The 288,358-nt window shown below is 40.5% G+C and overlaps 2 protein-coding genes and 2 long non-coding RNA genes across 11 annotated transcripts; 2 read left to right on the top strand and 2 right to left on the bottom strand.

The window, feature by feature from the left end:
- Nucleotides 1-97,018: 97,018 nt before the first annotated feature.
- On the bottom strand, nt 97,019-126,660 carry HERPUD2 (HERPUD family member 2). Of its 4 annotated transcripts, none has more exons than XM_074340996.2 (9): nt 126,314-126,660; nt 125,689-126,146; nt 112,990-113,067; nt 109,871-109,984; nt 107,253-107,407; nt 102,221-102,343; nt 99,144-99,467; nt 98,334-98,448; nt 97,019-97,872 (listed from the first exon to the last, which is right to left on the bottom strand). In XM_074340996.2, exons 2-9 carry the CDS (start codon nt 125,833-125,835, stop codon nt 97,711-97,713), a joined length of 1,218 nt encoding a protein of 405 aa, XP_074197097.1. In that variant the 5' UTR covers nt 125,836-126,146; nt 126,314-126,660; the 3' UTR covers nt 97,019-97,710. The 4 variants fall into 4 exon arrangements, with proteins under 4 accessions (XP_074197097.1, XP_074197096.1, XP_088653785.1 ...); XM_074340995.2 differs by having other exon boundaries at nt 125,689-126,111; nt 126,314-126,648; XM_088797659.1 differs by having other exon boundaries at nt 125,689-126,643.
- Nucleotides 126,661-126,749: 89 nt separating this feature from the next.
- LOC109444731 (uncharacterized) lies at nt 126,750-149,016 on the top strand. Of its 3 annotated transcripts, none has more exons than XR_016021020.1 (5): nt 126,750-126,917; nt 128,373-128,550; nt 128,932-128,995; nt 145,806-145,879; nt 147,170-149,015. It is a non-coding gene; the product is annotated as an uncharacterized LOC109444731 (long non-coding RNA). The 3 variants fall into 3 exon arrangements; XR_016021019.1 differs by adding an exon at nt 144,461-144,530 and having other exon boundaries at nt 126,763-128,550; nt 147,170-149,016; XR_002136933.3 differs by having other exon boundaries at nt 126,750-128,550; nt 147,170-149,016.
- Nucleotides 129,115-193,898, bottom strand: LOC141573222 (uncharacterized). Of its 2 annotated transcripts, XR_012498929.2 has the most exons (4): nt 193,653-193,898; nt 176,452-176,549; nt 147,229-147,344; nt 143,964-144,850 (listed from the first exon to the last, which is right to left on the bottom strand). It is a non-coding gene; the product is annotated as an uncharacterized LOC141573222 (long non-coding RNA). The 2 variants fall into 2 exon arrangements; XR_016021021.1 differs by lacking the exons at nt 143,964-144,850; nt 147,229-147,344 and adding an exon at nt 129,115-129,910 and having other exon boundaries at nt 193,653-193,891.
- Nucleotides 193,899-201,659: 7,761 nt separating this feature from the next.
- On the top strand, nt 201,660-287,873 carry SEPTIN7 (septin 7). Of its 2 annotated transcripts, none has more exons than XM_074340997.2 (13): nt 201,660-201,874; nt 227,409-227,511; nt 249,253-249,359; nt 260,358-260,458; nt 261,356-261,490; nt 266,373-266,490; nt 268,840-268,932; nt 270,023-270,119; nt 271,579-271,630; nt 273,468-273,593; nt 281,849-281,984; nt 285,614-285,753; nt 286,807-287,873. In XM_074340997.2, the coding sequence occupies exons 2-13, from the start codon at nt 227,502-227,504 to the stop codon at nt 286,844-286,846; spliced, it is 1,155 nt and encodes a 384-aa protein (XP_074197098.1). In that variant the 5' UTR covers nt 201,660-201,874; nt 227,409-227,501; the 3' UTR covers nt 286,847-287,873. The 2 variants fall into 2 exon arrangements, with proteins under 2 accessions (XP_074197098.1, XP_019581870.2); XM_019726311.3 differs by lacking the exon at nt 201,660-201,874 and adding an exon at nt 225,948-226,064.
- Nucleotides 287,874-288,358: the final 485 nt, after the last annotated feature.

Genomic DNA, 288,358 nt, shown 5'->3' with positions numbered 1-288,358 from the left:
GTCTGCATAACCAGTCACACCAATGCACAGGTGGGAGCAAAACAGGGATTGTCCACACTGAACTGCTCTCTATTCTACTTGAATCAGCAAGATATTGTGGACATTTACTTGTTACCATTTATTATCTAGAACTGCACTCTCCAACATTGTAGCGACTTGCCAAGGTGGCTATTTACATTTTCCTTTAACTTATTAAAGTTCAAGAAAACTAAAGCTTCAGTTCCTCAGTCTATTAGCTTCCCATTGCCTCTGTTAACAAATGACCACAAACTTAGAGGCTTAAAAACCACACAACTTTCTCATCTTAACAGCTCTGGGCACAGAAACTTGCAATGGGTCTCCTTGGGCTAAACTCAAGGCACTAGCAGGGCTGCATTCCTTCTGGAGGCTCTAAGGGAGAATCGGCTTCCTGGGTTTTTCTGACTTGTAGAGACTGCCTACATGCCTTGGCTGGTGGTCCCCTCCTCCATCTTGAAAGCCAGCAGTGTTACAGCTTCCCGTCTCTCTCTGGCTCTGACCCCTCTGCCTCCCTTTCAGAGGGCACTTGTGATGACACTGGGCCCACCCACATACTCCAGGATAACCTCCCCATCGAAAGACCCTTAACTTAATCATATTTAGAATCCCTTTTGCCATGCAATGAAATGCGGTCACAGGTTCCAGGGATTAAGATGTGGACATCTTTAGGGCGCATTCTGGGGGCACACGCTGCCTACCACACTCTCAGGTGCTCGTTAGCCACGCACACTGCACAGCACAGATTGTAGAACATTTCGAGAATCACAGAAAGTTCTCAGTGCTGAGCTAGAGTTAAGAATCTTTGACAAGTTACTTGGCTTCTTTGTGCCTCGTGTTCTTCTCTGTAGATCATGTAAGAGCAGGACTCAGCGTAGGGTTGTTGTAGGAGCAGAGAAATCAACAGTTGTGCTAAGCCTTATGCAGTATTTACAATGTGCCAGGCACGGCTCCAAGCACTTTACATATTTCACCCTATTTAATCTTCACAACAACCCTAGAAAGCAGATGAATGATGATTGTCTCCATGTTATAGATAAGGAAACTGAGACAAAAGAGGTCAAGTACTTTGCATGAGCTTGTGCCCGCAAGCAGGAGTCAGGGCTTTGCACGGTTCGTAAGCTTCTAATTGTGTAGAGGATCTCACCTTATCCGCCCAACAACCCTCCAGCGTGAATCCTACTGCAGACAGAACTATGAGACTTGTTTGAATAACTGAATAGGCTACCTAACTTGCTCAAGGTCAAACATAGAGGTGTGGTAAGATGCAAGTCCACGTTCCTTCCACCTCTGGACAGGCTGATGCATTGGGACTAAGGGCAATGGAAGTTGTTATATCTCACAGAAGAAAGTAAAAACTGTGCCACCGCAAGATCGAAAAGCCATCCCGGCCCCCCATGCAGGCTGCCAGCCCTGGTGAGGCCCTGAGAGCAACCTAGTGGTAAGCACCAAGACCACTGGGCTCTGCAGCCTACCCAGGGCCAGGGAGGGGTGGGGTGGTTGTGGGGGGTGACCTGTAACTCACGTTTCTGAGCCCAGAGTGGGGAGCACTGCTCAGCTTCCTCACCAAGATGATAAAGAACCATGGGAAGAAACCAAAGTTGGAAGGAGAAAACAATTTCAGAGGCTTTAATAAAAACATGGGCTTTGAAATTAGGAAACAGAAGAGCTCCATAATAGCCAAATCAAGACCCACAAATTGAATACCAGGCAAGAGTGATGGATGGAGCCCTAATTAAAGAGCAGCTTGGCTGTCTGCTGGAGCCTTCGTGTGCGGCCGGGCCTCCCTCTGGCTCTCTCCACCCTCCCCCGTGCACCCCCCTCCATGGCATTCATGGACATGCTCTCACTGTGATGGATGGCTCAAGCAGGCCTGGAAAGAGAGTCCTGCACGAAAGCAGCACTCAGCAGTCCACAGAGCCAGACCTCCACTGGCCGCACAGAAGAAGAGTGATAATTTTCTCACGCAGAAAAGCACCTCTGCTGTGCCAAGTATCTGCTGAGACCTTCCTGTGCCACCCCTCCCTCGCCTTCTCCTGCCTCCTGTCTCCACGCTTCCCTTAACCATCCTGAGCTCTGAATATTCCAAATTCCTCGAGGTACATGCTTTCCCTTCTATCTGCAATGCCCTCTCCTACCTTGTTTGTCTGGAAAACTCCTATCCAGACTTCAAAACCTCAGCTTACTTTCATCTCCTATGGAAAGCCATTTTGGAGCCACAGGGCTTCCCCTGTGCTCAATGCCCTCCCCCAGCTCCTTCTTCATCTTTCTGTTTTGATACGTACATTGTATTACACAGCGTCTGCCTGTCCCCACCGACCAGGCGCTCCTTGACTGCGCACAGTATCAATGATTCTCAGGGCTGACAGAGCCTGGCTCTGCAGGTACTTCACTGTATATGCATTGGTAAGTGAAGGGGATACAAAGACATCGTCCTAGTCTGGTAGAAGATGTATGAGGCACATTCAAGAACCATTCCAGGAGGCAAAAGTTGCTGAATACATGAATGAGCTGCCTCAAGAAATACAGATTCCAGAGGATGAGTGAATTATCTGAGCCTAGAAGACAAGCGAAGGATACATAAGCATGAAGCCACAGAGATGGAACAGAATTTCCACAAGCATTTCGGTTTACTGGAATTTTTCATGGGGTGCTAGAATCTCCATTTGCCTTCTTGGGATACTAGAGAGAAGAAGGAAGGGAATGGACCTGACAGCCAGGATGTACACGTTCGTTCGGAAAGTTTGGTCGCGTTGGAGTCTGGGGAGGAGGAAAGCCCGGCATTAGGGCGAGAAGGATGGATGACACTGCAAGGCTCCTTCCTTCCTCTGCCCTGGCATTGCTTCTTTCCATTCCTATCCTTTCTGTTCAGGTGAGGCTTGACAGTGCAGAGGTTAAAAGCTGAACCTCTGGAAGCTGAGTTCAAAGCCAGATTCTGACAGATGGCCCCTGTATGTATCTGCATTGGGACCCAGATTCCTTGCCTGGAAGCAGAATATTAATGCCTACCTCAAAGATATCGGAGGAATGAAATGGAACAGATGTGCCATAGGGGTCAGGGTTCGCAGCAGGAAGCAGAAACCACTTATCCAGGAAAGTCCAAGACAGGGACTTATGTGCTGACAAAGCATCAGGAGGTCTGGAGGCACTGGCTGGAGGCCAGGCCTTGAGGACTCATTCCCAGGACACGCAATGTTGGCCACTGATGACACAGTCAGGAATGTGAGGGAACCAGCACGAAAGCGATCAAGTTCAAACACACTACCAGCTCAAGGCTGCAGGGCCACCCATGGGACTCTTTTAGATGAGGTGACCAGGAACGGTTTCTCTAAGGAGAAGACATGGCAGGGGCCGCAAGGGCGAAGGCTCTGAGGCAGGGCAATTCTTGCCACGTTTCTGGAGCACAAAAGTGGCCAGTATCTGTGGCCTTGAGCAGATAACCTCGAGCCAAGTGACCCAGGGGATGGGGATGAGGGTTGGGCTGGAGGGGCAGTGAAGGACCGCACACTCCATGGCAGGGGCCGGGCTTTCATTCCCAGGGGTGTGAAGGAGAATGCGAGAAGGAAAATGAGATGCTGTGCATTTCGTTTTAAAAACAATCTATCCTGCATATGTGCTAACATATTTAGAGGGAGCATACTGATGTCTACAACTTACTTTGAAATGCATCAAAAATAAGAAGGGTTGAAGGATGGGTAGAGGGACAAACAGGTGGATAGATCTGTGATAAAGTAAGTTCATGGCTGAATCTAGGGGAGGGTATACAGATATCTACTGTAAAATTTATTCTTTTTCATATGTGTGTGTGTTTCATAATAAAATGTCTAAAAGAAAGTCACTCTGGCTGCTGTGTGGGGCATATCCTGGAGGGAAGAAAAGGGGGGAGCTGGGAGATTAACGAGGGGCCTATAGCCACACACCTGGCTGTGGGGGTGGAGCCCTGGACCAGGGCGGTGGCAGGGGCTGAGGGAAAACACTCGAAATCAATGAGTGGCAGTAAGTTTGTTGGAAAGGACATTTAGAGCAGAGTTAGGCGTCGAGGAGTGAAATCAACTGTGAGCAGGGATGTAACTAGCCTAGGTTGAAATCCTGCCTCTTCTACTTGAGTGGCCTTCAGCCAATTTCCTGATCTCTCTGAGCCTCCATTTCCTAGAGAACAAAGTGAGGGGAACAGAATTTACATCGCAATGTTCTTTGCAACAACATGGCTCACATACATTGCCGAAAAGAGGGGTGGAAACATAGCAGAGGTTAATGTGTCGGTTCTTCCAAAAGGGGACATGAAGAGCGCTTAAAAAATAATTGGTGATATTAATAACCCCTTGAAACACAAACTCTGCTACTTTAAAACCGCTAGATGGTGAGAAATACCTACTAATATTACACTAAAATATGGACCAAGATCTGAAACTGCCATGCAAGTTGCTCTTTATCTTTTTATAATTAAAACTCCTCAGAGCAATAGCACTTAGTCAAGGAAGAAATACAGAAAACAAGTGTCATTCCTCATTAACCTACAGGACTGCTGCCTATTTTCAAGCATAGAGGGCAAACCTTTAAGGCCGACTCTTCGTGTATATGAACAAACTGCCTCCAGTAGTTTTTCGGACTATCTGACGATGATGTTAATAAAAAATAAGAGCGATTTGACTCCAGAGTTTGCAGTTATAGACTCAACACTTGTGATCTCCCTAATGACTTGCCTTTGTCTTTAAACGTTCAAATTTTGACTCAAGCCAGGAGTAAAAATGCCAAGAAAAAATAGCTATAGACAAGACATTATTCATAAAGATACTGCAAAGTCCTTACGAGATGCCCAATACATTGAAATTGCTGTGCCAGAACTGCTGAATCAATTGATTACTCCCAGAGAAAACATACGCTCTCCTCTCACTCCCTGACTGTGTCCCCCAGCCCCCCTGGAATTGCCTCATTCTCCTGGAACCTCTGACTCAGCTGTATAAATCACAAGAAAAATAATGAGAAGCCAGGAGGTCAAATGCTCCAAATGCCCATGGGACGATTTGCTCTTTTCCCACCAGGACTTGGCGTCTTGGCTTCCGTGTGGGAGCAGTTTCTGTAAGTGCCCGATGTGCAGGTAATGAAGAAAATGGTCCACGAGAGGTGTTTTGGGCCTGGGAGGAATCCTGGTCCTAATTCCTAACCAGAAGGAATGCTGTGGGTCAGAGCTGCTTGTCCGCTATGCCATCCAGGAGCCAGAAAACCCCAGAGTCCTCTGTGGGATACTAACTGAGACGTTTGTTCTACCCGGCCTGGACGGTTCCATATTTAGTGAGTTTCGATGTATTTGATGACTTCAAAACTCAGTAATAATAATGGCAAAGATGTGTATAATATGTCAGACTTGGTTCTTTACATATGTCAACTCATTTAATCATCACAGTAACCCCATAAAGCAGATACTATTGTCACTCTTTTGTAAATGAAGAAACTGAGGCACAGAGAAGCAGAGTGACTCGCCCAAGATCACACGGCCAGTAAGTGAAGGGGGCCAGGATTTGGTCGTGGGCAGTCCAGACTTTTCACTACTACGGTATGATGCTTCTCAAACCCAATCCAGGCTCCTCCCCCAGTGCTGGGGACCCCATGTGAGTCCCACCAATGTCCCCACGCGCCGGCCTCGTGGGACCGGATGCTCCCTCTGAAGTGTCAGGTGGTAGAACTGCTTCCCCTGTAGATGAGTTACACCTCCGACACGAGTGCTAAATGCCTCCTGGTATAATATAAAAATGAAAAATAAAATGTGAATGAGAACAAATTTGAGTCCTGCCACAGTTGTGGTGTAAATGCCAATGGATGTGTCTGACACACTGAGGGGGCCCCAGTGGAAGGCACTGTGTGGCGGGCGCTACAGAATCCCTGGAGCAGAAACTCATCACAAGGGACAGAGGAATCTGACCCTACAGACTCTACATGAGGAATAAATGGGGTGCTGGGTACAGAATGGCACCCAATCCCATGCTGTGCAGGTCACCACTATGGCAGGTGGTCCTGTGTGTGAGAATTGAAAGAGCGGGCTTATCTGGGACTCTAGCAGCCCTATTCTGCCCCGAACTGGTTTTTCCATGATGGGAGGGGTCGGAGCAGGTGGTGGTCTCACTTCCAGGACAGCAAGCTGGATGCCAGGTGCATCAGCCCAGAGACAGAATGGAGTGTGACCGCCCAGTTGCAGCAGCCCTGGGGTGGTCAGCTTTCCTGGACACAGGCCCAGAGAGGCCCAGTGCCCCAGCACCGAGGGGTGGAGGGTCTCCAGCAGCCCCCCTTCAGGCAGCAGCTTGCACAGCAATGACCAGCAGTGATCCCCAAGCACATGCAAGCACCCCTTGAGACTTCCAAGAAAGAAAGGGGTCAGGGAGGAAAACTCTCCCAAAGACAGGAGTCCTCGCAGCTAAGTTGGGTGGAGCTTGTAGCCTCAGAGGTCAGCTGAATGCAACCACCTCTGCGCTCCTTGGTTTGTTGAAGCCCCAGTAGTCAGGACAGGCATGATTGGAAACTGGAGAATTCTGACTCTGGTAGTAAGTGGCTGCTGAAATCACAGATGGCAAAAGTGTCCATGTCTGGCTCACATCAGGGGATAGTTTCAGTCCCCATAATTTTCTACATGAACCAACATAAGAATGGCATTAAACGTGCTATAAAAGAAACTGCTCTGAGCACCTCTCCCAGGAACCCCTCCATGGCATTCTCGGCCCCGTTTCATTCTGTCCTTCTCTCTTGCTCCTTATCCTCCCTCCCTTAAGAAATGACCTGGTTTGGGGCCATCCACCCCAACTCCTTAGTCTGCACCCAGTATATGCACTACATCTGTGGGCAAGACCCCCTGGCCCTCACTGCAGCCCACCCTGCAGGAAAGACAGTGGAACACAAAGGCCTAGGTCTTCAGCATTTTAGAACTAATCTTGCACACTGACCTTGCAAATACCAAAGCCTGCCCACCCCTACCCCAGCCAGGCCTCTTCAACTGCCCCGTGAAGGCACCTGGAGACTCTGGGCAAGTCTGTGTCGGCTCTAGCTTCATACAGGTACTGAAGTAAGAAAGCTGACCTGTCTTCCTGTGATTTCCACTCACCCAAACACTAGCTCAATGAGCCTCCTTGGAGGACTTGATTTAACACTTCTGCTTTGCAACAGGGCAAAATGAAATTCATAAAGTCTACCCAGCACGTCAGAGACAGACTTAGAATTCACTTCTCTGCTGCTCTTAGCAGCCATGTTTCTTCCTCTGCTCACTTTGGTTCACGGGTTTGAAGCACTCCCAGGGGGATCTCCGGCTGAAAGGTGTTAGGTATTTGCCGTGACACAGCAGCCCTGGGGGAACCCTGGAGGTCAGTGTGGACCCTGCAGTCCTGGCGACCTGCAGATCGTGTCTCATGTAGGAACCTGGGAAAGGGACAAGACCACTTTTTTCTGGTCCCTTCAGTTTACCTTTGGCATCCATCACCAGTCTGTTTTCTTAAGCATTGGTGGCTCCGACTTAATGGAACGATTTTCAATAACAGGGTATCCTAGAATGCAGGATCTTGTGATGAGTTACCAACACTGTTTTTCTAATCTTTATAGCAGCATCCAAATTACCAGAGGAAGCCCCTTACTAGCGACTTCTATCATCAGATTCTGAATGCTAAATATCTTATATAAATCTATCACTTCCCACGCTGCAATAAGTCTGTAGTGAAATTGACTGTCAGACCCCAATATCTACCAACACTGAACAACCCAGTGTTGCCTGCAGTCTTCCTCTCTCTCCATCCTCCCAGGAGACCCAAAGATGTCCATACTTTGATGGGGGGCAGAGACGGCAAAGTGAGACAGAATCCAAATAGAGGTATCTTCCCTGTGCACATGGGCCTGTGCCATTTGCTCCCTGGAGACACGAAAACATCCACAAAGTGAACACAAAGCCTTGACATTCTTTATAAACATTCACTTTGCCTACATCATTCATATTCTGCCTATCCGCTCAAATCCAAATAAGCACTTTCTTACCTTGGCCTCATACCTCTCCCCACAGGGCAGCCAGCAGCGTCCAGGTGGCAACTCCCCTGGGTAAGACAAGGACGTCTGCAGGTGCCTGGCTCCCTTCCCTGCCAGGCTGCATTAGCGCCTCACGTCAGGGAGTTCGGGCTGCTGGCACGCGCAGGCCTGCGGTGGTGCGACACCACGCACGCGTCCACAACCCCTCGGCCTCTAGGTGCAGAGGCCACATTGCTTGCACAGCAGGCCTTTGGGGGAGAAGCAAGGTGCTGCTACTGCCCGCAGGACACCTGCTCCCAAACAGGAGGGGCCCCAGGTGCATTATCTCACCCGCTCTGAGTCTTCCTACTGGTCGCCCAGCCCTAGACGGCCTCACAGGCCAGGTTATAAGGCCTAACTGGGAATTGTCCAGCATTTGAATCATGGCCCATCCCTTGGTGCTGAGCCACGTGGCTGAAGAAAGCATACTGAGAGTTTCTACTATAAATGCTGTACATATCCCTCAAGCCTTGGCTCTAAATTCTCATCGTCACCATCATCGCCATCATCACCCTTAAAAAGTACAGTCACGTGTCTGCATCAGCAAGGTCAGGTGTCTGCACAACAGATCTGACTTTGAACTCTAATTGGTTTTTCCATTACATTAATTTTATTTTCTTTAAAGGACTAAAAGGCTCTGTCAAATCTAGATTAAAAGGAATTTCTAGCTCATCCTCTGTAATAGCTATGTGATTTATTCCACAGCTAATTTCCTACTTTTTTTCTGAGTTTCTAGATACTTAATTGGTGAAACATCTTATTTTCCTAAACAACTACCTAATCATTAAAAGATCAGTTTGGATCTTTTTGAGCAGGTATTTTTAGGGTGGTGAGACATTGCATTTGTAATTTTGTTACAGGTCAAAAAACTGAATATTCCCTCCTGATACCTCATCATCTTTTCTTAAGGGAAAATACATTCAAAGAAGGCTAATCATACTGACCTCAAATGACCTTGGATGAACTCAGTGAGAGAATGTACACGCACCATCTTCCAGGCACTTGGGCACATAGTAAGTTCTCCTGCCTTGAATACTTTCTATAATAAGAGCATACTATGTAGCTTCTTTTAATTTCTCCTGAATCTCCTGGGAAATGTGACAATCCTACCAAAAATTAAGGCTGACAGTGGCCAAGGCCCCAGGAATCAATACACCAGGATTTGGACTGATAAGTGTACACACCCACTACCCACTGGGTGTAGATGAGGTAAGGAGACTTCACCATCACTGAAAGGAACAGAGATCCAACTCAAGGAGAACGCATTCCACAGGTTTGATGTGAAACACGGAGTCCGACTAGATTTTCCCATGATTCACGATGAGCACATTTAAAACATAGATTGTTATAGGACACCATGAAAACACATTTTAGATCAAAGGAAAGGGTCCATCATATGGAACAGGAAGAGGAAGAGTGTATCTCTGAAAAGCATCTTCTATCTGAACAGGAGGGAATTTTTCAGGGAGTCCTGATCTCTTCAACTGAATGTCAGAAAACAGTCTCCATCTGTACAAACTAGAAAAATGAATTAGAAAACAGCAGACTGAGATAAGAAGGACAAGATGAGAACTGAAAAGGCGGTGGAGAACGATGATGGAGGAAAGAATGGTAACCAAAAATGCAGCGACAGAATCCAGGTTCTCACTGTCCAAAGCAGAGCGTAGAGTTGAAACCGCAAAAATCCGAACCAAGACGCGAAGGGTGAATTTGAGCAGCTCCCCCAGGATGGAGGCGACCAGGACAAAACGATGACAATGAAAACCAGAGAAGAGAAACATGGAGGACAGAAAATGGATAATCAACACTATAGGTGTCTTTAAGGTAAGAGCAAAAGATTGTAACATTTTTATTAAGATGCAAGTTTTAGACTCCCTGGGGAACTAGGGAGCTAGTTGTTCAAAATGAAAGGCTACCCACAGGCTAGTCTAAAATAAATCAAAATAGGACCCCACCCACATATTTTTGGAAAAAAATATTTTAATATCGATAATGAAGAAAAACTTTAAAAAGAAGAAAATAGAGAAGAAATTCCAGTAAACATCGGTCACACGCAAAGCGGTAAAGATGAGGCTGGCCTCAGGCAGTGCTGCAATACTGAGGGTCAGAATATAAAACGTCCCCACGAAATGCTGAAGGAAAGGTGATGGATGCCTCCAGGGGGTACAACCAGACCAGCTTTCTTTCAGGTGAGAAGGCAGCTCCAGGACCCTGCAGTCATGTAGCATCCAGGTACCGGTACTGAGAACAATCACTGAAGACACATACTGCCAAAGAGATGAATTGCATTGACAACTGAATTTTCCTTTACTCAGTTTGGATTGTGTTATAGGCAGATTCTGAAAACTAGCATGAACTTGGCCCTGCTAATGGTGCCTCTTCTTTTTATTAAGAGAACGTGTGTCTCTGACACCTTTTGATGACGGCGGGTGCCCGTCCAGCCCATCACTTGCTCACAACACTGAAACATTTGACACAGTTGGAACACTTTGTCAGAACCATTCCCATAAACGCTTCAAAGCAGCTTTATGTAGCACGAGAGATGATCGATGCTTATTGCCGAAGGACTGAAGTCATTCCGCCTCTTTAAAAGTTGTTTGTTTAATTAACTGAATCATTGGGCTTTCTAATTGATAAAGACCAAGAGCGGATATCTGTCATCGAATCGCTCTTCAGATCGTCTTCCTTCAAAAACCTGTGGATTTCCTTGATTGAGTGTGCTTGAAAAATCAAAAGTCAAATGGGCAATATGACCTTCATTATGTTATAAAATGAACAGAGAAAAAAGCTGTCAGGACGTATGCCAATAAATTAACAGCAATTATTCATGGGTGGTAAGATATTGGAAATCTTTTCCTTTTTTACTTATAACACATTTTCTAGATGGTATGCCTTGATCTGCATAACCCAGAAAAAAAGTCTTTTCACACCTACTCTGTACAATTTTGTATTTACCATCTGATTATAACTATGTAAAAAACATAATGTAACTCAAAAGGATGGGAAATGAGTCCATTATTACGTTGACAGCAATTGTCTCTGGGTGGTAGCAAATGGGTTGAATTCTTTTTCTTCCTCTACAGTTGTATATTTTCAACATTTTCCCTAATTAGCATATACACATGGTGACCAATAGTAACAATAAATAATAGAAACTAGCTGCACTGCTCAGGGCCCCACGTGGACCCTGCAGGAGGGGCAGGACAAGCTCAGGCTGCCTTCCTCCACCAATTCTGGGCCGTCACTTATCCAATCCAGGGGCCCCTCACCTAGAGAGTATCCTGGGGTCTCTTGGCAACCAGTCCCACTGAGCAACCTTGAAGAATTCACGGACCATGACAGCCCTCCTCTGAGGTGCCCAGAAGGCTCCAGTGCAGCCCAAGTGGGAGCCTCTCGCCTCCACTGAGGTCACAGGGGTTTGTGGAGGTGAGAAGGTCGGTGCTTAAGCCAGTGGCTGCAGTGTGTTTTCCTAAGCTGCGAAAGCACCTCACAGACAGAAAGGTGAAATGTGAACTAAAAATAGAGTGGGGCTAGCCCAGGCCGCGGGGGGCTGAGGCAACAAAACACAGGCAGACACAACAAAAGAGCTGATTGAGCTGAGGACAGACAGCCACTCGCAGCCTCTCACATCTGCTCTAAATCAGAGCCTGCTTTCTGCAGCTTCCACCACTGTTCAGGGCTCACCTCCTGACACCAGCACCCCCCACCCAGCCCCCACTTCAGAATGCTCCTGGCATCCCAAGACCATTTCCAATGGGGTCGCACAGAAAAGAGAGGCCATTCCCTTCCAGGTCTCTTGGTGGCCCTGGAGACAATTAACTCTTACCTAAAGACATGAAGGAGCCCTGGCCAGAGGAGAATATTACCACGGACAGAAATGTCTGCTAGAGTTCTAGAAAAATACATTCTACCATTGAATCCCCAAATCTGCTTCTGCTGGCCCAACGGGCCTTTCTTGGAAAGAAGTCCTGTTGGGTTTTCTTTCTACTCCCAAGCAGCAGATGCAATGCAGCTTTCACACCTCTGCCATAGGCTGGCAATCCTGGGGCAGGGGGCTCTGCACAGCTTCGTTTTCCCCATCTACAAAATGGGGGTGTCACTGCCTCAGCTTTGTTGTGCTGTGCAGACCCCCTCATCCTCCGTTGTCGGTGAACAATGAAATGCAATCACTAAAATTTCGAGATCATTCAGGAGGACCCAATTTATCCTTTGGGTGCTTGCTTTCTCTTGTTAAAAGCCTGCTATGAACTGATGTAGATACGCTGTTGATATATGTTGCCGCTCTTAAAGGAATTGCTTTCAGGAACATCAGTCAGGGCCCTGGCAGCAAAGCCAATGCCACCTGGGGGGGAGAGTCAACTGAAGAGGTGTGGGCAGGACGAGGGGACCCCAAATGGACTTTAATGCAGTGAGAGACTCTCAATGGCAGGAAGCCACTATCAGCCCAGGTCTGGAGGGACGGGGAAGGACATGTCATTAATGACAGCTGGGGAGGAGCCTCCCAAGCAGGAGGTGAAGTCCACGGCCACAGGACCGTGGCAGTGAAGCGAGGAGTGGGAGGAAACACCCAACAGCACTCTCGGCCACCTTGTCTCAGGCTGGCGCCTTCCATTGGCCAAACCCAATCAGAAATGAGAGGGAGAGGGGAGCCCGAGGGACGCAGCGAGGGGTCAGCCCTGGGGGGCACTGAGCAGGGCAGAGAAAGTGGAGGGGGGCTGGAGGGCAAATAGAGACCAACCAGCCCCACACACTCTCCATTACACGTTTATGAGCACCAGCTTTGCAGATTACCAGGCCTCTATCCATTCCTTCCCACCTTCAGAAAGCATTCGCTCAACATCTTCTGTGTTCTCGGCTCAAGATAGGAACGCGGGGTGCAAAGATGACTGAGATATCATCACCCTACCTTCGAGGAGCTCACACCGTAGTAGGTGATGGACAGTAACAATGGCCGGCATTCATTCAGTGTCTGCACTGAACTCAATTCGCTCACAATCTTATAAGGCAGGCGCTGAGCATTAGACTATTAGACGAGCCTAGGGCCGCGACCCCAGTGAGCATTGAGCAGGGAGTCAAACTACCCAAATGCTTCCTCCCAAGCACGTGGTTGTGACCAGCACCCTCTGACATGGAAGGGCGGCAACAGCAGGCGGCATAGGCTGCCCAGGGAGGCCACCCAACCCAAAGCCCGCCAGCCCATCAGTGATCATGACCTTAGCCACCCAGTTCTGTACTGAAGTATTTGAAAGGGGCAAATCTCTACATCTCATTTAATTCACCATCATCCCCACATAAATGAACTGTTCCCTACTCAGGCCACACTGACGTTCAACCCTGATCAGATGTCAGGACCTACCTCCTAGCCCAGTGACCACAGAATCATTCTCTGACACTCTGGCCCCCAGCACTTAGGCCAGGGCTTGTGACTTTGAGTAAGGTCAGAAAACCTAGGAATAGTTGGGCCCTGCCCTTACTTCTCCTCCTTTCCGAATTTCCAACCCGATGGAAAACAAAAGAACTGCTTTAGGAGCACCCAGGCAGTGTCTCACTGGTGAAAGCTGAGTTAGAGCCGCACACTCAGGCTCAAGGACCGTCCTTCCGTTCCCAGTCTCTGTCCTCTGACTCTAAGGTGAAAGGGCTGCAGAGCGGAGCCCAGGCTGCCTTACCCAGCAAGTTACACAGTCAGCGGAGGAGGAAGAAGAGAAGTGTCTGGGCTGCTCCAGGGACCGCAGAGGGCTGACTGTGCAGGACTGGGGCGGTGGGGCGGGGGGCATGGTGCAGGGCGCTGGGGCTCAGCAAGCCCACCTGGTAGTCAGTCAGGGCCCAGAAAGAGTTCAGGCCTCAGACAAATCAGATTAACACCTTCCAAGAGAAGATGGCATTGGTGTGGGGGTGGGCACAGGGGTGAAATCTTGGTGAGATAAACTAGAAGTTCCCTTTTTAAACTTCCCTCCAAGGGAAACTTGCTTTGGGAATCGTGCCGTTTAAAGGGCACATTCTATTTCTTTGGCAGAAAAGAAATTAATCAGGAGATAAGAAAAACCACATTCAGTGCTTGACTAAATTTTTTTCAAGTCACCAAAGGCGATGGCTAACTTCTCCCTATAGAAATCTAAATGCCCTACTTCCAAACGGCCCTTTAAAATTTATTTGTGATGTTATTTTATTGTGGTAAGAACGCTTAACATGCAATCTCTCCTCGTAACACATTTTTGGGTGTACACTATAGTATAGTTAACCATAGGCCCAATGTTGGACAGCAGATCTCAAGAATTTATTCAACTTGCTTAAGTGAAACTGTGTGCTCGTTGCTTAGCAACTCCTCATCTCCCCCTCCTCCCAGCCCCTGGAAACCACCTTGAGCCTATGAATTTGAGGACTTTAGATACTTCCATATAAGCAGAATCATGCAGTATTTGTCCTTCTGTGATTGGCTTATTTCACTTAGCATAGTGTCCTCAAGGTTTAACCATGCTGTCACAAATTGCAGGATTTCTTTTCTTTCTTAGTAAAAGCATTTGCAGGGAGGGGATTTCTCACTGAGCCTCTCATCACCTGCTGTGAAGTGGGCAGGGCTTCCAGGTTTCTCCACCTGTGGGGATTAATGGAGAGGGGAGCAGAAACCTGATTTCCAGGCCCTATCCCCGCTAACCAGATGGCTGACCTTCGATCGCCATTTATGGTCTCTTGGCATCAGTTTCCTCTTCTGTAAAATTAAACGATTGTATTAAATGCCAGTAAGGTCCTTCTGCCTTTGAGTGGCTACAGTTCTGGGTGGATTAGATAATGCATCAAACATGTGTATAGGGGTGTGTGTCTATACACATCCACATAGGGGTGTTTAAATAAACAGGTTTCCTCCCTGAGGTCCTTTCCATTGGGAAGAGAAGTCTGTTTAGTGGTAGTTCCAACACTGAGTTGTATAAGAATAAAAGCATTATTTTATCATCATCCTCTAGGATACTTTTTCATTTCCCCCCTCTCTGTTTCCTTAGAAAATGCCATAATATAAATGTTAAGATCATTATAGAAAAGGAGTTCTTCCTGATGAGCTTGGGATCCTATAGTAATTGCATTAAACTAGGCTTTTTATTGCTGGTTAATGAAATTCTTTTAAAATTGAACCAGCTTCACGTAAACTGATTTGCATTGATTTGGTGATGTATGGAGCTCAAGCCACTCTATGTATAAGCAAATTAAAAGCCTTAAGCCTGTTCAGCCAAGCTGCTTGGTCCCTGGCTGAAAAATTGATCCCATAGTTTCCTCCAGGGGCACCTTGCATTGGGGTTGGTGCTGCTTAAAGGGACACAGTCAATTTCTCTGGCAGAAAATAAATTAATTAGGAGAAAAGAAAAATCTTGTTCGGTGCTAGACTACACCTTTCCCCAAGTCACCAAAGACAATCTTTATAATGAAAAAGTCCTCTTGGATGCCTTCTAAATCCATCTGACACACTGGTAAGTGACACAGCACAGGAGACACTTCATGCTCCTTCCAAGCTGTTCTAACCGAATGTCCTGCATGGTCCTGGGTGCTCTGGGGCCTTGAGATGGCTGGTCCTCCATCCATCCTACTGTCACCCCACAGCCTGGCACTATACTTCTCTCCTTCACTCCCAACAGGGTCTCCTCCTGTTGAAGAGAATGGAGGGAGGATCACACAGAGAGCCTCATGGGAGCCAGGCCCAGGAACCAAGGGGTAGCATTTTTAGGAGTAAAGAGTGTTGGCTCCACCACTTGTTGACTGTGTGAACTTAAGCTCCCCATGCCTCAGTTACTTCATCTATAAAATGGGGTAGTAACAGTTTCTCCCTGAGAAGAGTTATTGAGAGGATGCTGCATGAAAGTTCTTAGCATTGACTAAGAGTTCAGAAGATATCCGCCATTATTGTTGTTGTTGTTAGTGCTATTATGAAGCAGTGCAAAGGGCTCCCCATGCCCTGCTGTCCCAGAACTGCCCCAACAGGGGAGACGTGGTCCTGCAGACATGCAGAGGAGCCTTTCACACTTCCTGACTCCACAAGTATTCGCTGAAACGTTGGCGTGTGCCAAGCCTTGGGCCAGACTCTGGGGATATGTCAGTGAGTAAGACATTAGCCTCTGTTCTCCAGAGTGGGAGGCAGAGAGCAAGTAAACATTTGCACAGATAATCACACGAATCATAACTGGAATGAGCCTCTGAATGAGGATTAGAGGGTGCTTACAGAGCACGGCTGAGGAAGCCAGTTGGGGGGCGATGGTGTGGGCAGGCCTGCCCCACTTTCCATGGGAAGTAGCATGAAATAGAGCTGGCCAGGTGAGCAGGGCACTAAGAGGAAAGCGTAAGAGGAGGCCGAGAAGTAGGCAATGCCAGCTACTGCAATGCCATGGGAAGGACTGTGATCTCATCCTACAAGCTCGGCAGCATCAGCGGCTTATACACAAGAAGTAGCATCATGAAGTTTACATCTAAGATCGTGCTAGCTACAGGTGGCGAAGATGGAAGGAAGGTGAGACCCCCAGGAGAGCAGACAGAAAGCTACTGCAAGAGCCTGGGCAAGAGACGGTGCATGGAGTCTGGTGGTGGGGGCTGTTCCCTAGCACAGGAAAGTTGAAAGAGCGGTTCAGAGCAATACTGGGGAGGTGCCAGGAACAGCCTGTGGAAGAAGACATCTTGGAGACTTGAGCATAAAATGAAAGAGAATATGGGGAAACTAGATCCCAAGAAATATTTACATGGTCACTCCCTTCCCAAGACAATCGGGTTCAGTTCCTGCCCATGAAAACCTGTGGTCAAATTTGCAGGACAGGTACCTAACTAATAATTAGCACGTAGTGTAACCCGGGCCATAAGATATGTGTCTAGTGCTGTGTAAGACCAGGAGAGACACACACTAACAGTCAGGGGAAGTTCCAGAGAAGAGACTACCTGGGGCAGGACGTCTGGGAAGAGGAAGGTAAACCAAGGGACATAAGGAAATGTCCTGCCTCATTGGGAGCTGTGAGTCGTCTCGAGGGTGCAGGAAGGAAGATCACCGATAGAAGCAGGCCAGGTGTGAAAACTCACTAGACTCCGTAAAAAAGGCTCACTGAGCGTTCTGAGCAGGATTCTATCCTGAAAGAGAACTCCACAGATAGAAAGACTAGAGAGAAGATGCCAGCCATAATTTTATTTATATAAATGTTAGTGTTTGTTGTTTATCGATTTATGCACCGACCTCATTATAAAAAGGGAGGCTCCAGCCATATGCTAGGCAGGAAAGAATGGTGGCCTGGACTAAGACCTGGCAGTGGAAATGGGGAGAAAGGGATGGACTTAACAGACAGTTCCGAGGTGGATTTGATGGGACTCGGTACCCAAAAGTATAGGGTAAAGGAGAGGAAGAAGTCAAGTCTGGCTGGGTGGATGGTGACACCATGGATAGCAAGAGACGAAATGCAAAAGGGAGCAGGAATGTGGGTGAAAAGTAACAAAATACACACATGCACACAGAGAAAACAAGGAAATACAGTTGGCACGTTTTAAATTTGAGGTTCCTATGGGTCATTTGGCAGGAGATGACCCCTGGAAAGGTGTGGCTGAGGGGACACATGGAGGTGGGGGAGTTTGCCACTCAGGAGTGGCAGTGGAATCCAGGAGTTAACTTATCCATGGAGATCGGGAGAAAGGAGGCGGAGGGCTGAGCCCCTGTTGTGTGTCAGATGCGCAAGGGAACAAAGGCATTTGAGAAACTCACAGACTAGTGAGGAGAACTGTCATATGACAAAAACGAGGCATGAAAATCTGCTTCAAAATGAACATACATATATGGTGCACAGAGCAGAGAAGTAATGAAAGGTAGGGGAAGGAAGGAGGAAAGAGTCTGTTTATGCAAACTTGGGGGAAGGTCAAGTACAAATCCCAAGTTTGGCTTTTCTTTTTCTTGGTGCTACTTACTAGCTGTGTGCTGCTAGCGAGTCAACAGTTCTGTCTGTGGCCAGAAGAAGGAACTCGAAACATCAGTCCCAGAACCAGACAAGATAGGCTAAGTTAGGCTTTGGTAATCACCGAACCCGAAATCTCAATGACTTAACAGAACAGCTTGTTTCAAAGTCAGCTTCGCCCACGGGTCTGGCAGTTCCCTTCAAACAATGTCTCAAAGATTCTGGTGGTTCCCATCTTGTGGCTCCATCATCACAACTTCCACAGTCTCCGTGGCAGGGGGAGAAGAGAGTGAAGGGGTCTCTCAGGAGCTTTTTCCCACCTTAGCTTGGAAGTCACACATGCCATTTCTACTCAGTCAGTTGGCTAGAACAGGACTCGTGGCCTTGCCCAGCCTCAAAGGAGGCTGGGAAGTATGGAGAACCCGTGGGTCTTTGGCAAGCAGTAAACGTCTCTGTCACAGCCCTCTTCTCTGCTTCCAACTCTGCCAGGCAAACCAAAGCTTTAGATTGACCTTGCATATTTAAGAAAACCCTCAACTTCTTATATATGCCCAGAGGGCTGCCCTGCTTGGGTTTATGCCCAGCCAACTTTCTTTTGCTTTTAAACACATTGCCATATACCCATGATTAGTATTAAAATATTAAAATCACAACTTGATTAAAGTACAGCACAGGGAATATAGTCAATAATATTGTAATAACTATGTACGGTACCAGGTGGGTACTAGACGTATGGGGGGAATCACTTCGTAAGTTATATAAATGTTTAACCACTATTCTGTACACCTGAAACTAACATAATATTGAATGTTAACTGTAATTGAAAAATAAAAAAATAATTTAAAAAATTTTAAGTCATTACTTGATTATTGATTTTATGACATAGTATCAATAATACAGTATTATGGGATATATGCATTATGATAGCATTATGATAGATATAATATAGTAGTAAAACCAATACTGAAAACACTATTCAACTGCTACTATAAAAATCCAGGTGTACCTTACCTCTAGAAAATGTCTATCCCAATTATAAGTCACTGCATTATATATTCATGGCTAAGGTTGAGAATTGGACCAAAATCAAACTAATTAAATCCTAAAACTAATAAATTAATCCATTCAGCCCCCCTTCTTAACACTTCTACTGACAAGGAATTCACTAACTCGCGTGACAAAGATGAGATATTAGACTTTGAGGAAAACTTTGAGGACAAATAAACTCATTTTTGGATGAGAAAAAAGAATGAGAAAGCTAAATGGCTTGCCCGGGCCTCACGAGGCAGTGAGTGACGGAGGCAGGCTGGAGCCACCACCTCTGGCTCTCAGGCCCGTGCTGTTTCTCTTCAGTGTGTCACAAACCTTGTCACTAGAGCACACTCCATGGGAAAGGATGGTCTCCATTCTATATGCAAGGAATTCCTCTGAATTCTTGCCTTCCATCTTAGTCATATGACTTTCATACTCTACTCCATAATACATCCATTTTCTTTTACTATAACAGCGTATTGAATGAATTAATTTAATTGATGGTCTAAGAAGAGCTGCATGTTTATTTATTCTGTGGTTGCTGGTATCCCCAGCAACCACAAGGCACCTCCAAGAGCAGCCATGACCTATTTTTCAGCAAATGTTAATCTAAAACTTAAAACATTCCTTAGAGTAATTCAACCAATATCACTTTATGTACGCAATAAATATTTCTTGATTACCTACTATGTGCCATCTGCTGAACTGAGCAATTCAATCTTTATAATAACCTCATTCAACCTTTATACTAATCCTGTGAGGTAGATTTCATTTTCCCCATTTACAGACAAGGAGACAGGCTCGAAGAAGCTAAGCAAGCTGCCCGAGTTCACACAGCTGGTCGGTGAATGGCAGACTGGAATCTGAATCTAGGTCTCAAGTTTTAATCCTTGTCAGAGTCAAAACTCATTTGTTCACAAGTGATTAAACCCAACAGACTCCACTCGTGTAAGTAGAGAGTTCACTGGTAAACCAGCTTCAGTGACATGCTTCCAAATTACGGTTCAGCTTCTGCATACTGATTGCTCCGACTGCAGACGCATTCTCCCTATGGTGGGAGAAATGGGGATGGGGGCACGGCTGCAGGTCACTCGAGCTTATAGCAAATCATCTAGCAGCCCACGGAAACTGAGAGCCTCGGAAATGCATGAAGGGCTCTGATAGGCCTGGATGGGGTCAGCACCCATCTCAGGACCAATCACAGGCCAAGGCATGGAATACCCACAGTTGGCCTACCTGGGTCATGTGCCCACCTTCATGGATGGAATAATGGGAGGGTGGAGGCAGCTACAATAATTAGCAGCCCCATGCGTGGCAGGACCATGCCACCAGTCCAAATGAAAGGATTCTTGGCAGACAAAATACAATAGATGTCCTCTGCAACCACCCGAGACAAGTAATGAGGCTGTCTAAACACGAACAAAGTAAGGCCAAGTTGGTGGCCTTCAGTGCTTCAGTAGAAGCAGGAAAGATGATTGAGCATATGCCCCTGATTTTACAATCAGAGTTTTGAAGGATGTCCTTCTTAGGTGGAAGGAAAGGGCAGGAAGGATGGTCGGAGCAATCAGCTGAAACAAACCACTTAGCTAAAGTCCAACTGCTGAACCTCCTGAATCAATCCTCTTTGCAGGAAAACCGAAAGAAAGCTTGCTTGATCCCCATAATCTCTCTCGCAGGGTGTTGTTACTCTTGTGCCTGCCCCCCTCCAGCTGTCCCTTTTTGGGGGTGCTCAATCCAGATCCTGAGTGTGCACACAAAAGGCAGATAGCAGTTGGCACTGCTGAAGTCTGGGTTTCCGGGCCGACTCCACACTGGCCAATAACTATTTACTTTTCAGAGGCCGAGCACAAAGCCCTGGCTGGGGCTGAGCAGCCCAGAAGGGCCTTAATGAGCCCAGAGACCCCAGCCTACCCAGCTGAGCAAGTGGCTTGGGGTTAATATTGTCAGAATTCAGGGAGAATACCTTGTTTTGACTGAAAGATCAAAGCAAAGGGGCATTTTTGATCAGAACTGTCCCGACAAATATTTTAACCTCCAATTTATTCTGATTATGCAGAGCAAGCCTGAGAGGGTCATAGCCAGTTAAAGAGACAGTCACTCAGCCCAGCCAGGCTGCAGGGACGACAAATCTTGTTTGGGAGTTCTGAGATTGCAGAACATTCTACCAGGACAGGCTGTGGGAAGTCACGGGGGCAGGAAAACCCTCCTGGCCCTGCTTGCTGAGCACGGTGCACTCTGATGAGGAAGGAGGTGAGCTTTGGGAGGGGCCTCAGAGACGGCCCTCGGTTCATAGCCAGTTACTGCGGCTGAGTCCGGAGGACATCTCGGCTGCCCTCTGTAACCCTACCCCCTGCACTTCTCCCCACTACTCACAGTGAAACATAAACCTGACTGCAAACTGCAAGCCCTGGAGGGATGTCTGAGAAGCTGGGGTAAGTGCATCCAGAGTTACAGCAGCTGCAGAGCTGAGGGGCTATCAAAGGGCCTGGGGAGGAAGGTCAGCCATTGAAGGGGCACGTGCACCAGGAACAAGGCCCCCGGAGGAGGCAGATGTGGATTTCAGACACAGGCTCTGAGGTCGTTCCTCCAGGATCCCCGTGGGCACCCACATGTGGGCCACCCGGGAGGACTTCAGGGCAGAGGCAGATGTTTGATGAGCTCTACTCTGTAGCAGGCACTGCACTTTCACATAAGTTTATTTACTGAATTCTTGTAACAACCCTGCAATGCTTCTCCATTTTAGCACGAGGAACCTGAGGCTCAACAATGTACAACCGTTTGCTCAAGAGAAATGAGCCACTCCCCGCAATGCAAACCCTTGATTCTGTTTGTTCTCAAAGCCTCTTCAGAATCAAGCAGCCTCCCTGACTTGCCTGCGTGAACTGTACCTGGGAGTCACCAGATAGTTAGCGTGTTTGAGACCATTCCAGCTAGTAAATGAGAAAAGGATGAGAGATTAAGAATATCGCCACGCCGCAACGGCTAATCAAGAAATAGTTCTCCGCAACAGTCATCAGTGACAGGGAATCATTCAGTAAAAAATCCTGAGGGGGAATTATCCATTGGATGGATCAGCGTGAATATCACAAAAGAAGAGCAAACTGATCATAAGGTGCCTTTCAATGTGATTCAGTAGGAAGGTGTACACACCACTTCTCAAAAAATCGGACCTGAATCTATTGAAGCCACAAAACCTACCATCTTATGGAGAAGCACAGGGGACAGAGGGACACGTTAAACTATACCACAGGCGTGTCAATGGGAAAATCCAAAACATGAGAAATTCTTCCGTTCAGAACGAGCTGGTTTCTTCCATAAATAAATTGCTGGGGGATGGTAGAGGGGGCGGGGAAGAAGGTAGGGGGAATTCATGGACTGAAAAAGGTTTAAGACACGTATTAACCAAAATAAGTGTATGGAGATTGCTTAGATCCCAGTTCAAATGAACCAACTCTATAAAAGCACCTTTTTAAACAATTGGCAGAATTTGAATGCTGACTGGATAGTCCACAACACCAAGTATATTCCTTTTCCGTCACTCCCACAACAAATTATTACAAACTTAGCAGCTGAAAGCAGCTCCCACTTGTCATCTCACAATTTTGCAGGTCAGAGTCTGGGTGCAACGTGGCTCAGTGAGACGCCTTAGTCGTATCACAGGCTAAAATCAAGGCATCAGCAGGGTTGTGCTCCTTTCTGGAAGCTCTGGGGAAGAATCCAGTTCCAAGCTGTTCAAGTTGCTGGTGAATCCAGTTTTGTGTGGCTATAGGGCTGAGGTCCCCGTGTCCTGGATGGCTGTTAGCTGGAGGCCACCCTTCGCTCTTAGAAGTAAGTCTCTCTCTTATCCGTGCTCATGGCCGCTCCATCTCAGGGCCAGCAGCAGCTCATCAAACACTCCGCACACTCAGAATCTCTCCGGCTTTCCCTTCTGCAGCATCTCTCTTCTGCTTTCCTCCTGCTCGTTCAGCTGGAGACAGCTGTCTGCTCTTAAGGGCTTATCTGATTAATTGGGCCCACACAAATAATCCAGAATAATCTCCCTATCTTTAGGTCCCTAACTATCATTACACCCGCAAAGTCCCTTTTGGGGTGCATTCACAGTTTTTAGGGATCCGGCTCTGGACATTTGGGGTGGGAGAGCGTTATTCTGCCTACCACATCAAGGAATCAGGGATTTTTCAGGAGTGGTAGTGCCATTGTGGTTACAATTTAAAATAAACAGTCCTTGTCTTGCAGATTGCAATAAGAAACATTTATAGATGAAATGTCATAATAACTGAGATTGCTTAAAATAATCGGGGGGTGGGGGTCGGGAAAAGTGGAAGAGGGTGTAGGTGAAGCGTGAAGAGCTGTTTTGATCATTGTTAAACCTGAGTGGCAGATTCACAAAGACACATTATTTTATCCCCTCTGCTCTTGAATATGTATGAAATGTTCTATAACTTACAAAAAAGGCAGGAGAGCCCCTTCCACTGCACAGTGATCCTCAAAATTCAGTGGGCACGGAATCATGGGAAAGCTTATGAAACACACATATTCCTGCGTCCCATCCTGCAGAATGTGGAGCGGTAAATCTGGAATGGGAGGCAGGGGCACTGCACTATCGTGGAAAACTTAATGAGAAAGTGGTAAAATACAACTAGTAAGCCCAAAACACAAAATGTTAGAGAGGATCAAAGGATAGACACATTGGATCCGCTGAAGAAAACATGGAAGGCTTCATGAGAAAGGCGATACCTGGGGTAAGGACGTTGAAAGAGAGAGAGAGTTTTAATAGCAGGAGGTTTGAAATTTTCTTGCAAGCAATAGAGGCAGGAAGGGTAGGACATAGCTGGGAGATTCCAACTTTTCCAACTGGTTGAAAAATAAGGTCAGTGAAGGGGAGGTGTAAAGTCACAATATAGGAGGCGGGGTCTTACTGTGCAGGGTACCGATGCTAGGGTTTGAGTGTAAACTGGCGGGCAAGAGCACACTGGTGGTTTGAAGTTATGCATTCCAACCCAAATCACCATTTCAGAATAAACCCCATTTACCATCTTTTCTAATGTTGGTCAGAAAATGCTAGAAGGTTTGGGCATGTTGTGGCTAATAACATGTTTGCTAAAACCAAGCCCACCACTCAGAAAGCCATGTACGTCTTCCTCTGTGGGGGCCTGTCGTGCAGCAGGGGCGGGTGAGCTTCAAATGGGACCTCTCTCCTTTCCGCTTTTACAAACAGTGTGCAGAATTACGCAAAGGCCTCAAAAGAGAAATAAACAAAGTGGCAAATATGTAACAGATCATCAGAGCTGCTGTTTTAAATCATAGCCAAATAAACTTGCTATTTTTCTAAGTGTCAACTAAGCATGGTGAGACTCAGGCCCCCGTTTGCAAAGGTGAAACTGACTTCACGTTTTTCCTTGTATATTTTGAAATTCCTGAGGAGTAGACAGTGGAGCTGAGAAGGCTGGATCTGTGTTATCCATTTGGGAAGTGGAGAATGTAAATAATTACTCTTTCTCCTCTTTCAAAACGCCTCTTCTATATCCAAGGAGAATCTTAAAGGCCGAGAAAATTTCACAACTTTTTCAGCCCCTGTGAACCCAGAGTTCAGTGTTAAACTGTTATGTTTGTTACAAGTAAATACAAGAGGACAGTGGACACACACAATCACTCACACATACTCACACTCAGTTTTATCCAAATGGAAAGGACCGTACATTTTCTACTGAATTAATTGTATCTAAGATACTGTTGATTAGAAGACACATCATTAAATTAAGCCATGCTATCGATTATAAAACACATCCTAATTTCGAAGACATTAAAATGTCAGTCAGCGAAACACAGTGTTTTGTTTAAATTCTCCTCTAGAACAGAGCTCAGCTTACACCCCTCGTGAATACTGTTCTCAGTCATCAGTAGCATTCATAGGAACACTAGTCACCACTGTGGCCACAGCAAGGCCCTTCCCCGAATAACCCAACAAGAATTTATTAAGAGCACTAAACTTGGGGTCGGGAAACCCTGACCCCAAGTTCTACCTGAGCCAACTTGAGCCAGGCTTGTAACCTCCCTAGGTTTCGGTTTCCTTGTCTGCTAAGTGGAGTAACGATATTTACTGTTTTTGTTTGGGCTGCTATAACACTATCAACTGGGTGACTTATAAAGCACAGACATTTATTTCTCATAGTTCTGGACGCTGGAGGTCTGAGCATGTTTGGGTTCTGATGACCGCCCTCCTCCTGGATGCAGACTGCCGACTGCCTCGTGTTCTGAAAGTGGGCAAGAGAGCCCTCTGGGGTCCCTCTTATAAGGGCATGAATCCCCCGATTCATGGAAATTACAGTCCAGTAGAGAAATAGGCCACTGTGGTCACCAGGCTTTGTGATCTGTTCCCCGATGAAATGTCAGGAGCAAGAAACTAAACTAAGTGAGATTGCTGCTGCTGCTCTCACCATCACCTAGAAAGGCCTGCGTTCCAAGTGGGGCCAGCTCTGCCTCCTGCTCTGGGTGTCCTCCCGCCCAGGCTGGGCAGCTGCCCCGGGGCCAAGTCCTGAACAGAGCTTGCCTCTGGGGAGCGTCCCTGTGGGATGTCAAAGGCTGGGCTCCTGGAACAAAAGAGACTGAAGGAGCAAGAAAGTCCCCAACCCAAGGAAGAAAACGAAAGGCTCCTCCCCCGCCTCAGGGTGGGGGACCATGAAAGAACACACAAGCACCATGGCGGATTATGAGCTTCCTGATTTTAAAATGTATGTTTCCAGTTTTTAAATGGAGTCTGGAAATGTTTCTCTTTCCTGACCGGACCTTAGTTGAGGCAGGTCTAGAGAGAAATGTTTCCAAACTTTCGTGTGACAATTTCCAGTAAAAACCTGTAGGGTTGCTTTCCTGCAGAACACAGTCTGGGAAAGGGCAGGTGGGGGAAACATGTCTCCCCATCCACTTTCTACTTTCTGCAAACACATGTTGCAACAAGGGCCCCATGACAAGTAGCCCCATGACAAGGTCCCCCAACGGTCCTGTGTGAGCCACCTCAGCACTGCCTCCCCCGGGGCCAGTTCCCTGATTCTCTGGCTCAAACGGGTTAAACACACAGAGAGGAGTCTGGGGCTCATGCCCAACCAGCAGTCAAGCTGTTTATTTCCCTTCCCCCAATGGGACCTTGGCTTTGCCACTTCCCACTCTAAATGGTCGGATACTGAGGTGTTATTGTTGTTACCATTGGCATTTTCCTTCCTTAGAGAAAGTGTTAAAACGAAATGTCTTAACACCATGACTGGGATTTAGTACCTGTAAGCATTTCTCCTCTGCAAGCACTTGCTGGTGACGTGTACACTGCCATGTCACTCACCAGCATGGTCCGTGATCTGTCAGCATGTCCCCTCACCACCACGGCGGTGGAGCAGAATAAGGCGCTGTCAGCCAGGTGGCTCTCGAATGCCACCGGGAAGCCTGTGGTGATAGCCCTGATGAAAATGCATTTCACCGGCCTCTGTGTCAACACAGGCCTGAGGCGGGCGTTTGGCTTTCCTTTGGAAATCAGACCAGGGAAGGGCCCCCACATTCACCCCTTGATGTGTCCGTAGTGGCCCATGAGACAGGCTAATTCTTCATGACAGTGACACGGACCGGTGGTGATTGAGGAGATGGTGGCTGGGTGAGTGACAGGGGACCGGTGACACTGTAACAGCTCCCATCATGTTCAATCAGCTGAGAGTGCCTGGGTCTGAGTGCTTGTACGTCCGGGGCGTTTAGGGAAGTCTGTGGATTTCAGCACCCTCGTGAATGACTCATGGTGCGCTCTGGCCAGCTGAAGCGTTAAAGGTGATTTAGAGCAAGTGGGATGCGTTTGTGGTTACATGGACCTCTTTAAGAGCCCAATTGCCAGTTTTTCTGGGGCTTCAAAACCTATTGAGCTTGGAACAAAGCCAGGCCCCTGCAGAACTGTGGGTTTGGTTTTCGCTCCCCTCTCCCTGCTCCCTTTCTCCTTCTGGGTGTCCCTGCCCTCGGGCCCTCAATATGCTCCTGTTGTCCCCAACGCTCCCCACCAGGATAATATAACAAACAGTGGACACCTGTAGTGAGCATGGCGCCAGGAGCTGTGGTACAGAGAGTTTCTAATCCTCACAAAAGTTCTGCATTTCAAAGATGAGGAAATTACACTACTTGCCCCCTAAACCACAGCAATGCTGAGAGAAAGGATGCTGGAATCCAGGTTGAGCTGATTGCATGCTTCCCCCCCACCCCACCCCGCACTGTGCACAGCCACCCCCCACCCTCAGCTTTTTCCGCCCACCATGTTTCATTTTTCTCAGTTGTAAACTAATCTGCCTACAGCAGTGGTTCTCAAAGTGTGGTCCCAGGCAGGCACTAACGTCACCTGGAAATACAATTTCTTGGACCCCACCTTGGATCTACTGAATCACAAACTCGGGCATCAGGGGAAGGGCCCAGTGATCTATGTTGTGACAAAGCCCGTAGGCAAGCTTGACGTGCACTGACGTGCGAGCACCACGGGCCTAGAGCTTTCAAACCACCTTGTGGCTGATACTACCAAGCCATGAAGCGATTCTTTCTGCCCTGTATGAGGAAACACCTGAGGCTCTATAAGATTACAATTGCCTGGATCTTCTGTGTCTACAAGTAATTTTCTTCAGGATTTTGTCTTCCAGATCGTACCCATCCTCCCCTCAAGTTCAGCAGCACCAACCTGGCCAGGGACGCAGACCTTTTCTAGTCGAACCTCAGCAGCTGTAATTCGCAGCCACTGCCTGGGGTCTATTCTCTCATTCACCCAAGCAGTGAGGTTATTCCATTTGCTTCGACTTTCCCAGTGGTAAATTATCAAAAACAGAAAACTTGAATAGAGACAGAGTGAGAGGGGAGACTGGAGACATGTAAATGGGGTGGGGGGGGGAGGCAAGGGAAGACCAACTTTTGCAGGCAAGCTGTAGGGTGGATTTCTTTTTATCGTGGAAAAAAATACACAAATTTCACTATCTTAACCTTTTTTACGTGTACAGGTCAGTGGCATTGAGCACATTCACAGTGTTTTACAACCATCACCACCATCCATCTCCAGAATTTTTTCATCTTTCCAAACTGACACGCTGTATCCCTTAAGCAATAACTCCCCATTGCTCCCTCTCCCAGTCACTGGTTACCTCTCTTCTACTCTCTGTGTCTATAAATTGGAGGACCCTAGGTACCTCATATAAGTGGAGTCCTAGAGCATTTGTCCTTTTGCGACTGGCTTATATCACGCTGCACAATGCCCTCAAGCTTCATCCATGTGGCAGCATGTGGTAGAATTTCCTTCATTTTCAAGGCTGAAATAATAGTCCCTTACTGTACGTATTTACCACATTTTGTTTGCCCCTTCATTCATCAATGGACACTTGGGTTGCTTCCACCTTTTGGCTATCGTGAATAATTCTGCTATGAATTTGGGTGTTCTGTTCGAGTCCCTGCTTTCAATTCTTTTGCGTATATACCGAGAAATGGAATTGCTAGATCATATGATAATTCAATGTTTAATTTTCTGAGGAACCATCATACTGTTTCCCACAGTGGCTGTACCCCTTTACATTCCCACCAGCAATGACACAAGCATTCCAATCTCTGCACATCCTCGCCAGCGCTCACAGTTTTCTGTGGTTTTCACAATAGCTATTCTAAAGAGTAGGATGTAGGATGCGTTTTGTAAGATGCTTCTCCCATCCTTTATCACCTAAAACAAAAGTTTGCTGGTGCCCCATTGTGTTTCTTAGAGTTTTAGACCTGAGGGTACCTACAAGATTGCCTAGTCTAGTACTGTTTACACTGTTTTAACAGCAAAACCCTTTGTCTCCCCAGTATAGTCTTATTTGGACCTCTTAAAATATGAAATAAACACAGAGATGTTCTGGGGAATCCAAGGGTGGGGACAGAGGCCCATCCCTTTGCTGTCTTTTCTATGCCCCTCCCCTGCAGCTCAACACCCTTCCTCAGAGCCCTGGGACCCTGCAGAACTCAGCTTGAAAACCACTGGTCCAGTCCAACCTCGGTAATAGGTACTGGTGACAAAACTGAGGTGTCTGCCTCTGTTACTCACCGGATTCTGTGAGAGCAAGACACTCTGTCATCAGCAACGGGCACCGTGCTTGCTGAGTGTAAGCCCTCCCGAAATCTGGGCACTAAATACTTAGCCGCATGGGCATGGGTGAACGAAAGCAGAAGCAAAGCCCCCTTGGTGCTGAGTCCCATTCGGGGATCTCTCTACATGAGTGGTTCTCCAACGTCAGCCTGCATCAGCTTCACTCAGAGAGCTTATTAAAGCACAAATTTCTAGGCCTGCTGCCGCCTGGAAATTCTGTATTAGTTGCTTTGGGGTAGGGCCTGAGAATTCGCATTTCTAAGTGCCAGTTGATGTCAAGCTTTGGGGTTAGGCATGGTGGGACAGGAAGAAACCAGGGACATTAAGAAGGGCCAGCAGCCACCCATGTGACCCCGGGGAACCTGAGACCTGCATGGCTCCATCTTCCTATTTTTTTTAAGCTAAGGCAGAAATCTAAAATTTTGGGTGAAATTTCCAATTTTTCTAATGAAAGCTCTTTTTTTTAAAAAAAAAAAAAGGAAAAAGAAAAACTTGTCCAGGCCAAATGCTGAGGGCTGAATGTTATCCCAAGGTCACCGGTTTGCAATCTTCCATCTAAGGGAAGAGTGAAGTCAAAGCAAATATTTAATAATTCCCACAAAAGAAAACCTCACACCACTAAGGGCAAAACATATGAACAGGACCCCAGGGGGGAGGACCAAGATGGTTTGGGGAAGAAAAATACTGGGGAGAAGGAGGGGCCCTTCGGCTGCGAACGGGACAAATTATCAGCACGGCCTGTCCACATTAATCAAACTTGCCAGATAATTATTCACCTCTTTACTTCACACAGCCTGTTGAGTATTCCTTTTCACAGTTGCATCCTAAATTTAGCTCTAACTTCTGATAACCAGGACCTTGCTTCGAGTCTATTCTCTGACCTGGTCCTGGCTACCATCCAAGGCTCCAGCACACCAGGGAGGTTTAAAAGAGATGACCTGAGTTCTGTTGTCCCAAGACTGGGCCTCCTCTAGTGTGTCAGACCCATGGACACCATGCAAGCAGCCACCACGTTCCCGTGGCTGCTGGGGACGGCCAGAAGAGGCTCATGGGACTTTAAGGACACTTAGTCCATGTCCTTAGTTCTAATTTAATTCTCCACCAGTAATTCTTATTTTAGGGAAGAGGTAGTTGGAGCTCAAAGAGGTTAGATAGCTTGCCCAAGGCGACAGAGCCAGCAAGGGATAATACTGGCATTTCTACCTGGGTCTCCTGATAGTACATCCAGTCTTCTTTCCTCTACATCTCAATGGGCTGTTGAAGTCAAATCAATCCGAATTACCGCCTTACTAAAGTGCTCCCAGTGCTTCCCTGGCATAGTGTATTAAAAACCAAACAAAATACAAAGTAAGGGCATTAGAGGTTGACAGGTCAGCGACTTGGTTCTGCCAACTCCTAACATGCAAGCTCAAGTAAGCGGCCGCCTGTCTGCCTCTCAGTCTTCTTACCTGTGGAGTGGAGAGTCCATCTACTCAGGAAAGGCCATAAAGAATACACTAGTTCTGCATAAAAAAAATCTAGCCCAGGCCTGACATAGATAAAGCACTCAATACATGGGATTTTCCCTTTCCCGATGCTTGGGAGGATTAGACAGTTTCCACAACATGTGTTGGGCAGTACACACACACACACACACACACACACACACACACCTCTTCCAGGATATCTGGGTACTTGGCAGAGTTGCCAAAGGTGAGAGCCTCTTCTGCTCCCCCCCCCACAAAAGTGTAGAGGCCCCAGCTTCTCGCCCTTGCCCTGAGTGAGTGTAAACGTCATCATCACGAGTGCATTCCGCAGAACACAGCCCTACTTGAGCTAGTAGGTCCTGAATTTTAAATGCCCAAGTTAAGCAAAATAAAACTGACTTTTTCCCTGCAGAATATTTCAGAGTTTTTAAAATATTAAGATGTTTTATGGTACGCCAAAGAGACAGTATACAGCCTTGCCCAATTGTATTTAACCAGTGTCTTGTTTTTTCACTGAGAATCTTGCCAAATTCGTCTTGAAAAACACAGGCTGGGTAATACTGGTGTGACCCTCAGGACTTGGGTCTGGTCCACTCCCATCACCAGACTGAAGTGACAGCTGCAGCTCTTGGAGACTAGACCAGGGCTGCCCACCAGTGGCCCCACCTAGGCCCCCTCATTTAAATGTCTAATGGTTCTCTCTTCTGCGTAAGCAGCAGCCACTGACATCCAGGCCCCTGAGGTTTGGATTTACATTTCAGAGCCCCTGGTTCAAGCTCCATTAAGAACTATGACTGGGGTTAAAGATTCCTGGCCACTTCCAGGTAGAAGGCGATAACAGGGAGGCAGAGCCACCTACAGGAGATTTGTGTTACTGCACAACGAGAGCGGCAAGGAGCTGGTGGGTGGAGGGAACGGAGAAGGCAGCAAGGCACCTGGTAGAAATTGCTCTACCCTTTCTGGACAATGAGAGCAGGGTTGTCACAGGTGGACGTTTTATTTTTGTTTGATGGGGGTGAGTGGAGACACATGACCTTGACCACCCTTTATGTTATGACAAAAATGTGTATGTTGGGGAGGGAGGGGATTTGAAATAGATGTTTTCTCTGCAGGGTTGAATGTTAATTCACAAAAATGGACCCATTTTCAGTGTGTCCATATCAACCACAACTTCATTTACCTGTAAGATTGTTTTTACCCTGAAAACAGGCATGCGCAATGGTTTACAGGATGCTCTCCACAAAAAGTTTGAGGGCTCTTCATTATAGCAACTAAAACCTCACAATGGTTTCCTAGATGTGTCTGTAGTCTAGGATTTTGAAAAGTAGACGTTTATCCCCCAAATTAAGGCAATAGCACTAATAGTCGTAAGAACTCTGTCTGATGGACCACGTTTTGTGAGAAAAGCAAAACGAGAAGCATGTTAACGAGCTTAGGAACAGATGTGTTCAGCCTGATGGGAGAGCTATCAGACCTCAGGGCAGGCTGGGGAGGTGACCACGTGCTGGGACAGAGCATTCCCAGCTCCTCTTGTGTGCAAGGAATGAGGATCATTCCTTACCCAGCATCCAACAGTGTTTCCTAGAGGCCTGTTACATACCAGGCACTATGGCAGGTGCAGTGGAGGGCCTGGTGAGGGTGGCAGACATGGCCCCCAGTGTGATTCCTCGTCCTGGTGATACCTGTTCCCACCAACCAACAGGAGTGCGAGCAACATTTCCAAATAGGAAGAACCTCAAAGGTCAGTCTATGAAAAATTCTAATTAAGAGATGTTTCCAGCTTTAAAGTAGAACTTACCACCAAGCTGTAAAGAGGGGCCTGTTGCATTTTGTTAAGCAGGATAGTCAAGCCCAAAGTAGATCTCAGTTTGTCTTTGTCTTTTCCAACAGCTCATTGGAAGGGAGGGTCAGTGCCCTAATGAACACTTTCCAGGAAGGACCAGGGAGCTGAGAGGCAGACGGAAGCCGCTCCCCTGAGCTCACCAGGAGGCACAGCTGGCTCTGCGTTCTTGGCTGCTGTCCTGCCCTCCTTTCCTCATCGCAACAATGGGCCCCTCGACTTTCTGTGGATTTAGATGAGAAAATGTATCTCTTGAAAATGTGGGTTCCCTAAAATGTTATAAACATTAAATAGAAGAATCATAAAGACTGGGGATGCAGCCATTCCCTGCGAGAGAGGATTTCATTCAAGTCAAACGAACCAGCCCTGACAGAGCACACACTCGATGCCACATGCTGGCCAGAGCCCCAGGGAAACAGAGACCCACAGCAACACAGATCCTGGGTGGGAGCAGGCAGGCAGGCAAATGAACCCTCCCCTGCAGGGCCGGCTCTGTCCTAGGCAGGTACAAAGTGCTCGTGGAAGTAGCAGGTAGGGAGAATTGCTTTGCCCAGGAGAGTTAGGGAGGCTCGAGAGAAGAAATCATTTCCAACTGTTTCGTGAGAAGGCCTGCACATTGCCTGAAATCCTAACACTCGCACATAAGATCTGAGGAAGAAAGTGGAAGTCCTGTCACCCAGGCCAGTCCCCACTAGCCTCCTTTTCCTGTCCTCTCTGCCCAGCCAGTGCTAATTCACCGCGGACACCTTGCCTGCCACTTGCTAAGGCTCTTGCACAATCTCATTTTGTCCTCATGAAAAACCCCTATGGCGGGTAGAATGAGAGAGCGTGGGATTGATATGGGGAGTGGCGTAGGGTGGTCAGTCCTGGCTCACAGTTGAGGAGACAGGGAGGTTTAAGGAAGATAATTCACTTGCCCAAGTTGCGAACAGTTGCTATGTGGCGGGACTTACCACCTGCTCTATCTGACTGTGGAAGTCTGGCTCCTAACGGCCTCCAAGGATGGGCCCCATTCCCAGCTCCAGCTGGAGGTCAAGGTGATTAGAGCACGAGGATGAGAGAAGCTGGGCAGTGAGTGGCAGGAAGGGAAGCTGGGTAAGGAAAACCCAGAGTGCTTTGCTGAGACGTTTGGACTCAGCCTGAAAGTACTGACATGTCGTCCAGGGTTCTTAAGCTTGAAAGATTGAGATGTTTTCTGTTTTAGAAAGATCCTGCGGGCAGCCATGCAGAGGTGGGGGCATACCCTACAGCAGGGTGGGTGGTTATGAGGCAGTCCACGTGGAGAATGAGGAGACCCTCGACCAGAGCGGCAGGCTTGGGGAAGGAGATGCAGGAACCCTGGCAGGTGGAATCACTGTACTTCGTGACTGAGTGAAAGGATGTGGGGGTCGAGAAAGTAAGAGGGACATCAAGGAGGACGCAAGGCAAGGGTCCTAGCTTCAGGGACTGAGGGGGTTCTGCTCATGATGACCCTCTCCTGTGTTGAGCAATGATGCGCTAGACACTAGAACACAAGGAAGAACTGAGACTGACCGTGACTTTGGTGCAACAGTAATTAGCCCTCTTGGACGGGCCCATGATGGGACCACCTTACACCAGATTCCACTTGATGGAGAAGACGAGCATGATGAGGTCCTGTGTGTACATGTCAGCCTGACACAAACATGTCATTTGAGATGATAATGCCATGGATTTTCAAGAGCAGTCTTTCCGGGCAGTTTTTAATCATTTACAAAAATATCTAGATTCTGTGGTGGATTGTGGGAGAGGAAGAAATAAACCATTTATTTCTATTTCTTTAATGCCATGAACTTGGAGTTTTCCTGTCCCAGATTTTGGTGTCCTTCAGGGACACATTTGATCAGATCCTCTTAAGGGGTTATTATTTTAAATTCATCCAGACTTGAGCTCTTTGTGTTATTAGAAAAAAACAGAAAGTCTTAGACATACCTTTGGCAAAATTGAGTAGTGGTATTAATGCCATTAAATCTAACTGAATAAAATTTAATAAACTCTGATATTTTATATATAGTGACTTATTCCCATGGGAACGGAGCTTCCTATAATTGGAGCAGCTTTCAGCCTTTGAATATCTCCTGGTATCACCAGTCCATGTATGTAGTGGGAATTTTGAACTACAAACTCAGGTGAGCAAGAATGCTGCTTTCTACATTTCCTACCACTGGTCTTGATTTCTGACTCAAAGCCCCATCCGACTGGGTAGGCAGAACATTGAGCATCAGTTTTTCTGGGAGTTTCTAACTCCTTTCTCTCACCCTCCCCCCTGGATCTGAGCCACAGGACTCTCAGTAGGACAGGGCGCCCATGTGTCCTTTCACCACTGTCCATAGGTCTTCGCTGCTCCATGGTCAGCCTTATCCAATTCTGTATTATCTCACTTTTATGTGAACTAAAAAAAAAAAAAACAAAAAAAAAAACTCATGGAAAAACAGATCGGATTTGTGGTTATGGGGGTTGGGGAGGAGGGAGAAGTCAATGAAAGTGGTCCAAAAATACAAACTTCCAGTTACAAGATAAATACCACATTTCCCCCAAAATAAGACCAGGTCTTATATTAAGGTTTGTTCCAAAAGACACATTAGGCCTTATGTTCAGGGGATGTCATCCTGAAAAATCATGCTAGGGCTTATTTTCCAGTTAGGTCTTATTTTTGGGGAAACACGGTAAGTGCTGGGGATGTAATCTACAGCATGGTGACTAAACAATACCCTCTTATTCGTATATTTGAAAGTTGCTACGAGAGTAGATCTTAACAGTTCTCATCAGAAGGAAAAATATATATATTGTACACCTGAAACTAACATAGTATTACATGCCAATTATATCTTAATTTTAAAAAAGTTTTAAAGCATGCCACATCAGCTCTCTGAAGATGTCTGGCCAAGCCCACCTTGCAGCCCGGTAATGCAGCCCCTTGCTACCTGTGTGCTGCTGTACCTACAGCAACCAGGGGCCTTGCCACTCCTTTCCGGTCTCAGTGCACTTCCGCTTATGCGGGTCTCTTTGGCTGATTCATAATTCTCTTAATCTACCCTAGGGCATTGATACAGAAGAAATACATGTCTGTAATTTATACAAAGATATGTATTTAATAAAATAAACAGAGGAGCCTGATACCCATGACAGGAAATATATGTCCACATTCTCCAGCCACATCTAGACTATATGTGGAGACGAGGGTCACGTGGTTGGCCTGGGTGGCCCGTGTGGGGAGGGGAGTGCCCTTCCATTGGCTGGATCCCACAGGCTTTTGTCTCTTTTAGAAATGCTGCGAAGTGGACCCTGACTCAGGGTCTTACAACACTTTTGTGAACTGGTTTGTGTGGAATAAGCAAAAGCTCAAGGAAATGCCAAGCCTGGGTAATGGGCTTGAGGGAAGGAAAGATGAGTTCTCAGGTGCTGTCTGGGCATGGGGAGGCCTTCCAGCAAGTTCCCTCCCTAGGGTTCCAATGTGCCTGGGATTCAGAGAGGTGAGGAAGAAGAGCACAGGGCACCTAAGGAAGGTGGCCAAGTGGCAGGACCACCTTTGCTCTTTTCCAGACTCAGAGAACAGACGTCCTCCCCGGCTTCAGGAAGCTCTGGCCAGAACAAGAAGCACAGAGAACAAGCGCTAATCCCAATGGATTGGGAAGGTTGGAAGGAAAGGTGGAAGCCTAGGGTGGCGAGGCTGGAGGACGGTTTTCGGGGAAGGTGACACCTGCAATGGGCTTTGGAGGATGAAAAGGATTTCACCAAGCAAAGGGCATTTTTTCATGGCCCGAGGCAGAGGGGAACCATTATGCTAAAGGTCAACTCTCAGAACACCCACGGTGCAATCATCTCTCCCGTGCTGGACAGAAAGAGAAATGGGAAGAGGAGGATTGTGGAAGAGTGTCCTTCACAGGATTCATAATTCTCCACTCTTCCCTGACATGACCGCACTAAAACACAATCATGAGATCAGCTTTGGGAAAGGGAAGCATTTTCTTCCTCTGCAAGCCCAATTGTAAAGCACAATGCATTTGATGTTCTGGTGGAGATTGTACCTACCGGGAAGGGTGGAAGGACGGGTGTTTCCCTTAGAAAATGAAGACACAGCTCACAATGAAGGCAAAATTGTGCCAACTGAGGCAATGTTTGTGTTTCTCCAGCTCACCAAGTTTATGTGAACTATTATCAGGTGACCCCATTAACTTCTCTGCTCCTTGAGTCAATTACTCATGTCACCTTGTTCATGATGAGGGTCCATTCAAGAAATATAGTTTGAGTACCTACTATAGGCCACGAATTGTCAGAGAGGGAAAAATTCAAAGATGAAAAATATACTCATCAGTGCACTACAATTGCAAGGAAGAGACCCACGGTCACATTTCAGTGATGGAAATGTGTTGCACGCATAATAAAAACAGGTACGTACAGAAGTTGTCCCAATGCACATAAAGTTATCAGAGCCCAGAATTCCTGAAATGGGACATACATGGGTGGACAGAGAAGCATCTCTACCAGAGTGAGCAGCGACATTGCCAGAGCACGTGTGTGGGTGGGTGGGTGGGTGGCACATCAGAAGTGTGCAAAGGGCATGTAGAGGGGGTGGGGGCTTGGGGGAAAGGGCGTGGGGAGCTTGTGAGGAGCCTGGGAAGTGTGGGGGGCGGATGGAAGGGTGTCAGGACACATGGGGTCATAGAGGAGCACATGGAGGGTTAGGGGGGGCCTGTGGCGCGTGGGGCGTGTGGAGGACGTGGGGGCCTCATCGAAGCAGACAGTGGCTGCTGCACTCCGTCATCACCGTTTCCCGCTAAGGGCTGCCCCTTCGTGGTACAGACTATTGCCCTGTGACGCGGGTGTCCAGGCGCCAGATCAGTTAGGCACTGTCGCCACCTAGTGGTGGCAGCATTTTATTGGCCATTTTTAACAAAGCGTGTTAACTGTGGTCACCAACTTTCAGTGAAGCGTCCTCCAGCCGCGGAGCTGAGAGAAGATTTGAGCAAGGGTAAGGCAGAAGTGGGCCAAGACCTGGGTCATCTCATCCCCAGTCCTAGGGGCGATCCGAAGCAACTTGGCTCTCAGGAGACACAGCCACCTTCACTTGCAAGGTTAGTGCTGTCATTCAGAGGCTCTGCTCCCTCCCTTAGTCACAAGCAGTGCTCACCTTCTTCCTTGCTAAAAATGCATCCACCGGTTTAAAGCAAAATTAAGATTAGAAAATTTCCTACAACGTCAGAACTCACAAACCCTAATTGCAATGGACGCAACTAAACAATGTTTCAGGAGTGAGATGGTTCAGCAAACCTGAAAGTGGAAATACGCAGTCCCTGGAAGTTCTCATTTCACTCCCTTAATCTATTGCTCTGGAAAGATGAAGGGGAGACAAGTGAGTATGGGAACAATTATACGGCTATCTTTGCATATGTGCCAGCTTGTAGCCAAGGAAATCATCCACAGGCACTGGTCCTTTAGTGATCATTAAGCTGAACGGGTGGTAAGAGCGCTGGAAGGTCCCGCCCTGCTGCACGCCCCCTGGCCCTCCCCAATAATGAGGAGCCTCAGGGAACAGGCTGGGAGGCCTTGTCTTAGGAGGGGTAGTCTGATGTCATCCTTTGCTTCGGAGAGTGAACTGTGATTCCTGATTGCTCAGCACACTGCTCCCTCTGTGGGAACAGACAGCTTGAACCCAGGCAGAGAAACAAGGCTTTGCCTTTATACTTCACATTCACGCTGGAGAGACTGGGGTGCTCGCTAGCTGGGGCCTGCCCCCTCAGCTCCTCACTCCATCTCCATCATCAGTCATTAGGGAAATGCAAATAGACGCCACAATGAGACACCACTTCACACCCACTAGTGGCCATAATCAAACATGCAGACAGTAAGTGTTGCTGAGGATGGGGAGAAATCAGAACCCACATACACTGCTGGAGGGGATGAAAAACGGTGCAGCCACTGTGGAAAATAGTATGATGGTTCCTCAGAACATTAAACATTGAATTACGACAGGACCCGCAATTCCACTTCTGGGGATATATTCAAAAGATGATTCCCCTCCCTCCCTCTCTCTCCTTCTCTTAGCATTTTAGGGACACTGGTGTTTCTGGAACCACAGAGTGGAAGATGCTGCATCAAAACGTGAATGGTCAAGACAGACCTCTCAGCGACAATGGTAACAAAAACACTATTCATGGCACATGAACACGGGGTGAGGCAAACCATTGGTGACCGTCGCGACAGGTGCAGCGGCTGCCTCACTGGGTCCTGCACTAGGGGAGGCAGATTGGGCTCCACCCTGAACCCAACAAGGAAAAGTGGGAATTTAAGGAGCAGGGTGGGGGTCAGTGAGTGAAAAATGACTAACAGAAACATCAGGCGTGGGGGGTGGATTCAGACTAAACCCACTGTTAAGTAAAATCCAACTGAGTAAATGTGAAGATCTAATGGGCTTTATTAAGTGATTCATGAATCACGCAGCCTCCCCTCTCACGACTAGAAGGCGCTCAGAGGGGTTGGACAGAATGGGGGGAGGGTGGGGCAAGGGAGCTATTAACCAAAGAAAGGATTATTTTAGATCTGCACCTCTTCTTTTTTGGGGAAGGGAACACTGGCAAGGGTCTTTATCATGCAGATTGCCCCTTCTTTCTCTGGGGGCGGAGAAGCTCCACATGACAGATGACTTCATTGGTGTTGACCAGAAAATCCCAGACGGGTTGATTAACATTATGTTTCTGGGAGAGTTGGGAACAGCAATAGGTCAGGTATTAAATCTAGGTTAGTATCATGGGCTGTAGCACAGGTGACACTTTTTGGTGGTTGTGGTTTTCTCTTTAACAGGACCTAACCAGATTCTCCTCAGAGGTCACCTGAGGAGAATGAGGACCCCCAGGGGTGGGAGATTCTGGCTAAACAAACCTAGCAGGATTCTTGCTAAAACTGGATGAGGCAAAGACACACCTGGAAGCCCAAAAGTCAAGGCCTAGTTGGGAAGAGGGTTCAGAGGAGCCTGACTAAAGTTAACTTTGGTCGAGGAGACACTCTGTCAGCAAAGCACCAGCAGAACCGCTGTGCCAGGCTCTGAAGAAATATCTGGAAGAAATGCAGAAAAACAGAGCAGGAGGCAAAGGAGCAAAGTTCATCAAAAGAGCCCATGTAATAGGGCCGCTGGCAGGGGTTCTCAGCCCTGAACGCACCGGGGACTCCCTCACAGGACTTAAAAACAAAGACACAGCCTCCACCCTCAGAGGCGCTGAGTGGAGAAAGAACTCAAGCATCTAGGCTCCCGTCAGTCTCCCCAGGTGACTCTAGTCTGAGAACCACCCAGGTGGGCGATTATGCCACTGCAGGAGTCCCTCGCGCGCAGCAACCTCTGTGGTCAGAGATTCCCCCACGAAAACACCCTTTCTATGGGCTTCAGATTTCTTGAAGAAAAGCTTGTTTTTGGCAGCTCTGACCTCAAGAAGCTGTGGTTCTGACAAGGCAAGGACGAGGAAAAGAGGGAGGAGGCGGCATCTTCTCCATCTTCAGTGGAGCCGGAGCCATTACACAGAAATGGCTTCCTGTCCCCAGGAACCCCAAGCTTGCCATCAAAAGCTAGGAGCAGAATGCATGACTGCAGCTCCTTACACTCAGTCCATTTCAGAGGGTCTCCCTTTCATTTATTTCCTAAATAAATGGATTCACTTGGGGATGGCTTTCTTTCCAATCAATCCTGTCAGCTCTCCATATCATAAACGTGTATTTTCTCTTACAAAGCATTTGCTGTTTTCTGTTTTCTTGGATGTGGCCTTAGATAAGTACATCCTGAAGACTTAAGATATCCTACTTTAATGTTGCTGTTCTCCTTTAGGCTTTCTGGGTGCCCATTTCCCTGGCATCTTAGCTTTTACCATAATGATTTTCAAAGGATGGTCCCAGGACCACCACCACCAACATGAAGCTTGTTAGAAATGCAAATTCTTGGGGCCCCACCCCAGACCTACTGAGTCAGAAACTGAGGGTGGGGGCAGCAATCTGTATTTTAAACAAACCCTCCTGTCATTCAGAGGCACAATAAGACTGCCTGTCATGCCGGGCGGCCTGCAGGGTCTCTGGTCCTGCTCCCCACATAAGAATGCAGGACATGGTGAGGCCAAACAGGAACACCCACGGAGCCATAGGTAGGGGAGTCACACCACTATATTCTCGCTGGCGGCTGGGTTGGAGACACAGGAAGCAGGAGCCACACTATCCACAACTACTTCTCTCTGCCAACCAACCTCACTTGCTAGCTGCAATCCACCATGCTAACTGCAATCCGCTCTTGCCAGCTCAGCCACCATCTTCTTGCTAGCCTCCATTTGCTGCTAGCGTAGCCACGGCAGTTATTTTAGTGGCCAGTGGCTCACTGGTTACAGCTGACGGCCAACTAGCCACAGCTGATGGCCGTCCAATCACAGTTGATGGCCATTTACTATCCGAGTGAGCACCTTTCCACGTGAGGGCGAGAGCCTGGAAACTGCACTCCTGGCTCTGTCCCCACACTGCCTTAAATTACATTGCTTTATAGTCGAAAAACCCACACTTTTGAGGAAATACTGTGTCTTTAAGCACCTCCCTCAGATTTCTCCACTCAATTTAATCTCTGTGCAGAGAAAGGCAATGATGTCTACTGAGCACCCACCCAGGCCTGACTCTGAAGCCTCTCAAACACTGGGCTCAGGCTTGACTTCATTTAAGATGGAAAACCGAGGGGCGGGTAGTCAAGTCACTTAGGGTCTCAGCGAGTGAGGAGCAGAGCTGGGTCTCAAACCATGTCTACCTGCTGCCAAAGCCACGCCCTCTCCGTGCCCCTCCCACCCTCCAACTCCCAGAACATTGCAGCTCCTCAAGCGGGGCTGAGAGCTGGAAGGAACAAAAGAAACTGGTGGACCCCTGATTCTTTAAAACAATTGGTCTTGGCTGAATGGAGGGTGAGTGGGGTATCAGCGGTAGTTGAATCTGTTCAGAGGAAAGGTGTTATAAGAAACCTCTCATTCTCCCCCTAACAGCAAGCACCCTTTCTCCCAAAAAGGTACTTTCATTCCTTTAGCACACACTTCCTGCACACCAGATGCTTGGCGGAGTCTAGGAAGAACAGTGGAGACCAGAACGAACGCCCCTGCCCCTGGTCCGTGATGATAATAAGAGCCTGTATTTACTGAGCACTTTCTAGGTCCCAGGCACCATGCAAAGCAATTTCATTGAGACCTCACATAACCTGTGACTAGGTAACTGAGACTCAGAGAAGTTAAGCAACCTGCCCCGGGTTGAACAGCTGGGAGAGGCAGCGCCAGGATTAAGTTTGACCCCTGTCTCAGCCTGAGCTCTTAACCATGATGCTATGTGCACTGGCTTACAGCAACTGACATCAACTGAGCACCTACTGCATACCAGGTTCCCTGCTCTAAGCACATTGTCTCATTCATTCCTCATAAACCCGTGGGGCAGGCACCCCCACCCCATTGTACAGATGCGGAGCCTGAGGTCCAGGGAGTCTGTGCAAGTTGCTCCAGATCATAAAGCTAGGTAAGGGCAGAGATGAGTCGGAATACAAACCCAGGTATGAGTGCCTTCCCTGGGCCACCTCCTACCTTATTCTGCCTGCTCATGTTTGCCTATGAAACCTTGAAAGCAGATGCCTGGAAATAAAGCTGGAATCCTTAAACCAGTGGGGTAGAAGAGGCACGGAAAAGGGCCAGATCTTATTTTGAGTGAAATCTGGTCTTTGTGGGACACGAGAGCAGAGAATGCTGATAAATGCGGGCCTGGAGAGCTGGACTCAAGGTACATTTATAGTCCGCAAAGCAAGAATGGGGTCCAAAGCAGCAGGTGTGAAGGCCCTGGCCGCACCCCAGCTCATCCTTTGCCCAGTGACAGAACCGTGGAAACAGGAGAGCTTCTGAGGGCCTCGGGAGGGAGAACAGTGCTCAGTAAGTTCTACTTGTAGGAGAGAATGACTTTTCCTACCCGACTTCTCTCCTAGCCCGAGACGTGAAAAATAAACTCGGCTAACAGAGGCCACCTGGCTTTCCCTCTGAGCAGGCCTAGGACTGAGCAACCGGGGCCCAGGCCACCTGTGACACCCACGGCCAGGGAAGGTCAAAAAGGATCACGGAGCAGTCTCCAAACGGGAGTCAAGCTGAGGACGAGTGCCCAACCATCCGTGACAGACTCTGTCCCACTTTTGGGTGGCAGCTACAGAATACCCCGAGAATGCAGTTTTTAACAGATGTACACTCCACCTTCCCTACTTCATTCCATGAGACACACCGTCAGTTTCAGGAGTGTGCCAACGTGTGCATTATGATCTCAGTCACACACCCATCCAGGGCTTGGATGGCTGCCACCAACCAGCGCCCCACGAGGGCGGGGCAGCCACAGGGAGGAGTTTGGGGTTTCACTCTCAGACTATTGTTACTGGGTAGATTTTCTCTGCATCCACTGAGCTCTTTGCTTTGTCCATCCCTCCAGCGCTTGCTCCTTAGCGCATTCCGATCGGGGACTGGGAAGCAAAGAGGAAAGTTGGATGGCTCTGGCAGCTCGTCCTGGGGGGTCTGCAGGCTCAGATCCCCTGGCCCACTTGTACGAGTTGGGAGAGGAGGCTGCCAGGCGGCGACCACAGCGGCTGGTGGAACCTGGGAGGACTCCGGGGTCCCGGCACAGTTTTAGGTCTTGACCTGGGAGGTGTTACACAGGGGTATTCCTACTTCACAAGAATCCACTAAGCTATATATTTATGTTTTATGCAGCGAGATGTTTGTTGTATTCATTTTTTCAAACTATATTTTTGAAATATGGCTTTAAAAAAAGGCATCCTGAGCCTTTCCAGTTTAATCACAATAGTTGCTACCACAGCCTCCTTGAAGAGACAGCGTGCATAAGGCAGGCAGCGTCTGTGAAAGGGACGTGTCACTCTCTGGACACCACAAGAGAAGAATTTGATTTTGCCCTGTGGAGGTCGCAGACACGGCAGATCTGCCCCTTCCAGGGGGCATGGGCTGATGCCTCCAGACCCAGAGGGTGGGGTGCAGAGCTGCAGACAGCCTCGAGGAGGGGTCCGAGCGCCCCTCCCTGGGAGTCTGAGCTGGTGAGTGTTGGCACCCGCTGAGAGGACTGGAGGTAGAGAGGCCAAGCTGGCAGCTGCTGAAAGAAGGAGCCACCCGGGGCCTCGCACCAGCCCGCCTCCATGATCTCTGCTACCATCACCGCCGATTATGTGAGGTAAAATGTGTTCTTTATAAAGCCACTCCCAACTTTTCATTAGCTTGCTGTTTTCTTAACGAGAAAACTAATCAGGAGAAACCGCAAGAGATCCCCGACTGGATGTGAGCCCTCTCCAGTGTGGCCAAATGTGGCTGAACCCAGACCAATAAAGATGTTTACTGACAGCCTAATAAACAAATGGGCCCCTTTGGATGTAACCTTGATGAATGGAGCATCCAGGTGTTTTCAATAATGGCAATAAGCACTACAACTCAAAGTATTTCTGATTCAAGTATAATGCATTATTCGGCCATTAGAGGCTGAGCACCGAGGACCATTTGGACACGGCCCTATCAATAATGCTCTTCCCAGCCTGCATTTAGGCCCAGGGAATTAGTCATCCTGATATTCTATTTAATAAAAACCTCAAGAAGAAGCATCAAAAATCACATTACATTTTAACAGGGTTACAGCAGCCCAGGAGAACCACAAGTTTAATTTTCATAAGAGCATTCATTCCTCAATTATGTCAGACATGAAAATGTAAATGGCAAATTTAATGCTAACAATATCCCTCAAAGCACATTGGCAGGTAAAGGCACATTATGTTGAGTGGATGCTGGCTGCATATCAAGCAGCCCCCAAAGTGAGACTTGGGGGTGCAGAGAGGAAAAGCGATGCAGGCTGCTTAGCTGGGCTGCCCCTGGAAGAGCCACAACCTCAAAGCCAGGGTGGGGACAGGGGTCCCCATTTGTGAGTCTTAGGGACACGGGCTGCCTGGCGCCCACGCCTGGCATTTTTCCACAGGTGCCAAAAGCCCAGTTTGTTCAATGGCAGCAGTCGAAAGGTGCCAATGAAGGTCGTCCAGGGCCTAGATGTGAACAGAACTTCCAAGGGACTGCCAAGAATTGTATGGCGTGTGCAGTGGGAATCTGTATTTGAAACAGAATTCCTGATTAGGGCCCCCTCTCCCTCAGTGGACTAGGCCACCTTTCTGGTCAAGTGTGGGGTAGAAAAAGGGGAGTATTATTTCTATTTTTAATGGAAGCCCCTGGCATCAACAGCCAAAGAATTTCACTGCCTTTTTCCATAAAGAAAATTGTCTCTGAAAGATGTCCATAATATATTAAGTTAAAAAAGTACATCTGTGGCAAAAAAAAAACAAAAAAAAAACCACAGCAGATATTAATTGTGTATAGGCATATGCATAGAAAATCATCTGAAAGATTATGCACCAAATGACTAAGGGTATCTAACAAACCTGCATTACTTTGGTAAGCAAAAATAAAAGTGATAAAGATTTTTTTACGGATAGAAACCCCATGAGAGAATTCATGGATGAGCCATCTCTCCAACGACAAGCAGTTGTACATTTCCTTTTGAGTTGCTCTGTCTGTAATTAAATCAGAATCATGAAACATGGGAGCAGAAAGCTGGCTGGGATGTAATCTGCTTCTCCTTCCCTTCATTCTGGAAGAAGCTAAGGCCCAAAGAGAATCATTCATTCCATTCAACAAAGATTGGCCAAGGGTCTGAAACGTGCCAGAAAAAAGGCAGGACTCAAGGCTCTGGTCTTCCTTGTAGGGTGTTTTCCAAGCCTCCGACTGAAGACCTTGAAGCACATACACTACTGATATCTGCATTTCATGGAACCCAACACATGACAGAAAATTTTACAATTCTTTCCTTTTTGGTGAATTTTGAGGGAAAGACCTTTCGAAAGAACTACTCAAATATTTGTATTGCAAATATTGTCATGAATTATTGTCATAAATATTTTTTGCTCTTTTCATATAAGAAAGCCTTGATAAAGGTTAAAAACAAAGGAAACTATTCAACTTGTAATATTTTATATGTGAAAGGTCCTATAGGGAAAATGAAAGAAGCATTCACAATAAGTTGATGTCTACCAACTTCTACTGGGCATACACCTCTTATAAGCCACTGCGATGGTTGCTGAGGATACAGCATCTCACAGTCGTGGGAGGAAGTAAAATGCATAAACAAATAGGGCTGTACAACGCCATATGTATCTGGATAAAAGTGCACGTCCCACGTGGCATGGCGCTGAGAGGGCAATGATTAGCTTTTGGGGAGAGTTCAGGGAAGGATTTACTGGGTGATATCCAAGCTGAGTTTTTAATAACGAACAGACATTTGCCCAGCGGACATAAGAAGTAAAGAGCATTTCCAAAACAAGGAGCCCCAGGTGTAAAGATTGTTACATATGAAATCACATGACCTATGAGATGAGCTCGTGTACAGGGTGAGGGATCTCATGGAAGGGAGAGCAAGATAGGCAGGTAAGTAGAGGCCAGAGCATGGAGGGCTGTGTAGACTGTGACAAATAGTTGGATAAATAGTGACAGGTGTGAGGAAAGAAAAGTGTGTCACAATCAGGTTTTCATCTTATAGACACCATTCTGGTGGCTATGGAATGGGAATGGAAGACATCAGAGTGGAGGCAGGAAAACCAGAATGCTGATGAAAATACTGGCCCAAGTAAGAAGAGATAAACGTCCAGGCCAGGGCTGTAACTGAAGGTGAGGAGAAACGGAATACATGAAAGAGATGCTTAGGCGGTAAAACCTTAGGATGTAGCAATTGGTTAGATTGGGGATGAGGAGGAGGGAAAGATCAAGAATGAATGCAGGGCCGAGGGGGTGGAGGTTGGGGGTCTGGAGGCAGGTAATGTCTCCAAACACCTAGGAAAATCAAGAGAGGGGTTTAGTACAGGGAAGTGGGAAATTAATCTAGTTTGGGACAGGTTTAGTTTAAGGAGTCTTTGGGACATTCAAGGAAAGATTTTGAGGGACACCGAGTCTAGAGCTCCAGAGAAAGTTCTACCTGGAGACACAGACTTGTAAGCATCATCGTATGACAGTGGTGAAAGCCTTGAGAGTGAATGAGCTCTTTGGCCAGGAGAAAGTGAATGAAAAGAGAAAGTAGTTGCCATTAGTCATGAAGGAACGAAAATGCTAAGGTCTAGGCAGAATGAGAAGAACCAAGGATGACGGCCGAGAAAGGCCAGTCAGAGAACTGGTAAAGTATCCAAGACAGGGGCCGAATCACAGACACAAAGAGCAGTTTCTGCGGAAGAGCTCATGGGTCATGCTTCTCTAGCCAGGGCAGGGCTCCCCTGCAAGGTGGGCTGAGTCACGGGAGAGACATCAAATTTCGCAAAAGCGAAGGGCTGCGTGTGTGCGAGGCCACACAGATCACAAGAAGCCAGCCATCGAAGTTAGGGCAATGGGAGCACCACTGAGTAGGCATGGCCCTTGGGGGGATCCTTGAGAGATTCAAAATAAGACCAAGACTCACCACATCATAAGAAACTCACCAAATCATAGGAAATCTTATTGGTGCCTGATTTCTGGCTGGACCCCATGGAAGCTGAGGCAAGGTGTGTAGGTCCAAGCTCCCAGACATTTTGAACGAGGCTTAAAACTATGTTTTTTAAATTTTTTTAAGGAGAGGACACTCTTCTCCCATCACTGCATATCGTGACTCACTCCCATTTTCAGCTCCTTCAACACTTAAGCATGTATATCCTACAACAGGGCAGGGAAAACATTACGGAGAGAAATGGGGGACAACTGCCAGGCATAGTAGCCTTCACCTAACCTTGGCCATGTCTGTCTTCTTCCTGTCAGCACTGCGCACCTGTCACATGCTCAGTATCTTGACTCTTGGGTCCCTTTACTACATCTCGCATCAAAAGAACAGACAGGGTTGAAATCACATAGAACCTACATGTCAGCTGGTGAGAGGATAGAATAGGAATATTCTAAGACGAAGAGTTTCACATTGTCTGCAGCTGGTCATCCGGAAGACAGGACGACACATGCAGGCATAGGACCTTCAAAAAAGTAGTTATGAGACCACACTAATAATTCAAAACTGTTCAGAGGAACAAAAGCTGGGCTTCTTTCATGGGGGCTCATACCCTGATAAGAGTCAGTTCCTCATCAACTACTCAGGAAAATCTACAGAAGCCAGACTTCACTGGGGATGCAGGCATGGTCCACAGCCCTCTGAGGTAGCCCCTAATGGTCCCCGTCTCCTGGTATCTTACCCTGTGTAATTCTCCCACCTCAAGTGGAAGCTGGACTTGGTACTTGCTTCTAATGAATAGAATACAGCAAAGAAGTAAGACGTCATTTCTGAGATTAGGTTACAAACGACTAAATTTCATTTTGATGGTTCTCTCTCAGTCGGTCTCTCTCTCTCTCTCTCTCTCTCTCTCTCTCTCTCTCTCTCTCTCTCTCTCTCTCTCTCTGGCAAAACCAGCGTCCATGTTGCACTGACCTATGGAGAGTCCCCTGTGGCAAGAAACAGGGTGGCCTTCAGCCAATAGCCAGAGACAAACAGGTCCTCTGTCAAACGTCCTGTGAAGAACTGAATCCACCAGCAAACCCGTGAATGAGCTTGGAAGGGCACCCTGCCCCAGCTGAGCCTGGAGGACCCAGGTAAGCTGTGCCCAGAGTCCTGACCTGCAGAATCTGTGAGATGATGAATGTGTGTTGTTTGAAGCTGGCTGTTTTGGAATAATTTGTCACACAGCAATAGATAGATAATACACCAAGTGATCTAGGCTCGGTGCAATTTTTCATTTGAGTAAAAACTGTCCAGATACCAAAAATAATTAAAATCGATCCCAAACTTGACTGGTGTTTTGTGAAGAAAGTCAAGGGAAATATAATTTATAACCCACAGCTACACCAAAACTTCTCTTTTGCCATTGGTGGCCCCAAAGTTTGTCTCTCTCTCCACGCCTCACTCTCAATTCCCTACTGAAAAGTCGCCACCTGAATTGGGTCCTCACGACCCTTCTCCTGCTTTTTGCTCTCTCCTTCCTTCATTGTCTGTTCCCCCTTTTTCGTAAGTATATTTTGGCCATGTCAGATACAAATCACCATCCTCTCGGCTCCAGTTTACTTCTCCCAGCCGCACAAAGCCAATGGGTAGGGCAGGCAGAGACAGTGTTTGCTTTAGAGCATGGAGTGCAGGCCAGATGGCGAACAGTCCCTCGGGAGGAATGTTCAACCCTGTGGCAGCTGGGCCTCAGCCTGAGGGAGAGCAGCGGGTCCTTGGAGAAGCAGCAGCTGCCCGAGGACAACTTGGAGGCACTAGCACCACTTCTACAGAAACTGGGCCCTCGGCGGGAAATTGTCCATAAAGACGGTTTACAATTTCTCTTTCCATCTGTGATTATATTTGGGAAGGGTGCATTACAGACACTTTTGAGCTACAGATGTTTTACCAAATCATGAATTATATATCCTACAGGGTTTTATCTTACAGCCAAATTATTTTAAATGTTTCTGGCAGGAAGAATGCCACATTCTACCAAGACTGAATTTCTCGAGGCCTTGCCATCCAGCATCTGGTTGTAAATTTGCTACAGCCTCATTTGGGGCATTCGGAAAACCCCAAGTGTACCCTGATGGGCCATGCAGGGTCATTTTCTCCCCCTCAGGAGAGCCAGTTCCAACAGCAGGAAATTAAATAGCTTATTTAACCGAGAAGGCTGCTGTGAATTAGCTAACTCCATTACTTTCATTGTCCTGCTTATCTCGCCCTAAAGGACAGCCTTGGGGCAGCAAAAGCAGCTCTTAACTGCAGAGACCAGAGGTGGCTCTCGCTGCCGTAAGGCCCAGTCTCAGGAGTGTCTGCAGAGAAGATGGTGTCGCTAGGTGCCCTAAATGCCACCACTTCAGGTCCAACCAGGATTCTCTCAGGTTATTGTTAACAAGATGGTGAGCTTTGTGAGCTCTCAACATATTCCAAAGTGCTCTGTTGTTAACTAAGCCATAACTTTGTAATCTCCAAAATGGGGGTAATAATACACTAGGAGTTGCAGAGCATAAATTATGTACACACAGCTCCTAACACAGTTCCTGGCCTATAATAGCCATTCAGTATTCATATACTTAAATTAATGAGTGGGGAAGAGAATATTGCCTAAGGGATCATGGAGATAAAATGAACCATAAAAAACCTATTTTTTGTTGTTCTGTATGCTGTCTGTCAGACAGCATTTTCAATGGACAGAGAACATCAAAATATATAACAGAGAAAGACAGTCTTCTTACAATCTGCTCTACTCGTAATACATTTAATATAGTGAAAAATAACTGTTATTTTATGATCATTATGGCCATTTTACAGGTAAGCAAACCAAATATAGCAGAGGTTAAGTAACTTGCTGAAGTGGTCAAAAGCATAAAATAAGGTTTTTGTAATAACAATAGTATCTTTTGAATACAAACTATTTACCAAATACTTTATATACATTAGCTCTTTTAATATTTTCAGCAACCTCCTCATTAAGCTGAAGACTATTAACCCCATGTAACAGAGGAGGAAACCGAGGCTCAGAAGTTGAATGTTCACTACCAGTAGGGGTCAGGGTCAGGGTCAGGATTCCCACCCTGGTGATGCTGGTGCTGGAGCCCACGTGCTTCATTCCGATATGGGACTATTAAAGGTAGTGCACGCTCTGCCTTGGGATTACAGCTCCCTGTGTGGTCACTGGCCTCGGGGAGGATGGGTCCCACTCAGTTTTATGTTCCTCTCAAGGCTGGCACAGTGTTTGGCTGCAAGTAAGCACTCCACAAACTCAGTGCTTCTTTTGTGCTCACTCTTGGGAAATGGTCTACCAGCCTTGAGACACCACTCTAACATAACGTAGATGATATCTGTTGGGGAAGTGTATTAGTCAGGGTTCTCCAGAGAAACAGAAGGTGTGTGTGTGTGTGTGTGTGTGTGTGTGTGTGTGTGTGTGTGTGTGATATAAATGATAACATATATCATATATATGAAAGATTTATTTTAAGGAATTGGTTCACACATTTTGGAGACAGGCAAGTCCAAAATCTACAGGGTGAGCCAACAGGCTGGGGACCCAGGAAGTACTGAGGCTGCAGTCCCAGTCTGAAGGCTGCCTGCTGGCAGCAGTCCCTCTTGCTCCGAGGACGTCAGTCTTATCTTCTATTCATGCCCTCACCTGATTGGATGCAGCCCACCCACGTTATAAAGGGCAATCTGCTTTACTCAAAGTCCACTGATTTAAATGTTAATCCCATCCAAAAAGACCTTCACAGAAACATCCAGAATAATGTCTGACCACATAGTTGGGCACCATGACTCAAACAAGTTGACGCAGAAGATTAACCATCACAGGAAGTTAGACAGATAAATAAAAAACGCACACATAGGTTCCTGGCTCCACCTCCAAGAGACAAGCAGAGGGCACACCATTCTCTGACTGACAAGGTCCACATGTGTACCAGCTACTTTTATTAGCCTTGTTTTGTGGTGAAACGTAACTAAGAATAACTGATGGGGGCTCTGAGATGTCACACACGACTCCCAGGCTAGACAAGCGGACGTGTGGCAGGGAAGCCCATGTAGAAGCCATTAGGTGTCTCCTATGACAAAAATTCAAATAAAACATCTGTTTGCTTGATGCTGAGGTGGGCCACGTGTGTCTGTGGGGGGTGGGGTCCCAAATGCCCCTTAGACTCCTCACAGGCGACATCCGCTAACTCAGGGATGTACCACAGTCCAGGGTCTGACTTGGGCTCAGACACCCATTACTTTTTCAGAGCACTAGAAAAGCTCATCCTCTCAAGCAAGGCACACCGAAGTTCAAACCAAGTTTAAGAGACCGAGGTTTAAAACCTGCAAGCCCATTTCTTAAAACGCAGTTAGTAACTGTCACAAGGCAGGTTGATTCTTTTCAAGTAAGTCAGATGTTGCTGCTCAAAACCTTCAAATGAATAAAAGTCAAGGATTTTGCCACTGCAAGTCTGGTTCTGCACCCTCCCTGTGTCTCGACCTCTTTCCCTGACTCTTCTTTGAACATGGGCTCCAGCCACTCTGGCGTCCTGTTGTTCTGCCATCATACCACGTTCACCCCCGCCTCAGGGTCATTACCATCTTGCTGACCAGCCCCAACCCATTCCTTCTTTTACCAGGTTTAGAGATCAAGAAAGTGAGGGTAGGCTCCAGCCAACCGCCAGACCCAAACATCCTTCGAGAAACCGGATCCCTCCATCAACCACATGAGTGAGCGGGCCCAGGTGAGCCTTGAAAGGACGGTGGCCACGGCGACACCTTGATTGCTGCCTCTGAGAGACTATGAGCCAGAGGACCCGGATAACCTGTGCCCAGGTTCCTTCCCGCAGACGCAGTGAGATGATAAACGTGTGCTGTTTTGGAGGAATTTGTCACACAGTAATAGAGAGCTAATACACCAAGTAATCCAGGCCTGCACAATTTTTCACTTGAGGAAAGAGTTCGGAAACCAAAAATCATTCAAGTCTATCCCAAGCTCTACTGGTATTTTGTGAAGGAAGCCAGGCAAGAAAAAAGACCACCAGGGTATTGAGGAAAATCCCAGTGAGAACAAAGCGATATTGTAAAGGGGAGGGCGCAATAAAAAGTACCTGTTATCATTAGGGTAAGTGAATCTGATAACAAATAACCCCAAAATGTCAGGGTATTGGCGCAAAAGAGTCTATTTTTCTCCCTGCTAAGTCCTGTGTATGTTCATGGTTGATGTCTGGCCCCCAAGAGCAGGGTGACTTAGTATTCCAGTTTCCCTACGATGGAAGGGTTTCTCAAGACACAGACACTCTGTGCTAACACAGGAAAGGCCCCGGACAAGCCAGAAGGACTTGGTCACCCTATCCAAAAATGGCTCCTTTCGCCAGCTCAGTCTTCTTCGTTGGCTCTTCCACATTAACAGATGAGAAAGACCATAGGGAAGTCACACCCAACAGTAACTGCTTTGGCTCATAATTGACACATCACTTTTGTTCACATTCCATTAGTGAGAACTAATCACATGCCCCACCCAGATGCAGGGGGTCTGGGAATGCTGTTTAGCTGGGTCTCCAAAAAGAAGAAATGGGTCAATGAGCAGGTAGCCAGTCTCTAGCCAATGCCCCAGCTTCCTGTGGAGCCAAATTGCTGTAGAAGGGGCACCCAATATTTCCATTGGTTTAGAATAGTTATAGAAGGGGAAAGACATGGTAGGACTGATTTTCCAGCTCCCTGCATACACACACCTACTCCAAGAAGACGCTATCAGGCACAGAAAACTACCCCCATATATGGAGACGGTGAGGTGGCCCTCCTGCCGAGAAGGGTAGAGTGAGGAGCTTTGTCTCTGAGGATTTAACTAGACCAGGAAGCTACTGAGGGGCACAGGTGGCCTACTTAAGTCATCTAATGCACCACTTGAAAGTGCTCCAGTCAGATCCTGCCTATTATAAACAAACAAACAAACAAACAATCCAGCCCCCAGTGTATGCAAGCAGCAGAATCAACCCGTTTAGCTCCTATAAGGAACCAAAGAAGCCGGCTGCCTTTCCTGGTTCATTGATGGGTGTTCACCCACCTAAGTTTTCTCTCTCTTGCTGTCCTCACCAAACACTGTTGTTGAAACACCTATCACTCCTCCTGGAGTCCTGGAGCTTTGCTTTCCTTTGCAGTTCTAGTGAATCACTGTGCTTCTATCCTTACTTATAAATTCTGTTGCTTTGTTTTCTGATGGTTATTATTTCGTTGGAATCACTCCTCTCTCCAATCTGTTAGTGGTTCCCCTAAGGCAGGGGTGTCAAAACTTTTTTCAACGTTTTTTACCAAGGGCCATATGCGGTAAAATACACAAACAGCCGGGCCACTCACTCGAGGTGAAGTACGTATTGCCTCACCTGGTTTATTTAAGTAAACTAAATATATTTTTGGAATTTGCTATGGGCCAATTAATAATGGATTGCGGGCTGCAGTTGGCCCGCGGGCCGCAGTTTTGACACCCCTGCCCTAAGGCAATACATTTTCACTTAATGCATATTTCTATGTTTTGTGGGGTTTTTAAAGAATTTTTGTCTAATGAAAGCCTGTTATTTTTAATTGTGGCTATCCAAAAAACACCTAAATATTGTGTTGTACATAAAATGAACTGCACCCTCAAAGTCTTGGTGACCTTACATCTCCTGAGACAAACCGCCTTGCTCATGAGCCACTGCTTCTTTCCTCAAAGAGGCTGAAGCCACAAAGTGGGGACCCCAGCTCAGTGGCTATCCAGCCACCACACCCTCCCTGCTTCATGACTCACTTGTCACTTGAATGTGATGCTCCAATGAATGCCCCAACTGGTTGGCTGGATATGTTTTCACAGCACTGGAACTTGCTATGGCCGTTTATATCCATCTCCTCTCCACTCGGCCATGGCCGCCTTTACCATAAATCTCCCGAGAGCCACTGCAGGGGCTCCAAAACTCAAACCACTTTTCAGCTCAATTGATGGCAGTTACTGAATGTCTCCATTTATGGGCCATTTACAGACGAGATGGAAGGACATCCAACATCCCTAAACTAGGAGAACTGCTTTTAATTTAAAACATTTGGTTACATTTTGGAAGACCCACAAAGCTAGGTGTCCAGACCATCTGCAAACAACACAAATTCAGAAGTTAATCATCCGTGGCAAAACTCCTCAGATTAGAGTCCAAATCCAGGAAATTGGGCAGCTACTCTTGGTGACTCTGCCTTTGGGAGCAAACAAAGAGAGTGCCCAGAGGCAACCACCTGCCCATGACAACAGGCAGCAAATCCTGAGGTAGCCATGGAGAAGCATTAGTTACTCAAACAGGAAATCAGGCTGTAGATATGGAAAACATAGTACCGAGTGGAACCACCCCATAACCTTCACAAACTAGACTTGCGTTCTCCATTGTCCCCTGTATTCCCTGTTGTGGTCAATGGGGCCTCCATCCTCTCAGTGCCCCCACTAGATGCCTCAGAGTCACCTCCACCTACTTCCTCTCCTTCCTCTCTCTCGCATTCATTCCTTCACAAAAGCCTCTTAACCTGCATCCAGAATGAGGTCCCTGCTCCTCATCCTCACTAAATTCAGACCTTCTGAGTCTTTCACCAGGACTTTTGCAGCTTTCTTCTGTCAGGTGGCTTTTCCCACATTCATCTGTTACACAGCTGCGAGAGTTATTGTCCAAAAGAGCATCTGATCTGACCACACCCTGCATAAAAGCAGCCCCTACCTCCAGTGCATATATCCTCACTAGGGCCTAAAGGGTTGGTCGAATTCGCACCTCCCCCACCCCCTCACCCCAGCTTTCCTTTCCAGCTTCATCTCCTACCCAATGGTGCCACAAAAGTCACTGGTGGCCTGGAATACATGATAATTATCTGAAAGAGAAAGCAGAAAAACAATCCCATTTACAATAGCATCAAAAACAATAAAATACTTAGGAATAAATTTAGTCAAGGAGGTGCAGAAAGGTCTATACACTGAAAGCTATAAGACGTTGATGAAAGAAATTGAAGAAGACACAAATAAATGGAAAGCTATCCTGTATTCATGAATCAGAAAAAACAATATTGTTAAAATGTCTATACTACCTAAAGCCATCTACAGATTGAATGCAGTCCTTATCAAAATTCCAATGGCATTTTTTTCACAGTAATGGAAAAAACAATCATAAAACTTATATGGAACCACAACAGGCCCCAAATAACCAGAACAATCTTGGGAAAGAAGAACAAACCTGGAGTCACCACACTTTCTGATTTCAAATTATATTACAAAGCTATGGTAATCAAAACAGCATAAAAAATGTACTGGCATAAAAAATAGACAAAAAAGACCAATGGATCAGAATAATGAGCCCAGAAATAAACCCATGTATGCATGGTTAACTAATATTTGACAAGGACACTCAATGGGGAAAATGATAATCTTTTCAATAAATAGTGTTGGAAAAATGGATTTTTCACATGCAAACTAATTAAATTGGACCCCTACCTTGCACCACTCACAAAAATTAACTCAGAACATATTAGACTTAAATGTAAGACCTAAAACCATAAAACTCCTAGAAGACAAAAGAAAAAACCTCCTTGACACTGGTCTTAGCAACAATTTTTCAGATATGACACCAAAAGTATGAACAATAAAAGCAAAAATAAAAAGTAGGACTACATCAAATTAAAAGGCTTTTTTCATAGCAAAAGAAACAATCAATAGAATGAAGAGACAACCTACAGAATGGAACAAAATGTTTGCCAACCATAGCTCAAATAAGGGGTAAAAATTCAAAGAAATATATAAGAGACTCATACAACTCGATAGCAAAACAAAACAAAACAAAAAAACGCATAAATAATTCAATTTTAAAATGGGCAGAGGACCTAAACAGACATTCTTCCAAAGAAAGCATACAAATGGCCCATAAGTACATGAAAAGATGCTCAACACCACTAATCATCAGGAAAATGCAAATCAAAACCACAATGAGGTATCACCTCACACCTGTTAGAATGGCTATCATCAAAAACACAAAAGTAACAAAGTGTTGGCAAGGCTATGCAGAAAAGAAAACCCTAGTGCACTCTTGGTAGGAATGTAAGTTGGTACAGCTACCATGGAAAATAAGGAGGTGTCTCAAAATATTAAAAACAGAACTACCATATGATCCAATAATCCTACTTTTGGGTATATATCCAAATGAAATGAAATCACTATATCAAAGAGATATTCGTATCCCCATGTTCATTGTCTCGGCTATTTGCAATAGCTAAGACATGGACACAAGCTAAGTGTCCATCAATGGATGAATGGATAAAGAAAATGTGGTATGTATGTTAAGTGGAGTATTATTCAGCCATAAAAAAGGAGGAAATCCTGCCACTTGCGACAACATGGGTGAACCCTGAGGGCATTGTGTTAAGTTAAATAAGTCAGATATAGAAAGTCAAATACTGTAGGATCTCACTCATATGTGGATTTTAAGAAATAAAAAGCCAAACTCAGAGAAACAGAGTAGAATGGTAGTTCCCAGGGGCCGGGAAGTGGGGGGATATGTGGAGACGTTGGCCAAAGGAGGCACACTTCCGGTTATAAGATGAAAAGTTCTGGAGAGCTAATATTCAGCGTGACGACTACTGGTAACAATACGCATTATTTCCTTGAAAGTTGCTAAGAGAGTAAATATTAAATATTCTCACCCCAGACATACAAAGATTATAGTCATGTGGGTAGAGGATGTATTCACTAAACTTATTATGGGAATCATTTCCCTCACTTCAGTCTGTGGTGTCGCCAAGTGGTTGTGCTTTTGGCCTCCCCAAGAATAACCATCTTAGGGAAACTGAGGTATAATGCAATGGCAATTAAATAGCCGGGAGGAAATGAGTTCTTGCCGTCATGGCATAAAGACCCCCAAAGACACTGGTTTGGTTTCTAAAAAATGTCCAGTTCAGTTCAAGCCTGAACGTCGGAAGAAGCAGAATGCTGGAAGAGTCAAGTTCTTTCCACAGCGGAAGCCAAATAGTTAGCTCCAATTCAGTAAAGTGAGATGATAAAGAAGGGACAGTCAATGCAAACCAATAAATCTCTCCTTCCATGCAACCTTTTATCTGAATATGTCTTAAAAAATCTAAACAGGAAATTTGTAACCCTGGAGCGGTAGCCTGATACATTTATTAGCTGTAACCGAGTTTTCCAAAGATACAGCATGAGCTGAGTGCTTAAAGGGAGATCTAAACTGCTGGCTTCCACTACCCACTTAAGATTTCAAAAATCAAAATGTTCCTGAGGAGAATCAAGATAGCTGTACTGCTTGAAGAAATATACCCAGGAGCCACGGGACACTAAAAGTCTCCCTGCAGACCCAAACAGCTGCTGTCCATCCAAGTGGAAAATTATAGCATCGCTTCTCTTTCCTTCCTCATCCTGGTTCCGCTTTTTACTAGCCCAGTCAACCCATGTTTCACAGCTCTACCACCAGTGAAAATAATCAAATGAAATGATAGCACTTTCCCTGACCCTCTACCTGTCAGGTTTTTAACTGCAAACCACTGAATTCACTCTATCGTTTTGTAAAGGGTGAGTCAAGTAAATATGGTTAGTCCGTGTGAAGGCAATAAATGTGTGGATTCTCATTTAATGCCCAAGCAGGGCAAGAGGGTGAGGCCTGATATATTATTTGTCTGCTAGTTCAAATTCCTCCTCTAAAGAGGTTCTTTTAACTTGATTAAGAAACCTCAAATATACACTATGCAATGAACTATATACACATTTTATCCATATGTCTATCTATCATCTATCTATATTACTGGAGTTTAACTTAAGCATAAATACACACATTTACAAATTCAAATACTATACAGGTCTAATGACATTATGCTTCTGGAATTATCTACCAGTCCTTCTCACCAGGGAGTTTTGGTTGCTGTGATTAGGCTAAACTGTTTCTCAGCTAACACCTTCCAGGAGACATTTGGCAATGTTTGGAGACACTTTTGATTGTTACAGTTAAGGTGGGTGCTTTCGGCATCTGGTGGCTAGAGGACACTACCAAACACCCTACGCTGCACAGGACAGCCCCCCACAGCAAAGAGTTCTCCTGCTCAAATGTCAGTACTGTCCACACTGAGAATTATAATAATGATCCTCTTTCCTTCCTCATCCTGGTTCCACTTTTCACTAGCCTGGCCTACCCAGGCCTCCCAGCTCTACCACCAATGAAAATAATCAAATGAAACGATAACACTTTCCCTGACCCTCTCCCTGTCAGGTTCTTAGCTGCAAACCACTGAATTCACTCTACCCAGTTTAAACGAAAAAAGAATCTATTCAAGCCTATCAAGCAACTCACAGAATTTCCAGGGGCGTCAGAGAGTCAGTCTTGGGGGCGAGGCACCTGGCACGAAGCCCAAACCACAGGTCAGCAGACACCGCATAGGCTGGAAGGGGCGTGTGCTGATGTCCTTACCAAGAGACTGAGGCCCGCCAGCCCCTGCTTTCTCCCGTTGCTTAGTTCTGAACTGGATTGCATGGACATGGGTCCAGTTGGCAGAGATTAAAGTAACATCTACAGTGGGTGAAGTTATGGAAAAGATGGGAAAGCTGCTAAACTTACAGATTTCATGCGATGACGACTGATTTAAAAAGCATTGTGGCTAGCACTGTTGTGAGGCTGAAAGCCAAAGAAGGTTGGGATCACCTCACTGTAACTGAAATCTTTTTTTTATCATAAACACTGAACTTAATTATTTGTCAGAAATATATACCACATAAGGTGTCTTTAAACAGAGACACACATAAAATAAGGTATATATTGACCAGTTGACAAAAATTTCATGACTGGAGGCTCTCAGGAGCCCCACCCAATACTTCCTCTAGAAGCAATGCGTCCGTATTTGCTGATTCAGCATTTGAGGCAACTTTAGAGGACATTGAAAAAAAGAAGAAGAAAAAAAGAAAAGAATGAGACTCTACTGCACCTCAGGAACGGACCTCTGAGAATCAACGCTAAAATATCAATTCCTTGGGGTGTGTTCTTTCCTGAGGGCACACTGGAAAGGCTTACTGAGTGCCTGGTGGGAGGTTCACTGCATTGAAAGAGGAAGTCCCAGAGAAAGGGCCAGGAAGAGGAAAAGACAAACTCATCCTCTTTCCCCATGAGGTTATGGTTCTGCCAAATATCCAACAACACAGCGGGTACTCGAGCGAAAACCCCGTGAAATGACGATGATTTGCCAAAGACCAACGAACTCGGTGATCGTGGTGCTTGTACTTGAAATTCAGTTCTGTGCTTTCTGCCCTTGCCCCTCAGAGTTACAGAAAGTTTTCCTCATGACAACGTGGGGGGTAACGACACAGTATACACCCCGGTATGCACACCCCGTGTCCCTGGGCACACCAGCCATGTGCGGACTGCTATGAACAGCTAGTAAGTTCCTGGACAGCATTAACCACACAACATGATTCTGCCCAAGGATATTTTAGAAAATAGCCAGGCTGACCGATGAGCAAATTCCTGCTGCAGGACTGGCTCTTCTGGGGCTTAAGACCATTACAGACTCACTCAGCAAAGGAGGACATTTCTCAGTCCCAGGGAAGACACACAAAAGTCTGTCTGGTAATATTTACATCAATAAAAATGGTAACTGCAATATTTACCGAGCACTTCTCTATGCTGGGCATTGGACTCAGTGCTGAATTTGGTCTAACTTGCAGAGCTTGGTGTCCATCAAAGGCAAGCCAACTACGGCAGCATTTGGACAAAACTGTTTCTATGGACATGAACGTTTCTTCAGTATGGATGTCCAGTGTTATTTCTAAAAATCTCACATTAGAGATATGTGTCCCGGCAATAGACAATCACTGAGAATATAGCAATGATCATATTATATTATACTTGTTCGTGGGATAAATATTTCTTAAGCATCCACAGTGGGAAGGAGGCAGGTTGGGTCCTAAGCTCACCCAGTAGAACAAGGTCTCTGTCCACAGGCATTCACAGCTGGCAGAGGACAGGGATCGTGAACTGAACTAACTAAAAGGAAGCCATGTGACAGGAAGAAGGGAACTGCAAACATGTTGCTACAGAGGTTCAGGGGAAGGGACAATTTCTCCTGCTAGGAGATACTAGGCTCTCAGAGGAGCAGATGTGTGAACAGTATGTGAAGAGAGGGCAGTAGGTGTGGGGTGGGACAGTGGAGAAAGGGGACAAGGTTCCGAAGGCAAGCAACAGCTAAGGAGAGCCACTCAGTCACGGGGCAGAAGGCGCACAGCATGTGCAGAGAAGAGAGTGCTCAGCATTTATCACGTTCCAGACCCTGGGTTAGGACTAGGATGCAAAGATGGTTAAGATAAGGCTCCTGTTTGTGAGGGGTTCATGCTCTGGAGTCGTGCTTCTCGACGGGCAATCCTTGCTCCATGAGACGAGGAGCGCTCCCCAGAATGAAAAGCCACCAGCTGATTCCTTCATGAAGTGAGTCTCCTTAGGAAACAAATGAGCTGATACAGGGACACAACTGATTTACATTTGGCCCCAGGTCACCCCGTCACAGACCAGCAGCTGGTGTGCCATACTCGGAGTCAGACTTCTCTAGAGCAACGGTCTCCAAAATGGGGTGCATGGAAGTGAACATATTGGGGCACAGAAAGAAAACATGATAACTTCCTCTTACCTAGGACCACAGTCACTTATCTGAATTCTTTGGAGCCAGTTGTGTTTTGAATTTTCTTTTGGATGCTAGAAAGGCAAGAGGGTGCACACACCATGGATTACATAACATACCCCACAGAAGCGAGGGAGACACATAAACATTCCTGCAGCAAAATCTGTGACTGATTGATGCTGAAACAGCACACCTGATGACTCTAAAGAGTCTTTTGTCAGGACAGGTGAGGATTTGTTGCTGTTGGGAGACAATTTCCCCCGATTCTTCGCATCTCGACACGGTCTGGGTCCTCTGAGCAGTCATTTACAAGCTCTGTTCAGCGATGATTGAACAGCACACATGCCTTGGAAGCTGGAGAGAGTGAGTGAGTGTATGTGATGAGGATAGGGAAGGTCTCCCTCCTGAAGACGTTCCAGGTTTATAAAGCTTAGACATGCCTCCTTCTTCAGAGACGTCCCAGGGGAGTAAAGATAACGTCTTCCTCGGGGATACCCAAGAGAAGCAGACCCCATCATTGCTCCCCTCACCACCTTCTCAGGACCTTGGGTTCAGCAAAGTCAACCTGGCGAGGTAACACGACCAGCAGTGGTGGTGGGTTGGAACATGGCTCTCTGTGGTTCTGTCGGATGCCCAGTTCTGCTCTTACCCACGGCATTGGATATGCCAAGAGCATTAGAAGAATTGCCTACTATAGAACCTTATTTCAAATCTCCTAACTGCTCTGATTCTGTTCCCTTATCTGTAAGAGGGTGCTAATACTTTCCTACCTTTGACAATTGTGAGGATGTGGTGAGATGATTATGAAACGGTACAGGCTGAGCTACTCTGGAAATTCAAAGGCAATGGAAAACATGAGGGATTGTAATTCATGGGCCTGCAGTCGTGGTGCTAAAACACACAAAGTGGGAATGAGTCAAGTGACTTCCCACCTTGCCATCCCCCCCACTACAGCCTGGAGAGGCCCTGCTGGGGGTCCAGGCCATGGCTGACAATGCCCCCATAGCCTGGCCAAGCAGTGGGGAAGGCAGCTTTGGCTCTGCAGAAACAGAGCTTGTCCTGCTTGCCATTTCTTTCATTCCGGAAATAGCGAGGCCCTCCCTCTCTTGAGTTCCAGGGAGCTCAGAGGAGCTGCTATGTTTTGATTTTATCCAGCAGTTATCTGAGGAAAAGAGCCGTCCCAGAGCCCCTCTGAGCAGGAATGAGGATCACACACTTAATTCCCCCAACTTACTAATAAACACTCTCCCTTGCCGAGCCTAACTGAGTTTAGAAAGAGTAAATATTTTTTGGAGGGTCAAGCAAATGATTTTGTTTCCTAAATACATGCTGGCATGGGGTCTGGAAAGAAGAAATATGGGTGCAGATTAGGTCTAGGGAACAGGACCTCACATTTGAGCCCCAACTGTGTACCAGACACAGAGCTGGGCATGTACACGGTTCTCTCTTTACTCCTCACAGCAGCTCATGAAGGAATGACTGTCACCTTAAGTTATTACAGATGAGAGAGGAGAAGTTTGGAGAAGCTATCTGGTCTACCACCGACACACAGGCGACAAGTAACAGAACTGGGGTCTAACCCAGCGGGCCCAGCGACAGCACTCAGGCCGTTTCCAGGACACTCTGCTCAGCGGACTTATTTAAGATGTGCCTCCATTGCCAGATGACCAAAGAACACACATACTGTCATGCTAGTGCCTCTTCATCTGTCCAAAGCTACAGCTATTTTTCCCTGGACAGATTGAAAGAGTCGTTCCTTATGATAGTAAAATGGTGCTGACTTTTCCATCTCACCCCAGAATATTGTGATGCTCCCAAAATGTGGAGGATGAAGACAGCAGAACAAACCAGCCAATTGCCAGAGGTGAGGAACCTGAGCCAGGGTCCAGGCTTGGTGGCAGACTGGAGCCCCCGAGAGGAAGCCAGGCCCCTTCAGCAATAGCAATGGCTCACGGGCCTCCCTTCCCATAACTTGGGAAGTGACAGGGTTCCTCCTGCTCAGGGTCACACATCCCCATTTACTGACAATCCCCACCCCCCCACCCCCGCCACAATTGTCCTTGCTGGGACTTGTATTGTAACCTAGCATTAAAGGTGCCGGGGCCGACTGAAGCGTGAAATGGAAGGGGAGGTTTGCAAAGGTCTAGAAGAAACATCAAAGAGTTTAAAAATGAAAGATACTTGGAAAGAGAGAGCGATGTGTGGGCTGGGGTGGAGAAAGAGAGAGAGAGAGAGAGAGAGAGAGAGAGAGAGAGAGAGAGAGAGAGAGAGAGAGAGAGAGAGAGAACAAGAGAATGGTCACTTTGCCTAGAGAAGAGGAATGGAGTCAAAACACAGTCACTCTCCATTTCTGGATGCATTGTTTTTGTTGCAGAAAATCCAACAAATACCATCTTTTTTATATCATCGGGCATCTATTATACGTGGGCACTGGTCTGGCCCTCTGCCCACATTGTCTGGAATGGGATGCTCCTCCAGTAGAGCCATACTGCGTACCCATGATGCCTTTAGAGAGAAAACAGAGGAATGGAAATGAGGGGGGGGGGGGCGGGGAGAAGAATAAGCAGAGCAAGGAGAGAAGGAAAACAAACCGCTATTTACTGTGGACATACGTGCTCCGGTACGATGTTAGGCATGTTATAGGTGTCACAGCATTCCTTCTCACATCCACTCTGCTAAGTTGGCAGGAATATTCCCATTTGAGAGATAAGGAAACTGAGGCTCAGACAGGTCACATGGGTAATCAGCTAGCTCTCACTGACCCATTACGCTAATTTGATTCAGGGCTCATGAATGGGCCAAAAAGAATTCTGCTAAGGCAAAGAGGGGATACAATTTCTTCACTCCTAAAACAATCATGTCACTATGGCACAAATTCGAGTTTTGTTAGATTATCGGGATACTTGCCTTCATTATGAACTCTATATTCATGTTCTATATAGACAGTCCTGTGTTTTGATTCCCATGCCACATGGGACAGTTACAACCAAGCTGTAGAACCAACTATAGTCACGGTTTTGTACTTTTTATTGAAATATAGCAAATTAACGTTTTTGTACTTTTTATTGAAATATAACAAATTCGGATCATATACTATCAACGGGAGCTGCAGCCGATGCCCAAGGCCAACCTGTCCTTAACTAGGGTTGCATGGTTTGAACAATGAATGTTAAAATGCTTCCTGGAGGGGGTGTGAGTCCATCCTCTGGGTCAGAGAACCTCAGGAACTAAGGTCTATAGCCCAAAGGGGGAAGGGGAGCTAAGGAACTGGGAAAACGAAGAGCTGGCTGCAGGTAGCCTCAGATTCAGAGACGGAGAACAAGTCCGTATCCTTGAGAAGAGGATTTTATCTATCCAAGTGCACAGGGAGTAGTAGGTAGACCAGAATTACACAGAGCAGCCCATCTCCACCCCATTGAACACCGTGTTTTTCATTAGACATTACTAACTTGCCATTCTAGTTTCTACCCAGTTCTCAGTGCTATGCCTGGTACATGGTAGGCTCTCAATAAATATTGGTTGAAGTACATGAATGAACAACATTTTTTTCAGTGTGTCCAGAGATTGAAGTTTCTAGATTTACAAACCTTGACCCCACCTGAGAGAAGGCCCACCTAAGTGGCCAACTGGCATTCCAAGGTCATACTTCTGCCTCTTTGTTAACCACCTTGACCCCCGGTTTAAACAACACAGCTTTCCCTTAACCAGGAAGCCATTTCTGCGGTCATCTCTCAGAGGAGCTGGAAATCTGGACCAAAGATGCCAGTGAGCTTGTCCTTTATCCTCAGAGGGAAAAGTCTAAGAGGAAAATCTATTTCACAAAAGCATGTGGCCAAGCTGTAACCTCACCGAGCTCGTCAACCAGACAGCTCGCCCTGGCTACAGAGAGGCCTATGGAATTCAGCCCAGATACGCATGCCCTTTTACACCTAATTCCCTCTCACTGCTGTGAACTGGTTCCCAAGGCTTCTGCACTGGCACAAGTTCAAAGCAGATTCCCTCAGGAATTTCTAGTAGCCAAAACAAAGAGACAGAGACTTGAGGAAAGAGAAAAATCCTGCACAAGTAAATCAGAATCATGGTCAGGAACCAAAACTACCCAAAAAGAATTCTGCTAAGGCAAAGAGGGGGATACGATTTCTTTGCTCCAAAAACAATCATGTCACTATGAAACTACAAATATTAGAAAAATATTCTTTATATATGTTTTAAACTACTCTTTGCCTATGTATTCTGATTTTTACCTTCTTCCGATAGAGAGACTTAAGACACGTATATGTGCATATTCATTCCATGAAAGGAACAATGAGAAAAAATAACGTGTCTTATTTAGGAGCAAGACCATCACCTCGGTTTATATTTGGTCCACCCCATTAATCAACTGTGTGACCTTGGGTTGATGTCTCTGGCCTCAGTGTCCTTGCTTATAAAACAGGGATGATAATAGTACCGACCTCGTAGGAACATTGTGTGGACTAGACGCCCAAGAGAAAAATTAATTATATCTATTAACTATCCCTGTTAAGTAACAAGATTGTACGAGGTACTTTTTCATACTTAAATTCAATGCATCGCACAACCATCTTATAATGTAGACATCACTATTCACATTTCACAGCTGAAATACCAGAAGCTCAGAGAAGGTGAGCAATTTGACCAAATCAGCAGAGACCGTGAGAGGAAGGCTAGTATTTGAAACCGGGTCTTCCTGACAGCAAAACCACAAAGCCACAGACAGGCTGCTTCCCAGATCCCGTCCCCTGGCAGTGTTTCCTTGTTCTCAGAACAATGGGAGATCTGCCTGCGCCCACTGCTCCACAACCCCATCCTCGGAACTCTCACAATGCAGGGCCTCCTATGCCTGTGGGAGGTAACGTCCAAATCGAATGCCTCGGCCTGACTTCTCTCCACTTAAGATATTGAAAATAATAATGTAGTAAAATCAGACTAGATACAATGCTAGAAGAGAGCGAAAATCACTGAACACGGCTTCCTTTCACAATGCTGACGGATTGCTCCTATGGGCCAGCCTGCATTCCAAACCCTGAAGTAATGCACGGGTTCGTCCAGTGCGAGATCGGAATGGTTCTCAAACGTCCTCAATACACGAGCGATTTCACTATTAACTCATTTCATCTGAAACACAACATTTTGAGAGATCTGTCGTCTCCAGTTTACAGATGAACAAATTTTAAAATATTCCTTGAAAACACAATGTGAAAAACCATTGCAGACAAATTTCGGAAGAGGCCACCAACATACTTGACTCATCAAGGTGACAAACTTTGGACAGAGGTTATCTAGGTAACCACTGCATGACTCTATTGATGGATAGAATTCATAGAAATGTATAATTGTGTGTCTATATCTACTATGTTTCACTCTCAAACTGTTTAGAAGTGGAAGGTAATGTTTGGCATACTTGCGTCTTTATCAAGTAAGTCATCACAACATTTTCCTATCATTTTCTTTCCAAATCAATGCATATAGTCATGCATTTTAATAAAATAGCTTGTGTTTTCCATGGTTTAAATGGTAGTGTGGCTGTTCAGTGGCCTTTCTTTAAGTACGAGGCAATAATTTGACAACAGGCTTTTCTCACTGCAGAGAGAAGAAAAATGTCTTTGTGGAATGTTTTTCCCATCCGTTTTCTTTCCCTCTGCAAATGACCATTTAACAAACCCCTAGACATTCCGTGATAAGCAGGAGTGCTGTTGTCAGAAGTCGGCTCCGTGGGACTAAAAACTAGCTTTCTTATGGAGGGATATCATTTTGCTTTCAAAGATCTGAGGAAGGGTTAGGAGAAAGATTTGATGATCTCTTTCTAGGCTAGTTGAATTCTGCTTCGAAGAACCAACTTTGTTTTAGATCTTTGTTCCTCAAAACATGGGCGGCTTTATTCTTGCCCAATATAATCACAGTCTTTCATCTTTATCTCCCGTCCCAGAAGAAATAAGATACCAAGTACGCTTTGAGCTACTTTATCATATTTGCTCATGGATGTTAAGTTTTCAGTTTCTTCTAGTTTTTAATTTCTTACAGCTGTTATTTTCTGTTCTGATGATAACAATTAGAGAAATTTTCAATATTTTGTAATTACAGTTCGATTCAAGATTAATGGAAACTATAATGAAAGCTCAGCACATCCGTTCAGTGTGCCAGAGACAAGGCCCAGGATTGGAAACCAAGTGACCTGAGTTTCGGCTTCCGCTCTATCACCTGTGTGACCCTAAGTCCTTTAGCACCTTTGGAACTGAGTTGCCTCATCTATACAATGAAGAGCTTAGAGGAGACATTTTTTCCTCCTTTAGATGTTTAGACATCCTTTAGTGATAAAATTATATGATTTTGGCTTAGAACTCTCACCTGCTCGACCTTTGTGCTAGCCTTTGTCATTGGTTATTCACAAAATACCCACAGCCCCTTGCCCTCCTTAGCCTTGGGCTGGAAAGCCACTTTCTTGATTCTCAGACTCCCTTGCATTTAGGGGGCATGGCCGTGCAAGCAAATTCTGGCCAATGATGTTAGTTGAAGTATCTAGGAGAAACTTCCAGAAAAGCTTTTTGAAAGAACATAATGAACATAAGAACATAATACTCAGCTATAGTGTCCCTTCACCCTCCTTTCTCGCTTCTATCTTTCTGCTCGGAGGTGGTTGAGGCTACACGCTCATGTCAGCGGAGGAAAAAGATGAAACGAGGCTGATTTACAAATGCAGCCCTCAACTATCACCACAGACCTAGATGGCCTACACCATACTCTTCTGGCTTGAAACAAAGAAATCCTTACCTGTGTAAAGCACTGTTAATTGGGCTTTCGCTGAGCTGAAAATGAACGCAGCGATAATAAACCTTTAAAATGATCTTGCCCAAATAGTACTGATGTCAGAACATACTTCAGCAGACTGTAGCTTTAATCCTCCCAGGAATCGGTTTCCACTCAGAGAAGACCTTCCTTCGCCTTTATTTGGAGGCTCCGTGACACCCCGTCAGCAATCAGGACCCTGCTCCGCCCCTATGAAGTGCTCCCTAACTCTTTCTCGTGGAGCGGACCACAGCCTCCTCTGGGTCACCTCTGCGCCTGGTGCCCTCCTCTACCTCTACCTTTGCTTCTATCTCATCGTACTGGGATTTATTTCGTCTCGCTGTCGTCCTCACGAAACGGGAGTCTCCAGACGACACTCAGCATGTCTTCTGCAGCTTTGCTTATCCCACGTATGGGCTTGAACCTAGTACCTACCAGATGGTCAATAAAGGTAGTGGAGCCATTTAATCTTGAATGAGTGCATTCATTTATTCATGTCATAATCTCCTGGCAAAACCAGCCCTCTGTGGGAGTGGACTTCACGTTCATTGTTCTATACAGAGACTGTATAATTCGGAACAGTTCTGTCTGCACTGTGTCATGGTCACTGCCATTTACCGCTAAACACACTATAAACGTACTTTCAAAAGGAGTTTCTTTCCAGTGTCAAATCTATGCCTAACTCAGCCACTCTCCCACTTTTTCTGACGCAGCAGTAAGATTGATCCTGAATTTGTATATTAATTTAAGGGACAGAAAAGATGTTATTAAGATCCTGAAACTCATGGGGATGAAAACCAGGAGCTCTTTACAAACAACGCTCGGTGAAAATTTATTATTATGCCTGGGATGCAGGCCTTATGCCCTTCCTGGGGCAGGATTTGTTATAAATGGAAGACATGGCAAGATATTAATTCCTTCTGATCTATTGATCTCCTTGGCATAGCACAGGAAGAAAACATTCAGAACTGCAGATTGTGTGTGTTTTTAAGGCAAGAACTATCCTAAAAAGGTCAAAAAAGTAATTGGGATGTAATAGGATTGTGTGAGATTACATTAAAGCCTACAGTTATCCAGCTTATTACGTTTTGTGATGAACCACTAAAATGTCTATCTATCTAGGCAAATTGAAGCTGATTCAGTTATGCTTAAGAATGCTCAGATAATTAATATTTCAGTGGCCCTCATTCACTGGGGCTATGGATAAAACATGTTTTCTCAAGGGAAGTGATTTGCCTGGTGAAAAGCTGCATGGTTGAGAGGAACATTCTGAAACATTAGTAATTCACATACCAAATTCACAATTGGGGCTGCAATTTTGCTTATACTATCATACAATTAATGAACTGGTTGGTTTTCTCTTGGAAATTTATTCTTTTTTTACTTAAGTAAATTTATCTTAAAAGTAACTGCAAACCCCCTAACACGAATTTGAATAAATACATACATACACGTTTACTTAAATCTGTGATACATTCATCCTTCAAAAGCTTCTTCTCCCAGCTTTGGTCTCTCTCTCGGTATATATACAAGCTGTAATCTGTAAGGCTCTAAGCCTAAGGGCTGATATTTCTTTTTAAGGGAGTCAAGCAGTATTAGAAACACACTGGTACTGACCTGCAACTTTTTCGTTGACATAATAATAAAGATAATTTTAAAATGTGATTTAATGTTGTATCCATAGGCCATATAGAGTCCTTTTAAATGCCATCAGATGTACCCGTCCTACAGCTTGACAGGTATGAGTATAGTAGAAAGAGCACAGGTTTTGGAGCTAGACAGAGCTGGATATAAACTCCAGCCCCACCACCTACTGTGTGACTTGGACAAGTTCCTTCATCTCTCTGTGTTTCACTTCCCTCTTCTGTAAAATGGAAATAACAAAGTGCCATGGTGGCCTATAGTTAGAGAATAGAATGTCATCATTTGCAAAAGTATGCTGAAGTGTGCAGATACCTATAGTTTGTTCTGAAATGTTTTAAAGCATTTCACCTTGGCTGGGCAGAACCATGTCTCCCAGAATTCCCAGAAATGTTTCTGGTTAAGGTGTACCTCAAAAGACATTTTTATGTGAGATTTGGAGGGCGAAAATGAAGCAGCAGCCAGTTTTGTTTTTCTGCTCAGACTGTTATGACAGGAAAATCCAAATAAAAGCGAATAGACCTGCTTCAACCCATGACAATAGGAAACCAAAAGCAACATGTCATCCCTGGAGGAACTGCAGAGACCAGTGCCACCTACCAGAGAGCTCTTGAAACACGCAGAGATGGTGTTTCCTGCCACACCCCCATTCAACTCACCGACTGGGCCTGTGCAGTAGACAGAGGACAGCGGATCATCATAAACTTAACCAGGGGGTGACTCCAACTGCACCTGCTATTCCAAATCCAGTGTCCTTGCTGAAGCAAATCAACAATTCCCTTAGCGCCTGATGTGCTATTATGGGTCTGGCAAATGCTTTCATCTCATTACATGTTAACAAAGACCATGAATACTCATTTGCTTTCCGCTCAGGCCAGTAATTTTCCTTTACTGTCCTATTTCAGGGGCAGATCAGCTCTCCCGCCCTCGCCCATAGGGATCTTGAGTACCTTTCCATGCTGCAGAACGCGATCTGGTCCATTGCATTCATGTTTTTGTGCTAACCGGATCCGATGAGAGGAAGCAGTGACTGCTCCAAACCCACTGAGAAGAAACTTGCATGCCGGAAGTAGGCAATAAATGTCACTAAAATATAGGGCTTTCTACCTCAGTGAGAAATCGAAGGTCCAATGGTGTGGGGCAGGTCAACGTATCCTTTATAGGTAAAGGGCATTAATACATCTGACCCCTCCTACCACTAAGAAAAGAAACAACCCCTAGGGAGCCTCTACAGATTTTGCAGGCAAGTATATACCTCATTTGGGTATGTGACTCCCACCCATCTACCCAACGATCCAAACAGCTTCCAGTTTTGAGTGGGGTCCAGAACAAGAGCAGGTTTTATAGTTGGCCCTCACTGCCATGCGTGCTGCACACATCAGCGTGAAGTGTCAGTGGGAACTAGGGCTTCTGTGTGGAGTGTCCAGCAGACCTCCACAGGTCACTCCCAGTGCAGACTCTGAAGCTTTTGGAGCAGAGCCACAGATTCTCTGCAGATAACTCATCCCCTTTGGAGAAACAGCATTTAGATTTCGACTGGGCCTTTGTGGAACAACAGCGGATTGGGGGCTACCAAATCCCGACGTGCCCTGAGCTATCTATCGTGTACTAGGCACTGTCTGACCCATCAAGCCATGGAGTTAAGAAAGCACTGTAGCATTCCGTCATCCAAAGAAGTGGGACCTTGAGATCAAGCTCCAGCACATCCTGAAGGCACTAGTACGTTCCATGAGGAAGTACGGCCCCCACTCCTGCTGCATTGCCTTCTCTCCCTCTCGACTCACCTCTGTGGCCTCATGGGAGTTCCCTACGACCAGCTGACTGACATAGAAGAAACTCAGGATTGTTTTCCAGGTGGTTCTGCATGAGATCTAGGCACCACCTAATAATGGGCTGTAGCACGACAGCCCCACTGGGAAACAGAAAGACAGCGGTGAAGGGACATCTTCCCAGTGAGCAGAACTGTGAGCCGTGGGCCTGTTCACTTGCCTTGGAGAGATGGCCAGAGGCCCTGGTCTACACCAGTCAGTGCATCCTCTTCGGTTCAGCACGACTTTCCTGCATGTCGCTCCTGATGGCTGATTTGGGAGCCCAGTGCTGCTTGGAGGGGACTCCAGCTTCCCACATTTCTTTTTGTCAGAGCTGAGGATGTCAGTGGATTTATATTTTTCCTGAATCAACGGGGCAAGTTTTGTGCCAATAAAATTGTGTCTCCTGTTTAACATCAAGCCAACTTTTAGCTGAATAAAAATGTCTGAATAGTTTCCAAATAAAGATATCTATGAAAAATCTGACTATGGCTGCACATGTCACTGACTCCCAGAGAGATGGAGGAAGTCAGAGCCTTGCTTCTGGCCACGGGATGTCACAGTCACCTCCCTGCTCTCCTAGAGGATGGCCTCCAACAAGAGCTTCACAGAGGGCCACAGCCCAACACGGCCCTGAAGCCCCGTCCCATGAACTCCCCCATGGCTCCACCGGGCTACACCCCACAATACACCACAGAGCCTCCCCAAGTGAGCCACCCAGCACCCAAACCAGAGCCTGGGACCAGGGCAGAACACTGGGCATCGGGAGAGGGGAGAGGTTCCATAAAGAATTCACATGCAATGTTTTGCTACAAAAAATTTCAAACGTTACCAAAAGTAAAAAGAATCCAGGAACACCCACCCACGTACCAATCTTTTATATTCACTCATGTTCATGTTTTGCCATTTTGCCATTCTCTCTCTCTCCCTCTCTCCTCTACATTCAAGATGAAGTAGAAAAGAACCTTTTTGGTGAATACTAAATTTTGCAAGGCTCTATCCTTTGTCTTTCCAGTCTTATAACTCCATCTGCTGCTCAGCTCTCTACTTAGCTGTCTAATTGTATCTCAAAAGGAACAGAAATCTTGATTCACCAGTCCCTACCTCAGACCTGCTCCACGCCTGTCTTTCTTCTCACCTTGGGGAATGACACCACCATCCACTCAACTGAAAACCTTGGAGTCAGCCTTGATTCCCCTGTAACATGGGACATTTGCAAAGGGACTGTGATTTGTGGGGGGACCCAGAACAGGCGAGGATATAATGGCACGGGGGTTATGAATGTGGGCTCCAGAGTCATACCACCTGGCTCCCCTGCAGGCTAGCTCACTCATGAGGTCTGTGAACGTGGGCAAGATACATCTCTAACCTTCAGATTTCTCCTATGAAACATCAAGATCACAATAAGACCTACGACCCAGCTGAGAATTATCTGACCTCTGTGTGACAGCTGTCCAAGTTCAGATCGCCTAAGGCACTAGAGAGTCTGTTTCTGCCAGCTCACGGTCTCCTCCAGGCAGTGATGGAGGAATGACAGAATTAGGCCTACGTGATTTTCCACCTACAGTGAGCTGAGCAGCATCAGCAGGAGACATAATTCATTGTGGGAACCCAGAAGCACCCTCCATAATACACTTGGATTTACATACTTTTACCAAAGCAAACACCTTCCCTTTGTTTATTCTTTCTTCTGACTCTACACGTTTCCAACAAGAGCCCCTCTCAGGCGGTGGGCGACTGGGTTCTCCACTATGCTAACCTTTCAGGCTCACATTGGGCGTCTACACCCACCTCTGTGTCACCACGTCACCAGTTCAGGGTCCTTGACTACCTCACTTCAGGCCTGCGGCGTTTCCTCAGTGGGTGTGATTTGATTGTTCGCTTATTAAAATCAGTGTGTTCAGAAAATAACTCCAAAATTATGATGACTTCTAGCTTACTTTCAACCATGCAAAACATATGTTTTCTAATTTGATAAAGTATCAAAAGCAGATATATTATCATTTAAGGATCAAGTTCTTTCACACCATTTCACTCATTGATGAAAGAATAATTTAAACATAAATGAATAACTGTAAAAAAATTTTAAATGATAAAGCCACTATAATATATAAATTGTTTTAAAATATGTCAATAGGTTAATTATATTTTAAAACTATGGCTAAAATACTGGGGGGTGCCAAAACAATGTACACAAGTGGACACTTTGGTCAACGTTGCTTAAGCAATAGTTCACCATAATCAGAAGTATCTGGACACTGATGGTAACCACTTTGAGCACCTCTTGTATTTGCAGAAGTCAAAAGTGACTTGTATTCATCTTTTGTCATCAGTATATATTATTACAATTCTAGTAGTTTTATCCTTTCTTAAAATGTGTATACATTTTTTGGCACCCTCTGTATTTAAATTTATCATTTGTTTTTATATTCATATATCTGTACATGTCTAAATATTGTCATGAAGGGTTATTAATAAAGTCTTCACTGCAATATAATAAAATGAGTAAAACTAGAAGTACGGTTTTTTTCCTGCACAAATGACTGTTTTTCAATAGGGTCTGTTCCCCTTACAGTATTACTTTTATGTACATACCAGCTCTACTCTGAAAGCCCCCCAAAAAACTAGTAAGTTCACTAGCCAAGGGGGGTATTTATGCTACAGGAAAAACTCCTTACTTTGCCAATATGAGTACAATTAGAGACACGCTACAGTCTGTGATTAGATTAAAAGAAGGGAACATGACCTGGGTCTCTACAGCTGACCCACCTGGACTTTGGGACATGTTTCCATGGCCTAGGATTAATCATCTGGCCCTGACTTTACAGCTTATTACGCAGACTGATTTTGTCTTTCGTAATTGCCTACATCCCACTTGCCTGCTGCATCCTGTACAGAGTGAAAAAGCGCGACTGTCCTGTCAGACCATCCAACACGCATCCCGCAACACCAGGAACAAGAGGTACAACCTCGTTAAGTACAAATGGACAACCTGTCCTCTGGACAACCTGCTGACAAGCAGAATCTCACTCGTCATGGTGAGCATCTCAATATCAGGGTTACTGTCCTGTGCCCTAACTTTATCTGCCCTTGACCAAAAGTGAGAATTAGAAAGAAAAAGTTCTCTGAAAGCGTCAGCTGGCACTAACAGCAAGGCCGTGCTGTTCCACTGAAGATAAACCATTTCACAGAACACCACCATCAGATGGGGTCACTCTGGGATCACGATAGAGTGAGATCAAAGCGAGACGCCTCTGAGCTTATGTCTGAGTACACGCAAAAGCAAGGCTACTGGGACAGCCATGAAAATGATCAAATAGCTCCCTCTTCCAGAGAACACGAGTGGCCAGTGCCTTTTTGTCAAGCACATGTGTAGTTCCACTCCATCTCTCCACCTCCTAGATAAAAATGATTACGTTAACCAAGCACACACCTAACTTCTCTTCCTGATAGTATCCAATCCCGCAGAGTACTCTGCTTCTTTAAACACTCCACAAAATCCCCGGCGACAAGCTTAAATCCTGAGCTTCTTCCTGTTGTGGTCTCTTTCGTGGTAACAAGTAACCCCGGCAAATTTGTTCCACTACAGATGTGTTGTTGGGGACATTTGGCTTTGGGCAATGTCAACACTAATAGCTACATTGAGTCATTGATGCCAAAATGATCGAAAGCCGGGAAAAACAGAAGTGACAGATAGAAATCACAGTGGTCACACACTCAACATGCTCCAGAAGGTATTTTCACGCGGTTACCTTTACCTCACACATTAACACTGAGTTCCCTATTTGCCTCACCACCCCGTGCAATCCCTCAGCAAGGCGCCTCAGCTCTGTCTTCACAGACCATCTCAAACTTGACCTCTTCTCATCATCTCCATGGTGCACACTGAGCCCAGCCACCCTCAGCCGCCACCTACACGGTTGCCATAGCTTCTGGAAGGATCTCTCGAAATCAGTTCTGGCTGCCGTTCCCCTTCCATGGTCCATTTGTCTCATTACAGCCAGAGTGAGCTTTATAAATGGGAAATACATATGTATATGGAATACTGAGTTTATGAAAAGACGTTCAATCTCAACAAGAAACGTTTTCAAATTAAAGGAACACATTGCTCCGTGTAGCACTTGGCACAAAGGGGCGACTCAGTGAATATTTATCGAATACGTGAAAAACAATTGTTCATCTGACAATGGCAAAGATGTTAAAATACAAATGCACGGTCTTGGCAAGGGCTCATGGAAACGGCACTCCATACATTTCTGGAGAGATTGTACATTTTATCAGAAAATTGGTCTCAAAAGTCTCTGAAATGGCCATATCCTTTGAGCAAGCACTTTCATATTTAAACATTTGATTTAATGATGTAATTAGGGATGTGCCAAAGCTGTATTTATAGCTAGAAGTCTAGACATTTTAAGTAGCGATTTAACCTTATATATTTAAGAATGGATTTCTTTTGTTAGGTTATAAAAGTTCAGCATGGAATAGAAAGGGCTTTTTTGTTGTTGAGGGGTAGATACATCCCCTATGGCTGCTGTAACAATTTACCACAAATTATTGGCTTAGAACAATACAGATGTATTAGCTTACAGTTCTGGAGTCTGGAAGTCAGAAATGGGTGTTACTGGGCTACGATCAAGGTGTCAGAGGGTTGTTTTCCTTCTGGAGACTCTAGGAGAGAATCTGTTCCCTTGCCTTTTCCAGCTTCTAGAGGCCTCTTACAGAGATGAAACCTACATTTATTGGTAGGTACCTTCCATTTTAAAGGACCCTTCATAATGGCATTGGGCTCACCTCGATCATCCAGAATAATTTCCCATGTTTAAGGCCATCTGATCAACAACTTCATTATTTCTGCAACCTTAATTCCACCTTGTCCTGTAACATAACATGGTCAGAGGTTCTGGGGTTCGGATGAGGACATTTTGGGAGGACCACTATTCTGCCTACAAGAGGGTATGAAAATTTGGGTCTCACTCCTGAGCAAATGATGACCCCTCCAACCTACAGGTGGGTCTTCAAACTTCAAAAAAAGGCTTGAGACTATGGCCTTGGGCCACAGATAAGGAACAAAACTTCTCAGCACATTCAGAGTAGCTGCAGGATGACCACAGTCACGGTGGTTGGGAATCAGCATAGCTCTTGTTATTTGAAATCCAAATATTCAAGCAAGTAAGGTGGCCTGACCAGAGCCCAGATGGACCCTTGGTCCCTACGCTGAGTCTACTTGAAACCATCAGGAGGGGGAAAGGCCAGAACTTGAGTTCTTAAGCCATCTGAGAGTCAAAGGTGGGGAAACTGAGTTCAAACACAAAATCTATGTAGCGAATGTTGGGCTGATGCTGTGAGACGAAGCCAATGGCGGAAGTCGAGTATAACTGGGATGGAGCTGGAATGGAGCATCCAAAGCAACTGAGCCCATTGAGCTCAAGCACCCACAGCATGCCTCCTTGACAATTGCTCTCACGGTGTTTTGGGGGGTCAGCCTGGCTTAAAGGTCCAGGTTTGTCTGACATCGTTTTTCTCAGAGAGGAGAAATTAAAATTATAGCACTGTTTTCATTTTCTCCCACAAATTGAAGAATCTCAGTAGTTGGGAGATGAAAATGTGGCCCCCTGCCTAGTAGTAATCCCAATGTGGAAGCAACATTTGGAGCTTCTGGCTGGGGTCTCCTCCCCCCAGCGTCTTGCAGGTTACTTCCTCTGAGTGCATAAAAATCGAAGGTAGGGGAGATGGAAACCAGGCGCGCTAGGCACACCACTCACACATTTCCAAAGAACTGGTATTGCACTGATCCCCCCTCCGTCCAGATACCATCATGCATCTGCTTCGTGCAATAATGGAATTACACTGGTGAAGGAAACAGAATGCCATCAGAATGGTGCACAGAACCTTTCGTTTATTCCACTGTGCACAGAGGAAAGAGCTTTTAGCCTTCTGACTAACGTGCTTCCTACATTTGAATGAGTAAAGGAGAAAAAAAGTACTATAACTAACTTCATGCTACACAGTGTGGAAGATGGGAAGGACTGCATGAGATGGAGTTAGGGAGAAAGGCACCTCAGCTCGTCTGTTTTTCCCAAAAGAGCATCAATAAAACAAAATCTTTATTGTAAACTATTACTGAGTGACAGAGTCCTAAAATGTGGAGGACTGATGAGGCAAGAACCACAAGTTACCCAAGAGCTAAAAGAAACCAGATCAGGATGGAACTATCTTGAGATTCAATCACAAACACTTGTCTCTCTTCCCGCACCCACGAAAGTGTCCGGTTGGTATGAAAACAAATTCTCCGTTTGGCTGCAAGCTGAGCTCACAGAAGAAACATTTCCTTCTACCGCAGCTTCGACTCCATCCCATTGTTTGTGTCTTGGGGCCAGAGCCCTGGAGCCAACCTCAGGCCAGGCTGCAGCGTTGAAAGCCAAGTATTTGATTTCAAGAGAGGAAGGCCTGTTGTCAAGGCCTAAACATTTAGCTGTAAACAGTGTAAACCCTGTCAGGGAATGCTGGCTGTGGTGTGTGTCAAGCTAAGAAAGCACCATGCCATCTCACCACTGTATGTAACACAGAGGCACAGAGAGGCTGAGCTCGATACATACACAAGCATGTGTTGTTAGTTGTGACATTAAAATAAGGGAGCTGCTTGCTGGGAACATTCTTAGGCTGCTGAAAACTTGGAGCTACCATTGTATAACAGCCGTATGAATTTGAGCTTGAGGTCATCATTGGTTCTAAAATCCTGTTGCTGGAAAGGTATCAAGATAAGGGACTATCTTGTTTTTCCATGAGACCGGTTTCGGAAAATGTGTAGATTTTTGTAAATGAAATCATATTAGGCATACCACCATTTAAACAGTTTTTGTCTGTGGCATTTATCACCTTCCACCGTGGTGCAGAATTTACTTATTTGTTGCATTTACTGTTGGTTGACTCTTTGCATCTGGTGGCAGGTACTGCTGCGGCCACTATGATTATTGGCCGAGGATCCAGCTTAAACCACCATCCTCCACCCTCCACACCTGCAGCCCTGTCTTCTCTACCCCTCCACTCTGCAGGCCTAAGGTGCTAACCCAACACTTTTTATCCTAAAGGGGTCACAGGGCTATTTAGTCCCCAAACACAGAAACCCCTTTTACCACCACTCCTCCCCAAATGCGATTGCTGGTTAGCATGAGGTTCCCCCCCCCACCCCGCCACATGCCCTGATTTATGATTTCAACCTTGAAATTTCTCAACAACTAATACTTATTGAACACCTACTATGTGCCAGGCACTGTCCTGGTTGCTTCGGATACAAACACAGACAAAATAGACCAAAAAACAAAATTCCTTAATGAACTCAACTAACATTTCTTAAGCGCCCATTGAAGTTGATCCTGTAGGCAAAGCATCTCTGTGATTTTACGCTATATCTCTAACTCTATGTTTAGACTCAATCCCACATTGAAATCTCAACCTGACACCAATTTCTGATGTCTGCCTTTAAGATGAGCCGGCAATAGGGCCTAGCATAATACTCTACATCTCTAGGGTTTTTAGTAAAGTATCTTACTTTACACTTACTATAAATGAACAGGTACTCACCTCCCAGGGGCCTCTGGGGGAAAGAATCACTGAGTGCAAATGTCACCGGTGGCACAAATCCCTTTGTCATTTCAAGGAGACTCCTCACACTCCCAAAGTAACCTAAAAGCCACATTGAATTATTATAGAATTCTGGAATGAATTTCCTAATCCCTTCAGAAATCTCTCTCACTCTGCTTCCTTCTGACCACACAGATCCACAATCCACCCATGTGTAGACTCTTGCTCAGGCAAACCATTGGAGGTTTTCAGTTGGAGTGTAATTTATGTGCCAACTCAAAATAACTATCTGGAAAATATTAGAAAAAGTCAATATAATGGAAAGCTTTCCCTCGTCTCTTTCTTGAAATTCTTCTCCAGCTTAACCCAATTGCCTAAGTCACTTAGAGGCCTTTAAACAAAATGAAATCCTAATGACGTCTCTGCCATGAATAATTAATTGTTCATGTACAGTCTTCTCAACAAAATCCATTCTCATTAGATTAGAGGTTTCCTCGAGATATGTGAGTTCATTATGGACATTTTTAGGTCCTTCTTGTATCTTTCTTTCTTTGTCCATTTTATGTGTGCCTGTGATCTGAGATTCCATCACCCTGGCCGCCTTCCAAAGAGAAATAGTTGTAAGGCAATTAAAGACCTTTGAGAAGTGGTAAAATGTCTTACTGCTTTAAAACATGGCGGCTTCACTGAGAGAATAAACAACCAATAGAGAAGAATTGAACTTACCATGGTAAGGAAGTGGAGTTTGGTCTCTCAGTAGGAAAGGAGGAGAGTGGGGAAGGTATGCATGCTTCACCACCTTTTTAGAAACTGACTTTCTCATCCATAAGTCTCTGTCTTCATGAGAAAATCTTGATGATCAGAAAACCTTGGGAAGAAAGGAACATTATAACAACAGAACATCTTGTAATTTCTTTTCAGAGGATGAAGTGCAAGGTCATAGACTCGATGGGTGAAACTTTAGGGGTCATCTCCCATTTCTTTGGCAAAGAGCTGAACACAGCTATCTGTTACAGTGTTTGCCACTGGACGATGAAGAGACTTGTTCCTAACCCCTTCACAACCCTGCATTTTCATTCTCCCCTCCTCCAGCCTCACACACAAATGTGTTCAATTCTTCTAATTGTATTAATGAATTAAGTCAGATTTATTAAATCTGTATTTGAATTTTTAAAACTAACCTAGAAGAAGAAAAGGATCTCATCTATAACTTCAAACATGTTTGCTATTTTCCTCCTAAACATAAGGTTGGATTATGCCTAAATTATTGTTGTTTTTCAAAGTAATGGTCTAAAGAACACTTAGGAATAGGATGGGCTTGGTAGATGCTAGGCACAGAGCTTTTAGTTTCACAATTTTTTTCCATAGTTACACTCTTCCAGAAGACTAAATTTCACATTCTACCCTTTTTTATCCAGCCTATCGTATGCATTTTTGAGGTTACAGCATAGTCTTTACAACCATCATTTAGAAAAGCTGCATGACATTCCATTGAATGGACAGACTCTACTTGAATAATCCATGCTCTTTTCTTCCTGTTTTCACTACTGTTAATAATACTGCAGAGAGCAACTTTCTGCATAAAACTTTTTCAATATCTAGGCTTGTTTCTATAGGTTCAACTCTTAGAAGTGGAACTACTGAATCACAGCATAATATTTAGGTTGTGAAAAACTTTCCCAAAACACTGCTCTGACTTACACTCCAACATATCCTATTCAACAGGCTCGATTAACTGCCAGTTTCAAGTGGTCCTAATGTACAGACGGGGGTGACTTTACATGTTTATCATGAAATGTGTCATACATATAGAAAAATATATAAAAGATATGCAGTTTGAAGAACAATAATAAAATTAACCCCAGTTTAAGAAGTAGAATATTACAAATACCTTAGAAGCCCCCTTTAGTATATTTCATGATCTCATTACAGATTTCATAATCTAGTTAGCTTAAAACACACACACACACACACACACACACACACAAACACACCTCTCTTTCACATCACATTCCATGCAGGCTAAGGGACTCTCCATGACACCTCTAACAGTAATTTAAGACTTTAGGTTGCTTTCCTCTTTTAATTCTACCATCTTGGAGTTTTTTTTGCTTCTAGTCAAGTATGACAAGTAAGAGAGAGGGCATGGAGAACTCATATCTGCTTTTAAGTATCTTTCTCAAGAAGTGACACATCTCTGCTTTCTTTGGTGAGAAGTGCCACATGGCCTCAACTTTACTATCAAGCAGGTTGGCATACAAAGAGTTTGGCAGATGTGGCCTTCCTTTACACCCAAACAGAGTTGCCCATAGCATGTAGCCTCTGTCACAGTACTCTTGTCCAAGAGATACCCCCTTCCTGACGTTTGTGTTAATCACTCCCTTGCGTTTTTTTATAGGTTAAAAAAAATGACTAAGAAGCACACACCTGACTGTGTGAGAGAAGAATATTGACACTATTATATAAAGGTTCCTGAAAGAGGAGAACAAAGAGTCTGAGTTACAGTCTGGCTTCAACCTCCCTGAGAAGTTGCTAGAGCCCTTTCTGGGGATGTGAATGGGCAGGTCATGTGTGAGTCTTGGGAATCACAAGGTCAATGATTTTGGAGCAAGTGACAGAACTACAGTTTGGACGACGTACTAATGATGTCCATCAAAAATAGCTTCAGAAGGAGGCAGCTGCTCTGTAGTTTTCCTTCTAAATTCACCACGATCTTCTCTCAGCCGTGAGGAGCAGTTTAAAGCCAATCCAAACATCAAGCCGAGAGAGGGCAGGAACTTTCACAGTACGTAGTCTACACAAGCCAAGTGCTGAGGAGAATCTGGGCCAGTCTCGGCTGGACATTTAGTCCCAAGGTCACAAGGATGGAACTAAAGTCTCAGGAATCTTGGAATTCCCAATTCTCCACAGACAGTGGCTGCCTTCTGTCTCTGCAGATGGCTGCCATCCCAAACTCTTTCCTCGTCACCTCTCTGGGGATTCCCTTCACCTCTCCGCTACTGAATCTCCTGACTCTAGTATCCCAGGGTGCCTTCTTCTTACAAATGGTTTTGTTTACTCTTTATCTTTTGTTATTCCTCAACTAAAGTAAGTATACTTATTTTAAAGTCTGTAACTCTTAACTCCAATGCCTGGAATCCTGAGGTTTTTCTATTGCCTGGTGTTTTTAGTTTAGTTTAGTTTTGTTTTTCTGCAGGAAACACATACCCCAGCAGCTTCTTAAGAAAGGATGTATGAGAGGCCCATTTTTTGAGAAATCCCATATGCATTTTTGACGTTACAACATAGTCTTTACAACCATCATTTAGAAAGGTTGTATAACAGTCCACCGAGTGGGTACACCCTTGTATACCAAACCATGCCCTTTTTCTTAGACATTGATATTGTTTTCCACTCTTCACTACTATTAAGAATGCTGCAATGAGCATCTGTCTGCATCTGGTGCCCACTGTGGACCATGTCCTCTGGTGGGCACTGCGGAGTCCGACGCAGTCTGGTGGCCACAAAACCAGTGGCGGGCAGCAAAGGGAAGTGAGGGGGATATAAGTGCTTGGCAGAGAAACAAGTTTTGTGTTTCTCTGAGTCTGGAGTACAAAATCGCCTTTCTCTGAACTCTATATTCTAACTCAATTACACACATTTTTGCATTTTAACAAATAATTATCTATGATGATTCTGACATTAAAGAATAATCTCTTAGATTACATCGGTAAATGATCTCATCCGTGGCACCAATTTCAGTCACCACCTCTCTGAGAATGCCTTCACACACACATCTCACAACCCACCTCTTGAATTCCATTCGTGCGTCCAAACCTGTCTGCTGGACCTTTCCACTTGCAAGTCTGTCTTCTGTTCTTCCTCCCTTACACCTTAAACTTGGCACATCTAGACCTGAATTTGTCATCCACATTCCACTTCAAGTCTATCCCTAGCCCTCATCCAGCCAGGAGGCAGGAGGTAATATTCCCATCACAAATCTTCCAGGTACCAGCTGACTTAAGGAGGCACCGACTTTCATTTACTGGAGCTTTCTCACAAGAAAATCAGTGAAGATAACTAAAATACTACACTCTGAGGGGCTTCCGTCCACTGCCTTCTGAGAGGCCATTCAAGAGAGGCTCAGGGGCCGGCCTGGTGGCTCAGGCAGTTAGAGCTCCATGCTCCTAACTCCAAAGGCTGCCATTTCGATTCCCACACGGGCCGGTGGGCTCTCAACCACATGGTTGCCAGTTCAATTCCTCGAGTCCCGCAAGGGATGGTGGGCTCCGCCCCCTGCAACTAAGATTGAACAGGGCACCTTGAGCTGAGCTGCCGCTGAGCTCCCAGATGGTTCAGTTGGTTGGAGCATGTCCTCTCAACCACAAGGTTGCCAGTTTGACTCCCAAAAGGAATGGCGGCCTATGCCCCCAGCAACTAGCAATGGCAACTGGACCTGGAGCTGAGCTGCGCCCTCCACAACTAAGACTGAAAGGACAACTTGAAGCTGAACGGCAGCCTCCACAGCTGGGATCGAAAGGACAACAACTTGACTTGAAAAAAAAGCCTGGAAGTACACACTGTTCCCCAATAAAGTCCTGTTCCCCTTCCCCAATAAAATAATAATAAAATAAAATAAAAAAGAGAGGCTCTGAACACCCAGAGAGTCCAGAAGACACAGCAGTGACTTCTGACTGATTATTTCTGGAATGGGAAAAAGAATGGAGGGAAGTATAGAAGGATGGTAAGGAAGAAAGATTCAAACTGGGTTTTCTCTGAATGCAACTTTGTAAAAGGACTGGGCCATAAGGAACCAGTCATTTAATACGATTACTTCCTGTCACTTCACTGAGCCTCAGTTTTCTCAGTTGCGAAATGATAATAACATCTGTTAGAGCCTCATTAATCATTAATTCTTACATTTAATAAATATTTCTAGAATATTAGCTACAGCGTCAATAGTAAGGATATCACAACAACTGGACATAGTCCCTGCCTTCGGGTTGCCTGTGGTGTGGCTGAAAAAGACAAAGAAAGGCAATCACATTGTAGTATAAGTGTTCCGGAGATGGAGATATGCACAAAATGAGATCATGTTCACATACTGTGCAGCAAACTTTTCCAGTGCTGTACAAATATTGGTTTTCTTATTACGAGAGTACTGAGCACTTCTGGTTTTATTCAGACCACTCCAACCCTTGCTGCTGTGGCTTTCCCGCTTCTCCCCCACCAAGCCAAATAAATAAATGAAGCAGAAGGACAGCCTCCCACGCCCACAGCCTCTTCTAAGTAGGATTGATGCTGCAGCCTGTGCTGAAGGGGCAGGACCATGAGCCCTGGGATTGACCCTCCCTCACACCCAGTCAATGGAAGGCAGAACCAGGGTGGCACTAACCCAGGGCAGCCAATTCATATGTTGGCTTGGAACATTAATGTCTGGCAAGAAACTTTGTGTTGAGTCAGTCAAGTTCCTTTTCTCCAGAATTTGGACTGGGAAACCCAATAAGAATCTAAGGAAATATGCACATGGTATGGACTTTAGTTAATAACAATACATCAATATTGGATTATCACTTGCCGCTGATAAGGGGGGAAAGTGGATGCAGGGCATATGGGAACTCTGCAAATGTTTTCTGCAAATATGAAACTATTCTAAAATTAGAAGTTCATTTTTTAAAAAGGTAAAGAAAGCAGTTCAAGAAAAAGGCCAAAAGAAACACTAAGCAACTGAGGCCGTTTTAATCTATGTTTTAGTTTTAAACAATGATTAAATTCCTGTAATAAAAGATGAAGACTAAAGAAAAATATCTCCCAAGAGAACTGCTAAGGCATGAGGTGCTATCTCATTACCAAAAACTGTGGTCTTATGGATGAATTTTCTGCAAATTTGTCCTAAGGTAGAACCTGTCATAAATTAAACTGACTTAAAAAGAGGAGATCCAAGATGGCAGAGTAGATAAACACTGTATGTGCTTCCTTCTGTGAACACATTAAAATTACAACTAAATTATAGAACAATCAACCTAGAAAACCATCTGAAGCCTGGCTGACAGAAGTTGTTGTTTTTTTTGTTTTTTGTTTTAAGTGGCTTTTTTTTTTTTTTTTTAATTGGGGAAGGGAAACAGGACTTTATTGGGGAACTCTGTGTATTTCCAGGCCTTTTTTCCAAGTCAAGTTGTTGTCCTTTCAGTCTTAGTTGTGGAGGGCTCAGCTCAGCTCCAGGTCCAGTTGCTGTTTCTAGTTGCAGGGGGCACAGCTCACCATTCCTTGCGGGAGTAGAACCAGCAACCTTGTGGTTGAGAGGATGCGCTCCAACCAACTGAGCCATCCGGGAGGCAGCTCAGCTCAAGGTGCCCTGTTCAATCTTAGTTGCAGGGGGCACTGCCCACCATCCCTTGTGGGACTCAAGGAATCGAACCGGCAACCTTGTGGTTGAGAGCCCACTGGCCCATGTGGGAATCGAACCGGCAGCCTTCGGAGTTAGGAGTATGGAGCTCTAACTGCCTGAGCCACCGGGCCAGCCCCTGACAGAAGTTTTATAACTAAGGATATAAAAAAGAAGCCACGGTGAGACTGGTACTAGGGGCAGAGATGCGGAGCTGGCTAACTTCAAACCTCCATGTGGAGGGTGAGAACCAGGAGGGAAATCTCGGCCATAAATGTTCCCCGCAAAGGAGTGAGGGCATCCAGCCCCAGACCAGCCTCCCCAGCCCAGAGTACTGATGCTGGGACATGGGGCCCCCACAATACCTGTTTGTGAAAAAACAGTGGGGATTCTGACCATCGGTGGAACAGAGGCTGTGGGAAACCCAGGCGTCCTCTTAAAGGGCCCGCCCACAGACTCTCTCACTCCAGGCACTCACCTTGGTTTCCCGCGGAAGGACAGTAACTCCAGGTATGTCAGAGACATACAGGGGGCAGACTGACTTATGTTGCTTTGGGTTGAGGGCTGGAGGGCAGTCGCCATTTCTCCATGAGGGGGTCCTCCTGTGCAGCTGGCAGGCGAGCACCATCTTTCCTGTGTTGAGCCCGCCCCCTACGTTGGTGGCCAAATCTGAATCTGATTGGCCTGGTGAGCTCTGCAGCTGCAACCTGCTGACTCGCTGGGACTCTGCCCCAACCAACTCCCCCAATGCTGGAGGCATTTTCTCCTGAGCAGCCAGCCCCACCCACATTGCACTCTTTCTTGGAAAACTGTTGGAGTTTGCTGGCCCCAGGCAAGTGATGACTGACCTCAGTGTGCTCTGAGACTTTTGCTGAGTAGCTCCTAGCTCAGCACTGGCACCAAACCAGAGTCTACATTAACCTGGTGACCACACCTCTTGCTACTCTAATGACTCCTTGAGATCCTACCTCACCCAACTCGCATACCGCAGGAGGCTTTACCAGTGGCTAAACCTTAAGGGAGCCTGCAGGTGGCAGAAGGTCTTGGGGTGTCCTGGCTTTTTGTGGAGACACCCCAGGCTTAGTACTTGTGGCAGCCATCCTCAGTTCATAGAATGGCCTTTCTCATATGCCTCCAACTTTAGCGCAGGCAATGAAAAACCATGAATCACTTTGTAGCTCCTCTACTTCAGGACAAATCTGCAGAAAATTCACTTATAAGACCACAGTTTTTGATAACAAGAGAGCACCTTATGCCTTATGCCTTATACCTTACTTAGCAATTCTTTTGGGAGAGATTTTTCTTCAGTCTTCATTGCAAACTCCCTGGCAGGTCACAGGCAGTGGGTGACCTGGGCCTGCACTGAAGCCCCTCCCAAGAAGTCCCAGAACCAACATACTTGGAGGTTGACTTCAGATGCCAGCAAAGCACCACCCAATTAGCCCCACAAGTAGCACACACAAAGGGTGGTCTCAACAGGCCCCAAAGCCCACTTGGGTGAATCCCACTCAGTGTGGTAAGCCCCCTGCACAGCAGCCCATAAACCGTGAACATGGCCAAACCCACAGCCAATCAGCCTGAAGGTCAATGCCACCCACCGACATGCCAATAGCAATCAAGACTCAACTACAACAGGAGGGCACACACAACCCATACAGGGACACTCCTGGAGCACCCAGAGCAGGTGACCAGGGAGACTGTGCCAGGGCTCCACAGGGCACCTACTACATAAGGCCACTCAGCCAAGACTGGGAGACATAGCAGATCTACCTAATACATAGAAACGAACACAGAGAGGCAACCAAAATGATGAAAGAAAGAAACATCCCAAATGAAAGGACAGAAGAAAACTCCAGAAAAATAATGAAATGAAATGGAGGTAAGAAACCTGCCAGAGACAGAGTTCCAAACAACGGTTATAAGGATACTCAAGGAACTTAGTGAGAACTTCAACAAAGAGAGAGTAAGAATAAAAAGGACATAGGAAGCATAAAAAAGAACCAGTCAGAAGTGAAGAATACAATAACTGTAATGAAGAATTCACTAGAAGGAATCACCAGATTCCTATAACGAGACAAAGATGGACCCAGCCATCCTATTCTGTGTATTTATCCAAAGAAACCCAAAGTGATACTTCGAGGGAATGTGTGCATCTATATGTTCACTGCAGCAGTGTTTACAATTGCAAAGATGTGGAGGCAGCCTGGGCATCTGTCGATGGATAAATGGATAAAGAGGAGGTGGTACATATACACAATGGAATATTGCTCGGCCATAGAAGAGAATGGCTTCTTGCCATCTGCAGCGGCATGGATAGACCTGGAGGGTATTGTGCTGAGTTGTGTCAGACAAAGAAAGACAAGTGCAATGTGATTTCACTTATATTTGGAATCTAAAGAACAAAATAAAAACTCATAGAAAACATTTTGATGGTTGCCAGATTGCGGGGGGCGGGGTTTGGTGGTGTGGGTGAAAAAAGGGGAAGGGATCAAGAAATACAAATTGGTTGTTAAAAAGTAGTTATGGAGATGTAGAGTATAACATAAGGAATATAGTCAACAATATTGTGTCAGATGGGTACTAGATTTATTGGGTTGATAGACTGGAGGGGGGTTGGGGGACAGGGTGAAAAAGGTGAAGGGATTAAGAAGTATAGATTGGTAGTTACAAAACAGTCATGGGGATGTAAAGTAAAGCATAAGAAATATAGTTAATGATATGGTAATAACTATTTATAGTGCCAGGTGGGTACTAGACTAGTCAGGGGGATCAGTTCCTAAATTATATAAATGTCTAACCACTATGCTATACACCTGGAATTAATATAAAAAAATATGAATGTCAAGCGTAATTGAAAAATAAAAGGGGGGGATGTAAAGGGGAATAAGAGGTCTAAGGGTCCATGTAAGTCATGGGGATGTAACGTACAGCATAGGGAATACAGTCAATAACATTGTGATAGTACAGTACAGTGTCAGATGGTTGCTGGACTTACGGTGATACTTCTTTAGGTATAAAATGTTAAATAACTATGGTGGACCCCTGAAACTAATACAATAGTGTATGTTAGCTATGTTTTTAATAAAAATCTGAAAGGAAGGAAGGAGGAAAGGAAAGGAAAGGAAAGGAAAGGAAAGGAAAGGAAAGGAAAGGAAAGGAAAGGAAAGGAAAGGAAATCATTTCACATGACAAAAAAAAAGTTTCAAAAATAGTACAAAGAAACCCTGTACATCCTTCGCCCAGCTTCCCTCAATGTTAACACTGTACAGCGATCAAAAACAAGAAATTAACCTTGAGCAATACGGTTAACTAATCTACAGACTGTATTCCAGTGTCACCAATTGTCCCACTAATGTCCTTTTTCTGGTCCAGGTTCTCTGTGCAGGATCCACACTGCATTTAGTTGCCATGTGTCCAACCTGGGGCAGGTCCTCTGTCTTTGTCTTTCATGCCCTTTAACACTTTAGAAGACTCAAAGTAAAACAGTTAAACCCATTGAGTTTATGACAACCTCCCCAAAAGAGTTGTATTAAATCCAGCTCTTCAGAGAGTTGCCAGCCCATCAGGGAGAACCCTGATTTGGGTTTTAATCCCAGACAACTCCATTACCTCGAGCAAGTCCCCAGAAGGGGCACCAGGATAGAAAAGTGGTTTAGCAGGACCAGGACTGGACCCCACCAGGTTTATAGACAAACCCAGTGTTTAAATTTGAGGTCTCCTGAGCATCTAACCACAGAGCCATGCTTCTAGATGCCCAGAAACCTCACTTAATTCACCGGAACTTCTGAAGTAGGGGAGCCCTACTGGGGGTAACTGGGCGTGATGGAGCCAGGAGTTGAACATTGGACTGTCTGAGAGAAGCCCAGGCTGTCAGGACTACATGTCCAGGAGCTGACTGGGGACCACAGTCTCCATTCAGCCTCAAGGACCAGAATTCCAGGGCCAGCATCCTGCTCTCCAGGGCCCAGGGCAAGAGATATACATGGTGTTACACCGCCATCTAGTGCTAAAAATAATAAAGTGCAACAACTGTGTCTGCCTCTCCAATCACAGCTGCCGGGGATACTACAAATGATTTAGCAGAGGTTGGCAACGTTGACGTTTACTCTATTTTTGCAGTGTGACAAGCCAATGTGGTTTATTGGGAAGAGGCATTGAAGTCAGATGAACCAAGAGAGAATCCATTCTCTGTTCTTATTCAATGTGAGTTTTTCAGTCTCTGAATGTCCCTGAACTTTATTCTCCACATATTAAAATGAGACTAATAATAGCTACAATTAAGGTTGTTATAATGTACCTACTGGACTCACATTAAGCCCACAATAAACACGTATTCCCTCTCATGTTCATCTCCAATCCCTGTGCACAGAGTATTTCCACGACAACCTAGAGTCATCAGAATAGAAGGCATAATTTATGAGAGTTATGATAATATCCGTCCCCAAAGTCATGCAGGCTGTAAAACCCAGAGGTCACAGTGCATGCGTTGTATTTAGAGCAGGGATTCTGATGGCAGGGAGCTGCTTTGTTTTGATTCCCAGCTCTGCCAGTTGCTGGGTTTTGCATCTGTAAGACAGAAAGGGAAATTAAGGTATCTACCTCAAAGTGTTGTCCTGAGGACTAAATAAATGACCACCTGCAAAGCACTTAGAACAGTAAGCATTTGCTAAGTGTGATCTATTATTAATAACATTTGTTACTGATGTTGACCCCGAAAAGCAGGGGGGTGGTAAGGCTCAGAGCCAGCATTTATTTGATTTACAGAAAGAAAATGTTACATTTCTTGTCTTTTTGAAAGCTACTACTCCATCCATTGTGTTTTCCCCTAATCTCTCTCTCTCTCTCTCTCTCTCTCTCTCTCTCTCTCTCTCTCTCTCTCTCTCTCTCACACACACACACACACACACACACACACACACACACACACACAATCTTCAAATACTTCCAGACTGGTGCCTCTTGACTGGGTAAACTTCCTGGACCACCACCGGGAAGAGGTGGGGCCTGGGCGGCCTACCTGAGCTTCAGACACAGCTCAAAAGCCTCAGTGAGCTGCATATTCCTGGTAAAGTGACCCCTTTATCTTTATGAAATAGCCCTCGTACTTTAGTAATGCTTCTTACCTTCAAGTCCGCTTTGGGTACTAAGCACACAAGCTTCCTGTTGGTGAATACTTGCAGAAGTCTTTTTCCATCCCTTTTACTTCCAACCTTTCTGAATCATTCGACAGACGGGCCTCCTATCGCTGGTTCCACATCTGCAGATTGAACAAACTGCAGGTCGAAAATATTCGAGTGGGGGGAGGGGAGGTACATTGTTGCTGATGAGTACTCTGTGGCACGGTTGTCTGTACCGAGTGCAGACTTTTATTCTTGCCATTATTCCCTAAACGATGTAGTATCACAATTATTTACATTGTATTAGATATTATAAGTAATCCAGAGATGATTTAAAGCACAGGAGGATGTGCTTAGGTTATGCGCACATACTACGCAGTTTTATATAAGGGGTTTGAGAGCCCATGGATTTTGGTATGGGGGCGGGATAGGGAGGTGAGAGGGTCTTGGATCCAATCCCCTGCAGATAAGGAGGGACAGCTGTACTCAAAGTATCTTAACAGTTTTTAAGGCTTATTGAATTAGGTTTTGTTTTTATCCAGGCTGACAATATTGTCTTTAAATTGTAATATTTAGTCCATTTATGCTTGGTGTACGCATTGATACACTTGGATTTAAATCTACCTTTGCATTGTTTGCTTTCTATTTGTTCCCATATGTTCTATGCTCCTTTAGCTCTTTTCTGAATTATTTTTTAAAGTTTCATATTCCCCTTCTTTGATCTTGTTAGTTTTCCATTCTTTCATTATTCTTTTAGAAAATCTCATAGAAATTGAAAATATGCACCGTTTTATTAATTTCTAATATATATTAGTGACTTCACCATTTCCCCTTCCAAGACAATTCAAGGACCTCAGAATAATCAATTCCATTTACCTCCTGTCCAACTTTTACACTACTTTTGTCACATATTTAGTTCTTTGTACATAAAACCCCACAAAGCATAAATTGTTTTATGTCAATATTCTTTTAGATATATACACATATTTACCCTTTCCATTGCTTTTCAATTACTTTTTATATCTCCAAGCTGTGATCTGTTCCCTTCTGTTCAAACACCATTAGTATTTTCCTTTGGTACCTTACTTTCCAGTGGTGACAAATTTCATTTGCCTGAAAATGTCTTTTTCAAGGAGAATTTTACTACATGCAGTCTTTCCAGGTGGGCTGTTACTTTTTTAAACTCTTTGAAAATATCACCTAGTAGACCTTTGAAAGTGATCAATATTTTCCTCTGGGTACTTTTAAAATTTGTCTTTGTTTTTCAGCAGTTTTACTATAAAGTAATTAGGTGTAATTTTCATTGTATTTATCCTGCTGTGAGATGAATAGCATCTCTTAGATCTGTGGCTCAATGTCTTTCATCGACTTTGGACAATCCTTAGCCATTATCTCTTCAAATATTATCTCCCCTCTTCTCTCCCAGCATCAGTCTGGATATTATCTGATCTTTCAGTTCACTAATTCTCTTTCAAACTGTGACTATCAAGGTCATCTACTGATTTCTTAATTTTAGCTCTATTATTTTTCTATATAATTCAATATATTTCAATATTTTTTATAGTTTCCAGTTCTCTGCTGAAATTTCTCCATTTTGTCATTTAATTCCTTGAACATTTTAATCATAGTTATTTTAAGATCTGTCAGATAATGCTAAATATCTGAATTTTATGAGAGTCTGTTCTTACTCACTTTCTCATTTTTAGTCAAAACTTATGTTTTTGTATTCCTAATTTTATTAACAGATTTTTAAAACTTATAGGTAAAATTCAAGAAATTACATGACGTTATCTTTCTTTTGAGATTTCTTTTTGCTTCTGGTTGTCCACTAACTTTGGGCAAATTGTCTCATTCAGTTAGAAACTGAGATGACCGATTTGAGGTTGAGCTTCAGTCTTTGTGAAGACAGGCCCATTTCCAGTTCACCTTTACTCAAGAGGTAACCCTTTTGGGTCCCAATAGGAAGGCTGTGGTATTTAAGGGTCACATCTACTTGGTGCATCCTGAACTTAATTTTTGTTCCCTGAGTCTTCAAAAAATTCTGCTTAGCTTCACAACCACTGCCCTTGAGTTAGCAAGTATGTTGAGGGGGGGGAAGTGGCACCAAATGTAGGGCTCATCGGTCTGGAACATGGACCCTTGCTTTCTCGATAGCTCTCTGACTCCTCTAGTTTTCCCAGCAGGCAGATTTGTGCAAAACAAACTCACCACCCAAGCGGAACGCTCCACATGCATTATTTGAATAATTAATTTTAGAGTCCAAGTTCTGAAGTGAAACAGACCAGTTTAAATCTTGATGCTGTCAGTAGCTATGTGACTTTAGGTGAGCTATTTGACCATTTTGAGTTTTAGTGTCCTAATCAGGAAAATGGAAGTAACAGCAGCACCTCCCTTGGGTGGTTGTTAGGATTCTTTTTAAATGCAGGTATAGCACTTTGCACAGGCAGACCCAGGAACATCGCAAATGTTCAAGTGTTAGTAATAATCATTCTTTAAGTATTATGATTTTTATTATATAATACATAATGGCAGTCTCTCTCTCCTACCCTCTGTGAGGGGTAGTAACTGGTAAAGACCCTATACAGGTCCCAATTTTCCCAACTGTCTAAATTTTCCCAGCTCTCCTCTGGCTTTGGGATACCTGGATGGAACGGCTTCCTGCACCACATGGGCAGTTTACGCAGGCGTTGGCACGTCCATTTTGGCAAGTAGACCAACTGGAGTAGAGAGTTAGAATTTAGCAGCAGGATTAAGGAAGTAAGCTTTAGCAAGAAGACTCAGAAACTGGTCCCCTAGATTAGGGTTTAGAGGCTTTATCCCGCAAAAGTAATGCCAGATAGTAACCACCAAGGTTTGCTCTGGAAAAGGGAGACAGAGCTTTTGCTGTCCTCCCTACATTCGGGCTGAGGCCTCACTGTGCTGGGAAAAGATTTCCACTTACTAAGACTCCTGGACAGTAGACGCTCCGGTGCTTTTAAACAGGAACCCTAATTATTCTGGGCTCTCTTTGTAAGAAATCCCTTTATTTCAAAGATTAAATAGTGTTTTAATAAAAGGCTTGCACTACTCCACAACACTGAAGTTCAAGAAGCATCATCATTTATTTTGAAAGGTTTTGTTTAAATGTTTTTAAATGCTCCTGTATTGTACACTTAATCTGTTGAGGGTGAATCTCATGTTAAACATTCTTACTACAATAAAAAAAAAATCCAAAAAAAAAATGAGTGAAATATTTCTAAATGTTTAAATATTGAAACATCCACAATACTTATGTGGCAGATATAAAACACAATAAACAAGCTTTGTACCCACCATGCAGCCAGTTCCTCTCGCTTTCCCAGGATGCAGTTAGAGCGTGAGTCAGCCAGCCACCTTGGGACTCCCAGGAAAGTCTTGGGACCTGGTGCAGCTTTGCAGATTCAGCGACACAATCCCAGATACAACATGCCATACGGTCTGGTTTCCACCAGACTCACAGAAAGCTGATGTGTAAATAGCACACCTTAGTCTTTTCACAGCGAAGCTAAAGCTGCCACTGGACTGTATAACGGAGGCTCCAAACATGGCCTGTTCTTCCCTAATCTGAAATGCCAAATTTTAATAGCAATGCGGGAGTCAGAGCCAGATAAACTAATTAGAATAATGATGGGTGATGCATCAGACCGTGCCACCCAACTATGGGTGTCGTGCGGGGAGTCCGGCGGGGTCTCTGGTCCCGCTCCCCCCATAAGAATGCAGGACATGGTGAGACCAAAGAGGAACACCCACAGAGCCATAGATAGGGGAGTCATACTAGTATATTCTCGCTGGCGGCACTATACTCTCACTGGAGGCTGGATCCACACTGTCCACAACACGCCATCCTAACTGCAATCTGCTCTTGCTAGCTCAGCCACCATCTTCTTGCTAGCCCCCATTTTCTGCTAGCCTAGCCACAGCAGTTATATTAGTGGCCAATGGCTCACTGGTTATAGCTGATGGCTAACTAGCCACAGCTGATGGCCAACCAATCACAGTTGATGGCCATTTACTACCTGAGCCAGCACCTGTCTATGTGAGGCCGAGAGCCTGGAAACTACTTTCTGGGGCTCTGTCCCCACAATGGGGAAATGTCTCCAATTCTCCAGCACTCCGGATCACCCTTTCCTTTCACCCACCTAACAATCCTACCCTCTCACCTGTACTCCTTGGCTGTAGAAAAGCTCATCTTTTATCGTGATGTGTAAGTGTGGGGGACAGAGTCCCAGAGAGCAGTTTCCAGGCTCTCGGCCTCACGTGGAAAGGTGCTGGCTCAGGTAGTAAATGGCCATCAACTGTGATTGGATGGCCATCAGCTGTGGCTGGCTGACCATCAGCTGTAACCAGTTAGCAATTAGCCACTGATATAACTGCCCTGGCTGTGTTGGTTGGTTAGTCGGTCGGTTGGCAGGCAGAGCAGTGGACAGCAGGTTGCGGGTCGTGTGACTCCAGCCTCCAGTGAGACTATAGTGGTATGACTCCCCTACCTATGGCTCTGTGGGTGTTCCTTTTTGGCCTCACCATATCCTGCGTTCTTATGTGGGGAGCGGGACTGGAGACCCGCAGGCTGCCTCACTCGACGGTACGTACTGGGAACAGACCCGGGAAGTGTTTCTATCCCATGAATCCATCCTGGTTGTTACTGAACACTATTTGGCCTAGAGACTAGTGAGGGCCTGGGCTTCTGTGCTGCCCCTTTGCCATCTGGAAACCGTCTCTAAGCTACCAGCGCCCTCGGCACCATCTGGCCCCACTGGCCACAGCTCCTCCTTTAATCGGCCAAAACACAGCTGACACTGGGCTGTAGTTTCTGACAAAGACTTAACTGAAAATGAGACTATCATGAGGGAATTAACAACGTAGGGAAAATAATTAAAATCAGGCACATGTGCAAGTGTTGTGAGAGCCCTTAGCCACACCCTGACGGGGACGAGGACTACCACCTTCCTCCTTAGGCCCCAACCGCTGTCAGGACGCAGAGACCCGCTCGTTTCATCCAGGTTGGCGGCCCCAGGGCTGCTCCCCTCTATGAATTCTGCGGCTCCAACCCCCGACCGAAGACACTACTCTCATAATTAGCTCTGCATTCTTACTCTCCCCATCTGCTCTGTTTTAGGATCTGACCTATGGAGTACTTCTCCTAGCTTTGACCGTTTATTTAGCCCCCAGGTTAAAATCCAGACCGACCCAACTCCTGGATGCAATGATTGCCATCAGCCCAAGAAAAGCCATCTCTAATCATGGACCCAAACAGGGTACAAAGATTTGTACACAGCTCTCACCCTGTTGACTATCAGTCAGTTCTAATATTTTGCTATTATAAATAATATGGTGGATGTCTTAAAAGCTGAATCTCGCATAGGCGTGGTCCCCTTTCAAACTTGTGCTGATTCAGAGCGCACATTTTCCATCACTCATTCAGTACTGAACTAACTACTGGTCCCTCTTCTAGGTCTGAGGATATAATAATGAGCATAAATACACTCCCCAAACTGACAGCCCTCGTATCTTGTGGGTGAGACAAATAAGGAAATAAACTGCAATGGTGTTAAGTGCACAGAGTAGTGCTACCAGGGAAACGCTTCCGCCGAGATCTGATCAGATCAGTAAGTGCTAGTGCGGCAAAGAAGGAAGCCACTGTGTTCCAAGCAAAAGGAACAATGTGAAGTCCTGGGCCTGGAAGGAGCGTGCTGGAATCGGAAGAGCAGCCCAGCTAAAACGGAAGTACTGAGGGGAGCACAGGTAGACAGGTACAAGGGCCCGACCTTCCAGGACTTTGTAAGCCACGTTCAAGAGTCTGATCTTTATTCCAGGAACTACAGGAGGACACTGTATGATTCTGTGCATGAAGGCTATATACTATTTTACGTTCCCCTATAGCTTCACCAACACTGAGTATTCCCTTACCAATCTCATAGCTTTAACCTGTACACACTACATTTTTTTCATGTTTATTGCCCATGCCTGTATCTGTTATGAACTTAGTGTTTGTGACTCCTCTCAAATGCGTATGTTGAAACCCTAACCCTCCATGTGATGGTATTAGGAGGCAGGGTCTGTGGGGGTAATTAGGGCATGAAGGCAAAGCCCTCAGGAACAGGATTAGTGCCCTTGTAAGAAGAGACAGGAGAGACCTTGCTTCAGCTCTTTGCTGTTTGAGGATACAAGAAGACGGCCATCCGCAAACCAGGAAGTAGGCCCTCACCAGACAGCGAAGCTGCCAGCACCTTGATCTTGGACTTTCCAGCCTCAAGAACTGTGAGAAACAGATGTTTGCTGTATAAGCCACCTAGTCTACGGTCCTTGGTGACAGCAGCCCAAGCTGACTAAGAGTATACTTGTCATATCCTACTGGGGTGTTGTCTTTTTTTTTTTTTTTAACTGAATTTAAGACTTATTGCCTTTTTACAAATCTTCTAAAAATCTTTTTCCTACTCATTTGCCTTTTAATTATGTCAGAACATTATACACATAGCAACCTTTTCTTTTAGGTATTCTGTCATAAAGATATTTTCTCATCCCAATTTTCTAAGTATTCACCCATATTTTCTATTAGTATTTCCATGGTTCAACTGTTCATATTCAATCATGATGTCTTGACTGACATCTATAAACAGAAACCTAATTTTACGTTTCAAAAGGTAAACCAGTTATCCCTTGAAATATCACCTTTATCATTATAAGTAAGCAACTTAGAGAATAATTCACGGATGTTTTCTTAATCTTCCATTTTGTTCTATACAACCATGTATTACTCTACGCAACTGTGTAATATATTTCACGTGAGATAAAGGTCTTCCATGGTTAAGTTCTCCCATCCTCATTTATTCAATTTTAATTAGCTACCCTATAAGAAATTGACGCCTTTCTTTATGAAATACTGAATTGGCTTTCACAGGGAATTTTTAAAAAACTTTTGAGGTTTCAGACTACCGGTCAACTAGGAGATATCCATCTGAAGTGGAAAGAGGTGAAAATGACCTTGAAGACTTCAGCAACCTTTTCCAACTACTCTGAAATTTATACAGATAATGGGTTCATTATTAAAGAGTTTAAACAAATATCCCATAAGACAGTTTACCATAATTGACCTTTTATTTTAAAAAATTACAGGGATCGAGTTCCAGCATATCTTATTTTATAAAAGTACTGCCTATATCAAACATTTTATATCACTATTAATTCCATTGAAGAGCTGCCTTTTTTTTTTTAAGGTACTAATTCCAATTGATGGGATACATGCCCTTAAAATAGAAAGTTTCCATTATTTATTCAAACATCAAAACCAAGATTATTGAGAAGTTTATTGCTTTATGGTTGGGCAAGATGCTACTTTTAGGTAGATAATCTTTATTAAAAACTATGAGGTCATTCTGTTTAAAACTTTCAGGATAACTCACAGAAAATAGATATATTTATTCAAATTATACATTGAAGGGCTGGGCTATTAGTTATAGATACTTACATGTGAAGCAGCTCTTTAAAGAAATAAGACATACAAATAGGTCTGTCTGATATAATATACATAATTGAAATTAATAAAACCTGCAAGACCAAATTGTTACGCTATATTCTGTTAGGATCTCAAAAAAAGAACACATTTAGTAGTCCATTTGTGCTTAAAATATTCATATGCATGAGAAGCTTAAAGAAAAAAATACCTCTGTACATGATGAAAGAAAGTAATAATTTTGTTTAAATTGCACTGTTATTTAAAACACTTTCCTAAAGCCAGCCCCTTCTTGCAGCTGGCACAATTTTTTCAGGTCTAATTGGCAACCTGGGGAGGCCCCTCTGGTATTAGTGAAGTAAAGAAGGTGGTGATAAAAGACCAAGCTGACGCCATTAATCCAGGCCTTTGCATTGCACTGGCATCTTCGCTTGCATCTTCTCCACTCTCATCTTCAAGCCCATCATCCATAAGACGCTCCTTTCAAACAAAACAAGAAACATATTCTAAGTGATTAAAGAGCTACCATGAACTCATGACAGAAAAGGAGAGAGTTAAGTAACTCCCCATAGAAAGAAGGAATATGGGAATGTAATAAGGAAGTGGTACACATATGATCATTAGAAATCTGTTAGGTCCAAAATTGATCAATTCCTCGGTGTTCGAGTTCAAAGGGATAATTGCCAATTTAATACAATAAATTCTTACCATGTGCATAATTTTCTTTCTAGGCTATTTTAAGAAAGAATAATGTTAGTTCTTCCCACTTAATTCTAATATATGACTAACTCAGTATTATATTCTAAGTTCCTCAAGATGAAACCACACAATTTATATGTTAACTTTACTTCATGTGTCATTCCACGAATTCTTATGGAACACCCCAAGATTCTTTTATCATGTTGGTCTCATGCAGTGCTGAGGGCACATCTGTAACATACCATTTCTTCCAGTTCTAGGTTGTTTGCATGTTGCCCATCATTAACTTCGGCATTATTGTTGGGGGCCTGCTGCTGACCGCCTTCTTGCCTAAAAGGAAACCATCCAGCTTGGTGTCTGTTTGGTAAAATAAAGAGAAAAGAAGATAAGTCACAACTGTTTTTATTTGTAAAACTATAAAACATTACAAGAGAAAAATGATTAGAACTATAACAAATGAAAAGACTTAATTTTCTACTTTAGGCTGAGAACTATCCCTCTCACTCAAAGCAATGACAGCAAAACAACTCAATTTAAGTCTAAAAGTCTGTCATAAGCTTCACTGGCCCTATGCTAGATATTAGGACATATCAGGAGTCATAAAACCATTTTTGAAACCTTTCAAAGTGAATTCAACTAAATATATGTTTGCCTCTTGGGGAAACAGGAGGCAAGGCAAAGTTAGTCTGCTTATGAAGAAAACAATCTGCTCTATACCTATAGGACTTACTATTGATAACTATAATTAAAAAGAACGTCCTTAGGCAACAGTGCATCATACACTTCCTCAAGTTCTAAATAATTGATAGGGCATGTCTAGCTGAATTAACAATTTTTTTAAATGACAGTAAAGGAAAAATTTGTTTCTAGACAATTCTGATAAACATTCTTACTCAACATAACCTGCTTTGCTTCTGGTGCCAGACCCATGAAGCCCAACATGCACATTTCCTCACCAACATTCCCCACACACTACCGCGTGCCAGATTCTGCGCTGAGCAGTTTTAGAAAGTCATTCAAAGAAACCACAAAAGTTAATGAGCATCACTCACAAATACACCAGTAGCATGGCTCCCATTACCATGATAAAGCGACTAAAAGAAGAATAGAAGTAGACAATGCTGAGGAGAATCGCAGCTCGTGAGAACGTGTACATCCAGTCCAGCCAGTCTCGATTGAAGTCTTCTTCATTTAGCACTGGACCTCCCTGTGCATTCATTTGAACATTCTCGTTCATGGGTCGATTTTCTTGGGCCACCAGGTTTGGAGCTGGTGGGGGTTCTTCTCCAGGAGCATGTGCCAAATTTAGAGGCTGTGAGGGAGCAGGCTGGGCTGGGGTGGCATTTGGTGTGGCCTGAGCTGAAACTACAGCCTGACTGAAATATTCACCAAAATAAATGTTAAAAAGAAGAAAAAAAAAACTTCATCAGACAATACTGTATTTTCCAAAACTTCCTGGGTAAGTCGTATGTCTTTTTCATAAACCTAATATGGAATATCACAACTCGGGCACCACATTTCTTAGGTAAGCACAAATCCCAGTGAAAAGTGCAGCCCAGATTACGGTAGGAATAGCTTAGGAAAGGATGCTCTCTCAGCCTGGTAGTCCAAGGTGGGAGGGGAGAGGGGGGAGAGATAAGAACAGCCATGTTAATCACTCTTTCCTCTCTCACTGAATTACTTTCTACGGTAATGACCAAATCTCCTTTCAAACCTTTTCACTAGTGGCCCCTTTTGTCATTCTACATGAAATGAATACCCCCATACCTACGACCTCTCCCTCAGATCCAGGTTTTGAAATATTTGTCTAAAAATGTACATTAATCTTTACCCTATGTGACCACTCTCAGTGATAAATGATTTGTATTAGTATTTTAAAATATTAAATGGATTCCAGGTACCTTGTTTCCCCCAAAATAAGACCGGGTCTTCTATTAATTATTTTTGCTCCAAAAGACGCATTAGGGCTTATGTTCAGGGAATGTCATCCTGAAAAATCATGCTAGGGCTTATTTTCTGGTTAGGTCTCATTTTGGGGGAAACACGGTAACAAATCCTGAGCCCCAATCCTGACATTTGGGAACTCCATCTGGGGACCACTGCTATGGTCCTTGTCAACTTAGGAAGAATCGTGGTCCTGAAGTTTGCTTGTAATTATATTAATTGAAAATCAGAATAAATTTTCCTATAAAATTCTCCCAGTAAAATACTATATCTGGAATTTGCTTTAAATTATCCAACACAGGCAGGAAAGTTGTAGAACGAGATTGTCATGAATTATAAATGAAACTGGGTGATGAGTGCACAGCATTAATTTCACTCTTCTATCTTTTTATATGTTGAAATTCTACAATAAAAAGTTTAAAAACCAAGATAGCAAAATAAAATAAAATAGAAGTTTACCAGGCTCCAAAAGCCTGTTTAAGCCAGTGTGTTAATACCTTGTATCTGTATAGGGCTTTTTAGTTTCCAACTTCATTGTTATTCTGACTCGTAGGTTAAGTTATTTCATTAAATAACTTAAGACCTTGAGGCTCAAAAGTTAAATGATATACATACAATTATACAATTTAGCAGCAAGCCACAACAACCCCATTTACCCTACACAGTTCTTGTTGGGTTATAAACGAGACAAGGGGGATAAAGCATCTAGCCGGGTACTAAACACACAGCAGCTCCTCAAATGGTAACAATGACCATGGCAACAGGTAAGGTACAAACAGCCTGCCTGGGGTTCTGCAAGAGAACATTAGGAAATAAGGCTCATAGAGCAGGTTGGCTTTATGGGTAAGGTCTGGAGGAAGGAAAAGGATACAGACTTTACACTGAAGTCGAGAGAGCCATCAAATATATTGGGGCTGGGGTGGGGTGGGGAATGACTGACTCAATTATATGTTAGGCAAGTTAACCTGGCAATAGCACAATGAAATATAGGAAAGAGCATACAAGGAGAAAGATCAATTACAGCAAAGTGGGTCTAAAATGAGAAACGATCTGGGGAAAATATTGGCAGTAAGATACAGGGGAAGGATAGAAGCTAGAAACAACCTATTGACTCATCTTGGTAATTTGTTGGGTTCAGGGATAACAGAAGCCAGAATCAAAGCTGATTAAGGTTAAGAGCTTGGAGAATGATTAGGAAGAGGCAGTATCATTGACAGGAAGTCAGGAAGGAAAACACTTTATGAGGATGGTGGCATCCAATTTTAGACATACGTACTGAACTTAGAAGAAATGCTTATTTCCCTGTGGAAACCTTCCAACAATTAAGATACAAGATGAAGAACGGGACATGAAGGATTGGAGTCATCCCAGACAGCCGGCCACTAAGGCCACGGAAGGACATCCATGAGGACCGGCCCAGGACTGACTCCTGTCGTCCCTACCAGACTGAGCACCATAAGGCACATGGTAAGTACACAAATACGTCTAAGGAAACAAGGAATGTTACCATTCAGAGCAAAGGAACATGTGTATTCAAAGGACACAAAACGAGCAACCAGAAAGATAAAACGAGTGAGGAGGATAACAGAATCATAGAAACAAAGAAAGCAGAATGTTAAAGAGAAGCTAGAAATGTTAAATGAATGCATAGGAAGTCCAGAAGAATGAAGGCTGAGAAATCCCACTCAGTGCTAAGATTGTTCCCTGCTGACCGGAAGCAAGACTTACTAAAATACTGACCGTCCAAAAAGCATGTTAGCCACAACTGGGCCCTATATCAATACGAGCCTCCTAACAGACGATTCCTTCTGTTCCCTTGTTCATTCAACTTGCAGTCTCTTCATGTAGATGTACTGCATGAAAGTTCCCGTGAAACTATCCTAAGTGTTCTCTTACATAGAGAAAATATTACAGTAAAGAAAGCATCTGAATAATAACTGCTAGATGTAATTGGGGGAGAGAGCAAGGGGTGGAAAGTACATTCAGTTGGTGTGAACCCTTTTCCCTTTGGCCAAATAATTTAAAATAAAGGCATCTGCTGAGATGTCTGCAAATTCCTTCTCATACTAATTTTTAAAAGCTAATGAAATACATCAGTAAATGAAATCCCCAAATCAACTTACTTAGGATAAAAAATACAATAAAGCAAATAACACAGTAAGAAAATGAACTCAAATCAACTTACTATTGCATATAGTACTGCTGAGCATACAGCTGCTGCCACCACAGCATCTGCAGGGGGCTGAACGCGGGGTACACTGGGAACCCGGCCGGAACAGCTTGCCCAGGAAGCTGGTTGTCCACATTTCTGCCAGAGACAGAGAAGGAAATGTCTTTTAATGCTCTAGAAGTTAAAAAAAGCTTTTCTCTAAATTTTCATTCCTGCACTACAAGTCATCCATTGACAAAATATGTATCAAATCTTACTGAAAAGAAAAAATACTTATTTTCAACATTCTTCAAAGTTCTTAGAAGATGACCCTGACCCCAAGTATACAGAACTAACATATCAGCCCAGTTTTAATGGGAAAAGAAAAAATCACCCACAAAATGTGTGGCAAGCCTGAACATTTGCTACCTTTGCATTTCAGCGCAAAAGGTACATTCTCCATAAGAACAAAAACCCTGAAATAAACTTTGTGGCAAAATATTCTGAGGACTGGGAAAACTAGCCAGATGGTATTTTACATTAGTAGTAAAATATTATTAAAAACATAGTAGCTATCAGCTGTAAAAAATGAACATTATAAAGAAATCTGTAAAATGTTTTCAGTTAAAGAACCAAGATTAGCAGAACATATTTATACATGCATTCTTTTTCAAGTACATTTGGTATACAATAGTGTATTAGTTTCAGGTGTACAATATAATGATTCAACGTTTATATACCTTACAAGGTGATCACCACACTTAGTACTCATCTGTCACCATGCAAACTTAGCACAGTATTACTATTATTCCCCTTCACTTCTTTTTACCCATCTCCCCACACCTTTTCCCTCTGGCAACCATCAGTTTGATATCTGTTTCTATGAGTTTGCTCATAGTTTATTTTGTTTGTTCATCTGTTTGTTATTTTGTTTGTTCATCTGTTTTGTATTTTTTATATTACACATATAAGTGAAATCATATAATATTTGCCATTCTCTGTCTGATTTATTTCACTTAGGATAATACCCTCTAGTTCCATCCAGGTTGTCATAAATGGCAGTATTTCATTCTTTGTTATTGTTGAGTAATATTTCATTTATACATGCATTCTTGAAGTAGGTTCAACTACTATTCAGTAAAATTTGTGGGAGGTCACATTTTACTTCTCTAAGCTTCAGTTTCCTCATCTCTAAAATGGGGCTAATAATAGAATCTTTCTCATAGGATTGGTGGTCTGTACGTAGTAAATGTTACTATTTCTCTTACTATTTTCACTCTTCCCTACCCCTAACTCTGAACATGACTCCAAAGTGTATAATGTGAGAACTGCACAAAGTCACAGACTTCAAGACAACTACAGAGATAAACATGAAAGTAAATGTAGAATTTGTGAAGTTTCTTTTTCCTCAAATTACTTGAATTTTATCTTTGATTAGTTTGGCTTATCGAGGGTGAGACAAGAATTAACAAATTCATGAACTTTCATTTTATATTCTAAAGACTGTTAACATATAATTGCTAATAACTGATTATAAAACCTAATTTAGAAGAGCCTGGGAGGCTAAAACTTACCAACAGACTGTACCTAAGGCACCGTGGTGCTAGGTAAGGCAGCGGCTCCCCTACGTGTTACCTGGCCTTCCCTCATCCGTGGAGGAGTGACGGAAGCTATAGTGGCTCCAGCCTCAGCAGATCCTTCTACCTCCTGATCCAGCTCTCCCCCTACTTCCCAAGCTTTCCCACATACTGAATTTAAGAAGGAAAAGCAGAGAAGCCTCCATGAGAGTTCCTCCCAGCTCTTGATAAACAAGTCCTGAATAAGAAGAGGAAAAGAACCTTGACATAGCTACTCGTTTAAAAAGATATCCATTAGTGATCAAACCTGGAGAGAAAGCCATACCACTGAAGCAGAGAACAATTATAAAACATTTCTGTAAAGATCTAGGCATTCCTGTGAGCTGATGTATCTGAGTGAACCTGAAATCTACCTAAATCAATTATTAGCACAATAGGAGTCTGTATCTAGGTGTATATTTTAAATGTTCTTAGTATTCCCAACTAAGAAAGAAACCAAACCCCCTAAAAGCAGAGCTCCACCAAGCTCCACCACTAAGAAGAAATATAACCTCACCATTACTCTAACTGTAAAATGGGAAGACTGGACTTTGTCACTGTTTTTAAAGGTCAAGGGAAGAAAAGGCCACTAACAAACACTTAGAAAACAATTACTATATACCGGGGTGCCAAAAATAGGTACACATTTTAAGAGATGTTATCTATGTATTACTTTCCAAAGTTGAATTACCGTAGCAATGTGTAGTATGATGTTTGCTCAAAAGATGGTATTAATCAAATGAATGCTAGCATCACTCATTGCATTACAATTTTAATACAGTTTTTTCCTTTCTTAAAATGTATATACATTTTTTTGGCACCCTCTGTATATAGCTTCCCACCTCATCCTACTGCAACCGAGAACATACAGTGATTATTAAAAATATGCTGCCAAAAAAATAAATTAATAAACTCCCCTAGAGGATTCCCATATACTTCTTCCCCTTCTCTCCAATAAGTTAAAAACTATGGGACTGTATAACCGCTAAGACACATTCCAGGCCCAACTTGACATACTATGACTTTCAGTTGTGTTAATTATCCTGACAAGATGTTATGCATTTGGTAATCTCCGGAAAACAATAAAGGATTTATTTACATTAAATTATGAAGTTATTATTAAAATATGTACATAGTAATACATCAATGAAACATATTACATAAAAACTTAATGTATTCTAGAGGATACAGCATTAAACAACATGATAGAGAATGATGATTTGATGCTGGGAAAAGTGTTGACCAAATCAGCGGTAGGGGAAAGGGCGCTTAAAGCTTCACCTCATTCCAAATATTCAAGTAAGTTTCAAGTGGACTAAAATAAAGTATTAAGACTTAAACCACAGTAAATCTGGAAGACACCAGAACTGATTATTTACCAAACTTTTGGAGGGAGGAGGACTTTCCTAACTTAAAAGCAATAGAAGAAAGCACAGAAAGAGTGAGCCTCATAACTGATGACAAAATTTAAAGAGAGTTGAAAAAATAAGTTTAAAATAAACAGCAGTGCATATCTTTTCTACAAGAAGAAAGAACTCACAGAAACGGAAATGATCATTAGGACAAATGCAAATTAAAATAAATATAGCTTTTTTTCTGTCTGACAATATCCAGTACTGGGAAGAGATACAAGTGAAACACAACTCTTCCATTGCTAGCAAGATAAACTGGAATAAGCCTTTTAAAACACGAGTTTACAAAATTAAATACCTTTAAAATGTTCATTTATACCCAACTGCCCAAGTAATTCTGCTTCTGAAAATTAACTTAAAAAGGGGTTCCATGGTGTAATGGTTAGCACTCTGGACTCTGAAAATTAACTTAAAGAAATATAAAATATGCAAAAAAAGGTCACACCTCTGCCCTTTAAGCCTTTGTACATTCTTGTCCTTGCGAACCACACACTCAAACTACTGCCACTCCAAGCCTCCATTCCCCTAATAACAGAGAAACTGCAGATTGGGATAATAATGCACGATTAAAGAGAGAACCTTATCACAGCACGGATTACCATGTTGAAATTCCACAACCCTGAAGGCACTTACTCTCTAACCTATCTACTTTGACCCACTTCTTCTAGGCATCAATCCTATATAAAATTGGCAAAAATGTGAAATGATGTATGCACACACAACTTCAGTAGATCTATAGCAAAACTGAGTTAAAAAATTATTTTAATTACCTAGATTCTTGCTATTCAAAGCGTGGTCCTAACATCAGAGCATCAGCATCTCCTGGCAGCTTGTTGGAAACACAGAACCTCAGGCCCCATCAGACCTACTGAATCACACCCTGCATCTCAATCCCCAGGTGATTGGCACAAACATTAAAAACTAAAAACTACTGCCCTCGATTCTGACTTATGACCAGCTTTAAAAAGCACAGCTCTACTTAACGTCTAATTCTCAAAATATATAACCAGGTATACAAGATGTGATCAAACAATACAGGGAATGTTTAAATAAAGAAAAAAAATTGTATTACAGTAAAAGCACATTGCCATTAAACCCCCTCAACATACTCCCCCTCACTTCAAACACACTTTTCTCATCATTCTTGCCACTTTCTGAGGCAGTTCTGGAAGTCCTCCTTTGTGAGTGCCTTTAGTTGAGCTGTCATGGCTGCCTCGATGTCCTGAATTGATTCAAAACGTTTACCTTTCATGGTCATTTTGACTTTGGGGAAGAGTCAGGGTCACACAGTGTCAGACCTGGTGAATAAGGTGGATGAGGACACACCGTGATGTTTTTATTTGATAGAAATTGCCGTACCAGAAGCGATGTGTGACACAAAGCCTTTCCGTTGTGATCAACAAATACAGTGAATGTGCTGCCGAGTGCCATCCAACGGAAAGGCAGGGATCTTCAATATGGGAAGTGATGCATCAAACCTTAGTAACAGTGTGTGACAACTTTCAACTTGTTCGGTGCAGTTAGTAGGGTGTGAGCTACGGTTGAGAGAAGGTGTGTTTTAAAGTGTGCCATAAATCATCCTCCTTCATGACAACGCTCCATGTCACACATCACTTCTGGTATATGGCAATTTCTGTCAAATGAAAACATTACGATGTGTCCCCATCCACCTTATGCACCGGGTCTGGCACCGTGTGACTTCTGGCTCTTCCCCAAAGTCAAAATGATTCAGGACATCGAGGCAGCCACAACAGCGCAACTAAAGACACTCACAAAAGAGGACTTCCAGAGCTGCTTCAGAAAGTGGCAAAAACAATGCAATAAGTGTGTTAGAAGTGAGGGAGAGTATTTTGAAGGGGACTAAAGGCAATATGTCTTTTACTGTAATAAATTTTTTTTTAATTTAAACATTCACTGTATTTTTTTATCATACCACGTATGAACAAATTTCACATGTACTTGGATTACTGCAGAGGGCTACCACGCACGTCAGGAGTAACAGGTTGTTAAGAGGCCCACAGCTACGACAGTGTCACTCACCCTTGCATCACGTACGGGAACTGATGACTCTGTGCTGGGTCAGTCTGTGCTTGTGGAAGGGCACGTTGCCTCAAGCCTTCTGAGGAAGAACTGGCAGCTAATGGCAAGGTTTCTTGACTGGATGATGGAGTTGTTGATCCTGACTGATCTGAACTCTACAAACAGAAGTGTAATTACTTCTTCAAAGATATTTAATTCATGACAATCATGAGAGTATAGACACGTTGCTAAAGATGTATTTATAAAATCCCTCTGCGAAGAGTGAATTTTAGGAATTTACTAATTTGAATCTTATACCCAGCATAATAAGTAGATATTTTAATTCTGAGATTAGAGTTCAAAAAATCAAAACCACTTAATTACACAACAACAGTTCATTACTCAACTAGAGTAATTGTATACAAAAAAATGGCATACAAAATTGTGGACTAAATTAACACATGTACAACTCTTTTCAAAATGCCTGAAACACAGAAAGTGCTCAATATTGGTACTAAATACTGTGTCACTTAAACAGTTACTACGTGCCAGGTACTGTATAACATGTTATTAGTAACACGTTGGTTTAAAATAATGAGGAACATGCTAGGAATCAGAAGATCTAGAATCCGGTGTTATCTCTGACATTAACAAGGAACATAACCTTAAAATTACACTTAACGTCTGAGTCTCAGCTTTTCCTACAAAAATAAGATTGAACTAGATAGTCAAGATTACTTTAAGTCCCAAAATACTGTTTGTTTATAGACACTACCAACAAATTTTTTTAAAAAAAAATGAATGAGATACCAATCAGGATTTTAAAATTCTCATGCTCCAATGACATTGGGAACTCTCAGATTCAACAACCTTAAATAATATAAGCCCTTGAAGATCACCCTAATTTGTTGCTATTTGAAAACAGTTTGTCAAGTGTGTTACGTAAATTTAAAACACAATTACATTTTATATACAATATAGTTTCCCCACTTTAAAAAGCTGGGTACAATATAATTTGAACATCCTTCCAGGCTTGTTAAAATTGTATTTTATCTCTAATGTCTCCCTATTGACAGGCTGTGTTTTAGCCTGTCTACGTTCCTAAGTCCTGCCATGTAAAAGGTCCCAAGGACCTCAAAACTGACTTAAGTTCTCTTTAAGATCTAATTCCACACAAAATAAATACCAAATATCTTACTAGGGAGTCTGATTCTTAGGGACATAAACTGGAAAAGGTTTCTTTTTCGGCAAGACTTCTCATTAAATGGACCATAAAAAGGTGGTTAAAAGAAAGGTCTAGCTAGCCATTTTGCAGCACAGCCTAATTTCTCTGGAACTAATGATTTCTGACATTAGATAACTCTTTAATGACTAGATTTTAAGACATTTCAAATTCCACTGAAATTTCTCAGCCATAAAAAAATTAAAGGACATTCCACTTAATTTTCCTTTGATACTTTTTAGATTTTCATTAATACACCATGAAAAAACTGAATATATTAATGACATGAAATCATGGCTGAGGAACCATTAGACAAGTCAGAGGATTGTTTCTCAACAAAAACTGGAACAGCATAACTGTGTCCAAAGACTAGATACAGAACTTGATGCCAATGCTTCATCCCTTCTAACGCAAGGAAGGAAATATATGACAAAATATATTTCAGTTTAATATAAGCTAAATTCCCATGACTGGAACTAAAGAATACTTACCATTGAGGCCACACTAATTAAATATAGCAACTAGAGGATCTAGTTCTTAAATAAGTAGTTAATTAGTAAGTGCTAGAAGATCTTTTGACTAGTTATCCCCTCTGCAACTCATCACCTCCATAAAGCTTTGGTTAGATTCTCAACAAGAAGGAAAGTATATTTAGCAGCATAAAAGTTCCCTGCCCAAGAAGTTTAAAGCAAGCTCCCACTCATCCAATCCTTTCCTCTCAACTCCAAAGGTGTCATATAAAGCCTTTAAGGGAAACCAAAAATAATTTAACGTAAGAGGGTTTGGGGGCAGTGTCTTTAAAACTTGTAAAGTATATCGAAGTTGAAAAGTTCAACTATCAAGAAAAATTTCCAAAACAATTTTAGGTAGATGAAAAAATGAGGAGGGAGAAATGAACACCCAAGTCTGGAAGACCTGAGTAGGTTAAGTAATTTTTCCTCCTGAAGTTGGGATGTTTGCCCAAATCCAGTCATTAAAAAAAAAAAATCTTGACCAAAGCAATCTACTTCAAGAAGATTTAGTGTACTGAACATTTAAATAATTTAATCCACCTTGAATAAACATACTGTATTAAACACCTCAAATATTTCTGAAACTTTACTGACTTTACTGGCCCTAAGAGTTTATATTATACAACCATATCATAATTCTATTTTCTAAGTATTTCAGTAATTAAACCCCTGAAAGCTGGATCTATTACTGACCTGCCATACAGCAAACTAAACTCATGGAGAACAGGCTTCAGGGATAACACTATATACTGGAGCTCTAGAAACAAAGTTGAAATGCCTAACTCAGACTGTTCAAAACACAATCTCACAACCACAAGCTCCAACCATTCTGTTTTTCACGTAGTTTTAGGAGGCCAAGAAGGCTCAGCAGAAAACTTCCATGTTCCTCCTCCCAAATAACTCACGGAATTGCTGCTGGATGCTAGTGCTGCACGACTTCCTCTCCCGGTGCTGGATTCTGGAGAACTCGGAGGAGTCCGAGAAGCACACACCAGGTGAACCATATGATACTCATCTTGCTGAAATAAAAAAAGAAGAGGACATTGAAAGGGCAGGACTGGAAGCTGTACAGCCAAAAAGTTAGCAGCTAAGCTGCAATACTTAACTCAAAACTTAAGTTCCTTTTTCTAGCACAGCCATTTTATTAGTAAGAAATTGTTGTCATTTGAAGGTAGATTTACCACTTAGAATTTGAGGCCTCTTTGACATATTCTCCTTGCTTGGAAAATAGTCCAAAGACTTAGTAAGTGCTACGTAAAAGATGATTATGTCGTTTACCGAGGAGACTTGAAGCAAACAGTGCTATAAAGTTATGTCAATGCCATCTATTATTTCAATATAAAAACACCTAGTGCCTTAACCTCAGAGCTGTAATAGTCACACTGAAGTGTGGACCTACAAACTTCAAGTAGTGAAAGTATTTCTATTATGTAAGACTTGGGAGCTACAACAAACTCAACTTCACCGTAATCTCATTTGCCTTCATTTTAGCAAGGTGATGTACAGTATTTTTTTTTTAAAGTCAAAACTGGTTTTATCTACCACACTTATATTTATGTAATGCATATATTCGAACCATATTCTTTAAATATTCCATGTGTTTCCATAAACCTACAACTATGACTGAAGGAAAATATTCTAATAATCATTAGGATTGGCATTTTAGTTTAGTGATTTCATGAGTATATATACATATACATATGAAACAAGTAAATAAAATAGAGAGGGGAAAGAGAATAAATGACGGCAGAAAGGAACATAGAATAGCTCAGCAACTTAAAAATTAAAATAAAGAAAAAAAATTAAAAAACAGAGTGTGATAAAGAAAAGGGGGCAGGAAGAAAGATGCCCAGTTGTGAGGAAGAGAAACAAAACTATTAGACTCAGAATTTATGAAGTGCCTAAAACAAAGCTAGAATTGTGCTTAATTCTGAGGTCGCTCCCAGAAAGGGTAAGAGTCAGCCCCTCCCCTAAAGAGGCTGATGATATTGTGAAAAGATCAGACTAGCACATTGGAGCACAATTAGAGATACACATAAAACAGTCTTTTGCACAAAACTGAGAAGCACAAACTATAACTGCTTTAGGAGTTTAGACAATGAAGTTAATGGGAATGAGGATGCCAAGAGAAGGCATTCCCAGAGAGTACAGGAGCCGTGCCCAGCAAGGTGGGCAGCAGGCAGGCACACTTGGTTGACAACGTCCCCTTAGCTTGAGAACACAGAACACTAAGCAGTATCAGGTGTTTACCTTCACAAACCTAGTTTCAAAGGTCATATTCATCACAATGAACGCACAGTATTCATTCACCTTTGGCGAATGTTTCTGTAAAACATTCATAACTAAACAGATAAAGCTAATAACACACATAGTTGAAAACAGAAAGGGTACACTGACTTGAACAAAAACAGTTCAAAGATCTATTCAAAATGTAAACATATGATTCAAAATGTCTCAGTAAGGGGCACAGGAGTCCTTTGATTGAAACATTTTTAGTTTAAGTCTTCTGGTCTGAACCCATTTCTGGCAACAAAAACCTTTTGGAAAGTATGCATGTGCTATCCTTGTGTTAAAATAATACAATAAATATTTCAAAGAGCATAGAGCAGAGGGTTTTTAAGCATAAAAGGGGGGAAATGAACAGGTGGAGCAGAGAGGGCATTTAGGGCAGTGAAACTACTCTGTATGATACTATAAAGGGGGTACACGCCATTACATTTGTCCAAACCCACAGCGTGTACAAGCGTGAGTCCTAGTGTCCCCTGCGCTTGGGGGATGACGTGTAGGGTCAGCAGCTGGAATCCACACACCACTCTCACATGGAATGTTGTCACTGGGGGAGGCTGTGTGTGTGGAAGCAGGAGGCATATGTGAAATCTCTACCTTCCACTCAATTTTGCTGTGAGCCTAAAATGTCCTAAAAAATAAAGTCTATTAAAAAAGAAAGGTGGGGGGTGGAATCCGCTGCAAATTCCACTATGTCTGAGAGAGAGAGGTTGTTAAACCACTTTGGCAACCTGAAACTACACAATGAAAACAACAAGTCTGGGGGGTGAACACACAATGTGCTATACAGATGATGTACTACAGAACTGCACACCCGAAACCCATGTAACTTTACTAACCATTGTCACCCCAATAAACTTGAATTAAAAATAAATACATAAAATAAAATAAAATGAAAATAACAGCAAGAAGTCACCAGCAAAGCTACAATGTCAACTACACAGAAGGGATACACCAGTGTAAGTTTTTTTTTAAGGTTTCCGACAGGTGATCGTAAACATATAGGAAAGGGTACAGATTTAAATCAGAGCAGGGACATCAAGAACAACATGAAGAGTTAAATCAAAGATCTAACGCAAAATATAAAAGCCATAGATTCAATTCTGCTACGTTCATAAACAAAAGCAGCATCTCAAATGCAGAAAAGTTCTAAAAGTATAAATTCCACAAATGAACATGAGCTAAAAGCTGCCATTAAAATAACCAGCATACATGCTAGTTATTGTCAAAAAACTATAATGGAAGATATTTTAGCTCTAAGCACCAGCGTTCCAAGTTTGCTAACTGACGGACCACTTGGGCTTCCTTCTATAGTATTTTTTTCCTGAAATGAAGCTCCTACCCCAAGCAACTTGCATTAAAATGTCATGCAGTTTGGTCAGAAGGGGATAGAAGAGAGGAGACTGTTACCCACGGAAATCCTTCACCACTCCCTGGACACTCTCTACCCCTGCACTTCTGACAAGTCAGAGTGTTTTCTTACACTAGATGGCACATACCTGAACACAAATATATAATCCTATTTCAGATTTAGCCACACACAACTGCTACCTGCACTATCGGAGTCTGTCATGATGTTCTTTACTTTCCAGGTCATGTTCACCTGTGACGCCACCCAACGGGGTTGAGTTTAAGTACCTAAAACCTGCACTGGTTGGATAGCGGTAACATTTCGGAATGCATCTGCTCCCGTCCCCTGAGTGTGTCTGGTATCACGTAGTGGGAGAGGTCTGCTTACTTTTCTGAGAACGTCTTTCAGCTGCAGATGATCGGGGAGCAGTCTGCCCGAATACACCAGCCTCTGATCCTTCGTCAACTAAGAAATGGGACAAAGAAAAGAATTCAACTTTTTCTAATTATACAAAATGAAGGCGGGGAATAACATGCCTAAATGAGTAAAGTAAACTCCCTTTAGGCACAAATAAGCAGAAAACTGACACAATTTAAGAATTTTGTTTTCCCAAATTCCATTTAACATATTAAGAGCTCAGTAAATGGTAGAATATTTATTATAGCTATAATAAAATACAGGTGATTACCAATTAAAAAAAAAAACAGAACAAAGGTAAATTGGAGGTTTGTCTTTTTAGTCACAATGCTGTGTGACTATCATTAAAACCATCAGACTATAAATGAGAAGGCAGCTGACCATCTATCAGAAGTCAACAATGGGATAAAATTTTAAACTCACCAGAGTTATTTGGCATTGTTTTATCAGTATTTTTAATCTAAAAGTATATGTAAGATTTATTTTCTTCTTTACTAACATCATGCAGAACAATTTATTGGTTTGAATTCAAGAGCCATTTGGATTTAATTACAGCTTTAGGTAACTATTCTAGTTTTTATTATTCCTGTCACTCTGACGAATACATTTGAACATTTTTCAAAAAACATGAGATGGGACTAAATAAAAATCAATTCAAGTGCATGGAGATGCAGTCGCCATTGCTATATGCAGCGCAAAATAGGAAATACGTTCTAATTATCTCTGCTCTATTTCGCACTTGTGACGAATCTGCTAAGTGCGCCCATTGCCAGCATTATTTAAAATTAAAGCATTTATGTACAGTCCCCATAAGATCTCCTACTTCATAACTGAGAAACAGGCAAATGTTCCTTGAATTCTATTAAAATAATTAAATAGTAGCTATATCAACAACTGTTAAATATGCCAAGTCCAAGCAAAACCGTAACAATTTTTAAATAGACTATATATTCAACATGACTACTTAAAAAGGGTCTTGTATTAAAAATGATAATAGAAAACATCATACTCAGTAAGCTCTGTAGTTGAGGGGTCCTTAGGTACCAAAGATCAAGGGGTTTGGTTTAGTATCTCTATAAGCTGGTGGAATTTTATGTTTTTCAATGTACTGCCATTCATTTTAAGTCCTCAAATTGTACCATTTTTGGTCAGTAGGTGTCCCTTGAGGTTGGCTCCTGTGTCATTCTGACAGAACCTCTGTAGTCTCAGAGGCTGTCAGGCGCAAAATGCCCAGGTGCACCTGCCAACGCATTTCCTGCCCCACACCTGACCTCAGCCACTGCTCCAGGAGCCTTGGTTCCTTTTAACGGGAAATCGTATCTAAAGACCAAAATCTGGGATCTAAGTGCTACACTCTTACTTGTCATTATTTCTAAGATTCTTCATTAACGACAGCTAAAAAAATATGTATTTTTCGGAAAGAAAAACTTAAATCCTGAGGTCATACTGATATTTCCGATTTAAATTAATAGAGCCGTACATGGTTTTTACTTATTTCAGTTGTATCTTCTCTCATCCTGGAAGTCTTGCTTGCTGATGACATTAACAAACATGTGCCATCAGCAAACTTAGTTATATGCTTTATCCTACTACATATAATCTCAAAATAAAAATAACAATATTAGGTGAGGTTTAAGATTTCTAATGGGTTTCTTCTGTCTTTACAGATATCCCTCTAGAAATGTATAGTTAAAATATTGTGTTTTAAAATTCCTTGGGATAATTTCTCTTGTATTATGTCACCATCCTAACATTAAATTATTAATGTGTTACCATTTAGGGATTACTTTTTTCTATTTAATTTTTTAAATTATATGGAAATAGAGTAAAGATTATAGTACAAGTACATTCAAAGAGGTTTAGATTCTGTCCCTGTTCCCTCCCTCTGTAAGTTTGCATTACCCTTCCCTCATTTCTTTCTATCAACATAACAAATCTGAATATAAACACACAAAGGTAGGTCACTAGACTTCCTCTTCTGTACCTTGTTCTCTCCTCATACCCTGGAGATTACACCTTAGCAGTGTTGTCTTCTGCCTTCTGTTTAACAAGTGCATAATGCTCCAATATATAGAAATACTACAGCTTATTAACAGGTATTTGAGTATCTCCAGGCTTTTATTATTATTCATAGTGTCCTTCTTTCATACTATTCTATTCGATTTATTTCTGAATTCTCCCAGAACATCCTGCAACATGGAGACGCCTGGTGAGCTTGATAAAAGCAATCTTGGTGGAGCAACAGGGTAAACACTTAGTTGGAATGGATATTAGAGAAAAGGAGGAGTACAGTTGGAGACAGTGAATACATACAACTGATGAGGAGTTTTGCACGAAGGACAAGGAAAGAAATACAGCACTGGCTAGAAGGGAAGTGGAATTATAAGCGCATCTTGTTTGTTTGTTTGTTTTACTGTTTTGTTTTCTCTTATTAAGAGTAGAGACATAAATGTTTGCCAACAGGATTAATCCAACAGAAAGGAAAAAACTGATGATGCAGGAGAGAAAAACAGAGAATTTCAAGAGCAATGTCCTGAGCAGCTAACAAGGGGTGGACGCCTGCGTGGAGGGGTTGGACCTATGGACGACAGGTGAAGGCAGACAGGTGAAGAATGTGAAGAAACTTGTACAAGATCCCAGAACCACCACTCTGTGCCTCAGTTCTCTCATCTGTAAAATGAGCGTAATAATAGTATCTATTTCACAAAAATAAAAACGCACATAACAATGAAAATGCACATAAACCTCTTACAGCACAATACGTAGTAAACATTCCATGAGCCTTTGATGCTAATTTCTAATACCTGCTACTCTGACATCATGCAATTCCATGAGGAGCTAACGAAGGATCACGTGAAAGTCGTAGGGCTGACAGCAGACTATGTACGTTCATTATGCATAAGAACATGATTAGGACATTGCTAAAGAGGTTTCATTAAAGCGGTGATGGCTATCACTTTTAATGACTAAAAAAGAAAACCCTAATCCACATTGGAACGACTTTCAAGTCTCAGTTTAAAATGACATTTATTAATAACAAAAGGAATGCTTTTAATTAATTTTATCTTCTCTACACAGAGAGAAAAACATTCTGATGTCGGTAAAAAGAAGTCCGTTTGCCTCTGAGAGCTAACCATCAGCAAATCCTACGGACTCTGTTTCCAAAGTCCCTCCCAGATGGTCCATTCCTTTCCATCCTCACTGTCATTACCCTAATCTAAACCATCACCTCTTGCCTGAGCTCCTGCAATAGTTTCTGAGCTGGTCTTCACGCCTCCATTTCCATTCTGTAGTCTGCAGCCAGAGTGCTCGTTTGAAAAAGTAAACCAATCCTGTTACCCTCTGATGGACTCCCATCACACCGGATTTAATTCTAATTCCTTACCATAGCCAGACGGTCCCAACAGATCTGGGTTCTGTCTCTCTGCAGCCTCCTCTGCTGGTCTTCTTTCCTCCTCACTCACTACCCAAACGGGCATCCACCTAGATCTCCAAACATGCCAGGCTCTCTCCCAACTCAGACACCCTCCCTGTGATATTCTCTCCCAGCGCTTGCATGGCTAGCTCTTAATCATCGTTTAGGTCTTAGCTTTAAAATGTGCTCCTCAGAGAGCTCTTCCCTGATTTACAAACATAGAGTATTCCCTTTCACATATCCTGTTTGTCTCGTTCATCACACAAACCACAGTCTATAATTACGTTCACATGCTTATTTCCCGAAGCGGAACACGAGTGCTAAGAACAAAGGGTCTATGTCTGTCTAGTTCATCACTTTGTTCCCAGAGCCTAACACTGTGCCTGACAGAGTAGATGGTAAATGCCAATTTGTTAAACGAAGTGTTATGAGTCCAAAAATGTTTACAAAGATTTGGAACACACAGCCCATGTTAAGTTCTTTACATCAGTTATTTTACATGTAATCATTAAGCATGAAAATATTTAGTTTATGAATCACAATACTAACTTAAAACCCTTGCTGGTGCTAAATTCATCTGGTTCATTTCTACAAATGGTACTGGTATTAGCAGATTACTATGAAGGAGAAATCATCAGTATCTTAGTGGTAACTTTTCTCTAAATTAGTAGTCAACTTCAAATAAACTTTTATCTTTCCACAGCAAGGGAAGATCAATTTCAAAAAAGCAGAATACAATAATATAACAAAATTACATGGTGCCCCCGCCCCCAAAAATACGTGAAGCAAAAACAAGTGTGACAAAGATGTGGAGAAATTGGAACCCTCAAACACTGCTGGTGGGAATGTAAAATGGAACAGTCTTTGCGGAAAAGTTTGACAGCTCCTCAGACAGTTACACACAGAGTTACCATATAACTCAGTATATACCCAGTTCCATTCCTAGGTATACACCAAAGAGAACTGAAAACTTACGTCCACACAAAACTTGTACAAGAATGTTTATAGCAGCATTATTCATAATGCCAAAAAAGTGGAAACAACCTAAATGTCTCTTTACTGATAAATGGATAAATACAATGTGATAAATGCATGTCATGGAATATTATTCAGCCATGAAAAGTGATGAAGTACTGATACATACCGTGTTTCCCCAAAAATAAGACCGGGTCTTATACCGTATTTCCCTGAAAATAAGACCAGGTCTTATATTAATTTTTGCTCCAAAAGACACATTAGGACTTATTTTCAGGGGATGTCTAATTTTTTTCACGTACAACAATCTACATGTATTCAAATACAGTCATGTCATCGTCTTCTGGAACATTGTCATAACATACTAAATGTGTCCGTCTGGCTGACAATCTTAACTGGGGCCTATTTTCAGGGTCTTATTTTCGGGGAAACACGGTACTACCATATGGATGAACCTGGTAAACTTTATACTAAGTGAAAGGAGCCAGACACAAAGGCCATCTATACCACGATTTCATTTACATGAAATTTCCAGAATAGGCAAATCCATCGAGACAGAAAATAGATGTGTGGTGACCAACGACTGGGGGCACAGAATGGGTGTGACTGCTAGTGGGTATGGGGTTTCTTTTTGGGGTGGTAAAAATCTTCTAGAATTAGACAGGGGTAATGATTGCACAACTCTGTGAACTACTAAAAACCACTGAGTTATACACGCTAAAGGCTTTATTTTATAATATGTGAATTATATCTCAATAAAAAATATTGTTGCTTTAAACTGAATATTCAAATGCCTTCAGATAAGCAGAGTTTTAGAAGGAAAACAAATTCTTTAATTTTACTGTGGGTGGAAACAGAGAAAAAGAAATTTTCATGTGACTAAACCAGGTAAGAAGAATGAAAATGTTTCTATGTTACTAAAAAATTTGCCTCTTCAGTTTAAATATGAATAAATTTAATTTAAATATCTGGAAAACCAGTAACTAGATATGATAACAAACAACACTATAATCAACTGAATTTTCAACTAGTTATTTTGGATTGTAAGTATTAGGAAAAGAATATGTATTGAGATATCAATTCAAATTAAATTTAACTTGTGAAAGTGGCACAATTTTATTTATGCAGACGTATTCACACCAGCATCTTTTACCCTGATTGAAAATGCATTTCTGTATTGGTTAGGGTAAGTAATGATAGCTGCTATAACAAACTCCAAGATCTCAGCAGCTTAACACAATTAAAGCTCACTTTTTTCTCTCAAAAAAAAACAAAAAACTACATGGCACCCTTTAAATATAAGAATTCAGAAGACTCAGGATTGGTAATCTGAAATAAAGTACTAATTAAATTGTCAATTAAAAGTTTTTACTGTTAAGATACTGGCTACACAGATCAACATACAAATAAATATACGTGACCATGTCTATCACCACCGCCGTCATTCTTCCTGTTGCTCACACCCTCCACCCAGTGGTCAGCAAATCCTATGAGGTCAACTACTTTCTAGCCTCCACTGCTCCATCCCAGATGAAGCCGGATGATCTGTGGTAGAGGAGAGCCAGCTGAATCACCAACTTGGAAACATCCCGACGGTGCTCTGAGTAGCCCAGAGACAGAACTACTCGTACACCTACCTCTCCAAGTAAACAGCTGCTTGACCAGCTGATCCCCAAAACTCTGCCACCCACTGAACAGACCCTGCTAAAAACCAAGGCAAGGAAAGCTCACCCGCTAGTATAGTATGCAAATAAAAATCCTGAACTGGGGAAAGATGTTTTTCTTTCAGAAAAGTTTACATCTATTATTATCTATAGTGTCCGACTTTTCAACGTTTAATCAGATATCAAAAACAGATAAAAGACTATGCATTCCTAATGCTTTTAAAATAGTCAGAGGTGACTGATAGCTGAGTTTCACAAAGCCAACAATACTTTCTATTTCCAGAAGTCACCTAGAGGTATCAAAATATTACTTTTTTTTTTTATGTGAAGGACTGAATGGGTCTCTCAGAATCATGTATGGCTTAAAAACTCATGTTCTTAGTCTATCCAACTTCAACATAATCAAACAGCTCAGCAAAAGCAATCTTCAACCTACATGTGAGTTCTAAGACTGACAACCCACCCAAGTCCTTGGAAAGTAGTCACTATTAACATTTCAGTACTTACATACAGTTATCACAAGTATCAAAGAGCTTTAAAGAGTTGGTTCCCAAGAGGTGCTCAAAATATATTAATAGTTTCTGTGGGAAATGAATTCTGTGAATTTGTACTGGGACGTATCTCACACTACCACTAAATTCACCCAATCTAAAGCCCCAGGAAATTCAGAAACACTGTAATTCCATTTACAGTGTTGTTTACCCAACTGCCTCTACCCCTTATCTCTGCAATGACAGTCAGCAAAATCAGCATGCAGAGCTTAAAGAAGAATTTCCTCTAGAACTTCAAAAGGACAGTCACTGCTTAGCTGTTTCTACTCACAGGCCATTCACAAATCAGATGTGCACAGGACAGAGAAAGCCAAAATACATGACTGTTATGGTTCATAGACAAGCAGGAATGTGAAAAGATAGCGCAGGGCAATGTGCTTTCAGGTCTAGTTCCCATTTCTTCCCTACAACTTAACAAAATAAGCAGAAATAACCACACACTAAGTTGATATGCATTAGAACAGTATTACAGCTATGTTATCCATTCATCTGTTGCTTAAGATGACACACTATCTAAACACATATACCTTTTTCCATCCATCTTTTAATCAGCAAGTATACAAATGAGATGGCCAAGTCCCTAAGGGCCTTTCTTCTTAGGACATAGAGACAGGTTAGTTAGCATGTTACTAGGTAGACAGGGAGGTCCCTGGTGAAATAAACAAAAAAAAGCAGCCATATCCTGAAACTCCAGGTCCTGGGATGCCTACTTCACTCCAGGACAGAGATATGAGAATACACCTTGAGGTTAATAAATTATCTCAAATCCCTTTTGGCCGGACAAAGGAGCAGATCTGATAGATAGGAATGCGTTACTTCGTTAATCCCTTCAGGATGGGCAAACAGGGCAAACCTAATGAATTCCATTAGAAGGCTCCAGCCCCCTTCCCCAAGCAGGCAAGGGAAGGTATAAAAGAACGTTTTTCTCAGTCACTGGGCACCCCCATTCGGGATCCCCTCCTGCTCAGGAGCTCTGACCCTTTACTTTCAATCAACTATCCTCTTTTCAAAACTCTTTTTGCCTCTCCTGGGTCTGTGTTTCCATTCTTTGGTCTGATGAGACACGATCCCAGCACTCACTCAAAGTCCCCTACATCATTTGGGGACTCACAGAGACATAGTCCTACGTCACCATGATATTGAATGTGAATCGTAATGGGTAACAGCTGAGGCTTGCAAGTCTGACAAACCTGGGTTTAAATTCCAATTCTACTACAGAGTTCTATGAACTTGGGCAAAAAAAAGAGCTGATAATAAAACTTAACATCATAAGGTGTCTATCAGGAATAAATGTGATGAAACATATAACGTACTTACTAGAATGCCTAGTACACATGGCAACCACTTAGTAAATAGCAATTTAAAAATCAAGTCAATATAAATCATTAAATATTAGTTATATAAATATAATAGCTAAACAACAGCATTTGAGACCATCAAATCAGTATTATGCAAAGGAGAGAAACTTAAAGTTCCAGAAAAAGCCTATCTTTAAAAAGCATTGATGCCAAAAATAAAACTAATAAAAATAAGTAAATAAATAATTGATTAATTCAATAAATAGCATCGATCCATGATTAAACAAAACATTACCTTCGAAGTGGTTATTTTCAAAAAAAAATTAGGAAAAGGCTACAAAGGAGTTAAATAAAACAAATTTTAGTCAGCATTCATTAATTTTTCATCAACCTTCACACTCAATTTAATAATATCCTTAATAAAACTCAATTTAATATCCTTTGTTCAAAAAGTTTCAAAAATTTGAACTATACTGCAATGTGACATGAATCCCTCTAATATGTATGTACTAAAATTTTATAAGTCAATAGTCATAATAAACTTTTTTATGTGTATGGATTATAGCCCATTTAAATCAACAGCTCTGAGGTGGTTCAGCAAGGTTTTGCTAAAAGACCTGCCTAAATAAGGTAATAGAGAATTACAATGACACAGACATAGCCTCAATATGTTACACAAGCTACTTCCACTGATAATGAAAGTAAGACATCCATCTGAACTGTAGGCAATTTGGTTACAGAATGTTGTTTTCAGAATAGAACTTCCACAAGTGGTTCTGTTCCTGTTTCTTTAATTCTCATGGAATCTCAGAGCAAAGGAACAACTTGAAGAAGCAGCACAAACTCCCTGGCTGAGCAGGAAAGCCAGAAGACCTAAGCAATGAAACTGAAAAGCTTTAGCTTAACAGTAGGAAGCACCAAGACAGAGGAAATCTACCCAGCACTGAGACACTTTCAACAGGCATTTGACCTCAACACTGAAAAAATGGGAGCCAAGGCATACAAGCCGCAGAAAGATTTGCACTCAAAACTGAATTCAGAGTGAGTCAGGTCCATCTTAGTTACTGCTTGTGTACGAGAACAGTAAGAAAAGAGCTAAGGAGAAAAGTGCCTGATTGAATTCAGAGATTCTTCTTTCTTAAGTTTTCTCTTGGATCGTCCATAATGTTACCGGATAACACTAAGTTCAACCATTTTGATATTTACATCTCCAGTAAATAAGTCTACACTAAAAGTGTCAAGTAAAAGTGGCCTTCACAGGTAGTAGCGTCACCCACTGGTAACAATTACCGCAATTTCAGAATTACTATTTCACACCACAGGCTAACTTCAGGATCTGAGTATCTAAAGCCAGGAAGTTATGACAAATGTCACATTAGATCACATTAGAATAAGATTTACAATCATCTATATACACTATCAACATGAACTGGTGCACTTTCCAGTTCCTAAACCACATCCTAAAATAATAATCAATACCATTCAAAGTTAAACAAAACTACAAAAGAGATCAATTCCACATCTGAGGTTTTTAATTGATGACTTGTCAACTTCTGCATAAATATGGCAACGGTCTTACTTCCTAACTTGAAAGCACCTGCCCCTTTGTAGCCCACTATGGATCTATAATCTTTTTACATTGCACTATATTCCTAAATCGCTATATTATAAAGCATTTAGAATCATCAATGCCACATTAGCCCTGAGAGAATAGTCAAAAAAAACAACAAACACCTCTTATCTTGTATGCTTAAAACTGTTACCAACTCTAGGAAAAATGTCCCCGTGAACCTTTTCTTAGCCCCGGATTCCAGGGTTGCCTGTGCCTTCCCGGTAGCACTTCCCTGTAACTCCTACAGCACTCAGTACATCCCTCTTGTATAACACTAGTCTCATAATAGTACAGTGATTTCCTTACATGTTTGTATCCCCCAAGGAGACCTGAGCTTCGTAAGAGCAAAGGACTCTTACCATCACCTTCAGGCTGAGCATACAGACATCCAAATGCCTACTTAAATAAATAAATGAAGCCGAAGGAAGTGTGCTTGGGGAGTGAGTGTATTTGTTGTGGATTTATTGAGGGAGGGGAAGTTGAATTTAAAATATCCACGTGGAGATTATCTGTGATTAAGTCAGTATTTGACCATAAAGTTAGTCTTAAGATTTTACACACTGTTGCAAAATTCCATTAAATAGCATGTAGACTAGAGATCCTAAAAGGACAACTTCCAATTTCCATCCTTCTCCCTCCAGCAGCTCCCATCTATTTTCCTAGAAGCCACTGCCCACAGGAACCAAGTCCCTCCACCTACCCCTGACCCGTCAGATGCAGTTAAGAGCAGTGTTGACCACCGCCCCCAACTTTGATGGGGACAAGTGTTTCTACAAGGCAGTGAAACCTCACTCTGCTTCCAAGTCCACCCACCTTCACCAGGCAGATGGGCAAGGAAATCAAGCATAAAAAACGATTTCTTAAACACCAAAGCAGTACTTTAGACCCTTAAACACAGAATCATTGCTAAACAGTCACTGTAGGTGGTCATAAAAACCTAACCTTCCTTTATAGTGCATTATATTTGTAATGCCATATTGTTTAACTTGCAAAACATTCTCTGTTCTAAATAACAACCTTACAAAGAAAACTTTTAGGACTCCAGTTCCTATATTGTGGACTACCTATGGCTTTGGGATATCATTAAACAATCCGTTCAACAACTGTGATACTTCAAATCAATTCTCATGTGATAAATAAGTTAGAATATAAGCCTGTCCAATCTAATAACCCTACAAAGTTTTCACTGAAGTTCTAAGAAAATAAACACGTGCCTCGCCCCCAGGGCCACCCACTCTCATGAACATAGAAATGAACTACAGATATTACAATTCACTTGGAGAAGACTTGCTGGAGGAGAAAAAAAGTCAGGTTTGCCACAAGGTTAGGTAATTAATAGGCTGCATATTATTTGCACAGTGTCCAAAAGCATCTCCAGTGTGTACAAGCAGCAGGCAGGTGAGGAGGGCGGGGTTTAAAGAAGTTTGCAACTGGTGTCTCCAGCAGTTGGCTGATCCCTAGGGGGCACTGACAGGCCTCCACTGGAGATGAGAACTATTACACTAGGGGTGCAAGTTAGGCAAAGCCGTTTCACACTCCTCTTAGTTTTTTAAAAAAGAGAGTAACTCTTGGTCTATCATAGTGCAAACCAAGTCCCTTTTGGTTCAGTGCTATAATATAAAGTCCCTCACATAAGTACCTACTTGAGCATAAATACAGACTATGTGATGAACAGTACTACGGAAGGTTATCACTTTAAATTCGGACTGTTCTGAAAAGCTTTTTTCCTCTTGGAAAATGTGCAAAACGAATCACATGCAATAAGAAATCCTTTGTAAAGCAGAAATTTTTAAAACAAATTGTTATCCCCTGTGTAAATTTTAATTTTCAAACAATAGACTTGAATAAATTAGAGTTCCCGTTAATTTGTTTCAAGTACCTAAATACCTCAGGGTTTTTATTTTCCCTACTAAAAATATTTGCATCATAAGGTACTAACAAACACAGCTAATGCCACGTAAGAATTGTTTTTCTAAAACACCTGCTTTTGCAATAACTGCCATGTTTCTGCAATTATTCTAGAAGTCTAAACTAACTAAACTTAATACTGGAATACTGAAACAGTCCCACTTCATCGATATCTTAATACAGATCGAATGCCTTTCTTACTATCTGCATAAAACAGGTGTTAAGTAAAGCCTAGAAAGCACAGCTGACTTCCAATACATTCTTGTTGCCAACTTACATTTGCCTGATGCCAAAAATATTTCCCACCCTAAAATCCAAGCCTCTTCATTAATTAAACAACAGGTTTAGTTATCACTGGACACTGCTTACTCAGGAATCAAAATGTTATACAATGGAGACTGTGGAAGCCTCACTTTCATATATTCCACATGACATTACACTTCTGTAAATTATTCTAAGACTTAATTATCAACTATGTCCTTTCAAATCTAACTTTGGGAACAGATGGAGCTCGACTGTCTGTATTTTATTATCTTTGCAAATGCAGATATGATTCGGGATGGAAAACACTGCCACATTAATTTACAAATGGCTACATGAAAGGAATAAAAAGATGCACCAAACGGTAGGGAGTGAAAGGGCTGTTCTCTCCTAAATTAGTGAAATTTCTGTGTCCTCTACAGGAGAAAAATGAGGAAGACGCAGAAGAAAGTGAGTCTAAAACTTATAACTCTTTGCTTCTTAAAACACATATACTAGTCTTGAAAGTGTAATTTTTATGGGATCACATACTCATTTCCAAGAATAAAAAATTGCTCTCCAACAGTGAGCAAATTTCTGGGCCAGGTACTGAAAATAAAAAGGAATTCTAGTACAAGAAGCAATAAAAGCTTTAATATGAATTGATGTGTTTCACCTTTTTTTTAAAGGATGCATCTGTCATCCCCTATTAGGTTGATGACTTTAAGTCCAAGGAAAATGGTCTTTTTTTTAATGCCTGCCAATTCTTACGTCCCTTGATATTTCTGTATAAACTTAGTAATTAACTGAACCTCATCAGGAAGATATTAATGATGGTTGGGACACTCAAGAGACACACATATAATCTGACAACTCAAAATACTTCGCAGTCTGCCAAAAGAGACCTATCTGATTCAAGAGGGGAGGGTACGAGCAAGGAGAAGTTGAATACAAGGTACGAAAAGCTGCGGGTCGGAGCAGGTGCGCCCAGGTTTTAGACACTTACTGGTTTGCTAGGGTACACATTAGACAGATGCGTTTTTAGTTTCCCCACGGTCCAGTTCAAGAAGCAGCTAATAGTCTGGTCACTGTATTTCTGATTCGGTGCTTTAATGATGAGTGTCACAGGAATCTCCATCCCACTTTGGTCCATGGTGCCCCCAAAGTCGAAGAGAGTGAAGAAGCGCAGCACTTTAGCCCAAAGGAGCCGAGATGGTTACTCCAGGCGCTTTTGGGGCGGGGACGGAAACGAGTGAGTTCTTAATATTCCGTATCCAAGTCAGTCACAAGAGCATCGGACGATACAAAGGCCATTGCCGGTACCAAGGATGATGCACAGGAGCGGCGGCGGCGGCGGCGTCTGGGGTCCCGGCCGTGAGTGCAGCCTTCCCCGCCAGGTCCGCTCCGCGGGGCTCCACCGGTCTCGGGACTGCGGAGGGAGGCCCAGGGGACAGAAAGAAATCGCTGAGAAGGACGGAAGAGAGGGGTGAGGGCGCGACGGCCCGAGTCAGCGCCCCGCCCCCGCCGCGACCCCCAAGCTGAAACGCAACAAGGCCCCCACGCTACGGCCCCGCCGCACGGGCTGGGGAAGGGGCCGGGCCTCTCGGAGCGGCCGGCCGGGGCAGAGCTACCTGAGAGAAGGCCGCGGGGCCCGCCACCTTCTGCTCCCGGGTAGGGCCGCTGGCCGCACAGTCCGGCCGGCGTCCTCCGCCGCGGCCGCTCCCTTCCTGCTGTTCGGCAGCGGCCACGGCCCGCCCCGGGTCTCGCGAGGCGGCGCGGTGGCCGCGGGGAAAGTTGGCCGAAGGGCGCGACCTGCTGTCAGCCCGAGCCCTCCGGCAGGGCAGGGCAGCGCGGCGCGCGGCCCGGTACGGCCCTGGCGGCTGCAGGTGGCAGGAGGGCGGGGACAGGAGCCGAGACGCCGGCCGCCGGCGCGCCGGTCTTGTTGTTGTAAGGTCTGGGGCCCCTCAAAGCGGAAGGCGGGCCGGAAGTGCGTCACGCGCGGCCCGACCTGACGCGTGGCCCTCCGGGCCCGAGTTCCTGGTAACCCCCGGGCCTCTCGGGTGCGGGGAAGCCCGCCTGGTCTGATCGTTCGCTCGGCCCGACGTGTCGCCGTCCCCAACCCCCCGCCGCACTCAGGCCTCACCACGAGCGTAGCTGGAGTTAGCATTTCCTGTTTTGACCACACCCTGAAGATTTGGGAAGTGTTCCTCCCTCCTAAGAGTTGTCTATGCACAAGTTAGCATCCTTCCTGATTCTGCATCCAACTTCCGCTCGACATGTCTGGTGTCCACTGTCCGCAAAGCATGGTATCAGAAGCTTTGGCGGAGCAGAGACCGTGGGGTACATTGCAGAAGGAGCAAATGCCTCCAAGATAAACCTGAAATCTCCCTCTACATATGTGATCCCGGCTGACCTTTCTGAGCTTCAGTTTACTTTTCTGAATGGAGCCGGTCATGCCTACCTGAGTGCTGATGAGTAAAATGAGCTACGTATGGAAGCCATGTGGTCTAGTCCTGTCCTGTGGCAATCTCTCAAATAAACGTTACTTTGCATTTCTTTACTCTTAGTCTTCACAAAAATTGACAAGTGTTTCCTGAGCACGTACTGTGTGCAGTGTAGTGGGAAAGGAATCGGGATGGTAGTGTTATTTTTCTGTTGTTTTTTTTTTTTTTCTTATACGTGGTAACACAAAGGTTAAGTCCACTGCCCAAAGCTGACTGACACTCCATTTTCTGCACTGGTTTAGGAGTTAGTACACCAAGTTAGTTTGTCAGATGTGCATTTTTACAGCTCCAGGCTTCCACGTAAAGAAGAATGCAAGCAGATTATATAGGGCGTTTGGGGGAGCTGGTCTCTCAGCTGCAGAAGGGTTAGTGAAGGTTCGCTACCACTGGGTCAGTGACAAGAGGCGCTTCCTCCTCTCAACAGCTCTCGCAGCAGGATCCCTTCCACCCTCTCTTCCTTTACCTCATTCTTTGTGTAGGACACTGTGGGGACAGAGTCCCAGAGAGCAGTTTCCAGGCTCTCGGCCTCACAGGGAAAGGTGCTGGCTCGGGTAGTAGTTGGCCATCAGCTGTAACCAGTAGCCATTAGCCACTGACGTAACTGTCGTGGCTGAGCTAGGGAGTTGGTTGGTTGGCAGGCAGAGAAGCGGAGGGTGGATTGCGGATCGTTTTGATCCTATTTCCTGTGTCTCATTAGGCCACCAGCGAGACTGGGGTGCAGACCCTTTGTTGGGGTACTGGCGGATGTTTGCTCCCTGTGTCTCCACCCCAGCCACCAGCGAGAATGTAGTGGTATGACTCCCCTATCTATGGCTCTGGGTGTTCCTTTTTGGCCTCACCATGTGCTGCGTTCTTATGCAGGAGCAGGACTAGCGACCCTGCATGACAACACCTGCCATAGCTTAGCTACGCCCTCTCAGTGCTCTTCTGAAATAACAGTGCAGTCCCCTGTATTTCTTGTCATGGAATAAGGACAGCTTGCTCAGGTTTTCTGTAGAAGAAGTCTCCTGGTCCTTTTCTGCCTGGTTTCTAGTCATCCAATGGAACCTTAATTCTAGCTGAAAATACTTTTTTAGACTCTCTTATGTCTAGGGGCAGCCATTTGATATAGTTCTAGCCAATGAGATGAAAGTTGAAGTTGCTACTGGGGCTTCCAGGAAAGCTCTTAGATGGACGTTTTCTGCAGATCAAAGCTCGTCCCTGCCCTACACCTGTCTTTCTTCCTGGAGGAATGTGATGCCGAAGGTGTAGCAGCCACAATTCGGTCATGAAGCAACAAACAGGAGAACAAAGACTTACATTCCAAGGATTGCAGAGAACAGTTCAAAGAGGCTGGGTCCTTGACGGCGTCATCGTGCCACCATGTAAGTCCTAAGCTGTCAGGTCTAACACTTCTTTTTTGTCTAATTCCTGTTTAAGCCAGGAAATCTCCACAGTCACCACCACCCAAACCGTCACTTATGCTTGTCACTCAGACTCCCGGGAATCCCTTACAGTAATATGGTTATCTCACCTGGCACTGTGAAAATGTACGTTATTAATGAGATAAATGTTAATCATTATTAATATTAAGATAGAATGTGCACTTCACTGTGATAAGGAATATTTAAAGCAGAGTCCATCAAAGGTTCACTAACACGGACAAAAACATTTAAAAACAAAGAACATTCAAAATATAGAAACATAGGTATAAAGATGATACAGTATCCGACAAAAATGGCCTTTTGTTTTTTTTTACTTTACAGCCACCTGAATTAAATACCTGAAAATGCTTTTGATGCGGCTGAACTAGGCCACCATAAAAACACAGTATGTAAATATGATCCCATTTTTATTAAATTATGTATCTATGTGTATAGAACAATGTATGAAAGAGTGGTCCCCAGAACACTGATAGTGCTTAGGAATCTGGGGTTGGAAAAATAGATAACATGGAGGGGATACAAGATAGCAGTTACTCAGAGGTCATGAGCCTTGTGCTGCCTATTTAAATCTTTGTACATGTTGCAAATAAGAAATGGAAATGTGACATAACTATTGCATGTCTCAGTGACCATTTGTTACTTAAAAACAGCCTCTAATGAGAATGCTTAAGAGTATGATGCTAATAGATAATAAAGGATTTGTGATTCTTAAGACGAGATCTACTTTAAGAATATTAACTATTCAGGACACGCAATCTTAGGGGCTAGTTCAGTAATTCATGGTGATCTGCCCATGGGATAGCATTCTTTGTTAACAAAGTAAAACAAATTTGAAGAAAATTATTTGTAAATAATAAAAATTGATTTACAGTATTTGCAGGATGTTTATTTATTTCCAATTATTTTAATCTTTGGGGTGGAAAGGACAGGTAGAAAAGCATATATTGACTCATTCTGTGTGATTCCAGTTTCTCTTAAAATTTTAAAGAAAGTGCTCGTTACTGAGATTTTCTTACTGAAGTTTGGAATACCTTTCAGGAAGATCAAATACTTTATTGATGTTGAATAATATGGTTTGGGGCCTTTGGGTTTTTTTGTTTCTTTTTGTTTTTGACAACTCTTGGGAGGTAAGACTTGTCGTCAGGTGATGATCTTGCAGTTGCAAATTTCAAAGATGGTGGTGGCCATCTGGCTTCTGATTCCTTCTATTTCTACTCACAGCAAACTTGTCTTTTCCTTTTTTTTTTTTTTTTTAAGATGCTGGGCCACAAAGCATCTAATCAAATATTAATCACGTTTACTGTAAAAAAAAAAAAAAGAAATCTTACACTTGAAGCTTAGGAAAATTAGCTCGTTTCAACATTGCACTCTCAAAATCTTAATTGGTTTCAGATGTTTGATTATAAAGCATGTAGTAGAAAACGGAAGGAAGAAAACCACACGTGTATTAAATGGCAAATGGTTGATTTGAATGATGTGTCATCTAATGAATTCTTAGAACAGCCTTGAGAGGTAGTGAAGCCTGGAAATGCTAAGTGTCTTGCCCAAAGTCACACAGTTAACTTCCAAATAGAGTTCTAATTCTCTATAATGCACAGTCTTCTCATTACACTCAACTTTCCTATTTAAAGACATTCATGCATAACAAGACACACTTGGGAGGAAAAGGCTTTCAGGAGATCATCTGGATTTTGGCTTCAACCCTTCCAAGGAGAGGGAGTGCCATAGTTTCCACTATAGCGTGACCTGTTGTTAAACAGATATGGTTGTTATAAGGGAATTATAATCTGCATTCCTATAATTTCGCATTAAGCCAGTTTTCTCCTCGTGATCAATCCAAAATAGAACTCTTATTCCACATGCCAGCCCTTTAAATGTATAACTATTAAATGCTCCTGCTCTATAGTCTCCCGACTAAACAGGCCCAGACCCTTCAGCCATCCTCAAGCATAGCTTCCAGAGCACTCAGAATACTGATTCACCTTTGCCCATACTATTTTGTATATCCCTCATCAATTATGGTAAACATAATGAGCATTTAGACACGTTGTCATTTCCTAGAATAGTCTTCATAAGGACACATCTGTTATTTCTGTTAAGTTCTGTATTAATAGAAATCTTTATAAGCTGGTTTAGCAGCTGGATATCCTGCTTTGCAGAAACTATATATCTTGTCAGTACCTAGAGTGATTTTTTTGCCTAACTCAGAAGTTTCTTATTTCTCTGATGATTCATTTTAGTAACATTTATGATAATGCTTAATATATATACATTTCACTATATATATTTCACTTAATATATATATGTGTGTGTGTGTGTATATATACACACACACACAGTGAAATAGCTACCCTGACTTCTTTAAATGACCAGAGAAGGGGGGAAGGGGGCAAATCCTTATATTTTTCACTGTTTAAAGAATTTTGACCTAAATGTATGTCTTATCTATTGCTGAAAAACAAATTACCCAAAACTGTGGATTAGAATATTGGAAGCAGCTTAGCTGGTGGTTCTGGTTTGAGTCTCTCATGAAATTGCATTCAGGGTTTCAGATGGCATTCAGTTATCTGACGGCTTGATTGGGACTGGAGGATCTACTTCCAAGGTGGTTCACCCATAAGGCTGCCAGTTTGGGCTGGGGATTGGTGTGAAGTCTCTGTCCCTCCCCATATGGGTCTCTCCACAGGACTGCTTGAGTTTCTCACAACATGGCCGCCGGATTACCCCAGAATGAGGAATCCAAGAGGCCAACACAAAAGCGGTAATGCCATTCATGACTTAGTCTCGGAAATCATACACTGTCACCTACACTGTGCTCTATTGGTCACAAAACCCAGGCCTGAGTCAATGTGGGAGGAGAGCATGTGAGCATGAATACCGGGTGGTGGTAAGGACCGTTGGTGTCACGTTGGAGGCCAGCTACCGTAATGTACTTTGCCAAAGCACAGCAGGTCCTAGGAGACCCCCGCTGGCATTCAGCCTCTCTCTGCCAGAGATCTTTCACCCATTTCCTCCCCCCCAAAATAGAACTGTCTGACACTACTGGCTATATTTCTCAAATGTTTATCTTTGTTGCTAAAAGCAAATACCGTTTAGTTGAGTGTGTGGATATTAAATTTGCTACTCTACATTCAAATGAAGTAAAGAATAATCACTATATTGAGCCTGGAGAATAGTCATTGGCCCAATCCAGGGTTTCTGAATCTGGCTTCAGAGACTTACTCTGAATCATCTACAAGGCTGTACATATGTACACATGTGCATTTACCTAGAGGGAGAGGCCAGGGTTTTTATCAGCTCCTCGCAGGGGCCATTTGTAACAACTTTCAGAGCCCCAATAAAATCCAGTCCTCACTCTAAGGTTTTCCCAGTTAAAGGAAATGTGTTATTGAGTCAAGTTATTGCCTCAAGGGTCCAAGAACACTTCATTGCCTGCTTTGTGATAATAGAGAACAATTCTGTAAATATTTCTCCTTTTTCAGCTGTCATGAACTTAATCTTTGTCAGTGGAGGCACTGGAAGGACACTGGAGGACGAAGGGATTTCTCTGAGTAGTGTCGCGTGCTCCTTTAGGCAGGCTGGTACAGCACATGTGGCCTCTGCAGCTCCCATTTCCAGCGGTGCCCAGTGGCCAGCCGTGTGTAGCCACTTCCATGAACACCTTCTCCAGGGAGCCCCTCAAGTGGAGGACTGCCAGTAAAACACCCTCCACGTCCAGCTTCCTCTCGCAGCCCTTAGTCAGCTTTGCACACTCAGCAGATGTCTCTGATGTCAAATGAGCCTTAGTCACTGGGCTTCTTCAATGAGGGTCTATCTCAGCTGAATGGCAATAGATGAGCCCTGTATCTGGTGTTCCCATATTCTTTAAAATTCTCTTCACTCCTTATACTAGCCATCTCCTTAGTGTTTGATTTCTGTCTCCGGATCGGACCCTGACTGATACAGAATTGGTACCAGTAGGGGTACCAGGAAATAGACACACAAAGAATTTGAAAATTGCTTTGGCCGTGCCTTTTAGTAGCTGAGCTCCTCCCCCAGGGGAAAGGAGATGAGGGCAGTACAATTAATCAGACTATCATCTGCGGTTGGCTGTGATGACATGCCAACGGAAGTAGGGCATTGCCTGAGTGGTTGCTGCACTTGACCATCATGGCAGCTAAGATGTCTGTAAGGACAAAGGACATAGATCCTTCTGAGTGCACATTAGCACTTGGAGAAAGAAACTGACAAGCTCATGTCTTGAGTCACAGCCTAACTCTCAACTCTTAACACAGCCTAACTCACAACTCTTAACTCGTGTCACAGCCTAAGGCCAGAACGCTTCCATGACAGCTATAAAAGAATTATTTAGTTCTTGCAGACACAAGGGTAATATTATTGCAAATCAAGAGCAAAACTTTAAGAGTAGCTCAATTATAGCAATAATGGAATTCATAGTCCCATCAAATTTTCCTATGGAAGTTAGGATACTGAATGGCATCCTGAAAATTGGAAAAGGGTCATCTGGTTGGACCCAGATGACGCTGACAACCTTGAAACTCCAAGTCACTCTAGGCCTTGTCTATTAGTGAAAGTAGCTGGCCTGGAGAGTAGCCTTCCTTTGCTTAAAAACTCTGATAACCTCACCGGGGCATATTCCTTAAAAGGGGATCTTTATTCTCAAGACCCACCAGAACCACCACCTATTGCCACTAGACCTAGAACTAAAGTTAAATCTCAGCAATTTCACGAGACAAGTACACACTATGACCCAGGAAGAAATCGTTTACATACCAAAGTAATTGCAAAACTCTTACTATATGTCAGCAGAAATGGGGAACATGCGTGGGAGTATATTCTAAGCATGTTAGATGCAGGAGGATGAAATATGACACTAGATGGGGCCAAATTAATCAATATGAGTGCACTTACTATAGATTCCAGATTTAATGTGTTGGTTCATGAAGCTGATGGTGGCTCTCACCATTTATTGGGTGATTGAATGAAACCTGGATTTCAACGTGCCCTGCATTTAATACAGCTAAGATACGAGAGCTTTCCTGGCATGATGTAGGTAAAGGAATCCAAGGGCAGATAGAAAGGTTCAGTTGTGTCATATGTTACCTGCACTCCCACTCACCCCCTGCAACATTCCATGAGAAGGTCCAGAGGACAGTCACTTCCTGAGGCGCTGAGGAATCTGTTAGTGAGGGGAGCACCACATCCCCGTAAAGCTCTGCAGTCACTCTCATTTGTAGGCCAGGTGTGGATGAAGGAGATGCTGCCACTTAGACAAACGCCCCAGTTTACAGTGCCAGTTGGGAAACAGCACCCTGAAAAGATGGGGGTCTGCTTTATAGGATGCAATATACGAGTATGCTTTGAATCAGAGACTATTCCATGCAGAGGCACATGCAGTCTTAGGTCAACTGTAAAAACAATGTCCAGCATTTACAGGAACGATATTAGTGCCAGTCAGTCTCATATAGGACAGAGAGAATGGTAAGGTGTACTTGCTTTCAAGGAGTTTGCAGTTTAACTGGAGAATGTGAGACAAGCCCGTAAAGGACTCTGAGACAAATTAGAGTGTAGGGAAGTGCCCCCAGGCCCTCTGTAACCCAGCCAGTTTATGTCTCAGCCAAAGCAGAGCAGGAAGGGGAGGGAAACTATGTGATCTGCCGAGATAAAGTGGGCTGGGGGCAATTCGCAAAAGGCAGACAGTAATTTGACATGATTCCTCCTTCCCTCAGCCTTTTCCAAGTTTTCCTCACGTTTCCCCCAGATCGTATGTTCATTAAAACCCCATGCACTGCCTTTCCTCAAGCCCAGTTGACACGCTTAGTTCTGCCACTAGAGAGTCCCCAGCTGTGTGAAGGAGCTGAGATGACCTCACACTACTGCACGTGCACATCGACCTTGTTAGTGCCTGTTTCTCACTTCGCCCTTCTTACAGAGCCTCACCCTGCATTACACTCTCCACCATCCCACCCCTTCCCTTCTAGAACTACAGCAGTTCCTTTATGTTGGTGGTGTCTTCCTAACCAATTGTGCTAAGATTCTGAGGCCAGATCTGGGATTAGCAAAATACGTAGTTGACAGGTCCGACTGGAATGCCAGTTAAGCCAAGGACTTCAAATGCTGTACACTAGAAACCCATTTCATTCGTCCGTCCATCCATCCATCCATCCAAAGATTTTGTACTTGTTATCTTACCTTGAAAAATATTTCCCAACACACATATAAAATTTTTACAATAGTTACATAACCGGACAAGAGAAAAGGCCAAAGTTCTTGAGAAATATCTTAGCTGAGTTCACATTTTTTCCCCTTCTTAGTTTTGTTTTTTCTTTGTGTATTACTCTTCATGAATCCCTAGGGTTTATAAACTAGGTTGAGTCTGAAATAGCAAGCTAGCTTTGACTAAGAAAAGTTGTTAAATTCCAGGCTTTCCGAGAGTCACAGGACAGCTTCTTGAGTAGTGTTTGTCACACTCATTCTTAAAGAATGCAGGATTTTTATCTCCCCGAAGGGGTTTATGTTTCACAACTTTGATGTGGCCCAGTGCAAAATGCTCAGTTCTGTTGCAAGAATTTGTAACTAAGATCACTCCAGAACGAGGACAAAGCAACTTAACATTAGCAGAGGGCCTATTACAAATGTGGAGTGTGCTAGGTGCTTTTATGTAGAGATCTCTGCATCTCTTCACGATAAACCCTAAGCCCCCACTTTCAGACTCACCCTGCCCCATTCCTTAGATGTTTTCTCAATGCTTCCAAATGAGATCTGTTGCATTTACCATGAGATAATTGCCTCCTGATAAGTCTGTCTTCCTCATTACTGAGCTCCCTGAGGCTAAATATTATGCCTTAACCATATTTTTATCAGTATTGCCCAGCACAATCCCTGCTGTATAAAAACAAAAAAATATTATTGACTAAATGATAATACGTATTTTGCAGAGAAGAGAAATTAAATAATGTGTCCAGGGTCACTCAGTTAATAAGTGATAGAGCTGTTGATACAAAAGCCCACAAATTTTAGTTCCTATTTGTTTCTATTTAACACCATGTCTAGCTCCGCTTCTATAGGGTTTCTGTGTTACCATCTATGTGCTCTTTCAGGTGTTCAATAATAGACGGTAGAGTGTCTGGGAGAACCTCAGGGTAGAAATCTGGCCCATATTGAGGAGATATACCATGAGGTTAGCAAAAAGACTACAGAATCATCGCAGGGACAAAGTTCAGAAGTAATGAGGGGACGTCACTCATCAGATATCTGCTAGGAATCTCAGGTAGCTAAAAGCAAAATCCCCAATTAACTATAGATTTCCTTGTTATTTATCCAGAAAAACCACCTCAGGAATTTCAGCATAGTACTTGATTCTTATCTCTTATACTTTTTCCTGTCATTTAATGAGTGGTGATACCACAGGCATTTTCCTGCTAACTCCTCAGTCAAACTCAGTATTTTAATCTATTATTTACTATTACACATGAGTGGAATCTGCTATAATTACTGTATGCTTATAGCTATTTTTTAACGCTTATAGCTTTTTATTTTGTGTCTATGAAAGTCATTCTTTCGTTAACATAAGCATTTTCAATTCACTTTTGCTCCAAATTGCAGCTTACATAGTAACATTTCAGGAAAGGAAAATTTTGAGGCACTCTCCTTACAAACCATCTACACTTGCGAGGATACCAAGGAACCTACGAAAGTAGATAAGCTTAAAGAAGGAAAAGAAAGCTCAGCATAAATTGGTACTTTTTCTCAGATTCATGTGTGAGATGATCTTTGTTCCCCTCCAGTTTTTTCAAAATCCCCATAGAAACTTCCATTTTGGACACATGGTCTCATTTTGACTTATTATCAACAAAAACAATTTTTAAATTGCTATTTCATAGGATTTTTTTATCAGCTATGATTTTCTTTTATTTAAAACTTACTTTTTAACTTTATAAGACATTATAGTCTAATTTTTATAACCTCACCATCCTAAGTTGGCAACTTTATTTTTTATGTCTTCCAATTTTCATTATATACGTATGCATATTTATAATGAGATGTGTAATTCATGTGTATATATAGTTTTATAACGTAACAATAATATGCATACACAATTTTCGAAATTCCTTTTTCACTTAAAAGTGTTTTTGTCAATTCGTTTTATTTCTATTTGACTACTTTTTTATTTCCACATACTGATATTTATCAGTGCTAGAGTTTCAAAATATAATACTATATCAACATGCCATAATTTTATTTCTCAAGTATTAGATATATGAGTTCACAGTTTTTCATTATTAAAAATAATGCTTCTATAAACATCTTGGTAGGCTTTGCCCATATTCTTGCAACATATTCCCAGGAAAATGGACCTGAATAGTGTGTCACTCTTGATACACATTGGCCATTATATTTTTAAACCAATGGAAAATAAGTTTGAAATGAGAGTAAGAATTTGGCATTATTTATTTTAACTTACTTTATTCCAGCTGTTAATATAAAATGTGTGGTCATCTAACATTTTGAAATTTGCCAAAAATGTCATTTAGTTCATTTTGTTGCATGTGATAATAAGCTATCAAGAAGGCATGGCTAGATTCAGTTCTTTTCCCATTCTTTGCTTATTTCCCGTTGATATATTGGTATCATTCCTTGGGGGGCTTTTTCTATAGTAGGAAAAATGGCCACTGGAGATCTCAAGCCTACATCTTTAAGACTTATGGCTTCTTTATGTCAGATCTCATTCAAGGATTCTGATTACCCTTGCTTGACTCTGATGCCTGCCCTGGAGCAATTATTATGTCTGTGAAGATACAATACTCTAATTGGCTCATCTTGGTCACATGCTGACCCCGAGGGTGAAGAGCAAGGCACCCTGACTGACAGCCCTGCTAGGAGCCATGGACTTGAAGAGAGGTGATTTCCTTAGCAGGGCTATTGGTAGACAAACAAAATATATATATTATATGCATTTTACTTTATTGTTTCTAGACTTCTTCACATTTATAAGTGTAAATGTAGACTTGACCTTATTTAAGATTGTGAAGTTTTACTTTCTTGCTGTTATCTCCCCTTTTCTGTATCCTTCTTCCTCCTTTCTCGCAGACACACCCACCACTGTCCATGTTCTTTCTAACCTGTTTCTTATCAAAAGCTACGAAGCAGGAGATGGAAAGAATACAAAAATTCCAGGATTCAAATCACTACCCTTCCTAGAGTTGATCAGGTTTTAATTGGGGACAATCATAAAAAATGAGGAAAGAAGAATTTGCAGGGGAGGGAAGACAACTGAGCACCTTCAAATACTTGCCTTCTGTAGGAATTCATTTTTCCCCTTTTAGATTACTAGTCTTATCTTTGGCGAGACGAATGTAAGCGATGCCTGGGACCCAGGATCTTGAACACTTGAATTCTGTCCATTCACTTAGACCCCCAGAGAATACACACATGCAGAAGTCAAGGCTAGCCAGGCACGCTCTTCATTACCCAAACCCCACTGTTGAACAGAGTAGCAATGGCTAAAAGCTTAGGCTCTGGAATCAGACCAACCCTGTGCTCCAACGTGGCTCTATCGCTCATCACCTATATAATCTTGGGCAAGGACTTAACCTCAGGGAGTGTTAATACCTTTGACTATAAAATGGGGATAGTGACGCATGCAGACTGCTGAGTACAGTGCCTGGCATATATTAATAGCAAGCCCTCGATAAATGAGAGTTGTTTGATGAGGAGAATGATGAAAGCGGAGAAAGATAAAGAAGAGAAGGAGGAGGAGGAGAACAAAGGGCAGAGAAAGGAGGAGCAGGGTAAGGGAAGGGAGAAGAAAGGCCAAATCTCATAGAAATGTCCTTTGCAACTGGCTGTAGGTGGGTCTTGGTGACTAAAATAGTGTTGTTCAAACATTTTTGTCCTGATACCTCCAAAAGAATTTTTTAAAACTGAAACCCCTTCATGCATTTTTAAGTTGACATGTAAAGTTTTTCATCATGAGTTTAAAGAGTTACAAAAGGATATTGTTCCTGGTATTTTACAAATAGTGGCATTTTTAAATAAAACTACTACATCACTTCTGGCGAGCCGGTTGGTGGAGTCACTCACTTTCTTAATGTCCAGGGTATTGTCATAAAAGCCTGTAACAAGACATCAGATCATTATTCATTGTGCCATCTTCCTCTTACTCGGAAGCAACTTGGTTCACCCACTAGACAACGAAAAGGGAAACTGCAGATTTGTTAATTTCAGTACACCTTTGCCATTACCAAAGGCTCAACACATATTTTCATAAAGATCTCAGAGCTACAGATTTCACTTATTTATTTCATGACATATATCTGTCCTTTAAATTACTTATCAAAGCCAATCCTCATTGTCAAGCCAATCAGAGATATCAGACTATTTTTTTTCTACAGGAAAAAGACTAACTTCCTTTTTAATTGGTATATATGGGCTGATGAAGGGAAATGAATTCTAAGTGTCTGAGATGTATACCTACACGATTCACATACATTGTGTATCTTATACATTCATACATCTAGTTTGGAGACCCAATACAAGTCAGCTGTGCTGCCTTTGGCTCACGGGCCCCTTTCCTCTTAAACCCACATCAAAGCCCAGCTCTGATCAGTCTGACACTGAGAAGTGATCAACCCAAGGGAAAGGACAAGAAACTGAGAAAACATTTATGAACTACAGCCCATTCCTGTACTAATGAGACCCAAATAGGCTTAACCCACTTGTGTTAACTCCTGCTTGGGTGGGTGGGGTTTCCCCAGATGCCTAGTACTGTGAAATATCACAGGCACAGCGAACTGAAATTCAAAACTGCATTTACTTTCAAACACTGTATAGGAATCCAAGGTACAATGTTAGTACTATCAACGTGCCAATGTGCCATTCTGTGTGATTCGACCTGATTTTTAACTAAGTCCACAGACCAACAGATTGCAGTTACTTCCTGGTCATTCACTCAGATGGACAACTGATTACTGCTTGCAGGAGTATCAATGAATACCACATTTCTGGGGGTGCACGAGGGGGGGCAATTTGATAATGCACATCAAAATTTTACAAGAGGACTATAATCCAGAAGGGTTGGGCATATATTCTGGGGGGCCAGTGATGTTTTATAGCTGAGTTGGGTGGTGGAGACACTGTTGTTTACTTTCTGTTTGCTAAAATGTATATGTACGTTGAATGTACTTTTGTCTGTGTTATATTTCACAATTATGAAACTGTTGTAAAATATAACAGCACATACCTACTCTGTTATTCACTTTACATAGGTCTTCCTAAGTTTAAAAAAGATGTAGGGATGATTTTAAGTCATTGTTTATAAGAGCAAACAATGAAAACTGAAAATCCAGAATAAAGAGTTTGGTTAAATAAAGTACAACATAACCATAATTGGAATACTATACAGCTTTTAAAGAATTATGCATAGATAAATATGTACTGAGGTAGAAATTATTCATGACAGAAAGTGAAAAACAAATTGCAAAAACCATGTTCAGTAAAATATCCCTTTTCACTTAAAAATTATATAACCTATATATAAAAATAATTTCTGAAAATATTAATATGTAAACCAAGGTATTAATAGTGGAATTGTGGTGAGGATTTTACTTCTTTTTGTTTGCCTATATTTTCAACATTTTCTACATGAATTTGTTTTTTGATAAGGCAAAAATTATTTTTAACTTTTAAAAGCTCGTGTGTCCTTTGATTCAGCATCAAGACTTGTTGGCATTACTTTCAGTTTGGGCCTTTTTTATTTTTTAAATAAAACATACATTTTATAAGAAAACCAGTTCTCTTCATAAGCCCTTGAATTTTGAAATATTAATGTATTATGTTTATTGACAATTTGGGTGAAGTCGGAGACATTTTCAGGCTTTAAGTTAATTTCATATTTTAAGTTTTAATCTCTATAAAGAATCTTTTTTTTGAAATCAAAATTGGTACTGACAAAAAGGAACATACTATCATGTTTAAGAAAGAAAAAAACCCTAAAATTTTTAAAAACCTAATTAAGAATTGAATGGTTATCTTTTATTTTTAAAAGTTGCTTTCTCACAAATTCTTCAGTCTTTTACCTGAAGACCAAATTTCAGCGTGGTATTCAAGTTATGGATCTTGTATTTACCATCGCATTATTAAATTTCTTCATAGAGGTACTTAATACCGTATTTTCAAGAGGAAACATACTTAACAGTAAAACAGGAAACAGACAAATGCGCCGCGAAATGCACTGTTTCTGCGGTTAAACATCTTAGCCACCGGGTGTCTCCACTGCTTCATTCTACTTGCTATGATGATGGAAGTTTCCAGTGAAAACAGGAGATGAGCAAGGCTTTATTTACAGAATGCAGCATTTACATTCTGGAATTTAGAAGCAATTCGCTCATGAATGAAATATTTTCTCCTGTTCTTTGATAACTGGGCATTTGATTTGCCAAGGAGAGGAAGGGGAAAGCTCTTTTCCGTTAACATCTCATCATTTCCTATTTCAATGTTTTAATCAAAACCAAAAATTCTTCATTGGTGACATCTTGGCTATTTTCATAGCTATCAACTTCAGAGTCCTACCGTAATTCAAGGAAAAACAGAAAAACAAAGTTACCATTGGACGGGAATATAGAATGGTCTCCATTTGGAAAGGTAGAAAGCAACATTGCTGGTAGCTTTACCTCTAAAAGATGTCACTGTGTTCTGGTAAGGGCTAGTGAATGGAAGAAAGAGACAGGAACAACTCACAAAGATGTAGACTTGACCTCGGGATAAGAGACCTTTAGGGCTAACTCAGCCTGCGTTCACAGATCTACACCGTGGGACCGATCATAACTTAGAAACTTGACCTCAATGTATAGTTCTAGATGTCATTACATTTCCATTTCGTGCATTTATGACAAACTTTCTCTCCATGCTGCCTTCTTTTAGTGTAATTTTTCTACCCCAAACCTATCACTTTCCTGTGTGTTCTTGGTTCCTTTTGCAATCTCTTATCCCCATAGCTTTTTTTTTTCTGTCCCTTTCATTTGCTAGGTTGAATGTATGATTTTTGAATGAGAGTCATTGTTTTAAAATTTCTACTGTATCCCTGCATCATTTCATCAGTGGAAAGGAAATTCAGAAATCTAACATAAATGATTCAGAGTTAGAGATGCCCCTAAATGTGAATATAATTACATACTTGAGATAGTAATCAGTGTTATTTAATAAACTAGCTGTGTAACTGATTTACTTATCTGCGTGGGGAAACTAATGAATGGTGGAATCAGAAGAAAAACATTTTAATTCAAACAGCAATGAAAGAGAGAGAACATTTTTGATTCTACAAACTATAAATAGAGTAACTAAAAACAGAATGGTGTCGATGACAGAACTCCCAGTGAGGAAGTAGCATTTAAATATCAAGTTCACCGTATGAGGAAAAAATACAGTCATGAGTCAGAATATATAATTTTAAACATTTTCAAATAGGTGAAGAAGAAGTAACGTGGGATCTTGGATCCCAGAATGGGGAATGGTTTTATATCATGTAATTCACAGAGTTCTCTGCGGAAAGAGAGAGGAATAAAGAATCTGATTGTTGATCAAAGAGGAAGGTTAATCTCAGCTATCATTTTACCACGAGAAGATAAATCCACACAAAACCCTAAAGCCCAGGCAGGTCATCATCTATCCTTAGAGAGGGTCAAATCCCTCTTCTGGCGATCACACATGTCAGTGGAACTAGCTCCCCTGTGAAAACAAGGATAGTTCCAGAATGCGATCCAAATGGCTGCAGCCACACCCACTGCAGAAGCATCATTATTTCCCAAGGTTTCTGGGATTACACTTGTGTTTTTTTGAATGAGACTCTGCAGTGGCTGGACCCCATGGGATTAAATATTAATTCTTCTAGGCTATTTATTCATTAAATAGGGTAGGTTGTTAAAATACAGCCATTAAGCGTGTAAGGCTTGTTACTTGTCAAATGGCAGGGCTCTGAGTAGGTAGGGTAACACGGTCAAGTATAACTCTCTTAGGCTCACCATCTCTCCCTCACGCTCCCTCCCCCTGAAGTCTTCCATTTCACTCCTATTCATTTTTATTTCCTCCTATTAATAACTCTGCTTAGACGCTCTCCTCCCATCTCCTTTCCCATAACTCTTTCCCCAGTTAGTTTCATTTTCCCCACTTACATTTAGTCGCATCTGCTCTGATCTGTAGGCGTATTTTGCCTTCAGCAGGTGAACAGAAGCAACACTGTCAACCTATCCAAAAGTGCTGCAACTGTGGAGGGTAGATAAGCAGGTGGTAACAAGAGCATCCAGGTGAATCTGGGCCAGGCCTGGGGACCTGCCCAGCTGGCCCTACTCAGAGGCAGTAACGAGAAGGCAGCATGAAGCAAGAGGCACCAGCACTACTGTAGTTCCAGAGCAGGAAGGAGGGGGGTGCTCCCCCCCCGAGGCAGCAAAGGGAGAAAGAGCTCTCAGAGAAAGAGGAGAAAGCCCAGATTGGTGTCCCAGGAAGATCAGGTGCCACTGCCATATCCAAAGGGTCAGAGGAAGGACCAAAGTCAGCCTGGTGGGGCCAAGAGTTCACCGTGTGGTTTGGCTCTGTCAGCATGTGGGGGCATGTAAGTGCCAGCTGCTGAGCCGAGCGCTGCCAAGACAGGCAGAAAGCAAGAGTGTTGGAGAAAATGTGATGGCAGAAGAAGGCACCACAGGCGTGGTTGAGGCGTGGGTTAGACATTAAAACTGGCAGAGGCTGCTGGGCCTGTCCAGGCACCAGGAATGACAGAGAGGCTGGCACAGATGAGTGTCAGCTGCTGGGCAGAACAGGCCAGACTGGCCAGTCCCGCATGAGGCCATGCTGGGCTTTGACTCAGGGAGGTGGAGGCAGTGATGGGAAAGGAGAAGAGACGCAGTAGGTAAGCCCAGGCAGTGAGTGGTCAGGGCGAACAGCTATAGGGCAGGCCAGATGGCTCATACCGTGGGTGCAACTTTCCCACTACGGTCAGCTAATCAAATTAAAATGGAAGTCAAATTAAGCCTAGGTCAATTTTAATTCTGTGCTTTGCTGGTGATGCAGGATCGTTAACTGTATCAATAAGGCCCATGTTAAACCCATTCTGCATTGGGGACGATTGTATCTCCTATTATTGGTCTGGATATGTTCAACCAAAAGGAAAAGATGAAGGCAAAAACACGCAACTATTTTTTAAAAACGGATGCACATTAATAAAGTCTAAGGAATCTTGAGGAAATTTAACTGACGGTGTTGAGATTTATATAACTTTATTTTCCAGGAATAACATTTCAATTAGTGACATTTTTATCTTCCACTAAAGTGTACATTTTAGTATAAATAACTGGCAATTGAATATTAATATAATGTTTTTCTTTATACAAAAAAATCAAAAAGATTATTTATGTATATGTACATGCATGTGTCAAGACTGAAAATTAAACATAGTTGCAAGTTTTCGGCTGAGAACAAACAGTGGGCAAATTCATAAGTTAGAATTGGTAGTTCCATGTGAAGTTAACTTATTAGTATAAATGAGATTGTCAACATATCAGAAAGATAATCCTGTCTTGACTGTAGCTACAAATCACTCATCTTGTGTCAGATCAAATTTTTGCCACCGGATACTAATGACTTTACTGAAAACAGAAGATATTTAAAATGGAACTGGAAGTTTAAACATAACCCTAGTTGATTAATATGCTCATTGTACTTCCTTATTACGTTATTGGCAAATATTCAGTCTTCAAGTTGATCTGTGATATATTCAACGGTATTACAATTTTTTAAATTCGTAATTCAACAGCATAATTTTTTAAATGACTCGTCCCAAGTTTCTATCCATCCCTCCTAGCAACGGAGCCAAGTGTGAGAGCTATTGCTGCCTAAGATGCAACAGCTGTCCTGGGAATCTTGTCCAAACAGTGAGTTCACTGCTATGCACAGTCATATCTGCTCTTTCCCACCCCCAAACATACACAAAAGATTTTTGTCATTCTTGGCTTGGGGCGATAGACGTAGAAGACATGCCAGCAGATCTCTAAAGGCAGAATGTCCTTCCACCTGTTTTATGCTGTAAGACAGACTTCCCAGCGTGAGGCAGTGTGGAGGGCTGTTTCTTTGAATGGCAGCTGAATGCGCCAGCAGGATCCTTGGCAGGGAGGCTCGGGCACTGAAGCTGGGCATTCAGGAGAGCTACATGGAGGAGAGAAACGAGCAAAGTGCTTCCTGGTACCCCGAGAACCTGAATGGGAAATGAAAAAGTACCAGATTCTCTATTCTTACACCAGCCAAGGTCAAATTTCCAAACTCCTACTTTAATCTTTCCCCCAAAAGTGCTCTGAGGATTAATAAAGGTAATAAAAATTCTCTTTTAGAAAATAGTGTCACTGCTTTATTATGCTTTTGCTTGAGAATGTTTCCCCTTCCTAAAGTAACAACTTCATACCACTGCTCAAGCAAAACCATGGTGGCAGACAAGTGACTTATTCTACATGTCAAAGGGACAGCTCCTTAGGTGAGAGGGCTGGATACGCCAGCTTGCTCCTCAACATTTCTCGTGTGACGTCATGTTACGGAGAAGCGGGGGTCAAGTCTGGCCTCTGCCTGTTTGGCAGACAAAAATCTCATCACTCAGCAGGACGCCTAGTGGTCAGGGAGAGCTTGAGGCAGGCATAGCTGCCACCCTCCTTACCAGTAAGGAGGTAAATTGATAGCAAAAGACCCAGAAGTCACAGGCTTTTGTTCATTTTTATGCTGTTTGCCCTGTACCCTCTGGAACAGGAGTTTCAAACCTAGTGGCCTAGCAGTTTAGGAAAGTAAAAACCACCATCGGAGGGGGCTGGGGAGAATTCCTCCAGCTAGTTTGAGTTTTTCAGGAAGCTTAAAAATAACTGTTTACTCAAAACTTCAAGGATGACTTTTTGTTAGAAGGGAAAAAAAAGACCTTGCCTCTCTGGTTTCCTCTTGGGAAGAAACTAGTCATCATTATTTAACAAGTATTTTTGCTTATAAACAAAATCTTTCAAAACGGGGATTCTGGGGGTGGGCGGCGCGGATGGGAATCATATTAAAAGGGGTTTTCAGTAGGAAATGGATTAGAACATACTGTCCCAGAGAAAACTGTTTAAGGGATGAAATTTTTCAAATTATTTTCATAAAAAATGTACAAACAGTGGCTAACTTCCCTTTGTACTCAGTGTCTCATTCAGAGTACTGAAGATTTGGAAAGATCCTTGGAGGAGCGGACATTCCAGAGCTGCTGCCATCTTCAGTGAGTGTCTCAGACCCCAGACACTCCCTTATTTGCCAGAGCAGCAAGGGAAGGGCAGGGATTCCGTAGAAGCAGATCTTGCTTGAGTGGGAACCTTCTCATAGGGTTGTGGATTCTTCAAAGAGGTTTCACCACAGCACAGACAGAGCATGCAGACAGACTCCCACGGATTCAAGAGATGTAGGCAGCAACGTTTATTATTAGCCTCCCTCTCATTTCACCAGCAAGAACAAAATCAGTTGTTTCCATTGGCACAAAAATACATTGATTCATTAAATCATGAGGCATTATTCATAGACTTGTCATATGCTGGGCTCTGTGCTAAGTGCTGGGGATATAAAGATGAATGAGACTCGTGGTACCACCATCAGGATTGTAAAAAATTGACGTAGGTGGCTCATTCTGGGTTGCTTGGACAACAAGCCAGCTGGGATGTGGGTTCCTCACCTCCTCCCCACAGGAGGGGTTACACCCAAACTTCACAAGGGACCAGTTTCTCCCTTCCACAGACCCCAGTCCTGGACAGCAGGCTCTGCCAGGTAACTCCTGTGAAGACTGGATGATACCTAGAAGTCTGATTATACCCCCACCGACTAAGTCGTTCGCACTCTTGCCCTATAAGAAGGAGAGCAGCAAGGGGACAAAAGTTCCCTTTTCGGAAGTATCCACCCTTGGAGTGTCCAGCAGAGAACCTTGTCCCATCTCTCCTCTTTTCCTGTTCATTCTTGCTTTGTAAATTTCCTCAGTAAAGCCTATGAGATTTCATGGAATTCATCAGAAGCCCTGTCGCATGACAGGTGACGCACATGAAAGGGTCCATCGTATACAACAGAGCTTCCCAGCTACAGTGATACTGTGTGGCAAAATGCTGAAATCACCTGTCCTAGAACAACCCAGTCCTCTGACAAAAAGGATTTAGTTTTCCGTTCTTGGTGGGATCTGGCCAAAACGGGGAATGGGGAGCACGTCAGGGAGTCTGCCGCCCCTCCCAGCTGAGGGGTGCAGAGGTTTCCCCAAGGAACTGCAGGGCACCTTTTCCCACAGTCCGGCTCCCTCCTCCGTGCCAGCGCCTAGCTTAGACTCCCTCAGCTACTGGGGGGACGTGTTTGTTTCCTTTGTTCATTCGTTTAGTCAATCAGAGCTGTTTGAAGACTTACGAGAGACAGCAGACTAGAAAGTGCCTTAAAAAAATACAATGCTCTATCCAACTAACATTATTTGAATATCGAAGCCATTTTTACCTTTTATCCATTTTGTTTTTATCAGTTCCGTTCTTGTTTGATTTTTAAGGTAGGAATTCATTCTCCCGATGAAGGCTTATGATGAAGCCCAAACTATACAATACGTACCGTGGACCTGCTCCAACTGAAGTGAAGCAGAAGGTGGAACTCCACGGACTCCCCAAGGAACACAGTTGGAAAAGCACCGGATGAGATGCCAAAGGGGCAGAGGAGTTTCAAAGTTCCTTAAAGACTTGAATCCCAACTGTTATGTAGCTCACCTGTGGTGAATCCACACACCTACATGTGTGAAAAAAATCGCATAGAGCAAACATACGCACGTACACAAACACGTACATGTAAAACTGGTGACATCAGAAAGATGAGTGCATTGTATCGATGTCAGAGGTCTGGTTGTGATATTATGTTATAGCTTTGCAAGGTGACACAACTGGGGAAAACTGGGTGCAGGGTACACTGGGTTTCTCTGTTGTTTCTCCCAACTGCATGGGAATCTACAATTATCTTAGGATAACAAGTTTCATTAAAAATGAATAAATAGGCCGGCCAAGTGGCTCAGGCAGTTAGAGCTCCATGCTCCTAACTCCGAAGGGAAGGCTGCCGGTTCGATTCCCACATGGGCCAGTGGGCTCTCAACCACAAGGCTGCCAGTTCAATTCCATGAGTCCCGAGTCCCATAAGGGATGGTGGGCTCCGCCCCCTGCAACTAAGATTGAACATGGCACCTTGAGCTGAGCGGCCGCTGAGCTCCCAAATGGCTCAGTTGGTTGGAGCGCGTCCTCAACCACAAGGTTGCTGGTTCGACTCCCGCAAGGGATGGTGGGCTGTGCCCCCTGCAGCTAGAAACGGGAACTGGACCTGGAGCTGAGCTGCGCCCTCCACAACTAAGATTGAAAGGACAACAACTTGACTTGGAAAAAAGCCCTAGAGGTACACACTGTTCCCCAATAAAGTCCTGTTCCCCTTCCCCAATAAAAATCTTTAAAAAAATGAATAAATAAATCCACAGCATGAATTTCTCGTCCTGTCACTTTCCTCCTCCTGAAAACTGACCCTCATCATCAAGGACCCACCTCCTTTCCATCTCTCCACCCTGCCATGGAAGCAGGTGAATTTTATCCTCAGGCAAAGCCACTAACAAGATGACTGCCATCAGGCCGCGTTCCATGTCCAGATGCAAACATTACTCTTTTCATAAGTGCCATTTGAAGAGCAAGAAAACAGGACTTTCTGCCACTCTTTTCACTCACTTTTACTGCCCACGATCAAGTCACAAGCACTTCCTACGCGGAGCGCTGGCCGGGGATGGGGCTGCCATTATCCCAAGACGGGGTCCCTGGGGTGGGAGGTAGTTACAGCTGAGAAAGATCAGTGCTCTGCCGGTGAGCACGAGTCAGGGACAGCCCAGGCGATGGACTGGCAGGTTTACCCAGGAGCCATAGTGAGGTGGGAAGAGAGTTCTCCTGGAAGGTCCCCAGGCATTTCTTTCAACAGTGCAGCCGTAGAGTCTCCGAGAAAGTTTTAAGACCAGCTCAGAAGGTGATGAAGGTGGAGGAGGCATCTGGAAGGAACACACTTTTACAGCCAGTTCCTGATTTCACACGAGGGAGAAGAATGGGTTCAGCTTCCTGCACAGGCAGGTCTGGCAAGCTCAGAACTAGGAGGAGAGCTAGGGAAAGAGGCTGCCATACAGAAACCCAGAGGATGCACTTCCTCCCAGGAGCCTACAGGGCACTCCCCTTCTTGCGAAAGATCCTGTCCTGGGTTGAAAGGTGAACAAATGTTTTGCTTTGTTTTGTTTTGCTTGCATGAGGGCTGTTAAAGTGAAATAATGTGTGTAATTTAAAAAAAAATAAAAGTCTTTTAAAAAGTGAGGAAATGCAACAAGTACCTTTCAGATTTTTTCATTTCCCGGTCATCAAAGACTTCCTTTTTTATTTACCCCAAATTTCTGACCTATGAGCTTAGCACCCAGTGGCAGTACATGTCATGGATTCCTTGCTTAACTGTTAAATAAGATAAAACCACTTGGTAGTGGAGGCAGGATTTTAAGGGATTTGAAGACCAGCCCAGGGACGAGGAAAGACTCTTGCTTGCTGGAGTTGGTGCCAGGAGAGGGAAAATCTGGGAGGGAACAGGTGTCAGAGTGCATATTGGAAGTGTGACTATATTTGCTGTGGGTGGAGGGATACAAAGTATGGTGCCAATGAGGGAGTCTTACTGCCTCCTCACTGCAACCTCAAGGAGATAGGGACTGACGTCTCCAATGACCATCACATAGTATGTGTTCAATAAATATTGATTTAATTAAAATTTCCTCCTCCCAAATTATAAAAACCTAGAAGGGTATATTCTTGCTGGACCACAATCTCAAAAAGAAAGAAAGGGAGCTGAAGATAGCTGTCTCAGTCACTCTCTGTCTGTCAGACTCCCCACATACGTAGTCCTCTGTCAGGATCTAAGCCCTGTGGACTCAGTAGCCGGTAGAGCGCCAGTCCCAGAGCAGCAAATGGTGGGCAAGATGGGACCCCCAGCTCAGGGAATGCCTTCTCCACCCGTGCACTGCAGCAAGTGGTGGAGGAGAGGGGAAGTATTCACCCACCGAAATCTTACTGCTAACGTTAGACCTGGGTGCTACATCTCCACACCTAGAGGGCCTGGTGTCCCCCATGCCAAAGGCTGTTCTTCCTGGGGTCTGGGCAGCGGAAGACGTGTGAACAAGTTAATGAGCTCACCTAAATAGCAAAAGGATGGAGAAGACTGTTGGTATCTCCCCCTGGAAGAACTATACAAACGACCTTGACAAATAGCCCCCTCAAAACCTATAGAACCCAAATTTTTACAACCTCTTTCTTCTCCTGTTTCCATTTCCTCCTTTCTCTTCTATTTTTCTCCCTCTCCCTTCCTCTCTGTTTCTGCTTATTGCTTCTTCTTTCTCAACTCTTCTTCCTCTTCCCCTGTAGAGGTGAGGCTTTGGAACTGAAAGTATATTTTAATATGTATTGAAAGCAATTGTTTCTTTTTCATAGGGTTCTCTGACCCATCATAGAAAATGATTCTTCTATCCTAAGTTGACTTTCATAACAATCACTTGAATACCAAAGAATCATAAAATAGGTAAATTTAGTACACTAAAAGGGAAAAAACCATTTAAAAACTAACATGTAAGTATTCTGGCCTCTTTTATTATTATTATTATTATTATTATTATTATTATTATTATTATTTTGGATATGGGTTGGGTGGGCAGAGATCCGACGCAGTGAGTATGTGGTTGCAGGGGTAGGGCAGGAGGAAAGGGGTTTGCCCTATGCTGTGGCCTCTATTATTTTAAAATTAGAGCTCAACTTGATGCCATTCGTAGTGGAATTCCTAAAATTACAACCATCATCTATGTTTTACAGGCTTCCTTTATCTATACAGACATTTCCTGTTCTTTTTCCCCCCCGAGACGCATAACAACTTACTGTTGATTTGAGGTTTTAATTGGGAGGGAAAGGGGAGAGAAGCCTTTTTAAACTAACACGAGTCCCAACTTTTGAGGAGAGGTGGAGGAAGGCATGCGATGTCGGCCCTGATCTAGACTGGCGTGTTTACTTCTGCCTGAGTTCACTCTAGGATGTAAATGTCTTCCCATTTAATTAAGTTAAAATGAGTTTCTCAAAGACATTTTTCAGAACTCTCGGTGCCAGGTATAATTACGTATGCCACATTTGTGCACAATGTCACTGGTTCTCAAAACCCAAGTTCACAGATCTGAGGGCAGCTCTGCCAGCTCACCCTTACACAGGGGAAGAATTCTAAAAGCAGTCTCGCCAAATTACAAAGCTCCAGTTTTCTAAGTAGAAATTTGGATGAAAAAGCTTTAAGTCCTTAAAAAGAAATAGAGCTTTTAAAATAGAATTACCGGTTATATTTAGGGTATAAATATAGAAGCTTGGAGGAAGTTTTCGCTAGGTGTTTAGCTAAGGTACGTGTGCATTTTAAGAGCTAGATTGTAGTCACTCCATGTTATTTCTCTAAATTTGATAGTATAAAATTTCATTTCTAATAAATTAATAATAATAGTGCAGGATTGTTTCCTTGCATGGAAACTTTTTTTAAAAAGGCATGGCAAAGCTCTGATAATTATGGGGCAGGTGGAAAGTTCTGATAGGGGTTGGGTATTAGATATTTGATGATGTTGACGGGTTGTTCGAGGTGTAGTAAGACTGATGATAAGAGACAGCATGGCTTTGTGGTTAAAAGCATGATGATAGAGTTCGGATCCCAGTGTGGCCATTATGAGCTGTGTGACCTTGGGCAAATTACGCAACCCATCCGGAGCTCAATTTCCTCATGTGAAAAATGGAGGAACAACATTGCCTCCTGTTATGATTTGAATATTTGTGTCCCCCAAAATTCATATGTTGAAACCTAACCCCCAATGTGGCTGTATTTAGACATGTGACCTTGAAGGTATTAAGGTTAAATGAGGTCCCAAGGGCGGGGCCCTGATCTAATAAGATTAGTGTCCTTATCAGAAGAGACACCAGAGAGCTTGCTCCATTCTCTGCATGAGCACAGAGGAAAGGCCATAGGAACACACAGTGGGAAGGAGACCATCGGCCACCCAAGGGGCAGAGCTCTCACCAGATACCAGCCCTGCTGCTGGCACCTTGATCTCTGGACTTCGAGTCTCTAGAACTGTGAAAAAATAAATATCTGTTGTTTAAACCACCAATGTTTACTATGTTTGAGTCAAATATGTACTGACGGGAATCTGATTACCTGACTGGCAATCATTCTAGGATTTTTAATAGAAGTGGGATGGGGTGGGGTTGGGAGAAACACTGCATTGGATCAGACTGAAGATTCTGGAATCTGGCTACCTGAGTTCCAACTTGGCTGTGTCCTTGAGCAAGTCACTCACCCTCTCTAAGTTTCAGTTTTCTCATTAGTAAAATTAAGCTAGTAATAGCTTTTATCTTATGTGAGGATTAAGTGAGAGAATCCTCACTTAAGTGTAAAGTAAATAGTGCCTGGCTCACTAAAATGTCAAATTTTTCCCCCATTGTACTGAGATATAATTGACATAGAGCATCGTGTAAATTTAAAGTGTACAACATAGTGATTTGATATATGCATATACTGCAGAATGATCACAAGGGTAGTTCACACATCCATCACCTCACATGTGCCATTTTGTGTGTGTGGTGAGAACTTTTAAAATCAACTTTTGTAACAACTTTCAGTTCTATAACACAGTATTGTTAACGATATTCACCATTCTGTACATTACACCCCCAGAACTTATTTATCTTATAGCTGAAAGTTTGCACCCTTTGACCATCTTCCTCCAACCAATCACTAATCTATTCTCTATTTATATGAGTCTGGTTTTTCAGATTCTACATATAAATGAGCTCATGAGAAAGAATATGTATCTTTCTCTGTCTGGCTTTTTTCACTTAGCATAATGCCCTCAAAAAAATCAATTTTTAAAAAATTATAAACGTCTAAAGAGAATGTTTTATGTATACTTAAAAAAAAAATCCCCGAAGTGCCTGAGAGAAGGGGACACGGTGAGTGTTAAATGAAAGAATGAGAAATGTCTTGAGAGGCCAATGTCCCACCCCGACCCGTTCGCGGTGTTACGGGTCTCAGCCGGAAACAGTGGAGGTTCTACCTTAAGGGGAAACAGGGTGTCACACAGGCGAGAACGTTGCTTGGCCACAGGCCTTGTTCTTAAACCACAGCCACACACCCCAGCCTTACATGAGAGGTGGTGAGGAACTCTTGTTTGGTTCCCATGACAGACAAGTTGTGGCCTGAGCGGTTCTTGTAAATTTTTTGACATAAATATGCACATATGTTCAGTCTTTTTTGTGGGGAGAACATTGTGATATAGGGTACTTCTCTTCAGAGTCTAATTAAAACTAGGTTATTTCAATTACTGAGTGAAGTAAAACGATGAAGTACTAATTTCAGACTGTTTAGCGTCCACACGCATTGGCCCAATTACCAGCCCACAGACACTATTGCATCAGTTGACCTCTACAGATGTGGTTGGAAACTTCTGTCACTTGAGTACAGCCCCAGGTGTAGCTGCAGGGATGGCTAAGAACCAAGGCTATGAGAGATGCTGTGGGTTCCCTCCCCACCTAGCTTTTTGGACTTGGCTCTAGCCCCAGTGGTTAGATGGGTGAGGGCCAGAAAGTAGGGAAACTATTCCCAAGCAATCTTTATGATTCTCAGACCTTCGCATCCCTGCTTCAGATCTTAGGTGACAAAGTATAGCATAGAGCTGGGAGGAAGAGCCCATTCTCTCTGCTTGATCACGAAATCCCGCTCTGCTCTGACAACCCAAGGGCTGCCGAGCTTGGCAGTGCTAGGAGCCACTGTGGACTTGGCACCATCAGTGCTGCTGTCCTGATGGCAGTGACAGCACTGATGCTTTCCAAGTGGCCTCCCAGGAAGCAGACGTGGGGGAGCCAGGGCAGGAGAGAAAGAACCAGGTGGATCTGTGTGGTTATGGCAGTGGGTTTGTAAGCATGAAAGCCATCCTCTTGGGGACACGCAGAAATAGCTGGAGGACACTGAGGTCAAGCTAAGGTCCTGTTGTTACCTTTGTAACATGGATGTCAAAAGGAAAGGTAAGCTGACTGTACCATCTGGGAGGCATGGACAGGCTGTAACTAAACTAATTGCAGTCAAGGGGCTACTTTATACGTAAACCTAATTTCCCAGAATAATTGGTGGCTTTCACTAAAATGAGATTGGTAACTTAAACAATAAAACAAGGAGATTACAGCCATTGACAAATGTCTACGAATGGAAAAGACTGAGACACAGGCAAAAATTTGGAATAGGGTTAAGCAAAAAGAAAAATACAGAACTTGGGACAAATGAAACTTGCTTCACAGATAGGTTTTCACAAGTTCCAGCATTTCTTTTCAAGAAGAGCTTAGGAGTGGAAGTATAAATGGAAGATGAATGGAGGACTTGCCTTGGGCATTTGCATGCCACTCTACTTAAGACTGCAAATAGGTCACTTGTTCCCATGAAAGGATGACGGGTTGATGGACATGGGTACCTTTGGTACCATGGCTGACCCCAGGGCATCCTTAACTTTCGAGCCACTTCCAAACCAGTCTTGTCAACTCCCACAGGACACATAGCATTGGCTTCCTCTCCTCCCAGTGAGAACCAGCTGGGGTACAGACGGTGGGTCCCACCTTGTAGGAGGCATGGCTACAGCATAGGAAAACCATTCCCACAGCATCTCTGCAGCTTCCCGTTGGCTGGCTTCCCACTGGCTGTGGGTTCCAATAGGAACACTTGTAGCAAACTCTCTACTGTTAGAGCAGCTTCCCCGAGAACAGGGACCAGGGGAGCACTCAGTGGCCGTCCGCTTGACCTCCCCATATTGTCTGTCCATTTCCTCTCCTGCAATGAAGCTCTATCTGCTCATTCTTCCGCACTCAGCTGAAAAGTTGCTTCCTTGGGGAAGGCTTCCCTGACTGTGGTAGGTCTGTCATGGCCCTCTGTACTTCTTCTTAACACTTACAGTTAGTAAATACTGACATGATTGTGTATGTAAGCTGCAGATAATATGGGCAAGGATCACACCCATATTTTTCACTGATGGACCCTCAGTGCCTGGCACACAGTAAATAAAAAACTGTATGTTGCATGAATGAAAGTGACATCTGCTGAGCTTTCCCCATATCGCTTAAGGCTTCAGGTACTCATTTAGCCTATTCCTGCTATTAATATTTTTTAATTATTCATTTTTGATATTATATAAGCAATGTGTGAATACATGACCATTGTAAATCAAATTCAAACGGCACATATACATACATATGAAAGTTATGGTCTTATATGTATAAATTGTGCCACAATAAAGCTTTTTTTTAAAGGTACAACACATACATTCTGAGTGTTTTAGTCACCGTACAATCAGAAGGCAGAGGCCATATAGGCGTTGCAGAAGGAGTGTAATACAGTAGATGGAAGAATTAAGAGGCCAGAGAACAGCAGGAAGCCACCTTCCATCCTGGGGCCAGAGGGACAGTGGGAGAAGGCAGTGTTTCTGGAACCCTGCAGCTGGGGCCACCTGGAAAACTCTGGAGCCACGGCAGCACTTCCAGGCTAAAGCAGGAACCACGCAGAAAGGGTTGGACAGCAGGGGCGGGAGCCGTGGCCGAGATGCTGCCACACATCATCTGAAGCAGAGGGAAGGGGAGACATAACCCAGCTCCTCCCCTCCGCTCATTCTCCAGTGTCCCAGCACTGGCTCTCTTTGGCTGGGTCTGTAAGGGCACCTAGGAAAATAGATGCCCAGGATGGAGGATGTTAGAGAATAGATCTGAGCACAAACTGACAAAAAACAGCATGTGCAGTTTCAAATAAAATACATAAATAGCACCAGGGTACATGCAGTGTTCTAAATTTATCACATCATTTTTATAGGGATGAAATGCAGTTACAATGGCCATTGAGAGTGGGCTTGATTCACAGAATCCAGAGTATAGCAGTACAGCACAGAGGTGACAGGAGACATGCACTCCCAGCAAAAGGAAAGGCCTGTCACAAAACGGTAGCTCAAAGGACTGGTGCGGGGGCAGGTTCTGTTTCCAGGTAACCGTGCCTGACCTGCTTTGCAGAGAGTGGGAAGAGGGCAGGGTTACGGGCTGATTGTTGCCCATGAGCAGGCTCAGAGAGTCAGAGGTTTGGGCCGGAGGGGATCTTAGGTCTTCCGTTTCAGCTCATACCTTCTGCAGAATGAGGAACGAAAACTCAGAGAAATGAAGTGATGGGGCCCCACAGCCCAAAGGACAAAAGCCCATTTTTTGTCATTTTTTTGTTCTATGGGGCACAGTGGGGAGGTGTTGGGGGACCACTGAACCGCAACGCCTCCTCTTCGGGCTGTGAGTTCCCAAGCAGGCCAGCAAAAAACGTTCTAGAAGCAACTGCTCCATATGACCTGTTCTGTAGACAGTGCCAGGCATTTGGCACATCATAAGGAATTCACCAAAGCAAATCTTTTCCTTACAAACTCTTCTAGCCTCCAGAGTCTGGTTTTAATTGCTCAAAAGTTTGGAACCTTCACTACCACGTTTTACCGAAAATAAGATCTAGCTGGACCATCAGCTCTAATGTGTCTTTTGGAGCAAACATTAATATAAGACCCGGTATTATATTATATTATATTATATTATATTATATTATATTATATTATATTATATTATATAAGACCGGTCTTATAGTACAGTAAAATAAGACCAGGTCTTATATTAATGTCTGCTCCAAAAGATGCATTAGAGCTGATGGTCTGGCTGGGTCTTACTTTCGGGAGAACACGGTATGTTCCAGACACTGTGCTAGATACAACATAAGGAATGAGCCATGAACTTCCAGGCGTTGTACGTCTTACAGGGGATCAGAAGTGAATACAAATGAGCATGATGCCATGTGATAAATGTAATAACATCTACAGCACAGAAGAGAAAGTGAGAAATTACTGGGGGAGGAGAGCTCAGGGAAGTGCACAGAGAACTCTTCACAAAGGTGGCGTCGGAGCAGGTGTAGAAGGAAGAATAGCTCTGCAGACCTCCAGCTCTAATTTTTAAATAGCAGCTTTAAACCAGCCTTCCCCCAAACACCACTGTTATTCCTCAAGGATTTACAAAGCCACTTCTCTTGCTCCATTCACCTCCCATTATGTATGGGAAACCACACACATACACAACATTTTGGAATGTAAATGACAGATAAAATGAGTCCGCTGGCCCCATCAAGCAGACTCCTCAGGGCCAGACTGACCGTCAGGGACCGGGCACTGCAAAGTTGATGATGCTCCCAGCGTGTAATTTAATACGAAAGTAATGCTTCCTCAGAAGCATTTGACTGATGGCATCGTTCCATCCTAGGATCCAGCAAAGTTCTGTCTTTTCCTACAGTAACACTTTTTATATGTTTTTGCAAATATCAAGTCGCCACCCATTCCCCATATTTTGTTTCTGTCACTCTTTGGGTGCCTCAGCTTTGCTGGTGCCCCAGGCATGTGTGGCCGCCCCCCGGGGGATCCTGCTCTGAGGAAGCAGCCTCTTTCTACTCAAGACACCCCAGGTGAGGTTGGCCTCCAGTTCATTTTCCTATTTTTAACCAAGTGGACTCAGAGCTGTTCTTGCACTTCCTCACATAGCGCATGCATTCTGATTCTGTTCTTTATCCCTTTCTGTCAAGACTCTCACCTTTCAACTCAGGAAGGTCATCTGAAGGCCTAGAGGTCTGGTTAACCATAAAGAAAGGCTGGTATGAGAGACGATTTCCTTACACTGAGCTCAGCAGCACGTAGCAAGAGGAAGACCGTATGACAGTGAACTGTTTGTGAGCACGGGCTTTTTAAACACTCATGGCTGGTGTCAACACTTGCTGCTTCGTTTCACCACGTGATCTTGGGCAAACGACTTTACCCTGGTAAGCCCAGGTTTTGCCATTCTAGGATGCACTTAATCATAGCAGGTACCTCACGAGGTCGTTCTTTTAATAAACATTAGAAACGCTCCTACCAGGTACCAGGCACCGTGCGTAAAAAGAGCTACGTGGTGAGCAAACAAGAATTCCTGCCCTTACATTCAGCTTGCATTCTAGTGGAAGAAGAGAGACAGAAAAAATAAGTAAATAGATGATCTATTATGTTAGAAAGAAAAGGGGCTAGGGAGCGTTGGCAGAGTGCTGTTTTAGATGGAATGACGAGAAGAGCCTGGGTGAGAAGGTGACAAGATGGATGTAATATAGCAGCAGGTGGACACCCAGGGGGCGCGCCTTCCAAGCAGAGGGAACAACCTGAGCAGACACCCCGAGCCAGGAGCAGGTCTAGTATGTTTGAGGAACAGAGAGTGGCTGGGAGGGTGGGGACAGAGTGGCAGGCAATGAGGTCAGAGCACGAGAGCAGTGCAGTGGCATCTCTGACTCACACGTGCACAGGGCCTGCTGGATTGAGGACAGGCTAGGAGGCGAGGGCAGAAACCCAGGACCGGTTAGGAAACCACCGCAGTGAACCAGCTGAGAGGTAGAGTATTCACAGTCACATCCTGAACTTGGTGCCTGACACCAACCCACCCTGGATACGGGTGCCTGCTGACACGCTTCCTGTGACCTGATCCACATGTGCACATCTGGCCGGGGAGGGTCTCAGCCTGGTTCTCTTTCCAACATCTTTCCAGCCCTCCACCTGCTGCTGTCATCTTCATCTTCCTTACTCACCCTGCTCTTAATCTTCCTCTTTTCTCTCTATCTCCTGCTCACTCTGCTGTCTGCCTTTTCTTACTTTTTACGAGGGGTCTGGTTTTCCAGGGCACAGTTTTGGGGGCTTGTCTTGAGTCTTGGGAAGAGAGCAGTGGACCTCTTGGCTCGTTGGTTCCACAGGGCACATCAGAAGGATGGGGGAGCGACGTGGGGTGACAGGAATGGAAGGTGCCCAAAGAGACGGCTGTGCCACGAAGGTGGTACTGATGCCACAGGTAGAACTTCTGTAGCCCGGTCAGAGTTCAGCCAGGAAAAGGGAAGCCCCTCTAGGTGTTTCAGGTAATTCCTGAAAGGACGCTGATACCGCCACTGGATAGGCCAGGAGCGCAAAGTTCAGTTGGCCATTTCCGGGAAATCAGGAAGTAGAGGGAAAACACCACCGGTAACCCTACGACCTTCAGCACCAAAGCAAGGGCTTCTCGGAAGGGACCTCGCTGATACTAGCCACCACCTTGGTACCACAATACCAGCTAAATTGTCACAGTGTGCAGTAGGGATATTCCCAGAAGCCATCCTGACAGTGGGTCTACTAGCCTTGACTTAACTATACATACAAGTGTCTGAAAACCACATGGATATACATGAATATAGCCCACGAAAGCCAAACTCAGTGCGTTCCCACCTCAACTTCTCCATAGCCAGCGCCCATGTACCCAGGGCCACTCTAATCCCCAACCAGGTGATGGAGGGAAGTCAAAGTGGAGAGAGATGGGGCCTGAACGAACTGTGCTTTCAAATACCTTACTTTTACTAATTTTACAAAAACCCATGACCCTGTGCACACATGGCTAGGACCCCTCCCAGGGCCCCAGAAGCTGCGCTACAAGCGATGAGCGAGGGCTCCTGAGCCTTAAGCTTCTCACAGAAAATCTGCCTCTGCCTTGAACAGAATTAATTTACCTTCACTGGCCACAGAGCCCATCCCATCCTAGGAAGTGGCTTCCCGCCAGAGTGAAGGGTTCCCTTGGGCATAGTTTGTAGCCATAATGTTTCATTCATACATATTTGAACTAGTAGATAATGAGCCACTCTATGGAGCCTTTACACTCACACTTCTGAATCCCTCACTTGTAAGTCAATAGGCCCCAAGCTTGTCCATTCAGGAAAAATGTATCAAGGGCTTACTCTGTGCCGGCACCGTGCTGAGCTCACTATGGTGAGGAAAGTAAACATGGACGCTGCCTTTATGGGGCCCTCAGGGGAAGAGACATATAACCCAGTAAGCAGACGAGTCTGTAATTACAGGACCAGAAAGGAAAAGTCCACGTGCTACAGAGACTACAGGACGAGGGGTCCTAACCCAGTGGAGGTGACGGGAAAAACTGAAGGATTCATTCTTTCCTCAATGACTTTGGGGTGCCCACCCTTTGCCCACGCAGCGCCAAGGGCCAGGGTAATCGTGACCGAAAGCTCCAGCATCCGTGCCTTTTTAGAACTTACTCCCGGAGTTGATGTCACAAAATCAGATTGCAGCTCTCTGTCAATGACAACCTGACAGTGGCCCCCACGCAGGGGCGATGCAGGTACACGCGTGGGCATTGCGAGGGGGGTTGGCACAGCAGGGCAGGCTTTCAGAAGGGCCAGCCACAGCGTGCAGAGAATCAGAGGCAGAGGTAACCGGATGGGTGAAGACGCGGGAGGGCTCATGGGAGTCTTCTAGGCAAGAGTCGCTGCAGGAGCAAACGTTCAGGAGCAGAGGAGCTGGAGGAGGGAGGAAAGGACAAAAAGAGACCCAGTGTGGCTGGGGCAGCTCCAGGGGAGGGTGGGGGAGGGTATGTCTACGTGGGGCTGGAAACATAGGAACAGGCTGGTATGCCTAAAACCAATGGGAGCCCCAGAAGTTTCTGAGGAGTGGAGAGAAATCACCCAGTTGGTATTAAAGGGACTGCTCTGGCTGCAGCGAGAATATTGTATTACCACGGTTACTTTGGCAGGCTCTGCACCCTAATTACTTCCCCCTTTCTCACTATCCTTTCCAGTAGCCAGGGAGATTGAAGTCAATGCATGCCAGATACGCAGCTAGAAGCACCCCAACAATGAAGGGCTGTGTGGCTGGGAGGAGAGCACACTGCCTTCAGTCAGGCAGAGGCAGATTCAATCTCCCCTCCACCTCCAGTCGGCTGGTGCACTGGGCAAGGAGCTCGGCCTCCAACACCCACCTTCCCCCCAGTCTATAAAATGGGGAGAACAATGCCTACTCCACGGAGTGGAAAGAGCAAAAGAAAGAGTGTGTACAAATGACCTGGCATTTGGCAGAACACAGGACACACCAGCTGACATTGGAAGTCGCTGCAATGTAGTCAAGCCAGTCAGAGGAAGATTTCTAACCGAAAGTCACATTAGCAAAAGCACTAGCAATAGAGCACAATGTCCCCATTCACAAATATATAAATACGTGCAATATTACACATTCAAGTAAATGCTACATTTCTTAGAAATAGCGGTCTAATGAAATCTTCCCAATATAGTGTTGGAAAACAAATCTATGTTACTTATGGCATTAAAATGTACACAATAAAATGTAAAAGTTTTCTCAATAAATTACATTGTACACGAATTGCCTTATCTCTGGCCTTCACCTGTGTGCAATTGTTCTGTAGGGAAACTGAATCCATTGGTTAGCCTGTCCATCCCCCAGACTGAACAACATTAGCTTCTCAAGAGTGATTTTCTTGTCCTCTGCTTCTCCAGAGCTTACTAGAGAGCCTGGCACTCCCTAGTAGACGCTCATTAAATAATTGCAGAATGCAAAAATTTTTAAAAGAACAAATGATTAATTTAACTTATGAGTCTGGCAACTGTATTTTATGAGCCACAATCAAGACACATCGTCTGTTCTACAGAATATGAGAGTTGTAGAGAGAACGTGGTGTGGAGTATTTGAAATCCAAACTGTCCTGGAAAGTTCAGGATAGACGGTCAGCGTGTACCTCAAGTTACTGCATCTGTTTTAGAGGAGCTACGGCAAATAGTTGTAACAAGTTCCCCTGTGAGCTCGTGTTATAATTTTCAGCATAAGAGTTGTTCTGAGTCCTTTGTTCATAGTAGAAAGAACAAATGAAAGGATCTCTGTGGAACCACTGACATAAGGACTGAGCATCAGCTTTTCTCTTATCTCACTCACTATAATTACTTGCCCCGTCAGACCTCTACTGACACAAAAGGAGCAAGTGAAACAGCCATACATTTTGTTTGTTAAGCGCAGCTGAGTCTAGCTCAACAGAGTGTCAATTCAGAAGAGGGAAATAAAATATGCAGCAAAGTTGGGAGACAGGGAACAAAGACTCCAGTATGACAACTAACAGGAGAGCTAAACGAGTATTCAGAATACCACCAGGAAGGTAAAAAGCCTCAAGAGTCTAGAAAAGAGATAAACTGGAGGGGAAAGGCCGGAAGGACCAATTTAAAATCAAAGAAGAAATTTAAGACTTTGTTTTAAAGGAATATTTTTAAAAGTCGGGTTTGTTGAGGCGTAATTTATACACACTAACATTTACCCTCTTAGTGTATCGTTCCAAGAGTTTGAAACATTGTATACCGTTGTGTAGTTACCATCACAAAGATAGAGACCAGTTTCATCATTCCAGAATTCCCTCTCACCCCTTTGTAATCAATCCCTTCCTCACCCTTAGCTCCTGGCAGCCACTGTTCTAGTTTTGCCTGCTTTAAAGGAATTTAATAACAGAACTTAAAGTGTTGGGGGTTAGGAACTGAGACTTTTTCCCCCCTACCACCCACTTACTTCCTATACCCCTCAATGGCATCATTTAGTGAACTTATATTTATTAAGGATCTATTTATTATTTGCCAAAGATTGTATATATATCATCTTTCATTTTTACAGCTTGTCAATGAAGGAGGTCATCCCCATTTCCCAGATGGGTATGACACTCAAAGAGATGTCAAGCTGGTAAGAGGCAGAGCAGAGATTCAAAATCAACATTGACTAGAAATGTCACCATGGCTTATCTCTGGGTGCTGTATTATAGGTGATTTGTGCTATCTTCTTTATACGTTATTTGTATTATCAAAGTTTTCAACAATGAGCTTATATTACTTTTATGAAAAAATTACTTTTATAAACAAATATATAAATACATACTACATACATGCATACATATACACAATGTCTGATTCCAAAGCTCTTTGATGAGCCCAGGGAGGGGAAAGTAGGAAAAACAGTTTAGAAGGAAATAAAGGAAAGCCTCCTCTTAGCAACTGGTACCCATTCAGAAGTGAGCAACCAGAACAAAATTTACCAAAAGAAGCAGAGCGCAGTTTTGCTTTGTCTCTAGGTCTCATCACAGTCTTACATCTCTACCTTCAAAAAGTTCTCTAACATAAATGTCCTTCCAAAGTACCGATGGGGAGCCCTGGAGGCCTGTAGAAACCCACTGAGGTCACTCCAGACTCAACAGACAACCCTCTTCCCATCTTCCTGTCTCCCCGCCACCCCCAAAACACCAGGTGGGAATAAGCTGACCATAGTGGGCAAGTCAGTGCACAGCCCCTTCTCCCCACTCCTGCAGAGGCAGGAAGGTATAACAAGGCCAAGGCTAAAGGGAACACAGAGCACCTTTCATTCGAATATGACTATGTTGGGGGAATATTACCCATTACAGGGCTGGAAGGGGACCGACCCCTGAGGGCGTCCTCTGGTCTTTAGACAGAACCCATTTATTGCTTGTTCCAAAAAATATATTTGAGGGGTCTTACAAAAATGTATCTAATACAAGATTTTAACAAATAGATGAGGTACCGGAACTGGGTACCCTAAGGAAAAATTATGAACCTGGACCCCTACCTCACACAATATACAAAAATTAAGAGGGATCACAGACCTAAATATGAAAGTAGAAACTATAAAGCTTCTGGAAGAAAATAGAGGGGAATCTTCACAGCTTGGGATAAGCAAAGGTTTCCTACACAGGATACAAAGAGCAATAACCATTTAAAAATTGATAAATTAGATTATACCAAAATTTAAAACTTTTGTTCATAAAAAGGCAGTGTTAATGAAACACAAAAGCAATTCATGGACTGATCTAAAATACTTGCTAAACATATATTGGACAAAGAATTAGTATCTAGATTATGTAATCTATAACGCAAAAATAAAAAAAGTAAAACCAAACAACTCAGTTTGAATTGACTTAGACACTTCACATAGGAAAATGCATAAATGGCCCATAAGCAGTTTAAAAGATGCTCAATATCATTAATCATCAGGGAAATACAAATGAAAGCTATAATGAGATACTACTCCCTGCACAAATGGCTAAAATTGAAAAAGGACTGACAACACTAAATGCCGGGAGAACATATAACAACCTAAACTCTCATACACTGTTGGGGATACAATCACTTTGGGAAAAGTTCTGACTGTTTCTTGTGAAACTAAACGTTCATTTACCCTCCAACCCAGCAGTCCCACTCCCAGGTATGTAGCCAAGAATTATGAAAAGAATTTCCACCAAGAGACTTGTATAAAACATTCATAGCAGCTTTAATTGCTAAGCAAACTGAGGTAGAGTCATAAAATGGAATACTAACCAGCAATAAAAAGAACAAACTCTGATACACATAATCGTGTGGATGCACCTTTAAAGCTTTATGCTGAGGGAAAGAAGACAGACAAAAGTGCATGCGGTCTGATTCCATTTATATGAAGTTCTAAAACAGGCAAAACTAATTATGGTGGGAAAAATCATCAGCACAGTAGTTGCTTGTGAGGTTGTGCGGATGAAAGAAGAGTCACGAAGGAACTTGCTGAACTGATGGGAATATTCTGTATCTTGACAAGGATTTGCATTATGCAAATATATCCATTTGTCAAAAATCAGTGAATGGTACACTTAAGGTGTGTGTACCTTGTTGTATGTAAGTTTCACCTCATTGAAAAACATAAAAGAACTATCATCAAATACCGAACTGGAGTTAATGATATGCATACTGAAGTGTATAGGGGTAAAGTGTACAGATGTTTGCAATTTACTTAGAAATATATCAAAAAATAATTGAAAAGAGGGATGGATACATGACTAGATATGTAACTAAGCAAGTATAGGAAAACCTTAATTGTGGAATTCAGATGGTGGTGGGTATGTGGGTGTTAACTGTAAGATTTTGTCATCTTTTCCAGATATTTGAAAAATTTTATAATGAAATGTTGGGGGAAGAAATAGGCTAGGATTTAGGAAAAATGAAAAATGAAGGTCAAACAAAAAGAGTGAAACTGAGGTTAGTACCTCATAAAGAGCTATAGATCTGTCTTTGAGTGTTCTAGGAGCCAAAGCAAAAGGTGGGGGGTGGGGGGGAGATGCAGGAGAGGAAGAGGAAGAGGGAGGAAAGAAGAAAGAGAGAGCCTCTCAGTTATATGATTGGCAAGGCCCATAGGATTAAACATCACGTTCTAGTAAAGCACCACTTTTCTTGATACTGACAAGTTTCATTGTGCGATGTGGTTCTATTAGAGCTAGGGTAAGAACCTGGCACAGAGAATTTACTTCTTAAATACGTAAGAAATTCATTTCTCTCTCTTATAATGGTCTATGGGTAGTGCTCTGGAACTGGTATGGTGGCTCTGGTCAGGGGAAAATAGGTGATTGCAGCTCTAAATTTCTACAAATAGAAAATGGCTGCAATGATTGTCCAGAAAAAAAAAATTGTATTCAAAGATAGAAAGACCCTTGAAAATCTCTCAGAAATACTCTATCACTTGTTTTATTAATCTACCCCAATGTACAGAGAGTGCCAAAAAATGTATACATATTTTAAGAGAGGAAAAAAACTGTACTAAAATTGTAATGCTTATTATACACCGATAACAAAAGATGAATACAAGTCATGTGTATCCATTTTTTTGGCACCTCCGGCATCTTGCTAAATCCATTCCTCTCTGAGCATGCACCATATGCTGTACACCCTCGGGAATGATAATAATAGTTTTCTTATACCATATTTCAACAATTCTAAGATACATAATTTTTCCCTTACATTGTCACATCTCTGAAATCAGAATGGGTCTTACAATTAATGGCATGTGATAACTGGTGGAATTTTTCTCTCAACGGAACATAAAATCATAGTGTTTCTTAAAATCAATGGCACGTTAGATTTAACAAAACACAGTATCTAGTGCTTTGTGGTTCAAAGTATTTTCATCTTATTTGAGCCTTGCCACATCACATTTTGGTGAGATGGGTAGTTATTCCTATTCTCAATGTAGAAATTGAGATTCAGAAAGTTTAAATGACCTCTCCAAGGTCCTCGGCTACACTATGATGAAGCCATAACTCTAATCTGTGCTCTCTAAATTTGAAATACTCTGTTTTCTCCCAATGTGACACAAAATATTTAGAGAGTGAAATCTCCATTGAGACAGAGACTCTGTTTTATTCACTACTATTTATACCACCAGAGTATAGAACATTGCTTGGCACTTAGCAGGTATTTAATACATATTTATTGAATGATTGAATGAATGAATAGATATTACAGAAGGGTATAAAAGGTCCGAGGGACCCCCCATGGGCTGTAGTGGGCTGGGAAGTTCATACATAACGTGACTCTACTGCCACCTTTTCTCTGTTTGATAAATTTCTCATTAATCATTCAAATAGCTCCTACTCCATGACGCCTTCCTCAGATTAAACTAAATATATTCTGCTCCTTAATGATTCGAGAGGCAGCGCCACGTGTACGATGTTTTGCACGAGAAGACCTGGGTTTAAATCCCGTCTCATTTTAACTACCTGTTATCATAACACTTTGGAAGAAATTGCTTAACTTTCCCGAGCTTCAGTTTTCTTACCTTCAAAAGAATAATAAAATCTACTGGATGGCATCACTGTCAGGCTTAAACGAGACCAGATGTGCACATAATAAGAGTTCGATAATACGAATGCCTTTCTCTTTCCTACATCATGTTCCACTTCAACTTGGTTTCATTTGTGCAACTCACATGTTCTCCTACAAAATTGTGGGTTTCTACAAGAACCCCATTTGCTTCATCTCCACCTCGACAGGGCCCAGGAGAGTGCCGCACACATGCTACATGCCCTTAAATGCTTTCAGAGTTTGTAAACTCAATCATTTAATCCATAAATATTTATTGTGTGCTTGTGATGTGCCAGGCCCTTTTCTAGTTGCTGAGGAGACAACAGTGAACAACATGAACAAAAATCCTGCCCCTGTGGAGGCAGATGGACAATGCATGAATAAATAATGTGTGGTGATAAGGGCTATGGAGAAAAAAATAAAGCAGGAAATGGGGATAGGAAATGTGGGGGGTAGCTAGCAGTGACTTGTTGTCATATCAATTTGCATGTTAAAGAAAAGCCTTACTCATGTGGTGACATCTGGGTGGACTTCAGGGAAATGAGGGAAAAGCCACGCAAATATCTGGGTTAAATTTGAAGAGCAATATAAATATTTGTAGGAAAAATAAATGGAAACAAGTAGACAGAACATTCCAGAATGTGGGACTATTTGACCAAAACTCTGATAGAATGAAGTAGAAGGCTTGCTTGGGCAATATTAACTGGACAAGTCTAATTGGAGTAACACGACCTAGAATGTCAGGAAAAGAATTTGTCTTTTATGTTATGGACAATGGTGAACCACTGAAGGCTTTTGAGCGAGAGGGTGTGAAAGGATCGAAATAGCACTACAGAAGCTTGATCTGGTAGAGCAACCCATGCAAGAAGTAGTGAAAGGCAAGGATAGCAGTTCCATCATCGACATCTTGAGTTTGACATCATGTTGAACATGTTTAGCAAACAGTTGGAAATATGAGCCTGGAGTTAAGAGATAGGTGAGGGCTTGAGATGGGAGGGGTGTAGCCCATCTGAATCCCGACAGCTGATTGTAATCATCTTCCAAGAGTCGCAGACTCTGTGAGCAACAAACAGATCTTGTTAGAATTTTACTTCTGGCCCGAAAACCGGTAGAACATTCCTCTTTGGAATTTTCCAAGCTGAGGCCAAGACTAGACCATCAAAGTCAGCAGTAATGAGAATGATATGCAGGACCTGACAGGGAGACAAGCCAGCAAATTAAGTAGGAAAGAAACCCTGAAAGGTGGGTCACAACGTGCCTTGGGAAGCTCAGACTCTTCAGAAATGTGGAAGAACGTGTATCAGGCCAGATGCTTCAGCCTTACAGGAGGGCTTTTGTTTAAACGTGTGCTATATGAAATGATTTAGGCACCCTTCAAAAAGCAACATGCCAGTGATTCATCCTGTCTGAAAAAACACACAGCCCCTCACATTTGACTTTTCAATCAACAAGGATTGGACATAACAAAAGTGATCTGTTTGCCATTTGGAATGATTTCTCACTCAACCACCACCAAACAGGAAGGAAGTCTGTGAGAACTGAGGAGTGGAGTTTGTAAACTATGGAGAGAAAAGTTGCAGGAGGTAGTGGCAGCTCTATCTAAGATGCTTGAGTCCTACTGACGTGCTCATAGCTTTGTGACAGTGGAATTCTACCACTGAGAAAATGTTATTGAAATAAAAATGGTTCTAACTGACAAAAGCAAAGCGCTGCCATTTTGCCCAGAATCCTCATCAAGGGTATTGTGTGCCTACAATTAGCCATTGGTTCCTGGGAAGGAAAGAGACCTCAAGGACGCAAAAGAGAGGGCCCCCTTTCCTTGAAATGTATTATCTTAGCCCGGGAATCTTTAAATATGTTGCTTACCTAACACCCAAAAGAATTTTTTACAACTGTTAACTCCTCACATATTTTATGCTGTCATCTAAAATTTTTCATTGTAAGATAAGATTATGATGGATTGTAATTGGGATAAATATTTCAAGACACTATTTGATAAAATAAGTTTTAACTTTCCAATGAATAAGATGCCCAGATCTTAAAGAAATCATGTAAATATTTTATAAACCGGTCTTATCCAATGTTTCTCAAAAAATCTGCCTGTCTTACAAGACATTTCAATTAACTTTACGAGAATCAGCATCACTAATTTATAATATTCAGCTGTTTCAAATCCAGAGCTTCCCCACAAAGGCCAATTATTCTACTTCTGATGCCAAACTTCACCACTAACAGAAATATATATAAAATAGGCAGAGAAGGGAAACCCATGCATGTAAGGAAACAATAATAAATAAAGGTGTCTTCAACCAAGCCAGTATTTCTTTTTGTGTTTTACTTCCATATGCATCTACAAAAAATAAGAATGTTTTCCTACACAACCAAAATAGCACTGTCATACCTAACAAAAGTATCCAGTCTGTATTAAAATTTCTCACAGATCTCCTAAATGCTCTTTAGGGCTAGTTTATCCAATCCAGGATCCAATCCTGAGCCATATATTGCATTTGGTTGTTAAAGCCCTTACGTCTCTTTTAATCTAGAATATGCATTCTTAATGGGGGTGGGGGCTGATATTGTTCCCTAGGGAGTAGAAATTGGTTCTTGGGGGATGAAATAAATCTTGCTCTTTTTCTGCACAACGCACAGATACACACATAGTACATAAACACATATACAGTGTGAATGAAAAAGGGGCTCTTGTAATAAATCTAACTGAAAATAACCCCCCAGGGTGCTCTCATCATAAATTGCTAACAGACAGGTCATGGTGGGTGGTCACACCTCAGACCTATAACTTCACTAGTAAAAGGTGATCTTTGCCTTAAGCCAGCTCTGCCCATTGTTCTTGTGCATCTGTGTTAACACATCTTCGAAATGCTTCTTTTTCAGACCCCTCAGAAATGTAACCACCCTCAAGAGAGCACATAATCTTGTCAACTATCCTAATATCAAATCCCTGCCTTGTTTTCTCCCACTTCATATAACCTTCCTTACACTCCCTCAATTCCTAATGCATAAAAGAAACTGTAAAACTGTCATTCTCCACAGCATAAGATATTGCTTCCTGAATTGTTATCAGTTTGGCTTAAATAAACTCATAAAAATTCTCTATAGATTTGGGTGTTTCTTACATTGACAACAATATAACTCTGACATTAAATTTTCATGGTGGGGAAACAATTAGGAAAAAAAAAATCTAAAAATGTTCATGGGATGTGGGGTGGGCAGTAATGAAAGAAAGGTTGAGAAATACTGATCTAGAACATCCCTCTTACATGACACTGATGGATTGGTGGTGAGGCCCCCAAACCAGTATTTCAGTCTATTCCCTTGGGCTCACAGGGGAGGTTTTCATAGCCAAAGGCAATGCCCTGTTGTGCAATTTGGGTAGAGTGAGGTGGCAGACATGGAAATGTGCTGCCTAAATATCCTCTTCAGGAAAGGACTTGCTGTCCAGCTGGGAGGAATGTGGCTAGCTGAGATTCCTCAGGGTCTCCCTTAGCTTTCTAGCAGAGGTTATACCCTTCTTGGGACAAAGCCAGACGATAACTGAGGAAGGCTGCTGTACAAGGGCCTGGCCATTTCCACCCCACACAAGCGCTCTAAGGGGCCATCTTGCCTCTGGAGCCCCGTCATGGATGCCGCAGAGATGTGGTGAGATAATTCCTACTTTGCAGGATTCCATTGCGATGGCAAATACAAAGCCTAAGTACACAATGCAACAGACAGCAAGTGCTTAATACACAGCCGCTATTGTTTCAAGGATGTCCTATAGCGTCCAGATGAATAAAAGCATGTTGAAATCCTAGATCTGCTGAATCTTTGGAGGATTACACAAGCCAAAGACTGCTTAAGCCAGGGTTAGAACTCACAGACCATCAATTTATGCCAGAGTTCTAACACCAGAGTTCTCCGTGTCCTTGAGTTGCAAGAGTAGGAGGGGAAAACCAGATCGTCCCAAACGGTTAACTCACTATTGATGAATGCCATCACTAGCTGCAGGCAAAAGCAGCAGTCAATAGGAAACCATGCTCCATGCTGCCTCTGCAATCCACCACTTCCTGAAGGCAGATGCGCCCTTCCCGCCTCAGTGAGTTGGAACTGATCTGGGAATCATGGACACAAATAACATTGTGAAGGTCACTGCTGTCCCGCCATCATTTGATTCTCTCTGCCTCCCTGCTCTCTCACACCAATATATAACTTAAGGGCCACAGATACACTTCCTGGTCAGAACGCACTACGTCTTGAATTAGTTAAGACTCTGTGGTTGCAAGAAACAGAAACCCAAATCAAACCAGCTGTAAACAAACAAATGAACAAGGAAAAAAGGATGAAAGAAATGAGGAAGGATAAAATAAAGGAGGAAGGTTATTGTTTACTGGTTTATTGTTTACTTGGTTTATGCGAGTAGACCTCAGGGGATTGCGAGAACTTAGCAATGCAATCAGATATCTGTCTATCTATCTGTCTGTCTATCTATCTATCTATCTATCTATCTATCTATCTATCTATCTCTAATTCTATCTCTAGCTCTGCTATCTTGACACTTTCTCCTACAGATGGGCTTGTTCTACCTTACTGTGGAGAAGTAGAACATGGTTCAGACAATTCCTGGTTGTAGCATCTCAGTCAAGTGACATTAGCTTCCTTCTCCAAAAACCTAATATAAAGTCCCAGGGAAAGCCTCTAATTAGCTCACGTTGCTGCATAAATGTATTTCTAGCTAATCATTGTGGCCAAGTAGATGGAGACGAAGGTTGGGCAAGTCTGGATCTCGTGCTCACCCCTGCAGGATGAAGACTGGCTTGGCAGCCCATTAAAACCACAAAGAGAAGGGGTTGGTCATGTCATGTCTCCCGAATGAAGTAAGGTGTTGTGCCAGAAGAAGATGGGGGAGAAGATGAGGAACAGATACAATTGACAGTCGTCCTTTACAGATCTTTTATGTCTCAAGGTTTTGTTTGGTTTTCCAACAAATGTCTCTGAAAACAGAGAAGACTTTTACAGATGCAGAGGAAAAACTCTATGTGGAAAGAGGAGAAAATGTGCTGTAGGTAGGAGCTGGGTGAATAAGGCTGTTATCAAAACTCTTTTAGAGAGTGCATCATTTCTTCGTGACTTCATATATTTAATCACTGGGAGAATGACACTCACATCTGCTCCTAGCAGCCTTACATCCCAGACTCCAACCCTTGGGGGATAAGAGTAGCATCTACCTTACAGGGCTCCTCCTGTGAGAATTACATGAGCTAATGCAAGTAAAACGCATAGTGCAAAGCCTGGTGCACAGAAAGCTATTTTTATAATAAAAATATGATTTGGGTATATTCATGTAGCACCTATATCCCCACTACACACTGAGGGCTCTTTGCTGCGAATACCTTCAGCTCTTTGCTTAGGGTTCCTTTTCTGAACCAGGGAGACCTTCAGAGAGTTAATACCCCCCAAAATCAACTCTCAACTGACAGAAGTTTATCAATAAATACTCTGGCTTCCTTGTCTCTCTGTGGGCTAACTCTGAGTTGCCCACATGACTGCATTCCAAAGGACGCATTTGAGAACACGGCCTTCTGTGGGCTTCCTTTCCTTCCCTGACTTACCACGCCCTCTCTCCTACTGGTGCTCCCTGGAATCACGTCCCAAATAAACTGCTTGTACTTGAATCCTTATCTCAGGATCAGCGATTGAGGGACCTAAACTAGGACAATAAATTTGCACACAAAATTTGTGAAAGAAAATGCACCAGAATGTTCACCCTCGTGATTCCATGACTGGTGGGTTTGTAAATGACTTTCCTTTTTATGATCTATATTTAAAACATTTTTCACAAATATGAACATGGATAGCACCTAATTGATTATTAAAACTGTCTAAAATCTTAAACCTTTAATTTTTAGTGTCTGTGGGACCTGATCACCTTTTTCTTCTACCTACTTCTAACTCTACGTACCTAATAAACAAGTCTTCTTACTTTTGCACCCACTAAGTTCATTCCTAGCCCCATGCTTTACCCGTATTTATCCCACACTTTCTGTTAATCTAATCTCTTCTGCAAGGCCTCCCCTGATTCACTCCAGCCCATGACGCCATTTTACGTCCATTTCTTCTATGTATCATTTCATCGACATTGTCAGTTCTTCCTCCACGTACATCATTTTTAAAGGGATACATGTAAAACACTACTTTGGCATGGGTCTCTCAACTTCCTAGGATATTTGGATCAGCTATCGAACTACTTTCAATACAAAAATGGTGTTAGGCCAATTCAAGATAAAATGCCCCTCCCCAAAAAATGATTTATGATATCTGAGCTGCATCTGCTTCTTCAGTCTTTAACAAAGGGCCTTTTTAACAGGACAGCAGCAATGGGGGGAAAAAAGGAAAGAAACAGAAGGTGGCTCTGATGCACCCATTTCACCATCCATAAATGATCTTTTCATGAGGATATAGCCAATGAGGAGAGAAGGACAGACAAAAAGCATTCTTGACGTAGGAATGGAATCGCAGCTCCCCCTCTGTGTCTGGTCCAGTTACTCAGAATGGCTATCTCATGGCTGTGACTCTTGTGAATTATAAGTCTCTCTCTCTCTTCCCCACCTCCCCCCAGGCTTCCTACTGAAGACAAGATGCAGCTGCCTGGGCCTCCTGAGATTTCGCAGCAGTCTACTACCGTGAAATAACATACCATGTTATGCTGGAAAACTAGCCGGTCTTTTCTTCACATGGGCTGTGCTATCTCATGGCCAGGATAAAGGATCCCAGGCTTGAACACTGCTGTTCCAACTGAGACCTGTGGCGCGATCTTCTAGACAGCACTCAGTCCTTCTGTGTCCCAGCTTCCCAGCATGCTGTTCATAATTATCCTCTAAAGCCATTCTATGTTTGTATAATACATGTACACTCCACCTTCTTGAAATACTGTCCTGAAGGAGGGCATTTGCTTATCATTAGAGCAACTATTTTACTTCCAAGGAGAGAGGTTCTGCGGCCCGGATGCCACAGACAACTTGGGACTTGGACAGGCCTGTGATCTTCCCTATTTGCATCTTCTGTGTCCTTAGTTCCAGAAGGATTGCATTATATAAATGCGCTGAGGTTTATCCATAATGATTGGTTGAACTGCTTGTAATGTTGCAGTCTCAGCTTTAGCTGCCCCAGAGAAAAATGGAGCCAGTTAAAATAGGTCTGTAACCCAGCATGGAGATTCGGAGTGAAGTGTTGGGAATATGTCAAATTGGAGACTATCTCTAATTAAACAGTTTAAACACCATGAGAGACTGAGGCTGAAAGTAAACTTGACGCCTGCTCCTCATATCCTGATTTCAACCTCCAGATGAAAGGATAGGCTTCACATCTCAACACAGGTTTGGGTGAGCCGATTGCAGAGGAGAAGGAAGTGTGTGAGAAATGACCAAGTTCTTCTTGTTGATGACAGCAGCTCTCCAAGGGTCGGCAGAGAGCCCTCTCTGCACTTTCCTTTCTCCCTCTCCTGTTTCACCCTAGCTGTTAGTTAGCAAATAGGATAAATGAAGACTGCCCCCCTTTCTGTTGGATATACCTTGTATTCAGAAATCTCTACTAGACTAAAATCATCAGATGCTAAAAACAGAATCTCTTTCTGACCTCTCTGTGGGGTGTGCACGGGAGACAAGGTAAGGATCCAATTAGTGATGTAAATGTTAATTGATATGCAATTAGACAAACAGGTCCCCTTAGGAGTACACAAATAAAATCTGAGAGAGTTCAATTTGAAGTGCAAAGGTGGAATCTTATTATTTTTCTATCTTTTTTGTAATAGATGCTCAATCTATATAGAGGATGCCAAAAAAATGTATACACATGTTAAGAAAGGAAAAAAGTGTATTAAAATTGTAATACTCAACATATACTGATAACAAAAGATGAATACAAGTCTTGCGTATACAATTTTTTGGCACCCTTTGTATATTTGTAGTTGGATTGAGTTATTACATTGAAAACATCCATGCCCATTTTGAAGAACATAATCTGAAAGAAAATTATCAAATGCAATGGATATATACACTATACCTTGATCCACTTCTTTGCTTTTCAGTTGTGAGGTTAAAATGCTTTCCAAGTATAACTCGTTAATTTTTAAAAGTCGTTACTGAAGGAAGGGCAGGAACAATCGCCATCCTTCCACTGTATAGATGCGAGAACTGAAGTGCAAGGTGTGTCCCAGCATGAGCCAGTGAGTCAGAGTCTGAGTGAAACTGGAGCAGAGGGAGCAGCAATGCAGCCCAGAATCTCCTCTGTGGCTCCTTTTCTATCTCCTTGCCCCTGCTGACTGTATAAGGCCTGGCATTGGGAAGCCCTGACAATGCACTCTGGTGCGATAGGAAAAACCTCCCCCTGTCCATCAGAGGGGCAGAGCACGGAGGCGAATCCCTGAACTCAGTTGGGGCAGGGCCTCTGCTTAGTTTCCCACTGGGCGCTCACCTCCACCTGGCACCCCCCAGTGCAGACCTAACTCAGCATGTGGCTTGGCCCTAGGGAACGCCGGTTGAATGACAGAATGCCATTTATGATGACATGAATGGACCTAGAGGGTATTATGCCGAGTGAAATAAGTCTGACAGAGAAAGACAAATACCATATGATTTCACTTATAGGTAGAATTAAAAAAAAATAATAAATGAACAAACAAGCCAGAAACAAAGTCATAGATACATGAATAAAATGACGGTTGCTAGGTGGGAGGGGTATTGGAGTACTGGGAAAAAAAGGGGAAGGGATTAAGAAGCACAAGGGATTAAGATTGTCAGTTACAAAATCGTCACTAGGATTGTAAGATACAGCTTAGGGAACATAGTCAATAATATTGTAATAACTATATGTGGTGTCAGGTGGGTACTAGACTTCCCAGGAGGATCATTTCTTAAGTTATACAAATGTCTAATGACCATGTTGTACACCTCAAATTAGAATAACATTGAATGTAAACTATAATTGAAAAACAATTTTTAAAGAAAAAAAAATGAATGATTGAATGTCTTGTTGGTATTTGAATCATTATAGTAATGTTGCTTAAAATAGTATAGTCAGCCTCTTGGAAGAGCAAAGAGCTGCATAGCATCACTTATCTGCAATTGTTCCTGCAAAAAACAGCAACAGGAATCTCTCCAGAGTGACAAGACCATATCCATTTGGTTCTAATGATGCCTTTTTCTAATAATACTAGTACCTAAGTAAATAAATCAACACAAATACCATATCTGAGGAAGGGTCTTCAATATGCTATGAGGTGAGAAAGTTATTAAATAGTACGTCCACTGGGCTGGATGCTTTTAAATGCATTATCTCATTTGATCCTTACAAAAACCTTCAAGGGGGGGGGGTGTTCTTTTTTCGCTCCTTTTTATAGATAAGGAAACTGAGACCTAGAAAAGTTAAGTAACTCGCCCACAATCACACAGTTTGAAAATGAGGATTTTAAACCAAATCTGTGTGAATCCAGAGCCTGGTATTACATTTTCTTGCCTCTCTCTCTGGTTCTTGCTTGCACTCTGGCTTCTTGGCTTGTCACTTCCTTCTCTTGTCTCTCAGTTTCTGTATCTCTGTTTCTCTCCTCTCTCCCCACCATCTGCCTCCTCCCACATGTTTGTCTGTGCATAGCTTTCTTCACATTCTCCAAGGGTTCATGATTTAGAAAAGTCTCATTGCCAGAAAGACTTGCCAGGTCCAGATTCAAAGGCCAAGCCGTGTGTCTGCTATTCCAGCCACCAGACCACTGCCTAAGGTCACCACGCAGCTGCTGAGCACATCCAGACTCACAGACTCTACCTGGGCTGAGGCTGTACATGCATTTGGTAACTCGGATTTGAAAACAGCAATTATTAATCTTGAGGCAGTGTTTAGAAATGGCTGCCCCTTAGATTTTGTTGACTAGTGTGTATAAACATGTGCTATCAGAATAAATAATTTACATCAGAGATTTGCTTGGGTCCTTCTGTAGAAACAACTTCCTGCTCCAGAAATCATGGAGATCAAAAGATTATCCACAGAGCAGTTGCAATCCTTCCTTTGGTTCAATGTACAGCTACATACCTCCAATAGCTACCATTTTGAGTAAGAATTCTGCACAAAACACATGCTAAGTGGTTTACGTAGATAATCTTATTTAGCCAAGGCTTATAGGGGTTAAACAATAACCCGATTGTCACTTACTAGTTAGAGGAAGAGCCAGCTCTCCGATACAGGTGGGCCTCATGTCAGGACCTAAGCTCTCCACCCTTCTGTTCTCAGTGACAAGTGCTTGGCCATCCCTGCAAAAGACAAAGATGAAAACAGCCCAGCAAGAAACTTAGAATCTAGTAACAAAGATTTTAAAAAGGTTCTTAAATATAATAAAAAAGGGCAGAATGCAACCTAATATTATCCTCTCGGTCCAACAGATAAGGAGTAGCAATGATTTCTTAAGAAGAGCAAACCTTTAATTTGTGTGCGATGCTTTTTAAAAGAACATGGAGCAAAGCGGAAACCACAGTGCATGCTCTGAGACGGGCAACCTTCCAAACATCACAATTACTTCTGTGGAAAAGCAGAGCTAAGACCGACGGGGGAAAAGTCCAGGAAGTCAGTGGCCGGGTGGGTTTAAAACTTGTTATGTGCATCTGGAGATAAAGGACTCAGAAGGGCCAAAGAAAGATTAATGACCCAATGGCAGTCACCCCCAAATACTGGAGGGACGGCTGCTACTATCAGACTAGCACAGGCACTGAGAATTCAAGAATTAACCACGAACACTGCAGGGCCAGAGGCCGAAACCTTCCCTTGCTTTATTTAGTTTTGCTCTAAATCATTGACTTAATAAACTGTCGTTCTTAGCATAGTACATGCTGTATTAATTTATGTTCATTATTGGGTTGAGAGAGAAAACACAAAGTTTGTAAACCGAAGAAAAAATCTCCCAAATTGTTTTCTTCAGATACATGACTACATATGGCAAATCAATGCCAAGACTCACCTTTGAAGGGTTGTCTAAACTCCAACGGTTTTTAAATGCCTCCAAACCCCAGTCAAATTGGCAATGGTATGATCTCCCCCACCGAAATTCTACTTTTCATAAATGTCTATGCATTTATGTATTCAAAATGTATTCAAAAGTTCTGGAAGAATGCAGAGCTGGGGAGTTCAGTAGCTCGGTGGGCGAGTCGTAAGAATTTGACCCTCTTCAATGTATGTTCATAAAAGATGGTGTTTTTTTCAATATGAGGACATTTATTCTGCTAATTCATCTTCTGCCTGCAAGCATACCTCTTAGTTGAGGTGTTGCATGGAATGGTAAAAAAGCTGTAACACAACTATTTCTCAGAAAAAGAAGCTTGCTTGTACTATCTTAGCCCTTTAAGGGTTCTTTGATTGCATTTATCTTTTTCCAAAAAATCTTGCTAGAACTTGCCAACTTCTAACAAAAATCAGTATGGAGCAATCAGGCAACGGCAGTCCTGACATTGCAAAGTATTTACATACATTCCAGTGCATTCCAAACACATACAGAATAAACTGAGCAGGGAAATACATTCCATACTCAAAACTGAATCTTTCAAACTGGGATCCAAGTGAAAGAATCACTTTATGTTACTACTCCATGTAGAGAAACGGAGCAGAAATTGTAGGCCCAAATGAAGTGTTCATGGAAGATTTGTGAGAGAGAAGGGCACAGATACACCGAGGAGATACTTCTCACGAGGACATGCTTCGCAATTCGAGGATTTTTGGGCTTGCAATGGAATTTTAAAGCCATCCAGAAATAACAGATGTTTGAACCCAAATGATCCAACTTTTGATGCCAAAATTAGTGCTTTAAAGAGGAATGTTAGAGTTGTAACATATGAAGAACTTCAGTAACTGTTCTCCGGGCAAATAGTTGAAAGAGATTTATTCTGTGGCTTGCTGACCTATCCTTTTATCTGTGCCCATTTATATTCTAAGCGATAACAATTTCTGTCAAATGGAAATATTAATAACTAAAATGCAAGTCTCTTTTCTAGATCTGACTTCAATCTCCTTTCTCTCCCCTGTGAGCACTCTATCGCTAAATCGAATTATGAAACCAGGAGGAAGATCCTTCTGGACAGATTTACCCCAAACTCTTACCTATGAAAACCAATTACAGGTTATGGCTGAACCTACACATCGCAGAATTATCTAGCTAATTTAACAGTGATAAGCAGCAAGCCAGATATTTCAAGCAAGCAAACCAAAACCAGCCAACACCAACTCCCACTAATAATAAACAAGCAAACTCAACTTTGCAAGCTACTTTTCCCCCAGATTAAACAGGTAACAGATAAATGCCAAATCTCGGCTTTACTTGGGTGAAAGGATATATCAAGCTTATTGCTTAATTCTAAAACAGGGTTGTTGTTTTTTCATCCACTTGCCAGATTAACTACCTACCCCCACCCCCAACTCTCGGTTAAACGAATGAATGCAATTTAGACATCAAGGCACTTGACTAAGTTTTCAAAGAAACTTCTTATACGTCTCATTCACCAAATAAACTTCCCAGCAAGGCAGCGAGGTCTATTGGATGTTAGCATAAAAATATTTCTTATTTCAGCACACAAATACTGTAAAATAGCACCTGTGAGGCAAAAGTGGCAGTATGGCCATGGTTTCAAAAGGGAGCCAGGAACTCAAACTGTAGCTGCATTTTAAAAATAGCATAGCAGCTATGATTATAATTTAGCTCCACAGCACGTAAGCGTGGTATGAACAGGAAATGGGAGTACATCTTCTAAGCCTGATAAGATTCTCTAATGCAAGACATATGCTCTGTTTCTTAGCTGGAGAGCTAGGCCCAGCCAGAAAGAAAAAAAGCATATATGTTTATCTTCAACACAAAGATCAAACTTATCAACCTAGGAAGATTTTTTTTTAATTGCTATTGAATTCAGGGATGAAATCAAGAAATGTGCAGCATAGATACAAATGTGGGGGAAATACCTTTATTAGAAAAATTAAAATTTGAAGTAACTTCCAGAGGAAAATGAATTAAGTGAGCTATGCATCTCAAGCCTGTGTTATCTCAGGGCAGCCTGCACAGGGCACAGCTGCTCCTTTGGGAAATCAGAGCTAATCAAGGGGACGTTCCTGACAGAAGAATCTCCATTGTCTATAAAAGGCCAAAGTGGAGTTCACTAAGGATCGTATATTTTAAACCCACACTGCAATATCAATAATGATTCATGATTCTACTTATGACAAATAGAAATGTGACAAAATGTCCTTGAGATTACCCTTATATTTATTCAAGGAAGGAAGTGATGGTTTATGTGTTTCCAGATTAGTGTTTTAGAGAAAGTATAAGGTAGAGCAACATGGCTGAGCAATGGAAACATGACAGTATAACATCACCCAATTTTATAGTCCACATTAAGGACAGTGAAACAGTAATACACCATGTGCAACTGGTGAGTAAAATGAGCTGATGTAATTGAAAGTCCTTTGCAAGCTTTATAGAGCAATGTAAATTGGTGGTAAATTTTTACGCTTGTTAGGTGCCAAGAACGTATCTAAACATTTTAAGTACTATTATTAACCTCATTTTTACAAGTGAAGAAACTGAGACACAGAGGAGTGAAGTAACTTGCCTAAGGTCACACAACGAGCAAGTGACTGAACTAGAATTTGAGCACAGCCCATCTGACTCTGAAGTGTATGCTCTTAATCTACATGCTGTGAATTATATCATTATTCCCCCAAAACATAGCACCCACCACTGCCCCATGTTGTAATGTTGTGATCATCTGATGAGTACATACTATCAACTGAGAGGAACACTAATTCCAGTAGCAGCCAAATTCTAAGAAAAAAGAAATTATACCACCTTCATCTATGCTCAACCTTGTCTTACTATATTTTAATATTTTAAAATTAAAGTTTTATTTTTAAATTAAAATTTTATGTTTCTTAAAATTTTTCTATGTTTAATGTGTATACTGTAATTTTACTTTATTTAAGTCCTTTTTCGGAGAAGTGGCTAACTCCAGGATGGGGCAGGGAAAGTATAAGATGAGTCTGGAACAGCTTGTGATGCCAAAAAAAAGTAAGGAAGTGCTCAAAACACAATGGCAGCAGGTCAAAAAGACGCAAAGGCCGTCCAGAAAGGGCTCCCAGTGGCCACAGCTGGAACAAGTTGAGCAAGAAATAAATAACAATAGCATTGATTTATAACCTATAGAATAAAAAGCATATCCATGAATCATACTGATATTAACAAATATGCAATTGAATTTAAAATTAAATGGGGGAGAAGAGGCAGTCTACCTTCCATAAAAATTCCAAATAAATGTGGAACAAATGAGGAAAACAGAAAACTGAACACAGACAATAGTAATATTTGTTGCAGGCAAGATTTATCAATGGATGCTAAAATCGGTGGAGCAGGAACAGAATGTTTTCATCACCTCATAGTGTCTTCCCCAAATATTTATTAATTATGAAGGTAAAAAGAGTAACTTGACAGTGGAGAAACCTGGCAAATAGCATCTTAACCAACATCATTAGTAAGTAAGAAGATATCAATATTGTGAACTTCTGAATTATGATGTCCTGAGAAGGATACATCACTTCTGTGCATTCTGGGTAAAATGCATAAACTCAATTTAAGCATAAGGAAACAGCGGGCATAGCAAAATGAAGCACATCCTACAGAAACCTGACTAGCACTCTTCATAAGTGTCAAAGTCATGGAGGCTAAGAGAGAATGACGAACGTCCACATTGTTGGAGACAAAGAAGACCTGACAGTTAAACAATGCGAGATCCTGGGTGGGCCCATAGAAAAGGATATGAGGGAAGACAGGGTAACCCAAGTATAGTCTGTAGATTAGTTAGTGATGGTATTATACCACTGTTAATTTCTTATTTTGATTCTTACATTACAGCCAATGCAAAATGTTAATGTGAGGGGCAGCTGGTCAAGCACACTCAGTTCCATTTTTACAACTTTTCTATGAATCTAAAATTATTGCAAAATAGAAAGGTACAAACAAAATAAACACATACACACAAAGCCTTGATCCTGCATTGTTTTAAACTGTTGAAACAATTTATATATTCCAATATTTCTCCTAACTCAGTGATTTAAATATCAATTTCAGAATTTTTGCCTGTCTAGTCAACATTTACTGATGTCTCACAGGGGAGGAAACTGAGGCACAATGAAGTCAGTAACTAACTCAAGGTCACAGCACTAACAGGATTCATCCTTAGGCAGTATGATGCAATCTGTCCTAAGTTCTCCACTGTATCTCTCTCTGGTACCCAATATTGTTATCCCCCGTACTATTATTTACTTATTAGCATCTTTTAAACTGACACCGTTTATTTTAAAATTAAAAAAACAATAATTAAATAATAAGCTATGTTAGAAGGTCCTCAGGATGGAGATTTTTGTTTTATCCACTGATGTACCACAAGTTCTTTGAATGCTGCCTGGCACACAGGAGGTAATCAATAACATTTATTGAATGAATGAATTAAAAATTTTACATCACAACTGTAAATGGAAAGCTAGCATCATTTGCCAGAAATAGAAAGCAATCTTCAAAATTAACACAATTAAAATAATACAATGTTATTAAGTGCTGTTGCTTCCTGAATGCTCTGAACCGGAAACACACTGTCATTTTTATATTTAAAAAGTAATGCAAATGTTGTAAAATATAAAAAAGATATCAGTTGCAGATAGATTTCGCCTTGATTTAATCAGAAAAATTCAAAGAGAATGACAACTAGAATAATTTTCCAACAAAATCAATTTTATTTAAAGTCGTATCAGTATGCCACCTAAAATCATCACACAAGTGACCAACATAAGGTGCCATTCTTTAGGAAGGTGGCCCAATTCTAAAGAGACCAGCTGAATCAGGGCTCACGCAAGAGTAGATAGCTCAGTCTTGGCCTTCCTCACTCCTTAAATGTCATCTCTTCTCTTCTGTAATCTCCTGTCTCCTCTGGCTTACTTCTCACTCCTGTCTCCAATCCCCTATAGAATTATCTGTAGTCTCAGTAACATTCCTCTGCACATACCTCTTTAATAACACTTAAAACATAAATTCATAATTTTTTTTTCTAAGCCTGTCTCCCTCATTTAAATTATAATTATGCAGGACATCAGGAAGTGGAGTGTGTCATAGTGTGCTTATATCCTCAGAGCTCTGAACAGTATCTAACAAGATGGTAGGCCCATAATAAATTGTTGAATTATTAAATTAAGGAAATTACAGAAGTTAGAGGAAAAGAGAGACCTGTACAATTTTTTCTCATCCTTAACGCCGTGATTTCATCATCGCCTACCGGTGTGTTTGAAAAGCTTATTCTGGAGATCATTCATTAGATTTTTCCAACTATACATGAGAGTTCTCCATGAGGATGAAAAAATAGATGGCCATCCTTTCCTTCAAAATCTCTCAGAATTAATTTGCTTCCTACAGCAATGATAATATATCACGCTTCCTTTGCAGAATAAATGCTAGCACCTTGATGGATGCCTCCTTTGTAAACATTAGTGCTGTATTTTTGTGGCTTGCTGATAAAGTAGGGATAGTGCTGAGATCACTTTTCTAAACCTGGGTAATGATCTCTGCTTTCCACAGAAAGGACGATGGCCTGAAAGAGCTCCTAGCTGACAACAGGTTAAAAGGTGCAGGATGGCAAAGAAAACATACTACAGAGCAACATTCTTACTGGAAGCCAGAAATGCAACATTCCTAGGACATCTCTGGAGATGGTTAACAGCAGTTTCTTAGGAATACGTACTTATGTCAAGATAGAAATCAACCTGTTAACAACTATTGCATTTGATAATAGGATTCAATATATGAGTATACGAGAACTAACATGGAGATACATGGCAAGCATCCCAAGATACAGAGCTGATATAATCTCTATCTTATGAAATTATTATACAGAAATCAATAGCTTTTATATACATGAAAAAGTGGTTATTAAATATAATGGAAGAAAATCTTTTTATAATAAGCAATTATATATATATATATATATATATATATATATATATATATATATATAAAATACTGCACCCTCATTCATAATAAATGTTATTAAAACCACACTGAGATACCCATTTTCTCCTATTAGACAGGCAAAAATCCAAAAGTTTTACAACTCTTGGCAAGCGGTGAGGAAACGGGCACTCTCATACATATAGTATAAAGTGACACAGTCCTTACAGAAGGCAATTTGGCAATAGTGTCAAAATTACAAATGCTTTTACCCTTTAACCTAGCCACACCACTTCTGGGAATTTAGCTCTTATACAGGCAACATGTGAAATGGCTGATGACACCACTGAAAAGGCAACATGTGACGTGTACTGTTACACACTGAAAGATTGTTTGTAATAGGAAACAATTAGAAAAAGTATCAAGCATTCATCCAAAAACTTTGTTGTACAAAATACGTTTGTACAAAACTAAATGATACAAATCTCAATTGAGGAACGTTTTACAAAATATCTGACCACTGCTCCTCAAAACTGTGAAGGTCAACAAAACCGAGGAAAGTCTAAGAAACGGTCACAGCCAAGAGGAGTCTAAGGAGACACGATGACTAAATGTAATATGATCTCCAGGAACAGAAAACTGTGAAACTAAAGAAATCTGGACAAAGTATAGATTTTCATTAATAATAACATATTAATATTGGTTCAATAATTGTAACAAGTATAACATGCTAAAGTAGAGTGTTAATAATAGGGGAAAACAGGTATATACTAGGAATTGTCTGTATTACGCATCTTCCCCATTTTTCGTAAATATAAAACTGTTCTTAAGAAATAAAAGTTTTTGCAACAACATGGATGGACCTAGAGGGTATTATGCTAAGTGAAATAAGACTGAGAAAAACAAATACCATATGATCTCACTTATATGTGGGATCTAAATAACAGAATAAACAAACAAATAAAACAGAAATATACTCATAGATACAGAGAACAAACCGATGGATTGATAGAAGGAAGGGGGGATAGTGTGAGAAAGGTGGAGGGATAAGGAAGTACAAATTGGTAGTTACAAAACAGTCATGGGATATGAAATACAGTGTGGAAATATAGCCAATAATTTTGCAAAAACTACGTATAGTGTCAGACGGGTACTAGACTTATCGGGGGGATCACTTCATAAATTATATAAATGCCTAACTATTATGCTGTACACCTGAAACTAATAGAAAATAATATTGAATTTCCACTATTATATATATATATATATATATATATATATATATATATATATAGTCATGGAATGTACAGTATAGGCAATATAGTCAATAGTATTGTAATAGCTACGTACGGTGCCAGGTGGGTACTAGGGGTTATAACTTTGTGAGGTGTGTAAATATCTAATCACTATGTTTTGTACACCTGAAACTAGTAATAAAAAAATTTCAAAAGTTATGAATGAAAATAAATGATAGCACAGCCATATAAAGAAATAATTCTGTGCAATGCTCAAGAAAGAATAAGGAAGACCTCTTTCTGAACTGATAAGGAAAGAGTTGCAAGGCTGTGAAAAGAGCAGTCATACAAGAACGTGTGTTTGCCTGAAGAGACCTGCACGCATGACAAGTACCTAATTACAGTGGTCATCTGTCAGGGGGAGAGTGGGAAAAAGTAATGGAGAACATGGTGGGAAGAAAAAAATACACACACAAACACACACATACTATATGAACTATTTAAAAGGGATGCCTATTTAACTAATTTTGTTAACTCATGCCTATAGGAGCCTCTATAAATAAGGAATGAAATGGACCCCTGGGTAAAATGTGCTTGTTGAAAAACAACCCCCTCCCTTAAATAATGAATGTTTCTACCCCCTGCATCTCTATGGATTCATTTACAAAATAAGTACAAAATGAAAAGCCAACTGATTTAAGCTTGCCAAGCTTGTATGATCAAAAGCTCCTCAATGACCTGGCCTGAAAGATCACGCTACCCTTCCATGGTATCCTGTTTCTTTTTCTGTAGAGTGGGTAGGCCTATATAAAATTTTCTGTTTTGAAAAACTCTTACTATTGATTGAAAGAGAGATACCTTATGGCTAGGGGTTAAAAGAGAGGTGAGTGCAAAATGACAGATCCATAAAAACCTGAAATGAAGAACAACCTATGAATGTTTAGTGCTTGCAAATGAGATGAACGAAGTAAAGGTTTGTTCTACCTCTAGTAAGATATGCCTTCACTGAACATTTCAATGGTGGGTACATAAGAGGGATAGAATAATTTGAAATTGGAACTTACTCATTTAAAAAAAAAAAGAAAAAACCTTAGTGAGGGGCAGCCAGTTAGCTCAGTGGGTTAGACCTTGGTGCTAATAACACCAAGGTTGCCGGTTGGATCCCCACATGGGCCACAGTGAGCTGCGCCCTCCTTAAAATAAATAAATAAATAAATAAATAAATAAATAAATAAATAAATAAATAAAACTAGCAATTTGAAGGGATTCATTTTGCCTTTGTTTGAAGGAACTGTTACAAACACGATTCCGATGGAAAAGCATTTCATCACGAGCTTCACAATGACATTATCTTCAAATCAGATCAACCTCCTAGCGCTTGAGGCAGCAAGGTCAAAGCACGTGTTGAAGCCAATCTGCCACGTGTCTAATATTTTAAAGTTATAAATCAAGCTAACAAACTGCTCCACAAGCATTTCAATCCTCTGACCTTGACCTACTCCTAACAACCTGCAAGATTAGGTTTGAATTTAGATTACCCAGACTCTTCAGAGAGCCGTAACAGTAAATAGCAGGAAGGACGACAGAGGCGGGGAAAGGGTCATGGAAGTCGCTTGCACCACGTGAGCTGGGAACTCCTCTATCCAGGTCACGGCAATGACGCAGAGGGTACGCAGGCTGTGAGTGGGCCTGTCCTCTTGGCAACACAGACGCCTCAGCCATGGGCAGGGGTAGGACCCAAGGAAGGCACGACCAGCAGGACCCTCCGAAGTTTCCCTTCTTATCTTGTCTAAGTGTGAAACTGCTTCCTCTGCTTCTGGTGATCACCATCAGAAGAGCTTCTGCGTCCTTCGGAATGACACTTCCTAGCAGAGACTTTTTAAATGATGAAGTGAATTAGCAAATAGAAGAAGATCAAAAGATGTGTGATTTGTCTTGGGCAGCATGCAAACACTGGGGTTTTCTGCAATTTAAGGCCATATAGAAAATAAAGTGAAATTGGTTGCTTTTTGCTGTTTTTTTCTGTGCTTTTTTACACAGTGTGTGATTCAACAGATAATCTCTAGGGAGGAAGAATAATGGTAGGGAGAATGGATAAGACTTTTACTCTTCAGTTGGTACTATTCTTAACTGTTGCGTTTTTCTTTTGATCATATAGATATATTGCATTTGCATTAAAACAACAAAATAGTAAAGATCTTCTCTTAGTCCCTTCTAATAGTCCCTTAAGCAAAGACAGAAGTTTAAATGTTGAATTGAATTATCAGGCATAGGTCTTTTGGTCCCCAGATGAAGTATTGCCAACACAACATATTAGGTAATGTGATAAATACAGAAACTCTATTTTTTCTTAATGGCAACATTCACATTGGAAGCAAGCTGTCAGTAGCAAACAGCTTTGCTAGAGTTGCCTGGTTTAGCAGATGTCTTTGTTAGGAATGCGACAATTATCACCATTATTTATTTCGCTGAATATCAAGTGGTACAGAGGGAAGCCAAGTCCTCTTCAATAGCGCACGTGGTAAGTTACATCATGCTCTCTTCTCACATGTCGTCCTCTTTGTTATTTGCTCTTGAAATTATCATAAAAAGATATATCTGACTTAAAACTGAATGCAGGTCAAAGTTGATATCAACTGTCAAGCAAAACTATGTAGATTACATAGGAAAAAGGAAAGTGTTTTTTCCAGCTACTTGACTTGTATATAATACCAGTTCACATCTACTACCGAGCACTTAGTCTGTACCAGATAATGAGTAAGCACTTTACACACATTCCCTCTTTTAATTGTAATCAGAAACTCCCAGGGTATTTGCATATATTCTGTCACTTGTCCTGTGCTTTTCTCCTAACATGTTATTATTTGTTATATTAGCCACTTGCTTTGATATGGTGAATATCATGAATTTTTGTCCACTGAATAATTCCTACTATAGAAGCTCTATTATGAATAGAAAATTTATATTGCAACAAAAAACAAATCATTAAGGAAAACAACATAAAATTCTTGCTCCCCACATTAAGCTAAGTTTTATTCTTAATTCTATCAATTAAATCAAGGCAAGTCTTGATACAGAATTCAATTCAATAAACAATAAAGCAACTTCTATGAGAATGCTTTACATTCACTGGGTTGGCTACAAAAATGAATTAGACTTTGTCCTTCTCTTCTAAGTGTATAGTCTGATGGAGAAAAGAAACAAATGATGTCAAGACAGAGTGTGGTCGATTCTGTGTTCCAGACATCAACCAAGTATTTAATTATGTGGGAAAGCTCTTGTTCTGACCTTGGTGATAGGGAGAGAGCATTTTGAAGAATGATTTGAATTGGGCTTTGAAGACCAGTTAAACTTGCAAAAGCTGATCTGGAAGGAAGGCCACCTGACCGAGGCAGTAGTTAAGAAAAGGCAACTGAGCACAGGGATTGTTTGGGAGGGCTAGTCATAGACCAGCCTGTGAGAGATAAGTGGGAGATAAGACGAGAAGGATGGATTTGCACCAAATCATGGAGGGTTTTGACTGTAGAAGGCATTGGGTGGAAATAGAAAGTTTTGGAGCTTGAAGTGACATGCCCAGATCTGAACCTTTAGAAGATGACTCCAGCAGCAATATTGAGAAAAACCAACATTTGTTATTGGTGGGAAAGAACTAAATGCAAAAGCACTATGTGACTAGCAAAGTTGATTTGCTATTATTCCACTAAATGGAGGAAAAAGAAAGTAAAAACAGATAGGTAGTGGTCAAAGGACACTTTCCCAGTTTGAGAGTGTCAGGTGTGGAGATGCCGGTGGACGATGGTAAAGACTAAGGTGTGGTAACTCCCAGGAGTATCTGAGGCAGAACAAGACGGAGTCACAGAGAACAAGGGAAGGAACTGGTAGGCCAGAGAGTTAAAAAGATTATCGACATAGATTTTGAATCCCAAACAAGAATATACTGGTTATAGCTGAGACTTTTTTTATATGACAAAATTCCCATTAATGTGGTATTAAAACATAGGAGTAGCTAGAAAGATACTTGGAAGGAAGACACTCAGCTTTGTTCATTCAACAAATACCTATTGAGCCACGTGCTTAATGTGACACTGTGCTCAATAATAAGCATGATATGGTAGATTCTTCTCAAATAATAGTTTAATTAATACTAACATGTTACTTCCCAGGGTCAGAAGGTACAACTTAGCACCTGAGAACCTTGTACTAAAAGTAGAAACTACACACTGGTTACTTGGAAGGAAAACAATTATAGGAAAGTTAAACCCAGTAACATCACCTTCTACTTAAATAAATGGTTGAACCCAGTAAATAATAGTAATTCCCAAGAAATTGCTTGTTTTCAGCGTGAAACTACTAATCACTCCCTAATGCTTTGCCCTAGAATATAAACTTTCACACGCGGAGACTCTTTCTACAGCCAAGGAACCCAGACCGACAGCGTGTCTCAAGACTCCCTCTAGGCTGTCACAACACTAGCTTGGTGGTGGCAAATCTGGAGCCACTGAATGCAAGGACCACAGCAAATGGGGCTCACTGGTCCTTTGTACCCCAGATGGAGACACAGTCACAGTTTTCTCAAGTTCTAAAAAATAAATAAGCTGTTTTTCTAGAGACAAGTACAGTGACTCCATTATATATACTCATCAGGAGATTGGACAGAGCTTGGGATGTGGTAATCCAACTCAAAGAGGAATTGTTAGTTCGATGTGGAAAAATATATGCAAATGGACTCTAGGAGTACATGCTATCTCTAAATCTCCCCAAAGAATGCTGATCTAGTCCTAAAGCATGTATTTACAACTTTAACTTTTAAAGTAAATTCAGAAGCCCTATTTTGTGTCACATAGGTTGGCCCAATATAGACAAAATGTTGATTATTGTTGAAGCTATGTAATGGATATGAGGACTTAGGATACTCTTCTCCCTAGGGTGTATATGTTTGAAATTTTCCATAATAAAAAGTAGAAAGGGGAAAAAAAGGAGATGGTTGTGTATAGCTGGGAGTAATGAGAACAACTTTCTTGCTTTTCTCTTTCCTGGTGACATACACAGTAATCTTTAAGGTGTTAAACCTAGCTCCCTTTTCTCCAGAACAAATTAGAACGTACTCACACTAATATCTGGGTGGTGTAACATCATTATTATTCCACCTATTCCTAATACCACATAAAACTCTTATAAGTGCTGTCATTTCATTTACGTCCATGGAACTTCTGTGATCACAGGCATTCTCCCAAATAGTTTTCCCCATACCCAAAATCATCTTAAAAGAAAACAGGTTTTAATCATGGTGAACCAATCTTTAGTAACAACTAGTATGCGCCATTATTTTAATGGTAATTTAAAATTCCATGGTTAAACAGCTTTGTAAGAAAAACAAAACAACAACAACAAAAAACACCCAACAGAAAGCCTTCATTTACACAGTAGACATCTATTAAGCACCCATGGCTGCCAAGTGGATGCACTGGACTTGGTTGCAAAGCATGCTGGGAAGTTCTGCGAGGGAAGAGTGGGTGAAGACTAGTGCTCTGGCCCTTGCAGTGAGGGAAGGGGAGCTTTTAAAAGTGCAGGTCCTCAGGCTCTGCACACAGAGCAGTTTAGGTCTGGGGTGCGGGTCACAGGAAGGATTGAGAACCATTGGTCTAAATCACCAAGTCTCGGGGGGACCAGAGCAGACTCTGGTCTGACTGAAGCTGGCCCGCCATCCATGGAGTGTAGTTGGTGGGTGGAAGGCAGGCAGGATACGTGTTTGAAGCTGCATCCTGATGGCGGAAAGGATATGAAAACAGGGCCCAAGAGAAAGGATTCAGCACGATTTGGGCAAGCAGTCAGGACTCAGAGCTGACTGGGCTTAGGTTCAAGGCTGGGCTTTGGTCCTGGTGGAGTTCTCAGCAAGGACCTAGAAAGGATTGATTGTACTATATTGGGTCCTTTCTGTGTCACAAGCACTGTGCAAGGCCCTTTACTTACATAATCTCATTCCATCCTCTGACAGCCCCATGAGATGGAGTGATTTGCCCTCGGTCAGATGGCCAGTACGAGGATGAGTTGTATTTGAACCTAACTCTGTTCTGACTTCAAAACATGTACTCTTTTTGCCCCTCCATGGTACCTACAGGGAATGGGGCAAAGCCTTGTCAGGCTCACCCAGAGGTGACAGCTAGGAAGGCCATTTGACTGGACGAGTAAGGGCCTCTGCTCTCATGAGGCATCAGGCAGCTATTTTCACACACTTACTAGTGGGTAAAAAAACAAACAAACAGAAAACAACTCCCAGTGACTTCAACTGACAGGGTTCCCATTCCCAGCATTATGCCCCAGTGAAATTGGCAACACAGTGAAATTGGCAACTTTGTCTTTGTGCCCCCAGCCTCCCAATCCTGCCTGTTTCTTCCCCAATCCCTGAGGAGGGGCCTCCTGTCATGCTCCTCACCACGATTCACACCTAGTAATACATATCTGATGACAGAGGAAATCACTGCACTTTGAGGGCCTACAGCTTTTGAACAAAGAACAAGGGCTTAGAGGAATGAAACTGCTATCAGAGGCAGGAACTAGGAAGGATTTGGAAGATGCGCTGAATTCCCTGAAATCACACTTGCAGACAGGCTGTGGCACATTCAACAGATCCTATTGCTATCTAAAGAGAAATGATACAATTTCAGGAGACAGGATGATCAAGAGTCCTGTTGGAGACTCTCTCCAAGTCCTTCCCACACCACTGTAGCAGCCTAGCTGTACAAAGTCCTCATTTTCTCAGGGAACAATACGTATGTGTGTGCTTCTCACAGAACGGTAACCGGAGGGCACGATCCGTTAAAGCGTCTTTCTTTTGATAACTGGAGTTATAGACCCAGACACTGCTGTATTAGTATTCCAAATGGCAGTACTGCCCTCCCCTACAATAAACAAAGTAAACAAGAGTTGCTCTCCTGGTTCTCCCTTCTCCCCAGCCCCAATCATTGTTCAATGAGAGCTCAAGATCATGGAAGTTTCCTCTACTTATCGAAATCACTCGTAAGGTCAAAATCATTCAGGCAAATACTTCTGATTAGTGGCTATGAGATATGTATAGGCAGGTAGGTAGACAGGTAGACTTAGATTTAGGTTTAGACTTAGATTTAGAGGTGGTAGTTTATTTGCTGAGAGAATACAGTCATGACCTGTAAATGTGACTCGAAGATGATGTCAAGCTGGATGACAATTTTCTGTATCCTGTATACATAACAGAAGAACATAATTTTACAAGGCAGCATGATAAAGTAGACCAAAGAATTAGCTTTGTTGCTTATTAACTGGGAAACTTTTGCAAATTACTTCTCTGAGCCTTGCTTTTGCCATGATAAAATAAAAAGAGTAAAACTTGACTGGACATATTTTTGTGAAGATTGGGTATAATATATGTGAAATGCCTAATTAATGCCTGGGACATAGGGGCTCAAAAATATTTGTTGAATGAGTAAGTAGTAGATGCTCAATAAAGGTAGATTTTATTATTTATTACAGTGTTTGTTAATTTTATAGCTCTAAACCTGTCTACCCCATGTTCCTCAGGGAATAATTTAAAAACTAATGGTTTCATTTTTAATGATTAAACCAAACATATCTGTTGAAAAAATTCAAATGACCTAAGTATACAATTAAAAAGTGAAAGGCCCTACTGAAAAACCCATACCTTAGACGTTACCACTGTTAACAGTTTGAGATTTGTCCTTGCAGGTGTCTTTCTAGGCCTATACAAATATGTAATTTCTAAACACGAATTTGTACTATACACAGTGCTCTGTAACTTGAGCTATTGACATAACGTCTTGGACATCTGTCAGGCCTACTATTCTATTTGTATGGTTAGACGGTAATTTACAATACAAATTTCCTATTAATGGACAATTAGGCTACTTATTGTTTTTTGCTGTTTCAACCAGTGGTGCAACGAACATCCTTATGTAAATATTGTTTTGGCATATATGCTAGTTATTTTTCTAGGATAAATTTCTAGACGAGGAATAGCCAAGTCACAGAGTACACGTTAACTAGACTCTGCCAACTTGCAGGGACAGTGTTATGGGCTGAATTGTATCCCCTCAAAATTCGTATCGAAGCCCTAACCCCCAGTACCTCAGAATGTGACTGTATTTGGAGATAGGGCCTTTAAATGGGGTGATTAAGTTAAAATGAGGCCATTAGGTTGGGCCCTCATCTAATGTGACTGGTGTGCTTATACAATTTGGACACACCGAGAGTCACCAGGGTTGAGCATGTAGAGAGACCACGTGAGGACACGGTGAGAAGGCAGACCATCTGCAAGGACAGAGATCTCAGGAGAAGCCAAACCAGCTGACACCTTGATCTTGGACTTTTAGCCGCAGAACCATGAGGAAAGAAATTTCTGTTGTTTAAGCCACCCAGGCTGTAGCATTTTGTTAGGGCAGCCCTAGCAAATTAATACTGAGGGGTTATTCTCAGTCTTGGCGGCCCTTCTCCTCTGAGGTGAGGTCCATGTGGTGTAAGTAAGCTGTTCTAGTTACTTGCTCCCTACTTACTTGATCTCATGCTCTCTCTGTCTCTTTCTTCATGGTCCTTACCTTCCTTAATCATTGAAGTTTATTTAATAAGGGTTGTTTATTGTGACCATTGGGGAATTTGAAGGATCTTTGGATGTTTATGAACAATTTGTTTTTTGATGTATCTCATTCTGGCATGGCATTCAGATAATGGGTAGAAGTTACTAAGGTGTTTTCCCATTGAAATATCCTGTTTTTATCATATGAACAATGAAATAATGAGAAAAAATAATCTTTCCCATATACCTTCTCTCACATTTCTTTCACTGACTGACGGGAGTAATAGCTCACCTCTGTAGATTATTTTAAATTTATTAGATAAACCTTAGGTTTATTAAATTAAGACAATTAAATTACCCTAGATCAACCTAGGGCTAGCTCGAGTTAAAGCTCCCCTTGAAGCTGTTCTAACACATTTTCTCTCCTGATCACCCCTTGTCCCTCAGCCTTCTTTATATCTGATACATGTGCTTCTGCAAGAAAGAGGTAGGAAGGAAATGCAAAATTAGAGGGTGTACCTTCTGCTCCACTGCCATCCTCAGTAACCCGCACATATTTGACATTCTTTCGATTTCCTGAAGAAGAATGACTCACCCAGAATGACAGAGCCACAGTAGCTGGAATAACTGGTCTCAAGGTCTTCTAGTATTTCTTTTTTCCTTCAGCAATTCCTTTTACTTGTAAAGTGAAAGATTGCTCTGCTGGAGACTGCTGCGTGTTGATGACAGAAGGAAGGGAAAAGGGAGCTATCAGCCAGTGATTGAAAGGAGGGTTTTACTTTTGGAATCTCTTCCTTCTCTTTGTTTTCTTTCCAGAGTCACTGATTGCGTGAGCACTGCAGATCTGGGAAGGCTTGTGCTTATTCTTCCCTAGCAGGTTAGTATCTCATGGGAAGCTCAGTCAGGCCTGCCTCTTATCTAGAACTGATCAGGATGGAGGGAGAAGAGTAGGAAGCAGCTGGGCTGAAACAGGAGAAGTAAAGGTGGATCTGCTCTCTTCCCCCAACCTTGCCAATGGCAGTATCAACTGGGCCTTTCATTTGACTGTCAAGGTGATGCCAACCTTCACCCCCAAACAAACACAGAAGTCTCAAAAAAAAAAAAAAAAAAAAAAGAAAAAAGAAAGAAATCTCTGCCCTTTGATATCTGGGGAAATAGTTTTTTTCCTGACTGTTTTCTCAGTGTGTTTGGATATGTGTGTGCAATGGAAGCTGGGGATAAATTAAGGAACAAATACAAATGTAATAATCTCTTCCTATTGCCAATATTCAAATTCCTTTTTTTTTTTTTTTTTTGCCCTTTCTTGGTGTCCCTTTTTTCTTTTACTCTATTCAGTTTCTTAAGCAACATATGAACCCAAAAAGTACATGCAATTATTCCCCAAAAAATATCTCGGTGCCCACGATGGGCAAGGCATTATGTTAGGTTTGAAGATGAAAAGATAGCTAAGACAGACCTTGAAGACTACCTTCAAGGTCTGTAGTCTCATGGCAAAGGTAACTCATGGTCATGCTAGCTCACAAATTTGCAAAAACAGCTAAATTTCCCAAGAGAAAACATTTTGTCTAGTGCTCACTGACAGCATCTAAATGTCTCCGACATTTTGCTCACACCAAAAACATATTTTGAAACAATAAGCATTGAATGAACACTTTTATCAGAAACAAGGATTTCAGAAGAGCTTGCTCACTTGTGTGTCATCAATCGTAAGAGGGAAGAGTTACATCCAGACCATATGTGAACTATAGGGCTATAAAGTAATACAGTATCATCTGCAATACATCTGCTTCATTTAAACTCAAATTTGAACATTTGTAGTTTCAACAGTTGATATTGTGGCCTTATACATTACATGAAAAAATAACATTTGAGGAAGATTTTGAATTTGGTAGGTAGCTGATTTAGAGTTATAAGGTCTCTTCCAACTCTTAAGATATTAGATTCTGTTAGAACACAAATGTAGCCTTTTGGAATAAGAACTCCAGGAGGAAATATCTATAGTTCAACGCTTGTGTTTAATGCTGTATTCCTACCATTTTGGATGATAAAGATGGCCATTATTTTGGTTTCACAAAATCTGTTTATTTATAGTGGTTGGTTGGCAAGCTGTTATCATTTACTGCCAATTTTTTTTTAGGAGCAAATCAAGTGAAAAAACTTTGTCAACTAAAAACCATAAATAAATCTCAACCACGATTCCTTCCGTGAAATGGATCACATCATGACTAACAATTAACATACACTATTATATGCTTTTATTTTTAATCAGATGCTTAAGTATCTCCCTAAAATTGAATCCAATCACTGTCAAATGATCAGAGAGATACAGTATAAGAAAGAGCCGGTTAAGTTGTTAGGGGCCTCACAAAGCAAGGGAGTAATGATATACTAGTTAAAACCTATCACTAAGCATTTGCCCTCCACCAATCAGTCTCCGTGGTCATCCAGTGCAATTGCTTCACATAAAGCGAGAGCCTTCGTCTGGCACAGGCATTTGCTTCCTCTCGGAACTTCCTGTTTTCCTAGATATGTGGTTCGCTGAGGTGTGCCTTCAGGAAAGTCACTCACTCAGAGGTCTGCTAGGAAGAATGTTTGGAGAGGGTAGGTTCCAACTACGTGCTGAAACGCTAGCCTTGTTCTAACCTAACGCACATCATCTATGTCAACTTCCTAGTTCAATTCGATTCACTTACTAGCCTCTTATATAGCAGGAGGCATTCAATCATTGCCAAAATCAATATATTAAGTCTGTTTGTTGAAAGCAGCTGGTTTCCCATAGAACCATGTGTCCCTATTCCCTATTTCAGTCACTGATACAAAATGCCAAAGGGAGTTGGCAACAATGGCCCTTTCCACTTATAATAGATTTTATGTACTTTGGATTTTCCTCCAGTATTGTGCTCAGCGGTATTTTCACTGTGTAATCAGATTGGAGAGCTCCACAACAAGGTGCTGACGGGCAAGAAAACCTCAAGGTAAATGGCTTCCTCTCGTCCCTCAATCACAGCGGCAACTGTGCTCAGTCTGTTAGCAGGGACAGCGAGTCCTCAGAGCAAGCGGGGCTCGCCTCTGCGTTAGAACCAAGTTTCCAGGACAGCCTTGGAATTTGAAAACTCCTCGAGCCTCCAGTGATAAGTTGAGATAAATCAGGCCTCCTGGGGCAGTCAGGATTCAGACATCCTATTTCTGCTCCGCTTTCTCCCCCACTCCCTCCTTGGCTGGTGGGAAAAATAAAAATCCCTCCTTCTAAGGTAAAGAATTTAAGAATGGGAATTGTTACTTAAATAGCTATTTTGCTGTTTGTTTAAATGTCTGGTCTTCAGGTTGCACGGGTCTCTCATTTTCTTTGGTTTTCTTATTACTGCTATCTATGTCTTTTGGCTTCTTTTCCTCTGTGGGGTGAAGTTTGATCTTTCCAAAGGAAGAAGAAGTAGAAGGTTTTATTTTTTCTAATTCTTGTTCATTAGTTGTATAACCTTGCAAATGTACTGTAGATTCTTAATCTATAAAGGGACATGTCAATATTTGTTCCCTTTCATTTGCAGAATGGTAACACTGTCAATTATTTTAGTTAGATTCTTTGATCTCAATAGAACTTTGATTACTATGCTATTTAATTCTGAATTTAACACTGGAATGCACTATTCATTTTCAAATATTTAAAAGTTAAATACAAAAATATTTAAATCATACTTACCTCGATTCCCTGTGTTTGTCTTTCATAACACTTAAAAGAGATTTCGTGGATGGCAGACTATTTCTCATGAGGAATATCTTGAATTATGTTTCATATTCTAAATCTGATGTGAACAAAATGTACTCCCATATTCATTCATATAAAACTAGTTTCAGCCTTTGAATAAGTTGTATCACCTTCCATTTTCACAAGGAAAAAAGTTTTAGTTAATGGCTCTTTATTTTCCACATCATTTCTCAATCCTCTCCTACTATCTGTCCTTCAAAGAGGGAACAAAAAGCACTCAAGGGCTTTTTGTATATTTGGATATTACTGTTAACAGGGAAATATTAGATTGCCTAACCCACTTCATAAAATACACACTTGAAATCTCAAGCTCCTCCCCTATCACCCAACCTATGCCTGCTAAATTTTGGCATTGTAGAAAACAGGACAGACTTGTTCTATGAGAAGTGCCATCTCACTTATACTGTCACTTCTGAGTTGGCTGGCCCTCAAGGAAAACCTTCATATAGACTTAATACCATCCACAGGTCCTTCTGCTTGCACTAAGGGTAAAAATACTTGAAAATTGTAAAAACCATCCTACCTTTTCACTAGACCAAATGTCTAGCAAATAATAATAGAATTCAGGACAACAGAGAAACAAATCTCTTCACCTGAGTTCTTATCTACTACAAAAGCATGAGGTCTTTGAAACTTGTCTCAGGCTTCTACAAATTCTGAGGCCTTGAATACATCACTTCACTTCTCTGAACATTGGTTTTCTCAAAAGATGAGGGTAATATCTATTTTACAAAATTATATGGATTAGATTAGATGGATAGGAAATGGCTGGCTATAAAAATTCACATCTTCAAGTCAACTATCAGATTATAATAGGTAATCCTGGTTCTACTACCAAAGCTAGAACGTTGGTCCATACTTATCATAGACAATTACCAAACAACACTATTTGTATAATACACCATAGTTTACAAACCACCTTCACCTAAAGAATACTTTCACTTATGCATAGTCAGATATTAAGCCTAGTATTTTTTTTGCCTATTCAGATGTTAATTTGGGCATTTTGGGGGAAGCTTTGATTAAGAAACATTAAGCAGCTGCATGCCAGGGTTTTAGCAAAGTGACATCATTAATTATTTAACACATCTACATTGAACATACATATAATATGTGCTAGTGCAGCAATTCTCAAATATTTGGACTCACGGCGCTTTTACATTCTTACAAATTATTGAGGACTTCAAAGAGTTTTTGTTTATGTGGAATATATCTATTGATACTTACTAGAAATTAAAGCTGACAAAGTAAAAAAAAAATTTATTCATTAAAAAATAACAATAAATCCGTTACTTGTCAACAAATATTTTTATGAAAAATAACCATATCTTCCAAAACCAAAAGAAATTAGCTTCTTCTGAAGAGTGCCACTGTTTTACATTTTTGCAAGTCCCTTTAATGTATGGCTGAATATAAGACAGCTGAATTATTTATGGGTTTTTTTTGCATTCAATCTGTTGCAATTATCACACTTCATGTAGTCTCTGGAAAACTCCACTATGTGAGAGAATGAAAATGAAAAAGATTATAACAGTCTTAGTGTTAGAATTAAAATAACTTTGACTTCATGGATCCCCTCGCATCTCAGAGATCTCCTCCAAGGGTTCCCCATTCCACACATTAACCACTATGCTAGTGCCTAGTACCCAGTTAGGACTCAAGAAATATTTGCTAAATGAAATCATGAATACCATACCGTGTGCTAGGTGCTGGCTATACACAGGTGAACAAGGCAAGAGTCCCTGCTCTAAGGGAGTTTAGATTCCAAGAAAAGAGACAAGTGTGTGCAAAACTGTGCTATTAGCACCACCATGGGAGTAAATACAAGATACTATGGGTGGGGGTGAGAGAATACCTTGTCCAATCTTGGGAGATCAAGGAAGGCTTTTAGAGAAAATGATGGCTAAGCTGAGTCTTACAAGAAAGCCAGGTAAGGAATATAAGTGTAAAAAGGAGAGCAAAGTGTCCCAAAAGGGGGAACAGCAAGGCTTCCTAGGATTTAGAGAGAGGACAACGCATGGTAGGTAGGCCAGAAAGGAGGAAATGTATCATGTAAGTTTCCTGAGGAAAAGTCTGAAGACTTCAATCCAGGGACCGACATAGTTTAAGCTTAGAAAGGTCACTGGGTGCAATGTGAAGAATGAGTTGGAGTAGAACAGAGCACCAGGCAGAAAGGGTATTGTAGAGAGGCGAGGCATGAGATAATGTTGGCCTGGCTAGAGTAGTGGTAGTGGAGATGAAGAGAAATGAAGAGATTAAAGATATATGAGAAGGAAAAACTGACAGGCCTTTCTGAGGGTCGTAGGAGGTAAGAGAGAGGGAGGGAGGGGCTGAGTGTACAATCCGTATTTCTGGCTTAGGCAACTGGCTTGATGATGATACCATTTAGAGACGGGGAACATAGAAGCAAGTAAAATGAAATGAGTTTAGTTTGGGATACACTGCTTTGAGATGTCTTGGAACATCAGGACATATATTGTGAAGGCAGTCAGGAATGCAGATTTGTAGTAAGAAAAGAGAACGAACTAGAAATTTATATTTAGGAGTCATTCGCATGTAAATGGTCACTGAAGCCATGGAAGTGAATGAGATCACCAAAGGACAGTATAAAAAGTGAGACAGGAATAAACTGACTAGGACACAGCTCTGAGGCACATGGATATTTAAACGACAGACAGAAGATGGAGGTCCTAGAAGTTAAAACACTGTAATATAAAGAAGCCAGAGCTCTAGGAGGACACCTAGGAACGTGTGGTTTCACAAAGCAAGGAATATAAATGCAGCAGGCCATGATCTCTAGCACAAAATGCTGCAGACAGGTCAAGCAAAATAAGAAAAAGGGTGCACTGGATTGAACAAAGAGGTTGTTAGTGACTTTGAGAATTTCAGTGGAGTGGTAGGGACAGAATCCAGAAGCTTATTGAATAAATAATCCACTGAGTGAAGCTCCTGGGAAGACAGGAGGAGGACAGAATCCAGAGGTCAGTCACAAAGAGATAAAACGCAGAGATCGTGTAGAAATCTGTGCCTCAGACGGACCAAGGGGAGACCTGGTCCACTGCAATGTTTGAAAGGATGGATGTGGATGCAGGTAGGCACATGAAGGTGGAGGCAGGAAGTTGTCGGAGTTCCTCTCTGATGGGTTCTATTTTTTGCTGAGAATAAATGGAGCAAATGGAGACTTAGGAAACAGTAGATAATCAAGACACAAAACAAGCTGTTTCCTTAGATTAAATGTCCTTCATTAAAAAAAATTACTTGGAAAAATTTCAAGTATACAAAATAATATAGAAAATAATTACAATTTAACACCCATGTACCCTCCACCTAGCTTTAAGGTTTTGCCACATTACTTTTGGCAGAAAATAAAACATAGATACACGTGAACCCTCACTATTACATTCCCTTTTCTTCCTTTCTGGAAGTAACCACTGTTCTGAATTTGGTATCTATCATTTCCTTATGATTTTCAGTTTGATCTCAGTTTCTTACTTTTAAGCTTTTATTGATTGTATACCATATACATCTTTCTACAACCTGCTTTTTTTCTCTCTCTCAATATTATGTTAAGAAACTCTCAGTTGACACTAGTAGCTTTAGCTCATCAATATCCATTGTTTAATATCAGTGCGTGTCAATTTGTCCAACAATGTAACTTACCCAAATTGTTTCACTAATGTAGCAATACTGCTATGAACACTCTTGTACTGGTTCATAGTAATTTACTTAGATACATATTTATAAATATATATATAAATTACCATGAGCCAGCCTATATATGCATATACCCTTAACATGCAGCTTAGCAGGAAAAATAATACATGTGCATGAATTCGACAACGAAGACGCCATTAGTTTTCAAGAAAGCTACAAAAAGCCCATGGGTTGTTCTGAGCAAAGGGCAGCTGCTTTCATTAGAAAGCATTTGGAGATGGCTCCAATGACCAAGCGACATTACCGCTCCAGTACAAGACCACACAATTTCAGCCCTTGATTACGCTGCAACTGGTACCCAATACTTTCACGTGTGCCCATTCATTTCAACGAGAGTGTCAGCTCGACGACGCCCCAGCCGGGCTCCAGCAAGGCGAGCCAACACGAGTGTGACCGTGGAAAGTCCGCAGTAGAAGCTGCAGTAGCCGACCTCTTGGCTGTGCCAGGCCACCCAAGTGACAGCGCTCAGGGAATGTGGGGGAACCAGGGCCTAATCTCACTTTCTTTCCCGAGTCAAGGAAGTTGAAGAAACGGGGATGAGTGGGGGCACAGACACTTGCCTCGAAGTGTCTCTTCATTTTCACTCACAATGCCGCCAGGTCAGTAGCCAGGAGCTGAGGCGTGGACGCGGCCCCCGCCCTGAGCGCCGCTTCCCAGACTGGCCGCTTCCAGCGGCGCCTCCTCGCCTTACGCCAATTCCGTAAGGAGGCGCCAAGGCCAACCAAGCGGTTCCCGCAGCTTCAAAACCTGACGTGAAATTGCGTGGGGCAGCGCTGACGGCGGCCATCTTTAATTCGGGCAAACCCCCTCCCTCGCATCCCACCAGCTACTCCTTCTCAGCCTCCCCAGACTTTTCCCTGACAAACACTACGCCGTTTAACCTTAGAGGCAGTATTGAAGAAACATGCACAGAGGCCTGACTACCCACGGCCCTGCATGTACCAAATCCCGCCAGTTTAAACATGGCGGCTAAACCCGAGCAGCAAAGGAGCGCGGACGCCAATGAAGTCATGCTCGCAATGGAGCAAGGCGGCGAGGCCGGGAGGGAGTAATCTCGCGAGACCCAAGCCAGCCTCCGCTGTGCCCGGAAGCCTCTTCTGAGGGGGCGGGGGGCGAGGTGAGAGCGGGAGTCGGGTGAGAGCCAGAGGAGGAGCCGATTTGCTGTCGCTTGCGTAAGCGAGGCAACGACGCCGGGCGGCTACGCCGCGAAATTGGCGTAGGTGGCTTTGGAGAATCGGCGGGCTGCGCTGCTCCCGGGCTGGTCGCGGAGGGGGAGGGGATGTCGGTCAGTGCGAGATCCGCTGCTGCTGAGGAGAGGAGCGTCAACTGCAGCACCATGGGTGAGTCTCAGCTTTGGGCCGCCGCGACTCGGGTTGGCGGCTCCAGACGCGGGGGGCTCAGTGGCCGCCGGACGGGGCTGGGGGAACGCCCTGAGGCGAGGTGGGGGCGGCCGCGAAAGGAGGTGGGGTGGGGGCGACGGCGGGCCCGGGGCGCTGCAGCGGCGGGCCCGGGGGGAGGGGAGGCGGCGGCGGTGACAGTTTGAATTGAACGTGACGAGAGCCGAGGCGGCGGCATTTCCTGTGCCGCGGCGGACGGGCCCGGGGAGCCGGGAGATGGGAGCCGCGAGCCGCGGCCTCCGCATCCCCGAGCGGCCCGAGCAGGGTCGTCTTTGCGCGGCCCGCCGGCTCTCGCGGCCCTGCCTCCCCCGGCCGGCGGCCCCAGCGCCCGTGGCGGGGTTCCCCTGCTGGGGGAGCGGGCCTGGCGAGGAGGTCGGGGATGTGTGCGCGCCGAGGGCGGGTGCGGGGAGGGCCGGCCTGGGAGGGCGGCGGCGCGAGCAGGAAGGAGGATGCACCGGCTGCAGCTGCGGTGAAGGCGGCGGCGGCCGCGCTCCGGCCCCCGCGCCGCCCGCTCGCTGTCCCCTCCCCGCCCGCCGGGCTTCCTCTCCCCAGGCGCGGCCCCGGAGGCGGCCGGATGGCGGGCGAGGCGCGAGCGCGGAGGATGAAGAGCCTGGTGTGGGCTTGATTTTTAAGAAAAAGGGGGAAGAGAACGTCTGGGAAGGGCGCCCCCCGGAGGCGTGGGGAGGGTCGCCGGGAACGCGAGGGACCCTGTGCAGATACGGACGGGTGATGTTTAAGGAAATTATTTTTTGAAAATATTGCAGTGTTTTCAGATACTCTCTTAAGAAGCCCTCTCATTTCCTTTCCTCCCCCGCGTATTGGAAAAAGAGCAAGGCCATTTCATTCACATTTTCCACTCCCGAGTTCCATTTCATACTGTGTGTATAGAAGGGAAGAAGCAGCTGAGGTTTTTCTAACGCGTTTTCCTTCGCTGGGTTACGTTTTGACAGCACCCTGTTTGGAATCTGGGTTTTTGTCGTGTAAGGACAGCCTGTGTGCCGGCCAGGGGCTTGCTTCCTTACTGAAATAACGCTCCTGTGAGTTCATGGTGCTAGTCCAACTTTAAGGTTTCTTTTGGCTTTATTTTGATAAAAGGGAAGAATATCTTCATGAGTGTCCTTTGAGAATCAGAAAGAATACCTCTAGACTGAGAAGCGTTTTATGGGCTTTACACAATTTATATACATGTAAGCGATAAACACAGTCAACCCCCGCCCCGCTCAGCTTATAAGCAAGTTGAGGAAGAAACTTTTTAGGCATGAAATGTACAGGTACAGATGAAATGAAATGTATGGAATCCGGATAGACCGAGTGATGGTACCTGAGCTGGACATAAACAGTTACAAAGCTCGTCACTGCTGCCTGGATCCCTTCTTCCTCCAAATAGCGAAGGAAGGAGCGACGGGGGAGGGGGAGGAAACAATCTTTCATCCCACCCAGCTGTTCAGTGGGTGGGGCTAGAGGAGATTGGGGTGAGGGAGCTATGAAATAAATGTGGCAGCTACGTCCTAGATGGTGTTTGTAGGGCAGCATTGTGCCAGTGCGATGGGACCTCTTAATACAGTTAAAAAAGTATCACATGCACTCGTAGGCTTACAGAATTGAAGTTCATAACTGATTATAGAAATTTATTTTGTGTTTATGCCAAGTCGATTTTAACTTACAGAAAGGATATGTTTGTGTAACTTAAGAATTTTTCGTTTCTGGTTTTCATTTGAAGATAAGGTATTCAATACATAACCACATGACGGTAGTGTTATCAGTAGATTATGTTGTAGAAGTTTTATTAAGTTGGTTGTTTGGATTTGTGCGTTTTCTCAAAGAAATAATCTTAAATAAGTCCATGCCAGAACTTCTAAGCTAGTCTGAGAAGACAAGATAGGACTCCTAAAAAGACCTTAGAGCAGTTGTAGAGGGTTAGCAACAACAACACACACAGACAGACACACACACACAAAAAGCTTGGGGAGGAAGAGGAGTTAGATCTGTGGTTTCCAAGGTCTCATGAATGTGGGATGGTCAGATGGCGAGACCAGTCAGTGAAGATAGTGGTGGAGAAGTTTGGTTTCCGACGTCTTATAATTTGATTGTATACATTTTCACTGTGTATTCTAATCAGGGTTTTGACAGTGGAGTATTGTTACCTGACTAAATTACCAGTTCAGAACCATGTTTCACATTTTGAGTTAATGAACTATATTCAATTTTTGATTAGCAGTTGAAATTTTTATTTTAATTAACATTTATGCATTTTACCAAATCTTAAGACAAAACTTTTTGTATGTTTTTTAATGTACTAAGTTTGGACTGTAAATGGCATAAGATTTATTGTACAATGAAACTGATGTAGAAAAAAACGTGTGTTTGCAGAGTAGAATTTTAAGGTAGCAGGATTATAGGTTAGACTTGCCAGATGAGCGCGTCCTGTTAAATGTAGACTGTTGGTCTCTACAGCGGTGTTTTACAGACTGCAAGTTGAGACCTATTAGTTGGTCTTGAAATCAATTTTGTGGATTTCTACTACTGCTTTTTATAAATTAGGAAAGAAATATTAGGTTGGTACAAAAGTAATTGTGGTTTTTGCAATTATTTTTTTAAGCTTTTAAACTGCAGTTACTTTTGCACCAACCTAATAGAAAATAGCAGTACATTGCACTTAGTATAAATTTTTTTGAGGGGGTGCTAAATTTTGTTTCATAAGTATTGTGTTGGGATATAAACTTTTTTTTTTAAATTAAGGATTGTGATAAAAAAACAACAACTGTAGAAACACTTGGAAGATGTACGGTATAAATGGGTCAAGTCGAAGGTTTTTAAACCTTATTGTAGAAGTTGGAGATGTTGGTGTGAGGAGGAAAGACTTTAAATGCTATCGTGGCTTTTTCTTACTTGGCTTCCTTTATTCTATACTCCACACAGCTAGTGTGGTCAGAGAGATTTGGGGCCTACTGCTTGAGGAGGTCATCTCCTAAAGCCAGATAGAGAACCACTGCACTGGGTGATGGAGAGCCATTGAAGGATCGTAGAAGAAAGAAGTTTTTCTGAACCATCTAGTCCATAATTCTTCCTTCTAGAACTCTTACCACTTAATACTTAGTATATCCCACACTTGGGAATCAGAATCAGAGGTAGTTTCGTGTGTGTGTGTGTGTGTGTGTGTGTGTGTCTGTCTGTATGCACGCACACGTGATTAAGTTTTAATGAATTTTTGTAAAAAGTGATCAGTACTTACTGTACATACAGCATTATACCAGGTCATTATTTTCCAAAGTATAATTGAACCTCATGCATGATGGTCAATCAGGGCCCTTTGTATAAGTACCCTACATAGGTGTACCATTTTTAAGTCTTTTAATGCCATATTTTCACTACTTCTGTGTTTAGATATGTTTAGATACACAGATACTTACCATTATGTTATAATTGCCTACAGTGTTCAGTACAGTAACATGCTCTACAGGTTTGTGGCGTATAAGCATCTAGGTTTGTGTAAGTACACTCCATGATGTTTGCGCAATGATGAAGTTGCCTAATGATGCTTTTCTCAGAACATGTCCCTGTTGTTAAGTTGCGCATGGCGGTGTATGCATAGGTGACCATTTATTTAACATGTCCCTTTTCTGGTAGACTTTTGTTTCCAATATTGCTATTACAGACCATAACATGATGAGTAACTTGGGACATTGATCATTTTCACACGTGTTAGTATCTCAGAGCTTTTGATTTCTTTGACACAAGACACTATCAGTTAAAGCGGTAGCATTGATGTTAGGTCGTTACTACTTTAGGACTTCAACACTCAAGTTCATTCATTTAACAGATACATGTCTTGTGCCTGCTGCATGCTGGGTGCTAGAGAAACTGAATTAAATGCTGTGATAGTAGAAATAGAAGGAGTGATGATTAAGAGCTTAGATTTTGGAGTCAGACCTGGATTCACATCTCTAAAGCTTAACTGAACTGTGGGGAAATGACAGCTTTTTCTGTTTTCTTCTTTGTAAGGTGGGAATCATTAAGTTATTGGAGAATTAAATGAAAATTAAACAAAATAATACATGGCAAGTCCTTAGCCTTGCATATAACAAGCGCTCAGATCTTAGCTTTAAAAAAAAGTTACCAGACTACATGGCAGTTGACTATTTACTGTTCTGCCTTCCATTGTAAGATTCTTAAAGTCAAGCACTATGTTCTTTTCACTTTTGTATCCCCAACCTGTCATTTACTTAGTAAGTCATTTGTGATATGATTTAAAGGTATGTATACAGTTGGAAGAGTACAGAGCAGGATACCTTTTCCATGCTAGAAAAGGTAAATCTAAACGTGGGTAGGTGTGATTAGGCAGAAACGGAAGGATACTTATCCCGAATTGAGAAGTGGTGGTGGTGTAGGTTATGAGGCTAGAGAGGTAGGCAGACATCTGCCGTGCTATGCTGAGGATGTTTAAAATGTCTTTATTGAAGGATTTTAAGAGACAGGTGGTAACATGAGCATCACGATGCTAATTCCAGTAGGGATAGCTAAAGCACTAAGGGAAGGAGGGGTGCAGCGAATTGAGGAAGGTTAATGTAGCAATCCTAGGACCAAAAGATGAGGGACGTAACTAAGGCAGTTGCAAAGCGCATGAAGTATAGGGGATGGTTGTGAGGTATGTGGTATGTGAGGGGATGTAGGTGGTAATGAATACAGAATATCTGAGCTTTCTGGAGTGTATGGATGATGAGTAGGTATCATGTATTGAAATAGGCAATTTAAAACGTCGAGAGGGTCGAAGGACATCTAAGTGAGCATGTCTGTTAGAGTCTCAATATTAGGAGAGACATCGTGGATGGAAAGTAAACATTTTATGTTTATTGTAAATTTATTCATTTGTGCTTTGACTTTTTATGTTTAGTAATTCAATCTGCCATATTGAACCAAAGCTATATTGTAGTTTGGTCAATAAATTTGTTGGTACTGTTTTTTTAAGACTTGGTCGGTATTTGTGGTTTGGTGAGCAGAATTGAAGGAAACTAGAATAAAGTGACTTATGTGAAACCTCTGCATTCTTCAAAGTTAGACACACTGAGGTCACCAATTTATTGAGTAGTATTAAACTGTTTACTTTCTTAAAATTTCCATGGCATGTTTCACAGCAGTAGCTGTTTCAAACTAAGGGTCATGCTAGTGTTTCTTTGCACAGTGACATTTTGTATTATGTATTCAAATTGTCCATTCATATTGTAATCAAAGTACTTTCTTTTTGAGGAAGAGTTTGGTATAGATTGTCAATCAGTTTTAGAGAATACTGTAAATATTTTGAGTAAGATCATTTGTGTAAGAGGAGACAAATCTTCATAATAATTTTATCTTAGTGCTTTCTGCTTATACTGTTATTAAAATAACCAGTGTATCTCTTCATTTGTTACTTGTAGCATTCTGGGATGTAAGGTGATCTAAACAAGAAACATTTTTTCAGTAACTAATATACCTTCAAGCATCAACATTTTAAACCATTTTTAATTTTAAAAAGTTTCATAAATATTCTTAGTTCCTTTTATGATTAATTTGAACAAATTAACTAGGAGGAAGAAACCATTAAGTTATTTCAATCATTGAAAGTTAATTTGTGTTCTTTTTTAATTACATATATTTTTTTCATGGTTGTAATTAGTGGTATATTAGTGGTTAGTGGTTCTTAACTCTGGTCAGACATTGGAAACACTTCCAATGCTTAACACACTTGGAGGCTCATTAATTCACTAGGTGTAAGGTGGGGTTCAGAAATTTTCATCTTTATTTAAGTAATTCTGACAAATCCTTAGAGTTGATAAACCTCTGGCGTGAATTACATATTATGAGGTAATATATGTCAAGGTACTCTGCAACCTCTTAAATGTTATGCAAAATCAAGGTATTGATTAGTTTTTAATATAGTTTTTGGTGTATTAACCTATATGAAAGTTATTTTAAATATGTATATGGTTTTCCAATGTTGATATTCTAATTTGCCAATCATTTTATTATTTTGAAGCATTTCATAGTTTTAATATTTTAGAATTTTAAGTATTGTTTTAAAGAGTATCTTTAAACAAATCTCTTCTGCCTTCGCCAGTTATTTTCGTAGGATATTTGTTAGTTTAGTACATTAAACATGTTTTAACTTACATTTCTTATATTACTGGAGACATTTGTTATGTGTAAACTGATTAACCTCCCTATTTTCAGTAGAAAATACCGAACTTATTAAAATCAACCATCAGGAATATTTGGTTTTACGCTATGATATAATATGGGGCTATTAAGTAATGTAACATGAGAGTCGTTTTTGTTTTTAACTATACATAACTTTTTACATTTTATTGCTGTGTGGATATACCTACCTTCTTCCTTGAAGTTTGTAGCTATCCAGTTTGCTGTTACAAATCTTTGTGTTTTCATAGCTCAGTTTTTATTTCGTGGTTCATTTCTGTATTGAAGGTCTGCTATCTGTTAAGCATTGAGTTAGGTTTCCATTTCTGTTTCCCAGCTATATTCTGTATAGTTGATATGCTGAGTGAAAAGGAAATAAAGTAGAAATGATTCATGTTTTATGGATGTATAAAATAATGTGCAAATAGAAAAGAACTTTGGAAACCAAAATATGTAGTCATTGCATAATTTGCAAAGACCATACATATTCAGAGGACAACTTAATAGTCTTAGTTTTCTTGTTGCTGAGAAGGGTGAATTGAGTAGTTAACATCTCTCTCTGTAGTTTAAATTTGGAAACATGAGAATTTGGCGTGAAAGAATTAAATTAGTGATCCTAGATAGAATTGTAGTCAGTCCTGTCTTGGGTTTTGTATTTAGAGTATAAAAGTTGGTCTAATGTAGAACAGCTAGGAGTTACTTTATAAGATAAGATGATTCATTCATCTGTGAGCCAAAAAGATAACTAGAATGACTTAGCTGGCAGGTGAACCCACCAAAAGTAGCCAGGTCTGTGTTTGACCATGGTGTTGTGCTGTTAGATAATTACATAGGTCTACTTCCTTTTTGTTGTTGTTGAAATTTTTGCATAAATTTAAACTTTCTGAAAAGTTACATCCCCTGTCTTTTTTTCTTTTCTTTTTTTTTTTTTTTTTTAAGATTTTTATTGGGGAAAGAGAACAGGACTTTATTGGGGAACAGTGTGTACTTCCAGGACTTTTTTCCAAGTCAAGTTGTTGTCCTTTCAGTCTTAGTTGTGGAGGGCGCTGCTCAGCTCCAGGTCCAGTTGCCGTTGCTAGTTGCAGGGGGCGCTGCCCACCATCCCTTGTGGGACTCGAGGAATTGAACCAGCAACCTTGTGGTTGAGAGCCCACTGGTCCATGTGGGAATCGAACCAGCAGCCTTCGGAGTTAGGAGCATGGAGCTCTAACCTCCTGAGCCACCGGGCCAGCCTGTAACCCCTGTCTTTTTGAGAGTTAAGTATTTGGTTAACATGGAGGGAATGCAAAAGTAATACCACAAACATGCAAATACATCATGTTATATGCGATAAATGCACCATCAACATTAGTACTGGCCTGGAGTAAGGGAATAAGGGAGGAGTTTTATGCTTGATGGAAACTTACTTGAATCTGTGTTTGACGTTTTTGGGTAGGGCTGAAAGATTCCATCAATTTTTAATTGAAGACTGAGTGTTCTAAGTATATAGTCACTAGTGGATTCCATTTAACAAATTAGAATTTCACCAAGATGAACAAAAGACTTTCTTTCCTATTGAGTAGTTTCCTCATTGGTCTTATTGCTTCCAATCTCTTCCCACTTCATTTAATATATCTTTGTATGATTATTGTACCCCAATCACTGCTTTCATAATTGGCCTGTTGTAGAATTTAAATATATCTCTGTTAATTTATAGTCTAGGCTTCTAAGTTTCTTGTTACACATACTATTTACAAGATTCTACCAACAAGATTCTAATTTTCTATTTGTATGCTAGGGCCCAGGTATCTGTTTTTATCAAGCTCCTCAGATGCTTCTGATTACAGTAAGGACTGGGAATCACTTACCTGCAAGATAAAAAACCCAGCGCCCTTAATAATAGCTGTCATCTAGTGCACATTGTACTTACTGTATGTGAAGTGCCAAATAGTTCATAAATACCTTGCAATAGTCTCGTAAAGATGTTATCCCATTCTAAGGCTAAGAAAGGTTATGTACCAGTACCAACCTGAGCATAGCCCTAAGTTACAGGAGATACTGAAATTCATATCCAGTTGTACTTTTACTTTATACTGGCCTTACGATTCTGTATTCCTTCATTAAAAACTTACATAATGAGGTCTTCCTTGGTTTGGTTTTTTCCTTCTAGTCAGGTCAAATCATGTTTTGTATTTTGCCTCTGCTTATGCTATTTTTTTAAATTAATTTTATTGGGGAATATTGGGGAACAATGTGTTTCACCAGGGCCCATGAGCCCTAAGTCTTTTTCCTTCAGTCTAGGCGTAGAGGGTGCAGCTCAGCCAGTTGCCATTTTCAATTTTGGTTGCAGGCGGTGCAGCCCACCATCCCATGCGGGAATTGAACTGGCAACCTTGTTGTTGAGAGCTCGCGCTCTAACCAGCTGAGCCATCCGGCTGCCCCTGCTTATGCTATTCTTATCTATTTTGAAGTTCCATCATCTATTAAGGAAGGACCAGATCAAAACTACGCATTCTGGGAAACTTTTTCTAACTATCTGAGTCTTTGATGATCTTTCCCTTATCTTGAACTTTTAAAAGATTGCTCTTTTAATAGGTAGGCACAATCGGTTTTTTATGTATTATGAATTGTTTATGTTTAATATTAGAAATATTGTTTGTGTGGTAATATTGCAGTATTGCGATGATTGACATGCTTTTTTGAGCGCCCTACTGATCTCTAGCTTTATTATATATAGTACTGGTCTTGATTAGAATGTTGTTTTTATAATGAAATACAAGTTGAAGACCTTGGTTACAGATAAAATTAGAATTTGCGGTTTTGAGGTATCAAATTATTTTGGTTACTTTAGTAGCTCAACAAGTCAGGCTTTTTAAGTCTTTGGTTGTAAATTTATAGACATACATAATCATTTATCATAACTTACTAATAATTTCAACAATAATATAATTTGGTTTGCAATCCAGTTTTTTGAAAGTACTTTCTTATGAACTGTATGAGTGTGCTGGGGCTGCCATCCAGAATAGCACAGTCTGGGTGACTTAAACGGCAGACATTATTCCCTCTTGGTTGTGGGGGTTGGAAATCCAAAATCAAGGTGTCATCAGGTCTGGTTTCTGGTGAGGGCTCTTCCTGACTTGCGTGCGGTGGCCTTCCCAGTGTGTCCTCATATGGCCTTTCCTCTGTGCACACGTGGTAAAGGAAGGAAATATGTCCAGTGTCGTTTCCTCCTCCTCTTCTAAGGATACCAGTGCCATGGGATTGGGGCCCCACTCTTATGACCTCCTTTAACCTTAATTACCTCCTTAAAGACCTTAGGTTCCAATACAGTCACAACGTAGGAATTTTGGGAAGAAATAATTCAGTTCATAACAGAAATTGAATTTCTGTTTTTCTATATGGTGTAATGTAGTTAAGTTAAAGAAAATGAAAAAAAACAACAACAGGTAACAATGAATACAATGAATACTTTTGCTTACATTTTTATTAGGCAAGCAATGCTGAGATGAATATCAGTAAAACATGGTATGAATCATGGGATTCATTAGTCTGACAAGAAATGGCTTTGATGTCTTTAAAAAGCTAGTTTAAGAAATATAAGACAAATAACTAGAATTCTTTGATGAAACTATTATGTTGTGTTCAGAAAGAATGCTATAGCAAAATACGGAGTACATACACAGAGGGTACCAAAAAATGTATACACATTTTAAGAAAGGAAAAAAATATTAAAATTGTAATACTCAATGTATACCGGTAACAGAATATGAATACAAGTCATGTGTATACATTTCTTTGGTACCCACAGTATATATGTCATAAGTGCACAAGGCACAGTAGTGACTGATTAAAATGGAATAAAGTTAACCCTTTAAAATTTTTGAGTACGTTCTTGATACTTTTCTTATTCTTCTGATATTTTCACAAGATCTCAGATTGGAAGATGTAAGTCATATAATCTAATTATGCAAACAGCACTCTAATTCCCCCTGCAGCATATCTGTCAAGTGGCTGTCTAACCCTGTATGTACTGTCCAATACCTGTAGCCACAAGCATATGTGGCTGTAGAGCACTTGAAATGTGGCTGGTTTGAATTCAGATTTGGTATAAGAGTAAAATACACAGGGTATTTTGAAAAGACATACTTTGGAAAAAAGAATATAAAATATCTTACTAGTTTTTATATTGATTGCATGTTGAAATTTCGTTTTGAGCATAGTGAGTTAAAGAAAATATACTACAATTAATTTTACTTGTTTCTTGTTGCTTTTCAAAATGTGACTACTAGAAAAATTTTAAATTACACGTGTGGCTTGTGTTGCATTTCTAATGACCAGAGCTGGTCTCACCTGTGAAATGCACTCTCTTCTGAAGAAGCACAGTCTGTCTTTGAGTAGCGGTCACTGTTAATTTTTTTCTTCCTATTTTTGTATGTATCTGAAGTTTGCCTTTGTACTCAGAAGTTCTCATTTACTCCTTGAGACCAAAAAGATGAATCTAATTTCTCTTTTTAATATTATTATGTAATAGTAGATTGAAAAGAGCTCTCTGAGTCTTTATAGAGACTTAGTCTTTCCATTTCCTTTGACAACGTTTATATGGCAGAGGGATACATCCTTCCAACCATTGTTATTACTCCTCTCTGAACTTTATTTGGTACAGATCCCTGCTGACACCAAGAACTATATATCTTGTGATCTTAAAATTACAGATCAGAATACATCTCTTTTGTCTCATCCTACATGTTATATAAGTCTCTTAATGAGAACTAAAGTTAAATTACCTTTTAGGGTAGCTTTAGTGATTTATGGAGCATAGCATCAACTAACATGTCTCTACTTTTCCTCTTGTGCTGCTGTTGTTTTATCTTACTGCTTCAATACTTCATTTTATTTTTTTTAGGGGTACTTGTTGATTGAGTGGGTGGAATGTGTCCTACCATTTCCTTCTTATTTTTGTAGTCCCATTTTATAGTTCTGGTCTTAACTGAAAGTATGTCTTTCAGATTCTGGTTTGGGGGTGAGGAAAAAGAACAGGGTTTAAAACCACGTATTTCTATGTTAAATTTCATTTGGATTCCTAGTGTGTAATATAAAGTTTTTGTTAACCTTTCTCAGCTTTTATCATCTGCAGGTTTGACAAGCGTATCTTTCATGTTTTTATCAAAAGTACTAAATGATGTTATCTGGGTTTAGTTAAGGATGGATACTTGTGTATAATCCTGCTGAATTTGACATACATCTAACTGGCTATTAATCCATCTTATTTTCAGTTTTCTAGCCTTTATTTCTCTATCTTGCCCATATTCACATCATGATTGAAATCTTGTCAGAATTACCTCCTATAATTTCTTCCTTTGTAATCTAATGACATGTCAGAAATGGAAAGTACAGAACATCTGACTTACCTATTAAAAAGATGATACTGACTTGGGGTGAACATGAGTTCATTTTCTTTCTATACGATTCCATTTTTTTAAAATGGAAATGCTTCAGGTTCCTTAATAATAACGTGGAAGCAGAAAATAGTATAAAACTGAATTACCTCCAAGTCCAGTTAGCAAAATACAACAATGTTAAAATTTGGATGTGTTTTCTTTTTGTCTTTTTTAAAATAAACTTTTTTAAAAAGTGCAGTTGATGGTGACACAAGTACATTTCTCATGGGTACTTAAGCTAAGTCATAGGTCGGTGTATGTTTAACTTTTTCAGAAATTGCCAAACTATTTTCCAATATAGTTGTAACATTTTACATTCCCATTAACTTTGTATAAAAACTAGTTGCTTCACATACTCACCAATACTTGGAAAGGTCACTCATTAATTGTAGTAGAATTCTAGGATAACTCATCATGATACTAATTTGCATTTTCCTCATCACTAATGGTATTAAGGATCTTAATCGTGCTTATTTGCCATCCATGTCTTTGGTGTTCTGTTGAAATCTTTGATCCATTTTTAAGTTGGGTTATTTATGTGTGATTGAGTTGAGTTGTATATTCTAGATACTAGTCCTTTGTTGACCTGTGCAAATAACTTATTTTTCATCATACTTTTAGCCACTATCTGTCAAATAATTCTTGCCTGTCACAATTATTACCATGCTGTTTGCCTTAATAGTGAATTTCTGTTTCTATTCTAACTTTTTAAAGTTGGATTCTTTTGTAAGGAAGAGCTGTTCTCTCATGTATTCATTCATTCAATTATTTGTTAACTGTTGGTATGAACACATGAATATTAACTTTGTCGTCGTTTTGTTTCTCAGGCTGTTCTGGATTTGACCATTGAGAGCTCTTTCAACTTGGCTCCTATTCATCCTTTCAATGTGCCCCATCAGTTTTTTGGAGCACTTCCTTACTTTCTGATTCATCTTGTATTTTTCCTTCCTAAGCCCTGGGATCGATCATTTCTCTAAGGAGTCCAGGGTCCTTTTATTTGAGCATAGTATTTAGGAACCAAGGTTTGAGTACTAGAAGTGTTCATTGCTGTTGGGTACCATTGTTTCTAGGTGTCTTTAGCAGATCGATCTAGGAAATCATGTAATTATATACAGTCACATTTATTTTCCTTTATGTATCTGTGTATAAATACATATTTACATGTGTATTAAAAACCATGTATTCATACTGATGTACCAATTCCAGTCCACTAACACAAGGTTTAGTCTAGTTATGCTCTTTTCCTTATTTGTAACTCTTTTCTCCAATAGTGAAAAACCTGTCTCTCATCCACAATTTATTTATGTATTTGTTCAATTCCGGTATATACATAAATGTAGTTTCAGAATTGCTGTTTAAATATATTTACTTACAAGGGTGTAGCGTTTGCGTATGATTCTTTTTGTCGTTGGTCTCATACTATACAGTCAAAATACTGTTTTTCAAACTTTGTTTACCCTATTCTCATTCCCCTTTTCTACCAGTTTCACCCATCCATATGTGTAACCAATCTCATTACTTTTTGGTTTAGTTTTTAGTTTCTTCCTATGTTTTTGCACAAATGAGAAGATATCGTGTTTCCCCGAAAATAAGACCTAACCAGAAAATAAGCCCTAGCATGATTTTTCAGGATGACATCCCCTGAACATAAGCCTTAATGCGTCTTTTGGAGCAAAAATTAATATAAGACGCGGTCTTATTTTCGGGGAAACATGGTATATGTAGGAAAGGAGATAAAAAATTGTATATGAAGGTAGTGTACAGATCATCTATTTCCTTGTTTATCTTTTGTCTATTTGTTTATCTTTCAAGCTGGTTGTCTAGTTCTCATCCATTTTTGAAAATGAGGTATTGAAATCCAATTGTTGAATTGTCTTATTGCTCCCTTCCATTTTGTTAGTCTTTGTGTATTTTGGGGTTCTGTTGTTAGGGGAATATTTATTTATAATTGTTATACCTTCGTGATAAATTAATGTTTTAATCAGCATAAAATATTCTTTGTGTGTGGTAACAATTTTTTACTTAAAAGTCTGTGTTTTAGCCATTTCAACTCCCTTTTTGTTACTTTTCTTTACCTTTTTCTTTCAAGCTGGTTGTGTCTGTGGTTCTGAAGTGTTTCTTGTGGGCATTCAACTATATGGTTGAATCGTATTTTTATTTTTTTAAACTTTTATTTATCTTAAGTGTGTTTTTCCAGGACCCGTCAGCTCCAAGTTAAGTAGTTGTTTCAATCTAGTTGTGGAGGGCACAGCTCACACTGGCCCATGCGGGGATTGAACCGGTAACCTTGTTGTTAAGAGCTTACGCTCTAACCAACTGAACTAACCAGCTGCCCCGAATCATGGTTTTTAAAAATCCACTCAGCCGGTATTTGCCTTTTGATTGGAATACTTAATCCTGTTACATTTAATCTAAGTATTGAAAGGTAAGATTTACGTCTGTCATTTTACTATTTGGTTTTTATACATTTTATGTCTCAACACAATCTGGCTCTGTTCATTTTTTCCCTTATTCTGTTTTGTTTCTCTATTCCTGAATTACTTTCTTTTGTTGTTGTTGTTAAGTAGATATTTTCTAATATACCATTTTCATTCCCTTTTTTCTATGTTCTTTTGAGATTGTGTATGTGTGTGGGGGGAGGAGGTTTGTCTTGGGGATTACAGTTACTGTCTTATAACATTGTAATTTGGGTTACTTACTACAACTCAGTTTTAATAGAATACTGTAATTTTGCTCCTGTATAGCTTCGTTCCCTCCTACCTCCTTTGTTTCATTAGTGTCATACAAATTGTATCTTTATATGTTATAAGCCTTTTTACACAATTTTACAATTACTGCATCATAAAGTTGTCTTTCAAATCAGGTAGAAAAAGAAGAGTTACAAACCAAAGTTAATAGTTATACTATCTTGTATATGTACTTATGTTTACCAGTGATATTTATTTCTTCTTGTGGGTTTGAGTTATTGTTTAAAGTCCTTCCATTTCAGCTTGAAAGACTTTTTAAAACATATTTCTTGTGTAGATTTGACTGAGACAAATTCTCTCAGTTTTTGTTTATCAGAGAATGTCTTAAGTTATTTTTGAAAGATACCTTTGGTAGATATTGAATTCTTGGTTGACAATCTTTTTCTTTTAACATCTTGAATGTCATCCCTCTACTGTCTGTCCTCCGTGGTTTCTGATGTGATGCCAGCTATTATTGTTGGGAGTCCTCGTATTTTGTCATTTGATTCTTTCTTGCTGCTTTCATGATTTTTTTTGTCTCTGGTGTTTTACAGTTTGATTATGCATCTAGGTATGGAACTCTTTGATTTTTATCCTGTTTGGAATTTGCTGAGTTTTTGATGTGTAGACAAATGTTTTTCTTCAAATTTGGGAAGTTTTCTGCCATTAATTCTTCGAACTTGCTTTTGCCCCTTCCTCTCTCCTCTGTCTCTTTTCCTCCCTCCTTTCCCTCCACTACTTTAGAGACTCCTATTGTGTATATGTTTGTGTGCTTGATTTTGTTCAAGTCTCTGCTTTGTTCATTTTTTTCTTCATTCTCTTTTGTGTCTTTAAACTGGTGAATGTTGTTTAACCTGTATTCAAGTTTGCTGATTCTTTCTTCTGCCAGCTGAGGTGTTGTTGACCCTCTCTGGTGAAGTTTCATTTCAGTTGTTGTACTTTTTAACTTGAGAGTTTTTATTTGGTTCTTCTTAATAATTTCTCTTTATTGATATTCTGTATTGGTGAACATCATTCTCGTGCTTTTCTTTAGTTTTTCAGACATGATTTCCTTTAGTTTTTTAAACATGTTTAAAAGAGCAGATTTAAAGTCTTTACCTAATGTCTGGGTTTTCTTGGGGATAGTTTTTATTGATTGCATTTTCCCCCTGTGTATGGGCCATACATTCTTGTGGGGTTTTTTTTTTTGGTTTTTTTTGTTGTTGTTGCATGTCTCATAATTTTTTTGTTAAAAACTGGACTTTTAAATAATACTATGTGGCAGCTCTGATCAGACCCCCTCTCCCACCACCCCCACCCTGGGTTTATTGTTGCTGTTTGTTGTTTAGTGACTTCTTGGGAACTAATTTTGTAAAGTCTGGTTGGTTGTTTTTTTTTTGCTACGTGATGTCATTGAAGTCTCTCTTTGGTTATCTTAATGGTTTGGTTATCTTATGGGATCTACCAGGGAACCACCAGACAGGTGAAATAATGATAGTTCTTAGGGAATGGGGCTTTGAAGGAGCCTGTTCTGTCTCCTCCAGTTGCTGACACACTGCTGATTTTTGCCATTATTGCATGTTTTTGGTTTTCAAGGCTACTGTGCATCTGGGGAGGGGAGTTGAGAATGGGCAAGTTAAAATGCAACAAGAGCTGCTGTTTGTCCTGAGATTCAGCTCTTTTTATTGAATGGACACTCTTTGGATTGCTGGAAGCCTTTTGTTAATTTCCAGATTTCTGACAAAGTTGATTTTTATAATTTTGCCAGTTTTCTCATTGCTTTTAATGGAGAGAATTTTCTTTGATGTTTACTCTGCCAGTTTCTTTAATGCCATTTCAGTCTATGTCCTTTTAATTGTTTTCCAGTGTATACATAAGAGAATTTTAACAGTACGTAATACTGTGCCAACTCTCTAATACTGGTTTCCTGTGCTATCTGAAAGTAGAGCATTCCTGTGAAACCTTTCATAAACCGAAATAGTGTGAGAGGAAAAAGCAGTTACCGTTAATTTATATGGAAAAAATTTTAAGTGTTTCCAGACCCACAAAATTTCCTAACAAATCATACCAGATATGCTTAATTACGTCCAGTTTTACACTAAGTGTAACACCCTTACGCGCTCTCTTAGGTTTTTCTGAGAACTTAGGACACATTTTACTAATGGATGAACAAAGTAAATTGAAGTAAAGCACATTTGCTAAAGGACACAGTTCAACACTATGGTGGCTTCACATTGAGATGATGAGTTAGTTCCCTGGGAAGAAGCTTGGTGGGGTTGCTCTCACTGCTTGGAGTATGAACTGCACGTATAAAGGTTTGCAGTAAAACAAACACTGAATGCTGTTTTCCCTCCTCCACCCTTCACCCCCCAAAAAGGTCAAAATCCTCTGGATTTCTTTTGGTTAGTGAAAAGAGGTTCTAATGTAGGTCTTTCATAAAAGTGAAGTGGTATAAGGTGAGTTTTTGAAAAATGGTGGATGCCTGTAATTGTTTTTTCATTCAGTGTATTGTTTGTCCTATCCTATAACTTTTAGTGGCTGCATGGTATTTTTAACATAGGTGTACCATATATTTTGTTTCACTTGTTTTGGGAACTTGATTTTTACAGCTTTTCACTATTAAGAGTGTTTTGTTGAATGTTCCTAATTCTTTTATACTCCCAAGATTATACATTTGTGGAATTTGTTGAGTCTGAGACCATGAAAACAAGCTTTTGGTCTACATGCTCTTCATGCAAATGTTTTAAACCAGTCAGGTGGAGAGTGCCTATTTTCCCACATCCTCACCCAGTACTGGGTAGTACTTACTATTCATTTTAATTTGCACTCCCCAGTAGATCTTTTGGCAACGATGAAATTGTTGTATATCTATGAAATGTTCTATATCTAGTATGGTGGCCACTAAACCCATGTGGTTCTTGAGTGCATGACACGTGACCAGTTCTAAATAAGGTGTGCGGTGTTTCAATTATTACAAAAGAATGCAGGATAATTATTAATGTAAAATGAATCATTCTGATTTTTATATTGATTGCATATTGAAGTAATAATATATATGCATTGGCTTAAATAATAAACATTATTAAAGTTAATTTCACCTTTTTACTCTTAACTTCCTTAAAGTGCCTACTAGAATATTTACAATTGCATGTGTGATTCACATTATATTTCTATCACACAGCGCTGGTGTAGACTCTAGACCATTCTCCCTTTTAATGGCTTCATTTTATAATCATCTAGAACTTCTGTTCCTCCTCTAAAATCTTAATTTTATGACTCATTCACAATTTCACATTCTCTTAGCTATCTTACTTCCTTACTTCCTACCTTTTACCCTTGACCCTCTTCATTTTCGTTCACTGAAATTCTTCAACTATACTTGGCAGCTTCAACTCTACTTGGCAGCTCCCTTAATCCCTTGTACTTTTATGCACCCTTTCTGCAAAATAAGTTTCAAATACATCGTACAGTTGGCTTATACTTGAGTTGAGAATTGATACTGGAAAAAAATACCACGTATGCATTCACACAGATTTGTGGTCTTCAGCCTTATTGGTCTTCAGCCATAGTGGACAGAATTGCTTGACTGCCTGCTGTGTATTTCTAGGCTTCCCCTCTGTTCTTGTGGTTGTTGATTCAAATCTTTACCTCTTAAAATTCCCTAGTCCTCCCCTCCTCATTTAGGATTAAACAGGTGATTTTATCTCTGGTGCTAATAGAAAATCCTGTTCTCACTTCGGAACATTATCTATATCCTAACTTTCCTGTTTTCAGCCGCTTGTGTACTTGATCTCTTCCATTAGCATTTAAACAAATGTAGCTATCCTTTTTTTATAAATTCTTAAAACACTCCTTTGTCCCTTTGTTGTGTTATCCTCTAGCCTCTCCTTGTTCTTCCTCTGTTCTTCTGTATCTTTGTATTGACCACTCCGGAGCATTTGGTACAGGTGATCACTTCTTGAAGGAGGGAAGCCACTACACTCAACCTCCTTGAGCTGCTTTCTTCGTTCTCTCTTCCTCCTAGGTTTGTGTAGGGGATGGTGGCTGTGGCGGTGGTGGTATGTTGGTGTTGGCTCTGGCCTGCTTCCTACTTTGTGTACTGTGTTTGGTTTCATACCCTTGGCCTTTATACCATTTAAATTCGTTGACTTAAAACGTTAATATATGTCTAACCTAGACATTTTTAAAAGATCTAACTTTTATATACACAGCTCCTACTAGCCCTTTGTCTCCCGAAAGTCCAGTTAGCACCTTAAACTGAAATGATTCATGCCTCGAACGATTGGTACCGTCATTAATCCAGTTACTCAAACCTAAATTCAGAAATCTGAATCTGAATCTTACCACCCCAAGTTAGTTACAGAGACCTGTCAGTTCATCTCATTAATATCCAACCCAGCACTGTCCAGAAGAATCTAATGCAAGCCACATATGTAATTTAAGCTTTTCTAGTAGACTCATTTAAAAAATTAAAAGAAGTAGGTGATACTAACTTTAGTATTGTATTTTATATAACCCAACATACGTAAAATTTTATTTTAACATGCAGTCAATATAAAAATTAAGACTTTCTTTCTTTTTGTTTTCATAAGTTTTTGAAATCTGGCACACACTATGCATTTACAGTGCCTCTAATGCAGACTAGCTGAATTTCGAGGACTCCATGGCCACATGTAGTTGGTGGCTCCCTTACTGACATTAAAGTCCAAACTTCCATTTCTCTTCGTCCCGCTACCATCTTGGTTCCAGTGAGCTGCTCTACCAGCTCTTGGGATTGCTACCATTCTCTCCTCCAATTCAGCCTCAGTTTTTGGGGGTGGTAATTTTCTAAAATATGAATGTGATTCTGCTTATGAATTAATGTAGTTGTGCATTCTCCTGCTTCAAATTCTTTAATGCTCTCCATAAACTGTTCAAGATGTGAAGTCTAATTTAATTCGTTAGCGTGGCTAACAGAGTCCTTCATAATCTGGCTCTTGCTTAACTTTCCTACACTTTAGTTCCTAGGCCCTGAAAATGAGTTGTATTGAAATGTTTGTAGTTCTCATAAAGAACCATGCTCTCCTATTTTGGGGGGGGGGGGGGGGGGGGCCTTGCGGTTACCAACTAGCCTGCCTGAAACCCATATTCTCCAGCACCTACCCACATTTGTCATCAGACCAAGACCTTCAGGATCTGAAGGATCTGATGCCAAGATAAGACAAGCGTCCTTCCTTGTTTGTTCTCATGGCCGTCCTTCTGCGTCTGCCTACCTCATAGTATTATATTATCACTGTGTTGTTATCATTACCTTCTAACTCACCTGACCTTACCGTTTTAGTTTCATAAGCCGGGACCTTGTTTTATTCACTTTACATCCCTAATTGCTAGTACGGTACATACACTGTAAGGATCAGATAACTAGTTTGAATGAATGAAAGAGTGGTCAGTAATTCTATGACTAGCGATCTAAATTCCAAGTTCAGAGCAAAGGAAAAAAAACATTTAAATTTTAAGTGATCTCATTCCTACATGTGTTCATAGAATTAGATATTGAAATCTTTTGACCAAATTAACCAAGATTCCCAAATAGAATTAAGGAAATAAAAGTTTTTTCTATCAGTACGTAATTGCTCATGTCAGTAAAAGGGAGGAGCAGCAGGGGCATTGAAACTGAGACGTGAACCTTTAAAAAAATGCAAGGGAAGGGACATCACAGCCAACATTTAGGATTTCGTGCCTATATAGCCTTGTAAAGTCTTAGTGTCCTTGTTATAGTAAATCTAGAACCTAGGTGTTTGTGTACCAAATTATGTTTAAACTATTCCAAACAGTTAAATGCTGTTCTTTAACTTTTCCTTGGGTTGTGTAAGAGATGATAGGAATTTAAGTAAGTGCTAGACACTTATATCTGTGTGTATGATGTGAGGCTTTTGTTAAGAATACTAAGGAGAAAGCAAGTAAATTCATGATAATATCTTTTCCTTTTGTAGTGTGTATTTGTTTCTTTGTATTTAGAATTACCTAAATTTTAGGAGAAAAAAATTCACTTACTTTTGTCTGTGTAAAACAATATGCAGTCTACCTTTGTTTTAAAACCCAAAATAGTACAGATTGAACTTGAAGCTTTTTAGGGAAGACCAAATGTTTAGCTTTGAAATTTAAAGTTATTGATGTAAATCTTGTACTTTGTAGCCTTTTTTCCTTTTTTTTGGTTACAGTTACTAAGGGGAGAAATAGAATTTCTGGTCACATTAAGGTAATTTGGGCCGCCCTTCTCATTTTGTAAAGCTGCAGGGAGTTGAAGGTTTTTTATTAGACCCTATGCAGAATAATCTTAATTTTCCTCAAATTCTGATTTTTGTCAGGCTTCCAATCTGTTATAACTTGCTTTGATCCGATTTGTTGTTACTGAAAAGCATATGTAGCAGTTTTCAAAATAAGTTGCTGCTTTTCTGGAAAATTTATTAAAGCAAATATTAATATTCAGACCTTTAAAAATGATAATGGGATTTCAGATGCCAAGATTGTGGTAACTTTATTCTTTGGAATAAGGACAAATGGCAAGAGAATATAAAGAATTCTTAAGGATTCTAGTAATCTCTCTATTGGAAGCTGTTTGAAGCATCTTGTTCTTCGAATATAATTGGTTTCTAGAAGTAATGTTAAATAAGTTAAACACAAATTCCTGGACGTTGTATTCATGTTGACTGTTCCACAAGCAGTGAATTGTTGTAGTTTGATTTTCTTAAATAAGAATTTTGACATAGAAATTTGGCATCTCTATCGTGTTTCCCTGAAAATAAGACCTAGCCGGACCATCAGCCCTAATGTGTCTTTTGGAGAAAAAATTAATGTAAGACCCGGCCTTATATTGTATTATATGAGACCTGGTCTTATATTATAGTAAAATAAGACCGGGTCTTATGTTAATTTTTGCTCCAAAAGACACATTAGAGCTGATGGTCCATCTAGGTCTTATTTTCAGGGAAACACAGTATGTAACTAAAAGATACTGTACATAAACATGCTTTTAGAAAAGATAATTTGGTAACTGTTTGTTGTTATGTAACCGACGTTTCAAATCAAGTATACTATTAAGACCTAAAGGTATTTTGGTAAATATACTTTTTTCTATATTCACATGCTTATAAAGTGTCACAGTTATATCACTCACACCTATAAATAATGTTTCTTTATCCAGAGATTATATTTCACACTGGCACTGTGAACATTTTATTTGTACAGGAAAAGAATCAGTGGGTGGTTAAGTCTTCTGAATTACAGAGTGTGGTCGATTTTTAGAATCCAGGGTGAGATTATTATGGCATATGAAAGGTCTATATGTTTTAGTCAACCAATGTTATATTGTTAGTATATTTCCTAAGTCTTTCTCTTCTCTTTGGACACGGTTTCTTCTCAGAAGAAAACTTCCTGAAAGTGTATTTTAGTCATTCAGCTTTTAAAAATATCTCCTGTGTATCAGCATTTTGCTGGGAATATAGAGATGAATGTGACATGGTTCTGTCTCCGTTTAGAAAATCAGTCATATGGGGGACTGACAAGTAACATATTTCATCTTAATAATTTAATTTAAATTAAATTAAATTATTTAAAATGTAAAATTATTCAAAATGTTACAACAGTTATGTGCAAAGAATTATCCACTCTCAACTTACCCTTCTTCCTCACTATGAGATGGCTCTTATCCAAAGGTACCAGTAACTTATTTACACATTTTATGGTCACGTCTTTGGTATTTCGTTTGACCCTTTGGTCACATTTAACACAGTTGGGTGACTTGAGCCAGTGCTGGTTCCTCCTCACTGACTGATCGTTCTCGGGCTAGAGTGCTCCAGGGCTCTGTCTAACCCCCTTTATCTATAGTCTCTTCTTGGGAATTTAATCCTCTCCTAATACTATCTATATGCTTCTGATTCCAAAATCTAGATTTTCAGCATCAACCAACCCTGGAATTTTTGGATTCATGTGTTTAACTGGACACCTACTGGACATCTCTTCTTGGATATATAACAGACACCTCAAACGTAACTTGTTCAAAGCTGTTTTTGATTTGGACAACTTTGTCCCTCACCTCCCAGTCTTTTCTTTCTCTGTTGTTCCGTATTTCCCTACGAGATATCACTAGCCAGGGAGTTTGTTCAAGCCAAAAACCTAGGAGTTAAGTTTGGTCTCTTTTTCCTTCACCGATCAAATCCAGTGCATTAGCAGTGTCTTGATAATTCTACCTCAAAAACATATTCTGAATCCTGATGTCTCTTGGCTTCTACACCATCTAAATTCAGTGTCCCCTTTGTTTCTTGGACTATTGTGGTACGCTTCTTATTTTCACTCCTTTTAGCAGTGAGAGCTATCTTTAAAACACAAATCAGGTCAGGTCACTCGCCTGTGTGAAACCCTCCAGTGGCTTCCCATCATACTTAAAATAACATTCAGATTTCTTTTGTCTGGATCCCACATAACCTGGCCCTCTCCTGCCTCCCTGACCTCATTTTCTATCACTTATTCCCTGGTCCACTACTTCACATCATTGTATAATCATTCGTGTACCTTCTTTTTGTTCCTGGACGTACCGAGTTCATCCCCACTTTTAACGCCCAAATCATACTTTATGCCAAAGACTATTCTAGGAATTGAGGATAAAGCAGTGAGTAAGACACACGGGCAGACTCAGGCATGTTTCTTATGCCTGTTGTCTGGTGCGTTTCTTTAATATGCAACCTATAGTATTTTCTCTGACACGTTTTTAGCTCTCTCAGGTGGCTTTTTCTTCTTTGATGCCACAATTTATACAATTCATTTCATCTCTACCTTGATGTAGCTTACCTTCTAGTTGGAAGCGGGTTGGGGTAGAGATCGCAATAAACAAGATGAATAAAATGTATGTTAGACGGTAGTGCTAAGGAGAAAATCATAAAGCAGCAAAGTGCTGAGGTGATGAGTGGGGGGTTGTCATTTCAGATAGGCTGGGCAGGCAGCCCTCTCTGTGAAGGTGACATTTGAAAAGTCATCATCATCATCATCACGTCATCATCTGTTTCAGGCTGTGATATAACTCGTAGATTTGCGTCGGTATAGATTAAAGACAGACACTTCACAGGCATTTTGTCCAAATGTCTGTTTTCTTCGCTGCTTCATTAGTTGGCCGTCATTTTTGACAGCTCACATTTACTTCATTTTTCCATTTGTTACTACTTGTCATCTTTAACTTCATTTCCTTTCCTGTATCCATCCATAAGTCTGCATTGCTTCCAATTCTGAACTTTAATTAATGGAAATATAGCACTGTGTAAACATTTTAGCTAAAACATTTGTCTTTATCTGGTCTGGGCTCTCTTACTTAATCTAGTGCTTGACAAGGCAAAATGGTAAGAAAATTACATTATTTTTTTCTTATTGGGATTTAAACTTAGTCCCTGTATACCTTCCTGAAACTTCATACTTAACAGTTTTCCCACCATTTCTTACAAAACATCAGGTGCAGGGCATAGTAATTGGCTTTATAAAAAGATAGGAGGTCTTCTGTTCTATATTTCATCAAGAGACACTGACAATTGGTTACAGCTCACTGGGCCTTCACAAGAAGGTATTATTTGACATGTGCAGAAAAAAAGCCTGCCCTCAATTTATTTGTAATTTACCTCTAACTTGTTGAGTTACATGTAAGTAACTTTAATTTTTCCTCTCTGTCTTTTGCTATGTTCCAATGGATTGCCTCTCCTGTTTGGACTGAATGTGTCATGTACGATTCTTGGAATTCCTCGTTTACTGTTCCTCTGTGGATCTGTTCTGTTGGAATCTGGAACGCTGGAATGATGGAAATGTGTTCTTTACAAAGTAGCTGTGAGTATACTAGATAATTTACACAGACCTTTTACCAGTCTGAGTTATCTTAAATTTAATCTACAGTTGGATGAAATATGAGCCAAGGAACCCTTAAATTTAATACATATTTTTAGTTCTACACAGTAGGCTTTCAAATACTTGATTTTTAAAGTACTACATTCTGATCAGTATCTTAATTATATTTAAAGTTAGCTGCTCAATTTAATTGGTTTGCTTAGCTTATCTTCTCAACATCTGTATTAAAAATTAGTTGATATGAATAAGAAAGTAAAAATTAGTTGATATGAATGAAAAACGTTATGGACGATGGACTATTTAGCTACATATGTGATACTAGTGAGGAATGCAGCCTGTTCTTTGTTAAATCCAAATGTGTTGAATAAATAAATGCTTTGATCTCATGAGTTTTTTAAATGAGAATTTGAATGTGGTAAAAACTTTTAAGAGAAATGTGTACCTCTTAGGAATATTTTGCTGTTGTATTTTAATGATGAATAATACCTGCCTCTAAGTAAATTTAACCAGTAAGACTCTGCTCGGATAGTCTGAACTATGGACAGTTTTTTTCACCAATGGGTAAGATGAAAATCAGACTTAGATACTACACCAATTTAGGAATAGGTTTCTTTGAATTACTAATGAAACTATTGCTGGGGTCATCAAAGAATCAAAAACCATACAGAAAACTAAATTATAATTTAAGATCTAGATACATCTGATGCCCTTGATAACAATGGAGGTGGCAGGATCATGTGAAACATTGAAGTGACATAATTGGTCCTGGTATAACAGCATGAAAGACATTGCTTATTGACACTGATCATGAGAGCTTTCCATACTTTAGGGAAACAAATTGCTTTATACTCAACATTTTTATTTCATTTCATGAATAAGAAGACAAATTTCAGGACAGCTTGAGCTGTCTTGAAATGGGATAATTAGAATAATTCTTAATATAATTTTGGGGAATCTGAATTTTTTATTGTAAAATATCCTTTATTTTATTTTTTTAGTTGACTAAAAAATATTTTTAGATTGACTAGAATCTTGTTACTAACTTACTATAAATTGAAATATTTGCCCTGAGGCAGGTTTCTTTAATTTTTATTTTAGTCCCTCGTATTTTTATAATTAACCGTTATAGTGTCAGTCAACTCATGCTCAAGTCATTTTGTCCACTGCTGCAGTTAGCTCTTTCATTGGTAACATAAAATCAGTTTGATTTGCCGTGAATAATAGATCGTATAATTTTCTACAATAGGTTAATGAAGGGAATTTGAAATGTGTGACAGAAGATTTTTATTGATAAATGAATAACTTGACCCTTTTTGTTTTTCTCAGCAACAGAAGAACCTTGAAGGCTACGTGGGATTTGCAAATCTCCCCAATCAAGTATACAGAAAATCAGTGAAGAGAGGGTTTGAATTCACACTTATGGTTGTGGGTAAGATATGATTTCTCACTACAATTGAATTTTGATCTAAACTTTAAAGTGTTAATCAACTGAATGACTTTAAAACAATAGCCCAAGTAACTTCCAGGATCATGAGTTATATTTTCTCTTATTATGCAAATACATTTTAAAATTTAGCTTGGTGGCATAACGGAATTTATTTTCTTGCCTCCTTTTTTAAGATGGCACAGTTTTGGAAACTAATAAAAGTTGAGAAGCAATGGAGGGTGGGGGAGGAATAGAGCGCTAGAGAAGTTCTCTGTAATTGGTAATGCTGCAAAAGGAAATAGCATCTGGTGGTTACTTCTTTTTCCAGGATAATTTTACTCCGTGGCTTATGTGCTATAGTGGAGTCATAGCACATGAACATTTAACTTAACCGTATGTGCTCTCGATTTGAAAAAGAAGAATGGGGTAGAGAATCATAAGCAAGCAAATGGTTTCCCTGGGAATTAATTCATTGAGTTTAACCCCTAGAGCAAGTGAAATATGACCTTCCTTGTTCTTTAATTCAGTCTCATTTTTCTCATGTTCGAGTTTTATCCTGTGAACTCCTTACCCTGCCTGTAGTCCATTTTAAGAGGTTGTCAAAGATTCTTTTGACTGTGGGTTGGTAACATTATCTATATATGAAGGAACACGTTACAGTATATAAGATTAGTAATCTTAAATAACAGTCTTAAAAGTCTATAATATTTTTACCTTATATAGACTGACTTTATAGAACCTGATTCCTAAGTATGATGCAACTTTATTGTATTTCTCTATAATTTTTAAGAAGGTGAAAATCAAAGATAGTGGATTGACTAGTTTTGACAAAGAAAATTGTTGATTTTAGGCCTTTATGTAGTATGCATTAATTTTTGCTAATATACTCAACTAATATTTTGACTTTGGTGTTGAATTAGATTAGTAGATTAGCTATCAAGTTCTTCTTCATTGAAGGGAAGAATATTTTATCAATTGACCAGAATATTTTGGCTGGTTAACTTGCCTGTCTCTGGTTGAGTAGAAGCATAGTGTTCTTAGCTTGCACATTGCTTCTGTGGAGCAGAGGTGGGTCTAGATGGATGGATAAAATGATAGAATATAACCTTTTCTTCCCTAGGTTCGTAACATCATTATATGTGAAGAAATACTACATCTTACCTTTACATATGTAGTGTTAGAGATCTTAAGTGACAAACTGTACACAAATAAAACATTTTTTTTAATTTGTAAGAAAACTCCCTTGGTCCATTAGGAGAACTAATGATTTTCCAAAAATTATTGATACTGACATTTTGAAAAAACTTGAACATAGACTTAGTAGGATAATATCTGGGAATCAAGGGCAGATATTTGGTTTAAAATCCCTGAGACATTTTTTCAGATGAAAAAAATTTAAGTCATCTGATCTTGATTTTTAGAGGAAATAGGAGATCTCTGAATGTATCTTATTTATTAGTTTTTCTGGTCAGTCATTTTGTCATCACAGCTTTTGTGTTTTCCTTGATAAGACTACAACTGAGGTTAAAGGAAAATGGGTGTTAAGATCCTTACTGTTTTCTCCACTGCACCTTGAACATTATTGTTTAATTAGCTATCTTTGAATAGACTTGTTGAGTGCAGGGACTAAAGTTTTCATCTATGTAGTTGTAATTTCTAACACATAGTCACGTTTTAAGTAAGTGTCTAATACATTCGTCTGCCTTTCAGAGGTTAGGCCAAATCATAACGGCATTGTTTGCAAATCATAGAAAGTTATGACTAAACTTGCTTTAACATATTTAACTTAAGAGAGTGCAAGCTATTCCTTAAGAGCTAAGTCCTCATTTTTGAGATTTTAAACTTAGAGCAGTTTTGGCTCTTACAGCAGTTCTTGGTTTAAGACTTACACATTGATACAAACTGAAAATCTATATTTAACAGTTGATTTGTTTATGAAACTCCTTGTCCTTTGTTGGGAAACTTTTTATCTGATAAGGTCCTGATAAGCAGTATTTACTGAGTAGTACATTCTTGAGTGATTTCTTTGTATCAAAGAGGCATAGTGTGTATTCCCACATTTTTGTCTCTTTAAAGGAGCCTATAATTTATATGACAACATAAAGTATACATGAAAAAATAAGTAACATTTCTAGGAAATAAATATGAGTCAGTAGAGTTTCACAGAAATTAAGAATCATGTAAGTTTAAGTGATATAGGAGAGCTTGTCCCTGGTTGGAGATTATTACTGCCTTATTTGAGGAGGAGTTAATAGGGCAGAATTTTAAGAACAGAAGTGGGATAGACATTGAGGGTGCAGTCTAGTTGGAGAATAATAGCCAACACCTTCATAAACATTATGTGCCAGACAGTGTTCTAAAATTGGCACTGATTTTAACAACAACCCTATGAAGCAGATATTACTGTAACACCCATTTTAAAGATGAAGAAATTCAGGCGTGGAGAGATTAGGTTGCTTGCCTTGATCACATTGCTAGTAGATGGCAGAACCACACCCAGTCTTTCTCAGTTCGTCTGGTGTGTTCTAAGCACTGTGCAGAGACTCATCTGGAGGTACTGGATATAGTGCAGAGTTCAGCAGAGTGCCTTGAACTTGCACGATTTTAACTAGATGTTCTGTTTTCCGTAAAAAAAATGAAAGAAATAGAGACTGACAGAGAGAGAGGGGTGAGGGGAAATGAATGAATGGGAATTAGAGAACTTAAGTAGTGAGAGCAATTTTTTTCTGCTATTCCACTGGAATGAGTGTCTGGCCTAAGGTGGGTATGAGGTGGGAGAGATGAATTTTCTATTCCCCCAGTCATTTTCAGCTTCCACATATCTTCTTAGTTACTTTTTATGTGCTAAAAGACACAGGTATCTGTTTTCATGCAGGAGGAAAAACACATCGTCAGTTTATATGTAATTGTGCTTTATGGATGATATAAGGTGTGTTTTCAAGATTAATTTGTACTGCATGTTGACTTTAGAATTTGACCCCTATGATGTAACTTTATAATAGTTGGAAGTAAGGCTACTTTTTTGTTATTGTTCGGTATTGGCGTTTTCCCAGAATTTTTTCTGTGTTGTGTTTTGTATTAACTTGGTTTTTATATTGTCCATAAAATTTTTTGTCTTATGCCTTTTGTGCTTGATGTCCTCCTGCTTGATTCAAGGTTATTGGGTTTTCCACTCTTTTCAGATAATATAGATTAAAATTTTTATTTTGCAATTTAAATCCAAGTGGATTTTTTTGATGTGAGATGTGAGTGAGGAATCTGGTGTTAATTTTATTTTATTTTATATTTTAAGTGGTTAAGTAGTCCTCCCAAAACCATTATTACGAGCTCGATTTTTAAAAAATATATGTGCTTGGTTGGTTCTCCTTCTCAACCTTTGATTTAGTAATTCATTCTGTAGTCCTTCCTATATAAATACGACATTTTTGCAGTTATAAATTACAGTAATTATGTTATTACTTTTGTAGTAAGATTACCGGGGTTTATGTTAATTTAGGGAGATAGGCAAACAAGAAAAAAACATAAAATAATTACAGATTGTGTTATTTTCTAGGAAGGAAGTATACATATAAACATGGTGGGATCTATTTAGTCACCAGAGAAGACTTACCTTTCTGAAAAGGGTAGTAATACCTAGAATACATGAAATACTAAAAAAAAAAAGAAAAAGAAAAAAAATGACTTACCTGCAAGAGATATCATTAACATGAGGCTATATTTAGCCTCAGTCTTTTACTTTTGATAGCTGCATAGTATTTCCAACTGTGGCTATCTCAGATTTTAGCCATTTCTTTCTCATTTTACATTTGAATGATTTCCTGTGTTTGATCTCATCATAATGCTGCAGTAAAAAATTTACGAAATGGAAATCCTGGTCAACATTTTAACTCTGATGTTTAATGGCTGCCTAGTGTTCTAATCTGTGGCTGAATGTACCATAACTTTTATAATTTATTTCTCCACTAATAGACATTAAATTTGTTTTACCCCTTTCCTTGTTACAAATAACATGGCAATGAAGATCTTTAAATACACAGGGTTTGGGTATGTGTGTTGGGGAGCAGAAGGCAGTATCATTATTGCCCTAGTTTTTAACTCGAATTTCTGCCACAAATGAGCTTTCTGACCTTGAACAGATCACTTTGAATCTCAATTTTCTTATCACACCAAACGTTTACCCAGTCTTTCTAAGCCAGGTACTGCACTGAGATTAAAAAAAGGAAAGCCACACCCTCTAAGAAACAGGATGTGGGATGGTGGTGGCGTAGAGACACTTGTACAGTAATACTGTTTGCTCTGTGTAACTAACTCCTCCTCCCGCACAGAGGGCTTGAGGTAATTGTGTATATGAATGTGCTTTGTATGTATCTGTGTACATAATAGGCCTGTAAATCTTGATTTTAAGCATAAAACTTAATTTATTAGTGCATTTTTATGACTTAGTTGAAAGATCCAAATACCAGGGCTGAAGAAAAGATAAAGATCAGGGATGGATGAGAATGAATGGCAGCTATGTTAAATAATTAATCCTTACTTTGAGCTTATTCTTTGTTGAACTTCTTTGCTTATAAACATTTAGGGCACACATGTTGTGCTCTTACTTTGCAATTCAGTGTTGGGCAAAGTTGCTGGGCAAAGCTCTTTTTTTGCAGAGTTAAATTTAGCTTATTTGAAAGATAGTTGAGAATATGTTCTTTTCATCTCCCATTATAAATAAGATTTAGCTGGGTATCTTGCATTCTTGTTAACAAAATATAATTTTGTACTTGCTCATTCTGCATTTCAATAAATATATCAAATTTAAGTATTTCGCTCAAATTATTTGTGTGACATCACTAATTAGTCAGTCTTATGCGCACACGTGCATTGTAGTTGCTACAATATTAATAACAATAACGGATACGTTTTGAGTATCTCTTTTCCCTAGACTGTGTCAAATATTTATTGTCAATGATATAAAGAATCTTAGGGATTGGTTTTATTAAAGATTTTAATTTTGAGTCTTAAATTTCTCATATGGGTTGGTGTTTGCTTTTGTTGAATCATGTTTGAATAAAATCAGATTTAATGTCATTTAGCAGTTACCAGGAGTGTTTCTTGGTTCAAACCATCATTATAGGTAATTTTGGTCTAAGGAAGAAACTTTATAAAATTTTAGTCATCTAAAAGGACAAATAAGCGAAGAAATCAAATGAACCTACATTTTGATTGTTCTGAGTTTTCCTGACCCCTTGAGTCAAAATCATCTGGACTGCCTATTTTTAAGACGCTCATCCCAGGAATGTGGAAATTGGCATTTTGACAAGGGTTGTCCTTTACTCCCCATTCTAAAGTTTAAAGATCACTGCTCTAAAGTATTCTTTAATGTTCAGAGAAAGGAATACAATTATATATTTCTTTGAAATATAGTTGTAGTTTTTGATAATTCAAATGATTGAAAAGATATAACAAAGTTATTAAGATATATATAGTTTTAAAATATGCTTCCTGTAGTAACTACTACCATATTTCCCCGAAAATAAGACAGGGTCTTATATTAATTTTTGCTCCAAAAGACGCATTAGGGCTTATTTTCAGGGGATGTCTTATTTTTTCATGTACAACAATCTACATTTATTCATATACAAAAATCTGCATTTATTCAGATATAGTCATGTCATCTTCTGGAACATCATTATAACTCTCCAAACCCCGAATTCCAGCTTGAATTTCTCGCGACTCCATTTCCTGTAGAACCATTAGCTCCAATCTCTCATGTCCTGCAATAGAGCTCTCCTTAAATGAGCACTTCTTGTCCACGTAGCCTGCTCGTAGTGCATTGGCAACACAGCTGGCAGTGATTTTATCCCATGAATTCTTCACCCAAGTCACGACCTAGCAGGCCAGGCTTCGCAAAGTTTCCACGCTGATTTCTCTCCATTCTATTTTCAGTGTACTCATTGATTTCCGTGCACAAATGGTCCTTGAATGGCTTGTATTGCAATATCAAGAGTCTGGAGACAGGCAGTCATTCCTGTGAGAATCATTATTTGATCTATTTTTCTCTCTGCAAGGAAGTTCTTCATGTCTTTAGCGCGGTGAGTGCTGGCTGAATCTCAGACTAGCAGACCTCTTTGGCCACCTCGCAAAACAAGTGGCAGCATTAGATAGACCCACTTCCTTATAACTGCTTATGTGCACCAGACTTTTTCGGTTTCAAAAACATGAATGCCTGAAACACATTCAACCTTATCTTTCTTGCCCTTAGTGATGATTAGAGGTGGGGCTTTCTTTCCATCCACATGAATCGCCAAAATACAGGTAACACGTGCACTTTTGTAACCAGTGGAGGGAACGTAGATTGACGAGGCATCCCTCTGATCAATTGTCGTTTGAGATCCTTGGCCCATAAACACTGCAGTTTCATCCATAGCAATCATGTTGGAGAGTGGTATTTAGAAAAGTTGATGCATCAACAAAGGACTTGAATGTAAATGCACGTTTAATAACTTCAGTATCTTTCAGCTTGGACAGTGTTGTCGATCTTAGAGACAGTTCATAACGCAGAAGGAAGCCATCCAGCCAGTGTTGTGATGGTTTGAATATTTCTAACTGGTGCCATTGCAAGGGGAAATGCTTGAATATCAGCCCTGCGCACAGCCAAAGGCTTTGCTCTCCTGTCAGCAATCTATTCACCGATGATGTCTTCCAGCTCAGGAAATAATGGTTGCTGATCTGATCCACACTTGCGCTTCTTAGCATTTCCCTTGTCCATATGTTGACTGAGGTTATCGTACTCGGCTCGCCATTTTCGGACCATTCGGAGATCCAACTTCTCTTTGCAGAAAGCTGTAAGATTCTTGCTCTGGGAGTCCTTCACAATTCCTTTCTTGTACTCAATGGAATAGCTCTTTCATTTTGCACTCATCTTGTCTGGGGGTCAAAATATTATTCCCTTAAACTCTACCGTTAAATCAAGTGTTAACTGAAGGCTTATGAGACAGGAGTGGCAACAAAAATGATGACAGTTAAGAATGATGGTCCACACAAAAGCGACGAAAATTACAGGCACCAAAATTCAGAAAATGTTTCTTTATTTCACACGTGTGCATTAAGTACGTCTGTTACAACACACGACATTAAATCATGAAGATTCATATCAGACACTACCACGTCCGTTCGTTATCAAGTGCACATGTTATTCGTGCGTGGTGTCTGTACTCCCACTGGTCATTTGGCAATAAGTCTCGAGTTCATCTGTTTACATAGGTGTTTACCTCTCGTCCAAAGGCTCCTGCTTGGGTATTTACAAATACTTAATTATAATTTATATTATTTATTTTAAATATTAATGTCAATAATATTTGTTTACATTTAATTATATATTAATACTATTATTTTATAATTCAGTACATCCATCATGAGTTGCCACGGGTGTACTAAATGCGTCCATCTGGCTGATGATCTTAACTGGGGCTTATTTTGGGGGTAGGGCTTGTATTACGAGCATCCTGAAAACTCATGCTAGGGCTTATTTTCCAGTTAGGTCTTATTTTCAGGGAAATACTGTACTTGTTACTAAAATGGTTTTCCATTAGAAATGTAATACAGAGTAGATGGAATTTTTTAAAGAGAGGGAGGAGATTACCATTGTTAATTTTTGTATATTTTCTCTGTCTCTAATGCACAGCTGTAATACCATATTCATTTTTAAATACTTTTTTCACCTAATGCTTTGGCAAACATTTTTTCATGTCCAATGGGTTTTTAAAAATTAATTTTCAGTGGCTGATTAATGTGAGTTTGATCAGTGTATCATAGCCTGTGTTCATGGTGGTACCTGAAAAGCCCTCCCCTGACTTCTTTACTATTAAAAATACTATTGCAGTCTTTCCCTCTGCATGCTTGATTCTAGACATGATAAAGGCTGTGAATTGGAAACGTTATACCCACTTAACACAGTTACCACAGATGTGTCAGTATTCTTGTTTAGCTCATCCTTGAATAGAATTTTTTTAAATGCCAATTAAAGCAAAATGGCGTAGTTAATTTAGTATTAGAAAAAGGTTCCACATTTTAATTTGTGTGCCTTTGATTTGAAATTTTTTTGCCTAGCTTTTTTATTAAGCATATTTATACCATTAACATTTTCTTTCTTTATTGTGAATGTTATAACTGCATACTCATGTATTTTCTTTTTTAAGAAATATTGATGAGACAGATTTACAAAATCATGAGTGTGATGCACGAAACCCACTGCTGGTCCTTACGTTATAAATTTTGATATATGAGATTTATAGAACTGAGTCACCTAGTTCAAACCATCCAAGTCAGCCCGCTTAGGCTTTGAAGGGCACTCATTAACATCACTTTGTAGAAGATGCTCCCTGCTCAAGAATAAATCAACTCCTTGCTTCCCCTCTTCTATCCACTAGGTATCCAAGTAAAATCATTTCTTTGTTATGCTCCAATCTCCTTTCCTGGTATCTCTCCTTTTACTTACGCTGTAGTGTAGGCAGCCATTGGCCTTAAGTTGCCCTCTAATTTCATAGAGCCCTCCATGCTAATATTTCCACAAAATCTTTACTTTGTCTGAGTTGTATATTTCAAAACTAATCCTATTTCACTCTAAATTAAAACTTCCTTAGTGAATACTGGCTAGAGCTAGAAATTAGAGGAAAAGTCTGATTCTCCCCTCCCCCAAGATATGAAAGACTAGCAGTATTCCCAGGGATACTTGCTTTTTAAGAGGGGGTGTTTATTGAATGGTCAGTTAGAATTTCCGGTAATAATGTGAAGAATTTGCTGGAACCTGGGGAAAACTCATAAATGGTACCTGTTGATTTCACCTCTTTTTCAGTTTGGCAGAAGAACTTAACAGAATCTTGATTTACAACCTAGAAAAGTTTGCAGACCCAAGCCTAAAGAATAAGACAGTATATTTTAACCAGAAAACTGTGGCAATCCATTTTTGGAATAACTAGTCACGAAAAAATTTTTCCAGGTAGACATTTAGATTTTTCTGGTAACATGAGGATTTGAAAAAAATGGTAGGTAGTTATCCACTTGAACTGGGCTATAAATAGAATACTTTTATGTCTGAGTAGAGCAAGAAATATTGTAAACATCCTCTTTAGGGCCTCCCAGCTTTAGATGCATAGCAAGTGAAAACTTTTTGGGTGAATGAGGTAATTACTGAGTGGCTTGTTGGAATGTTTGCTACTAGCTACACAGCAGAATTGCTACTTAGCACTTAGTGGTGATGGCCAATTACTGTAATTAGAATAAGTAAACCTTGTTTAGATAATTGCAGAGCCAGGTCATAGCCTGTTTAGCTTGAATTTTAGGATTAGCATGCACATCAGTCTGTATGTTGAAGGGTACCCTAACAGATTTTGAGATGAAATAGTTTTATAGTAAATCTCAGGCCACATATGTGTGGAATACCTTAGAAATAATCACTACCTAATGTAGTCTAGACGGTTCTTATTAGAGGAAATCTTTAGAGATAAGCATATTAAAAGGCAAAATGAAAAATAGCACCTTCCCTGGGTGACATTTTTATCTGCCTTATGGGTGGTATCTTCATTTTACTGAATAAATCTGTACTTTTATGTTTTCTTTTTTTGTCTTTTTTATTTATAAATCTGTACTGTTAAATGTCCCATCCATTACTTAACTCATCATTTGGCTTCTCTCCTTAATATAAAACTACTTTTATTACAGGTCAGTAAAAGGCCTTTTTGTTGTCCTTGGTCCCTTTTTTTTTCCATCTATTTGACGTTGGCCACTTTTCTTTGCATTTCGTCCTCACTTTTTGTGATAACTGCCTCTTGGTTTGCCTGGTGGTTTAGGATCCTTTCCACTGGCCATCTTTAAGTGTTGGTGTAACTATTATAAATAATTATTTGTGTGACTTTCTTATTATTGGTGTAACTATTATAAATAATTATTTGTGTGACTTTCTTCAAAACCTCATGAACAAACATTTCATGAATGTTTTATTCTTAGGCTTGAAATGTAATATTCTTGAACAATGACAGGTTATGCGTAGCTTTCATGGGCTAGACCTCAAAAATAAGAGGACGTGGCTTATTTTAACCTACTTATAACGTTAATGTATAGGTGTAATAACATACTCTAGTTAGTTACTCTTATTTTATAATTTTCATGAAGTATTTAACAGCTTACGTTTTAAGTATTACAATATGTTGTTTTAACAAGGATAGAAAAAATTTAAATCTAATTCTTTCCCTGTAAAATCCAGTAAAATGAGGAATAATCGTGACTGTTGCAAAATGTATATTGTATTTTTCAAAGCCAAATAAATGTAAAATTGTCATTAATTTGGATCACTTAGCAGATCTTAAAATATTAGTTACAAGGAAATACAAAATGTTACATATAAACATCTAGAATGTGTAATTCTGAATTTTGTTCTTAAATGTTTCCTCAATAATGCAGAGATAATCTTGATTGAGGTTGTTCCATAAATTCTGTGTTTAAGTAGAGTTTGAGTTGGTGGGACTAAATTATAGCTCTCATTGCTAATTTTACGTTAGCAACACTACTGCTTTCCCTGTAGTGAAGCCAGCTAGCAAAAATTGATTGTAGTTACGTCACCTTGAAGGTATGAGGACAGAGCTGCTATATTTTGTCTTATGATTATATGTTTTCTGACATTTTGGTATAGAGGTAAATATTAAATAGGAATTAATCATTTAATGTCCAAACTGAGACATAGCTTCACTGCATTCGACATTTTTTTATTTTGAGGCTAGTATCCTTTAGAGTCATTATGTTGCCAGTCTTACCCTTCTACTCCATTGTCATATGTCTCACCTTTATTCCCACCTAAAATGAAAAGTCTATAAAAAGATTTTTATTTTTTTAAATGGAAATTCTAAAGACATTTAATACAAAAGTGAAGTTCCTTTTTCTCCCTCCTTCGGTCCTAGTCCCTTCTCTAATGAAAAGTATATTAAGTTGTTAGCAAGTCTTCTGGCATCTTTCTCTAATTTTATATACACCAATCATTCCCATGTAGATTTCTTTTTTATATAAATGTCCCCATGCAATAAATACTGTACTGTGAATGTGTTTTCCCTTTCACTTAATACATTGTACACGTATTTATATCAGTATGTAAAAACTACCTCATTCTTTGGAGTTATGTCGTATTCCATAGTATATATTTGTCAGGATTTATGCAGTCAGGTATTGATGGACGTGGATGTTTGCAGATCAAAACAGTGCTTAATTAAGTTTCTTGAGTTTTTAGGCACACATAAATGCTTGTGTAATGTATATTTCTAAAAGAGAAATTGCTGGGTCAAAAATCATGTGCATTTAAATTTTGATTGGCTGCCAAATTGTTTTTCAGAAAAGCTGTGCCAGTTTACCTTTTTATCAAGAGCTACTCTGAAAGCAGGTCTATTTTCTTTAGGCTTATTTAAGCACAAAATTTTCTCTGAACACTACTTTAATCATATCTCTTAGGCGTGCATATGTAGTATTCATTTTGTTTGTATTTGAGTAATTTTTCATATAAGGAGTTGAGGGGACTGTTTTATATCTACATGAACAGGTGAATTGTGTTTTTTGTTGTTAATTTCTGATTTCACTGCATTGTAATGAGAGAATATCTTTAGAGTTCTGTATTTTTTAGTATTGATTGATTTTCTTTGTAGCCAAATATGATCAGATTATAAAAGTATTTGATAGGCATTTTAAAAATACGTTTATTCTCTGGATAGGAATTTTTTTCATTTAGTTTTGACAAGCAAGCATATTAATTATTCAGATTATTTCTATTTTTTAACCACTTGGTTTATCAAGATCTGAAAAACCTGTTAGCCTTTCACTATGGATGTTCTGTTAACTCCTTATTGTTTCTAAGTTTTTGCCTTATGCATTTTCTAAAGTTTTGTTACTGTTTTTATTCTTGCCTTTTATCATACGAAACTTTCAAATAAATCAAAGTTTGTTAATGAATTAGTAGAATCTAAGGAAATAAAGCAAAAACTTAACACCAAATTCCCAATTCTCTCCTTGGATCAATTAATATATAATAGTAATGTTTTGTATTTTGATGATATGTTATGATGCATTCATTTTCATGACAGGTATATCTCTTATCCTGTCTAATTTGTATCTTTAATTCTTTGTCTTACTAAATTGAGACTTAGGTTTACGTTTGCCGGTCTTTCTTGTTAATATTATTGTTTGGATTAAATTTGACTACAAGTAATGGAACCTTAAAAAAACAATCTGAACAAGATAGAAATTTATTCTTCCTCTATTTCCAAAACCAGAGTGGAGTAGTCCTGGATTGAACTGATGGCTCTGCCGTAAGGTCTCATTGTCCCAGGTGCTTCCTTTGTGGTTGCTGCACTGGGCGTGTTCTCTTTTTCCAAGGGGCTTCATAGTCTAATATGGCTAATTCAGCTGCTAGCATCATGGTTACATTCTAGTCAGCAGGAAGGAAAGAAGAACAAGAGGAGTACACTGCCCTTAGAGAATAGTGCCAGAAGCTGCCACGTGACCCAGGCTCTGGAGCCAGGTTCAAAACTGTCTTAAGTTCAGATCCTCCTCACTTTAGGGAAAACGCTGCTGTGGTAGGTTTGAGAGCCAGGTTAGTGTGAGAAGGAGGGAACAGCAGGTCTAGGTGGCAGCCTATCGGGCATTGCGCTCAGGGTCCTGATGGCAGCAGCCATTCACAGCGGTCTGGGTGTGGTGATGTGCGGCTGAGAACTGCATACAGGTCACGTCAGGGAACGCTAGGGGCCAGGTTTCTAATTTAATAAAGTGGAAAATTGTCCAGGCTTTTAGGTTAATTTTTTTTCCACATTGGGAGTACTGGCCCACTCCTCATCTTTCAAAATTCTGGTTTCATTTCCCTGGGAAACTTTTCCTGATCCATAACAGTCTGTGTTTCTTGCCTCCCCTATAAGCTCATAGTGCCTTCATTATACCATGTGTGAATGAAGTGGTAAATTGTAGGTTTCTCCCACACAGATAGAGGGCGTGTGTATGAGTATGTGTATAGATTTGTGTGCATGTGCAACCACGCGTGCATGTGTGCGTGCGTGCGCGTATGTGAATAAGAATGGATTACTTTTTTAAAAAAATTTTTGTATCTAAGACTGTACTACAGTACGTTGAACATAGGAACAAATTGTGTGCACTGGTATATAAATGTACGTATATCTTTTTGTTAATTCTTCCATGCTTGTTTTAAAATTCCTACCCATCTTTTAAAGTTGGATTTAAAACCGATAAAGTCTAAATTGAAGCTGTTAAATGACTTTTGATTTATCCCATTCCATGTTGATACAGAATCTTCGACTTAGTTTTGGAAGGGGCTTTAGATTCTAAATGTCCTTACCTTAATTCATGCTGTTCCTTCTCATGTTTTCCTGTATCCCTAGTCTCACTAAATGATATTACAAAATGATACTTACTGAGTACGTAGTGTCTACCAGGCACTGTGTTTATGTTTCATGTGTATTACCTAGTTTATTCCTCACAGTTCGTGTATTATGCTAATTTGATATACGTGCAAGAACAGAAAAATTAGAGTATCTTACTCACTATAAACGTGTATGATTCATCGTCTAGAAAGTGTGAAGTTAAATGCTGTGCTAATAACCACTGTTAAATGCTTCTGTCTAGTTGTCCAAAACAAAATTCTGAAGGTCATCTTAAGATTTTTCCCTTTCACTTTCCACCCTCTCCCAGTTAAGCTTTAAATGTGTCTTAATTCTTTTTTCTTCCCCTCTCCCTCTCTCCGCTCCCCCTCTCCCTCCTCCTCCCCGTTCTGCTAAGTCCTCTCTGTCAGTTTGCAGGCCTGTAGTTCTCTGCCTGTGGCTGCAAATCCGAATCACTTGTGGTTGGCAAACCTTGGCCTTGGAGGCTGATTTACTAGCTGTGAGCCTGAAACCCAGGCATATGTACTTGATCCAAATAAATTGGATTGATTCAGATTTCTGTTTTCTGTCTGTGGGTTCTTCTTTTTCTCTACCCTTTAGTTTGCTAGGTTTTATTTGTCCTTCAAGATCCAGTTTGTTGTCACCTCTTTCTAGAAACCTCTTTTAACTCCCATCCAATGTAGAACTTATTCTTTTGTGCTTACTGCCATCCTAAACATATCTTAATATAGTGCTCATAGCATTTACTTACTTGTCTGTCTCCGGCACTCGTCCATACGTTCCATGAGAATTGGAGTTCTGTCTTATTTGCCCTTATAATCCTTGTGCCTAATACATAGCAGATAATTAATAAATATTTACTGATTATATTTCATACAAAGTATGTAATATTTCACATTGCTCTCAGGATATATATATATATATATATATATATATATATATATTTTATTTTATTTTATTTATTTTTTTTTTAAGTGGTGAGAAAAGTTTATTAGAAGAGATATTACACTCCAAAGAATTAGGAGTGGGCCGAGCACAAAGAAAAGTGGCTCAGAGCTCAAGGTGGCGTTATTAGGAGAGAAAGTACACTCCAAAGGGTTTGGAACTGGCCAAGCAAAGGCAAGGTCACGAGGGGCGCTCTCAGTATATTTTACATTCAGAATTTGGCATTATTTTCGGTTTTTAATATGATCTTATATTCTCCATCAGGGCAAGCAAAAGCAAAATTATTATTAGAGGAAGTCTTTACTAGTCAAATGTTCATGATTTCTTCCCTACAAATGGGACTCTGCTTATATTATTGCGTGTGATCTGTGCATGATGAGCATGTTTAAACATCTGAGAGCAAAACTGGTAACTTACCTAGTTTTTAAATTAGACTAGAAATTAGCGTGTTCGAACTTTTTTTCTCTAATTTTACCTATTTTGCAACATGATTTTTGGTTACTGTGGTTGTTCATTACGAGGAAAATACATGTTTTAGAAAGATTAAAATAGAAAATATTGTTATAAGGGAAAGAAAGCCTGGGTCCAAAACACAGCTCTGGGATTCCCTTCTAGGTCACCAATGAGAGTGTCCCCTCCTTTCTTTAGGAAGCTGTAGGTATTGAGGCCTCCATGTCTCCTGGTTAGTCTTCCTTTGCCCAGTGTCGGCTTCTCTCCTATAGTCCCTTTTAGGTTCTCATTCTTTACTTGGCCGCCCACTCAACTTTTCCACTCCTTCCTCTGGATCTCCTATTCCGTGTTCAACACATTGTTTTATACTGAATTCTTAACCACTTCTTGCCCTGAATGAAACTTGGCCCTTGGAGGACCATTTCTCCTAAGCTTATAACTTTGTCAAGGGAGGCTCATCGCATGAGCAGGAGTGGAAAGGAGATGCTCTTGGTGATTACTTTCCTTATTGTTAAAACCTCCTGTTCCATTGGGGCCCTGCAAATGAGAGAGAAATTGAAATCATCTTAGTTCTGAGTTAAAAATTAAATGTCAAATTCTAAACCAGGGGTGTCCAAACTTTTTTCCATGTTTTTTACCAAGGGCCATATGCGGTAAAATACACAAACAGCCGGGCCACTCACTGGTGAAGTACATATTGCCTCACCTGGTTTAAGTAAACTAAATATATTTTTGGAATTTGCTGCGGGCCAATTAACAATGGATTGCGGGCCGCAGTTTGGACACCCCTGTTCTAAACCATAGGAAAAAGTAATTAAGATCTCCTTTCTTTGATTTGGCTCTTCTAATTGACTTTGAGTCTGAGGGAAGAAGTGTTTTGATCGTCCTGTTTTCTTGATTCCAAGATGTAATCTACTGTGAAACATACAATCAAATTTGATTTGGGGGAGGTAAGAAATAACACATTTTGATTATAAGAGACTTTTTTTTAACAAATGTTGATGGGGGGGGAGAATGTGTATCTCAGAATTAAGAAAATTGAATAGTTCTTCTGAAAAAAATAGTCTTTATTTGCCCAGAATCAGCTTAGAAATAACTTAGAAATGACTATAAGCATAAATGTGGAGATGAGAACTAGAGAAACACCTGTTACACATGAACATGTTGAATTCTGAAATTATCTTTTCTGTGGTCAAATGATACTCTGTGTTTTTTGTCGTGTTTACTTTGACAGAGATCACCCAATTAGTGTAGTCGTTCAAGTTGTAAATTAGCCTTAAAGAGTATAAAGTACACACATAAGCTGGTGAAATAGGAAACTTATTTCCCTTTAAATTTCAGGCTAGCTCCTTCTTTCCATATACTCACTACTTACTCTGACATATTTTTAATGTCCGTAACTAGTGCTAAAGTGTCTTGAAATTTTTTATCTTGAATTTAAGCAAGATAATCTACCCTTTGTTGCTATAACCAACCTTCAGGGATACCACATAAGCATGGAATCTTAAAGCTTTGACCCATAATTGCAGTGTGAGTTGTCTAGGAATAGATGGAAGTTAACTTATTTAGATACCTCCTGATACATCAAAAATTGACCACAGCTAAATTTTAGTTCAGAGTGTATAAGCTGTTATTTCATGTAGTTAATGTCAAGAGTTCAAATGAAGAAGAGAAAAAAAATGCACTGGGGGAAAAAAATCGTAAGTGGAAGTATGGTTGGGTATTTTCTGATTTTTACTGAGTATAAAAAAGCAGACAGCATTTAGAAGTTTTATAATAGTAGTATGAGGTTGGTGCATAAGTAATTGCGGTTTAAAAGGTTAAAAATAATTGCAAAAACCCCAGTTACTTTTGCACGAACCTAATACGTGCTATTTAGAATTAAGTAATTTTAATAAGGAAGAAATCTTAACCATTGCTCTCACAAGGAGAATTGCTCCCAAAAAAAGTCTTGTGTTTAAATAGGAAAATCATGAGCCTAAGTTCTCTAGAGCCAGATATATACTAAACTTTACTATATATTTTATTTACCAACTGTAAAATAACTTGTTTAAATGCCTGTGAGCAATTGTTGAAGGATTGAAAACAAGTCTATAAACATAGAGATATACAATAATTACTATATCATTCTATTTTTTCCCTCTCCGATAGTAAAGGAGGAAACTTACAGATATTAATCGTCTATGACAATATAATACCTAAATATGAAATTTATGTCTTATCTCCTTTTTAAACTTACCTGAGGAAACTGATCAGATTCCTCTCCAAGATAATTATGGCAATAAAGATAAAAGTAGGACGTAAGCAGCCTAAAATAGAAATGCTAACAATGCTAGGAGCTTAAAAGGTGGTTTCAGTTGGTATTTAAGAAACAGTTTTTTTTGTTTGGTTAGTTTTTTTGGTGTGTGATCATATTAAAAAATAGCCATTTTTGAGGGAGTCAGTTTTATTGACAAATCATTTTTATGAAGAGGAGGGGTAAAACTTCCTTGATTTGGACTAATTGTACAGGAAGTTTTCTGAATTTTTAAAACCTGAATATCCACTATAAGAAATATTGTGCTACATTTCATTTTCCTTCACTACTCAGTAATGAGCGGCCTCTTCATTTTGCTGATAAGGAAACTGAAGTGAAAAGGTTGCATAATGGTAAAGTGGAAAAGCTAGGATTTTTGAACCTGTGTGTTTCTAAAGTTTGTTGAAGTTTATCCTAATGTAAACTATAAAATCTTTGTGTTTAATTGATTTTTTTTTGTAGTGTCACATTTTTTATTCCTCTTCTCATCATTTATTGTATATTCTATAGATATTTTCTTTATGGTGATCATAGAAGTTACATATAACAATCCTGTTTTAATAATCAAATTAGTACCATCTTTACCTTAATTATACCCAACCACTCATATACAGCCCTCCACACACACCTTTTTGTTATTGATGTCACAAATTGTATCATTAAACATTGTGTACTCATTAACATAGATATATGATTAATAGTTATTTTTAATTTGTCTTTTAAATTTTATAGAAAATATAAAATGGAGTTACAAACCAAAATTACAATAATACTGGTTTTTATATTTGTCTATGTATTTACCTTTACTGGAGATCTTTATTGTCAAGGGTCGTTTCATTTCAACCTGAAGGACTCCTTTCAGCACTTCTTGTACAGCATATGTAGTGATAATTAATTCCTTCAGTTTTTGTTTATCTGGGCATACCTTAATTTCTATCTCAGTTTTTAAGCACAGTTTTGCCAGATATAGAATTCTCACTTGACATTTATGTCATAACGCTGCCTTCTGGCCTCCCAGGTCTCTGCTGGGAACGTGGCTGACAATCTTACTGAGGATGCCTTCTGTGCGTATCGCTTCTTTCTTGGTGCTTTCAAGATTCTCTCTGGCTTTTATCAGTTTGATCATGTTGTGTCTCGGTGTGGGTCACATCATGAGTTTGTTGAGATTCTTAGATTTGTAGATTTATGTATTTCATCAAATTTGGAAAAATTTTTGGCCATTTTTTCTCTTCAGATGATCTCTTTGATCCTTTCTCTTTCTTCTCTTTCTGAAACTTTTCATTGTGTATGTATTTTGATCCAGTTGATGGTGTCCCTCAAGCCCCTCAGGCTGTGTTTGCTTCATTCTTTTGTCTTTCTGCTCCTTAGACTCAATACCATATTTTGCCATGTATAATGTGCTCCCGTGTATAATGTGCACCCACAATTTTGGCCCAAACTTTCAGGAAAAAATGTTTCGTTTTAATTTTTTAATTCAAATTTCTACTTATTTACATTTAGGTTCTTGTTTTTTGTATTATAAAGGAATTTTAGCATTTATCTTTTAACATATTATGATACAAGAAATTTTATGTAACAAATAATTACAAAACACAAGAACAGATACAAGGTACAAGAAATTTTATGTACCAGTAACAAATTTATGATATTTACACATAGAAGGCCAAGAACTCTTCATCGTTGAAAGTTCGTTGTAAGTTCAACAAAACCGATGATTGTATTCCAGAGTGTTATTTTTCATAGATATCATTATTGATTTCTAGAGTTACACTTTTTAGCTCATAAGAATAAATGCAAGAATTGAAACCATTTACATAGACACAGAATTAGTACTACCCACGTATAATGCTCATTCTTATTTTTCCCTCACAAATTTGGGCAGAAAGGTGCTCATTATACACGGGAAAATACAGTAATTTAATTGTCCTGTTTTCAAGTTTGCTGATTCTTTTGTTAGCTGGCTCAATTATGCTGTTGAACCTCTCTAATAAATTTTTCAATTCAGTTACTATATTTTTTAGCTCCAGAATTTTTGTTTGTTTTGTACTATTTTTCAGCCCCAGAATTTTGTTTGTTTCTTATTGCAGTTTCTCTGTCTTTGTTTGATATTCTTGTTTTGTTTTTATATTGCTTTCCTGATTTGTTTTACTTCTTTGCACATTTTTTCCCTTTAGCTCTTTGAACATATTTAAGGCAGCTATTTTAATGTCCTCATCTAGTAAGTTCCAATATCTGTGCTGCTCTAGGAATGGTTTCTGGGAACTTGTTTGGTTTATTTCTATGGAGTGTGTTCTCGTTTCTTTTGCATGCCTTGTGGAGGTTGTTGTTGTTGTTGGTGGTGGTGGTGGTGGTGGTTGTTGAAAACTGTGCATTTTAAAAAACAGTCACCCTTTCAAGTCTTCACAGACTGGCATTGTATGTCAGGGGCTACTGATGGTTCGCTGGCCATGCTGTAAGCCGAGAGCTCAGCCTGGAGTGAAAGTTTAAGGTCTTCCCAGGACTTTCCTGAACATGTGTATTGATTGCTTGGGCCTGTGTGTGGCTGTCTCAATTTCCCCTGCATACGTGGATGGTTTTGAATCTTAATTCTCCACCAGTCTCACCCCAGCTTCTGGGACCTTAGGTGATCTGTGGTGTCTATTCGCCTGTAATCTTTTGCTCCAGAAATCTGCAGGTTTGTAGCCCCCCCGACAGTTTTCACCAGTGGTGTCCAGTGCTTTTCCCACCTGAAATCTCAGTTAGGCAAGACCGGAACCAGTCCTTCTGGCAGACCCTAGAAAGGTTGAAATGTTTTAAGCAAAATCTACTCTGTTCCTTCTGGTTTGAGAGAAGGCTTGGGAACTGGGCTTCCACCTCCTTAGGACCCAGACATACCACAGGGAGGAGGATAGGGCAATAGCAAATTAAAATAACATGGAATTCCCTGTTGTTTTACACTTGGCATTTTCTTGACTGGGCATGGACTTGGTTGCTATAGACATTTGTCTGTTTTTCCAGAGCTCCACTAGGGTTAATTCAGTTGGTTTCTAGTTGTTTTTGATGTTTCTGGGAGGGCTTAGACCTTCCTAGTTTGCTATTTTGCTGACATCACTCAAGATTACTTTTTAAATTATGAAAACAGTACAAGCTTAGTGAAGAAAATTTAGAGCACACAGAAATGTAGAAAGCAAAGGAAAAAAGTCTTAACCCACAATTCTGCTACTCCACAGTAGCCTTTATTAAATAACATCTTGATGTGTTGTCTTTCAGGCTCTTTTTTTTCCTTCATCTTTCCTTTTGCTTTGCCCTGTTTCCTTTTGTTATGCAACCCATCACCACCAAAAAGTGTGTGTGTGTGTGTGTGGGGGAGTGATTTAATATATAAAATAAGGTCTAAACATAATTTTAGTCAGTACAGTGCAGTACAGTTAATTTTTTAATATAGTGTCCTTTTAACACCCAAAAATATTTTTATCAGCACCCAAAATTTTCATTTATGCTTCTAAATGAAAGTAATATAGATATTTCTGATTATCCCCAAATTTTTAGGTTTTATTCTAGTCTTTTTTCCTTTATTCAGTGTATAAGAGATAAGAAAGAAGCAAGTATGGAGAACTATAACTTTTTTTCCTGTAACTTAGAAATTTATGAAATTTTTACATCTAAAAAATATTTGCATCCCCTCATTCAAAGTGGGTAGATAAGCTTCAGACCACCTGAAATGGATCTTACCTTTCTTGAGAGCCAACATAAAAAGAATCTAGACACAAATAGTAAGGTTAATATTGTGACATCACTTATTTAGGCTAAAGGTGCCTATAAAATGAACTAGCAATACCTAGATTCTTTAACCCTGTGCCATATTAATTGATAATTACAATATGATTGTCATTTATTTTAGCCTTGTATTATGTATATTCTGAAGCTATTTACATTTTGATACAAATTAACTGTATTTGGTGAGGTATATTAAACTTGACATGGAATGTCAAAGACGAGTATGTGATCTTAATGGAAATTGTGTCCTACCTTCCTCCATTTCTACTCCTACCTCTCTCAGAAGCACTGGAAAAAGTAATTACCTGCCATTTTTTTAGTCTAATTTATACTTATGCTGTGTGATATATGGGAAGGTAAATTGGAAGTAATTTTTTGTGTTTCACTTTATACTGATGTGCCTTGTGATTAGTTTTTCTTTTTCTCAGCAGATTCCTACTTTTCATAGCTGTATGATTTCTTGCTTTGGTCATTCATTAATTATGTATTGTCTATAATAAGCATTTATAGTTAATTTATTTTATGTTTTATTTCACTAAAGCAGCAATATATAATTTAGTGTTTCCGTCATGACTAACTTTGACCTTTAGGAATGCATTACTGTAAAAATAGAGGCTCTTGTTTCAGGTACATTACTTTTAAAGATCACAGGTTGTAAAATCATAAAGCTAAAAAAAATCCTTGGAAACATGAGTCCAGTTTGATAGATAAGAAAATGAGGACAAAGAACTTACTCTAATAGTAAGTCTTTTAGTATATTTTCTAATGTCACTGTCTTGTCCCACCAAGAAGTACTTATATAAAGCAAGTTTGATTATAGCAATGGTTGAATATTAAGGTCGATAACAGGACTGAGTTTAACAGATTTTCTCCCCTTATTTCTTTTAGGTGAATCTGGACTGGGAAAGTCAACGTTAATCAACTCATTATTCCTCACAGATTTGTATTCTCCAGAGTATCCAGGTCCTTCCCATAGAATAAAGAAGACTGTACAGGTATGTATATTAATATTGTTAATTGATAGAAGCTGCAGTAATGTTTCCACACAAAACAGCTCTATAACTTTTATTATGCTTCCCTAGAGGTAGGTTTCAGATTTGGCCTCAACCAGTGTAAAGTGGTTAATGTGATTATTGATAAGAGAGAAGAAGAAGTGCAGCTAATTAAAAGAATTATCTAGGTTAAAACCTTCTAAATTTGTCCTGAGAACCCTCCTAGGGATTACACTGTGATGTAGTAAATAATAACACAAGAGTTATGCTGTCGAGTATGGTAGCTACTTGCCATATGTGGCTATTTAAGTTTGAATGAGCTAAAAGTAAATAAAATTAAAAATTCAGTTTCTCATATACAGTAGTCACTTTTCAAGGGCTCAGTAGCCATATATGGCAAATGGCTACAATTTGAGCAGTGCAAATACATTTTCACCATTGCAGAAAGTTCTATTGGACAGTGTTGGGAAAACATGACTTATGGAAAAGTCATTATTATTTAAACACAGTGTTCTGTATTAGTCAGTAGCATAATACCACATGATGGTTGAATGGTAGTAGCAATTCATTAAGATTCCCAAGTTATGTGTGGTCTAATTTAGTACTTTCCAATCTTTCATGTGCATTCAGATCACCTGGGGAGCTTGGTAAATTTACTTCCTGTTTTCTCCTAGGTCTGAGGTAGGCAAAGAGTCTGCATGGCTAACAAAATCCCAGATGGTAGCAATGCTGCTGGTCCATAGAGCACACTTTGTATAGCTAAGTGCTGCATTCTAGATCTGTACTATCCAGTGCAGTGGCCACATGTGGCTGTTGAGCTCTTAAAATAGGAATAATCCAAATTGAGATGTTAATGCAAGTATAAAATACATCCCCGATTTTGAAGACCTAGTATATGTAAAAAAGAATGGAAAATATCTCTAAATCATTTTTTATATTGATTACATTTTGCAGTGATAATATTTTGGTTGTGTTGGGTTAAGTAAAATACATGAATTTCATTTCTTTTTTAAAATGGCTACTGAAAAATTTTAAATTACTTTTGTGGCTCACATTACATTTTTGTTGGGCGGCACTGCTCGAAACTATTGATTACAAATTGTTGGTGTAGTGATGCAGCACATAAGCAGACAGGCGAAGGAACAGTTCTGGCTGGAGTAGGCTTTACTGTGATAGCGATGCTGGGGCTGGATTTGAAGGATTGGTAGTGATTGTCCCAGTCTCGAGCTGGGAGGACAGCCTGGAAACTCGAGGCAGAAGCTCACATATAGCAAACTGCAAGATGCAGTTTAGTAGTAAGAACCCGAAGAAGTAATTCTGTGACTTGAATATCTTATTTCTCCTTTTTAAAGCTGTTCTTTGTTTTAGGATTTTTTTTTTTTTGTATCCCTCATAGAGCTTGAGATTTCAAATTACCTGCAAAAGTGTGTTCTAAAAACTTTCTACTATGTTTTTTATTTTTTGTGATCAATATTGGATATTTTAATCCTAAGCAAGAAGTTAAACTTAACTTTCTTAATGTAGGTATTTCAATTCAAGATCAGTAAACTAGGTAATGTAGAAATGTTAAAGAAACCCCAGTGTAGATTCCTAAGTTCATGAATATTTAATGTAAAATACCTGTTAGATCTTAATGGTCATGTACCGACCAATAGTGTTCTTGGTGATTAGTGCTGATGAGGTTTTTGGAGTCTTCTTTTTATTTCTAGCACCTGGCATAACGCCAGGCTGACCTTAATACTAGAACACGTGGTGAGTCATTAACACCTTCCCGGTACCGTGCAACGCAGTTCAGATGCATTAATTTACTTAATTCTTATAAGAACTTTATGAGGAAGTGGTATCATTATTTTACAAATGTAATATATGAAAGTAGTTTAAAATAACATAGAAAATGCCTCTGTGGACCATGTCTGAACTGTCTGGTGCTAGCTAGTACGGGATACTTAAGAGAAGTGGGTTTTGTAATGATCCACACATGATGTTTTCTGTCGCTTACTAGGTTTGAATTTGCAAGATGGACTCAGGAAGTTATTGACTTCCCTTTGAGTACTAGGCTTGAATTCCAGTAGACTACTGCTGAGTGGATGATAGAAGCCAATTAACTCATGCAAGTTTTGTACCTTACCATGTTTTGTTTTACTTTGTTTATTAATAAACACAAACGAACAGTATTTCTTGATTCATCTGTACAGTGATTTTTGTCTATATGTCTGAAGAGATGAGAGTATCATCACATGAAACCCGGAGAATTCAACACATAGAAATCTAGTTTGACATACTCTGCAACAAAGTATTTGCTCAAACAATGAGCAATTATTTGTAATGTAGTTACAACTGTGCTTATTCTAGCATGGTTCACATACTGCAAAAAGTATACTGTGTTTCCCCGAAAATAAGACCTAGCCGGACAATCAGCTCTAATGCATCTTTTGGAGCAAAGATTAATATAAGGCCGGGTCTTATATTAATCTTTGCTCCAAAAGACGCATTAGAGCTGATTGTCGGCTAGGTCTTATTTTTGGGGAAACATGGTATTAAATTGGATTTATATGCAATAGTCATCAGTGATTCCCCAAATTATGAGACTGAGTATTTTTTCTTTTTAATTGTATCTTCTCAATTTTATACAGTGAGCATGCTTTTATAATTTTAAACACACACACACTTGAAGAAAATATATCCAAAAGATTAAAAAGTAGTGTGGAGGGGGAGCATAAAATTCATAGTAACAATTGGTTGTAGGTCAGTTCAACAAAGTCTGTCCTCTAATAGTCTTTATGCCAAAAATAAATTTGCCAAACCAACAAATTTATCAAAAATATTGATAGACCGTATGGTACTGTCTACACAAAACCAGTGGCTCTCCTGCAGATTTTTCCATCTCACTAAATGACAATTCTACCTTTCTCATTGCTCAGATCAAAAACTTGGAACCTTTGTTCCTCTAACTCCACATGTAATCCATCCACAAATCCCATTACCTCTACTTTTAACAACACATCCAGAATCCTACCACTTTTTCCCACTCCCTGGTACCACTCATATCCATGGTTCCATCATCTGTCTTCCTGATTATTACGATAGTAGCCTCCGACTTCACCTTCCTGGTTGATCCTTGGCCACCACTCCAGTCTCTTTAACAAAGAGGTGAGAGTCTCCTTTTACAGTATAAATCAGATCATGTTGCACCTCTGCTCAAAACTCCTCAGTGGCCTCCTGTCTCATTCACAGCAAGGCCAGAGTCCTTACAATATGTAGGAGACCCTGTAGTATTTGTTCTCACTCTCCTCTTTAACCTACTTTCTACACTTACCCATTTTTGGCTTATTCTGCTCTGGCCAAACCAACCTCCTTGTTCTTTGAACAAGATAATTCCACTTTTACCTCAGGACCCTTGCACTTCCTGTGTTTCTGCCTGCAGTGTTCTTCCCTGAGAGACGCTTATGGCTTGCTCCCTGATTTTCTGTTCTCTGCTTAAAACTCGCTTTCTCAGTGAGGCCTCCCCTACCACCCTGTGAACTCTTTCCAGTCCCTACCCGTCACTCCAAATGTGTAAGCTCTAGTTGGGTAGGGATTTCAGTTTTCACTGCTGTAAGCTCAGTTCCTAGAACTTCATCTGTTGTATGTTAACCTCCAGTATTTGTTGAATGACTGAAGAAACGATTTAAAAATATAAGAGTAAGTGTTTAGTTAGGGTATTTTAAAATTTGAGGATCTTTGAAGTTTTGTTGATTTTTGTCTGTGAAGTCCTGTAATCACCATTGTAGATTAAATGGAATAGTTTTAAAATTTGAGGATCTTTTTTAAAGTTGTGTTGATTAAAATTTAATTTGTTTAATTGTTGTGTAGCTTGTATACTAAAACGATACAAATTTAAGCATACAGCGTGATGAATTTTTGTATATGTAATTTTAAATCCAGGTAACCACCACCTCGATAGGTGGTGGTTAAGATAGACATTTCTAGCACTCCAGAAGGCTTCCTTGTGCCTTCTCTCACTCAGTATGATACCCACCCCTAAATATAAACACCTTTCTGACTTCTCTCTCTATAGATTAATTTTGCTTGTTCTTGAACTTCTTCACTTCAGTGTATTCTTTGTGTCTGGTTTTTTCACTGAAGATTATGTCTGGTATTTGTTCATGTCGTGTAGCTGTAGCTTTTTCATGCTGTCTAGTATTCCACGGTAGGAACATTTCACAGCGTATCCTTTCTGTTGTAGATGAGCATTTGGATTTTCAGTTTTTGACCCCTGTGGATATTCTTGTACATATCTTTTGGTGGACATAGGCACTCGTATTTATTGCGTACATTTGTGTGCATACATAAAAGTATTAAGGTATTTCATTGTTTCATTTTGTTTTCCTTGATTTCTTGCAAGATTGAACATGTCTTATAAACTCATTAACTGTTCAGATCTCATTGAAGTGCTTTGACCATCTTAATGTTTCCTGTCTTTCCTCCTTTATCTGGAGGAATTTCTTATCTAGCTAATGGTCCCTTACATTTCAGAAATTACAGAGAATTTCTCTCAGGCTAGCATCTGTTCAAGACATTGGAAATGCTCTCGATTTGTTAGAATTCTTTTTTGTACTGACCTATTTCCAGAATAATCCAGTTTAAACTCACTTTATCTTCCTTTAAGGTAACACTTCCAAAGTGCCCTGTTTTATTGTGATTATCTTCCTGATTCTTCCTTTTTTGAAAACAAGGGAGCAATTAGGGCTGAAAGTATCTCTAGTAAGATTTTTAAGACAACTGCCTGTGTACCACTGTTAAGTCCCACCTCCCCTTTTTTCAAAACCAAAAATAACACTTACATCATCTGAGAACTGGATTTATCCTGACAGAAGCCCAGAGCAGCCCTCTTTCTTGACTGTACTATGGAGGTATTCCCTGGTATACTGAAACAATTTGAAGATCATCTAAATTTTTTCCTCACTTACCCTGGAGAGAACATGACATGTTCCAGGTCATTCAATGTAGTTAGAGAATAGAATGTAATTTTCTTTCACAGTTGACCGGCTCTTTGCCAAGCCCAGTAATCTGTCAGAGATCTGCTCTTGGAATCTCATGAATTCTCTCAGTAGAAAGTGGTCAGATGTTGTATCTCAACCCAGACATATTAGCCCAGGAGGATCATACAGTCCTGAATTTCAAAAGGCAAATGTCTGCAATTTTCCTGACCTGAAGGCTTTCTGGAACGCTTGCAGCTGTCAAAAAAAAAAAAAAAAGAAGAAGAAGAAGGATAGAAAAATACGGTGCTGAGTCCAAAAAGGGAGTGAAATTTTAATAAAGACCACGGTTTCATAATCTCTTCCCTGAGCATCGTTTATTTACAAGAGACTTGTATCTTAAAAAGAAATTCCTTCAGTCTTGGAAGGAAGGAGAAACTATCTACACTGAACAGATATGATTCTGAGCTTCCTGTTATATTTAAGTGGTTCTGATTTGGATGAGCTTTTCAATATTAGAAGTCCTTTGAGATTCATTCCTGACCTCCTGTCTTGGGCCTCATGACCCTGAGCTGTGCAGTTCCAAACGGAAGCTGACACTCTTGTCCTGGAGGTGTTTATACCAGTGATTCTGAAATGTGGGTGTGCATCGCCGTCCCCTGGAGGGCTTGCTGAGCCCCCCACCCCAGAGCTTGCTATTTGATGGGTTTGAGGCAAGGCCCGAAGAATTTGCACATCTAATAAGTTCCCAGGCTATGCAGCTATCAGTCCGAGTTTTACACTTTGAGAACCTCTGCTCTGTAGTGTCTCTGGCTTGCTGCAAACTTGTTTTGTCCTGTCTCTGTGGGAAGGACGGAAGAGAAGGAACTGCTTTTCCTTCTTTCAGAATATCTCAAGTTGAATGAAGTAGCATCATGTTACTTCCATTTTTATTCACACACACACACACACACACACACACAAGGTGCCAAAAATATGTATACACATATTAAACTATATTAAAATTGTAATACTCAATATATACCGATTACAAAAGATGAATACAAGTCACGTTTGACTTCTGCAATTACAAGAGGTGCTCAAAGTGGTTACCATCAGCATCCAGACACTTCAGATTACAGTGAACTGCTTGAGCAACGTTGACAAAAGTGTCCACGTGTATACATTTTTTTTTGCACCCTTCTATATATATTTTTCCCAGTAGACTGATTAAAATGAAATGATAGAAAAAATTGATCACTTGAGCTCCCCTTCCTGTTCCAATCTCAAATATAGATCCTCAAATTAATAATACTATGCAGGATAATATTACATGCAGTATGTATGGTAGCAAGTTTTATAATGTTTTAAAATTTTTTAGATCTTCATGTCAGTGAAAGGATGCCAACTATCTCCTAGGGAAAGACTGTCCTTTATTCTGAGACTAAATCCATTTCAGTTTCTTTTGTGAAATGACAGTGTTAGATTTTTTTAAAGTTTTTACTTGGAACCTTATGTTGGTCTCCTTTGAAATATTTTTTTCTTGATCTGTGAAGTCCTGTAAATCACTAGTGTACATTAAATGGGCACAAAAATTTTGGAGGTGCGAAAAGGTGAAAACAATGAATTCTATCCCAAAGATAACATATATATATATATAGGCTCTTTGAAACATTTTTATAAAGTCCAGTTAGGAAACTTTCCTGTTGATGTTGCTCCCCTCTTGGTAGTTTTTTTCTAAACCAGTCATTCACAGAACAGATATTTGAATGTTTGTCTTACACTGGGTTTGGGGGCTACAGTGATGATGGACACAGTCAAAATTCTCAAAAGTTTCACAATCAGTGAAGGATGTAGCAAACAATTATGATTTAGTGAGAAAGATGCTGTAAGGTGCTGCAGAGGTGACCTTGGCGAGGTAGACGTTAGTGAAGTAGTAGGAGTGGAGGGTAAAAGGCAGTGGGTTGAGAAATGAGTGGTAAGGAAGGCAGTAAAGATGGGTAGCTTTGAAGGAAGGGATGAGAGAGAATACCTGGCGACTGAGAGTAGAGGACCCAGAAAATCATGTGGTTTTTATTTCCAGAGAATATTTATGTCCTGTGGAGAATCGGCCCCTAAGAGATGAGAGGTTGAAGATACAGGGAAATAGTCTAAACATTTGTCAAGATGGCTCTGAACATGGACAGTGATCAGATCCGCAGCATAGATGGAGAGATTAGCCTTAGGAAAGATGGGATCTGTTCCACCGAACAGGAAGAGATCATTGATTGCTTCAGACAAATTGGGGATGCTCTTGTCTTCAGGTAGAGAGAAGGTGCTTTCCAGAGTGTGGTGGCAGAGATCCTAGGCAGAGCCTGGGAAGCGCAGTCCTGGGAAATGAGAGGCGGGAGACTAAGGAGCACACATGAGGATTGTCAGACAACGGGATTCATGCTGAGGGGGATGTTCATGAGTTTTATGGAACAGAAAGGTATCTGAGCAGAAAGGAAAAGAAATAAAGGGCTGGGGGGGGGGGGAGGCGGCGGTGCTAGTGGAAAATGAAAGGGACAAGGGACTCAAGATCTCCGTGTAAGGAGATGGAAATGAGGTGTAGTGAGAAGAGAAGGCAGAATTAGAATACTAGAGAACTTGCTTCTCAATGAACTAGTTCTGGGTGTGGATGGGAAGGAAGTAGTCTGTGGGCATAACTATTGTATTGGTCATTGCTTCTTTTAGTTTCTTGTGGAACATAATGAAGCATTTAAAATGATGTTTATCTTTTGAGGCACTAAATAATTAAAATAGTTTTTGTGTTTGAGCTAAGTGGAATGGCTCAGGCTCAGGCTGTTCCAGTATCTGCAGAGCTTTGGCTGTGATGCCGAAGCAAGTGTAGGTCATGATAAGGTCATGACAGAAAACTTGAACCCTCGCCTCAAAATTTAATACAGTTAATTAACACTTTTTATTTATCATAACAAATGGCTGTTACACATTAGGTTAGAAATGTTTAGTGTATTAACAGCCTTTTGAAAATGAAAGAAATGAAGCAGTATAAACATTGAAGGTTTGACATTCTTTTTCCTCAGATTGAAAAACAACAGTATTAGAAGAAAGAGTGCCTTGGATTTCTGGAATCTAGGAATCCAAGAGGCCTCAATAAATTAATACACATAAACAATATAATGAGCTTTAGTTTTATTTTGAAGAGAGAAACAGTTGAAAATGCCCTTGATTCATTCCTTTAGTATTAAATTATGCATTTAATCTTAGAGAACTCTGAGTGATGCCATAAAATATGCTGATGTGACCTGCTTAAGTAAAGTGCATGGGAAAGTGGCCATTTGGAATAGATTTGTTAAGAAAAGTTTGAAATTCCTGGACTTGAATTAATTTGTTTTCCATGGATCCCATGAGGATACTTGGAAAATCAGATGGTAGGATACAGTTGGATCCTGTGAATGGCACTAGTTTACAGTTATGTTTTCTGGATTTCTTCCACATGTTGCCGTCTTCTTTGTATTTGACCTTGTATGGATACACAGAATTTCATAGGCCAGAGAAGAAAAGAAGCTTATAAACAGACTCTTTATATAAAATACAGATCTTCATTCTTCTTATCATGTCAATAAACAAGTTGTTGAACTCATTTTTTAAAATAAAAACGAGGAAACAAAGATCTTAAAATTTAAGCTGTTTTGGTGTGTGGTTAGTGTACGATTCGTTACCGAAGGTAGAAATGGGTTTTTTGTAGTAACAAGGGAACCAAAAATGGTTTGAAGTAAAATTGGGAGATGATTCAGGTAGAACAATTATATTTTTGCACTGGTTTCTAATATACAGTACTATGTCATTTAAACGAATTATCAGATAAAGGGATGGCATAATTACTTTAAATTTTTCTGTTTCAATGACAGTTATCATAAATGAATGACGTGTTTTTATAAAGGAGGTGGAGGTGAATTCATTATATATTGAGGTATAAGATTTGACTAGATGGTCCTTTTTAAAATTGATATGTAATTGACACAACCAGAATGTCCTTTGACTAGAGGATCACCAGATATATAAAATGTGAACTTCTTAAGTCATGTGAGATAACGTCACTTAAAATTTTTTTTAGTTTTGGTAATCTAACACTCATGAGTCTGAGTGTTTGCTCAGTTATTTTGCCCCCCTCATATTAGAGTAACCCGATGTCAGACAAGCTGTATTATCTTGGCTGTGTGGTGTGGAACAATGGTCTCCCAAGTGATATGCTTCCATCATTGATACAGAAAATATTCGAGCCCTTATTTTTTTGATGTTTATTTTTTTGATCTACAGAGAAACTAATTCCTATTAACATTTAATGTTCAGATTGCTAATTGTATATACTTGGTACATTTGGGATGCTCAAAATTTTCACTGAGAGTTTATACCAGGATCAGAGCAGTCTGAAGACTATTGGTCTAAAAGATAAGACCTTTGAGTCTTGTTTGTGTAAAAGACGAGAAGCTCATCCATGGACTTGCAATGTCCAAATCTCAGGCAGTGTCTTCAGTTTTCACAAGTTTCTTTTTTGATAATCTTTTAACAAAATAACTTTATTGCCATAGACCTGCACCGTCCAATTTAGTAGTCACTAAGCCACATGTGGCCATTTAAATTTATTTCAAATTAAATAAAATTAAACATTCCATTGCTCAGTTACTCTTGTCACATTTCAAGGGCTAAGTAGCCACGTGGGCAAGCAGCTACCACATTGGACAGAGCAGATGCAGGACATGGCCATCATCTCAAAGGGTTCTGGTGGACGCTGCTGCTGCAAACTTTCCTTACTCAGCAATCTTACTTTCATCTCCTCAATCTCTTCATGCATTAGCTATCATATGTCAGGAAATGCCAAAGGAAAACGGAAAGACATCATCATTTCTGTAATCTCTAAAGGCACACCAAACTTCTCCCAGAAATTAGTCATTTTTCCTTTCCAAACTCTGTTAACATAAATTATGGAAGTTGCTTTTCACATACCCATAATTACATTTTCCTTTTAAGTCTGGTAGTACTTAATTTGTACCATATTATGGCACTTAACACTCACATATTAATACAATTTTTGCCTCTTAAGTTAGCCTTTCAGCATACCTGGAGGCTGTAGTCTTTAGTAAGCACTTGATATAAAGGTACAGTGAGTGAAAGCCTATCTTTTCCTGGGGAATTAATCTTCTTTTCTGTCTAAATTAGTGTTCATTTTATCTAGCAGCAGGATATGCCCACGATAAATGATTTGTATGTTCTGATACAGAGTTTGGGGTTACAGAAAACTCTTAAATTGTAGGAGGAACTATTGTTAATTGTTTTAAGTCCAACACTTTTTATCAAATAGAACATTTTTACAAATTCTAAAGAGAACTGAAGCTTTTAATCAGAGTTAGTATGTTTTACCCTACCAGAATACATTTTTGTTCAATGCCTGGACGTTTGCTGATTGCTTTGGCCCAAAAGTGCAATGTCACATTTGAGAAGTGGATCTTAGCCATAACATAAACACAGTGCAAATAATTACAGACATTTGGAAAAAGATTTGGGAATGGTAATAAGTTCACTTGAGTAATTGGTTTGGACCAAACTAGATGGAGATAATCCAGGAAAACATTTACTGTAAGTGGTAGATCAGATGTACTTGTTTGATTAATCACATTTGATCTCTTTGAATTACTGAATCATTCAGGCACACTATTTGTATTATTATATGTGCATTTAGATGTGCATAATACTTATATAACCTAAGTTATATAAGTACATATAACTTTTATATAAGTATAATCTTTAGTGATTATTACTATTTTATCAGTTCCTATTTTCCTTGTTTATACCAACTAGAACCATAAACCCAGTATTTATATAATGTGCTTTTCTTTCAAGTAGCCAGGACTTCTAATGTCCATAACAATTGATTCTAAAGAAAATGTGGGGATGCGTAGATTTAGTTTGCAAAAGGCTTCTTCATTGGTTTTGATTAACGCTCATTTCCCTACCTCTTCACCTTGTAGGAAACCACAGATGTAATGTATGGTATTAATATCTGTACCAATGACTCTTACAGGTGGAACAATCCAAAGTTTTAATCAAAGAAGGTGGTGTTCAGTTGCTGCTCACAATAGTTGATACCCCAGGATTTGGAGATGCAGTGGATAATAGTAATTGGTAAGGAGGGTTTGCCATCACTGCTTTCAATTGCGTTTGGGATATGAGGTTGTTAGACTTTTTCTGCATGTTTAACATTTTAAAACTCATCTTAGCAGAGGCCACTAAACTTTATGTGCTGTGACTTGGGTTCATATACCAACTTTACCACCTCCTTAAAATGTTACTTACCTTCTTTGAACTGATTTTCTTTTCTATAAAATGGAGATAATACCTATCCTAGAATTATTTTGAAGACAAATTCTAAAACAACGTATATACAAGAATTCTCATTATTGTAAGAAATTTAAAACTTTTCATTCTCTGCTATAATTTTATCCATTTGTATATATTATTTTCTATCACATCCTAATTTAAACCTTATTTTAGACCCTCAGTTTTTCCACATGTCATAAATGAAGAAAACATCCATGACATTTTAGTTGGAAATAATATCTCAGTATCTTATAAACAATATTTTTTTTTCTTTGAGTTCCACATTGTTTTTGAAGTAAATTTCTGCCAGCTTTTAAAACACCTGAATAAGTTCATCATGAGGCTTCTGTACTGTTTAATCTTTCCATTTAAAATGTAAAACTCTTTGGATATAATTTTTCATACTGTAAAATGTATTAGCATTGATGTGTTTACCAGTACAAATAATATAATAATGTAGTTATGTTTTGACTCTAAACACTTTTCTTTCATTTGGAAAGTTTAGAAATAATGGATTAAGATTTAGTCAACAATTTATACCTGTTTTAAGTTAGTATATATGTAGAATAATTTGGAATGTCTTCTGGTTAAATTGGTTTTATCTATTTAAAAATATTGATTATTGCCCTTCAACAGAGTCATCAGTTGTGCATTTATATGTTGAATTGCAACTTAATTATTTTATTTATCTGCATTCTATAGCTGGCAGCCTGTTATCGACTACATTGATAGTAAATTTGAGGACTACCTAAATGCAGAATCTCGAGTGAACAGACGTCAGATGCCTGATAACAGGGTGCAGTGTTGTTTATACTTCATTGCTCCTTCAGGACATGGGTCAGTACCTTGATGCTTCTGGTAACCTTTTTGTTGTTTTTTATTATTGCCCAATTTTGGATGCATATTTTATTAATCCTTATATCTGTGGTGTACATTTATTTAACTATACCAGTTGTAAAGTCCCAAATTCTATATAAACATGACTTATAAAAAAACTATTAATAACTTCTAGATAAGCTAACAATGATTTTATTTCTTAGTTTCTCATTCATAAGGCTTTTTTATCTGCTTCATGGAAAGGAACAGTGTTTCTATCATGGTTTGATGTCTCACCATGGCTAATATAGCTTTTTTTTGACCAATAAGGAGAAACAGCCATAACAATTAGCTTAGATGTATTCTAAGAAACTCTGAAGATGATATTTACTATAGATCTTACAGCGAAAGTTCCAAAAAGACATTAAGTGCCAAAATTCCCATGTGCCATTCCTTTCTTCACTAAATCTGTTTGGCTTCTGTTTTCACCTTAGCGATCGCAGTCACATTGTTTAAGTATATCATCAGTATTAACCTCTATTTATCAGGAGTTAAAAGGTTTCAGTATCTAGACATTCATCTGGTGTGATTGTTCTGTTTGTTAGTACAGCCAGCCTGTACTCCCTTTTTTGTTGTTTGTACTTCCTCTGTCATTTTGAGTAGATACATGTGTCATTGTCAACATCAAATGTTTGTAATTACTCTTCTTTAATCTTGTTCTTTGGGTAAATGACTCAGCATAACGCAGCCACTTGATTGTAACTCCACCATCTCTCCACCAAAAGGAGCTGGACTATTACATATCTACTAGTATCAGACAATAGCATTAACTCATAAAACACCCAGGTTACAGTAGTGTAAACCAGTTCCTTCATAAGAGTAACTTTCTCTTCTATTTTCTGCTTCTTCACCTTTTTCCTAGATAGGCTAGGGCCCATTATCACTCTCTTGGTTGAACATTATCATTACATAAAGCCTTAATTATGTCGTTTGCCATTTTTGCACTGTCTGATTATAGTGATGTAAATATTTCTTCTTTTATTTCTAATATTCATCTATAGTAAATAAAGCACAAAATCAACTCATCTACTTAAAAGGCTCAAAAAAAGTAATCTCAGAAGTACAACACACTGGATGGCCTTTTAAGAGTACTTGTTAGATTCTTCCTGAATTTATTAAATTACGTATTTTTAATCATTCTAGTTTAACTTGTTAGGGTTTTTTTCTGGACACCAACAGAGTAAAATCTTACTCTGCACTTAAGTCAATCGAAATTTGTCAGTTTATATTCATTTTATTATTTTAGATCTTTTGGACTCTCTCCAAGATTTAGTAATTCTCATGAAACCACATTTCTTCTGTCCCCCAGGGGAAAATGTATTTCTTAAAATTGCATGGGAAGTAAGATTTTTTTTTAAAAGAAAAAATATTTGATATGACTCAAATGATGTGTAGTGGCTTTGGGCCATTTCTTGTTTGTCACAAGGACTGGGAGTTCAGTTTTATTTCCTATGTATAAAAATGTGCTTTTGAAGAGTTTTTCAGCTTAACTGTTTTTGGAAGTGGAACAAAATTTTGCCTGTTTGTATGTGCTACTATGCGTTGAGTGAAAGAATATGACACTGAATTTTATGTAGAGAGTTCCAGTTCCCCTGCTCACTACAGACTGAAATTCCTGGCAGTCTGATAGATGAATCAGGACCTATCTTATCTGGGTAGTCCCTGGATTCCCTTTTTAGAGGGATCCTTATTTTGGAGTTATGAATTGTTCCAGCAGTGTATTTTCAATGCTCCCCACCCCCTCTTTTACCCCACCAGGTGTCATCACTGAATATACAGAGTTAATTTGTGATTTCAGCTATTGTTACTTCATTTTCTTTGTTCAGTGGTTGGTAATTGCTATTCAAATAAAAACGGACTTGGAACTTGAATTTTAAAATGGTGTTTTTACCCTTTTGAGTATTGACTGCCATTTAAAATCAATGTTACTTAGTGAATTTTATATAGAAGGCTTTTTCCCCTTATGTATATGTATGTATAGATTATAAATATGTGTCATTTGCCCTGTAGTTATTTTATTTTGCGGTAGGCTTTGAAGTTAGTCTTTTCACTCTAATGTGGGTTTATCTTCTAGAAATTCTGTAAAGGACTTTCCATTGTTTTAAAACAACATTTAAAAACTAAATTTGTTGGAAAAGATGGCCTGAAATAAAACTAAATGGACAGAGGAAAGATTTCAACCAGAACATACTATATAATCTACATGTGAACTAAATGTTTTCTGCTGTTGACATTTTGTAAGCTTCTAAAATTTGTATTCTAATTTAAAAGGGCAAAAGGGTTTTATCAGGGCTTTTATAAAAGGTTTTACCTTTTTTTTTTGCTTTACTTAAGTGTAAAATTTTATTAACTTGGATTTTGATTTTAATATTTTATATTAAGTGCTCTTAAGATTTATTAAAATTTTAGATTAACTGAATTCTTTTCTGTCACTGTATTAAGTAGGTGATGGTGGTAGTAATTTAAATTCGTCATGAGTATAATAATCTGGAAAGTGAACCATAAAAATACAGATCTGAGATTGATTAAATGGGCCATAGCTTTGTATTTAGTTTTGCATATAATGATTAACGAAAAGAAGCAAAACTTAAATTTTTTTCAAAAGATAGATAGATTCTTTCAGTTAACCCTAGTTAGTAAGGTTGCCTTTTATACATAATATAGTGTTATTCCATTCGCACACTCTTTTCTGTAGTGTTACCTATTCTGAGTGTTAATATCAAATTCCAGAGGATTCAAGATAAGGAGAATTAGAATAGGAGGTAGCTAACTTAATTCTCCATGTTGCCACCTTCCCTCCTTACCCTTGTCTCTGCCAGTCAGCGTCACCAGTGCAGAGGTATAGTATTATTTGTTGGTGAAAAGGAATACCTCATTAGTCTTTGGGTCCCAATCCCCCAACTATATAGTATATATTAAACTATAGCACTCTAAGAGAACCTAAGAAGTACTTTCTCTTCATTTTAAAATGTTAGTCAATAAACTTTATAACAAAATTAGACCTTTATTTCATTTCTCTTGTGGTTTTATAAAAGTTAAGGAATGCCACTTTGGAGTGATAATTTCTATGGAACATATTCCCATTATCTTTATTTATTTTGTAGAATGTTAATATTTAGTCTACAATATGTTCTAGATGTGAGGAATTTTTTGGTTTTCATTTAGAGTTATTCAAGGACATGAGGAAAGTCACAACGGCTTACTTTTTTGATCAGTAAATATTTGGGCACCTCTCAAGTACTGACATTGTACTTGGTGTTGGAGATACAGGTGAATGAGACAAAGCCCTTGCTCTTGAATATCTTCTAGTGAAAAAATGGGCAAAACAAATATACAAGTAGGCAACTACTATATGGCAAATTAAGTGTTGTGACCCTCTAGAAAGATGCCTACCTAGTCTTAAGTTAGAGAAAGATTCCCAGATGAAATGAGCACTGTGAGCCAAGTCCTAAAGGTGAATTAGGTGGGCCAAGAAGAAGAGGGGCGGGAATGGAGCCATGTTCCAGGCGGAGGCAGGACCGTATGGCCAGAGCTCACACTATGGGGCTTTGAAGGAATTGTGGGAAGTTCAAAATGGCTGGCGTATTGTGAGTAGAAGGTAGCAAAAGAGGCTAAGATTCTAAGAGCTGAGGACAGCTGGAGAGGTTATATATTCCCAGGTTATATATTCCCACACTAGCTAAGGAATCTGGCCTTCAGTAAAGTTTTCAGTCAGGGAATGACTCGATCAGATTTGGATTTCAGAAAGACCATTTTTGACTGTAGTGTTAGTGGTTTGGAGAGAAACCAGATAAATTCTTGTAATTATTCACACCAAAGATCTTGGAGGCCTGAACCAAAGGAATGGAAATGGGAGATATTTGTTTAGCAAATGTTGGTGAATCTTGGGAAGTGAGAGTCAGAGAAAGGAAGAATCTAAGGTTTCAGCCTTGAGTAATTGGGTGGATTGTAGTGCCATTCACCGAGATAGAAACATAGAAGGGGGACAGCTTGGCGGCTCAGATGAGCTTTTGATTTTAAGGAGCCAAAGTGGGATGTCCAAGTAGTATTTCCACTGGGTGAACACAAGTCTGCAACTTCAGAGCGAGATCTGGGCTCGGTGTGAAGATTTGAAAGTCATTGACCCATAGAAGATGACAGAAATCATTTTAATCGATGATAAATATAACAGTGTCGAGTAAAGAGAAGGCTTAGTAGTGAGTTTTGAGGAACATGCCTCTTAAGGGACCAGCTTACAAAGAGGACCATAAGGGAACAGCTTGTGAGGAAGTAATGCCAAATGCCGCATAAGGGGCAAATTAAAAAGTAATGGTAAACACCATGGTATTTATGAGTGAGCTGCTGCTAATTATATTGGCAGCTTAGAAGTAATTTGGTCCTTGAAAGTATCGTGTTAAAGTGGAGGCAGCAGCCAGATAGCAATGGGTAAAAGTGATGATGAAGAAGTTTCTCTTTTGAGCCTCTTTTCTGAGAAATACAGTTGATAGCAAGAACTAAATACAGGGTTCAGAGAGGACTAGCACTTTTCACTTAAAAACAAAAGGATTTCTCAAATTTTGAGTAATTATATTTATTACTATTCTAGGAAAGCCTATTAGGAGCCTTTCAGCTTTTTTCCATTTCCTCTTTAGGGCCAAACCCTCTGACCCAGGTGTTCAAGGGCAGGACTCAGGGCTCCTTCCGGTCCTGTTCTAGCCAGCTGTTCTAGCCCAGTTCATCTTCAGAGAGGGATTCTGATGACTAAGGAAAGTAGTTCCAGTGTATTTAACTTCGCATTGGGGATGTGAAGAATCTGTTTTTCCAAACGTATCAATTTAGTCATATTAAATATTGTGTATTTCAGACTTAAACCATTGGATATTGAGTTTATGAAGCGTTTGCATGAAAAAGTGAACATCATCCCTCTTATTGCCAAAGCAGACACACTCACACCGGAGGAGTGCCAACAGTTTAAAAAGCAGGTGGGCTGAAGAAGCTTGAACTCTTGAGTTTCTCATGCCATTCACGTCATTTGCAGTTTTTCATATTTTCTGTATAATGTATTACAGTGTATTTCTCTTGCTACATTTCTTTATGGTCATTTATATTGTATTCCAATTAACTCTTGAAAATGATCCTCTGCCTTAGTTTTCTCTTCAGAGCTCTTTTCCATCCATTATTGTAGTTCCCTTGTCTTTGTCACTTAATGCTATTAGATGTTCCTGCATAGCCTTCACCAGCACCCCTGCCCACACCCTTTAGAATTTTCTTAGACTGGACCAGGAAGAAGATTGCTTTTTGAAAGTGTATGATTATTTTGTGAATGTTTTCCCCCATTTTTGTCCTGGAACTTTTCCAATAAAACAATCAAATCCCTTTTATAATGGGTGTATTTGTTTCAGTGCCTTGCTAGTGCTGTTTGTCATTTTTATTTAAAAAATTTGTTTTGGAATAAAGTGGTACCTAATCGTTTTTTTTTTCGTTTTTTTTTAGCTTTCAATTTCATTTTCCATAAAGGCTGAACACCTTTTAAGCAGGGGTTTATTTTTTCCTCATTGTGTTTGGTTTCTTATATATTATATTTTATGAAATGTAGAGTCAATTTCTGGAATATTCCAGTAACCTATTCCAGTAGCCTATTTTTTTAATTTTAGGCTAATGTTACATATTTTTTAAACTGCAGCAACTTTGTAGAATATTTAAGAATAGTTCTTAATGGTAATTATCTCTTATTGTCCTTGTAGTCCTCTCTGTAACAGGATGCTTTTTTTTTCACCTTTTTCGATATAAATTTTAGAATATCTTAAACCCATTACAAAAAAACAAACACCTGTTGAAATTTGCTTTGAAATTATGTTAAATGTTTAAATTTTGACAATGTTTTAGTACATCATTTTTACTCTATTTGATATTCTACCAGGAGTATGTTTCTTTATTTTACATTTACTCCCATTTTTATTTTGTAATGTGCTATTTCTAAGTTCAAATATTAATCATATAACACATTTCTCCCCTTCTATCTTGATTTGTATGTATCGTGATTTGCAATGGTACTAAGAATTTAGGAAAAAGATGAACAAGCAGATTGGTTGTTGCATTGTAGTGTTTGTACAGTTTTCTTTTCCGTCTGCTTAAAAATACGGTTGTTAACCAGTGGTGCCTATCAGAATCTGGAGAACTTTTTCAAAATGAGTTATTGATCATATCCCTACCAGTTAATTCTGTAAATTAAGATGGGGTTTCAGCATTTGTTATTTTGAAGATGCTTACTCCGGCCCTTTTAATATAAAACTTCTGACTAAGAACCACTGCTTAGAGCTAGCTGTTAGTGTTTCTTTCTTCCAGTCATGCATTTGACACCTCATTATTTATTTGCATGTTTTTTTCTATATAGATACATACCCCAATTGTAAAAGATGTATGGTCCTGTTCTCCTACCTAGTATAGCAACCATGTAACACATTTTATTTAGGGTCCCTTCACTGCTGCTGGAGATTTTTACAGTGAGAGTAGCACTGAAATACCAGTATAGGCAGGGAGCTAGTTCTAGGTATGTTAGCTACCGGTCTGTTATGAGTTGGAATAGGGTAGGTAGTTGAACATTATTTGGATATTTGTATTCTGTTTAGAATTTGGAGTAATTTTGGACAAGATAATTTAATTGAACTAGGTTATTTCTGATGTTATTAATAAGTTGTCTTTCTTTTTTCTGCATTCTTCCCATTAACTCCTTAGCTTCTTAATTTTCAGGGTGAGGCATATATTTTCCCTGTGTGCTTGTCCAATCTTATATCTGTTGCTTCTTGATTTGTGTGTATGCATATGCACGTACAAGGATATTTTCTGACAATGTGTAAACTTTTCTTCTGGAGCCAATGCTGTACTTACTTTTACTTACCTTTGCCAAATTCTACTAATAATTTTAGGTGAGTTTAAGATCTGTTCATTCAGCTGAATAAAAACAGTTGGAGAGATCTACAGAAAGAATCCAGTCATTGTAAATAAGTAAATAGTAGAAATGAACTAGAGAAGGCCCTTTCTGGAATTTTGCATCAATTTTAGAATTCTTTTGGTATTATAACCACATGACTTTAACACTTCTGAAGTAATCGGATTTCAGCAATGGTATTTATATTTCAACTTCATAGTGTTTTGTTTTTTTAAAGACCAGCATAATACTGTATTGTTAGATTATAGTTTTTGCATCATTGAAAAACAATAAAGGACCTGGAGCTGAGGACTCGTAACAAATTTAAGAATATAATAAAAATAAAGTTAATGTACTAATTCTGTGTTGTGTGCTCTTTTGCTAATTTCCTCTTTCATTTTAGATAATGAAAGAAATCCAAGAACATAAAATTAAAATATATGAATTTCCAGAGACAGATGATGAAGAAGAAAATAAGCTTGTTAAAAAGATAAAGGTAGGTCTATTCCCATGCATATACTGAAATGTTTGGGGGCCTTAAAAACACTGTAATATCCACTGGAAAGACCAAAAATATTAGTGTTTTTAAGTAGTTGGCTTACAAAGTGAATAGGGAGATTTTTCAGTGTTGAATTCAGCTTTGCAATTAACTTTGTTGAGTGGCTATTATATGTAATAAGGCATTGTATGACATACAGAGATGAATAACGCAATTCCTTTCTTCACATGGTTTTCAGTTAACTGATTTTACATTATGTAATTTCCCCCTTAAATAACAGGTAATGAAAAGGGAGAGGATTTGTTCTTAAGCATTGTTATGTTTATTCTCTGTTTTAAGAGCCAAACAAAAATATGTTTTCTTTTGTCCTTTTATAAAAACCAACCAGAAAAATATACGAACATACTTTTCTGTATTTTTAATTTATAGTGGTTTCCTAAAGTACATTGGACCTAAAACTGGTGTATTGATTAATGGCATTATGTAAGCAAATAATTATCTTGGAATAGTGAAATACCAATGAAGACTTTCTGAGGTTTTATAAAATAGCCATAAATTTTATATATTCTTATATATTTCTGGGAGCCACAAGAATTTTGAAAGACTGTACTCTGAGTTTGTCTGGATGAAAACAAATCCAGTCCCCCAGATCTGGACTTCTAAAGGTAGAGGTTAGCAAGTGTAACATTCACTACCTCAGAGCTGTGAGGGTGCTTTGTGATCAGGTAGGCGGGCTAGTCACAGCCTCATTTTTTCCCTCTAACTGCCAGTGCGATTTTTTACTCTTCAAACGTTTTCCAGTATGGGACATCTTCTTTTTGTAATGATTTTTTTTTTAACAAATGATTTGATCAATAGATGCCTCACTATTCTTAAATTTTCAGAGAAAATGTTTTATTCATTGTTTACATTGGTGATAATCCCATGTAGTTGCAATTTACTAAATAGTAATTGAATGCCCTATAAAAGTGAATGTAGAAACTGTCAAGATAATTTTTTTCTAATCTGTTGTGTAATGTAACTTTTTTATTCTTGAATTTGTGAGGACTACAGAGATGTATTTGAACAAGAATACTTTGTTTTATAGGATCGTTTACCTCTTGCTGTGGTAGGTAGTAATACTATCATTGAAGTTAATGGCAAAAGGGTCAGAGGAAGGCAGTATCCTTGGGGTGTTGCTGAAGGTAAGGTGTTCTTCAGTGAATGACTTTCTCTAAGAGCTCACAAATGTTATAAGAAATTGGTATAGTTAAGTAGTATAACGTGCCCACTGCATTGATACATTCTAGATTTTCAAAGGTAGTTGTGAATTCAGTTTCATTTGGTCTCATTTCTTCCTAAGTACATTCCAGTTTCTCAGATCTTGTGTCCTACTAAGCGAGGCCAGGATGTGCTAAGTCCTAATGCTGGGATACTTTAGAAGTCACTTGTCAGTGTCCCACTGTCCCATCTCCGCCCCATCATTAGGTCTGTTTCTATTTTTTGTTTGAAAATATAATGCAGGGGTTCTTTACCTGGGACCCAAAGATTGCTTCCAAGGGATCTGATAAACTTTCTGAAATTGAAAACAGTTTTGGAGAAAAGGTTTCTCTCACTTTTATCTTAGTCTCAGATTGGTCTGGGATGCTCAAGAATGGTTGAGAACTTTCATAAGTCCATTTAAAACATTCACAATTTCCTTTCCTCTGGACAAAAGTTACCTTTTGTGGCATCATAGCTTTAGAGTAAAAAATAATTCATCATTAAGAGATCCTCTAATTTTATAAGGAGTTTTAAACACCAATAAAATCTTAGCTATAGCGTCATTCAGAAGTCTGCTTGGCAGTATAGAGGTGTTTCCCCAAATTTGTGTTTATTATATTGGTTTAATCTAATAAGAAGATTAAAATCTTATGTGTTATAGTATCTTGGAACCACCACCAAGATGGAGTCATGATTGTTTTATCTATTTGTTGTTACTACTATGAAAAATTCTGTACTTTCTAGGATATCGTTCCAAGTTATTGTCCTTAGTGACTTTCCCCACCAATGACACTATTCTCGTTCCTAGCTCTGTCATCCCTGTGTAGCCTTCATTTGCTGAGCTGAGGTATTAGAACTTCTACAACCCTTGAAATATGCCTAAAGAAATTGCTTTGTATCTCCACTTTTAGTTTTTTTCCTCCCCTAAAGAGTGTTCCTCTAAGTGATACATTTTTTAAAAAAAATAAAGAACCTTAAAGTTCTTGGCTCACATTTTCATTTTGGTTATCTTGAGGTTTTTCTAAAGTGATTATTCCCCCCCGCCTTACCCCAACACTAAACGTTTAAAATGCATTTTATTATGGAATAAATGTGTTCTCCACCAATAAAGAAAGATATGATCTCTCTTTTTCAAAATGTCAAAATTGTTTGGTCTGAAGAGTTCATTTGTTAGGTTTATATATTTTATCACAGGATTAAACTACATGAAAGCCATATTATAGTACAATGGCATGCTCTTAGATTAAGTACTGTGTTACAGTGTTAAACCTTAATGGAAAATTGATCTAAGCTGTTTTGCATATTCTCTTATTGTTGTTACCCCCCCTTTCCTGTGAAATTTCCTTTGAAATGATTGGGGTTAGTGGAAATAATGTATGTGGTCTGTTTTTTTTTTAATAGTTGAAAATGGTGAACATTGTGATTTCACAATTCTAAGAAATATGTTGATAAGGTAAGTGTGAGCAATGATGAAAATAAGTCTTTTCTTTCCCTAATAAAGTTAGAGGTGGGCATATTTGTCTTTTGCCGTCTATAAAGGTAGCTCATTTAAATTGGTGTCTTCATTCTAGCACTGAAGTAAGCAGTGCATGGAGACCACTTGGATTATTTATCCAGGGTTTTAAAGTCATTAGCAAAAATACAAAATTACCTATGTGACGGGATAAATAAGAAAGTAAATTTTTTTTTACCATTATACTTTAAGTGAGTTGAGGTTTTAACATTGAACGAGGTATGACAAGTAGAAAGGAAAAGGCCTTTGCGCTTTAGTGGGAAAAGCTTGGGAAAAGTGGAAAGGAAGGCTAGGTTTTGATGGCAGGTTTCTTGTAAAGGACAGCTTATAATATAGTTGAAGAGGTTATATGGTGTCACCTGTAATATACGCTGGTACCAAAAATGAGTGACAAGCAAGGAGAAAATTGTGGGTTAGAGTGGCTTCACTCAAAGGCTGGGGAAATTTGGAGTCAGTGACAAATTAGCACGAGCTCTTCAGTCTCAACTACTGGCTGTGCTTGAAATAAGGAGCTGCCTGATTTGACTGAAGTGGAAATGAAGAGCTTTAGGTGTAACTGTAGTGCCACAGGATGAACTCATCAAGGGACAGAGTATATATAAAGGAAGAGAAGACGTATGGAAAACCCAGACTTAGAATGACACGGAGGAAACCATCAGAGAACTGCATGGAAGTGTCAAATAGTAAGAGATGAGTCAGAGTAATTGAACATCACATTCTGTTTGCAAAGAGGAAAGTAATAGTAAATGTTTTGTGGATAGCAGGAAGTGTAAAAACAGAATACACCTTTCTGTTAGTCTTCCGGAAAGGGGTTTTGGTAAAGTGGTGGAGATGGAAAATGGAGGTGCAGGAATGGATGGTGAGGAAATGGTGAGGAAAGGGAGGGTCCAGTGACACAGAATGTTGCCACCCAAGAACTTGCATTTGTAAAGGATGTCGTACAGCAGCTCAGGGTTTCTTTAGCATCTTGAATCATTAAGGAATGATGACATTGTCTCATGTATTATATAGTTTATCTCACAATTTATATATTATAGAAGTGCTATGAGCAAACAAACATTCATTTAACCAAGATACCAGTTTGAATAAACTGGGCAGTTTGAATAAACAGAAGTTTACTCTAAATTAAAATCCCCCCAGTTTGAATCCAACTTGGTATGTGATCTAAAGTGTCCTTAAATATTTATTACCTTAAGTATTATAAAAACTCAGATATTGATATAATTGCTAAGAGAAAAGCAATTTTTTTTTTTTGGTTTTATGAGCTTCAGTAGAAGCCAGTCTGCTTTCCCTTCTCTAGTAAAATAAAATATATGTAGCAGGTCTTTGAATAATATTGTTTTGTTCAGTGTTGTTTTGTTATCATGTTGAGATGCCACAGGAACTTAACTGTTGTTTATATCTATTAGCCTGTGGTAAAACTGGTTTTGTTATACTTCGATTCATTTCACTTAAAGTCGCAGAACTTATCGATGACGTTAAGTGTGGACTTACTGTAGTATAAAAAGGTAAATACTCTTCTGTAGAAATGTCATCTTTAGTAATTGCTTTGAGGGGATTTATGGCTCTTAAGTTATCATTTGGACCCTAAATTTCCATGTGCATTTTATGTATCTTGCTCTGCCTTGAGTGTAAGTGAAGACAAATGAATGCCATCTTCCTTAAGATAGTCTTTTGCTCGTCTTAAATCTGAAATTTTTGTTTTGGTAAAATTTTGAATTGACATCACAGCCTTTTTAGTAGAAGCAAACTCTTGATGTGTGTTTATTTACGGCAGAACACACATGCAGGACTTGAAAGACGTCACTAATAATGTGCATTATGAGAACTATCGGAGCCGAAAACTGGCAGCTGTGACTTATAATGGAGTTGACAATAACAAGAATAAAGGGCAGCTCACTAAGTAAGTATCCATCGTTTCCTCCAGAAAAGGTATTGTTTATGTAGTCAATAATTACATTGTTTCTTTTCATCACATTTCTCCTGGGGAAAATGTTATTTATGCACAGCAGCAGAAATTTATATAGTTGAGCTTTGTTTTGGTGATTTTATATTTTATTCTTTAATTGTTGGAGGAAATGTTTTATTACCTTGTTCTTTAAATGCAAGAGCCTTGTATTCTCTTCTAGTCATTTGCCATCGCCTTTATAATCTGTATACCACACGTTTAATAGATCCCCAGTTAGAAATCAAACAGCTCCTTGAGCAAATACTTTTTTTTAAGGGAAGAGAAAAGTTACTACCAAGATCTCTTGACCCATTTTATTTGTAATATAAACAGCCCATAGTCTCTAAAGAGAATAAACCGAACTTCTACCTTTTATTATGTCTTTTTAAAATAAACATTTTTAATAGCAAAGTTTTCAATAACAGATTATATAGAAACAAAGTACAGGACCAAACAAAAGGAATATTTAGATGAATGTAGTCTTGGTTACCTTTTCTGTTCCTATTGTGTATTTCCAGGGAGTAAATTATCTGGAATCTGGTTCTTCCGTTGGTTGTTAGAGTGGGGTGAGTGACTCCTGAGTGTGTAGCTTCACCCCACCAAGCTGGTATCTCACGCTGTGGTGATTTATGATGGGATAGGGCAAAGAGATGTGTGCGGAGACTGGTGAGTTCACTGGTAGAGTTCTTGGTACCAGTGTCTGTGCCGTTTCTCCTTTATTGGCATCATACGTGTCATGAAAACCAGTTTAACAATGTGTGTGCATTTGTAGCCAGTGTGATCTGCCAGTAGAGGATAGTCTGGAAGGATCATCTGCATAAATAATGAGAAAGGCAAGTTCTCAAAGTAGCAGCACTGTTTTACAGTGGCCAACATCTCTTATGATGGAAAAGAAAAGTGTTATGTCTCCACAATGTCCCTAAATTCCAGAAGAAAACACACAAAGCATTGGCAAAGTGGCCTAATTTCTTTCTTAACTTTGAATTTCTTCGTATGCTGTTAACATGCCTATTTGAGGAACTTTCTTGATCAATTCCTAGGGTTTTTGGTTTCAGGGATCTTGTGAGAGTGATTGTTAAAAAGGCAGATTTCTAGGTTTAATCATTAGCAAGTGATTCTCATTCAATAGATGGGGGATGGGCCTAAGGGTTTATATTTTTAATAAGCACCCTAGGTGGTTCTGATACAGGTGATTAGTAATTCATGCTTTGCAAAGCACTGACTTCTAGGAATTTATTACTGCTGTTCTAAAAATGGATTTGTTAATATTTTTTAAAAATTTTTTATATTTAAAATACAAGATTCTATTTGAGGTAAGGTTTAGTGCATGAGAAAAAGGCAAGACTTTATTTCTTATAGTAAAATTTGCACCAAACTTTGTTATTTAGCACAAAAATGTAAAGATCTGTCATAGTAAATGGTCATAAAATCCTAATCCATTTTAAATGCATTTCACTAGCTTAAGAACTTTTTAACCATTTAAAAGAAAAAATACACAAATAAAGCCACTGATAATTTTATAATATGTTAAAGGGAAATGTACTATCGGTACATATTTTTCATTAAATGTATGCACTTAATGTTTAATTTTCTTCTTTTAAACATTTGTCCATGTCCTACAAATAAGGAATTGTTTCCATATTTCAAATACAAAGCTTTTAAAGTAGTGCTATTGGTGGGGGGGTCTTTCTGCTGTTGGATGCAAGTAAGGTAATTCAGAGAAAAATAGTGAACCTTACAATGTTGTTAAAAATTTTTCTTCATATATAGAATTCTAGTGTGGATTACTTGAGTTAAACTAGAACCCAGGTGAAAACAAAAGGTAGAATTCTATTGGAAATGAGAGGAATCATGTCCAAACGGAGCCTGTGAAAATATAAAAAAGTTTGTACTGCTAAAAAGAAAATTGCCCTAGGAGTTAGTATATTATTTTATGTTAATAGTAAGTAGAAAAATAAATATTTTCAAAGATTGAACCAACTGGGGAATGGCTGTAATTAGAATAGATATTGATCTGATTTGTTAAATTAGGTTTTTACTACTTTATTGAATAACATGCTGAATCTGAAAGAAGTCACTTGGAAGTTTTATCCATTGGTTGTAACTTATATTGTCTTAATTTTTGAAAGCATTCCAGTTGACTTTAAAAAAAAAAAAGTCAGTATCAACAACTTATGGTTCTTTCACTGATATAAGGTGCTTTTCTTTATAGCTAAGGACCCATTCGTGAATAACTGAAAGGAATGGCTAATATTTAAATGTGTGAAGTAAGCAGATGTGAGTTTAGGCTTCCTATTGATGTTCTGTTTGTATTATTCTCATGGGCCTCTTCTCTCCATGGCACTACATCCTTTACTAATGGTGGCAGGGAGAAGTGGAGGTTCCAGGGAGTTTGGAGTGGAACAGGCAGAATCATGAAACAAAAATTGCCAGTTCGCCAACGACTTTCCTATGTTGTGTATCTGAACTCAGAGTATCCCAAAATGGACCCAAATACCGTGTTTCTAGCACCTAACATCACACTTTGCCCTTAATAGACATATGTTTGATATTGGGAGATACAGACAGTCTATGGGTTTATGTTTTAGTACTTTGATTAATCGAGGGAGACTTCTTTTGTCACCTGGAGGTTTTCACACCTCCAGGTACCCCTGGGACAATATAATTTAGGTAAGGGGTGGGTAAGAGGGAGTAGGTCTTTCTTCTGTAAAGTGAGAGATAGGCTATCTGTAACTTGGACATTTTCAGGCCAGTCACTTTAGGCAAGACTTTGTATGAAAGTTGAGTATCTGGAAATTGATTCTCTTAAAGCTGCACAGGTTCAAGTAATTCTTCGAAAACTTCATATAAATACAGACCCCCAGTTTGAAGACCACTGAATCAGACAATCTCTTTGGTCTTTTAAAAAAATGTGGTCATTTTATCACTTTCTTTATTACTTCGTATGGCCTCTAAATAGCACCTGCAGGCAATTTGAGAAATAAAGAAAATTGATAGTCATTTGTTCGTCTGATTATTGATGGACCTATGTTTTTTCATTGCCTTTAACACACACACACATACACACACACACACACACGCAAACACACTCCCATACACACACTACACATAAACACACACACTTAACCCTTGAACGTTGGAGGGGTTAGGAGTGCCAACCCCCCATGCAGTCAAAAATACAAGTTTTTGACTCCCCAAAAACTTAAGTCATCATCCCTTGATATCTGTGGGGCATTGGTTCCAAGACCCCCCACGGATACCAAAATATGCAAGTACTCAAGTCCCCCTTTATAAAATGACGTAAATTGATGCATACAGGCAGCCCTCCACATCTGTGGACTCCCAGCTACGGATCAAAAGCAACGCAGGAATTGAAAAATCCGTGTATTGGACCCATGCAGTTCAAACCCATGTTGTTCAAGGGTCCACTGTATATACGCATATGAATCTATTCAAAATTTGTAGTTATATTAACCCTTGTGTGGCAGTGGACACTCCATAGAGTGCTAGTCACACTTTGGTTTTCGAGTATAAGCTAATTTTTTTTAATACTAGGTATTGTGTAATGAAGTAGATAAATTCATCTTATATTTAAATTTTTCTGAGGCAGTTTTGGATGAACTGTAGTGTACTGAACCATGGGCTAAAAATAAAAATACTTGGTTTGTATGTCTGAAAATGTGCCTTTCTGTTACATTAGTGGTCCTAGAATAATTGTATTTTGGAAGGATTTAAAATTTAGACATCACATTGTACACCTTAAACTTACACAATATTTTATGTCAGTTATATCTCAATAAAGCTAGGGGAAAACCCAGGATTTTAAATTATGTGTTTAAAACCTGAAAAATAGCTGAGCTTGTCTCGTCATATACTAATTTGTCTGAAGGCCAGAGTTTGGAGAAGTGGGCATTGTTCTTAGCAACAATTCAGGTATTACCTGTGTCTGGCAAAGAAAATATCAAGTCATCTATTTGAAGTACTTAAATCCTCAGGGAGAGTATGTCTTGCCCATCCCTGTGGAGGGTGGGATAGGTTAAGGAGAGAATTAACCATATCCAGATTGCAGATCTCTTGAAGGTGATCCCCAATAAAAGGAGAACTATCCTTTTTTTTTTTTTTTTTTTTTTTTTTTTGCTAAACCTGTTTCTTAAAGTTTTACCTGCTTCCTCCTTCCTTGTTCTTCCCTTGTACCTTTTATTTAAAATCACATTTGATGAGCAACTCTTTTCTGAACTATTCTTTACTATTGGCACCACTTATGGCAATATCTTTTCTTCAAGTTGGGGCACACAGTTACCTCTTTCCCATATTTTAATTTATTTTTCTGTTTTCTATAGACTTTTCCATCTGTAGTCTTGGGAAAATTTGAAAGTTAACAGAATTCCTAGAAATGACTAAAAATAAATATGGGTTTCCAAAGGCTAATCTTCAGAACTCTTTTGGTACATGACAAAGTTTTCATTGACCTAAAAAGAAAGACAATTTTATGAAAATTTCCAGAGATTTCCCAAAACTTAAATTTATTCAGTTATCTCTTTTATACTTTTTTCAAATGTTTTTTCATGAGAATATAATGATAGTATTGTTATTGTTTATGTTTGGTTTTAATGCTCTTACTAGGCAAAATAAAGTGTTGGTAACTATTGTTTTCCATAATTTTTGGAAATTTTTATTGCTTTTTAAACCCATTTATATGAAATTCTTCTGGCAAATTTCGCTGCCTGTCTGTATACATAGTGGCCTACCGACTAGAGCAAAAGTATGTAAGTGTACTTGCTTAATGTGTTCTGCAGGGAAGACCACATGTAATTTAAATGAAATGTGGGGTCACGTAACACAACCACAGTAGAACCTTACTAGGTCAGTCTGTGTGGTCCTTGCTAGGATTCTGTCATTGGTCACATGAAAGGGTGAGTCATCTGGTAGCTTTCAGGAACTATAACCCCTTAGAGAGAACCCTAGAAGGAGCCACGTTGTTATCTTCGCGGATTTAGTGTGATATTCAAGTTACTGTTGTAGCCTTTCTTTTTTTTAAAATCTTTCACCAAGCCTCTTCATTTCTTTGACTGAGTTGTTTTAAATTTTTCTGACAAGCCTAAGTTTATAAGCTTTAGTGTACTGAGTATGAAGAAGAGTTTCCCATTAAAAAGCAGGTTTTTCCAGCCATCATAAAAAAGGTTAATTAAATGTGACGACAAAAAGTGACCTCTTTTCCTGTTTTCTACAAAGTAAGTATAGTTTATATTACTTCTAAATATTACTTTAATAAAGATGACTAGAAGTGGGGTATTGATTTATATGAACCTTAAAGAGATTTGAAAGATCATTTGGTGAGAGTCTTCAAAAAATCCATTTTTACATACATGTGACCATTTTTTAAAAATAATACTGGAATATCAGTTCATTTGGTCAGAAGTCAGGTATTTTTACAAGGCTAAAAACTTAAAATATCTCGTGTGAAAGGTTACAAATTTCTTTTAAAAGTATACATATTGAAATAAGTTTAGAAATTTGATGAGGGTGTCAAAAGATAATTGCACAGCATATTTATTTTCATAATGATTTGGTATAGTAATTACTAACAAAATTTTGGAAAAGAAATCAACTAGGATTAACAAATTTTGCCATAAACTTTTGTTTTAGGGCACGTACTTTAATAATTGTGAAATCTATGAATTTGCCTTTCATTGCTGTTTTTAATGTGGTTTACTTTACAAGTGTTAAGTCTGTATTTTTTCTTGTAGATAAAACATTTGAAGGCATAAAAGGGGTTGTTTTTCCAAAGACATAGGAAGTTGACTATGTAGGGATTTTTAATATTAAAATTTTGAATTTAAAAGCAAATTTCAAAACACTATAGCCTGTTTCTTTGCTATCAAACTGTTCTGTTTCCCCCGAGACTTATTTAAATAACCTAGATGACAGTATTTACTCTTGGTAAACTGGTAGCCTTTTCATTTGCCAATTGTACTATGTACTCTTTAAATCTACATGAATTGCCTTCTTCCTACCAAGGATAAAATTAAATGAGCATTTTATAGATAAGTTATTACAAGTAGGAATACATATTTAACTTTAAAATCACAACTCTGTCTGAATTCTAATTTGTTTTTAAATCACAACAATATTGTTGGATAATCTAAGTTGCTTAAACATAACGATATTCAGTTACTAAGATTGTCAGTTCAAAAACGGTTATTAGATTATTTTTTTTCTATAGTGTAAAAGGTTTTGAGGGGTGGAAGAAGTGAGGTTATAGACCCTTTTTGAAAGTCTGACAAAAGCTTTGGAACCTCGCACCAGAAAAATGCTCGCATGTGCATGCACAAACACATAGGTATTTGGTATGTCATTTTAGGGTATTGAGTGATATTCTGCCCAAGAGATCTGAGGTCCCTAAGTTAAAAACACCTGCCATAAAGATGAGAAATATATTATTAAAAAGGGCCTCATTGGCTTTTAATGAAATAATGACATTTACACTTAAAATTTTATTTATTGACCTCACTCTTTGAATGCAGGTTCTTACTCTGAGTTAATGTTTGGCTTACTGTCATTTTCAGAACTTCTGATTTATTGCTTAATTGTTAAAATATACTGCAGGTTTGTAAGTTTTCTTTTAGTGAAGAAATACCCTTTAGTCAGATAACATTTTGTTCTAATTTGCACTAACTGCAAAAACACGTCATCTTGATGACAACAGTCTGTCACATCTTTGTCCTTTCTTTTTTGCTAAGAAAAAGCAGTAGCCAGTGTTCTGTCCTGTGTTCTCGTTTACTGTTTTCTATCTAGCTCTTTTGTCGTCCTTGGTAGGGAAGAAGAGTGCTGTAAGGGTCAGAAACAGGCAGCCTCAGAAGGAGAGAACGCAGCATATTCCGTGTGTCAGATCAGGATTAAAGTGACTGGCCCTTGAAGTTATGGGTGGAGTCCAAGGCCTGATTGTGTTTTTCAGCCATGATTTAACTTTTTAAACTTTTTAAGTCTTTATTGAGATAAAATTCACCAATTTAAAATGTAAAATCCAATGATCAAAGCCTGTTTTTGTAGAGGCCAAATAAACATGTTTTACCAACAAAGTTAGAAAAGGGCCTGCCTCTTTTAAGTTGCCCCAGGGTTTTGAATCATTTTCAGAGATCCTTACAGCCACAGAGCCCACTATCCTCTCCTCCCTGGGGTTGTGGTAGGTTACTGATACTTTGGTGTTCTCTTGGGTCTGTAAGTATACTAGGCGTAACATGAAGCTCATTTGTATTTTTCAGCATGAAAATTTTGAACAAAATTATACAAAGAGATTTAACGTCGATGGAATAGTAAACTACATTTGTTTAACTGTACTTGTGTCTATTTTCAGGCATATCAAAAATAATTGTATTTGCTTCTGATTCTCTCTCTGTGTATTTGTGTGTTTTATCACTGAACATTTTTAAAAATTCAGAAATGAAATTGTTGACTTAGGTGGAATGGATTTTCTGAGCATCAAAGTTACCATAAGTGACCTACTTAAGTGAAGAGTGTTCAGGTATTGACTGGTAGTCGTTTCCAGCATGTCACTTCAGTCACCGAAATAATTAACTATTGTTAATTAACTGTATCATTGTCATGTCAGTAGTTGTCTCAGAAGAAGAGATTATAACACTTGGAGATTTGTAGAACTGAAAATATTCTACGTATGTTTTATTAACTCAGTTCCTTTTCTCACATTAAATTTTTGTTCAAAGAAAGTACAAAATGAAATAATTTCTTCTAGTTTTCTATTCTATGAATGCATTTTGGGAATGTTTCCTTTTCATTTCCTTCACTGTATTTTATGGGTCATCTTTAGATTTGATACGCACTACTTTAGAGAGACATCTCTATAACAATTGCCTTTGTTATTTAGATCTATTTTCATGATAATTCACTAAAGCTTCAAGTTTAGATATGAACCTTTGTGGAAGGAAGTTTTAGATTATAAATATTTATAAATTTTAAGGTTTTAAAGAATTTTTAAGGCATTTATACATAAAACTTCAAATCTTTTTTCTCTGTTATTTAAGATGGCGTCAGAATAATTGAAAAATTATTTTGAAACTTATTTTCAAGAAACAAAAAGCAGAGATTTTCAAGAAACAGAAAACATATAGCATCTCATTTATTTTCATCACTTAGAGTTTTGTATTAACTTTTTATTTTAAACGTTTAACAGTTATTCTTAATGTTCATAACAGGAGCCCTCTGGCACAAATGGAAGAAGAAAGAAGGGAACATGTAGCTAAGATGAAGAAGATGGAGATGGAGATGGAGCAGGTGTTTGAGATGAAGGTCAAAGAAAAAGTTCAAAAACTAAAGGACTCTGAAGCTGAGGTAATCAACTTAACATTTCCACTTATGGACACAGTACTTCCTTTCAGATTAGTATCTTTAATAAAATTCATAGATAGTGTAACCTTTCTCTACTATTCTTTCAAATTTAATACCGTGTTTCCCTGAAAATAAGACCTCGCTGGACAATCAGCTCTAATGTGTCTTTTGGAGCAAAAATTAATATAAGACCTGGTATCATATCATAGCATAGCATAGCATATATCATATCATATATTATGTATTATATTATATAAGATCTGGTCTTATAGTAAAATAAGACCAGGTCTTTTGTTAATTTTTGCTCCGAAAGACGCATTTAGAACTGATTGTCCGGCTAGGTCTTATTTTCGGGGAAACATGGTATACAACACCCTAATGTAATAAAACGGAAAAATAAAAACAAGCACTATGTTTATAATAAAATATATACTTCATTATGTAAGTGGACATAATGGAAGACAAAATAGTCAGAATATTTACCATGAACAATTAATTATAATGAGCAAGTTAGGAGAAATGAAATTATAAGCCATTCCATGTATTCAGTATAAGAAAAGATCAGAGTTTCGAGTGGATGTAAGAATAAAAACTAGTGTTAGGATAATAATGATAGACTGAACTTATTTGCATATGCATGAGAAAGAAAGAAAGAACCTTAACGGAACTAAGGACATGCCAGGGCAAATTACAGTCAAAGAGGAGAAAATGAAGGAATATGATATTCCTATAAGGAAACTATGGACAAACACAAAATAGTACAACGACTTCAGTATGAAGTTTCTCAGCATAGATTTGTTACTGTGTTCAAAAATAGTTTTTAAATATATGAGATGACATTAATATGAAGTGTTTTTTAAATGACCTTTAATTATAAAACTCAGTGAGATCCTGTGTTCTATATGACTCCACTAATGTAACAATAGTTGTATCTAAATACATTAAAAGGAGGTTCGGATCTCTCTGTTATATCCTTACAGATGGATGGTTTCAATTACTGCAATTACTGCATAAAAAATACTGAAACCCTCTTGAGTAAATACATAACCAAAAGTACTCTCTAACCCATTGAGTAGACAGAATGCAGGGAGTGAGTAAAGTATTCAGTAATTTTGAGGAAATGTTTTTATTCCACATTAAATTTCTTTTAAGTTACTGGGCTTTTCATGTAATCTCTTATTTGAAAAGAAACTTTCACTATTGTTATATTTGTCACAAACCTATTCATTGGAGACATGGAGTGATTCCTGCTGGTCTGAGACAGCATCCTGGCTGGCCCCTGTTAGATGGCCTTTTGGAGATTAAGTTTAGTCTTTTTATTTATCAGCCTCTGATTAAATCCATCCATTTGAGTCTCTACCCCTTCGCTAATAAAGAATTAATCTATATCAGAAGGGGAATAAAAATAGCAGTAATCAAGAATCTGTATTATCTCCACACTTAGATTCCATTGAAAATCTAAAAGTAGTCGAATTTACATTTGGTATAGACATATTTTAGGACTTGCTCCTAATAGTAAATGTTACAAACAAATAATTATGAAAGTGTAGGCAAAGAACCCTTCAAGAGTTTTTATGATTGCTGTGAATAGTGAAACGGAGTTTTGAGAAACTTAATTTACTCTTTAAAGGATAGACTCTTTCTTAGCGTTGAAAGGACCTGTGAAGAGAGCTCGACCAAGTTTCCCCTAATACTGTAAGCCATATAAGTATATGCATAATATGGTTGAAGAAACTTGTTGAATCTTGTTTAATACAGTTTTTTCTCAAGTTCATTTGTGTGCCCAGCTGCTGATACCATCAGCACAGTGCACCAGGCACGGTCCTGAGCGTCTTCCAGGGTGACGTCGTTCCGCCCACGATAGCTCTGGGAGCCAGATGCTGCCGTGCATCTCCCTCTGTTACATGAGAGGCGGGATGAATGAACTTGGTCAGTGCTGCGTGCTTGTAAGCCAGCATCTGAACCCACTTAACTCTTTGTTTGCTCTTACTCACTAGACAAGTCTGCAGTCACATAGCCACAATTTCAAATTCTAAAAAGCTCTGAACATTGCAGAACCAGGCGTGGAACGAATAGTTTTGTTTCACTTGATGTGAATATTTATGTTTTACTACAAAAAATAGTAGTGTGTTTGATTATAGGTGCTATCCTAGCCAGCCCAGGAGGGTTTTGTAATTATAGTATATACACTTGTTTAAGTAGTATTGCCTTTTCTAAAATCTGAAAAATTCTGAGCTTTGAAACACTTCTTACCCCAAGGGTTTCTTGCGAGTGAGGCATTGTGACCTGTACTTTTTACAAACATGCACTGAATAGAAAAGGTACTTATGTGTAACAGAAATGTACAGGTAAGGAATGATGAATCCCTGTGAACCCACTGTCCAACTTAAAATAAGTCATCATGAGTTCAGTTGTGCCTCTCCCCTGGGGTACCCATCTCTCTCCTTCCCAAAGTTATCTATTCTGAAGTGTGCCTCTATGATTTCCTTGCATTTTTTTAATAACTAGGGAGATTTTCTTATGTTCCTGTTTTCTGATATTTTCTTGGTAACTTACTTGCCATATCATCAGGAAGATCTTGCCTCACTTTGTCTTAGATGGTTTTCTTTTGTAGGAATTGCCTGAAATATTTGCAATAGGAATGAATATGAAGTCACTTTATGGGTTTACAACATAATTAAGAAAAACTGTATGCAAAATTATAATCCAAATTCATGTTAACTTGCTGAGGTAATATCATCTTTAATAGAACATAATTCCCAGACATCTGAAGATTTTGAGTAGTTCTTAAGTATTTGGTGTAGGTGTAATTAGATTTAATTATTTTTTTTGTATGTATGACTATTTTCTTCAGAAGTAGGTTTACTAGTGCCTAAATGAAATTATTTAATGAACCGTTAGATAAGCTCTGTTTCTGCAGCTACTTTGCATGAGTGTTTCCTACTTCTCAGCCAGCATTCTTTATGGCATTGATTCTCAGTGTAGGCAGAACCACCTGCATTAGAATCACTGGGGCACAGATTTCTAGCCATCACATCCAGATATTCTAATTCAGTAAGTCTTGGTGGAGTCCAAGATTCTGTATTTTTAACAGACCAGGTGATATATATGAAGGTTAACATATGAGAACCCCTGTTTTGTAAGACTCAGGGGACCTTACCTTGATCTTGGAACTCTTAGGTCCTTATCTGCCTACTTTCTTCCCACTTGTCTCAGCTTTCTGAACTTGGGATTAGGAGACAGGTTCAAATCCTGGTTCTGCCACTTTCTGGCTAATGATCTTGGAAAGTGCCTAACACTCCACACCTATTTGCTTATCTGTACAGGGCAGCGCGGCTTCCCTGCCGAGCTTCCTATATGCTTGTGAGTAATGGAAAATGAGATAAGATACGTCTGTTATAAAGTGCTACACAACTGTAAGCTGCTTGTACTTTTCCCGTTTCTCAAGATTATTCTCTTGGGTCAGTGACCTTTTGGGTGGCAAGTCCCACAGGAGGAGGAATCTTAGTGTTTTCCAGATGGTATTCTGAATTTATAGCACAAGAACTCAGGGCTCATACTTGTCACATTAGGATGCCTTCTGCTCCTGAGTTCTTAAACAGTTTTATTTTGTATATCATGCTGTGATTTAGCTCCAACGGCGCCATGAGCAAATGAAAAAGAATTTGGAAGCACAGCACAAAGAATTAGAGGAAAAACGCCGTCAGTTTGAAGATGAGAAAGCAAACTGGGAAGCCCAACAACGTATTTTAGAACAACAGAACTCTTCAAGGTAACTAATAATCAGATTCTCAAGAAATGCATGTATCAATGTTTTAAAAGAATTATTTTCCTATTTTAAAAACATTAGGATAACAATTTAAAAGATATCGCCCGTTATCCTGCATCCTAAGTACAATTATTTTCATGAATGAGTATTTTTATATAGATGAATGTAATCTGTCTACTATAACAGTATTTTTTTTCACTACACTTTCCTCAACTTAACAATCTTTATAATTATAATTTAGTAGCTTTATAACATTCTCTCCAGTTGATCCACCATAATCAGTTTCTTACCTCCTTCCCACAATTGTTAGACATAATGGTTGTGTTCAATTTTTGGTGGACATAGAGAGCACTGCTACAAAGATCTTTTATACATTCAAGGGTATGCTTTAATTGTGCTGAATTATTTCTTTAGAATAAAATCCTTAAGGTAAAATTTTGGATATCTAATTCCTAATACAGTTAATAAGTTTCTCTCTCTTAATTTATACAAAACTCAGTAATATTTGTACCTTGATTTTTAAAAATTTTCCTCATTAGTCCCATTTAAAACAGAAAAGGTTGCATTGCTGTAAAGATTCTATAATTTACCCTGACTGCCAAATGTTTTCAAGATTAGACGTTTGTTTTATAACACTATCCTTCTATTAACTTTTTTCCCAAGGGAGAGGAAAATATATTTGTAAAAGCAAATGCATTTCAGAATGAAAATGGCCGTAGGGAAAAAAGATACTCTGTTTAGTGTCAGTTCATCTTTTTTAATTTACACTATTTCATTTGAGAAGAATTATTCTCATATGAGAATATTTAAAAATGTTTTTGTCATATATTTACTGTGTTTATTCTGGAATGTTGTCAAATACTTGATTGTCTAAGAAAATACTATTATGAACTAGCACTGTCCTCATTGTTCACTTCTAAATCTTTTAATTTTTCAAATGAAAAAATGTTTGAAAATCGAACACAGTTGTAGCTGGGTTAGCTATTGCTACCATATGTTGTTTATAATGTTTATAATATAGTCAGTCATTTTGATTATTTTCCTTTAATCATTTAGAACCTTGGAAAAGAACAAGAAGAAAGGGAAGATCTTTTAAGCCCTTTGTTGACCACCAGTTACATATTAGTTGCCAATATGCCAGCTTGGACATCAGTGTTTGTTGGATCCGTTTGACCAATTTGCACCACTTTTATCCTTAATGATGGATTTAACAGCATGACAAAAATTATTATTATTATTTTTTTGTTCTTGGTGGAGATTAAGATGCCTTGAATTGTCTAGGGTGTTGCGTACTTAGAAACTAACAGCTCTAAGTACCTTTCCTACATTTTCTTTTTTTATTAAACAGATGTCTTCAGTTTAATGCAAGAAAACATTTTACTGTTGTACAATCATATTCTGGTGGTTTGATTGTTTACAGGATATTCCAAAATAAAAGGACTCTGAAAGGTTTTCATTGAGGATAAATTGCCATAATATGATGCAAACTATGCTTCTCTATGATAATTATAATGCAAAGGTTCCATTCAATGCAGCGTATACAATAATGTAATTTAGTCTAACACAGTTGACCCTATTTTTTGACACTTCCATTGTTTAAAAATACACATGGAAAAAAAAAACCCTATATGCTTACAATGCACCTAGAGCTTTTTTATAACAGCCTTTTTGTTTGTTTGTTTGTTTGTTTGTTTTGGATTCTTTATATATTATTCTCATTTAGTGCCCTCTTTAGCCAGAATCTCATTACTGCTTCATTTTTGTAATAACATTTAATTTAGGTATTTTCCATATATTGGCCCTGCTAAAATAGAATATAGCATTTTTCATATGGTAGGAACCAACAAGGAAACTTTCCTTTAATTCCCTTTTTACACTTTATGGTAAGTAGCAGGGGGAAAAATGCATTTATAGATCATTTCTAGGCAAAATTGTGAAGCTAACGACCGACCTATTTCTACCTATGTGCAGTCTCTTTATTTTACTAGAAATGGGAACCATGGCCTCTTGAAAAGAAAAAAAAGTCACCACTTTGCATTTAGCTGTATTCATATATTGCATTTCTGTATTTTTTTTTGTTTGTATTGTAAAAAATTCACATAATAAACAATGTTGTGATGTAATAGAGTGTGGGTCTTAAATATTTTACAGTTGGTATACAAGACTAGAATATGTTTGGGAAAAACTTTTCAACTTAAATTTGCCTGCTCCACAATTGTAATGCTTATATTTTCTCTTGTATTTTGTTTCATTTAGAATGTGTATGTGTTGATTTTGTAATTTATGAGATAGTGTTTCTCATTACTGTCTCTCATTAATATGTTTTTTCCTCTAAGAACAAATCCCAACTCACGTTCATTACATAAACTCTCAAGTCCCTGGAAACTGAAATTTTGTTAACTGGAAGGAGGGTGGTGTAATTTCTTTTCAGTAAGATCAGATTACGTAGATTTTAACAATGCTTTGTGGATTTTTAGGTATATTTAATGCATCCCAGTTCATTACCTTAAAAAGTTACACCATATTGGTTACTTTTTTGAATTAATAATCCAAGCAGAAGGAAGTAACTGATAATTCTGATTAGCCGATATTTTTATTTACTTCAGAG

Source organism: Rhinolophus sinicus, chromosome 4 (assembly GCF_057876585.1).
Source record: "Rhinolophus sinicus isolate RSI-liver-muscle chromosome 4, RSI-T2T, whole genome shotgun sequence".
Taxonomy (NCBI): Eukaryota; Metazoa; Chordata; class Mammalia; order Chiroptera; family Rhinolophidae; genus Rhinolophus; species Rhinolophus sinicus.
The sequence above is the reverse complement of the archived record's forward strand: the minus strand, read 5'-3'. Positions and strand labels throughout refer to the sequence as shown.

Coding starts and splice junctions, on each gene's coding strand:
- HERPUD2 (XM_074340996.2), bottom strand. CDS start 125,835: ATGGACCAAAGTGGGATGGAGATTCCTGTGACACTCATCATTAAAGCA. Junction 109,985..112,989: donor TGAAAGACGTTCTCAGAAAA/GTAAGCAGACCT, acceptor TTTTTATTTCAG/CAAGATGAGTATCATATGGT. Junction 98,449..99,143: donor GCCATGCTACTGGTGTATTT/GTGAGTGATGCT, acceptor TTTACCAAACAG/ACACCAAGCTGGATGGTTTC.
- SEPTIN7 (XM_074340997.2), top strand. Junction 260,459..261,355: donor GCAGTGGATAATAGTAATTG/GTAAGGAGGGTT, acceptor TGCATTCTATAG/CTGGCAGCCTGTTATCGACT. Junction 271,631..273,467: donor CTAAGAAATATGTTGATAAG/GTAAGTGTGAGC, acceptor TATTTACGGCAG/AACACACATGCAGGACTTGA.